This window comes from Heloderma suspectum, chromosome 4, assembly GCF_057233095.1.
Source record: "Heloderma suspectum isolate Gila_16-S chromosome 4, 16-S_ref, whole genome shotgun sequence".
Lineage (NCBI taxonomy): Eukaryota > Metazoa > Chordata > Lepidosauria > Squamata > Helodermatidae > Heloderma > Heloderma suspectum.
Window position 1 is genome coordinate 24,156,387 of NC_139461.1, and position 288,358 is coordinate 24,444,744.

The following is a 288,358-nucleotide window of genomic DNA, read 5'->3' on the forward strand; positions in this document are numbered from 1 at the left end:
TCACCAATATCATGGTAATCTGAAAAATCTTAAAGACCAGAAATCAGTCTTTTGTAAGCACCAAAGGTTTTAGTGTGCACGTGGGTGGAGTGGTTAGAATGCTGGACTGCAACTTCGGAGGTCCGTGTTCTAGTTCCCGCTCAGCCATGAAGTTCACTGGATGTCTTTGGGCCAGTCACTGACTCTCAGCCTGACCTACCTCACAGGGTTGCTGTGAGGATAAAATGGAGAGGAGCAGGACTATTTAAGCCACCTTGGTTCCTTGAAAGAAGAGAAAAGGCAGGATATAAATGTAGTAGAAATAGTACTACTACTACTACTACTACTACTACTGGACCCTTGGTCTGATCCAGCATGGCTCTTCTTATGTTATAATGATGATGATGTGTCAGGTACAAAAACAACCGACTCTTACGTAACTGAACAAAGGAGCTAGTCAGGTCAGGTGCGGCAGGGCTAATGGTGCTGCGCTTCTGAATTTCGATGACCCGCTGCTTTGAGATTTTTGCTTTCTCGCCACACTCAGGCTTGACTTATCTCAGCAATTGCTGTAATCACCATGACTGTATTCTACCCTTCACCCCTCTCTCTGTTCTATTTTTAGCATGAGCCAAATTCCATCTATTTGTAGCAGCCTGATGGGAACTTATTATCACCTTCTATATATAAATCTCAGAAGAGTTTTTGGAGCTCCTTTCCACGAAGCCGTGAAAAAATATAGCAGCAATATTCTAAGCAAATTTCTCGAGCTGTTAGTTTCCTGTTTCCTGTACTTTTAAAAAAGTGCACGGGAGGCAGCCAGCATGCCCACTTGCTGCAACGTGGATGCACCAATTCCTGGCTTAAACAACTGAGGAACTGGCATGATGTGTGAACTGGATCATATTAGGCCTGTTTGCAAGTAATGGCAGTAAATCATGGCTTAATTAACCTATGATTTGCTGTGGCACGTGTCTGGTGCAAGCTGCTCTCATTTCAATTTGCAACCTCTGATCTGGCTGATCAGAGGTTGCTCCGGGAAACTCAAACCCAGAAACTTTGGGTTGTTTGTGGGTTAAATAATGCAAAGTTACCCTAAGAACTAATTGTAGGTTAACTTTCAGTTGTTTAACCTACAAACAACCCAAAGTTTCTGGGTCCAAACATCATGGAGCAATGTACAATCAGGCTGACCAGAGGCTGCAAACTGAAATCAGAAGAGGCATTTGCCCAGCATGCGCTACGGCAAATTGTAGGTTAATTAACCCACAATTTGTCACCATTACATGTGAATGGAATCCTCAAGTCATTATCCTGCCATTTGCCTCAAAATCTACAGGACCAATGCAACACCCAACGATCACTAAAAAAAGTCAAATTGTATTCATCTTCCCTTTAGAATAGGAGTGGGGAACCTGTGGCCCTCCAGATGTTGTCAGACTGCAGTTCCCATGAGCCCCAGCCAGCATGGCCAATGGTCAGGCATTATGGGAAATGTAGTCCAACAATATCTGAAGGGCCACTGGTTCCCCACCACTGGTGTAGAACATTGGCCAAGAACACAGAATTTGTGCCTTACCATGACTCCATTAAAAAATTCTACCAAGGTAAGGAGCTGCAGCATGCTGAAAAGTTACTACAGCTGTGTGCATCAGTACATTTCTCCTGGCACAAGCAAGGAAAAAATAAATAACTACCTCATCCATATTGTTCATGTGTTACAGTACTTCATCTAACCTAGAGTCTTTGTTGTTGTTCAGTCGTTCAGTCGTGTCCAACTCTTCGTGACCCCATGGACCATAGCACGCCAGGCCTTCCTGTCCTCTGCTCTTTCCCGAAGTGTGCTCAAATTCATATTCATTGCATCGGTGATGCTATCTAGCCATCTCATCCTCTGCCGTCCCCTTCTCCTTTTGCCTTCAGTCTTTCCCAGCATCAGGGTCTTTTCCAGGGAGTTTTCTCTTCGCATTAGGTGGCCAAAATATTTGAGCTTCAGCTTCAGTATCTGTCCTTCCAATGAGCAGTCAGGGTTGATTTCCTTTAGGATGGACTGATTTGACCTCCTTGCAGTCCAGGGACTCGTAAGAGTCTTCTCCAGCACCACAGTTTGAAAGCTTCAATTCTTTGGCGCTCAGCCTTCCTTATAGTCCAGCTCTCACAGCCATACATTGCTACTGGGAAAACCATAGCTCTGATCATACGAATCTTTGTCGGCAAGGTAATGTCTCTGCTTCTTACTATGCTGTCTAGGTTTGCCATAGCTTTCCTCCCAAGGAGCAAGTGTCTTTTAATTTCATGGCTACAGTCACCATCTGCGGTGATCTTGCAGCCCAAGAAAATAAAATCTGTCACTGCTTCCATTTCTTCCCCTTCTATATGCCAGGAAGTGATGGGGCCAGATGCCATGATCTTAGTTTATTTAATGTTGAGTTTCAAACCAGCTTTTGCACTCTCCTCTTTCACCCTCAACAAGAGGCTCTTTAGATCCTCTTTGCTTTCTGCCATTAGGGTGGTATTGTCTGCGTATCTGAGGTTGTTGATAATTTTCCTGGCAATCTTAATTCCGACCTGTGATTCTCAAAGAGACAGGGGAACTAGAGATCAAATCGCCAACATTCACTGGATCATGGAGAAAGCAAGAGAATTCCAGAAAAACGTCTATTTCTGCTTCATTGACTACGCTAAAGCCTTTGATTGTGTGGATCACAACAAACTCTGGCAAATTCTGAACGAGATGGGAGTACCAGACCACCTTACCTGTCTCCTGAGAAACCTGTACGAGGGACAAGAAGCAACAGTAAGAACCGGACATGGAACAACTGATTGGTTCAAAATTGGGAAAGGAGTACGACAAGGCTGTATATTGTAACCCAGAGACTTAGACCAGTCAATAAAGCTCCTACCATGCCTCATCCTTGGGAAATGGTAGTGCCATTGTTCCTGGTTGTTAAAACAACACAATCCCACTTGCCTTTCTACTGTATTCAGTTCTGTTCCTCTTTATCATTCAAACATGAAACTTTCCTTCATTTGCCGTTAAAATAAATCTATAATCCCCCAGATTGCCTTGTGAATTGAGAACTAAATTTGCTCTTGCATTGAATTCCAGAGGTAGAACAAGTAAAATTAATTGTGTTCCTTTGGCTATAGACATTAGGCAGAGTAGTTCTTGGCAGGGGAGAGTATTATCGTAAACTCCATTAGCATGCCATTTGCTAACAAAGCTGACAGAGCACAGGGATTAGTTGGAAGGGGTTCAGGTATTGTTGCTGTTTGATCAATAGTTCCTGAAGCTATGATAGCATTTCAGTGCAATGTTTTTGATTCTGAAGAGCAGGGTTCTCAGAGTCTAATAATTTCTGGACAGAACCTGCCCCTTACTCCCATTTTTTTAAAACCACCCTTCCCCTCTCTTTCACTTTCTCAGTATCAGTCACTTGTCATATAATTAAAAATGATGGCAAATCGATGCATGTTCGAGCAAAAAATCCCAACTTCAAATCTAGCCTGATGGGATCTGAGCTAGTGGTGACCAACCAGGAAAGAGATCCTGGGGTTGTGGTGGGCAGCTCAATGAAGATGTAAACCCCGTGTGCAGCCGCTGTAAAAAGGCAAACTCCATGTTAGGCATAATTAGAAAAGGAATTGAGAATAAACTGCCAATATCATACTGCCCCTATACAAATCTATGGTGCAACCACACTTGGAATACTGTGCACACTTCTGCTCACCACATCTAAAAACATATACTGTAGAGCTGGAAAAAGTGCAGAAAAGAGTAGCTAAAATGATCAAGGGGCTGGAGCATCTCCCCTATGAGAGAAAATTACAACAGCTGGGATTGTTTAACATGGAAAAAAGGAGGGTAAGGGGAGACATGCTAGAGGTGTACAAAATTATGCTTGGTGTGGAGAATGTGGATAGGGAGACTTTTTTCTCCCTCTCTCAAAATACTAGAACCCAATGGGGTCATCCTATGAAGCTGATTGGTGGGAAATTCAAGAAAAATAAAAGGCAGTACTTCTTCACACAGCGCATAGTTAAACTATGGAATTGGCTACCACAGGATGTAGTAATGACCACCAAGTTGGACAGCTTTAAAAGGGGGTTGGACAAATTCCTGGAGGAAAAGGCTATCAATGGCTACTAGTCTTTATGGCTATGTGCTACCTCCAGTACCAGTACACCAGTTGCTGGAGAACATGGATGGGAGGGTGCTGATGCGCTCATGCCCCGCTTGTGGGTTCCCAGTTGATATCTGGTTGGCCACTGTGTGAACAGAATGCTGGACTAGATGGACCCTTGGTCTGATCCAGCATGGCTCTTCTTATGTGCTTATGTTCTTATGGTTGTGTATAACATTATTGTCTTCCTGCCTATGCTGCATGTTGCCTCTTGGCTTATACCACACTATCATGTTTTCCACTATATCTTAGGGATGTACGAAAGTCACTTACCTGTTCACGGATTAAGATGATGGTGGGGGGGGAGGCGTTCCGTCCCTCCCCCCGGAAACCTCGCTGGGGGGGGAGGTGCTCCGTTCCTCCCCCCCGGAATCCTCCGTGGCCAGCTGTGCTCTGCGGCAGCTCCGCGGAGCAGCCGGCCAGGCCCAGCCAGGCCAGAGCTGTCCGCAGCTGGATTTCTGACCGCGGAGGGCTCTGGGTAAAAAACCCCAAAAAACCCGCGTACGCAAATGCGGTTTTTTATTTTTGTCCTCTTAATCAACGTAAATATTTACGTATTTGTGTCCCTTTTTGATTCCCCGTTTTAGCCTACGTAAATATTTACGTAGGCTAAAACGGGGAATCAAAAAGGGACGTAAATAGCGCCCGCTACGCTATTTGCGTTCCCCTTTATTTTCGCCATCATCGTCTACGTAAATATTTACGTAGATTAAGAGGGCAAAAATAAGGAACGCAAATGGCGGTGGCCGTAGCTGCCGCCATTTGCGTACGCGGGGTTTTTTTTATTTTAAACCCACCTAGCCATGATAGGCTATGTAAAGATTTATGTAGCCTATCACGTCGTTGTTGTTTTTTTTAACCTAGCCGTAATAGGCTATGTAAATCTTCACGTAGCCTATCACGTCTTTTTTTTTTTTTTACAAGAGTGGAAATAGTGGCGGCAGCACCTGATCAGAAGACCATCCGCCACCACCGCCACCGCCACCGCCCGGAAGATCCGCCCCAGGTGAGTCTCGTCCCAGGGGGGATCTGTGGGGTGTCAGGGGGGTGTCAGGCCATTCCGCCACAGAGTTCGGGGGGCCAAATGCACTGGCATTCGGCCTCACCGTGATCCGTGGCGGAATTCTCTGCCATCCCTACTATATCTTTGGCTGAAGCTTAACATCAATAAATCCATTCTTTTGCACCTATTATGCCTTGGTAACCTGCCATGTTTATTTACAACTGTGATTTTTAAAAAAGAACAAGCAGCCATTTCTGAAATCACACCATGCCAAGATCAATTTATAGGCGTGTTAATGTGTCATCATTCAGCTGTGAAGAACTATAAACTTAAAGCATCGAAGTATGGTGGAAGTGTGTTATAGTATAATAACTTGATTTTTATAAAATGCCTTCTCCACTGCATAGGAGTAGATATAGACGTAAACACAGGCAAAATAACTAGAAATGCCAGAGGCATAAACATACACATATACACACACCATCTTCCCTGGTTTTTAAAATGGAAAATCTGGAAGAAATCTAAATATTTGCCTCATTTTGATGATTACCAAAACCAAGATTGAATCCTTTCCAGACAATAACAAACAAAAGCAAACCAGCAGATGCCAAGCCTTTAAGGACTTCTTCACACAGCGCATAGTTAAAGTATGGAATTCACTGCCACAAGATGCAGTGATGGCCACCACTTTGGATGGCTTTAAAAGGGGGCTAGACAAATTCATGGAGGAGAAGGCTATCAGTGGCTACTAGTCTTGATGGCTATGTGCTACCTCCAGTATCAGAGGCAGTATGCCTATGTACACCAGTTGCTGGAGAACATGGGTGTAAGGGTGCTGTTGCACTTATGTCCTGCTTGTGGGTTTCCTGTGGGAACCTGGTTGGCCACTGTGTGAACAGAATGCTGGGCTAGATGGACCCTTGGTCTGATCCAGCATGGCTCTTCTTATGTTCTTAAGTCCTCTAGTTCTGATCCAGCACCCGTGGTATAATGTTTTGATCCCATGTGATAGATGTGGGAGGGGTAATCTTGCTGCAGAAGGGAAAATAGCTTTGCTGAGAGCAGGGTTGTGTTAGTTAGCTATTTTCTTGTTTACTACATTTTCAAAAGGGATATGATCTCTTAGAACAGAGGTGGGCAACTTCCTTTGGGTTGAGGGCCACTTTTGACATTGGGGAACCAGTCGGGGGCCACATATTCAAAGAGGGTGGGGGCCAGAAGAAAAATCCTTACCGTGGTTTACCTTTCCGTTCATGGGGGGCAGAGTGAGAAGGAGAGAAGGCAAACATGGTGGCCCCAGCAATGTTTCCCAGCAGCTACTTCTGTTGTGGGGAAGAGGGCACCACAAAAAAGTGGCAGCAGCATCAGTGTAACAGTGATGATTGGATTGGCGCTGCTTCTTGTATCATGGGACACGTGATGATTGGAGAAGGCTGCTAGAGCAGCAGCTTGCAAAGATGTAGAATCAGTAGCAATGGTTGGGAACAAAGTCGTTTCAGCAGCAACCCAGGGGTACCCATGAGGGTGGGGGTGGGCAGCAGAAAAGGCCTTAAGGAGCTGCATGTGGCTCATGGGTTGTGTGTTACCCAGCTGTCTTAGAGGCTTTAGTTGTTTAATGTGGACCCTGAGATAATCTTTAGAAGCCCAGAGGTCCTGCCAAGTGAAGTCTGAGAGATGGCTACTGGAGAAAGGGTCTTTTTGGTAGCAGCACCCCAGTTTTGGAATACTCTCCCCGGAAAAGCTGCCTGGCACCTTCTTTATACTCTTTTTGGTGTGTACTTTCTGCTGTGTATTTTTAGTGGTGCCATGTATCTTATTATACTGTTTTACTTGCTGCTGCCAATATTTTTCAGTTGCTTTTCGTTGTTTCATTGTTGATTGATTGTTATTGTATTTAAATATTTTATAGCTATAAGTAGGGATGTTGGAGAAATCTGCAACGGAACCAAATGGTTTTGGAGTTTTATGAATCCAACCTGTGGATTCTGCAGCAGACTGGCTTTTCTCCTGTCAGGTGGATTCTGCGGACATGCAGACCATTTTTCTAACCTTTGGGAATTTTGTGCAAATTTCATTGTAGAAAACTATGCAGAAATGAAAAACTGGCTGAAAATGTGCATTTCCTCCATAGGCTAAAGTGTGAAAATGTGTGTTTTGGGGAGAGTTGCCCATTTTGTGGGGATTTGCACATTACTGCACATACAAATTTGCGCAAATTTGGAAACAAAAAAAATCTGATTCCGTTGTTGGGTGGACAATGGAACAAAAGGTGCCTGACAACCTGTGAAACACAGATGGAACAGATTTTATACAACCCACGCATCTCTAGCTGTAAGCCACCTAGTTATGGGGTGGCATACAAATACTGCAAATTAGTGGATAAATCTGGGCAAACCTGAAGAAGAAGAAGAAGAAGAAGAAGAAGAAGAAGAAGAAGAAGAAGACAGCGACAACAACAACAACAACAACAACAACAACTTTTTAAGAATACCCAAAATAATGCAAGCAGGATTGCTGAGAGCTGTGTTGGTCATCAGTACTGATGTCACACAGACACTACCCAACTGAGGCCTATGACATTTGTATGGATTTATTCTGTATTATTTATCCTTTATACCATGACATGCAACCAGTGGACGTGACACCTTAGAGCAGGGGCAGGCAACTTGTGGCCCTTCAGATGTTTTGGCCTACAACAATTGGCTATGTTGGCTAGGGCTGATGGGAGTTGTAGGCCAAAACATCTGGAGGGCCACAAGTAGCCCATCCCTGCCTTAGAGAATTACATAGGCAAGATAAACAGATCCCTGCTCCTACTGAGCCAGCTTACAGACAGTCTAAAACAGACAGTGGAGAAGCAACAGAGGGAGGAAGAAACAAGAGCAGGGAGGGATGAATGTGGACAAATGCCATTACATGAACTTAAAGCTTGGGATAGTTGAGAGTGAGGATTAAGAGGATACTTTAAACTGCAGGTGATTACTTGTAAAGCCCTAAATGGCTTGGGACTAGGGATGTACGAGAGTCACTTACCTTTCGCGGATTATGTTGATGGTGGGGGGAAGGCGCTCCATCCCTCCCCCTGGAATCCTGGACGGGGGGGAGGTGCTCCGTTCCTCCCCCCCCCCCGGAATCCTGGCCGGTCGGCTGTGCTCCGCAGGGATTCTGTGGAGCTGCCGGCCGGCTCCGCCAGCAGCCGGACATTCGGCCGCTGGCTAGCAGAGATGCAAATGGCGGCGGCCGTAGCTGCCACCGTTTGCGTCTCTGCAGTCAGCTGTGGTAGGCTACATAAATGTTTACGTAGCCTATCACGGCTGACTTAAAAAAAACACAACTACGCGCGTACGCAAAAGCGGCGGCCATGGCCGCCGCCATTTGCGTTCCTTATTTTGGCACGTCTTAGTCTACGTCAAGATTTACGTAGACTAAGATGGCGAAAATAAGGGGAACGCAAATAGCCTAGCATCTGCTACACTATTTGAGTTCCCCTTATTTTCGCTGTCTTAGTCTACGTAAATCTTGACGTAGACTAAGTTGTGCCAAAATAAGGAACGCATTTGCGTACGCGCGTTGTTGTTGTTGTTTTTTTAAAGTCAGCCGTGATAGGCTACGTAAACATTTACTTAGCCTATCACGGTTTTTTTTTTAAACCTAGTCGTGACAGGCTATGTAAATCTTTACATAGCCTATCACGTCTTTTTTTTTTTTTTAAACTGGAAATGGCGGTGGCGGCGGCTGGTCGGAAGACCGGCCGCCACAGCCGCTGCCGCCGAACCGCCGCCGGAGCCGCCGCCGGAGCCACTGCCGCCAGGAAGATCAGCCCCAGGTAAGTCTCGTCCCGGGGGGGTGGGGGGGGCAGACTGTGCCGCCACCGAATTCGGGGAGGCCGAATGCGCTGGCGTTCAGCCTCCCCGAGATCCGTGGCGGAATTCTCTGACATCCCTACGTGGGATGAAGTTATTTTCAGGACCAACTACATCTGTAAGAACCTTTCTGGGCTCTATGGAGGCCCTGCTCAAAAGCCCACAACTAAGGTCCATCTGGTTGTTGGGCACAAGAGGCAGGGGCTTTTCTGTGGCGGCCCCAACCTTTTGGAGTGCTCTTCCATGACAGCTTCGTTGTGCACTCTCTCTGACAAATTTTCAACTCCCTTTCAGTAAAAATGCAATAACAATGAATTAACTAACTAACAATTTGCTGCCCTTCACAACACCCAAAATCAGTTGCTTAAAGCAGCCGCCTAACTCTACCTAATGGTGGGCTATTTAAGAAATGAGCGCCAGTTGAGGACAGGTGTGTATATGAGTGATTTTTATATTTTGTTTAAGGTGGAAAATAGCCTGCAGCTAGTGCTGCCTGTGCTCTGAGATCTACATGATCACTTGTCATATTAGATTATTCTGGGGCATCATTCTTCATGATGACCCTTATTCATAAACTTCTATAGGAACTATTCTGCTTCCTCGTATAGTTTGATCTTGGTTCATGATTTCTCATCAGACACGCACAGCAATGTGGTCCTTAAGCTGTGCACACATGAGAATCGTTGAAATGAATGGATATTAAGCTGTTTGGCACTAGCTGATGCAAACGTGTGGTTTGAAACATAGTGCTTGTTTAGGTTTGATGAAGCATGAAACAACACTTCTAAGACTGTCAGAGGTCAGGGGCAAGTTAGGAAAACGTCCTGTTGCAAGCATCCTCATAAGATTGGAAAATTAACTTCTCTCAAAGCTTTTGTGTAGCTCGCTTGTTTAAGGCATGTACTTTATGGCCTATGAGAGCTGGGGGTGGGGTGGGGAATCTTCCTGACAATGGAATGAGAATTAACCAGATTTTCATGGAATCGGCTTTGGTCTGTCAGGGACACACGAAGCAAGAAAAAACGAATGTACCATACCTTTAAATTTTAGTTTTCAGGGTTCACACAGTGCTTGAAAGGACCATATTTCCGGACTGGATCCAGGAAGTAGAACTGAATGTTATCAACCAGGCAGGGGCTGCTTAACCAATGAGAAAAGCTTTTTTCCTTGGCCCATGTCCAGGCTCCCCCCTCCTACTACTTTATTATGAATGGAGAGCAACTAATTCACAATTCTGATAGCTAGAAACAACCCAATTATCCAGTACAGCATCAGAAGGCTCCCTATGAGAGCAGCCCACCACTCCAGTTTCGCCCCATTCCAGCAAACTGTCGCAGAGTTATTGCTCCCTTCTTTCCCCAATGTGCGTACTTTTCAATGAAGAAGCCAAATCTCTGACTATTCAGTGCAGCATCTAAAGGCTCCCCCTGAGAGCATCCCCCTCACCAATTTCACAAGATTTCAGCAAACTGTCATGGAGTTATAGTTTCCAACCCCCCTTTCTCCTTCCCTTGGGCACTTCTCCCTCCTTGCAATGACAGGCTTCTCAGCAACTGTTCCTGAGAACATGGTAGATCGCTACAACGATAAAGCCCTTATTCACATAAAGGCTTACATCCTTAAGCCCTTACTGCAAGCATCACAGAGAAGCGAAGTTACAAGACACCAGAGACGTGACTTCACACAACATCGGGGAAGCGATTTAACACATCACAGAAGCTAAGCAAACGCCAGAGAAGTGCATCATCATGGAGGCTAATTAGTCCCACTGGCAAAAAGGAAGTGCAGGGCAATTCTGAAGGCTCGAAAGAGTGCTCTAGGGCTTTGATATGTTGGAAAGGCAGGTGAGTTACTATAGTTACCTAGGTTACTGAGGACACAGCCAAGTGAAAGACACACCCCTAGGAATGCCCAGATCATAATGAATTTAAAGCGGAGGGATGGGCACATAGCAGCTGAACCACCGGGGAGCCTAATTAAGAAAAACAATGGACTAAAAGTATTCTGCAAAAATGCGGCTTCCTCACAGGTAAACTCCAGGGTGGCTGCAGAGTGGCCACAACGTCACACATCCTTAACAACTTTAAGCCACAGCAGCATCAGAGAAAACCTCCTGTGTAGATGGGACCCCTGGTGGCTACTAGCTGTAAGACACACTACCTGCTGCAATTTGTGAGTGGGAGGATTGAAGGGAACAGTTTGGCAGTTTGGGCTGTAACCAGCATATTCGAAGGATATGCTGATGCTTTGGGGAAAGGGATGGTACTTTATATACTAGCAGTGTGTGTCTGGGCTGTTGCTTGCTCCCCCATGCTCAGATCTGTATATTAAAACAACAACATTTATCACAACTTATTACAAATCAGGGCTGTTGTCAAGGGTAGGCATGGTTGGGCACCTGCCAAGGGCCCACACCCCTGCAGGGGCCCACTGACAAGAGTCCCCTGGACTTGTTCCTCCTCTCCACCATTGCAACCTGATTATTCACCTGCCTCTTGTTCTGGCTAAGGCAATGATGGTGGTGAGAAAGAGGAGCAGTAGATGCTACTTTCTACTTGCTCACTGGCTCTCTGCCTGCCAAGCAGGTGGTAGCAATGATGAGAAAGAGGATGAGGAGCAATAACAGCTGGTGGAAATGATGGTGAGAAGGTAGACTCATTGAGGGAAAGGTGTCTTGCCCAAGGGCTCTCAAAGCACATTTTGCACAATAAAATACAAAAACACAGTCACAAAATGAAAAGGCAGGGAAAAAGGCAATAACTACTCCTACATCCACAACAATAAACTCCATATAGCAGCAGGATAAAACAATCACCATTGCGGCCAGAAGCCAAACACAAGAATAATCAGAAAACACTAGCCAAAAGCCTGCAAAGAGAGCCAGGTCTTGGCCTGGTGCCTAAAGGAACACTGTGTAGGGGCCTAGTGTACCTCTCTGGGAAGCACATTCCACAAAGTTGGTGCTATTACTGAAGAGGCCCTGCTTCTTGCCAATGTAGCTAGTACAGCATTAAATTGTGATAGGTCCCTCTTATGCTCCAGTCCATTGTGCCTATCACAACGCCCTCCTCTTCCATCTTACTTGAAATGGTGTACATCTAAAATTTGCCATGCCTTGCCATGTCAAAATAGTAGCAGTCACCACATATAGTGACGCAGTTCGCATGATTGCAGGGTGGTTAATAAGCCACTGTGGCTTATTAACCACCCTGTGCATGCCAGGGGGGATTAGCATAATTATCCTCAGCAGCACTGCTTGTCGTTTCCATGTGAACCCAGCAACGGTGGCTTGTTGCCATGGTTAAGAAGCCACCCAGAACCCATGACAAGCTGCACTGCTGAAGGTAATTATGGCAAAGGTATTTTCCCCCACCAGCAAGCACACAGTGGGGGAAATAAGCCACAATGGCTTATTTCCCCAGCCATGATTGTGTGGACTGGGCCACTGTCTGAAGAGCTGCTTTTAGGATTTTCTTCCGCTATGGAAACTCACATGTGAGCATACTGTGAATCTCTGTGGAAACATCCAGAAGCTCATGAGTGAGTTAACCCTCCGTTTGCTGGTAAACCTGTGCCCAGTGAGACTTCTGAAACATAGCTGAACTGGGGTGTGTTGAAGGCTTAAGCTACACCTGCCAACATCACTACTTTCTAGAGAAGCCACATATTAAATGGTGCGTGTTTTAAATGCTTATTATTAATTTGAAATGTGATCACGGTTTTATGACTTCAGTTAAGAAAAACAAAAAGATCATTAAAAGCAAGTGGGAAATAAGGGCACAAAATAAACATACAAGTTTAATGCTCCCTTCCCCACTGGGGCTAGGCTAAATGAAGTATAGAGATGAGAGAGAATTGATTGCCTGTAATGGTAACATTTTCAAAACCTCTGGTTTTGTAGAAAATACTGCTTTCCAGTCTGTTGCTTGTGGTCAAAATTAATCAAAATAATTGCAATCAACAAGAGGAGATAATGCTGGCATTCATTTCTATATGGGAGAATTGTTTACAGCCTAAGGCAGTGCTAGTTGATGAAGTTTCTATTAGCCAGCAAGGTCCATTGGTGTCAAATTGCTTGCTTATTACTAAAGAACCGCAAATGGGGCACTTGTCTTGATGATAAAGCCTGCAAGAGACATATATCAACTAGCTGATGTGTCTCTAATCCCATTTCCCTCCTAGCAACTCTCTGTTGTGGAGGGAACTATGGGACGTAGGTTCAAACAGTGTGGGATTGGGTGAGGGGAGAAAAGGACCTTAAGGTGACGGGCGGGCTATAACTCTAAATAATAAACACCCAAATAAAATCCCAGGGCTCCAGCCCACCAGTCCCCCCTTTACCTGGAAAAAGGTAGGGTGGCCATGTGTCCTACTTTACAGAGGACACTCCTCTTTTATGCAAATCTGTCCCTACATTTGTCTTCTTTTTTGGTGATGCATTTCCTCTTTTTTGGTGATGTGTAAGTGGTCACCCCAGGGAAAATCCAGTGGGCTACTTAATAGAATAGAAAGAACAAGCGCTAGGATTTATTTAACCAGGGAGGGAAAAGAGGAACCACACAAATGGGTGCACAATTTAAAGTCAGTCACTAAGAAACACAGTAATAGGGGGAGCCCAATAACTGAGTTAGACATAGGAGAACATTCACAGTAGAGGTGATATAGAAATCTGCAACAGATTCAAATGAGTATGAGGCCTATGAACTCAACCTGCAGATTCCATAGCAGACCAGCTTGTTCCAAGTCACATGGGTTCTGTGGACTTGTGGAGCGTTTTTTAACATTAGGAGGGGATTTGCGGAAATTTGCACTTGCATTAATGTGCATTAACGCTAATGCACACTTGCACCAATACATTAGTGTTAATGCACAGTTGGGCAAGAGGAACAAAATTCTCATATATGCCTAAAAAATCCTGTTCCACCAATGACTGGACAATGGAACAAAAGACGCCTAACAATTCGCAAAACATAGAGCGGATTTATGAAAGAATGTACATCCCTAATTCAGAGTTTCTCACACCTGTCTCCCCCTACACAATCCTGAGATGCAAAAGCAGGCTGGTGGTGGAGCTGCATTGAATAAAGGCTGCTGTGTGAGGGAAGAAGGAGGCGGCTGTTCTCCCTTCCAGGGCTTTCTCCGAAGAGTTCCTTCTCACTCCCTTCCTCTCTGTTCTCAGCTCTCCTCAGAATCTCCTCAGATCCCTATGGCAGTTCCTAAGAACCAAAATGGGCTGTGTGTACTCCAGACATCCCATGAGCGTGTGGGTGGAGAGGAGACACTGCACAGGGTTATGTGATGAAGGCAATGTGTTTTCTGGAGAGGGTTGCATTGGAAGAGGGACGTGAGGTTCAGTCATGGAAGGAACATATAAAGATGGAAACTAGAGGTGAGTAAAAATCTCCCTCGTTCATGGCCCCATTCACAGACTGTAAAAATTTTTGTAAAAAGGCCTCAGGTGGGACATTTTGCCTATTTTGTGGGCAGGTGTGTTTTGAGGGCAGGGACTGCAAAATTCATCAGCACCACCCTTCTCTGCCCTTGCTGCTGCTGTCTGCCACTGTAGGTTCTCCAGAATGGCCTGGAACACTCTGGAGGTCATTCTGGATGGAGAATGGCAGCTCCCATTTCCAAAGGGGGCTGCTCTATCACCCCGGAAGGCCCTTTAGAACAACACTATATCGTGCTGTAATATTCTCAGGCTTTTTGGAGAAATCAGAATGGCTGCCCATAACAGCAAGGAGCCAGGGCGCCTGTCAGTGAGTTTTGCTCCCCTTTTCAAAAGGTCACCCAAGCAACTAGGAGATGGTCAGAATGGCATCAGGTCTACACATGCCCCAGAATGTATTTATTTAATTCCTTATTTATTACATTGCTGTACTGCCCAATAGACAAAGCTCTCTGGGCGGTTCACAACAATTCAAACCATAAAATACAGAATGAATCCTGGCCTACAGAAACTGCAGAATGAGGTGGTAAGAACAGATTGTATGCCTATATGAACCTGCCTGGGTCTTGAGATTGACCTCAGAGGCACTGCTCATGGGCCCATTGTTGAGATCTATGAGATTGTTGGGCATGAGAAATAGGGCCTTTTTGGCAGTGGTCCCATGCTTGGGGACTCCCCCCCCCCCCGGAAGATACTTATATGGCCCCTACTATACTTGCTTTTAAATAGACCCTGGACTTAATTTACTTCATATTGCTTTATAATATATGTTACTATGTATTGTTTTAACTACTGCTTTTTAAATAGCACAAAGTTTTCATGTTTCAGTTTTATATTGTGGTGTTATTGATCTTATGGTTTTAATCTTGGGAGAGTTTTGCCCTGAAAGGCAACATATATATATCTGAAATAAATAATATCATTTCTGACTGTAGGCAGAAGTCGTATTTATTGATTCTGATTGAATTTTCCTCCACATAAATACTCCCTCCAAATTAAAAAAAAAGCACATCAGATTCAACAGTGCTAGGCCATTTTTTACAAGGCTCTGCTAGTTTTCTACTTGTAGATTTTTGTTGTTGTTTAGACAGAAGAGGATTGAAAAATGTGAATCCCCTCAAACTTGAAGTCTGAAGTGGCACAATCTATTCTATCACCATACCCTACAGATGCTCTGTTCAGCACTAGTCACATTTTAGTAAATCTAATCTTTTTGCTGCTCCATTGAGCTGTTTTGGTGATAAAAACAAATGAACTCCTATTGTTTTGAGTAAGTTGTTTTAATCTAAACAAGCCCTGCCCCCACCTTTTTGGACCTATGGGCACATTTGGGAATTTGAGAAACTGCTGCAGGCGCCACCACAAGATGGCTTCCATAGTGGAAGTGGCTAGTCACATCATGGTTGCCATGCGGGCCTGGCTACTCAAACGTGAGCTAAAGAGGTGGTGGGGAAGGAGGGGGAGAACAAGCAAGGCTAGAGGCTAGAAAGGGAGACAAAGAATACCCTAATATTTTCCAAGTTTTTTTCATGAAACAATTTTTTTCAAAGGGGACAGGGAGGGGACAGCTTCATGGGTGCTGTTGGATGTCCCCATGGGTTCCACATTGGGTATCCCTGATCTAAACTATTCAATAAAACTGCCTGTGGGACCAAGTGCCATTGGATGCCTCCTCTCTCCATCATCTGTCATTCCAACTGGCTGCATTTGAGGGAGAGAGGAGACAAAGAGACCCCATCCATCAGCTAGGTTGGGACCAATTGCCATTTGGCTCCTCTCTCCCACAACTGCCTCCATCAGTGGCCATTCCACCTGGTCATTATGTAATTTGAGTAACAGTGTGAAAGAGTTGCTATCCAAATTGTTCTTATTTCCTTCTTCCCTCCCTACCCCCTTTCCCTTTCATATTCTATCTATTATAGGGTATGAAAGGGAATTGGATAATTATCTGTTATCTAAGGGAGGCTTGAAGGATGGCAACAAGAGAGAGGGCCTTCTCAGTGCTGCCCCCCCCCTTACTATGAGCTCCCCACTGAGGCCTGCCTGACAGTGACATTGTCATTTTTTTGATGCTAAGTAAAGACCAGCCTCCAAGCATTTAATGGTATATGATGGTGTGTCTATATCTGCTGTTTTTGAACAGGTCCATTAGGGAATATATTGTTTACTTGCTTTTAGCTGTTTATATTGTTTTAATTTTTCTGTGTTAATTTTTTATTTTTTTATTATGTTGTATTTTGTATGTTTGATATATTTTTATGAATTGCTGGAAACTACCCAGAGAGCTTTGGCTATGGGGTGGTATAGAAATGAAATCACCATCATCATCCATTTAAATTGATTTATATCCCACCCTTTGATACAAAGAGCCCAGGGTGGTTAACAACCTATATAAAACACAGTATGCCACATAAACCACACTAAAATTAAGACTCTAAAATATATGATAAAATACAATAAAACCATCAACACAATTAATTGATCAATTGAGCGATCAAAAAAGAGATAGAGCACTTACCTATACCCCCAAAGTCTGCATAAATAAATAGATGTTTAATTGGTGCTTAAATGACACCACCGTGGGGGACAGCTGAAACTCTACCAGGAGAGAGTTCCACAGCTGGGGTGCCACCACCAAAAAAGCCCTGCCATGTGTGGTGGCCCCATAGGCCACATTCTGCAAGGACACCACAAGGAAATCCTCCCCAGCTGATCTTAAGTCCCAGGATGGCTGGTACTGGGGAAGGTGGTCCTTCCCCGATACCATGTACCCGGGGTGTGAATCATTTATATTGTAAGCAATTATTTTAAACTGTGATCTCCCTCGAGTGCCTTGGCAGAAAGATAATATTTAAATGTAGTAAATAAGTAAGTAAGGAAATATTTAGTAAGTCTGTATATGTATAGGACCACTGTTACCCACAGGTACTGAAACTTGCGATCCTGTAGAAAAAAGATCTTTACAGCACAATCCCATCGTGTTTATTCAGAAATATTTCTACCTGAGTTCAATGGCTTACTCCCAAGTTAGCATCTCTAGGACTGCAGCCTTAAACTCATAGAGTTTACTCTTATAAGTGAAGGTGCTGTCAGTGGGAGGCTAGCTGAGGACATGATGAGATTGTTGTTGTTGTTGTTGTTGTTGTTCAGTCGTTAAGTCGTGTCCAACTCTTCGTGACCCCATGGACCATAGCACACCAGGCCTTCCTGTCCTCCGCTCTCTCCCGGAGCGTGCTCAAGTCCATATTCATTGCATCAGTGATGCTATCTAGCCACCTCATCCTCTGCCGTCCCCTTCTCCTTTTGCCTTCAATGTTTCCCAGCATCAGGGTCTTTTCCAGGGAGTTTTCTCTTCGCATTAGGTGGCCAAAATATTGGAGCTTCAGCTTCAGTATCTGTCCTTCCAATGAGCACTCAGGGTTGATTTCCTTTAGGATGGACTGATTGGACCTCCTTGCAGTCCAGGGACTCGTAAGAGTCTTTTCCAGCACCACAGTTCAAAGGCATAATTTCTTCGGCGCTCAGCCTTCCATATAGTCCAGCTCTCACAGCCATGCATTACTATTGGGAAAACCATAGCTTTGATTATACGGACCTTTGTTGGCAAGGTGATGTCTCTGCTTCTTACTCTGCTGTCTAGGTTTGCCATAGCTTTCCTCCCAAGGAACAAGCGTCTTTTAATTTCATGGCTACAGTCACCATCTGCGGTGATCTTGTAGCCCAAGAAAATAAAATCTGTCACTGCTTCCATTTCTTCCCCTTCTATATGCCAGGAAGTGATGGGGACAGATGCCATGATCTTAGTTTTTTTTAATGTTGAGTTTCAAAACAGCTTTTGCACTCTCCTCTTTCACCTTCAACAAGAGGCTCTTTAGATCCTCTTTGCTTTCTGCCATTAGGGTGGTATCGTCTGCGTATCTGAGGCTGTTGATAATTCTCCCGGCAATCTTAATTCCGACCTGTGATTCATCCAACCCCGCGTTTCTCATGATATAACTCTGCATATAAGTTAAATAAGCAGGCCGACAATATGCAGCCTTGTCGTACTCCTTTTCCAATTTTGAACCAATCGGTTGTTCCATGTCCGGTTCTTACTGTTGCTTCTTGACCCTCGTACAGGTTTCTCAGGAGACAGGTAAGGTGGTCTGGTACTCCCATCTCGTTCAGAATTTGACAGAGTTTGTTCACACAATCAAAGGCTTTAGCGTAGTCAATGAAGCAGAAATAGACATTTTTCTGGAATTCTCTTGCTTTCTCCATGATGCAGCGAATGTTGGCGATTTGACCTCTAGTTCCTCTGCCTCTTCGAAACCCAGCTTGTACTTCCAGTAGTTCTTGGTTCACATACTGCTGAAGCCTAGCTTGTAGGATTTTGAGCATCACCTTGCTGGCATGTGAAATGAGCGCAACTGTACGGTAGTTTGAACACTCTTTGGCATTGCCCTTCTTTGGAATTGGAATGTAAACTGACCTTTTCCAGTCTTGTGGCCACTGTTGAGTGTTCCAACTTTGTTGGCATATTGAGTGCAGCACTTTAACAGCATCATCTTTTAGGATTTTAAATAGTTCAGCTGGAATACTGTCATCTCCGCTAGCTTTGTTGTTAGTAATGCTTCCTAAGGCCCACTTGACTTCACTCTCGAGGATGTCCGGCTCAAGTTCAGTGACCGCACTATCATGGCTATCAGGGACATTCAGATCTTTCCTGCATAGTTCTTCTGTGTATTCTTTCCACCTCTTCTTAATCTCATCTGCTTCTGTTAGGTCCCTGCCTTCTTTGTCCTTTATCATGCCCATTTTTGCACAAAATGTTCCCTTGAGATCTCCAATTTTCTTGAAAAGATCTCTAGTCTTTCCCATTCTTTTGTTTTCTTCAATTTATTTGCATTGTTCATTTAAGAAGGCCTTCTTGTCTCTCCTTGCTATTCTCTGGAACTCTGCATTCAGTTGGATATATCTTCCCCTTTCTTCCTTGCTTTTCGCTTCCCTTCTTTCCTCAGCTACTTGTAAAGCCTCATCAGACAGCCACTTGGCTTTCTTGTATTTCTTTTTCTTTGGGATGGATTGAGTTGCGGCCTCCTGAACAATGTTACAGACCTCCACCCATAGTTCCTCAGGCACTCTGTCTATCAGGTCTAATCCCTTAAATCTATTTGTCACCTCCACTGTATATTCATAAGGGATATGATTGAGGTCATACCTGAATGGTTTAGTGGTTTTCCCTACGTTCTTCAATTTAAGCCAAAATTTTGCAAGAAGCAGCTCATGATCTGAGCCACAGTCAGCTCCAGGTCTTGCTTTTACTGACTGTATAGAGCTTCTCCATCTTTGGCTGCAAAGGACATAATCAATCTGATTTCGATATTGACCATCTGGTGATGTCCATGTGTAGAGTCGCCTCTTGTGCTGTTGGAAAAGAGTGTTTGCTGTGATCAGCGTGTTCTCTTGGCAAAACTCTATTAGCCTTTGTCCTGCTTCATTTTGTACACCAAGGCCATGCTTGCCTGTTATCCTGGTTATTTCTTGACTTCCTACTTTAGCATTCCAATCCCCTATGATGAAAAGGACATCTTTTTTTTGGTGTTAGTTCTAGAAGATGTTGTAGGTCTTCACAGAACCGATCAACCTCAGCTTTTTGGCCTCAGTGGTTGGGGCATAGACTTGAATTACTGTGATGTTGAATGGTTTGCCTTGGATTCGTATTGAGATCATTCTATCGTTTTTGAGATTGTACCCCAGTACTGCTTTTCCCACCCTTTTATTGACTATGAGTGCTACTCCATTTCTTCTAAGGGATTCTTGCCCACAGTAGTAGATCTAATGGACACCTGAATTAAATTCACCCATGCCTGTCCATTTTAGTTTGCTGATTCCCAAGACGTCGATGTTCAATCTTGCCATCTCATGTTTGACCACCTCCAGCTTACCTTGATTCATTGATCTGACATTCCAGGTTCCTAAACAATATTGTTCTTTACAGCATCGAACTTTCTTTTCACCACCAGACACATCCACAGCTGAGCGTCCTTTCGGTTTTGGCCCATCCGCTTCACTCTTTCTGGCGCTACTTGGAAATACCCTCTGCTCTTCCCCTGTTGTATATTGGACACCTTCTGACCTGAGGGGCTCATCTTCCGGCATCATATCTTTTAGCCTTGTGATACATTCCATGAGGTTTTCTTGGCAAGAATACTGGAGTGAGTTGCCATTTCCTTCTCCAGTGGACCACATTTTGTCAGAACTCTCTGCCATGACCTGTCCATCTTGGGTGGCCCTGCATGGCATAGCTTATGGCTTCACTGAGTTACGCAAGCCCCTTCGTCACAACAAGGCAGTGATCCATGAAGGGGCATAATGAGATTACTAGTTGATAATTACTGCTGGAATCGGCCCTCAGTGTCCGGGTCAAGAGAAAGATGGATTTCAATTTCACCTAAGCCTACGGATTGAAGAAGAAATACAGAAGGGACTGGAACTTAGGACTGTATCATAATTGCTGCTGATGGGTAACGGTTTGCCAGTGTCAGAGAATGGTTACTTGTCTTATCCTCTTTGCTAGATGGCATTTGTTATGATCTATAGCACATGGGCTTAGATCTGAGGACACATTTTCAGTAAAAGGGTCATAATTCATGTTGACTTGGTTATTTATCTTTCAAGTTTCGTCCTCCCCACCTCCCTCATCCACAAGGTCAAAAATGAGCCCTTTCACTTTTCATCCCCTCCTGTGGGCTACAGGTGGAACAGGAGCAATCCATCAGGATGCAAGAGCAAATGAAACTTTCCACCCATCTTTTATGCTCAATGATATTTCTGCCTTCTTTACTGGAGTCCGTTAGATTCTCACCTAAGACATGAAAATGAAAAAGCTGTTGACAAATCAGCCTTAATTACACCTATGGACTGATCTCATGAATTTGGGGTACTATAGCTGTCCTTGCTAAATTGCTGCATCATTTTACAACAATGCTCATATAGTTTATTCCGCTTAGATGTATATGCAGATGTACTAATCATAAGTACCACTGGTGTAGCCAGGTTACACTATTGTAGCAAAATCAACTAAGGATGATCAAGCATGTGATAAAGTTGGCTCTAGGCCATGAAAGTTTATGCTACAATTGTCTATAAAGTGCAATAGGACTCTTGGTTGTTTTCAGTCAAAACTACGGGCGTAAACCTGTGGGGATAGTCAGCTGCCTCCGAACTTGGAGGCAACCGATTATCCAATGTAGGGCAGGCAGGGCGTGGAGGGGATCTTCTCCTCCATGCTCTGGCCACCCTGCATTTGTGGCTAGATGGCCAATTTCAGCTGTCTAGCCAGAGTGGCTCAGAGCAAGGGGTGGGGAGGCGAGGCTGGATGGCACACAGGAAGCATCGCAATGGTGCTTCCCTCATCCCTGCCCCTCCCCGCCCACAGAATGCCCCCTTTCACCCACTCTGCGTTGCTCTTCCAAGCGCAGAGCTGGGGATGAACCACGCCTCCTACGAAGCATCAGGGGAGGGGGTGAGGAGGTGGTTTTCCTGAAAACCGAAAAATCCTATGGCCGTCTAGCCACTCTCTAGCGGCCAAAGGATTGCTCCCTAAGCGTACTTACCCATTTTGGAAATACTGGTTTTGCATTTATTTATTTTAATATTGTATGTCACCTTTGGCTAGTATTTTTAGAGAAGTTGTCTGTAAATTTTTGTAGCTAATTGAATATAAAACTAGCAGATTTAGAGCAAAAACTCCACAAGAAAGCTCTTCTATGCAAGCCCCATCGAAATGATGAACCTGGGAGGAGGCCACAAGTAGCACAGTTGCTTGTCACTTTTATAACAGAGGTTTATTATTTATTTACTTAGGGTGCAATCCTATGCATGTTTAGACGGAGAAAAGTCCTACAACTTTTATAAAATGCAAAAACACAGTCAGAAAATGAAAGACGGGGGTGGGGGGGAGGCAATAACCACTCCTACATCCACAACAATAAACTCATCATAGCAGCAGGATACAACAATCAGCATCGCAGCCAGAAGCCAAATGCAAAAATAATAATTAAAAAAATCCTAGCCAAAAGCCTGCATAGAGAGCTGGGTCTTGGTCTCATGCCTAAAGGAACACCGTTATAGGACCTTTTTCCTGTCTAAAGAGGCATAGGATTGCACCCAGATAATATTTTTCTCCTGCTCTTCAGCCCAAAAGTCTCCTGGATCAGCTTGCATGCAATCAGTAAAACAAGACAGTCCCAGCCCTCAGGCTTACAATCTAAAAAGATATGGCACACAAGGAAAAAGGGATGGGGAGGGAAGAGGAAAAAAGTAAGCAGCCTTTCAGCAGGGCTGGTGGAATGGCCCGGCTTCCGTTCTCATCGGCCTCTGGAGGTTGTTGTTATTATTTACATTTGTAGCCCAGCCTTCCTTCACTGACCTCAAGGTGGCAAGCATGGATATGGGTTACATCACCATCCTCACAAGAACCCTGTAAGGTAGGTCAGACTCAGAGAGTGCAACTACCCTAAGGTCACCCAGTGAGCTACATGCCAAAGTCCATTCCACTAACCACGGTATCTCCTGGTTATCAGATGACAGCTCATGTTTGTTCTGAGCCCCATAAACCTTCCTGCAGTCCTGATTGCCTCTTACATAGAGATGTGCAGCAAAACCTGAGCTCACTGAAGTCCTCTGAATTCCATCTCAAAGCTCGTTCCAACTCAAGCTGTATCAGATTGCAAGCTTTGTTTGTTTCTTTTTGCATGAAATTCCATGTATATTTCTGAGTATATTCTTCCAAATGTATGCATCAGTTGTGCACATCTTTGAAATTTATGCATTCTTTTCTCATTGATTAAAGCGTATTTATGTGAATTTTTGAAAAGTACACTTTTCATGTGCATTTTCCCAATGTACGCATGCTTTCGAATGCAGTTTTTTTCTGATGATAAATCACATTGCAACCTCAGAAATGTATGGGCTTCAACTGTAGATTGCGTCTGAGTCCATGTTTGGTCTTGGAAGGTGCAAACTGGGTAAATCCTGATAAAAAATGAACTGAAACAAATTTCTCACACATCCCTACTCATACAACCATACCCCTGGCAGTTGTTCAGGTCGATAAGCCCGACCCTTCCAGTGGGATTTTTACTAATTAGCATTAAGTCTCACCTGAATGGAAAAGCCAAACTGTCGCTCAGCTTTGTCCTTATGAGTGCCAGTTCCTCATTCATTCCTATCTGGTTTCATTGTCAAATTTGATCAATATGCTCTTCCTTTTGAATTAAGTTGGAATATTGTTATTTTTTGTTTTTCTTCCACCAAGACCAGAGTCACTTCTACTCTTTAGTTCCCAGCTCAAGACCTTCCTTTACTCTTTAGCTTATAACTGATACTCCTGAAACATTTTGTGACATTGAGCATGAATCACACACACACACATACACACACACAGTTAAAAAAGCAGTACCTCTGTAATTACATATGTGACCACAACCTACAGTTTCTATAGCTAGCATATCCATTAATGGATTTCATTTGCAAAATTTCTTGAACTGGAAAATGGTTTAGCTCTGAAGAATTTGAAAACCTTTGTGTAGGAGGGGGGCATGGCTTCCAACCACAGACTGTAACCACATGCTGGAAGTGGTTGGAATCTCTTTTCTCATTGGAGGTGTGGTAGGGAGCGAGTTTCCTAAGCCTCAAGGAAACGGCGGCCTCCTCCCACCTCCATCTATTCCGGCTGAATTTCCCCCTCGAAAGGATCGAAACTAATTTCTTAAATGACAATTCACTTCAGCACTAATGCATCTATTGGATACAGTGAATTATGGATATCTAGATAGAACAGAGATGAGGCGAAACCTTTTAGATAGAATGAATAATTTATTGCACAGGTGGGGAACCTTTTTGAACCAGAGAGCCCCATCCCCTCCTGGCTAAGCTTTCAGGGGCCACATGCCGCCAGTGGGTGGGGCCAAATTTAAAAGTGGGCAGAACCACCACCCACGAATTCTCTCATCATCATCATTAATTGTGTGAAGGACTGCATTCTCTTGTCTGGCCCATCAGAAGATGCTGAGGCCCCAGAAGTCGGTGTAAGGGGGCCGTTCACACTAAATGTGCAGGGCACAATCATGTGGAGAAAATATTCACAACGAATGGCATTAAACTGTGAAATCTGGGCCTTAGTCGCATCCATTTCGGCTCTGTGCTGGGAACTGCCAAAGAGCAACAACAGGCATGGGTGTCTGCTTATAGGGGCAAGGGGGTGCAATGGCCCCCAGATTCCAGTGACGACATTATTATGAGAGCAGCAATCCTCTGTCTCTACTTTCCGTTTCCAGCCACACGGGCAAGGCTCAGGACAGGACAGGAGGTCAGTAAACTAAGCCTGGGGGTGTGGATGCCCTCGACTTTAACCGGCACTACAGGAGTACCTGCCTTGTAAGATAAAGAGGCAGTGGCAGGCAGCAGCATGACCAGGCTCTTCCACAACCGAGTGGCTCCATTCTGAGAGCGGCAACAGCGCCTTGTGCTGCGCACACCTGCCCTATCTACCTCTCTTCTCCATTTCCCCCATGAGGCCCAGCCAGGGGAAGTCAGCAAATTAAACCTGGGGTTGGTGGGTGGGATTTCATCAAGCTCAGCTGGAGTGGCTGCAATGCAAATAGTAGAATGTGGACCTGGAAGGGGTGGTGAGGCTGGCTTTCTGGCAGGCCCAGCCAGGCAGCACTGTGGGCTGTTAGGCCCTCGGTTTGGTAGCCTGCGGGAGCTAAATCAAACAGGCAGTACAGGCTCCCCCGCTGACTGTGACTATGCATTGCTGACTTTCCGTCCTGTTCCACCTGCCATGGGCCCCTGGCTGAGTTCACTTTAATTCAAGGTGAACCAATGACTTGTTTTCCAGGGCATGTGAAGGGAAGACTTCCTAGCAGATCACTACCAGGAATGGAAGAACAAGTGATGGTCAAACTCAGGTTCTGTTTTCTACCTCGATGCTCAGTTCGCTTCATTCTCATTCCTGAACATAAGTGTCTTTTTTTCCAGGCAGGAAAACTGTGCATTTTTCAAACTGCACACTCAAATGCACACTTTCCCCTATTTATTAGTGCATGAAAATGCATCCTTTAAAAAGAAGAAAGAAAAGTGCATTTTAAAGTGCGAGTTTGAAAAAAGGACACATTTTGTGAATGGGATTGCAAGTTCGAGAAGCAGTTGGGGGTGCGAGTGGGGCATGTTTGGCTCTTTTTTGGAGGGAAATGAAATTCTCTACATCCCTATGCACTACAGTAAAAGTCACAGCTACCAACTTGCCCTTGGAATGGATAGCACCTTTATATCGATGTGAGCCAAGGGGGCACCTGAGCTCTTGTGAACCTAGTGGTAGCATTTCATACAGTATAAACCAGGGTCAAGAGCCTTCTCTTCCATTTTCTTTGAATGCTCTTATGCCATTTAGAGTGCTTGCAGCACAGATTAAGTGTGTGTGTGTGCATGTACTAAAATTAGGCAATTTAGAGATAAGACAAGATACGTGATGGTGAACAGCTTTAAATATCCACCCTGTACAACTCTTTAAATAGATTTTGTCAGGAATGAAACACTTGACTTACAAGGGCTCTGCGGTGGAGGAAGAAGATGAAGATAATAGCAGAACAACACAGCCGTTCAAAGTTTTGTACTATTTAGAAGTCATTCAAGAGCTCTGAATTTAGGAAGGCAACAATGAATGATCTCCACTCCAGGCCTCGTCAGACTTTCAAAATCAGTGGGGAACCATAGCTCAGTCGTAGAGCACCTGCTTCGGATGCAGAAAGTCCCAGGTTCATCTCCAGGAAGGGCAGGAAAAACTCCTGCCTGTCTGAAATCCTGGGGAGCTGCTGCCAGTCAGTGTCGACAATACTGGGCTAGATGGACTGACGGTCTGACTCAGTATAAGGCAGCTCCCTATATTTCTGTTCCATTTGGCCTGCTTTCTGCCTTCACTTGATCAGAGTATAGTGACTTTATTATAGTCCCTGTGCTATGATAGGCTGTGCTGTGATGGACCATGCAAAGGAATCATCATCATACATACAAAGGAATATAGCTGCAACCTGGTGCCCTCCAGCTGTGTTGGACTGCAACTCCCATCATTCCCAGCCAATGGTTGGGAACCATGGGAGTTGCAGTCTAACCCATCTGGAGGACACCAGGTTGCAGAAGGTTGGAATATAGGATCATCTACCTCTGCTAGGTTGGAACTATGGCACAGATGCCTGTGGGATTGGGTATCCATCTAGTAGAACAGCTGGACTCCATAGAGTGGTGTCGATATCATGATGCTGACAATGATGTTACAGTTTTGGGCCCAAGGGGGCATGACGGCTATAGGCTGCCTCCTCCTCGCTGTGGCAAGGAGGGAGGATTTGATGTTTTACTCTCTGCGTGGTCCAAGAACCTATGCATGCCCAAAGACTGATCATGCCCTGCATGCACGCACACTCATCGATTTGAAGAAAACTGTTCCCATTTACTGAATCCTCCCTCTCCCTGTAACTCTCCAAATGCCTGTGCATCTACTGGAAGCGCTGCAAATCCTTCCTTGGGCTGCGTTTTGTTTTGTTTTTAATATCTTTTGGTAGTCAGTCCACACACTGCCTTCTGCACAAGGCTGAACTGGATTGCATCCCAAATTCCCTGTGGCTATTAATATAGGTGCAAACAACATTAGTGTGGGTGGCATTTTATTCTTTCTCTTCCTTCTGGCCTTTTCCCTGCTCTGTATTGATCACTAGCACAGAGAGATAAACAGGTCAGCATCCATTTGGGCAGGGCAAATTCCCACTAAGACCTCCCTCCTGGAAGTGCTGAGCTCAAGGAATCCTGCTCTTCTTTACACATGATCACTGAAAGCTCCTGATTGAATATCATCCTGCCCAATCAATTCTCCTGCTATTTCAAACGGAGACAGGAATGTCAGCCAGAAAAAGCAAAAGCAAAAGCCGTAACTTGTTAAACCTCCAAAGAATACTGTGTTGTGTGTGTGTATTTTAAGTGCAATTGTACTGTGTTTGTTTTGACCTCCCCAAAATCATGTGTCTGAAAGATTTATGGGATGCTGGAACACGTAGTGAAGAAGGATGTAAGACCCGCTTTGTTGAGAGACCAGATTGTAATGACTTCCTAGGTGCTCAGGCAGAATGACATGGAAGTCAAAGTGCTGTTAATTGGATTCATGCACAGCGGGTGCCTTCACTGTGGGCTTCATCACACAGAGCTTTTATCCTGCGATTGAGATTGCTCCTTCGCAGACGTTTGCGGGCTTTTTACACGATGCCGTGACCTTGCCATGACTCTCCTGCACTAAATGCCCATTGTTCCGTTTTTAAATAGATCGTAGATGATGAGCTAATCAAATTACCCAGTTGTGTTCCGCCTCAGTTTCCTCCGTGAAAAGAGTTAAAGCGGCAAGACGAGGAGTGAGATCAATGAAAGATATGGGAGACTCAGATACAGGGAGAAGGGTGTGTGTGAAGGAAGCGCATGTAAAGGGAGTCAGTGGTGATCCTGCATTTAAAACGGAAGCAGAAAGCCCTGTTTTAAATGCAGGATTTTAGGCTGGTGTAGAAATGCCCTGTGGATCCCGCTGTGTGATCAAGACTAATGGGCTATTCCTGTGGAGTTGCACATGGTTTCTGTCTCCCTGTAATGGAAACCTTCCCACCAACTCTGGTATCAGCCAGAGAATGAAGGGCTGCTGGGAGGCTGCCCCCCTGCCTCCCAGGAAAGACATCATGGCAAGGGGGAGGCCGACCGGGCCCCATGCGTCAGCCAGAGAGGGCTCAGCTGCACAGATCGCTTCACCTCTCCCTACCAGAAGAAACACACAGCTCCAACTGACAGTTCCCTGGGTCTGCAGACTCTGGCCTCATCCATCAGCCAGCGAACCAAAGGCCACTGGGAGACTGCAGTGATCCGCCTGCTTCCCAGGATAAATATAACAGCAAGTGGGAGACCAACCTAGCCCCATACTTTGTCTAGAAGGAACAGCTGCAGGGAGCTTGTTTCTTCCTTCCCTGACAGAAAGAACTCATGGAAGAACTTTGTAACTAAGAACTGGTGTCCAAGTTTTGCATTTTTTCCTCCTCCCTCCCAATCCCTTTTCCTTTTGTGTTGTGTCCCTTAGATTGGAAACCTGAGGGCTGGGATTGGCTTAGTATTAATCTCACTCTGGGGGCCTTTTTTTGGCTGAAGAGCAGGGTTAAAAAGTTTTAAATAAATATAAATCAATAAATAACTCTGCTTCACCAGAGGCTGGGACAGGGTCCTTCTGATCAGGTCTTCTTCTTCTTCTTCTTCTTCTCCTCCTCCTCCTCCTCCACTTCCTTCTCCTTCAACTTCAAAATAACTGGGTTGCTGTGTAGGACCATGAGGTGGAGCCATGGCAGGCAGAACCAGCGTGGAACCCAGCACATCAGGGTAGAGCACTGGTCAGGAATGGAGGCAGGACAGAACCCTGGTGGATTTTAAAGGCAGAAAAGGCCATTCTGTCAGCTTCTTTGTGACCGCCTGTTATGCGTAAGAAAGTCACACTTCTTTTCTTGCATCTGATGCAGGCCTTTGGGACATAGTTGGAACCTGGGGGTAAGCTGCTAAAATGCTGTTTTAGAATGCTGTTTTAATGTTTTTAATATAATTTTAATTGTATTGTTGTTTAATTATACTTTAACTTTTGTATATTTTCATATGTTTTAATTGTATATGTTTTAATGTTTGTAAGCTGCATTGTGTCCCAGTACTGGGAAAAAAGTGGGGTATAATAATAATAGTAATAATAATAATAAAAAAATCTGGTCTGCTTTCCCACTTTATCACAGCCGGCTTTTGGCATCAGCTAGCTGTCACTGATTATCAGGCCTCCCATGTTATACCATTGTGCTAAGGGAACAAGGATGGCTCTTGTCCAGACTAGATAGCTCCTGGGTAGTTACGATAAACAGTGGGATGCAAGCTGAATTTTCCTCTCTTATATTTTCAAAACAAGATTAGCTTTTATGTTTCAGCATCATTGTTACTTTGCAGTGTGTACGTTCCTTTTTAATAGCTTCTGGTAGCTGCCCATTCCCATAAACTTCCAACCACCCTTCTTTCTTTCTGTAGTTAGGAAATATCACTTGGCACTGGAAGGTTTGGATAATCTCCTGTGTCTTATTTTTGCATTTAGCCTATGATACGATACTTTATTGCTTAAAGCCATAGGCCACCACAATGTACATTAAAAGAGAGAGAGAGAGAGAGAGAGAGAAAGAAAGAAAGAAAGAAAGAAAGAAAGAAAGAAAAGAAAGAAAGAAAGAAGCAGTACAGTACAGTCACATATTTGTATATTCATACATCCAACAGAATCATCCCTAGTAGGCTGTTTGGGCTTTAGCACGTATTTTCCTTGCTGCCAAGGCAAATTTTGCTACCTGGGCAGTGGTAAAAGCATCAGTGCCAGAAAGAAGGACACATATCTGTGCTAAAGGTGTTCTATTTAGGAGGCTCTGGAAAATAATGCCAAGAAATTTGTGCCTAGGATGGCCATAGAGAGGGCATCTTAATAAGTAATGAGAGACATCCTCAACCTCCCCAGACCCGCAGATACAGAGTCTCTGCTGGACTGGGGTATTGTCAAATCTTCCCTCCCAGAAGGCAGAGGGCATGCATTGTAGACGCAATGCTGTAAATGATTTCCGTAAGTGAGGCACAGTCAGAGTTGTAAAGTAGCTCTCCAGACCAAATTATGTCTTATATAATGGGTACCCGCAAGAGTAAGCATTTAGCCTACATTGTACCTAACAGATATTTAACATCTCCTTAGGCTCTATGATAACTTGCTGTGTTGTTTTCTTGGTGTGTGGTCCAGCTATTTGATGATGACTTGCTCTAGCTATTTTATGATGACCCTATAACACAGACAGGCATAATAATTAAGATCTGAGGGAAATGGTGAGGGTCCACAAAGAAAAAGATGGCAGGATCAATGAACTAAAACCTTGTCCATCCATTTACCTAGGGTCAGCCTGTATTTTACTGGTCCAAGTAATTAAAAAATCTCAGTGGCAGAGTGCTTGCTTTGGATACAGAAGTGTGCAGATTCACACTAGAAGCATTTCTAGTTAGAGGATCTCAGGTAGCTGTGCTAAAAAAAGAAGCTTCTCTCAGAACTTGGAGAGTAGCTGACAGGCAATATACAGGACTAGATGGTCTGACTCCATATAAGGCAGGTCCATAGCTCTTCTAGAAATCTATGAAATCTGAGGGTCAGCTCTAACTCATGGTTGCTAGTTCATGAAATTAGCAATTGTGTGAATGGCTGTTTCAGGCTAAATAGCAGCCCCCTCCCCCAGGAGGAGCCCAATCCAGATTGGGACCCTAGTGTGTGGGGGCTAGGTGGGCTTTAACCCTTTGCCTCCTGTTGTGGTTCCCTGTGCTTGCTATTTCCATTGGATAAACTCCCATTTGCACCAATGGAATATTTTCTTCCAGCATAAATAACATTAGGATTGGGACCGCAGTGGGAGGCAAAGCCCCCCTATACCCCCTGTCAGACTGCCTACCCCCTGCACCTGTTACTTAATTTTTAAAAGCTATTCACACCATTGCATGAATAGCATCGTATCTAGTATAGCCCTGAATTTCAAACGACAGAGGGATCTGCTAGCATTCTGTGCACACAGCACTGGCTGTGGTGTGAAATGCTATTAATACTGGAGATGTAGACAGCTTAGATAGCAGAACGCCACTCTCAATTGCCATTTCTTGCTTCTTTTCTTCCTTTGCCTTGTGTGCTGCATGCCATGCCACTGATTTCTTCTTCTGAGCTGCATTGATTTCCTTCTAGTTAACTCTAAGGGGTGAAAAAGGAGCATTTTCATGTAACACTTTTTTAATGGTTGAAGGGGGGGGGGGTTGTTCATACTAAAGAACAGAAGGTCAAACCTTCCCAGGAGATACAAATTTCACAGCTTTGGGGACACGAGAGGAATACTAAACACCAGCAGCCCAGGGAGTGATTTACATTTTACTTTCTAAGCTTAGGTGTAAAAAGGTAACCATGTATAGTACAGTCCTATGCATGCTAACTCAGATGGAAGACCCACTACATTTCATTGGATTTACTCCCAGGTAAGTATGCACAGGATTGCAGCCGTACTGATCTTGAATGCACAGCTTATATCATTCAGTGCCATTAAAATGATGTTGTATATAAAGTGTTGTCAGATGGCCATTTAGTCCTAGAAATGACAGAGCTTTTACATCATAGCTAGCGAAGTCGTTTGAGAAAAGCTTCAAATTCTGACAGCTCAGTTACTCTTCCAGTAAAGGAATTAATTGCTGTAGAACAGCCATCCCCAACCTGGTGCCTTCCATATGCTTTGAACTACAACTCCCACCATCCCCAACCATCAGTCATGCTGGCTGAGACTGATGGGAATTGTAGTCTAAAACATCTGGAGGGCATCACATTAGGGAAGGCTGCTGTAGAGAATTACACACTTTCCCCTCTGCCCTAAATGGAGGGTGCCCATTGGCCCATCTGTTTATCCAAGTCATTTGTGTGTGTGCATTGTTTTATTGTTTCATGACCTGACTTTTTGGGAGGGAGGAAAGAATTGGGTGAAGGGACAGAGAGCAGCTGCAAGGATGCCCATTCAAACATGACAATTATTACTGGCAAACAGGTCCAGTCCAATGTATCTTGCTGCCTCATTTCTATTGGGCCCCAGTAAGGAATGAACACAGACGAGCATTGGCCAAGAGTCTAGACAGATGGCCAAATTACTCTGGAGTGGGCAAGTTCTTTCACCCCATGGTCATCTTTATAATACTGTCTGGGGAGTGGGGTTCAGATGACCCCCACCCATACATGCATTGGAAGAAGGCCAGCTGCACCTCCTGCTGCAGACATATCTGGTGGCCTTGCCCAGGTTTTTGAGGGCCCTTGGTCAAGACACCTCAATGGGCCCTTCCCTCAATGAATCTACCTTCTCACTGCCATTGCTCCTCCTCCTCTTTCTCATCATTGTTACCACTTGCTTGCTTGACAGGCAGAGAGCCAGGGAGCAACTGGGCAGTGGCAACTGTTGCCCTTCCTTCTCACCACCACAGTTGTCTGGGCCACAGCAAGAGACAGGTGAACAAGCAGGTTGCAATGAGCCCCTGCAGGGATGTGGGCTCGCCCTTGGTAGGTGCCCCACCATGCCTATCCTTGACACTGGCCCTGGCCATGCCCCCTACCATCCACATATTTGGAGCACATCTCCAGGGGTTCTATGCATGTACCTCAGTACATGTAGAGCTCCTGTACGTGAGGGTGATTCTGACTGGGCCAGGTTTCCTCCTTGTGTGGAGGAGCTCTACATCCATACATTAGTACGTCAGTAGAGACCCTTCTAATTTGCTTCAAACTAAAGATGTGCATCTGATTTGGCTGAAACCCCAAACCCAAGCTGAATCATGCCTCTTCAGACCATTTCTGGTGCTTTCTGAGGTGAAGTGGGCTTCCCTTCAAGGTGACCAGAACTGAAAGTAACCTTGCATGAGACTTTGTTTGTGATTCAGCTTCAGAAAGGCAGATAGCACAACTCCAAAACAGCATATTTTGCTTTCTTTCTTGACACTCTGATGCTGGGAATGGGGGTGGAGTGACTGACAGGTCCAAATTCTAATCCTAGGCCAAGTTTTACCTGGGGCTGTCCAATCACTGTGCTTTTGGGGAGGGCAAAGATGGGTCTGTGAGATGTCTATTCTTCCAACACTACAGGCTTCACTTTGGAAAAAAAAACCCTTAAAACTGGTTTCATTTATTTGTTTGTTTGTTTATTTCTATAACCCCCAATAGCCAAAGCTGTCTGTCATCATAACTCCTGAGTCCCTGCTCCTATCCTTCTGAAACTTTGTAGGTTTTTTGCCTGGAGACACCTCTATGATGTGTGCCATTTTCATAAAAATTGCCCAAAAAACCAAGGAGGAGGGAGGGGGGAAGCAAAGGTAAAGCGAACACTCACCCACTCACCAAATTTGAGGGAACCCCCCCCCCCACATAAACTGCTGCAGCTATCCTTCTGAAACTTTGTAGTTTTCTTTCATAGGGCCATCTCTATGCTGTCTGTCATTCTTTCAAGCATGATCACCAGAGATCATAGGGGTATAAGTATGTCCGTTTTTGGATACCCTCTCAATGTAATATTCCCACATTGTCCAATATTCGTAATCAGCCTGTGTTTTCCCACCACTTCTTCTCTTTTTTTCCTTACTGCAGAAAATCCGTTAAGGAAGAATAGCTGCACAATGCCTTCTGACTGGTATTGCGCAGGCCCCTTTGTCTGGAAGCACCCCCCCCCCCCCCGGGGAATGTTTTGGTGGCGTGTCAAAATGACCTTATTTAAGCATGCTTTTTACAGAACTAATTGCAGGTCTTGGTTCCTCCTGGGTTTCTTTGATTTAGCTGTTGTCTGGTTTTGTTATTGTCGCTGGTAGGTTTCATTTAAAATTGTTTTAGATATTTAATTGTATATATTTTGATTGAGAATCCCATGAGGTGGATGATGTGAGACAGAGATACTTTTATAACTATATGTAAGTGAATGGATGAATATAAATAAACGTGTGATAAAACAGGACTATGTAAAATACCCTTCCCAAGTGGTTAACTTCTGGAGAGAGCAATCCTATGTCCCCTAGAAAGTGTCTGGGGGAGATGGGATTTTTCGGTTTCCTAGCTCTAAGCTCATAGAAGCGCTGTGAGCTCATAGCTGGGAAACTGTGCTCCTTGCCCCCTCCCCTCATAGCCGGGACGGAGAGAACTGTGGCGGCTGCGCCTCTGTGCATGTCTGTGCTTATAACACTCACAGCAAAGCACCTGGAATAGCTCCTTTAGAGTTCTGACTGGTTCTGATTGAAACCTGGAGCGGATTTACCACCCCACTGACATAGGAAGCACCAGCCTCCACTGCCATCCCTGGTTCTCCCATCCCTAGTGAGCGCTGCACCCACCACCATATCCCTGCACCCCTTCCCCCCACCCAATGCACATTCCACAAATTAAATTATCTGAATATAACTTTCATCTGGGCACTCCATCTGCAATAATACTCACCTGTCTTACAGGATGGTTGTAAGAGTTGTATGCAAAATGCTATATAAATGCTAACTATTCAGGTAAAACATTGAGATCATCCTGACTGTAAGGACAGTTGAGCAATGGAAGCACTTTGGAGAGCATCTTTAGAGTTCTGACTGGTTCTGACCGAAACCCAGAGTAGATTTGCTACCCACTGACATTGGAGTCACCAGCCTCCACTGGATTTAACTACACTGCTAATGAACTCGACTTGATAAGCATATCTTTAGTTTCCAAAAGCATTCAGATTATACACTCTTTGAATAACATTCATTCAAGGCCACTTTGGAAGAGTTTGATAGACAGTCTCTCAGCGCACGTCACCCCCTTTCTCAAACACTGAAAGGATACGGTCAGGTCACCATCATACAGCTGTAACGCTTATGTACGCTAAGGGTAGTTTTTTTTTATCAGCATAATTATAAAAGGTTTGACATGTCAGTGTCACTTGCCAAAAAATGAAGATCCGAACTCCGTATATGGCAGGCACCTCCTGAGATCTTCTCTGTGGAAGGTTTGCTCTTTTCAAACAAGGCGTATAATGCCTTGTTTGACAAGAGCTTTCTCGGTGTCCTTTCTGGGCACCGAGAAAGCTCAGTTCCGCATGGCTACTATGATAAGGCCTCATTTCTTGCTCCTTATTTACCCCACATCAGATAAAATCCTCAATTTGCAGCAATTCTTTTGCTCCAGTGATTGCAGAGTGAACTCATGTGTGAAGAATAAGATGAAATGGAACAATGGTGAGGCAACCTCATAGCTGGTATAATTCCGGCACCTCCAATGGAAACAAGAAAGAAAAAAATGTTGTCCATTACAGCAGGTTAGCATTACAGCAGGTTAACAATGAAATACTACCGTTAATGGTACAAGATTAGCGCACATTGTCAACATGTCTAAGAATACAGAGCACCTCAAAGAAGTGCGTTAAGAATTTCTTTCAGAGATGCAATATCCCATTTTGCAGCATGGACTCAGAACAAATGCCTCCCTACAGTTTCTTCACCCCAAAAATGGGGTGGGAGGAGAGGAAATTTTCATCAGATGTTATCAGAGAGGGCAAAATTCTCCAAATGTTTCAGGAGACTCTTACTGTTATTTTTTCCCTTCAGAATGATAGTACTGAGGCATTTTGGGGTATACAAAATGGCCGCTAGGCCATCAACACAGCAGCTCTGCTGTTGCCATTGCTGTCCCTTGTGGTGGCAACAACAACAAAATGGCGGGGGGGATAAGATGGGCTGGTGCTAATAATGTTCAACCCCCCTGCCCCCACAAATGTTGGAGAAGTTCACACACAGATTTTTCAGAGGGCTGAATTTTGCTGCCCAAATTTGAGTCAAGAATTATCTTTTGAGAAATTTTGGCTCAGTTGTCCCTAATTCCCTCTTTATCTTTGATGTAGCATCTTCTAAGGATGGGGGCTGACTCATTTAACAGTGTGCAATTATTACCACCTGCTCCAAGCTCTTTGGAACAGTGTATCCTAAAAATAAAATAAATATCTTTAGAACAGGAATCATAGATGGGGGATTTGGGGAGTGGGGGTTAAACACGGGTTAGGGAAAAGAAGGAAGAAGCCAAAGGTCACCATACAAGTAGCCATTAACAAATGCGTAAACACTTCAATATTCTCTATAAGAACTATTCCCTTAACAGAGGGGTTGTCAACTTGTGGCCCTCCAGACATTTTGGCCTACAACTCCCATCATTCCTCACCACTGGTTAAGCTGGCTAGGGCTGATGGTAGTTGTAGGCCAAAACATTTGGAGGGCACCAGGTTGGCCAGGCCTGCCTTAACATGACAAAGTAAAACAACAATAAGATCTATTGTAAGATCATAACCAGTCATGTTTTTGATTACTTCTAAAATCAGCATTGAATAACTTGTAATTTTGAGCCATGATGAAAAACATATGGGGATGGATCCAGACTCAGTCATACTTCGAGTAGACCCACTGAAATCAATGGGAATTAACTTAATCACGAGTAACTTAAATCCCATTGATTTCAATGGCACTGCATTGCCAACATGTGTCACTTAAAAAGGTAAAGGTGTCCCCAACCAGTCGTGTCCGACTCTAGGGTGCGGTGCTCATCCCCGTTTCTAAGCCGAAGAGCCAGCGCTGTCCAAAGACGCTTCCGTGGTCATGTGGCCGGCATGACTGAACACCGAAGTGCACGGAACGCTGTTACCTTTCCCGCCGAAGCGGTACCTATTTATCTACTTGCAATTTCTTGCTTTCGAACTGCTAGGTTGGCAGAAGCTGGGACTGAAGACGGGAGCTCACTCTGTCACGCAGCACTCGGGTCTCGAACCGCTGACCTGCCGACCTTCCAGTCTGCAGTACAGCATCTTAACCACTAAGCCACCGTGGCCCCATGTGTCACTTATTCCAGGGTAAATTCTGTTTAATCTGACAGGGCTAAATACCACCTACAAACCAACTGATGTTAAAAATACTTAAAATTCATGTACAATGTTGCTTATGGTGCATATTTCCAGATCCATTTCCAAACTCCCAAAGGCATTTGTTTTGAAAAATCTGTTTATTAAGGCCCTATTTACAACAGTTCGGGCAGGAACATGCCATTGTTTCTTTACCAGACATTGAAAGCCAAAGCAGGGATCCTGAGAAAAGACACTGCCGTGCTGGGGAGCAGTTACATCTCTCTGTCATCATGATCATACACTAAACAGATACTGTAGGGGTGCAGAACCTCTTTCAGCTTGAAGCTCTCAGGGGCCGCATTTCAGTGGTGGGTGGAGCTGAAGGTAAAAGGGGGTGAGGCCAAGGGCAAAAAGGGCAGTGCCAAAAATAACAGCATATTATAGCTTAAACCTCTTAGTACCAGTAACTACACCTTAGGAGAGGCACATCAACCTCTTAGAATGGGAGGAAAACTGTACAAAAGTCTGGAAGTCACCAAATGATTGGTGGACGGTGGAAATGAGGCGTGGTCAGGGGAAGGGGGTGTGACCTTCTGGGGAATCCCAAAGGGCTGGATTGGGACCCCTCAGAGAGCCAGATTTTGTCCCTGGGCCTAAAGTTCTACACCTCTGATATACTGGAAGTTCCTGGATGTGCCTTTAGTTTTGACTGACGGTTCACAGGTTTTTTAGCTATATGTTGTTCGTGTATATTGTCTGTGTGCAATGTAAATGGCTTTTAAACTTTTTATATTGTATTTATTGTTTTAACTTCTGTAAACTGCTCAGAGAGCTTCGGCTATGGGATAGTATAGAAATGCAATAAATAATAATCCCATACAAGGATGATGTCTCCAAATGGCGTTTTAATTCAGATGGATGAAGGAACAATTTCCAGTTGTTCCATTTTCTGCTGTAGTTGTATAAATCTTCAGAAATTCCCTCAAATATTTGCCTATGGATCACGGTTCTACAGCTGAAGCTGGAGTTGCTCTTTCAGCAGTTCTTGGCCTCTGCAAACTGAAATTCCTCATTAAAAAAGTTCCCCTGCAAACATTTTAAGGTAATCTTGGCATTAATGAAAGACCTGGATCTCACTACAGCAAAGCTGTGCACAGCTGTTCAATCATTCCTGCCCCCTTAATTTGCACTTTAATTTGATTAATTTCTCCCAGCCATGGAAGGCGCTTACAATCCCAGCGTATATCACTAAGAAGCTCAGAACATTTTACTGTCTTTGCTCTTACAGCCATGCTCCAATTCAGTACAGCAAAGTTAGGCATCAGTTTAAAACCAAGAATTCTGAACTTACCTGGTTTGTGAACTGCTCAGCCTGTTAATATCTTGTCAGTAAAGAATCCTAATTGGCCGTCATGAGTTTCCCTTGCATCCTAGTCCAGAGAGGGAAAGAAAAACAGGAGGCAGGAGCTACAGAGAGAGATGGTAGCTCTGTGGTAGAGGACATGCTTTGTAGGCAGAAGGTCCCAGGTCCAGTTCCTAGCATCTCCAGTTAAAAAAGATCAGGTAGCCGGTGATGGGAAGACCTATACCAGGGGTGGGGAATCTCAAGGCCAGGGACCAAATCTGGCCCTCCTGGAGTCCCAGTCTGGCCCTCCAGGGTTCCCCAGGAGGCCCCACCCCCTTCCCCCTATTGTTTGGTGGTTGCACGGCTTTTGTTGCTGTTTTTTTCCCCATTCTAAAAGGTTGAAATGCATCTCTTAGGGCTTAAAGACTGGCTGTAAGAGCTTTCAGGTACAATTTGCTGGTGTGTTTTGCATTTTGGCTTCAACCCCTCTGTCTTCAGCCCTGCCCACCACTGGAATGTTGCCCCCACCTTTCCAAAATTGAATTTGGCCCTAGGGCTGAGTTTCCCCAGTCCTGGCCTACACAGATGTAAAAGAATGGGAGGATGTACACCTATATACACTGTGAGCTTTTCTACATGAAGCATTTATTGTGCGCTTCTGATTCTTTACTCACAGTTGTTTATGGGTTCTTTAGATGACATCGTGATCCTCCAGTTTCGCTTCTGTTTTTTCAGAGCACATTCCTGGGGGGGTTTAGAATGGGGAAAATGGGGTATTATTTCTGAAAGCACTGTTTCTACTGGTGTATTTGCACTATTCCCCTATAGCACAGCTCCATCTAGAGGTTATGTAGCAGACAAGCAGGAAAGAAAAAGCTGTTTGTGTAGAGCTGGGATCTCAATTCTGCGACAAAACTGAAAATAGATACAGAGATTAACAACCTTGTGTAGAAAAGCTCTTTGTGTGTGTGTGTGTGTGTGTGTGTGTGTGCGCGCACATGTGTATGTGTGATCTCTGCTTTATCATGAACTCCTTAGATGGCCTTAGCTAAACCACCATCTCAGCCTCAGCCCCATTGGCAATATGGAGATAGTCATACAGACCTGCTTGATAGTGTTGTTGGAAGGTTTATTGAGATAATGTATGTGAAGTACTTTATGTATATGAATAGTAGTAGTAGAAATAGTAGTAGTAGTATGATGATGGTAGTAGTTTTTGTTAAGATGACATGTGCACCTGTTATGCACATGCACATGATTTTGTAATGTACACATTACAGTGTGCACATTTTTAATGAACCGGCCCTATGAGGGAAGTGCAATGGGCTAAAGGAAGAGCTGGCAGAATACAAGCCAAACCTGAGTGTGCGAAGCTGGTTACAGTCCTTATTGCATTCACCCTCCCAACAAATATGAGAAATGAGTGACTGTAATTGTCATAGTGCAAATGGGAAACTGAGACAGAGTGGTTTTGTAGGGATATCCAGCAAGTTCATGTATAGTTGGGATGTGTGTGTGAACCCAGTCCAGGATGCAATGCACTAGATCATATTGTTCTGCTGCTAGCTAGATGAGAACGGAAGGCTGGAAAAGTGTTCTTTGGCAAATGTGTTATGGCAGAATTATGCAATGAGCATATGGCAGTACAATGCTTAATTGCTCTCCTACTTCCCAAAAGGTCACATTGTCAGAAAAAAAATACACAATAGTCTTCAGAGATATCTATGCAGCTTTGCAGCTGCACCAAAGATACACTGGGATGCTTTGTAATTTAAATGCTAATGTCAGACGGTTCAAGAACGTTATCATTAACTGTAATTGTATATTTTCAAAATAATGAGGCAACAATTCTCCTCACTGGTTTGTGGAATTATCAGAATCAGAAACAAGTGGACACCATCATAAGAACATAAGAAGAGCCATGTTGGGTCAGACCAAGGTCTATCTAGTCCAGCATTCTGTTCACACAGTGGCCAACCAGCTGCCCATGGGAAGCCCACAAGCAGAATGTAAGTGCAACAGCACCCTCCCTCCCATGTTCCTCAGCAATTGGTGTACAGAGGCATACTGAACTGGAGTTTTCAGGAAGGGAGTCTGAGGAACTGAGGCAAATATTGGTGACAAAAGATGACGTTCTCAACTTTATTGATAAATAGAAAGCAAATAAGTCACTGGGCCCAGATGGTATCCATCCTACAGTTCTCAAAGAACTCAAATATGAAATTGCCGATCTTCTAACAAAAATATGCAACATGTCCCTAAGATCAGCATCTGGTCTAGAGGACTGGAAGATGGCCAATATAACACCAATTTTTATAAAGGGATCCAGGGGGGTTCTGGGAAATTACAGGCTGGTTAGTTTAGGGCACAATCCTATGCATGTTTAGACAGAGAAAAGGCCTACAGCTCCCAGCATGCCCCAGCCAACAATGGTGGCTGGGGCATGCTGGGAGTTGTAGACCTTTTCTCTTTCTAAACATGCATAGGATTGCGCCCTTAGAGAAACTAAACCAAAATATGTCGAGACATAAAGTCTGCCCAATTCTGCTTAGGCTTTGCATTCATATTTGCATTGAATTCTGCCCAAATGTTGACCCAGTGTGAGGCAGCTGTAAAAAAGGCAATCTCCATGTTAGGGATAATTAGAAAAGGAATTGAGAATAAAACTGCCAATATCATGCTGTTTTTATACAAGTCTATGGTGCAACCACGCTTAATACTGTGTATAGTTCTGGTCACCATACCTAAAAAAAAGATATTGTAGAGTTGGAAAAAGTGGAGAAAAGGGCAACTAAAATGATTAAAGGGGCTGGAGGATTTCCCCTATGAGAGAAAGTTACAACAGCTGGAATTGTTTGGCTTGGAAAAAAGGAGGGTAAGGGCAGAGATGCTAGAGGTGTACAAAATTATGCCTGGTGTGGAGAATGTAGACAGGGAGACTTTGTTCTCCCTCTCTCAAGATACTAGAACCCATGGTCATCCTATGAAGCTGACTGATGGGAGATTCAGGACGAATAAAAGGAAGTACTTCTTCACTCAGCACATAGTTAAATTGTGGAATTCGCTACCTAAAGATGTAGCGATGGCCACCAATTTGGATGGCTTTAAAAGGGGGTTAGATAAATACCTGAAGGAGAAGGCTATCAATGGCTACTAGTCCTGATGGCTATGTGCTACTTCCAGTACCAGAGGCAGTGAGCCTACGTACATCAGTTGCTGGGGAACAGGGGCAGGAGGGTGCTGTTGCAGTGATGTCCTAATTGTTGGTTTCCCATCGACACCTGGTTGGCCACAGTGTGAACAGAAGGATGGACTACATGGACTCTTGGTCTGATCCAGCAGGGCTCTTCTTATGTTCTTATACTGCCTCCACTACCAAAGGTAGCATATAGCCATCAGAAATAGTAGCCATTGATAGCCTTATCCTCCAGTCATATTTGCCCATTGTTACTCCTCAACCACATCTGCAGCTATTTTAAAACAGAGGAATCTGCTACCAGCCACCTCGATTTGCCAAGTCTGTTTTAAGTAGTTGGTTTATTTTATTTATTTATTTATTAAATTTATATGCTGACCAACTGGCAGATGCCCTTGGTTGGTTTACAATCATAAATACCTAGAACAGCAATAAAATAACAACCAAAACAATACAGCAATAAAATATCAAAATATTAGTATATTACATTAAAGAGGAAAAATTAAAGAGCTAGCAGTAAAGTTAATGACCAGAGTAACAGATTAAAGATTAAATATCTGTTGGAAGAGGAAAATCTTAACTTGGCATCTGAATGTACTGGTTGTGTGTCTGTTTACTCCCAACAGTGATTGACTGCATCTGGATGTCATGATAAACTATGGTTTATCATGGTGGGAATGAATCTAGCCTTTCCTTGGGCTTCCTTTCCCTCCTCCCCTCTCCACCTCTGGTGTGACTACGAGGAGGAGATCAAAAGCTTCCACCTTTAATTAGCCACAGTTCAGTGTTATGTCCAAGCCCTAAACTGTGGCTAATTTTAACTATAGTTTGTTTGAAAGAAGCCAGTTCATGGTTTGAAGTGGGCTTGTTTCCAACAAACCATAGTTAAGGTTAACCACAGTTTATTATATTTAGAAGACATGACAAGCTGCAGTTAATCAAAAAAGGAAGCAAAAGCTTCTGAAATCTGGGGGGCAGGTGGGAGGCTAGGCTCATTCCTGTCACGATAAACCATGGTTTATCATGACACCTAAACACAGCCAATGTTTAAATGAACATGGCCTCAGATGAATATTCAAACACTGGGAACCCTGATAGATGCCAAATGACCACTGTGGACATACTAGGATTAGTCCAAAATTATATGAAAAGCCTATTTCAGTTGCTAAAGAATTTTGACCATCTTAAACATCATGAGCACTGAAAAGCCTAAAGAATGTGTCCATCTTATTTATTATTTATTTATTTATTTCATTTCTATACCGCCCAATAGCCGAAGCTCTCTTTTAACTTGTATTTATGTTTCTTGAAATTTAGCAGCAGTTTCAGCTCTCATCTTTTCAAACAAAACGTGAGTCGGGATGTTGATTGACCTGGGGCTGTACCTAATAACTTTTCCTTTGGAATGTCACAGTAGATCAGTCTTGCCATTGCTCCAAGTCTGACTAATCCTCATTTCGGGGCATGCGAAGGGCTTTTCTCCCCTCGTCAGACAAGGGGTGGGTGGAAGTGGCTTCTTCAGTAACATGAATATCTGCTTGCTTGTGTGAACTATCTCAAGCTACCTCTATTATGTTTTTTGGGAGAAAGGGATGTAAAGTACCCATCTTCCATCAGGCATTTGGTTGACAACTCACCTGTTTACCTTGGCCTATAATTAACTTAGGACTCACCCTACCGGGGCCATTGTGCATATGTATTGATTTGATTTCTTCTCAGCCTTTCTACCCCCCAGAATGGCATTCAAGGCAGCTACTGGCACTCAAAGTTGTGCCATCTGGTTTTAACTGTTAATTTTGATCTCCTCATTGTTTTTATTATTGTTTTTATTGTTTTATTACATTTGATGGCTTTATGTTTTGTTGTACGCCACCTTGAGTTGTTTTATCCTAAAATTTGCCTTATAAATATTTTAAATAATTAAGAGCGCAATCCTATTGAAATAGACGGTTGCCTCCAACATCTTCTGAACTTCCTCCAACTTCCTCTGAACTTCCTCCAGCTTCCTCTGAACTTCCTCCAACTTCCTCTGAACTTCCTCTATCCAATGCAGGGCAGCTGAAGCATGGAGGAGAGGATCCCTTCTGTGCTCTGGCTGCCCTGCAGTTTGCCTTCCACGCCCCATTTGGCATCTAAGTGCAGCTTTGGGGAGGGGGCAGGAACGGGGCTGGAGACCGCATAGGATGGCTTCTGCAGTCTCCTCCCCTCCCCGCCCCTGGGGGTGCCCCTTTTTGCCTTGTCCATGCTCCATGTTACACAAGCACAGACAGGCACGGAGGGGCAGCCGCTGCAGTTCTCTCCGCCCCGGCTACGAGGGGGAGGGGCGGGGAGCATGGTTTCCCGGCTACGAGCTCATAGTGCTGTCTACGAGCTCAGAGCTGGGAAACCGAAACATCCTATCTCCCCTCAGACGCCGTCTAGGGGACACAGGATTGCTCTCTAAATAGAATATTGTTTTCAGTCTTGCCTTCCGTGGCTGTTTCTATGGTGTTGTTGTAGTAGAGTGATGTCAACATTATATTGCTAGTTTTAAATTGTATTTTTGTTAGTGTAAACTGCTTTGAACTTTTTGGAAAAGTGGTGCATAGATGTTTTAACTCATAAATAAATAAAGCAATTCACTCTGCACTACCTGCATTCAAGGGATGTCTGCATGAGTACTTGTGCATCTTTTTACAATGTTTCAGTGGCCACTAGTGCATGTAATCTGCAGGGAGTTGCCTTAACAAGATGCATATTTGGAATCCATGCAACTCCTCATGAAGAAGAAGCATGAGCCGCTGATTCATATACTGACTTGGTTCGCATGTACTGGCAAGCCAGATTACGGGTTGAGTATGGGTTGTTGTTGAATCATGGGTTATCATTACATGTGAACCTTGCCATATGGTTTAACTATGGTTTGTTAACAGCAAACAACCAGAGTTCACAACCCAACAACAAAGCATAGGTTCTCTTCGTGGGTTCTTTATGGTTAACAACCCATCGCTAAACCATAATCCAAAATTCACATGTAATGACAATCCATGATTCATCGATACCCCATACTGAGACCATACACAACCCATACTCTGGGTTATCATTACGTGTGAACCAGGCCATTGTATCAGAAGCATGAAAAGGCGATGCCAGAGACCACAGCTCAGTGGCAGAGCACATGCTTTGCATGCAGAAGGTCCCAGGTTCAAGCTCCAGCATCAGAAAAAAATCCTTGTATGAAAGTCTGCAGAGCTGCTACAAGAGGTAGGGAACCTGTGGCCCTCCAGATGCCATTGGACTGCATCTTCCACAATCTCTGACCATTGCACATATTGGCTGGGGCTGCTGGAAGCTGAAGTGCAATAACATCTGGAAGGCCACAGATTTACCAAAGCTAGTTTAGGCAGTAGTATGCTAGAAGGACTAATGGTATTCACTATAAGGCAGCTACCTATCTTTTCAACACATCTTCCATCCCAAGCATCTTGCAGAACACACTTGCCCTTTCCTTGGTGCACTCAAGTTTGGATTATGAAAGTTAATTGGGTCAAGGCTAGAGAACAGATAGGATGGTCTTGCTTTTTGATAGAGAGATGTTCAAATGGCCCTTTGGTCTCTTCTGAGGATATGTGTCTATGATTCTATGAAATTATGGGCAACCTGTCACTCACAGGCCATTATGAGTTCTCCATCTCTTCTTATACATGAAAATGGGAAATGTTGGTCAAACAGAACTTCTTCTAGATACTGACTTAGAATTCATGCCCCAAACCAACTCTAGTTGCACTTTCTTGTTTATGACCAATGGTTCCGGATGGAAACGCGTACCTGCCTTCCACTTAAGATGTATGCATAAAGCTCAGTGGGAACATGAGAAGCATTGTAATGTACATCCAAGTCATATATCTACCTTGCTCGATTGGAGTGAACAACTTTTGAATATTCCTTTCCATTAATTTGGTTTTAGTGTGCATATACATTTTTTTAAATGTCACCTTCATTGACTGGAGTTTTCATTTTAGTTGACTAGAAAATACCGAGGGTGGAAAATAATCATGGTTTGCTAGCTGTTTTCATCTTGCAGATAATTGGTACTAGAAACTGTTCCTGCCATGCATCCACTGCAGGTAAATTCATCACAGACTTTTTTCTGTTGGGAGCTGACCTGCACAGGTGAGAGAATTAAATTACCTGGACCGTTGCTTTTCTCATTTCAAAAAACACTGTTTGTTCACTGTCTTGTATAACTCATGTATAGTTGCTTGATGTTGCAGCTTTTTGAACTGCATCTGAATTGGGAAATTTCTCCGAAATGTTTCTTTCAACATTGATAAATACCATAGCTTCAAATATTATTTTGGGGGGCATTTTTTTTAATAGGGCATGCTATTGCCTCAGAATGCAAATGTCATTTCTCAAATCCCTTTTTCAGCTGCTCTCACTCTTGTATATCGCCAGCTGACTCCCGACCTTCCTGCCATCGAATGATTCTGCAAGGCCTAGAGAGCATTCATTACTCTGATTTATGTTCAGGCTGCCTCTTCAGTGTAGGAGTAGGGAGAACACCCCCCTCCCCATGCATTTATTATTGCTTCATCATTTGTGCTTTTTAGGAGGAGCATTTATTTATGTGTATGCACATTGATTTGTATTTTGCTCATTAATGTCTTTCACATAGGAATAATTAAGATCTCAGCTTTCACAGTTTTCTTCTTCTTCTTCTTCTTCTTCTTCTTCTTCTTCTTCTTCTTCTTCTTCTTTCTTCTTCTTCTTCTTCTTCTTCTTCTTCCTCTTCTTCTTCCCTCTCCTGTTCTCAAGAAACCCAAGAAGCACTAAGACACTCTAGCCATGTGTGTGACCAAATTAGCTTGCAAGTTGCTCATTCGTCATTCTCATAACACCGGGTGTGACATTTATGTATTTCCAATGAAAGATCACATTTCACACATGCGGTGCATTATTGTGGGGCAGGGGAGGGGGGAGAAGAATATTGTAGCTATTCCCCTCCCATTCCCATCCTGTTTCCAGCATGTTCCTCCCATTTTCCACATCGTCTCATCTCCTTGCTCCAGACTCGTCCTCTCCAGTTAATTTGTCACCCTTGTTTTTCTTTCCCACCCTTTGCGTCTTGTCTTCCCTTTTCCATTCCCCCATTTACCTTACTCTACCCCTTCCCTCTCCTTTTCCATTCATGCTGCTTGCTCTAGCACTCCCCCATTTTCTTTGACCTGTAGTGGAGCCCCTGACCCTGTGTAGGAAACCCAACACATTTTGACTAGAGCATCTCTGAAAACGGTGATGCTGTCAACATTGAACAGCACATTTGCATAGGACCTGCACTTATGCAAAAACTGCCCACCCCTAAAGAGGAAATGCATCATCCAAACAGAGGACACAGATTTGCATAAAATTTGCACATTCTGATTTATATGTATAGATGCAAATTTTGAAAGAAGTATTACAGTGTCAATGGAAATACAATGCATCTCACCATAGTGGGGAAAAGTGTGACCAGGGTCAAGTGACATTAGTGTTTCCCCCTGGTATTGTAACATCTGGCTCACACGTGGGGCACATGGCTTCCTCCCCCACCATAGCAGTTGAGGCATGCGAAAAGGAGAATGACCCTTTATGCTAAACATTTATTTATGCTAACCATTTTGGCTAGCATATTTTATGTGGCCATCATCACCATCATCATCCCTAAAACATTTAGACTCTTACAGACGTTTATTCATTCATTCATTCATTCATTTCATTTCAAGCTGGCTTTTTCCTCAAAGTAGCATTTGTAGCCCTCTCCTTTTAGCCTCACAGCTACTCTGTTAGAATGAGAGAGAAAATGACTGACTCAAGCAGTTAAGTTTATGCCTGAGAAGGGGAGTGAACCTGGGTCTCTCCCTCAGGCCTACGTAAGCCCAACACTCTCTCTCAGGCCTAGGTAAGCCCAACACGCTTACCACTACACCAAATTGGTGCTCAGAGTGTTACTAACTTCCCTTTGTTGGTTTAGCCCATCCTTCCCCAACCCGGTGCCTTCCATATGAGTTCAACTGTGACACCCATCATTCCCAGCCAGCACAGCCAATGATAGAAGTTGTAGTTCAACACATCTGTAGAGCACCAGGTCAGGGAAGGCTACTTTATTTCAACCACCTCTTCAAACATGGCTGTTTCTTCCTCTGGTGCTACAGTGACCACTTTTAAATAGTATGCAGGAACCAATGTCAGGCTCTGGAAATGTAACTGATGGCTTATTTCTTCCGTGCTCTTTCAAAAGAAAGCCACTATATTTGACAATGCTGCATTGTCTCATTTCAATCTTCTGCAGAAGACACTGTTAAATTTAAGTATCTGCTGTAAGATGCTTTGATCTTTGCCTTTAACTACGTCTTCCCCTGGTTTCCATGGACAGCTATAAATCCAGGTTAAACTAAAAACTGGAATTATGCTCTGTGCATCTACCATATTTATTACATCGTAAATTCAAAATACAACCCCTAATAAAAATCTGAAAACATATCGTCTTTTTTCTAATGAAAGATGCCACATGAACTTTAGAAACTCTAAGGATTTGCAGAAACATTTATTCACCTAAATGGTAAACAGTGATTAGGCTGCTTCTGTATGGTTTAGAGCGCACTCCTATGCATTTTTCTGTCTAAACATCCATAGGATTGCACCTTTAGCCTAGGATATGTTGGCCTCCGTTTCCTTCCTTAGGCTTGTTGATGTCGCAGAGTAAGCTTTGGGGCAAACATCTGCAAGACTAACAACAGGTCTCCTCAGACCTGTAAGCAGAAAGGACATGCACAGGGGTGAAAAAAAGCAAGGTGGGGGGAATGGGGTGTTTGGGACCATCAGGCTGTGGTTTGACAGCATCTCAACAATATTTCTGATTGTAGTTTGCATAAATATTTCCCATGGAACTTTAAAGTAACTGCTTCCTTGTATGGGAAAAGGAGAGGAAGAGAGGCAACCGTTAGGGCCCTGTGGAGGTGAAGGCACTTTGGACTGAACCCTACTCTCTCCCCCTCACCCCAGATCCTTATCATGCAAGACTCCCAGCTTCCAAGCCCTCTGTGCACCCCCCCCTGTGATCAAGAGGTAGGGATGTATGAGAAATTCATTTCAGTTCGTTTTTGATCAGAAATTTATCCAGTTTGCAGCTTCTGGACCGAACACAGACTCAGACACAATCTGCGGTCAAAGTCCATGCATTTCCAAGCTTGCAGGGTGATTCGTCTCCCCGCCCTCAATGTGTTCGACAGCATGTGTACGTTGCAAAAATGTGTACATTTCAAAATGAGTACATTTCAAAAATGTGCACAAATATGCTTTAATCATAGGAGAAGACAGCATGCGTACATTTTGTGGACCTTCTTCTCTACCCATGGACCTCACTCTCCATGAGCAGTGATGGAGATCTGCTCTTTCCTATGGGCCCTAGGATGCCTTTCCAGGCTCCATAGGATTGCAGCCTTAAAGAGAAAGGTCAGTGCGGTTGTTGTTGTTTATTCGGTCAGTCGCTTCCGACTCTTCGTGACTTCATGGACCAGCCCACGCCAGAGCTTCCTGTCGGCCGTCGCCACCCCCAGCTCCCCCAAGGTCGAGTCCGTCACCTCCAGAATATCATCCATCCACCTTGCCCTTGGTCGGCCCCTCTTCCTTTGGCCTTCCACTTTCCCTAGCATCAGCATCTTCGCCAGGGTATCCTGTCTTCTCATTATGTGGCCAAACGCCATCGTATTGCCCTGCACAATGACAGCTAAAAAGGCTAATGTAGTTCTAGGCTGCATCAACAGAAGTATTCTGCTTTGGACAGGCAGCCTCGCCTGGAGTACTGTATCCAGTTCTGGGCACTGCAGCACAAGAATGATATTGACAAACTGGAACAAACTTCCCTTCCAGAAGGAGGAAGACAGAGATGGTACGAGGCCTTAAGATCAAGTTGTATGAAAAAAATCTTGGAGGAAGCGGGTATGTTTAGCCTGGAGAAGAGATGAATACGAGGTCATATGATAAACCAATATGTAGTCGATGTGATGAGCATAACACAGCACTCTTAAACAAAATAAATGACCAACAACAGCACATCCAGTTTAGAGATTAATAGATTTTTTTTAAAGTATAAGCAGATTTTTAAAATGTGAAACGTTTTGGCATAAAACGCCAACTTCAGTCACAAATAAGAGTATGCTACCATACCCCTTATAAACTGAGCCAGAACCAGTCGGGAACAGGCCAAGCCACAGACTGCTGTGGAAGGTGACGGACTCTCTTTTGTGAGAGGCCTTTAAGCAGAGACTGGGTAGTCACTTACCAGGAGTGCTGTAGTAGTGGATTTCCTGCATCAGCAGGAAGTTGGACTAGATGACTTTTGTGGTCCCTTCCCACTCTGATTCCTTGGCATAGCTCTGAATAGTATTGCGTAATTGCCCCTGAGTTAGTTACAATGACAGTTCTGTCCAGTTCAGCCTTCTTTCCTTTATTACAGTGCAATCATAGAATTGTTTTAATTGTTTGAAAGTTAACATCTGTTCTGCAGTGTATTTTTAGGGCTTAAAAGAGTACCTTGCTATCTAGCAGTACTGATATCAATGACTTGTTCAATTAGCAAGAAAATGCATTTCTGCTGTAGCTGTGAGGGCAACATGTGTACTGAATTAATTAATTCATTAATTATTAAGCAACACTCTTGTACAAAGTGAAAACTGCTAAGTAAAATCATGCAAAAACTGGCGGTCTAGAACAGTTCAAAGGGAAAAATGAAAACAATTTGAAAACTATCAAGAATGTATATTCATGCATTGTCAAGCAAGTGCAAATATGCCTTTAATGTTTGCGCAGTTGTTACTAAATGCAGCACAAAACATTAACATCCATATAAAATCAATTTTTCTTGCACATTAGAGGCATGTGGAGCCCCATCAGGAACTTTTGGAAACCCTCTTTGCTGCCTAACCTTCCCAAAAGCTTGCACTGTCTAGTTGCTCCTAATAACGGAATTGCCCAATTGTGGATTTTGGATCCCCGCCCGCCCCCTCACATGGACCAATGTGGATATTTTTGTTTTTTAAATTCCTTGGATGTTTCCTCTGAGGAAGTACTGCCCACCTCAATAGGGATGCTTTGGGAGAAATGTGTTGGCTGTGCTACAGACGTCAAAGCAAACACAAACAAAACATCACATGCAAGAATTTGGGTTCAGTTTCAGCGTAAACACATTTTGGGGGGATTTGGCCCCTAAAAAGTAGTGATGTTAGCCAAGTGTATACTTCTGGGGGATTTGCATTCAGACGTATAACTCTGGCCTCATTTATTTATTTATTTATTTATTTACTTATTTATTTACATTTCTATACCGCCCAATAGCCTAACCGCTCCAGGCGGTTCACAAAAATATTCTATCTGTCTATCTGTCTGTCTGTCTGTCTATCTATCTATCTATCTATCTATCTATCTATCCTGTCTATCTCTATCTATCATCTATATCATAGAATCATAGAATAGTAGGGTTGGAAGGGGGCCTATAAGACCATCGAGTCCAACCCCCTGCTCAATGCAGAAATCCAAATCAGAGCATCCCTGACAGATGGCTGTCCAGCCTCATCTTGAATGCCTCCAGTGTGGGAGAGCCCACCACCTCCCAAGGTAATGGGTTCCATTGTCGTATTGCTGTAACAGTCAGGACGTTTTTCCTGATGTTCAGCCGGAATCTGGCTTCCTGTCACTTGAGCCCATTACTCCATGTCCTGCACTCTGGGATGATCAAGAAGAGATCCTGGCCTTCCTCTCTGGGACAACCTTTCAAGTCCTTGAAGAGCACTATCATATCTCTCCTCAGTCTTCTCTTCTCAAGGCTAAACATGCCCAGTTCTTTCAGTCTCTCTTCATAAGGCTTTGTTTCCAGTCCCCTGGTCATCTTTGTTGCCCTCCTCTGAACCCTCTCCAGCTTGTCTGCATCCTTCTTAAAGTGCAGTGCCCAGAACTGGACACAGTACTACAGATGAGGCCTAACCAGTGCTGAGTAGACGGGGACTGGTACTTCCTGGGATTTGGAAGCTATGCTTCTATTAATGCAGCCTAAAATAGCATTTGCCTTTTTTGCAGCTACATCACATTGTTGGCTCTTATTCAGCTTGTAATCGACAACAATTCCAAGATCCTTCTTGCTTGTAGTGTTGTTGAGCCACGTATCCCACATCTTGTAACTGTGCATTTGGTTTCTTTTTCCTAGGTGCAGAACTTGGCATTTATCCCTATTAAATGTCATTCTGTTGTTTTCTGCTCAGCACTCCAGTCTATCAAGATCACTTTGAATTTTGTTTCTGTCTTCCAAGCATTAGCTATCCCGCACAATTTTGTGTCATCTGCAAATTTGATCAGCATTCCCTGCACCTCCTCCTCCAAGTCATTAATAAAAATGTTGAAGACCACTGGGCTCAGGACTGAGCCCTGCGGTACTCTGCTCTTTTCCTCTCCCCAGTTTGAGAAGATCCCATTGATAAGCACTCTTTGAGTCCAGTTCTGTAGCCAACTGTGGATCCACCTGATCATTGTTTCATCTAGCCCACTTTGAGCTATTTTGCTCATCACGATATCATGGGGCACTTTGTTGAAAGCTTTGCTGATGTCGAGGTATATTATGTCCACAGCATTCCCACAGTCCACAAGGGAGGTTACCTGATCAAAACATGAGATCAGCTTCGTTTGGCAGGATTTGTTCTTGACAAATCCATGTTGGCTTCGAGTAATCACTGCATTGTTTTCAAGGTGCTTACAGATGGATTGCTTGATCATCTGCTCCAGAATTTTCCCAGAGATTGATGTCAGACTGACTGGTCTGTAGTTACCAGGTTCCTCCTTTTTACCCTTTTTGAAGATAGGGACAACATTAGCCCTCCTCCAGTCATCTGGCACTTCCCCCGTCCTCCATGATTTCTCAAAGAGAATAGACAGCGGTTCTGAGAGTTCTTCTGCCAGTTCCTTTATTATTCTTGGATGCAGTTCATCTGGCCCTGGAGATTTGAACTCATTCAAAGTAATTCGGTGTTCCTTGACTATATGCCTATCGATCTCAAGCTGCAATCCTGCCCCTTCAGCCTGTACTTCGCCTTTGCTGGGGGGTCATAGACCCTCTTTTGGGAGAAGACTGAGCCAAAGTAGGAATTGAGTACTTCTGCCTTTTCTTTGTCATCTGTTATCATTTTGCCATCCTTATTTAATAGCTGAACCACCATTTCTTTCCTCTGCCTTTTACTATGCACGTAGCTGAAGAAAGCCTTTTTGTTGCTTTTAGCATCCCTCGCTAACCTCAGCTCGTTCTCAGCTTTAGCCTTCCTGATGCCATCCCTGCAATTCTGTGCTACCTGCCTGTACTCTTCCTTTGTTGCTTGGCTTTCTTTCCACTTTCTATATGTGTCCTTTTTTGTTTTCAGGTCATCTCTTAGCTTTTGTGAAGCCAGATTGGCTTCTTCTGTTGTCTTCCACCTTTTTTTCTTGTGTGCACTTTTCCCATTAACATTGCATACTGTTCCCATTCACATTGCATGCTGTTCCCATTTGAACAAACGGAAAAACAGGTCACAAATGAAGTCATGAGCAAGCCAAAGTGAGCTTCGAAGTGAAGTTCAGGGCATTTTGGCAAGCTCGAAAATCCCTGGTTCTCCCCCTGCCCCCAGTGCTGACCGCCAACAAAAAGGTAGAAGCGTGTTGGCATTTAAATCCACTGCTTCTTGCTGAAAGGGATCCCACAGGTGACATTAAGCAAAGCTTCCTCTGCTGAGCGCCGTAGCCAGCTGCTTCATCTCTAGAGACAATTCATAACCTTCCATCAGGCAATAGCAGATATAACTCAGTGAATGATGAACGCGGATAGAGAAAGATGGATTTCTATGAAGCTGCAACAGTCTGGAGAATGATTTTTTTAAAAGCTCAAAGACATGCCCTTCTGCCTCTTCCTGCTGCTTCTCCCTGGTCCAAACTACAGTAGCATCCCTGTATTCCAGCAGCATGCACATCTCCTAGACCAGGGGCGGGCAACATGCGGCCCTTCAGATGTTGTTGGACTCCAGTGTCTATCAGTCCCTGCCAGCATGGCCAATGGTCACAGGTGACAAGAGCCAAAGGTCAGCTGCAGGGTGCCCACCTCTGTCCTAGAGTTAGGGGCATATGAGAAATTTATTTCAGTTTGGTTTTGACCAAAATTTACTCGTTTCACACCTCCTGGACCAGAACGCAGACCTGAATGCAATCTGCGGTCAGAGTCTGCACAGTTCTGAGCTTGTGATGCAATTCGCTTCACACACACGTGAAAAGGATTAGAAGAATGTGTACATTTGAAAAATGCATATGAAAGAATGTGTACATTTGAAAAATGCGCACAAACTGTTTAATCAATCATTGGGGGCTGAGAAATGCTTACATTTTTAAAATGCTCAAAATTGACACATGTTTTGGGGAAAATATGCATGAATTTTCACATGAATAGAAAAGAAAAAAAAAAAAAGCTTGCAATCTGATACGGAGCCAGAATGAGCTTTGAGATGGAAATCAGAGAGCCTCAACAAGCTTGACTTTTGCGGATCCCGCCACCTGCCCAGTGGAGGCTGGTGGCTCCAATTTCGGTGGGGCTGTAATGCCATTCTGGTTTTCAGCCAGAACTCTAAAGGAGAATTACAGCCCCACCAAAATTCGACCCACCAGCCTCCACGGCATCCCCCTGTTTGCTTGCCTCCGAGACACTGAGGGCCACACTAAACGTGATGTTGAATACGTGTAAGCATGTAACAAGCACTGCACACTGTGGTCCCACCAAAAAACATCCCCCACCCTGGAGCTGATATTAGTGCTGGGATGCAAATATCAATTGGCACCGATGAAATGCCGTGTGTCACCCAGCTCCTAATCCTGTTATTTAAATAAAATGGGTATGTCCAAGGCTTACATGCACCCAGTGCCCCATGTAGTTTGGCCCTGTGCTCTTTCATGAGCCAAAAATAGCATCATTCTCCCAGCCCTCTGAGCTGAAGCCTACTTTGATGGTGCCCTGCCATTAGTGTGCTTGCTGAAGGCATAGCCTTGTTGTGAGTTGTGAAGAGATTTGTCCCTAGAGGGTCCCAGGAGGAGGGGAAGGGGAAAGGGGGACATGGAGAAAGGAAGAAAAAGGAGGAAGTCAGGAAAAAAGGGGGGACCCTTAGAAAATAAGGGTTTAGAAATAAAGCAAAGTTCTGTTTACATCCAAACCTTGTTTCTAGGTCCTCCTTACTGAGAAGAAAATACAAATATGTTCTTTAATTGTCACTCTAGGAAAGAGGCATCAATAGAGCTTAAATGCAATGATCCAACTGAGGGAGCATCTCCTCCCATATTCAGCTCTCCAGACACTAAGGTTGCCATCTGAGGCCCTTCTCCAGGTGCCCCCAGCAAATGAGGGGAGGCAGGTGGCTACTAAGGAGAGGGCCTTTTCAGTGGTGGCACCCGGTTGTAGAATCCCCTCCCTAGAGGCTCACCTGGTGCCTATGCTATGTTCTTTTCAGTGCCAGGTAGGGATGTTGCGAGCACCCGATTTAGTCCAGGAGGCCGGTGAAATCCCCCGCACCCAGCACCAGCCCTCGCTCGCCGAGCTCCAGGGCACTGATGGACCCAGCCAACGAGTGCCCTGGAGCTTGGCGAGCAGCGGGGAACAGCCTGGACTTGTTACTGTGTGCACCCCAATGGCAAGAGTGGCTGGGGTGTGCGCTGAGCCTCCTCCTCCTCCTGCCCCATTGGCTGTCAAGGAAGCTTCCTTGACAGCTGACTGGGCAGGAGGAGGAAGAGGCGCTGCACATTCTCCAGCTGCTAGCTGTCTCTTGCTCGTGAGCAGCAGCCGGGGCGCCTGTTGAGGCCCCGGCCTGCCCAGTCGGCTGTCGAGGAAGCCCTTGTCAACTGGTGCAGGCAGGAGGGGCCTCGGCAGCACGCCAGCATTCTTGCCCAGGACTCCTCGGGCGGAGGCCACTGCTAGAGCGCTTGGGGGGTGCACCATGCTGAGGACTCCAGCAGTCTGCCCTTGTGCAGATAAATGTTGACTGCTGCAGTCCTTGGCATGGAGAGGAGGGGCGGCAACCATCTCAGAAAAGCCATTCGTCATCGTCCCCCCCGCCAACCGCATCCAACCATGCAGCCTTAGCTTAATTAGGGCACAATCCTATGCATGTTTAGACTGAAGAAAGCCCTACAGTTCCCAGCATGCCCCAGCCAGCCACGCAGATTCGTGCAGATTCAGGCTTCACATCAGCTGTCTGTCTGGCTTTTAAAAAATACTCCATTTATTGTTAAACAGTTAGGGAATCTGTTGACAGGAGAGTGGAGAAGACGGAGAGCGTCTGATTGAGCCCAGGAAATGTGTTCTGTGGGAAAGGAGGAGAGGAAGAGACGGATGGGTGACTGACTGACAAATGGCCTGAGCGGGCTGGCTGTCTATGGCAGAAAATAGATGATGAGAAAACCCAGAGTGTGACAAAGTTTGAACAGCAGGAGCCAAATTTTTAAAGGTGCTGGTGGTGCTAGCAAGCAGCTGCCTTGTGAAAGACATGAGACGGAAGGAAGGCCGAACAAAGTTTGTGGGATCTGCATTTTGTTTTGGTTGTGATCAGGAGAAAAGGAATGACAAGGGGAAGCAACTGGTTAACCCAGGGGTGGGGAACCTCAGGCCCAGGGGCTGAACCTGGCCCTCCAGGGCTCCCCAAATGGCCACATCCCCTTCCTTTGGTCCCACCCCCTTTCCCCCAACCACCAATCGTTTGGTGGTTTTCTGGCTTTCGTGTCACTTTTCCCCATTCAAAAAGGTTGACATGCTTCTCCTAAGAGCTTTAAGCTAAAATACGCTGGCATTTTTTTGTTGGCTCCACCCTTTTTGCTTTGGCCCCACACAACACTGGAATGCAACCCCCAAGAGCTTCTCCGAAACTGAATTCAGCCCTCTGGCAGAAAGAGGTTCCCACCCCTGGTTTAACCCATCCCCTTCCTGCTCAAACATAGCGACCCACCCCCCAATACTTTTCCCTCCATGTGGTGCAAGATATGTCCCCCCCAGCAAACAATGCAACAGCTCCTGCGAGGCGCTTGTTCTATCCCATCACTGGTTCGCAAGGATGGCCCTACCATTGGGCAGAGTAAGGCAGCTGCCTCAGGCAGCAAAGGCTGGGGGGCTGGTAGTGGAGGTGGCATTTGGAGGAGAGAGTCTGCCCTGTGCCCCTTAAGCTAGCCTTCCACCCTCAGATGCCATGGAGGATGTTGCCTTATCACCAGTACATGGAACGGGGATGGGCAGGGGGTGCCATGTTGCCCTTTGCTCAGGCAGAGAAAAGTCTTGGGCCAGCCATGCTGATTGGTGTTTCTAGATCAAAGCTTTAGAGTCAAATTCTGAGGCCCTAAAGTTTGAACTATAGCTGTGGCCAATGGAGCACCTTACGCTACTATTTACAAATTAGTAGTGTAAGGTGTTACTATTATTTCAGTTAGGCTATTCAGATGTTTCACCCAAACTCTTCTAATCTTCATATATATTTGGGACAGAGTCCCACTGAACTCAGTGTGGCTTACTTTTGAGTAGACTTTTGCATTCTTAGCTTACCTTTATCCAACCTACCAAGAACAAACTAAACTGCCCTTCTTATAAGTGATTATGTGTCATCACTCCATCATGCATCAGCTCTGCCCATTTACTGCACCACGTACCTTCTGCTAGCTTTCCTGTGCCTTTTGCACAAAGGCCCTTGGATTGTGCCGATGTTTTTGCATTTGCAGTGAATGTTTGCTCAAAGCATTTCTGAATTTCCTTCTCTCTCCTTTAATTCTCCATCTGTCTTCAACCTCCTTTTAAGAACTACTTTTTGTCTGTGCTTTCATTTCCCTCCATATGTCACTCGTGAGCGTGTATTATTTCGGGTTTCTCTAGGTGTAATAAGATTTCTCTCTCATGAAATGAAATGAGCCATCAGTTTTAAAGTTCCTCTTGCTTGTTTTCATTTTCATAAAAATCACATTGTAAATGTAACGTTACAATAATTGGTGGTAGTAAAAATTTGAACACCTCCCCCAAAAAAACATAATACAAGCATTCTAGAATTTCACATACTCTTCCACACTGAATGTTATTTCTTACTTAATATACATGATAGTTATTTATATTGAAACATGATACCCATGATGCGCCTCACCACTGGTGCAACACACATGCTGTTCTGCATGATCTGCAGAAGGGGTACCATCTTTTTCAGTCCTGCTCTGACATCACAACATGAGCAGGTTTTTGCATACATGGTACATGTGATCCAGACCTGATATTCCCCCGACCCCAGACATATAGACTGCACTCATTCTCTCTGGATTGTAGTGAGGAGGTTATAGGTGCTTAAGTTCTGCTGAAATCAGAAGGCCAAAACCAAAGGTGCAAAACAATCCCCACTTAAATCCTCAGATATGATTTAAGCAAGCTTCACTTTTTTGAACTCTGCGCAATACTGCTAGCCTGGAGTTCTTTGTGTGCTCCAACACTCAGACTGAGTTCCTACGAAAGCAGGATGTCCCATTCACTTCAGTGGAGGAGTGAGCCATACATACATCTCCTTATGTATATAAAGTTGCCCCTTTCACTTAAGTGAATGGGAAGGCCCTTGGCACTGGAGCTCCTGTATCCAAAACGTATTAGTGAACTGGCACAAATATTGATGAACACTTAATGTGAACATTTATTATATATATATATATAAATATATATATGGAGAGAGAGAGATATGCTGTTGAAATCCAGATTTTGACAGCAGATCCAGCCCCCATTGCCACTTGATGGACTGGAATTAAGTTCAGAAGTGTCATCCCTGTGGTTGCCCTTGCTAGGTTGAGGCAAGGCATCCTAGAGAACCCTGCCTGACATAGAGGCATGGACTGTTGCCATTATCCTCAGTGTGCCAGGCCTTAGCTCAGGTCTAGCATGGGAGCCCTGGTCTGGAAACAATGAGACCTGCCATATTCACAGGTCAACATCCAGGAAAATAAACCAGTCAGCATGGATTATTTCCAGAACAGAATTAGGGTATTCCTAATTGTTACACTGAACTTTTGAACCTAGAATTTCTCTTCAAAATCTATTTATGTATCACATTTATACCCCACCTTTCTTCCACTGTGGAACTCAAGGTGGCTACATGCAGTTCCCAGGCAGTCTCCCTTCCAAGCACTGATGAGACACAGACCTGCTTAGCTTCAGCAAGGTGGTCACCTCATGTGCCTTCAGACCACACCCTGGGACCAAAAATCTTATGATAGTGGCCTAGCTCTGCACCTTATGGTTGGGTTGTGACATGGCAGATGGATATGTTTAAACCTGGATCTGCCCCAATCATGAAGAAAGGAGTTGTGGGACAGGGGATCTGATAACAGCAGAAGGAGTGTGCGGGTGAGGAGTGCAGGACCCTCTCACTTACCTCTTTGCAGCTCCTCTCCCCAAGTACTTTTCTGCAAGCCAAGTTCACTTTGAGAACGTTGGCTAAGGAGAACTAAGCCACAGGCAAGGGGAAAGCTTAGCATCCCCTTCTCATTCACTCCCCCTTGGCTCTTAAAATTGGGTCTCAAACCCTTTCTACACAATTGGAGCAAACTTGGGTTTCAGTAACCCAAATTGCCCCCATCTTTGTGTTGGGTTTGGCCTTGAGATAGCAATCAGTATAGCTATGCAGTAAGGTGTTGGGAATATATTTGGAATATCCTGAAATGTAGCATGATGTGTTATTCTAAGCATGGGTAAAAGCTGTTCTATTCCTTTTTACTGACTTGCTAGCCCCACGGCTGAGCAAGAAGCCTTCTAAGAACTCCCCACAACAATCCTGCGACTGATGGCACCAGGCAGAGTGTAGATGAAAAGCACTAAGAATATAATCAGGATAATCAAAATTAGCCCAATGATGATGTATTTCTTGTAATTTCTCCAGATAAGATGATACAAACACTTGAAAGGATTCACAAACCAGGAGAAGGAAGTATCAGGCCGGCTAAAAGAAGGATAGAAGGAAAAACGCATTAATATTGCAAGATTCATATATATCCAAAAGTAATTGTATCATCATTTTAACCTTTGGAAGACAGTGGAATTGAAAAGTGGAGATGTATTTTATATTATACCTCTACAAAAATTGGATTTTTCCATTTACATGCATTTTAAAAAATACATACTGCAATATCACATTTTTTAGCTCTTCCAGTTTCTTGCCAGATGTCTGAGTAATCAATTAAGAGATGGGGGAAAAAATAAGACTTAATGGAACAGCAACTTTATCCTGTGCAGTGGAAAATGGTAACTACAAAGACTTCATAGTCGTGTGCCCCATTTGCAGCTTTTGCGGTGTGGAGCCACTTCCACATGGTTGGTTCTCATGCCACATAGGGCAACTGCATGTTCTGACACCGCAGAAGTGTTAGTATAAGAATGCAACATTCACATGGGACTGGATAGAGGGGACACAGTTAATTTGGAGAACCAACATGGGGTTTTCCATGTATCTGACCTTAGGATATCAGAGGAATCCATTTTGGGGGTGGAACTTGGTGGTTTTTTGCTGGCTCGGCCCCCAGACTCCACATCAAATCCACAAACTCAGTGTGCAATGAGTCGAGCCAACTCACTGATTTTTCAGGAGTGGGAGGGAGGGGGGAATTGCACAAATCATGATTTGCACAAAATGGCAGCTGTAAATTATGCAATTTATGGCCGCCATTTTGTGCAAATCAGCCCATGATTTTGCTCAACCCTCCTCTGGTAACGTTCCTGAGTTTTGGGAACTATTGCGTGGCTCAGCTCACAAATGCAAGCCAAGCCGGGTTTGTCACAGGCCCCCAAAGAGCCGGATTTCCCCATGACAGACAATCTGACCTATCCTCCCCTCTCTGATGCCTGACATGAAAGTCCTGGATTGAGCCAACTGTCAGCAGAAGGAACAGTACATCGTGCGAGTGGGGGACTACATTTCCCAGGGCTCCCTGTACCTCTCTCCCTTCCTCCATTAAATCTGAGCTGGAAAAGAACTTTGTAATGATCATTTTTGAAATGAGCATTACAAGCCTTGCAAATTGATATTTCTGAGCTTGGGAATAAAAATGTTGGCTGTATCACTAATAATTAGCATGTACACAGTGCATTACAGTGTTCAAAGTGCTTCACATATATTATCTAGTTGCAAATAATGACCTAACCAATCTGCTCCATTTCCCCAGCTATTCCCAGATTTCAAGCAGCCAGACCCAGATGTTGGTCATAAAATTTCAATTCCTCGACTGTCAGAGCATAATAAAAACTGACATGTAGCAACCTCACTTACTTGGGCTTTTCCAGTGGTTCTGGTTCCTTTCGAGCTTTGCCTACCGGATTTTTCTCAGCTTCCTCTGCCGTGACTAAATGAAATTCAGCTTCAACTTTGCCCTAGGTTGAGAAACATAGCTTGTTTTGGTTCAGAGTATTTAACCATCTCATAATGAGTTCTTCACCAGTAGTATTCCCCCACCCCCCGAGCAATTCATTAAAATATAGGAAATATAAAGTCATAAATTAAGATGGCTCAATCATTAAATAATTTTGCTCCTAACACCTTTACATTTATTACTAATAATTAGTGATTCGGAGAACTCCCTCCTGGCAGACTTGGAATTGGTCTGCCCCACCCACCCCCATTATATTCCAGAAACTCAGAAAACAGCTCAGTTTATTCCTGGCCTAGTTCAGACCCTATCACACACCCAGTAATGTCAGAGGAAGCATGACAGGATTCAATCCTTTTCTCCCTGCCCCACTTACCTTTGCTGCTACTCCAATGGAAGTAACAGGGTGTAGGAAGGGAGTTCTCTATTCTCCCTTCCCTCTCTGATGCCTGGCATGCTGACGAACTAGTAAATGTAGTTTAGCTATAGCTTCTGATGCCAGTAGTTCTGGGGAAACTATGGCTGCCTTTACACTAAAGAAAACCCCATTTATCGTGGGCTCCCAGACAGCGACCACATGATTGCTGAGAGGGGAAGCTTTGAATTCTCAACAGTCCATAGAACTCAATGAAACAGCGCCATTGAATGGCTGTTTTAGTCACGTAACATTCAGAGTTTAAAAGATGGTTCATTAGTTCCGGATCTTTTTGAGACAAAATAACCAGGAAATACCATTGGATGTGCCCTGGAGGTTAACGACATCATGAAAAGGACCTGCAAACTTCTGTGAGTGAGCAATCTCAATAGCAGGATAAAACCTCCTTCTGAAGGAGCCCTACATTTCCCAGTGCTCCTTGCCCCTCCTTCCTGGCCTCCATTAAAACCTGAGCTGGAAAAGGACTTCAGGAATTGTCATGTTCGCCTCCCAAATTCATAGTTCTACGCTAGGGATTGGAAATGTTGGCTGTATCGCTAATAATTAGCATGTATATCGTGCATGAGAGTATTCAAAGTTCTTCACATTCATTTGCAGCTGTAATTAAAAGCACATTGTTAATAAGTACAGCTGCAAAGAAAAAGCTTGGCTGATGAAATCTCAGAAGGCAGAAGGGAAGTAAGCATGACTACCAGTGGTTGGGGGAGAGCACTGATTCCATACCCAGCTGCTGAGCTCTCTAGGCAGGGAAATGAAATCCCTCCCCATGGCAACTTGAAGTCTTAATCAGCTTGCTACTGGCTTCTGATATTTCACCAATCAAGGTTTTCTCTATACAGGGATAATGGTTCAAAATGTGCTGTTTTGATTGAATATATAATGGCAGAGATTTTTCATAATCCCAAATTGGATGATGATTCTGCAGATGCACAGAATAGGCATGTTCCTAACCATAATATCTTACTACCTCCATTTGCAGTTAAATTAAGCAAGGATATTAAAGCAAGGATGCGCGCGTGCACGCGCGCACACACCCACACACACCCTTCTTTGAAATAATGATCAGGAAATTAAATGCAATGAGAGTGTGTATTGTCTATGGAGTGAAAACAGTGGCTGGGAATAATATTGATACGCCATAAGATGCCACAGAAGCCAAATATTAAACCAAAAAAGACAATACCCTCTAATTTATGGTAGCTAACTTCCTTACGTTACTTTTCCCCTGAACTACAAGACATAGACCTTACAGTCATATATGCATTTGTCAAGGGCAGGGGTGGCCCTACCATTAGGCAACATGTGGTGGTTCTCTCAAGTAGCAGAGAGGGATGGCAGAGAATTCCACCACGGATCACAGTGAGGCCGAATGCCAGTGCATTCGACCCCCCGAAATCTGTGGCAGAACGGCCTGCCCCCCCGCCCCCCCGCGGATCCCCCCCAGGACGAGACTTACCTAGCGCTGATCTTCCGGGTGGCGGCGGCTCTGGCGGCGGCTTCGGCAGCGGTGGCTGGTCTTCCGACCGGCTGCCACCGCTGCCATTTGCATTTTTTATTTTTTTTACAGAGACGTGATAGGCTACGTAACTTTTTACGTAGCCTAAAACGTCTGGGTTAAAAAAAAAAAAAGGCATAGGCAAATGGCCGCTGCCATTTGTGTTCCTTAGTTTGGGCCATCTTAGTCTACGTAAATATTTACGTAGACTAAGACGGTGAAAATAAGGGGAACGCAAATAGCATCAGCTACGCTATTTGCGTTCCCCTTATTTTCGCCGTCTTAGTCTACATAAATATTTACATAGACTAAGACGGCCCAAACTAAGGAACGCAAATGGCGGCGGCCATAGCCACCGACATTTGCGTACGCGGTGTTGTTGTTGTTTTCCCCAGAGCCCTCCGCGGCTGGAAATCCGGCTGCAGACGGCTCTGGCCTGGCTGGCTGCTCCGCGGAGCTGCCGCGGAGCACATCCAGCCGCGGAGGATTCCGGGGGGGAGGAACGGAGCGCCTCCCCCCCGTCGAGGATTCCGGGGGGAGGGACAGAACGCCTCCCCCCCCACCATAAACATAATCCGCGAAAGGTAAGTGACTTTCGTACATCCCTAGTAGCAGATGCTGGTAGATGGGGAGCAGTGGTGGAGTGCTGGGAGGAGAGAGCTGTGTAAACCAGATTGCCTGCCCTGTGCCTTCTAAGCTTGTCTGTGGCAACCAGGTGCAGTGGAGGACGCTGTCCTGTCCCATACTAGTGCTGAAGTAAGATTCAGCTTCATTATGGTGTAGTGGTTAGAGTGTTGGACTGGAATTGGAGAGTCCCAGGTTCAAGTCCCCACACTCTGCCATGAAGCTCACTGGTTGAGTTTGGGTCAGTCATTGACTCTCAACCTAACCTACCTCATAGGATTTATGTAAGGATAAAATGGAGAGGAGAGGAGGAGGATCAGGTATGCTGCTCTGGGCTCCTTTAAGGAAAGGCAGGATATAAATGTAACAAATAAATAAATAAACTGCCACTCCATAAAATCATAGAATCATAGAATAGTAGGGTTGGAAGGGGCCTATAAGACCATCGAGTCCAGACCCCTGCTGAATGTAGGGATCCAAGTCAGAGCATCCCTGACAGATGGCTGACCAGCTTCATCTTGCCTCCAGTGTGGGAGAGCCCACCACCTCCCAAGGTAATGGGTTCCATTGTCGTATTGCTCTGACAGTCAGGAAACTTTTCCTGATGTTCAGCCGGAATCTGGCTTCCTGTCACTTGAGCCCATTATTCCGTTTCCTGCACTCTGGGATGGTCAAGAAGAGAGCGTGGCCTTCCTCTCTGTGACAACCTTTCAAGTCCTTGAAGAGTGCTATCATATCTCTCCTCAGTCTTCTCTTCTCCAGGCTAAACATGCCCAGTTCTTTCAGTCTCTCTTTATAGGGCTTTGTTTCCAGTCCCCTGATCATCTTCGTTGCCCTCCTCTGAACCCTCTCCAGCTTGTCTGCATCCTTCTTAAAGTGCAGTGCCCAGAACTGGACACAGTACTCCGGATGAGGCCTAACCAGTGCTGAGTAGAGGGGAACTAGTACTTCCCAGGATTTGGAAGCTATGCTTCTTTTAATGCAGCCCAAAATAGCATTTGCTCCAATTGGCTTTTGTATGTAGAAGGGGGGTGGGATCATATTGTCCTTTGCTTCAGGCAGCAAAATGTATTGGGCTGACCCTGTTTAAAGGTGTATTCCTTTCCTCACTTTCCTAGGACTTCTCCCCTTTTCTTCAACTCCTAGCTTCCAACCACCCTAATTTCTAACCTCCTTCCTGCTCTCAGGATCCCACAGCCCAATCCCATCTAAGGAAAGAAACCCAGTAATATCATTCCCTCTCTTACTGATGTTCAGACTGTGTGTGCCTGATATCATTCCCTCTCTTACTGATGTTCAAGCTGTGAGTGCCATTCCTTACAAAGCCAGAACCTGTGGCGTATGTAGGTGAAATGGCACAATACATGCACAGGATGCAGGTATCAGTTGGCTTGGGGGAAACCCAATTTGCAGAAATACACAAACAATCTTTACCCCAGCCTGCAATGAAAACTGAGCATGCTAAGTGGCCCCAGAAGGCTGGCTGACTGTTGGACAAAAAATGAAAAATGGCATGGTGGGGAATAAGATGGAGTAATTGAAATCCTGAACAGCAGCACTCTACCTTGCAACATTTTGTCGTAGGTCCCACTTGCTGAAATTCAAGGATATCCATAGATTATTTACCGTGAGTTCTCCAGCTTTGACGAAAGGCCACCAGCCTCTGACCCGCTTCTGCTGAAATATGGAAATCTTGTTCTCTTCGCTTGTTGCGGTTACCATGCTTATGTCACAGCGCTTGGCAGATTTGGCTGCTCTAGCAAAGCCATTCAGGTTCATTTCAAGAGAGCCTGTAGGGCAGGGAGATAAAATTTCACATCATTCAGGGACCCTAATGGGCAATGCAACTTTCCAAGAACAGCTTCCAGCTCTGACAAACTCAGCCAAGCTCCAAACATTTAGTAAGAGGATAATCTGATAATGATTTCCTGTAATTGTTTGTGACGATGATTAGAGGAGGATGTAGGATGGCATATTAATATAGAGCTGCCTTAGTTGCCTCTGCTTAAGACGCTGCTGTAGGTAGGCCAGCATGACCTTCTGCATTCTCCATTAAAGGGAAAAGCTGTAGCCCAGTGGCAGAGCACATGCTTTCCATGCAAAGTTTCAAACCCTGGAATCTCCAGGTAGGGCTAAGAAAGATTCCTGTCTGAAATGCTGGAGACCTGTTGCCAGTCAGCATAACCTGGAGCCCTCCAGATATTTTGGATATCATAATCAATCATCATCATCATCATCGACAACAACATTTAAGTACCGCCTTATTTGCTAAAAACACAGCACACAACAATTTAAAACAATAAAACCTTAAAACAAATTTTAAAACCCCAAGAGCATTAGAAACAGTAAAACATTAAAGCACTGAAACGACTTCATCACTGAAACGACTAAATTGAAAAGATGCATCTTCATGCTCTTTCTAAATGCCAAGAGAGTGGGGACCAATCGTAGTTCTTGAGGGGGTACATTCCACACTTTGGGAGCATCACACATGCCCAACAGACAGACCTCTGTGCCCAGGAGAGCCTCTCCTGCAGATCTCCCAGCATTCCTGACCATTGGCTGGGGCTGATGGCACTGGGTTGAGGAAGGCCAGTGCAAACAATACCGAACTAGATGGACCGATGGTCTGATGGGCCGATGGACCAATAAGAAGGACCAATAAAACAGCTTCCTATTCTGTCTCACAGTTCAATATATTGACAGGTTTTGATTTCCACCCACTGAGTTTGAGCAGTGTGTGTGTGTGAGGCCAGACTTAGTAAACTGAAGGACTTTCTGAGATGATGGGGTCTTCCTTATTGCTACTACATGTGCTACCTGCATCTGGCATCAAGTCCGTTGTACCGTGCTCTCCTGCAAGGAATGCAGCTTGTGTGCACATGCATAGGGTTGCCTTGCTACAAGGGGATGGCCACTTGGGATGCAGGCGCATCTGGAGGAAGTAACCTGAGCACTCGCTATTTAACATGGCACCCAGCAGGCCTCAGCCAGGTGGATGAGTAGTCCATCCAAGCAGGAGGACCTGCAATCTGCTGTCAGAATTGGCATCATACAGAGCTGGCCAGTAACCCTGTTAGCCTTTCGTTCATATCCAGGCTGCTCCACTTAGTTCAAGGCTCACCCAGAAAGTCGTCGGAAGAAAGCCTTTCGAAGTCCCACACCTGGAGCACCAGTTCTGCGGGCATTTTGCGTTCCGTCTTTTCCAAGGAAAATATGTTCTCCCTCTTGGAGACAACCATTTGCTTCTCAGCAGGGAGATAATGGAATGGGAACACGAAACGCCAATTGAAGTTCCCTTCCCCAGTCAAAGAGTTGTAATGCACATCCGTCTCCTGCTTATCATCTTCCAGGCCTTTCAACCACCTGTTGCATGTGATGTTGAGAAGCAAGCAAGAATCAAATGGAGTCAAAAGGGAACTGCAAAGGATAAACTAGTCCAACCTTCTGTACCAAGGCAAGATATCTTATGCCTAAAGCATTCTGGACAGGCGTCTGTCCAGCCTTTTCTTCTGTAACATTTATTTGTTTGTTCGTTTATTTCTATACTGCCCAATAGCCGAAGCTCTCTGGACAGTTCACAAAAATTAAAACCATAAAGTACAACATAAAACAATATGAAAGATGGAAGCTTAAAACTACAATATAAAAGTACAACCAGAATGAAACCTAGCAGCCATGGAAGATGATTCTATGATCTGCCTAGGCAGCCTGTTCCATTGTTCAGCTGTCCTTACAGTTAGGATGATCTTCTCAACATTTCACCCAAATAGTAAGTATTTATACAGCACTTTGCATACAACCCTTACAACCACCCTGTAAGGTAGGTGAGTATTATTGCAGATGGAGTGCTCAGATGAAAGTTATATTCAGATAATTTAATTTGGGGAAGTGAACATGCCTGGGGCATTGGGGGGGTGGGTGGGAAGGAAAGTGCAAGAATATGGTGGTGGGTACAGCAGCCAACCCTGGAGACCTGAGTATGCTCAATGGACTGTGTAAAGAGAGTGTCCTCTAGGGATGGGAGAACCAGGGATGCTCAGGCTTAGAATTCTCCAAACTTCACTTTGAAGCTCGGTTCACCTCATTCCCATTTTTATTTATGACCTGTTTTCTTTTCGCTTGAATGGGGAAAGTATGCATTGCAAATGGGAAAAGTCCACATTTCTGTGCACATTTTTAAACATGCGCACTCCCCCCCTGACTAAAGCATGAAAATGTGTATCGTTTGGAAAATGCACATCTGAAAGTGTTTTTAAACTTGATCAAAAGTTCAGGAATGTGCGACCATTTTTTGAAAAAAGCACTCCCCTTTGTGTTCACATTCAGGGTTGTGAACGGGGCAAATTCTGATGATTTGCAAACTGAAACAAAATTCTTCTCCATCTCTAGCATACACATGTCCATTTGAAAATGTGTACATTCTGTGTATATGATAGAGAAACCTGTCAAAAGGAAGGTTCTTGATCATGCAGACAAGCCCAGAGCTACATGCAGTTTACACACAGCCAGTATCCATTTACACGGTCTACTGCAGCCTTCCAGATGGTTTGGACTACAATGCCTATTGATGCTGAACATTGGTCATGGAGGCTGGGTCTGATGGGAGTTGTAGTCTAAAACATATGGAGGCCACCAAGTTGGGGAAGGCTGGTCTACTGAATTCAAGTTGGTCGGGAGTGGAGCAATCCTGCTCTCCCACACTTTCCCAGAAAAGGTTCTGCTCAAATTGCAGAGACTAGGGTCAGCTTTCCAGAGGCATATAGTTTTCTAATAACAAACTTGAGGATCTCTGGTAATTTTGGGAGGTTTTGCCTTGAACCAGGAAGTGCAGAGCAGAAGCCAGAATAGTTCCCGAAACATCTTAAACCTCAAAAAGTGGTTTGTTTCAAGTCAAAATTCAGCTCAGCTCTGCCATTACCCAAAACACCTTTTTTCCATCTCTCTGCTGATTATGTTCTGCAATACTACTAAAAGGTAAGCCATGTCAGGAATGTTAATAAAGGTGTTCAGTGATAAAATCCTAACAAGAAGCTATTAAAATTCCTCCCACCACCATGTGTTTAAGGAGCAAAACACACCATAGTCATTGAACTGTGAATTGCAACACATTTCCCCAAACCTTCATCTTTGGTATTGGCTTTCCCCTCCCGCTCCTTTGGTAACTTTCCTAAAATGGTTACCAGTTTGTTTCACTTCGTTAGGAAACAATACTTTGTATCATACAATCCCTTTAAGAGCAAAGACAGACATGATTTTGGGAGAGCTGTGGAGCCAGTATAGAAGCACCTTCACTACATTCAGCACAAAGATACCTTGTTGGTGCCACTTGGCCAGTGCCCATGTCGTCACTGCAACCCCCCTCTCCCCAACACATATACATAATCCATAGGAATAGTTTTGCAAATGTTTTGAAATGGTGAAGACTGAATAGATATACATTTGGAACTTAAAAAATAAAAATAAATGAAGAGTGGGCATCCCACCTGAAGCAGGAAGGAGGAGCACAACTAATGGACCCTCCAGTGTTTGACTAGATAGAACACATATTCTGTCATATGAACTGGGATGCTTTGGGGAAGCCAGGTTCACACTCTGAGTGAAGAGCCCACTGTAGCTTCTCTTTAAATATGACATCCACCTAAGGGTTATACACACATGATCCTGGCTGACAAGGCTTTCCACACTGCATGTAGAACTTGAACTGTGTATCTGGTTATGTGAGCAGGCCCTCCCATGAGGGTGGCCACTTATGCTTTGCCAAAAAAAGAGGACAGAAGCAGACACTGATAAAAACTGCATGGGCTAATTTACATGCATAGGTGCAGATTTAGAAAAAATGATTGTAATTTCCACATCTCACCATAGTGTGGAAGAACATAGTGCGAACAGGTGACCTGTGTGCCTCGCCTGGTCTGCTGTCCAGGTGCTTACTGTGGATGGGCAACTTCAAGGCCCCTGGGGTCTCCCTTCTTAGGGTTCTTTACCTTTAAACCGGACTTGGACTGGGCAGCCCTTCAAATAGAGGTCAACTTCAAAACAGAAGACAGTCCTTTGGCAGCCCCGCAAATAGGGGACTGTCCTCTGTAAAAGAGGGCAGTTGACTACCCTACCACTCATGCAGGCCTCCATATAGGGCCAAAAAGCTTAATCCTGGTAAGACAGAGGACCTGTGGGTAAATGTTTTTTTTTTAGTTCAGGGAGATAGTGTTCAACCAGTCCTGGATGGAGTTGCGCTCTCGTTGATGCCCAGTTGACCTCTGTTGCTTGGAACACCATTCACTAGTGTCGGCTGTATCCTCTCTTGGGCAGAGATAGTCTGGCCATGGTTAACCATGCTCTAATAACTTCCTGTTTGGATTACTGCAATGCGTTCTGTGTGTGGGTCTGCCTTTGAAAGTGATCTGGAAGCTTGCATTCAATTCATGCAGAGTTTTGACTGGCATTGCTTACACAGATGACATCTCACCAGTTCTGGGACAATTTCACTTGGCTACCTATTCACTTCCGGGCACAATTCGACATACTAGTTAAAGCCCTGAACACCTTGGGACCAAGGTAGCTGAGCATCTCCTCCTACACCAGTCTGCCTGCTCATTAAGATAACTGGTAGGATGGTGCATGGACCCCCCCGATCTGCCTCAGAGGCCACTTCGGGGATTCCGACGCAGGCCCAATTCACTTCAGGCTGATTCCGGGGGCCATGGTATCCTAAATGTAGAATGCGTTCCCTAGGGAGGTTCACCAGGCACCAACTTTTATCTTTTAGGCACTTGGGGAAGACGTTTTTATTCAGCCAAATATTTTCAGCATGTTAAAGTATGCCTTTAAACTGCATTTTTAATCTGTCACTTTTATGCTTGTACTCTCTTATTTTACTAGCAATCTTTGGATATATGGAGGCATAGAAATGTATTAAAAGAGTAGTGCTAACTCCCAGATCTAGTATACTGGAGGGGGGCAGGATGGCAGAAAGGAAACCTGAGCCCAGGGAGATCCACAGGTGCAGGGCTGCCATTTGGCAGTGCCAGCTCCAGATTCTGAGGGCCCTTGGGAAAGACCCCCTCAACAGGTCCCTTCCTTAGAGAGCCCACCTTCTCACTGCCATTGTCACCAGCAGCAGGGTTTTCTCCTCATTAGGGATGGCGGAAGAATCCATCCAGAGGGGTCAAGTCCACTGAGCTTCTGGTGGCTCGGCCCCCCAGACTCTGCCTTGCTTGTCCCCAAGCTGGCCTGACTTGACCTGTGCGAGTAGGGCCAGTTCGCGGACTTCCACCGCTGGCACCGCCATGTACAAACCCCTTGTGCTCTCCTTGCCGATGCTGACACCAGCAAAAAGGTGTTTCCCCCACAGGATAAAGCACAAAAAATGTGCATTTTGGAGGGATTTGCACATTTTGGGGATGATTTTCACAAGTGTGAATTTATGGAAGTGCAAACTTGCCTTTTCACAAGTTGGGAAAACTGGAAAAATCTGATTCCGCCAATGAGCAGACAACAAAACGAAAGGCACATGACAATCCATGAAATGCAAATGGAATGGATTTTACAAAATCCATACATCCCTAGAATTCTGGGAATTCTGATAATTCTGGGCTGGGGATTATGGGAGTTCTAGTCCAACACATCTGGAGGGTGCCAGGTTATTGGGGAAGGCTGTTGTAGGCTGAGTACATGTTCAAATGAGTCCCCTGTTACTTCAGAATTTTGAATTTAAGTTGTGGAAGTGCACGGTCTCATTTTTCATGTGTGTCACTTCTTCTCTGCCTGCTTAATTCTAGACAGAGGTTGAATCCCTGATGAGCCATTGCAGCAAAATGCTGAGTCCACAGATTCGTTATCCATATACGCATGCAGAACTTGTTAATACAGCCACGACTCATTTTTGATGGATAGCTCAGGTCATGCATTAATTCACCTGTCCATAAATAAATGAGGAGATCACAGGCCATGCCTGGGTGAACTTACCCTTTCACATAGATGTCACTTGATTTTTGTCCTGTGAAAATATTCTCATCCTCTAAAATGACATCTTCTGTATTCCAGATTATTACTCTCAGTTCATAACTAGGGAAGGGAAGAGTGCAGAGGGGGCGGGGGGAGAGGATAAGAAAGAATTCAAAAAAGAAGCAAAATGGAATGCAAAGTTACATTAGCCAAATGCCGCTTGTTCATTTGTAGTCGGTCATTTTGCTTGCATCTGGGGGGACAGATTCTAACAGTGCATTATCTGAACACAAGAAAAGAAAATGGATTTAAGGAAATTGGGGGCTTGTCTCTTTCCTTTAATGTTAAAATAGAATGAACGGCTGCCTTCATGGCTGTCTGATGGAATGGTATGGCCCAGGGTGTATCTACACTGTGGGCTGGGGGCAGAAACAGTGATTTGATAAAAACAAAATCATAAAATTGCTCCAGTCGGGAAATTATTTTGTGAAATGGCCCCTCCTGTGCCTTTGTTTCTCTGAATCATTGTGCTGATTGTTCAGCATTTTGCTGATTGTACATGGCAGTAAGTTCCACTGAACTCAATGGGGCTTGCTTCTAATTAGATGTGCACAGTATATACTATTCATCTCTAATTCCCTTCCCTCCAAACCCTCCCGGCGCAGGGTGCTTTGACACCTTTCGGTCTGGTTTCAAAGAAAGTAACATTGGGGTTTTACAAGACATTCTCATAATTGAAACAAATGAACATTTAGCTCAGCACTAGGTACAGTAAAATAACAGGATTATACTACATGCCGCCCCAGAGGGATTGAATTTGCTCTAACATGGCTTCTAATGCAATGAACTAAGGTTTTGTACTGACAGATACATTATTGGTATTTATTAAATATAGATCTTTCTTGCTAGAAAAATGCTTGATTTATAGCTTAGATTAATAACTTCTTGATACAAGTTAGCTGCCATGAAGGGTACTTCTTTAGCCCTTCATTAATTCTCCATGGACAGAGACAAAAGCGTGCTCTCTCTCTCTCTCTCTCTCTCTCTCACACATACACACACAGAGTCAGCTTTAGACTGAATGTAATTGACGTACGGAATGTTTCTCTGAAAAGACTGCTGGCCAAAACCCTCATTAAATTCCTTTTAAATGAGCCTTGAATTTTCCTTCGCTTTTATGTCCATTTTGTATTCATCATACTCTCTCTTGCTGACTAGCCTACAATATTTGATGAAGTTACATGTTTTGTTATCTGAAATTATGTTGGCCAACCATTGCCAAATTTCTTCAAATCATAGGGCCCAAACATGTAGTTTATGGCAAATGAAGTCCAATATGAGAAATGTGCCAAGTTTATTCCAACAGATCCTAGTTCTAAAATTGGGTATTAGTGCAAATAATTTTGACAGTTATTGTTGTTGTTCAGTCGTTCAATCGTGTCCGACTCTTCGTGACCCCATGGACCATAGCACACCAGGCCTTCCTGTCCTCCGCTCTCTCCCGGAGCGTGCTCAAGTCCATATTCATTGCATCACTGATGCTATCTAGCCATCTCATCCTCTGCCGTCCCCTTCTCCTTTTGCCTTCAGTCTTTCCCAGCATCAGGGTCTTTTCCAGGGAGTTTTCTCTTCGCATTAGGTGGCCAAAATATTGGAGCTTCAGCTTCAGTATCTGTCCTTCCAATGAGCACTCAGGGTTGATTTCCTTTAGGATGGACTGATTGGACCTCCTTGCAGTCCAGGGGACTCGTAAGAGTCTTCTCCAGCACCACAGTTGGAAAGCATCAATTCTTCGGCGCTCAGCCTTCCTTATAGTCCAGCTCTCACAGTCATACATTACTACTGGGAAAACCATAGCTTTGATTAGACGGACCTTTGTCGGCAAGGTGATGTCTCTGCTTCTTACTATGCTGTCTAGGTTTGCCATAGCTTTCCTCCCAAGGAGCAAGCGTCTTTTAATTTCATGGCTACAGTCACCGTCTGCAGTGATCTTGGAGCCCAAGAAAATAAAATCTGTCACAGCTTCCATTTCCTCCCCTTCTATATGCCAGGAAGTGATGGGGCCAGATGCCATGATCTTAGTTTTTTTAATGTTGAGTTTCAAACCAGCTTTTGCACTCTCCTCTTTCACCCTCAACAAGAGGCTCTTGAGATCCTCTTCGCTTTCTGCCATTAGGGTGGTATCGTCTGCATATTGGAGGTTGTTGATATTTCTCGCGGCAATCTTAATTCCGACCTGTGATTCATCCATCCTGGCGTTCCTCATGATGTACTCTGCATATAAGTTAAATAAGCAGGCCGACAATATGCAGCCTTGTCGTACTCCTTTCCCAATTTTGAACCAATCGGTTGTTCCATGTCTGGTTTTTACTGTTGCTACTTGACCCTCGTACAGGTTTCTCAGGAGACAGGTAAGGTGGTCTGGTACTCCCATCACTTTCAGAATTTGCCACAGTTTGTTGTGATCCACACAATCAAAGGCTTTAGCATAGTCAATGAAGCAGAAATAGACGTTTTTCTGGAATTCTCTTGCTTTCTCCATGATGCAGCAAATGTTGGCGATTTGATCTCTAGTTCCTCTGCCTCTTCAAAACCCAGCTTGTACTTCCAGTAGTTCTTGGTTCGCATACTGCTGAAGCCTAGCTTGTAGGATTTTGAGCATCACCTTGCTGGCATGTGAAATGAGCGCAATTGTGCGGTAGTTTGAACACTCTTTGGCGTTGCCCTTCTTTGGAATTGGAATGTAAACTGAACTTTTCCAGTCTTGCGGCCATTGTTGAGTGTTCCAAATTTGTTGGCATATTGAGTGCAGCACTTTAACAGCATCATCTCTTAGGATTTTAAATAGCTCAGCTGGAAGACTGTCATCTCCGCTAGCTTTGTTGTTACTAATGCTTCCTAAGGCCCACTTGACTTCACTCTCGAGGATGTCCGGCTCAAGTTCAGTGACCGCACTATCATGGCTCTCAGGGACATTCAGATCTTTCCTGTATAGTTCTTCTGTGTATTCTTGCCACCTCTTCTTAATCTCATCTGCTTCTGTTAGGTCCCTGCCTTCTTTGTCCTTTATCATGCCCGTCTTTGCACAAAACGTTCCCTTGAGATCTCCAATTTTCTTGAAGAGATCTCTAGTCTTTCCCATTCTGTTGTTTTCCTCGATTTCTTTGCATTGTTCATTTAAGAAGGCCTTCTTGTCTCTCCTTGCTATTCTCTGGAACTCTGCATTTAGTTGGATATATCTTCCCCTTTCTCCCTTGCTTTTCACTTCCCTTCTTTCCTCAGCTACTTGTAAAGCCTCATCAGACAGCCACTTGGCTTTCTTGCATTTCTTTTTCTTTGGGATGGATTGAGTTGCTGCCTCCTGAACAATGTGACGGACCTCCGTCCATAGTTCCTCAGGCACTCTGTCTATCAGGTCTAATCCCTGAAATCTATTCCTCACCTCCACTGTATATTCATAAGGGATATGAATGGTTTAGTGGTTTTCCCTGCGTGTTTCACTTTAAGCCGAAATTTTGCAACAAGAAGCTCATGATCTGAGCCACAGTCAGCTCCAGGTCTTGTTTTGACTGACTGTATAGAGCTTCTCCATCTTTGGCTGCAAAGGACATAATCAATCTGATTTTGATATTGACCATCTGGTGATGTCCATGTGTGGAGTCGCCTCTTGTGCTGTTGGAAAAGAGTGTTTGCTATGATCAGCGTGTTCTCTTGGCAAAACTCTATTAGCCTTTGTCCTGCTTCATTTTGTACACCAAGGCCATGCTTGCCTGTTATCCCAGTTATTTCTTGACTTCCTACTTTAGCGTTCCAATCCCCTATGATGAAGAGGACATCTTTTTTTGGTGTTAGTTCTAGAAGGTGTTGTAGGTCTTCATAGAACCCATCAACCTCAGCTTCTTTGCCCTCAGTGGTTGGGGCATAGACTTGAATTACTGTGATGATGAATGGTTTGCCTTGGATTCGTACTGAGACCATTCTATCGTTTTTGAGATTGTACCGTTGTATAGTTTTTGAGACTGCTTTTCCCACCCTTTTGTTGACTATGAGTGCTACTCCATTTCTTCTAAGGGATTCTTGCCCGCAGTAGTAGATATGATGGTCACCTGAATTAAATTCGTCCATGCCTGTCCATTTGAGTTTGCTGATTCCCAAGATGTCGATGTTCAGTCTTGCCATCTCATGCTTGACCACCTCCAGCTTACCTTGATTCATTGATCTGACATTCCAGGTTCCTAAACAATATTGTTCTTTACAGCATCGGATTTTTTTTTCACCACCAGACACATCCACAGCTGAGTGTCCTTTCGGCTTTGGCCCAGCCGCTTCACTCTTTCTGGCGCTACTTGGAAATACCCTCTGCTCTTCCCCAGTAGTATATTGGACACCTTCTGACCTGAGGGGCTCATCTTCCAGCGTCATCTCTTTTAGCCTTGTGATACGTTCCATGGGGTTTTCTTGGCAAGAATACTGGAGTGGGTTGCCATTTCCTTCTCCAGTGGACCACATTTTGTCAGAACTCTCTGCCATGACCTGTCCGTCTTGGGTGGCCCTGCATGGCACAGCTTATGGCTTCACTGAGTTATGCAAGCCCCTTCGCCACAACAAGACAGTTATCCATGAAGGGGTTTGACAGTTAAAGAGGGGCAAAGATTATTTATTTATTTATTGCATTTGTATTCTTCTCCATATCTAAAAAAGATTCCGGAGTAGTGAATATAAGAAGTAAAAAAGATAAAAAGAATTAAAGTGCTATTATTAAAATTGTTCTTTTAAAAACAGAATGCCAATAAAAATGGTGGATGGTCATTTAACGAATGCTTCCTGGAAAAGAGGTGTTTTCAGGAGGCGCCGAAAGCAGCAGTGTTGGCGCCTGCCTGACCTCCAGGGACAGGTAATTCCGAAGAAAGAGGGCTGCCACACTGAAGGCTCTTCTCCTGGTGGACTCCAGCAGTCCATAAGTCCATTTGGAACCACCCGGAGCACGCCCTCTGATGACCTCAGTGACCAGGCAGGTTGGTAAGGCAGAAGGTGCTCTCTCAGGTATCCTGGTTCCAAGTTGTTTAGGGCTTTGTACACTAGTGCCAAAACCTTAAACCTGACCCAATAGCGAATAGGCAAATTAAAATATAATAATGTTGCAGATACAGAACAATGGAAAATGATATGGCTGAAGACAGACTATAGATTTTAGGGAATGGAAAACTAATAGTTTAAAGTTTGAAATGAGGATCACTGCTTGTAATGCGGACACTTGTTCCACTTCTGGTGAACAAATTTTGCAGGTTTTTATATTTAAAAAACCTGTAATACTTGTTTGACTAGAGGGAATACTAGGACAAAACAGGGCCAGCTCCAGCTTTTCAAGAGCCCTTCAAGCAACTTGGTCCAGGAGGAACCTTTAAGTATCTGGTGGTGGGAGGAAGTTGAGGCTTAGCCAATGAAGGGTGGAAAGAATTGAGGCATGTGAACTACAGAACTGCCCTAGGTTCCCTTGTGACACCACAGGGCATATTCTCTGTTGATGTAGGACTCGGACATATCAGACACAGTGCGCACTGCCCCTGACTTCAGTTGATCGACACCTTAATGCAGAGGTGGGGAATATCAGGCCCGGAGCCAAATCCAGCCCTCCTAGGGTTCCCAAGAGGGTCACACTCCCTTCCCCTGGCAATACCTCCTTTCCCCCAATCACCAATTGATTGGTAGCTTCCCAGCTTTTGTGCTGTCTTTTCTCCATTCTGTGTGATTGAAAAGCCTCGCCTAAGGTTTAGTTACGGGCAGTAAGAACTTTGAGATAAAGGCCTCACCCCTTTTGCCTTCAGCCCCACACACCACTGGAATGTGGTGAAGCCCTCAAGTGCTTCTCTGAAATGGAATTCAGCCCTCAGGCCTGCCTTAATGGGTCTGTGCTTGGGAGAGCTGCCAAACTCAGTCACGCCTGACATGTGCTATGGGACAAATGCAACCACTCTCAAAGCATTTGAACTCTTCTGTAAGCTACTGCCTTGTCTCCACTCGATATTATAAGCCTTATCGTATAAGGCACTGCAGCTACTTCATGTACAGTTACTTTTGTTAATAAATGAATACTTGGGTTGTTTCTCCCCCAACGATTCATAGTTCATGGTTCACACACTATGCCAAACCCAGGGACAGAGCATCACTGGGTTGTTCAGCCCTTCCCATTTGCAACAGGAGCCAGTGTGCTTGTTCACTCTCTCTCAGTTCACAACAACCCAGGGCTTTTAAAAAAAAATCCCCCGAGTTGTTGCAATGCGCGAACTGGGGCACTGTTTTAAATTTATAATTGCATATGTAGGAAATGCACAAATCCCTTGTAAAAAAAAGCCTAAGGAAGATGCAGTTTATTAGCAGGAAGTTAGCAAATGTATATCCACAGGTGGAGGGGAGGAGTGTGTGGAATTAATTACCCTTTGGGTTTTCTGGGTGAAATATCAACTGGTGGTCCTGGGAGAGGCATATCCTTAGGAAATATGTCCACCCACATCTGCACACGGCCCTTTAGGAAAGGAAACAAAGAACACTCAGAATGAGACTCTAGTTTGGTTAAGAAATAACAGGTTTAATTTCAGCCTCCTTGCCCTCACTCCCACAGCCTGGGAAGGAATGTGCTTCCCCGTTCCACCAGCAGGAGCCTCTGCTGGATCAAAGTCTCTTCTATGAACAATAGGATCAAAGTCTACAGGGCTGTTCAGATATAACATGGCTTTTGGTAGCAATTTGTGGGTTAATGGCACAAGCCATGGGTTAACTTGGGGTAGTTTAACTCACATCAACCCCAAGTTCCTGGTTCGGACATCACAGGAACAACCCTAAAATGCCTCATTTAAGGGTTGTTATTGGAAACAGGAAGTGGCTCATGCATGGTGCACATCCAAGCAATGTTTGGGTTAATTAACCCATGAATTGCTGCTGAAAGCCACTGTTACGTCTGAACAGGGTCTACATCTTGAGAAGGGATGGACAAATCTGTTAACTTCAATTCTGCTCAGTTTCTTATGTTTCCTACACTAGGTTCATTCTGTCCTATTCCCACATCAGTCAATTTGTTTTTTTGTTAAGTCCACATGAAAACCTGTACATATTTTCATGTGCATTTATCTAAATTATGCATTTTTTGTATGCAGTTTTCCGAATATATGCATTTTTTGTACACACTTTTCTAAATATACACTTTTGATTTCCTCAAATATAATGCTGTTTTGTGCAATTATTATAATGCGAACCAAACAAATTACTCACACATGCCTAGTCTTGAGTTCTGCAGAAGAAAGGTGGAAAATAAATAAAAAGACACGACAAATATCTGCAAGGTTTCCTTTTTTGCCATCTATCTAGGCCAAAGCATTTACCTGTTCCATGCCAGGCTTGTCTTTATGATAGAGAGGCCGTGCCTCAATGTGTTCAGGCACCAGCTTGCAGCCAACCTCTGGGATTTCATTCCAGGAACGTAAAACCTTCAGAGCAAGGTGTTCATATGATTCTACTGGCTCCTCTGCATGAGAAAGGGCAGTACAAAAGGAACAGGTGGAGTGGAGTTGACACAAACAGAATAAGATTAGTGTGGCTGCATCAGTTGATAAAGGTGCTCATTAAAATCTGCTTCAGTCAAAAGATGCTTCTACAGTATGTAGGACTAACACTGGATGCTAGAGTTGACCTATTGAAATGAATGGGTATACTCTGTGTAGGACTAACACTGGATACTACTCAATGGCACCAAAGGCAGAACTCTCATAAAACAGATTCTTCCATGCCTGTGTAAAGGGAACAATTAGAAGTTTCATGCAGGAACGGAAACTACTCTCTTGAGGACTATGAATTGTTGTAAGTAATATACAGTGATAAAAAATTAAAACCCTGAAATGTAATTTTCTATACATTTCTACTGTTTTCTGTTAACCTAACACAAGTAAAAGGCTAAATACTGAGACACCCCACCCCCCAAGATAATAATGACTGGGCAGGCTGGATGTATACTCTAAAATAAGGGTACAGAAACTCTTTCAGCCTGAGGGCCAAATTCAATTTTGGAGAAGCTCTCAGGGGCCACATTCCAGTGGTAGGCGGGGCTGAAAGCAAAAGGGAGCAGGGCCAAATATACCAGCATAATTTACCTTAAAGCTCTTACTGACAGTAGCTAAGTCTTAGGAGAGGCATTTCGATCTTTTAGAATAGGAAGAAAACTTCACAGAAGCCAGAAAACCACAAAAAGATCAGTAGTTGGTAGGGCTGTGCATAGGGATGGTGGAGAATTCCACCACGGACTCCAATGATGCCGGATTCAATAGAATCCGGCCTCCGGAGTCCATGGCGGAAAGGATCCCTTACCTCCACCTCCCGCCGGAATCCTCTCCGGCCTAGGGATGGGGGAGAAATCCTCCATGGACCCCAGTGAAGCCGGATTCAAAAGAATCCAGCCCCCCAGAGTCCGTGGAGGATCAGAAGACTTACCTCCGCCTCCTGGAGAAATCCTCGCCAGCCAGATCCTCCCTGCCGGCCGGCTCCAGAGTGCCAGCGATACAGCCGCCATTGCCGTATCGCTGGCTGGGCAGATTGACTGCAGCCGCAAATGGTGTCCAGGACACCATTTGCGGTCGTAAAGGCCTTAGTTTAAGGTAAATTCAGCCATTTATGGCTGCATTTATCTTAAACTAAGGCCTTTACGGCACAAATGGCGTCCTGGATGCCATTTGCGGCCACAGTCAATCTGCCCAGCCAGCGATATGGCAATGGCGGCTGTATCGCTGGCACTTTGGAGCTGGCTGGCAGCTCCGCAGACTTGCTGCGGAGCGGAGCCGGCCAGCGAGGATTCTGGGGGGGAGGGATGGATCGCCTCCCCTCCCCTGCGGACCCCCACGGATGCCAGATAAGGGGGTTTCGCACATCCCTACTCCGGCCAGATCTTCCCCGTGGCTGGATCCGTATCGTTGGCGATACGGCTGCCATTGGCATGCCGTATCGCAGGCTGAGGGATCTCCGGATGCAAATGGCGTAGTGGACGCCATTTGTGGCTATAAAGCCCTTAGCTTAACTTAATTGCAGCCATTTACGGCTGCATTTACGTTAATCTAAGAGCTTTACAGCCACAAATGGCGTCCACTACGCCATTTGTGTCTGGAGATCCCTCAGCCAGTGATACGCACGCCAATGGTGGCCATATTGCCAACGATATGGAGCCGGTGGCCGGGTCCACGGAATAGCTGTGGAGTGGAGTCAGCCGAAGAGGATTCCAGGGGGAAGGATGGATCGCCTCCCCCCACGGGTGGATTCCCCCCCGGAACAGCAGGTAGGGAATCCGCTCATCCCTAGCTGTGCACAGTCCCCCCGATCCACTTTGGATGCCACTTCAGATCATCCAAACCAACCCTCATCCACCTTGGACTGATTTAGACCCCTTCCAATCCGACTCAGATCTGAATCTGAAGCAAGATTCGGATATCCGGATTGTGCGTTTTGGGCGTTTCCCCATTGACTGGCATGGGAAAATACAAATGATCATTCCTTTTTTTAGTTTTTATGATACAGGCATGAAATTTCGGGACCTCTCCACATCTCTGGAGAAGAGGCCACCTGCAAATTTCAGAAAGTTTAGCCTAGCAGTTTTTGTGCTAGGCGGAATTGAACTCATGTTTTCCACAGAAACTCTCAAAGCAAGGAGCTGTAACTTGTCCTGTTTCCACACACACACGTGACACCTTGGCCTCTCCCAGCCCCCCTCTAGGGCATTGCACCCCCGAAAGCTCAGGCAGTTTTGCCCACTGGTTTGTGTACTAGGCACTGGTGAAATTTGATTTTTTCCAAGAAAACTCCCAAAGCAAAGAGCTGTAACTTCTCCCCATCTCTGCCCCACCAACGCCACAAAGATGCCTCATATTGTGCTGAATTGCTTTGCCACACAGTGGACTGCTATTGGAATAAGAAGGAAATTAATATTAATACTATGTGTCTCGTGCTTTTTCAATACTGCCTTGAAATTTGGATGTATAGTGTTGGTGGAACTACAACCTAGCATGCACACATACACGGACACAGACACACAAGTGCTAAAGAAAAGCAGAACTACCTAAGCAAATGATGGATGTCTTTAATTTATTGTTTTATATTTCATGTTCTTTTATAGAAGGCAGGACAACTTCAAGAAATACAGGGCGATAGCACAGGCGATAGATAACAGCCAAATCAAACTCTAATTAAAAAAAAAAGTCTTTAATTTCTGCCTTGGGAGGATCAACACAGAGAAGACACAGACGGTTCACTTCAGCACGGGGGTGGGGGGACAAACACTCCACACATAGGCTGCTATAATAATGTCTTTCTTTAAGGATTTAGAAAGAACGAAAAAACTGAATGCTTGCATATGACTTAAAAGGGCGGGGGGAAACATGCCCGGAAGTCAATGTTTGTTTTTAAAATTCTAAATAAGGGTGGGTTTGTAAAAATCTAACAGAGACACAGTTGACTGAGAAAAGCGACAAGAAAATAGAATGGAAAAAAACAGAAGTAAGGCTCAACGTTACACAACAAACGCAGCCTTTTGCAGAGTCCAAAATCGAGATAAACAAACAAACACAGGAATGGTGGGGGAGGGGGAGCGTGGCAGCAATTTGCAAGGAAAAGCTATGTTCGTTTGAAAAAATATGGAAAGGAGAGATAGAATCTAATCAAATACAAATAACAATCAAGTTGGAGGTTCAAAGATACAGGAGAAAGCGGCTGGAAGAGGTGCTGCAAAAGACACTGTCCCAGTGGGGACGGACGACCAAGGAGTGAGAGAAGGGAACGCTTCCAGTACAACCAAGCTGTTTCCTTTTAATTTAAATTCTGAGGAAAGCCTAATGGCGATCAAAATTGAATAAATTGAAGGAACAACTCCTAGGAATGCACGCGCACACACATGCAAAAACAATAATCTACCCACACCAACCTTCTCTCCCAAAGACCCAGCTAGTGCAATGACTGAATGCAGCCTTTCACCGAAGTATATACCCCCTTCCTCCAACGCTCTCTCTGACGGGAGACTGCTAGCGTCAGTTCTGGCTGAGGGTTCCTCTTCGCCAAGGCACACTCCCTCCTCCTCCTGCGCTCGCCTTCCTGCCTCCCCGCGTCTGCTTGCCTTCCCCCTCCCTCCCTCCTCCTCCTCGTGCCCCTCCATGGGAGTGCTGAGAAGTTGATACATTTTGGAGACAGCCTGTCTGTTCTGCTGAGGCATTCAGCAGAGCTCCGAATATACGAGGCAGAGGAGGCGCTTTGTGGAGGGGGGTGCTTCGCCCCGGGGCACCTCAGTACTGCTCTGAACCGCCTCGTATCTTGAGGCTTTTGCTCCAAAACAGCTCGCTTCGCCTCATTATTCGGACTTTGTAACGAGGCGGTGCACAGCCCTAGTAGTTGGAGAAAAGGGGGTGGGGCCAGAGGAAGGGGCATGGCCTTCTGGGGCATCCCAGTGAGCTTGACTGGGACCCCTGGAAGGACAGATTTGGCACGCAGGCCTGAAGTTCCACATTCCTGATCTAAAATAACTGAACAGGCTGGGCCTGCCCAGGGCCAGCCTAAAGTTGATCCCTGCTCTAGGTGATTGCAGATGCATGGCTTCCTTTCAGAAAATAAATAAATATTTATTTTATTTATTTATTTATTTCATTTCTATACCGCGCAATAGCCGAAGCTCTCTGGGCGGTTCCGAAGCTCTCTGGGCGGTAAATAATAAATAAATAATAAACAAATAAATAAACAAACAAACAAACCAATGGCGCTGCATACTCATTATTAATGCAATGCCATCAGTGTGCTTGACAGAATGACAAAAAGGTTGGGAGTGTAGAGACATACAGTACTCTTGGTGCCCTAAGTATCAGTGACAAATAAATAGCACACAGTTACCATTCTCATCCTCCTGGAAAACTGTCTGGCCGGTAAAGACCTTGCTCCCTATTTGTATCTTTCCAGGTTGCATGTAGGGCCCACTCAGTCGGTTATCTTTGCATAGCTTGCTCAGGATCTCAGTTGGCTTGGTGGTATCTCGCCAGGCATTATATCCTTCACTGCAAATTAGAGAAGATGGTTTTGGATGGATGGATGTTTGTGGTTGATAAAGTCCAACATTCCTTACAGACTGGAGCTACTCAAAATGTCTACTACTGTATAAAAATTCAATTTCATAGAGACCTACAAAACTACTGTAGACAGACTTATGAGGAACATCTTCCTCCTACTACAAGTCTCTGAATCTACACATGCTGTTCATTCATCAGTTACTTATAGAAGGTATGCCCAGAGAGCAACTCACATTTCATATTGACTCTGTAACCCACAGGTAGCTCGATGCCTGCTGTAGAAACGGTTTTCCAAATCAATTTTACTTTCTCCAATGAGGTCATCTGAACCAATCAAGTCATGGTCATAGATCAGGACCGAAAGCAGAGATTCCTTGGGGAAAGTTGCTTGAATTTCAAATGACCTAAGACCAGAATATGGATAAAGGGATGTCAGTTGACTCAGTATTAGGCTGCAACCCCAACCATACTTACTTGCAAATAAGTCTCATAGAAATCAGTGGGGCTTTCTGCCTAATGAAGATGCTTAGGATTGGGGTGTTAGAGAAATTAGCATGTGTCCAGCATAGATTTCAGTGTTCAACCAAAAAGGTGATCATAAAACTCCAGAGATGGTTGAGCACTCCAAAGTCCTCCTTGGAATGGGCCAGGATTTTTCTGAGTTTCCCAGAAAAAAACATGGTGAACCAATCACACCTCTCCAGGCCATTGCCTCCAAAAACAGTATTCCCTCGAACATGTTCCCCACCCCTTCCTTTAACTTAGTGGTGTGAGGTAGAGAGAGAAGGGAGGGTTTTTTCCTCCCTCCTTTTGGTTGTGCCTATTGTGCTGGCGAATAGTGTAATGGGATGTGGGGAATGATGGGAAATGTAGTTCTCCCAAGGGGTCCTGCATGGAAGGGGGCACTGTGTTTGATGGGTGGGTAGCTGTGCCTGCTGCGGGTGGGGATAGTGCTGACAAATTTGATCCAAGCTAGGGAAGAATTCCAGAATTCATTTTGAGATGGGCTTTATAAGCCCCTGAGGCTCTCCTCTGAGCCTTGCTTGGGAGAACCTTGCTAGTATTGCTACAAAACCATTATTAAAACAGCAACCAACAAGAATCAAATTCAAGAGATGTTATACAGCTCTTCCAGGGAAGGCATAAGACAGAGGCAAAATGGTTAATTCCTGCAGATCTCTTTCCAGGTGCCCACCACATGTGCTTCAACATCTCTCCTCTCAACTTCTGTGGAGGCACAGCAAATTTAGCAGCACCTTGATTAGACAAGACATAAATTATCTTTATGTCGTTAGGATGGGGCATAGCAGGTTAACAGTAAACACATCCTTAGGTTCAGCATATATAGCACAATGTAATACATAGTGGCATAGTTTTACAGAGGTTGGGGCTTGACAAAAACATGGATGTAGCTCTGCTGGAACACTATGATGATGTTCCTCTAGTCAGGAGTGTTGAACCTCAGACCTACAGGACAAATCCAGCCTGAATGAGGTCCCAGTCTGGCCCTCTGAGGTTCCCAGATGGCCACTCCCTTCCCCTTTTCCACACTGCTGATTGGTGGTTTCCCAGCTTTTCCCCATTCCAAAAGGCTGACTCACCTCTCCTAAAGGTTGAGTTTCTGGCAGTAAGAGCTTTAAGATAAAATACGCTGGTATTTTGGTCCCACCCATTTTGCCTTTGGCCCGGCCCCCTTTTGCCTTTAGCCCCACACACTACTGGAATGCAGCTCATAAGAACATAAGAAGAGCCCTGCTGGATTAGACCAAGGGTCCATTAAGTCCAGCATTCTGTTCACACAGTAGTCAACCAGCTGTCAACCAGGAACCCACAAGCAGGGCATGAGTGCAACAGCACCCTCCCACCCATGTTCCCCAGCAACTGGTGTACACAGGCTCACTGCCTCTGGTACTGGAGGTAGCACGTAGCCATCAAGACTAGTAGCCATTGATAGCCTTTTCCTCCAGGAATTTGTCCAGCCGCCTTTTAAAGCTGTCCAACTTGGTGGCCATTACTACATCCTGTGGTAGCAAATTCCATAGTTTAACTAAGCGCTGTGTGGAGCAGGACTTCCTTTTATCTGTCCTGAATCTCCCACCAATCAGCTTCATGGGATGACCCCACTGGGTTCTAGTATTATGAGAGGGAGAAGAATGTCTCCCTGTCCACATTCTCCACACCGTGCACAATTTCGTATACCTCTATCATGTCTCCCCTTGCCCTCCTTTTTCCCAAGCTAAACAACCCAGCTGTTATAACCTTCCTTCGTAGAAATGGAATTTGGCCCTCAGGCTGAAAGAAGTTCAATACCCTGCTCTAGGTACTGGGGAGTACTGTTTGGAATCTTAAGGCCAGTCAGGACCAGGGCCAGGTTTGTTCCCTTTCAGTCATATAATACTCATCTGTCAGCCTTCACGGATCTTCCAAAAAGTGTTTACTTATGTAAACAAATGTTGCCAGGAATTACCCTTGACAGTTAAGGTTGTTCAGGATGGTTTCTGGAGGAAGCATGTTCTGCTTGGGGGGTTTTTAATACTGGAGTCCCTGAACTAATCTTTCCACCTTTGAAGGGGATTGTGAAGTATGGCATGAATTAATGTTTTCCAGTTGGTAGAATTTAACTTGGCAATCTGGCTCCAACACTTGTTCCCTTTTGTAGCTGAAAACATGACAGAACTATGATTCCTGTCTGTCTGATCCGGACATCACTTCCAAATTTCACCTCTTAATTTTTCTCTAAGTAATTTTTCTCTTCATCCACTGCAGCAACTTCTAACTTACAATATATCTATTTTATGCATCAAGAAAGATATGCATGGAATACTATGGGAACATATTAACATTACACAACAGGCCAACAATTTCAGGCATTAGCCGTTACCATTTGGGCTGAATACAAGAATATATAGAAAATATATATATTCCTGCTCATCTACAAATAACCCAGCATTCCCTAATCCCTAAACTGAACTAAGAATTGTATCTCGTTTGGACTAAAACATGAGACAATTCTAATGTTTGTAAAACTGATGTATATCTGATGTTGTATACCTGTTGTATGAGTAAAACACTGGTCCAAATATTTTAGTTATAGAATAGTCACAGTAGGCTTAACTTATATCCTCACTAATGTAAACAGATACAGTCACCTGTGTTATTTCAAGAGAAGAGATGAAGCAACCAAAACTAATTTTGGGAGATGCTGGACGAGCATGAAAACTGAATAACTTACCATTAGACAATGTGACACATGGTCAAAAATTTAATCAATGTTACCAAGCATTTAAACAGACATGCATTAGTCTTTAACAAAAGCCCTTTGTCCCAAATAATTTGGAAAAATGTATGTACCCAATTCATTATGTTTGGAACATCACACTAATCTAAAGGAACTGACCTTCCAAAAATTGGGTTTAGCTGCTTGGGAATGTAATTATCTCGATCTTTAATTTCTGTTTTTCCAAGTCTGAGCACAATATAAGGGTCAGATTTGCCATCTGGGTCGGCTGGACTAAGATTAAATGCCTGCATAAAGAAGAAATTAGTTAAGAAATGCAAAATGATGCCAATAGAGATGCTTTTCCAAGGCAATAGTAATACTGAGGATGGCTTTGGATACAAGGAAGATACGAGGGAGAACAGGAAGCACGTGTATTATGTGCTTCCTCATCCCTCCTTCTGTTTGATCCAAAACAGAGTTGTACTCAAGATAGCTTGGACATCCTTCCACTAGGTAAGATCCAAAAGCTCTAGTTCAGTATATGTGGAGAATCAGTGGGAAAGGATGCGCAAGTCACTCACCTGTTCCCCTTGCATTTTCATTACATCTAAAGCCACTCTGTTCAAAGGTTACAAAGAGGAGGAGAAGGAAAGAACCATGGAAAATGTGTCCTTCTTTACTTCCTTATTTCTGCCATAGCATCAAAATGGAACTTGGGACCTCAGCTGTGCTGAGATCCATGAACTTCAGAAACCTGATTTGGGGTTCATGGATTTCACTGTAGTTAAGATCCGCAAGTCCCTCATTAAACATTACAAAAGGCAGTCGTAGTGGAAGTGCAGGTCGTCCTCTCTTCTGCTCTATTTACTTCTTTGTAAGCTCTGAGCTGATCCTTAAATAAGGAACAGAGAATCCTCATTATTTTGAAAAAGGAACCTTGACATTGGTTTAAAGCTACAATAGGGGTTATTACTTACTGCCACAACATATATTCTGATTAGAACTTTCACTGAGTGATTGGGGGGTAGGCCCTGTAGAATCCTAGGCTGGCCTCCATCTCCTGAGTAGCATTCTTCTGGACTTTTGTATATGCAGAAACAGCCCTGTCAATACACAGAACACATATAGTTAGTAGTAGCAAACCCCAAACCAGAAAATGCAGACAACATATCAGGCATGCAGTCAGCATTCTGCAAATGCATCCAACCTTTATCACAAAAAAGGGAATTATATACTATTCTACTAGTCCTCTATTTCAGGATGGTGTCATTTAGTATTTCTAGGCCATTCCTGGCAAGATATTCAGGTTTCCAAGAATGAAAGGTCTTGTGTTAAATGGATAAATGCAAAAGCTGTGGGTGGTCAGCTATATGGTACACCACTCTTCAAACCAGTTAATGCAGAGTTCTCCTACGTACTTCAGTGAGACAGGAAAAGGAAAGGAAAGGTTCCTCCTGTGCAAGCACCGGGTCATTACTGACCCCTAGAGGGATGCCTGCTTACGCTGGCATTTTCATGGCAAACTATAGCGGGGTGGTTTGCCATTGCCTTCCCCATTTGTGACTGCCTTTCCCCCAGCATGCTGGGTACTCGTTTTACTGACCTCAGAAGGATGGAGGGCTGAGCCGACCTGAGTCGGCTACCCGAGACCCGGCTTCCGCTGGGATCGAACTCAGGTCATGGGGAGAGTTTTGGTTGCAATACTGCCACCTACCACTCTGCGCCACATGAGGCTCTTTCAGTGAGACAACTCCAGATTAAATCTCTGAGCCTGTATAGATCCATCCACTAACCTATAGACCAGTTTGAGGCACAAGTTGTGGTAGTAGTTTACTATACATAGTAAATGCGGAACATACTGGTTATACTTGTATGGATTTTAACTCCTTTTTAAAGTGGTTTTGTCAATCTATTCTACATCACCAATGAGGCTGAAAGGATGCACATGCAATATATGTGTGTTGGCATAAGGCAGGGTGGTGGGGAGAGGGGAGGAAGGGTCTTGAACCAGGGCCTCCAGCAGCCAGCTTCCACCACTTCACCTTCTGTGCCACCAACTCTCTGATCCTTCAACAGACCAAGCAGATTAGACTCTGTGGACCAAGGGCACCCTCTAGGCCGCAGTTCTAGCCTTAACACAGTCAGCTGCCACCCACAGGTGAACAGAGACACAGCAGACCATATCAAACCCTCACATCCTGAGCAAGTCATCTCACAGAGGAGCCATACTGCCCTGCCTGGAATCTTTGTCCTCTGCCTCTGGCCCTTTCAGTCCTCAGCTGCCTCCTTCAGGACTTTACTACCATCCTGTCTTCAAGCATGTCAAATGCCTCTGGCCCCAGGGATCCTTGTTTGCTTGTGACAGAACTAGGGATGTCTGTCGCTGGGAAATCCTTTTTGGCTCAACAGAGTTCCACGGTGTATACGACTTGCTTTCTGTCTTTCTGAGCTGCGGGCTGTTCCCCGAACTCTGGGAACTTTTTTGCACGGGGGGTGTGTGTGGTGGTGCTGCAATTTGCACAAACTTTAGCAGAATTTGCGCAAATTATGCAAACTTGGCCAAAATGAGTGCAAATTGCTCAGAAATTTGTGCAAATTACAGAACCTCTCCCTCCACAAACGTGCAAAATTCCTGGAAAATCCACAAACTGGCCTGACTTGCTACAGATCAAGTCGGGTGCTGCAGCAGGAACTGAAACAAAGTCCAGGGGGCTGAGCCTAGGAAAACCCATTGAACTCCACCCCCGAAATGGATTTCTCTGACATCCCTAGAGAGAACTGGGGACAGGGAAAGCTGCAGGCTGCCCTGGGGCTTGGTTAAGGCCTGATGGACAAGGCATTGCATGACCTCCTCTTTCCCCACTACTGCCTGCTCCCCCAACTTATACAGCTGCCCTTAGTTTTGCCTCGGGTCACCCCTTGATTCTGCCTATGATGATCCCCCCTCTGCCCCACCAGGCTGGTGCCAGGACCCCTACCTGGAGCAGCAGCCTGGGCTTTGACTGCACCTCAGGCAAGGCAGATGGGCAGGCCAGAACAAACAGACCAGAACAGATGCTGGGGAAACGCCCTGGGCCCCAGCATCTTGACCAGATCTGAGACACAGCCGGAGCCCTTTGGATTAATAGGCCTTGACCCAGGGAGTTCTGAAGTGGGACCTCCAGAGTCCATATGCTCAGTCCTTGCACATCCTGAGGAACTGCCCCTCTCTGTGCCAGGGACCCATGCCCCCGTGTCGGCCTGTCAGCAACACCAGCAAAGTGCCTGGAAGGAATCCACAGAGAAGAGGTGGAAGAGTGGGAGGCTCCAGGCTGGAGGTCTGCTCCTTTAAGGCTTTCTGCTTCTCAAGAAAGGGGCAGAGCCTGAGAGGGGAACTAGGCCTCAAGGCGTAAAGGCTTCAGTCAAGTCCCGGACAAGTTGCTCACTCTGAGTTATCCTTGGTGCTGCTGGAGCTCCTGGCCTGCCTTGCCCCATTGTGCCCTGTGGGCTCTGTGTCAAGGACAGGACAGGGGCTGTTGCCCCAGTACCTCTTTTTGATTCATGTCTTGCTTGCTGGTACAATGCCCAAACTGATTGCAGTGCCACCACTTAGCTCTTCCACTTCTTTGTTAGGGCCATTGGATCAAGGTGTAAGGATCTAAGGTCAGTATCCAAAGTTGTCCTTGCACTAGTGGGAATGACCGCTAGTACAATGGGAAGCTAGCGCTTCCTAGAGCGACTGGAAGCTAGCTGAACTGAACGTAGCATTTCTGGAATGGAACAAGTACCTGAGCTCTCAGAATGGCGCTCCGCTGACCTGTCCCATTCCGGAAGTGGTAGTTTGGATAGTTTCCGGGGTGCTCTAGGAAGTACTGGCTTCCTGTTGTGCTACTAGTCATTCCCACAGCACAACCTCATGAGTGCTAGCAGACCACCAGCTTTGGGTACTGCCCTAGGTTGGTAACATTCAAGTTAAATGACTTGAAAACCACAGCCTCAGGGCACGATATATTTTTTTTTGTTATGAATTTGGTAATAACTCTGTCTTGAGTTAACTGAATTTGTGATAGAGGTATAAAGGCTTGTTTTCTCTTTGTGCTTAGGAGCTGAATGCCTGCAGTCCCGATCACAGTTCCCTGCAAAACTTGTGAGCAGATTTCTTAATTTACCACAACCTTCTGCAACCTGGTGCCCTCCAGATGTTTTGGACTGCGACTCCCAGGATCCCTGGCTATTAGACATGTTGGCTGGGAATGATGGGTGTTGTAGTCCAACATATCTTGAGGACACCCGGTTGGGGAAGGCTGACCTACCACATATACATATTTATTATTTTACTTACTTATTTATTACATTTCTATACTGCCCAATAGCCAAAGCTCTCTGGGTGGTTCACAAAAAATAAAACCCTAAAATACAACTTGATAAAATATAATATAATTTAAAAAGAATTAAACCAGGAAAAGACCTAAAAACACAACAAAACACATTTAAAAACAAAACTGAACATTAAAAGGCCTGGGAAAATGTAAAGGTCCTCACCTGGCATCAAAAAGAATACCATGTAGGTGGTGAGCAAGGCACATCTGTGCGCCCTCCCACGCATGCATGCAAACTTTAGAAGATTACTAACATGAATTTCTGTAAAACACAGATATCTATATATCATACAGTAGTTAATTCACTCTTAATGATACCTTAAATTTTCCTACTATCCTCTCCTCATGGTCGCTGTGATCTTCATCAGTCGATTTTCCTCGGAAGAGTTCAAATGTTTTCACCCAGTCTTCAAAGTTGTTAAATTCACTCTCCAGGTCTCCGTCATAAATCTTTGGAAAAGATTGAACAACGTTCAGCATTTCACAGTAAGAAAAGGCCTAGTTTGCTCCAGTGGAAACACTGGCAGAACAGTGCTTCAGTTCATTAAGTAAAATAATTGGGAGCAGGCAACTAAGAAAGAATTTTGTCCGAACTCCACTAACATTTGTGTCCATCGGTCGTGTATTGAAAACCCTGTAATACACAAAACAGCTGCCAAGTGGAATCTGCTTGCACGGCTATTCCCATGGTGGCTGCTATACACACCAGCTGTATCGGCTCTGCTGATTCTCCAAGTCAAATTTCCAAATTAGCAGTACAATCTGAATTACAAAATCTGAAAGGTTCATAATAAACTCTACCTCCATGGTTGCTAGATTTGGAGGTGCCTCTGTCACTTTCTTCTTAAGCAGTTTATCTTTCTTCTTTCTGTCTGGTTCATCCTCAATGTTGAATGTTACGTGGCCAGTCATCTCCTTTGCTATAAAGAGGAATGGACAGTTTTGCATACAATGGCTGCATCAAAGGATGAATCTCAAGGCTGACATCACTCTGGAATTTAAAGCGGATCTAAAGATTGCTGCCCAGACGCTTACATAGTTGGAAATGTAATAGCAGCAATATTATGATGGTAGGCTCTCCTGAGCAAAAATAAGGCAGTGGGATGGTCACGGCATCATGCAGATCCAGCATGGGGCCTTCAAGCCCATGGGCAGAATGTGGCTGTGCAAGTTCTCCATCTAGCCTGCCAAGCTTCTTCCCCATGCACCCCCTCCCCTGCCTCACACCTTTCCCCTGCCCCAATACTGAGAAAGAGGAAAGGGCCTATCTCTGATTTGCAGCATGAGATCGATGTCTCATTCCCGTCCTGTGTCAGATCAATGAGCCCCTTTCTCTCTCTCAGTGCTGGGTCTGGGAAAAGGGTGCATGTCCCATCTGCTGCAGATGGGAGATAAGCCCTTTCTCCTGTTCAGTGCTGAGAAAGGGAGCCCCTCTCAGCATTGGGTAAAGAAAATGTCCCCACAGCTAACCTGCACTGATGAACGGGGTGTGTGTGTGTGAGCATGTATGCATTGTCCAGCTATTGTGAAGTTTGCTGGAGCCAAATCAGAAGCAGTGTTAGAGCAGGACAAGTAACATTCTGAACAGGGAGTTCCTGGCCCAGGACCTTCTCTAGAACAGAGAGTGTGTGTGTGTGCAGTTGTAGTTCGAAAGGCAGAGAGAGTTGTGCTTCCCTATGTGATGTGCTCTCTCAGAAACCACCAGCCCCAGAGTTCCTTGTGAATAGGCCTAAGGAAGGGACAGCTAGACAACCCACCATAATAATCAGGTTACAGAGAGGTAGAAGTGTTGGTCTGTTGCAGCAAAAGCAATAAAGGGCCTTGCAGAACCTTAAAAACTAACACATTTATTATGGCATAAGTGTTTGTGAACAAAAGTCCAGTTTAGATCAAGTGTTATCCAAAGTTGCAGGTGCATCGTTTGACTGATGGATGGCAAAAAGCAAAGTTACAGAAGGAACAGAAAAGTGGCTTTATGCAGCTTGGCTGGCCCATAAAGCCATTTCACTCAGGTGAAGATGCAAATTGCCCACATAATTAGATTTTGGCAAGCTCTCAGCTATACCAGTGATTTAATGATTAAAATTCAATTCACCTACAGCTTTCAAGGAGGACAGTAAATTAGATCATATATATGAATTAACCTGCTCTTCCCCAGTCATCCAGCTGTCTCAGTATATGTACTCTACAACCTTATAATACCAGACACACAAGCGTAGTGCCAAAGTAGACGTGACATCAATTGCCTGAAGGGAATTAACAAGCCTGCTTTTGTTATGTGAATAGCAGCCACAGGGGGGGAGCCTGAGCAATTTCAGAACCACAGGAGGTGGGAGGAAGAATTTAAACCTAAACACACACACACACACACGCACACACTGTGGTCCTGATAAAAACACTCCTCAGCTACCATTTGCATCAGGAGGGAGCTTAGGAGGGATTTGCAGCGGAAAGGATGGGTTCAATTTTCATCAGAAGGGTGAAAACATGAGGGGGATTCAGCTGTCCAAAGAATGTGCGAGGGGCTGCAAGGCCTAGTGCCTTGTCATTGTGCCTGATGGCCATGCCCCGCCCCCAGCACCGTCTGCATGATTGGTGCATGTAAGAAAGGGTCCTACAAGAGCATGGAACTCCTCCATGCAAGAGGGGATTATGACTGTCCCAGGATCCCACCCCTATGTGGAGGAGGTCCATGCATGTATGTTGGGATGGCCAAAGAAGGCATTGGCAGCAAGGGGGAGGGAGCATGGTTACCAGGTGCTCCTCCACTCCAATGCACATCTTAATATGCGGGACTTATCCTAGAGATGGGGAGCCCAACGTGGTAAGTGTAAGTCCTACTCTCCAGACCAAGTGCTTCTGTGGCAGTGGCACTCGCTGCCAATTCTTCCCCTTAATGGTGCCTTCTGCAGACAAATGGCTCGTTGGATAATTGCAAAGAGCTTGGCTGATAACATCAGAGGCAGGGGCAGGGCCAGGGACAAACAAGGAAGAGCTTGTGCCAATGGAATGAAGGACATGTCCCATGAATGTGACATTTCTACAGTGGGCGAGGTGGTAGTTATACCACTGTGCCCATGTAAATATGACACTTGAGATGTTTGCCTGGACTGCATTTTGAATCTCCCCCCCCCCACCCCCGAGACAGATCCTATTTGTAAAGTACACATAACGGATCCTGAGTAGTGGTGAGCAGAACTCTGCTCATGGATGCTCCTGCTGGCGGAAGGTGGGTTAGGAAATTTTCTTCTATTGTCCTTCTTCCCTTGTACCCACTGAACATCTGCTCTGGAAGATTGGTGGACCCTCCAAAACAGTGTGTGTGTGTGTGTGTGTGTGGGGGGGTGATGGTGGCATAGAGGGCTCCAAGGGGAGAATCTGCTAAAATTGGGTTCCCCCATTCCGCCCATGGGAGCCTCCAGTGGATCAAAAATCCTTTGACAAACAGAAGGAGCCCTTCTGTTTACAGAAAGAACACTTAGGATGCAGGCTATCCACAATAAAGTAGGATAAAAGCAATCTTTGCCTGAACAGTTCCTTCAGTTAACAGGCTTTCATCATTAACCATGAAAAACAATGTTAATAAAAATGCAAATATTTACTCACTATTTCCTGGCTTTCCATCACTGAAATCAAACACTTTTGCCTTTCAAAATGAAATAAAAAGAACAGGTAGACACTTAAAACATCAATGGAACGTTCCACTAAAACCACTTTAGTGACAACCCAGCTTTAATACATCTGTATTTGTTTACTAAAGAAGGAGTAAGTTTGCTTCACTCCTTTGGAGAGAGTTATTTTTCCAAATGTTTGAGATCTCTGAAAGGGAGCTATTCCCAATTTATGGGAAACCATTCCCCTTCACCCCTTGGAGATCAATAATTAGTGGTATTGAAACAGGAATGTATGAGAATTTCATTCCTGTTAGCAAATCATCTGAACATGTCCCATTCGCAATCCCAAATGTGAGCAGGAATACATTTCTCAGGAAATTCTCACAATGTCATGAACTTGTGTTCGAATTCAAAGGTGTGCACATGCACAAATGCACATTTCCAAAAATTTCCCTCCCAAATCTGCATTTTCACGCTTTAGGCTATGGAAACACAAACTAGGTGAAACAAGCTTCGCAGAAGAATGCAGAGAACCCCAGCAAGCTCAAACATTGCCTGTTCGCCCACCCCTTTACGAAACACCCTCAATGCAAATACAAACAAACAAAAAGAATCCTGCAGAATGTTATGGTTACTAACAGATTTACTGTAGCATAAGTGTTCATGGAGTAAAGCCCATTTCATCAGTCGCACAAAGTGTTATCCTCAGTTGGAGATACATGTGAATGCACACATATGCACACACATGGGCCAAAGCATCATGACACGCAAGGCATACTCACTGAACAGCACCCGCACACCCACACACACACCTGCTTGCTGTGAATTTCAGTGAAAATCCATTAAATAAAAATCTTTTCTAAACTTTCTGATTCTGCAGTTTCACATTTTCCCCTGCTACTGTATAGATACAGTAACTGTGCAAAAGCTTGTTTTCCTAGCTTGCTTGAGGAAACGGGGAAATTTAGGTATATAATTCCTTCTGTTCATGATGTTCAGGCTGTGAGTGTCATTGCTTACGTACCCAAAATGTCACCATCTATGTACAAAATGGAGGAATCAACAGGCTTGATGGAACTTCAAGTTTTGAAAAAGTACAAAACAAATTTAGGGGAACAAAAATCTAAGAGGGACAGAGACCCCAAACTGCCCAATGAGGACTGAGTGTTTTCAAGGGTCATTGAATAGTGACTGTTGGGGAAAGGGGGAGGAATGGAAAACTGAGGTGGGAATGGAATGGAGTGGCTGTAATCCTGAACAAGAGCACTCCACACTGCAATATTTTGTTGCCGTTCCCACTTGTAACCATATATCATCATACATAAAGAAACAGCTACTTATACGTGATAAAGTTTCAGGGTCCTTACCTTTTGGACTTTTTGTACAGAAGCATAATACTTTGACCACCAATCAATAACATTTTCAGCAGATTCATCAGCTATTGTTCTCTTTTTTCTCTTGGTAGAGCGCCGAATTGATTTTCTCAAGCCCTAGAAAGGAAAAACCCTGGGATGAAGAAAATGGCTATACTTCTGTGCTTTCTGATCCAGAGATCCTCTTCTGTGTGCACACACACTTTCTGGAACCTGCTGTGTCTGTGGAAGAGCAAAGTGACTGCTCTGTCCTCCTCACATGGAAAATCTTATAGGATCCAGATGTAACAAAGGCATCCCATCCCGAAGGGGAGAGTGGATCTGCAGTTCTGTTTTTGCAAGCAGAAAGATGCCGACGTGGCAGGAACAACTACCTGCATCTTAACATGAACATGCCATGTGTGGGAGTAGCTGTGCACAAGGCTTCTGTTCACATGAACAAAACCCTTCAATGATGAAAACTTCATTGTGGAGGCACCCAGTTTTCAGCATTGTTCTGGCACATCCAGAAAAGACCTAGGTCTCACTTCCAATTGACAACTGGAGGGGGTGCACCATCCCATTTTTTTGTTTGCTTATAATAATGTATACATTGAATTCTCTACATACCAGGTGCCCAGGGCCATGCAGAATAAAACAAAACACAAAGAGCAAAATAACATTTCAGCATGGCATTAAAACTGAAGAATGACAAAACATTATACAGAATTAAAAGCCTGGTGGAACAGCACAGTCTTTCCTGCCCAACAGAAGCAAGGAAGGAGCCAATCTCACCTCCCAATCTCAGGATGTTGCTCTCCAAAAGACCCTGTATGGGAGGAGGTGGCCCTTCAGATATCCTGGACCCAATCCACTTAGGGCTTTGTAGGTCAAAACCAGCATCTTGAATTGTGCCTGCCTTTACTGGAGGTGTCAAGCATGTGCAGCAAGTCATTGTCTTGCAATTATCCCTAGTTGTGGCTAGAGCCTTGCAGGCAGATTTATTGTATTGGTATCTCAAGGGTGATGTGCTTGTAGTATATATACAAGCAGAGACATCACCTTGCCGACAAAGGTCCGTCTAATCAAAGCTATGGTTTTCCCAGTAGCAATGTATGGCTGTGAGAGCTGGACTATAAGGAAGGCTGAGTGGCGAAGAACTGATGCTTTCGAACTGTGGTGCTGGAGAAGACTCTTACGAGTCCGCTGGACTGCAAGGAGGTCAAATCAGTCTATCCTAAAGGAAATCAACCCTGACTGCTCATTGGAAGGACAGATGCTGAAGCTCAAATATTTTGGCCAGCTAATGCGAAGAGAAAACTCTCTGTAAAAGACCCTGATGCTGGGAAAGACTGAAGGCAAAAGGAGAAGGGGATGGCAGAGGATGAGATGGCTAGATAGCATCACTGATGTAATGAATATGGACTTGAGCAAGCTCCAGGAGAGAGCGCAGGACAGGAAGGCCTGGTGTGCTATGGTCCATGGGGTCACGAAGAGTCGGACACGACTGAACGACTGAACAACAACAAATGTATGTGTGTATGTGTGTATATATACACACACACACACACACATATACATATACATATATATATATATAACTAGAACTCGCCCAGGGTCATCCCATGAAGATGATTGGTGGAAGATTCAGGACAGATAAAAGGAAATTCTTCTTCACACAGCACATACTTAAACTACGGAATTCACTACCACAAGATGTAGTGATGGCCACCAATTTAGATTACTTTAAAAGGGGATTGGATAAATTCATGGAGGATAAGGCTATCAATGGCTACTAGTCGTGATGGCTGTGTGCTACCTCTGATACTGGAGGCAGTGAGCCTATGTACACCAGTTGCTGGGGAATATGGGTGGGAGGGTGCTGTTGCGCTCATGTCCTGTTTGTGGGTTTCCTGTTGACAGCTGGTTGGCCACTGTGTGAACAGAGTGCTGGACTAGATGGACCCCTGGTCTGGCTCAGCAGGGCTCTTCTTATGTTGTATTGTTGAACAAAATTGAGTTGCATCGTTTCCTTTTTGAAAACTGGATTCCTGTTCTGTATTACACAGTCTGATTAACGCTCAAGCTGACATGCATCAGTGCTTACATAAAACACCTCTTTATCTCCAAAACAAGTCATAAAGCAAGGAGACCTGCAGTCAGAAGAAGGGTTGTGACATATAACATGGAAGCAAATGCATTCTCTAGTAGACAGTGCAAAGAGCTCCAAGATGAGGAAGCCAGCAATTGTAATGCTACATACTTTTTCTTTCCCATCTTTTGCAGGTTCAGAGGTAGAAGTTGATGTAGGTTTCAGTGGAGGGTCTGGTGTCAGTAGAGGCGGTGAGGATGGCACAGGTGGTGTTGCTTGCTCAGGGACAGCTAGGACAGGTGCACCATGTTCCACATCAATGTAGATATGATCTGTTGGAGGCTGTTGAGGCTGTGGGGGCTGAAATTGTGCTGGAGCGGGTGAAGCTGGAAACCAAAACACATATAGAATTAGATGAGACGGTAAGAAAATGCAGTCAATATACTAAATATTGAGAGACTTAAGGCAGGGTGGGCAGAAGATAGATCAGTTGGTAGATCTCTGGGTGATTTGCAGTAGGTCAGTCAGGGTTTCTGATCCCCAATTATATAGCAATAGCAACAGCTAAAAAGCATTTTTTTCTCCTAAGTTATGTTGCTGAAAAAACACAGCTGGGGGAAACCAGCTTTGTGTGAAAGGAGTCGTGAGCTTGGCTCTGGTGCTAGTCACAAATTCTTGGGCTGAACATATGCTCAGAGGCACCCTGTTCCTTATTTCTTACCATTGTGTGAACCGCCCATAGAGCTTTGGCTACTGGGTGGTATAGAAATCAATCAATCAATCAATGTATGCCTGCCTGAGCCATGATTTTCTACCTGGCTCCGATTCATGGACCTCATGATTCTAGTAAAAAGCAAATTAAATCCTGCAAGCCTGAAATCTGCTGACCCTGGATTTAGGGCATATCAACAGCACAGGCTTGAACTGGCTTAATAATAGTCATTCCATCTTCCCATGGAACTCTGGGAATTGTACTTTGGTGAGAGGTGTTTAAGAGCCTTACCAATAATTCTCAAAACACCCTCACCAAACTACCATTCCCATAATCCATGATAGTTAATGCGGTCCAAAACAGTATACGCTTATTGTATAGATCCGCCTGTAATTAGTTGCCTTTCACTGAGAGCCATTTTGGATGTGACAAAAAAGCAGAGTGAGGAAGGAGGTGTAACAGATATGTGCATCCTGTTCCCTGTGTTTCCTCATCTGAACTGAATCACCCCAGTAAGGAGATGTGCAAGCTGCCTCTGCGGGAGCCAAAGGGGTCCTGAGTGACACTGGACCCCTAACTCAACACTTTCTGTACTGACCAGCAGCTGCTCTCCAACATCTTAGGCAGAAGTCTTGCCCAACTCTTCTTCTTCTTCCAATTCTTAACTGGACTACTAGTTAGGAAGATTCTCAGGAAACAGAGAATCTTCCTAACTAGTAGTCCAGTTAAGAATTGGAAGCCTTATACAGGATGCCAGTCATGTGCTCTGTGACTACATTGTGGCCCTTCCTATAAAAGTGGCTGCATTATATTGAGGGCAGTGATGTCGTGGAGCCAGGGCTTACAGGTGTGCAGTGCTGGCCTTTTTGATTAGCAGGGATGCTGATGTCATCTGCCAGCCCCCTCAGAATTCCTTGTTCCCTCTAGGCTTAGCTGCAGTTCTCACAGTTTTGTTGTTTATTCGTTCAGTCGCTTCCGACTCTTCGTGACTCCATGGACCAGCCCACACCAGAGCTTCCTGTCGGCTGTCACCACCCCCAGCTCCCCCAAGGTTGAGTCCGTCACCTCCAGAATATCATCCATCCATCTTGCCCTTGATCAGCCCCCCTTCCTTTTCCCTTCCTCTTTCCCTAGCATCAGCATCTTCTCCAGGGTATCCTGTCTTCTCATTATGTGGCCAAAGTACTTCAGTTTTGCCTTTAATATCATTCCCAGTTCTCAGAGTAGCTGGGCAGAAATGAATTTCCCCAACAACATTATATTGTTCCCTGTTCTAGCGCAAAGTATTTTGGGGTGGCTTGGTCTTGAATGTAAGAAGAATCTGTCTGGGGGTGGGGGTGGAGTTCACCGAGCTTTTATCAGCTTAGTCCTCCAGACTTCAGCTTGCTTTCTTGTGAGTAGGCCAGATTCGATCTGCATCATGTTGGGCCAGTTCATGGATTTTCGGGGGTTTATTTCCATAAATAGTAATTTGCACAAATAGTAACGACAATTTATGTAATCTGAAATTCGCATAATTTACACAAATTGCAGAAGCTGGGAAAATTGCACCTGCAATTTGCAACTGAAATTTGCACAAATTGCTATTTACACAATTTTTTAAAAATCCTGAAAAATTCCTGGATTTTGGGAAGAAACCCATGGCTCAGCTTGCAAATGCAATCCAATTCAGGAGTGCTGTGGAAATTTGGTGAGCCCCAAAAGCGTTGAATTTCCCAGTGACAGATATCCCTACCCATTTGCTTTACAAAAGACCTGCTCCTGGTGGAAATGAAAACTGCTGGAACTGTTTGGTTGATATGGATCAACACAGCTGCCTGAATCTTTGGGCTGTTCTTGGAGGCGTGGCTATGGGGACTGTCATGATGAGGGCTTGCACTTCTAAATTGATCACTACACCACTGATCGAGAGTCAGCCACCAGCACATCTGTTAGAACTAGACCACCAGGATCCCAGACAGAAAACTTTCATCCCTCCCTGACATCCCTTAAGTGGAGACCCCAAGGACTGAACCTGGGACCTGAGTGTTCATGCAAAGCCAGTGTTCATTTATTTGATAATGTCTTCAAAGAAAAGGATTGGAGATGTCTGGTGGGGAATTACAATAGATATCTACACAAGGAACCTCTTACATCATACACAGAGATATTGAGGGAATCCTTTTGTGGCAGGTCAGGTCACACAAAAGGGCCTATTATTGCCATGCTGTATATTGACTGTGTTTGGTCTAATGCAGCCCCCTGCATTAAAGCAGACCATAAAAATAATCCAGGTATTTCCTGTGTGAGCTTACTCATGTAATAATAGAGAAATATGAGGCTCCTGGGTGCAGTTGCTTGGCACATCTTACCTTTGTCTGGTTCCATGATGTCAGCCACTTTTGCTGATGAAGCAAGCAGTTCCTTAGGCTTATACAGAAACTGCTTAAGACAATTGATGGTGTGTGTCCCAACCAGAGTGCTACGGCCAAAGGCTCTCCAGTCGACAACACAGATGCTGAGTGGAGGGTGCAGTAGTTCGTTTTCAGGAAGTTCCTAGCAGAGGAGAAAGCACGAGTCTCAACAATCATCCGTCGTTTGTCTTCTTGTGTGATATCTGTCAGCATTCACTCAAGGGCTCACTGTGAATGTTTTTACTTGAGGTGTATTTTCTATCTAATCTAGAGATGTAGAAGAAAATCTAGGGGAAATTTAGTTTCACTAATTGAGGTTATTTTTCCCTGGTTTCTCCTAATATTTTAGGGATGATTAAACTCATTAAGAACCTCTAAATTCATGTATTTCACTTCATGCAAAATTCAGTGGCAGAAATATGCAAACCCCTTCCTTTGAGAAATTTCACTAATCCTATTGAACTGCCCTCAACATACCTGCAGGTGTCTCTTTTTTCGTTTTCTTTTTAAAATTCATTATACTTATACTTCATTATTATACATGGAGTTCCCAGTAAATTCCCATCCACACCTTGTTTGGTTTTAGCAATGCTGCAGGCTTAGATGTTCCTAGACAATTAACTCAGCCCAGATTCTTACACCTGTTACACTTCAGCAGGACCCTTAAAATTCACCTCAAATTTCACTTAAGCAAAATCTGGTTGCAACTCTAACCCATCTATTGATTCACAAATTCTATGGGACAAAAGACTTGCTAACCCAATCTTGATAACCCTGAACTTTTATAGAGTTTTATAGTGGGTGAAAAGTGAGACAAATCCAGCCATATTGGACAATTATTTTTTGGTATCTGGCAGTGGCAGGTCTAGCTATGGGATTCTCAGGAAACAGTGATCTCGGGTGGCCAGATGTCCTTTTTCACACATGACAATCCACTAACTGAAGGGCTGCCAGAGCCCTGTCCTCTATCAGAAGGTGTTCTCTGTTTGAAAAATGGTGCTGTTCAGTTCCAATTTAAAGATAAACTCCCCCCATAAGAACTGTTGCCCATCAACAGCTAGCACCTGGGCAGCAAACTGAGAGGGCAGGAACACAGGTCACAGTCTTTGGCACTATGCTGAAGTGTACTGTATTTCTGTTACACTTAAAATAATTATTCCCAAATTTGCATCTAAATATTTAAGTTAGCACACGCACATTTTATAGCACACCACTGTCCTCTTTTGTCCTCTTTTTTGGCAATTCATGAATGACCACCCTAGTGATGCCTCTCCCAGCCACACACACAACAGGAGAATTTATTAAAAATATCCCCTTATTTACATTTCTCTCCTCCTCTTCCTCCAAGTATCTCAAGGCCTAACTACATCTTATGTTAATGACATGATCAGCAATCATGTCATGGGTAGGGATGTCACGGGCACCCGACCGGGTCTGGGAGTCTGTTGGGCCCCCACACACACACCTGAAACCCCTGGACCACACCCACCAAGCCCCTGCCCTAGCTCGCACCTGCTCACGCCCTCCCAGACTCAGTGCGACCCCGACCGGCGAGCGCCCACCATTTTGCTGCCTTTGTTTTCTGCCTAAAAAGGGGGGTTTAAAAAGTGCATATTTAAATATGCACAGTTTGGGGGCCAGGAAAGCTTAATATGTGCAATATTTGAGGCATCATTTAAATATGCACATTTTTAAACTCCCTTTTTGATGCAGAAAACAAAGAGAGCAAAATGGTGGACCGTCACCGCCGGTCAGGGTCTCAGTGAGTGTGGGTGACTCACCGAGCTTGTGGGGGCTTGAGTGCGGGTCCGGGGGGGCGACCAGGGGGGGTGCTTCAGCAGGTCCCCGGAGAACCCGAGCTGGGGTGTGTTCACATATTCCTAGTCATGGGTTTTAAAAAAAATATTAAATGCCAGGTGGGCGGTGGGAGTGATTGTTAGCAGAACCACAGTGCACAAAGAGGGGAGGGTTAAGCCTTCCCTCACCAGCCATGATGTCGGTGAAACTCCCCCACCCCTAATACAATTATCATTAGGGTAAAAGTTCCCATTGCTGCCAATGGGGAGGTTTTTTTTCCTGCTGGGAAGGGAAACCTCCCTTTCTCTCATACCGCAGTTCGGGTAACCATCTCCACCCCTGCCTCCGGTACTTAATTTTTTAAATACTTACAACATGATTGGTAATCAAGTCATTAATGTTGTGTGTAGTGAGGCACTCAGGGTGACATAAATGAGTTCCCCCCTATTTTATTATCTCAACAACCCCGTGAAGGTAACTTTAAGTAAAGAAAGAGTGACTGACCCAAAGTCAGCCACTGAAGTTCAGATCTGAGCCAAGAGATCCAAAGTCTCCCCAGTTCCGGTACAACACTTTCATTTAATGCATGATGCTGGATCTTAACTACCTCCTAGGTTATTCTCTATGAAAACCAACTCCACTACATGTTTTCCAGTTTAAAAAAGGAATAAAAGTCTAATTAGAGGAGAGTTGCATAGCCTAGCTACAGTTATCCATGCTCTGATAACCTCTTGTTTGGATTATTGCAATCTGTATATGTGGGGCTACCTTTGAAAATGGTCCAGAAACCTCAGCTGGTCCAAAATAGGGCGGTGAAACTGTTTACAGGGTCTGGCCAATGTGATCTTATTATGCCAGTACTTTTCCATCTGTACTGGCTGCCAGTACATGCCCGGGCCCAGTTCAAAGTGCTGGTACTAACATTCAGAGCCCTAAACGGCTTGGGGCCAGGCTACCTGAAGGATCATCTCCTCCCATATACACGTGCCCAAACCCTAAGGTCAGCTTCAGTGGTCCTTTTCCAGGAGCCCCTGCTAAAGGAAGGGCGGTGGGTGGCTACTAGGAAGAGGGCCTTTTCTGCTGTGGCAACCGAGTTGTGGAATGAGCTTCCCAGAGAGGTTTGCCTGGCACATACATTGTGCTCGTTTTGGCACCAGGTGAAGACCTTCTTATTCTCCCAGGCATTTTAGTTTTCAATTTGTTTTATATCTGGTCTCATATTTTAAATTTTTGCACTGCTCCTAGCTTCTGTTTATTTGTTTTTTTATTTTTATACTGTAGTTTTAAACTTTTGTATGGTATTCTATCATCTGTATTTTATTGTCTTGTATTTTATGGTTTTAATTGTTGTGAACCACCCAGAAAGCGTCTGCTATTGGGCAGCATAAAAATGTAATAATAAATAAATAAATATGTACCACTTCAAACCAGTCTGCCAGGACATTAAAATTTGGATTGTTTTTGTAGCTCTGGATAACGCACGATTTCACGCCTTTGCTGGCGCATTCAATGAGAACTTGTGGCCGATCCACAGAAAGGAGTTGCACCTTCTTCAATTCACGAAGGCCCCAGAACAGAACCTGCAACAGGAATAGTAATAATATAGTAGAGTCACCACTGTGCATTCTTGACAGTAAATGTGCATTCTTGACAGCTTGGTGTTGTTGTTTTTTTTCTATAGAGTCCTGTGTTTCTGATGCTGTAGCAGTTATTTAATGTACTTCTAATCTATTCAGACTATAATCACAAATTTACTAACTGAGATTACTTTTAAACGTTTTAAAATATGATAATTTTATGAGCAAACTAAGTCATGCATAAAACAACTTGAGGAACAGAAAGGCTGCTTTACGTCCCTAAAGCAGCCCTCCCCAACCTGGTGCCCTCCGGATGTTTTGGACTACAGTGCCCAGCTTTCCTGACCATTGACCGTGCTGCCTGAGGTTGATGGGACTTGAAGTCCAAAATATCTGGAGGGCACCAGGTTGGGGAAGGCTGTCTTAAAACAACAAAGTGACTTTTGAACTGCAAAAAGTGCTAAAAAAAATAATATTGCTTATTTTTCAATTTTTTCAAAATTTCCGATTTTTCTGGGGGGGAAAAAACCAGGAAAACAATCGGGGGGTGGTTTCTGTGGCCTCAAAATTTCCAGAAATGTTACATCTCTAGTTCTGCTACAGCCACAGGACTATAGGGTTATCAAATCCCTAGTGTCTTTTTCCATTATATCTTTTGAATGTCCCAGCCATTATTAATGGTTCAAGGAGTTACGCACGTAACCAGTTAATTTCCCTGATTACATAAGGTGCCAAGGCAGGGTAAGCAGAACTCGCTGCACAGCAGAAAACTTGCTCTTGGTCCTGATTGAAGATATGCTTGTACATAGCTTATGGGTGGTCAGAGAATCGTCAGTGAATGATGCAGGAACATCATTCTTCATTAACTCACCTCTACTCTGTATTTACTTAGAACAGGTCTGATGTTGGCCGGGACTGGGTAGATCTGACTGACATCTGCAGGGTCCACAGGTGGGAGGTTTTCAGGGCCAGAATCAGAGACCTGTAAAATGAAATCATCTCAGTGTTTTACTGTTCAGCTTCTGTGCTTTAAAAAGTACCTTGAAGATTATCCAGGAATTCTCACTGCAAGCAAGACCACCACACACATACAGAGGGCACCATCTTGGTTTATAAGGATCAGAGGTTATTTTTCTGTTTATACCAGAAGGATCAGATATGGGATGTTTCTACAGTATGTGGTGGGTAAGATGTGTCTAGTGAAAGGCCATTATTCATCCTTATTAATGTGTACAGTCTGGCATTTTAATGCAGCCAGAGTCTACATAGCAGTCACAGCAATGCTTCCGAAATTACATCTACGATTTTAAGGGCAATGTGGAATCATCAGTTGTGGTTGGGCTGTTCTGCATTCACTCCCATCTGCTGAATAGTAAAGATATCGGAAATTTTTGGGCATTCACTCTGCTTGCATTTATTGTACCTAAAATTAGACAGAAACTCTGGAAGCATGACAAAATTCAAAGGCTTTGGCGAGCCTTTTGGCTGTACATAGAGCAAATCATTGAGTATAAAATCCCTGGAAAGTCCATGTCTGTGTGTGTTACTGAATTACTAAAATCAAATGGTTGAAACTAACAGCCTAGAAAAAGGAATTAATTTCCTGACTGCTCCAATGGTTTCAATGGCTTATTATTAGAAGACAGCTCTCAGTCTCATCCCCCCCCCACACACACACACCCAAACCCAAATGGTTCTACAGAATTTGGGTTTTTATTCATTTATTTTTTTATTTCAACTTTTATACCCCATCTTTTTCATAAAAAGCAAAACATACTTAAGGCAATTACAAATAAAAATATAAAACACATTCGATAAAACAATTCTAACAATAAGATGAAACAAGCAAACGGCAGTGAAAACAGCCTTATAAAAGCCATCAGCAACAGCAGACTAACAAAGCAATTCTATGCTAGACCATGTCTCCATGACAATGGAAGGAGAAGCGAATGGAGGAGTACTGGGTTGTTGTTTTTGTAAAGGAATCGGCTTTGCTGCGCTTTGGTCCATGCAGGGCTCCATGAGCAAGTGCTCCACACCAGTAAAAATCGCTTCACAGAACATACTTCCGGGTGGGGGTTGGAGTGAATGTCATCTGACTGGCAGGGGCTGCTCAACCAATAAGAGAGGCTTCCCCCCTCTCCCCCCTTCCCCTTTCCAGATGCACCTGCATTTCAGGAGTAAGCCTCATTGAGCACAATGGGAGTTACTTCTGAGGAGACACTAATGGATTCGTTCTGGGAAAGAGAGCAGCAAACACAGGGACTGGGAAACCACCCCCCATTGTAACCCGATGCTGTGCAGTAACGGAGATGTGACTTAGTTACTTCCGAAGGCAATAAACCAAGCCATGGAGAACCACAGGTTTCGTAAAGCACTTTACAGGCTCCAGAGAAGCCGTGCTTTAAAATCTGTATTTCAATTTAGGGTGATCTCTGGAAATTCTGATGTGCGCAAGTGTCATTGAGCACAATGGGAGTTACTTCTGAGTAGACACTAACTGGTTTGTGCTGGGAAACACAGGGGACAGGAAACACCTCTTGACCGGAGTCAAGACACACCCCTGGCCAGGGTTAGAATATCCAAGGGAAATGCGGGGGTTGGGGCACACAGGAGATATACTACAGAGAACCTGACTTAAAGAAAAGAATTGGACTTTAAGCAGTCTCAGGAAATCCAGTTTTTCCCTGATAAGCTCTGGGGTGGCTGCTGGATGGCTATGACGTATCCCTAATGACCTCAGTGTAACTTCGACCTCAGTGACATATTCCTAACTAATGGTCATCACAAATGGAGAGCCATTACGTAACTAATGGAGAGCCATTACGTAATGACCATTACATCATGGTCATTAGTTACTAATGACCCCACGACGTATCCCTAATGACCTCAATGATGTATAACTTCAACCTCAATTACATATCCCTAACATAACATAACATCCCTAACATAATGGCCATCACAAATGGAGAGCCATTACGTAACTAATGGTGACCCATTTCGTAATGACCATTATGTCATGGTCATTAGTTACTAATGACCCCATGCGTTTCCCTAATGACCTCAATGATGATGTATAACTTTGACTTCGATGACATATCCCTAACTAATGGCCTTCATAAATGGAGAGCCATTACGTAACTAATGGAGAGCCATTACGTAATGACTATTACGTCATGGTCATCAGTTACTAATGACCCCATGATGTATCCCTATTCCCTAATGACCTCAACATGCAGCCAGCTCGGAGTAAATTGCTGGTGGAGACCCCCACCCCCACCCCAATCGCTGCTGAAAGCTGGCTGAGAAGGCTGAGGATGGAGTGAAAGTGCCGCTCCACCAGTACTGTAGCACGTCTGCCCTGGAGGCCCCCAGTACATCGATGGGAAGCACTGTGGGTGCAGGAGGACTGGCAGCATTCCCACCAGCAGTAGGGGCCCAAACAGGGCATTCCAGGGCAGGGATGTGCATACAAGCAAACCTTGAATTCATCAAAGTTCTCCAAATCCCACCTTGAAGCTCGTTCCATCTCATGTCTATCAGACTGTGATCTTTTTATTTTCACAAGAAAATGTGTGCGGATTTTTGTGTGTGTTTTTCTAAATGTACATATCAATTGTGCTAATCTTTGAATGTACATATTCTTCCCCTGTTGATTAAAGTGTGTGTGTGTGCGCGTGTGCGCAAGCACGCACATTAAAAAAACAACAACACTTTATTATGCACATTTTTTGAAGTTATGTGTGCTGTCAAAGGTATTTTTAGGGTCTGCATTTCACACTGCAAGCTCAGAAATGTGCAGACTTCAACCGCAGATTGTATCTGAGTCCTTGTTCAGTCCAGAAGGTGTGAAATGGATAAAACCAGATCAAAAATGAACTGAAATAAATTTCACATGCATCCCTATTCTCAGGGTGGCTGGATCCACCACTCCCCCCCACCCCCCACCCACACACTCCCTGACATACACCCAGATCAAGCCCCTCAGTATATCAGCCTGAAGCTGGCACAGTCAATTTCCCTTCCATTGGTTTCGGGGGGGGGGGGGGATTAAGAAAAAGAAGGACATCTTTGGATTATATAAACACCATCCATTGGTGAAGTCATAAGCTAATCATTACTACCCAAAAATGCAGGGTTTTTTAAAAGTGTTTGTTTCAGTTACAAAGTTAAATTATTTCTCTTGGAAAGGTTAAGGAACAGAGAGGGTTCTTCAGGATATATAAATTCTGCATTTTTTTGTTCCTATCAAATGAGTGCCATCTGTTTTCTTTTATTGATTGCGATAAGGTGAATGGTAACTTTTATAGCTGTACAGAAAAAGAGAAACTGTCTTTAACACCTTGCTGGAGCACACAAAAGAACTGTCTCAATATATTAGAGTTATAGCAATAAAAGGCAATAAATCATATTATATATAGAACAGCCTTTACTGAGAAGAATCCCAAAGTGGTTGCAAATAAAATAGAAAAAAGGTCTTCCAGACCTTTGGGAACTCATAAAGCAGACTCTTGTTAATTTGTAGGGATGTGTGCATCAGTCTATTTCCAGTCCCTGTCACTTTTGCACATATATTCACTTATAAATCTGTTCCATCCCACCTGTTCTTAAAAAAAAAAAAACCTCACACAACTCGCATTTGATACACAGTTAAATATGTATTTTTAAATTCTTTTCTCTCAAAACATACATTTCTAAGGACCCAATCCTATTGTCCTTGGGAGGGCATCCTGGGGGTCATAGCATATTGTGGATCTTCCTCTCCATAGGAGAAGACAGAGGTCCACAGTCGGAGGAGGAGGCCTGCCACTGGAGGCCTGATTGCAGCAGCGGAAACATCCACCACTTCTGCCCTTTGGGATTCCAGTGGTAGGGAGAAAAGGCAGTGTGCTGGAAGCAGCTTGAGGGTGACCTTGAATCCAAAGCCCCTTCATTCCCCTGGCATGCTCTCAAGGGGGCGGGGGGAAACGACACCAGCCCTTGAGCTGGTGTAGTGAAAAGAAAAGAAAAGAAAAGAAAAGAAAAGAAAAGAAAAGTGTGTGTGTGGGGGGGGGGGGCTTCTGCCTTGGCTGGTGCAAGTCTGCCACTGCAGTGCCAGCTCCAGGTTCCTGTAGCCCCTTGGGCAAGACCCTCTCAATGGGCCCCCTCCCTCAGTGAGTCTAGCTTCTCACTGCCATTATCGCCAGTTGCGCTTGCTCTTGCTCTTCCCCCTCCCCTTTCTCATCGTTGTGACCACTGGCTTGTTTGGAAGGCAGAGAGCCGGTGAGCAGCGGCATCTCCTGCTCCTCCTTCCCACCACCACCCTTGTCTGGGTCAGAGTGAGAGGCAAGTGAAAAAGCAGGTCGTGATGGTGAAGAGGAGGACCCAGTCCAAGGGGTTCTTGTCGGTGGGCCCCTACTGCGGTAAGAGCCCTTGGCAGTTCCCTGTCCATGCCTATCCTTGACGCTGGCCCTGCCTGGCAGGGCTTGGATGTGGCAGTTCCTTCTCCAGGGACTCTCCCCCTCCCCAACCTCCGGAGGAGTACTCTGCCTTTGCATTTCCTCCCAAAATATGTGTTCTTAAGTGTATTTGATATCGTTTTTGAGTTGAGAACAGAATTGGAAGTACAAAATGCAGTGGATGACTACATTCTGATCTGCATATTAGTCCAGGAGATGCAGGTCAGGCAGCTTGTACCGGAATTGGCAAAGATCAAGTTTTCTAAGCATCCCAATTAATTTGTAAAGAGTGAACCTGCGGGACTGCCTCTTCCCATATTCCCCACAGGACACAAGCTCATCAAGGGAGGGCCTACTTTGAGCACTCATGCAGACACCCCCCCTTGTGAGGTTAGGAGTCTAGTGGCCATAGGATTGCTCCCTTATTTATTTTATTTCCCATCTTCCCACCCCAAAATGGTGCTCAAGGCAGCTAACAATACAATACCCGGGTTAAAAACAAAGTCTTAATTAAAACATAATATAAAAACAAATAAATTAAAAACACAGTTAAAAACACAGCATTAAAAGAAATAAACAGCACCCAACCAATTAAAATCCTCTTCAGCAGGCTTGCCTGAATAGAAATGGCTTTGCCTGCTGGCAGCAGGACAACAGACTAGGGGCCAACCTAACCTTTCTCGGCAGGGAATTCCAGAGGCTGGTAGTGGCCACTGAGAAGACCCCTTCTTGCGTCCCTCTGATGTTGGTTGTACTGAGAGAAGAGCCTCTCCACCCCCATCTCAATAGTGAGATTGACTAGATCACACCCTAAGCAGTTTCTGGCCTCGTCAGTTTCACAACTAAGTGCCATCCTATGCATGTTTAGACAGAGAGAAGGCCTACAACTCTCAGCATGCCCAGCCAGTATGGCTGGCTAGGGCATTCTGGGCCTTTTCTCTGTCTAAACATGCATAGGATTGTGCCCTAAGAGATGCTTTGCACTTCTTCTATTTTAAAGGACTACATATGTGGAAATGTACTCATCCTTTACAAAAACAGCAGAACTGCTGGTTTTGGGAAGGATTCAAATGCCAGGTTAGAGGCCTCCACATCAGTAGATTTCCTCATGAGTAAGCAGACCCATTTGCTGCTTCGGGTGCAGACATACACAAAGGAGCAGCAGCAGAATATTTTGGGAAGAGGAGGCACATAGAGGAATAGTGCAGTGATTACAGAAGCAACACCTCCAACCACTAGATGGTGCTGTTCCATGTCCTTAGTGCTTAGCTAAGGTCTCTGTCTTGTCTTGTTGTTCTGTCTTGTCATCTTATTATTTTGTCCCAGGAAAGTTCCTGTGAAGAGCAGATCTATGCTGGAGGCCTCTGCTGTTGGTTTAACTTGCTGTTCTCTAATAATGTCTGTTCTGTTAAGCAAGTATTACAACTGGAGGCAGCGGCTTCAAGGTGCAAGTATTACTATACTTGCATCCCCTTGAAATACTTGCATCTCCTCCATGCATGCACCAATAAAAACACAGATAAGGAAATTATTCTAAGCTCACCTGCAGAAGCTCAAATGCAGCAAGAAGATCTCCTCCAGAGAGATTTCCACAGTAGACTGGATGGTAACTAAGTTTAGGTGGCTCATATTTCTCGCCAGCCAGTGTTGTTACAGGGGCAGCCATGGTTGAGCCAATATATTCAGATTTGCCCTAGATGTTTAAAACACACACACAGCATAACATCACTTATCTGCATGTTCTACAGGCCCAGCTTGTAGTTTAGTAACATTTTTTGAAGTTAAGTAACATAATACACCAAAGAGTCCCCCCGCCATGAGACCTTTAAGTCCAGAGTCTAAAATTATTTAACCACATCCAAAATTATTGTGATTATCAAGAGTTTGGGACATATGGAAGGGTTAATTAGTGACACAGCATTATTAGGGTGGCCAGATCAGAATGGGACAGGGCTCTTGCACCTTTAAAGTGGCAACAGTTTAATAGAAGGGGGAATTTCTGCAGATGTAGCTCGTATGCCAAGCACATCCCCACCCCCTATGGGCACAGAGATAAAAATGTGTGTGTGGACAGTACTTGCTGATAAAAGCCACAGTGGGAATGAACAGGACTTCCATTAGTCAAGGTCAGAGCTGCTAACAAGCCAGTGTATTTTACTGGTCTTCCCAGTAAAGCAACGTAATCACGGGAGGGTGGTGGCTCTGATGTCATGGGATGGTGAATCCTGTCTGGGTTTCAGTCAGAATCATTCAGAACTCTAAAGAACCAATCCCCAAATTATGTTCAGCACCCTGGATAGCTCCTTTAGAGTTCTGACTGAAACCCAGAGCAGATTCACTGCCCAGAGCAGATTCACCAGCCTCCACTGAATATAACGTCTGTCAAGAGACTTACTGGAATCTAGATTTTGCCCATTCTCACCAGTGACACTTCCAATTCTGCAAGACTCTAGGCTCAACCCATAGCCCAACTGGTTTTGCCCTGGCTCCACCTCATAAACACCAAGGGTAGTAACTTAAGTCCCATTCATTTTGGTGAGGCTACTCTAAGTAGGAATAACATTGGATACTACTCTAAGTTCCAATCTGACTCTGTTTCAACCTGCCAGGCTCCCCTGGGCTCTGCCCTCTGACCAGCTTGACTGTTCTACTTCTGCCCTCATCATCCTAGTCAGGAGCCCCAAACTTATAAAATCAAAAGTTGTCACTCCTAGTGAACAGACAATGCATCGGTGCTTTGCTTAGCTGCTTCCCCATCTTGGGTAGAAGCGGAATGAATTATATGAAACACACACAATTTTACACTGGGTGCTCACTGTACTCTATTCAAAAGGATTAAAAATGTGCATGCACAGTTAAGAGTGTGCATGCACAGTGCACAGTGCACAGTGCATGCACAGTTAAGAGATTTTTTCAGCATCAGTATTTTTCAGTGTTCAATATCATTTGCTATTTGGCCAAATACAATGTAGAGTCCCAGCAGGGTTTTAGATTTTTTTTAAAAGATAGAATCACAGGGTTGGAAGGAGCCTACAAGACCACTGAGTCCAACCCCCCCGCTCAGTGCCGGAAGCCTGATTCCCAGGTGGTCTCCCATCCAAGTACTAACCAGGGCTGACCCTACTTAGCTTCCGAGATCAGACGAGATCAGGCACATCGCTTAATTAAAGAATAAATAAAAAGTGGGAAGTCAGCTTTACCACGGCATCATCATCATAGAGCTCTACAACAATCACTGGGGGGAATTCGGCAATTTCTTTCCCATCTCCGTGAAGCAGAATATTATTAAACAGCAGCATCTGATTCCAGGTAGGAGACAAAGTCTGTTGAATGATCTGAAGAGGGGAAAGTAGTGCATGAATAAAACAGCAAAAGTACCAAAAGAGGGATACAATATGTCTGCACTCTTTATGGGCAGACAGTGAAACAATGAAATGTCTATGGTTTTCAGTGGAGGTAGAATGGCCATTCTCAATCAATTAACATACTGCTTCATTGTCCAAAATTACTTTCCAGCCCTTAACCTTCTTCATTCTCAAAATGGCTTTGCAATATTGTTTCTGCTACCAGAAAAATGTCCATCATTCATTACAAAGGGTGGACTGTGCGTTAGAGACGGGCTTACATATTGGACAAATTCATGGAGGATGAGGCTGTCAATGGCTACTGGCCCTGATGGCTATATGCTACCTCCAGTATCAGAGGCAGGATTCCTATGTACACCAGTCACTGGGGAACATGGGTGGGAGGGTGCTGTTGCACTCATATCCTGCTTGGGGGTTTCCCATGGGCAGCTGGTTGGCCACTGTGTGAACAGAGTGCTGGACTAGATGTACCCCTGGCCTGATCCAGCAGAGCTCTCCTTAAGTTCTTGTATTGCAAGGGGCAGGGGCAGTGCTTCCATCCATGGTGTCCCTCTCAGAGATACTCAGCACATGCCAGTAGATTTTCTTGGTGGTGGAAAATAGTTATTTGCTGATGTGGCCCAAAGGCATTTCAGCTTCTTGTCTCCCCATGCTGTAACAATGGGAAAGAGCTGCTGGATTTGGCCTGAGTGGGCTATGCTTCCTGGGAGGAAGCAGGAGGTGATTTGAGGCAACACGCACTGCCTCTGGCCTGAGGAGAGAGAGGCCATGGCCTGAGAGAGCTCTGTGGAAAAGCCTTTGTTTAAATAAAACTTAGGGGGGGGGGTTGGAAGGCAGAGTCTGTTTGAGTCTGTGGGGTGCACTCCATCGACTTTGAAACACCCCTCAATCCCTGCACAAAAACAGCAACCCTTCCTCCTTTACCTTTGTGGTCTGGCAGTGAGAAACAAATGTCACTTTGGCAAAAGGATCCGAAAGTCCACTGCTGTCGGCTGCAATAAGCCCCCTGGCCTGATACATGTGAGCTCTCAGCTGGAAGACATTCTTGGCTGTGTAAACGCAGTGGAGAGAAGTACAGTATCACTTTGGGGGAATCAAAGTGGTCCATCCTGCCTCAATACAGGAAGTGGGATAGAGTCAGAGAGTTGGAATGACCTCAAAGGTCATCTAGTCAGCCCCCTGCTGGAGCAGGAAATCTACTGCTACAGCATCCCTGATAGGTGACCATCCAGCCTCTGCTTAAAAACTTCTAAGAAAGGAGAGACCACCATCTTCCAAGACAGTCTGTTGCAGTGTCGAACAGCCTGTGCTGTGAGCATCAGAAAGCAAATATATCTTCTAGTTCCATGGTTTTTTTGATGACCCAAATGAATGCAAAAACACAAGGGAAGAGCCAGAAATGATAACCATTTCTGATTATCATCATAGACCATGTTCACATAGTGACATTGAAGTAATACACACTTCCAAACTGATCTTATACATGTTTATTCAACAGTAAGTCCCACTGATTTCAGTGGGACATCCTCCTAAATATGTGTGTATAAAACTGCAGTGCTTTAAAACTCCTGTTTTTGTCTCACAGGAGACTTGAGTTGCAGCCACTCTTGAGCCCCAACACATGCTGAACAACCAGGTCTCCCAGTTGCCATGTGGTCATGGCAATCTTTGGACACACCACTTCAAACTATCCTAAACATGAGTGAGTTGCCAGAATCCAAATTCAACACATGGTGCATAGGACTGTTTGGTGTGCACTGAAAATAGATGGAAGCCACCACATTAGGCATCATCCCCACATCTGCCTCTCAATAAATTGGTTGCGAGATCAGGTCTTGACAGTGGGGTTAAGGCAAGGAGAGGAGAGGATGTCTAATATGTACAACAAAGAAACCCTCAATATTTCTGAAATGACAACAGCAATATAGTCTCTCTATTTATTAAGTTCCCCTTTCCTTCATTACAACAGTGGTGCAGAAGCCAGTGGCTTCTTAATCCACCCCTGTGGGTCCCCACTGGCTTCTTAATCCACCCCTGTGGGTCCCCACTGGCTTCTTAATCCACCCCTGTGGGTCCCCACTGGCTTCTTAACCCACCCCTGTGGGTCCCCACTGGCTTCTTAACCCACCCCTGTGGGACCCCACTGGCTTCTTAATCCACCCCTGTGGGGCCCCACTGGCTTCTTAATCCACCCCTGTGGGTCCCCACTGGCTTCTTAATCTACTGCTGTGGTAATGCTTGGAAACCCAGAACTACCTGGGTGGAGCCAATTGCTTGGATCCTTCCCACCCAACCACTACACTCCCTCCCTTAACTACAGACAATTAATGGAGGAGGACCTGCACAATTGGCACCAGACATGTGGTTCCAGGCTTCCAAATGTTAACACAGCGGTGTGGGAAGAAGCTATAGGGAATTAGCTCCTACGCCACTACAGTAATGCATGAAGGGCCGCTAAAAGGAATGACCTCACTGGAAGTTGAAACAGTTATATGTGAACTCAAATATACGATTAAAAAAACCCAAAACTAAACACCACTTCTTAAGAACAAAATGTAATCATGCTATATGGATCCCTTACTAGTTTGCATCCCTTCCTCTAAGTTTAAACTATGACTTACTTTTGTAGACCAGACTGACAGGGGGAGGAGCGGTGTGGTGCCCTGCACTTGCTGCCAAAGGTGTTTCTGTTTCATATCCAGTGGGTAAGTTGTCCAAAATAGTGTGGGTGTATTTGGCCGAGCCAAGCCACAGGTACGTGTCGACTTTTCCGTGGACATTCCAGCCTGGAGGCCGTTTTCCTGGCAACTGAAGAATGGAAGTAACCAATGGGTCAGCTTAAGAGAGACACTACTAGACATTTTTTAAAAGTCTGGACAAAGTGTGCAGTGACACAGAATGGGAATTTATTTCACATATTTGTATCCACTCCCAACCTCCAGGGATCTCAAAGTGACATACGTTCCCTGAATCCCCATTCAGCCATGAAGCTCACTGGGTGACCATGGGCCAGTTATTATCTCTCAGCCTAACCTGCTTCACAGGTTTGTTGCAAGGATAAAATGGGAGTGAGAGTGGGGTGGATGAAGAACTATGTATTCATTTATATCCTCAGAACATAAATGAATAGTACATATTTTTGTCCTTAAAACTCCCAAACTGCTGTTTACACCCAACACACACATCCCCAACACACACACACACGCACACGAAATACAACACACACACACAATATCTGTCTCTTTCCCTTCGCTTGGAGAGGGGCAAGTCAAGCTCAGATGGCTTTCCCATGCAAACGCACAGATTGCCCACTGTTTCCCAAACATTAGCTCCCATTAAAGAAACTTCAAGCAACCAAACTGTCCTACTAACAACAATCAATCTGCCTGTCAAAGGAATGACCAGCAGCCAGCTATAACGTTTAACATGATGAACTCCCATTCTAAGACTGGAAAGACTGTACAGGCTATGCCAGCCATGAACAGACAGGAGACCACTTTCAACTATGGATCCTTCTGTACGAGTGGGGCTTTTCTTCAGCTACTGACCTCAAATCAGAGGGGAGGGGGGATCAACCTACTCCTTTCCTCCTCTTCTTTTGTCAGTCCAAGCTAGGCTGTGTACATGTCCTTAAAGAGCAAATGGGGGATCTAATTCCTCTTGTTGTTAAAACCCTTCCCAAGTCAAATCAAGCCTTGGTCCCAATTATCCAAGAAAATCTGGGGTTATGAAAGAACTGAACAGGGCCAGCCCTACTATTAGGCAGAATAAGGCAACTGCTTTATTCAAAGCAGCCTGTCCTGCATCCCTTAAACCAGCCTACTGCCCTCAGATGTAGTGGAGGACCCAGTCCTGTTGCCAGGGTTGAAGTAAGATTCAGCTGCCAGTCCTGTTGGCTTATGTGCGTGGAGTGGGAGGGCGCCATCTTGTCCTTTGCCTCAGGCAGCAAAATGTCTTGGGCCAGCCCTGGTGCTGAAGTCCACAAATTGGAAGCAGTGATGTGGATGCAAGAAAACAAGAGCTGCACTGTACTGACTACAAAGGATTAAAACTGCTCCTAGCACACCAATGAGGTTATTGATTTGGACCAGAGCTCCCATGCCTGCTATTTACTTAAACAACAATAACAACCATACAAGCAATTGTTAATTTACTTTACAAGGACAATAGAAAATAACTGGATTAAACAATTAAAACAACGAGCAAAACTTTTTAAGAGCCTCTGACTGTTTCCTCCTCAAACTGTGTGTAAGATTAGATAACTCCCTCTCTCCCCATCATTTCAGGAAGGAAGAAATAAAACCAGAACAATAAGTGTTTGCTTAACTGGACTTGTTTTTAGTCCGCCAGTGTGACTAAACATGTCTGGTAAGTGAGATCTTTTCTACTTGTACTTTAATCAAACAGCAAACATTATGTCAAGAGAGTTATCTGACATGGGCTCTTGATAGGTTTGCCTTGGAAGTGCCTCTGAGAGTTATCCTGATTAACAGGTAGATATTTCATTGAAGAAAAAAATTATAATAGCTCTTTCATTTGGAATTTTCAACAGCTGCTCCTTCAATTGTTCGGCTTAATTAAACAGGAACATTTTATAGAACTTGGAAGAGACTTTTTATGAGCAAGTATTAAATAAGGAATCCCAGCACCTCGTCCTTAAAGTAAATATCTTATAAATGTTTACCCAGTTGCCCCATTGGGACTAGAAAGTCTGCTCCTGCCTACAGTCTTTAAAAAAAATTCCTCTGAATCCTCAACAATGAAAAGGCAGAATACAGCAGCAGAGTTGAGCTAAGAAGACTCTGCTTTCAGAAAGTTCAGTGGAACTAGTTCAAAAGATAATGCATCTTGTTCACTGCTAGGGATGCCAGAGAAATCCACAACGGAATCAAATGACTTGGATTTCTATGAATCTGACCCATGGATTCAGCAGTGGACTGGCTTCTCCCAAGTCACATGGATTCCACGGATTTGTGGACTGTTTTTTGTTTTGTTTTTAACTTTTTTTTACTTTCTATGACTTTAGTCATAGAAAAATACATAAAATTAAAAAAAAAACGTAGCTGAAGTGCATTGCCCCCCCCCCCCAGGCTAAAGCATGAAAATGCACATTTTCAGAAGTTTGTGCATTTTGTAGAGATTTGCGCATTTTCGCAAGTATGACTTAGCACAAATGCAAATTTGCACAAATGCAAATTTTCACAAATTTGGGGAAATTTGAAAAAAAAAACAGGTTCTGTTAATGAGCAGACAACAGAATGAAAGCTACCTGGCAATCCACAAAACACAGATGGAACAGATTCTACAAAATCTGTACATCCTTAGTGGCAGCATTATTCTCAACTCCCACCAAGTGGTGGCTGAGGCAGGAGGGATGCCACTGTCTTGCACCATCAGACAGTGAAGGAGGAGGTAGGGTGGGTCTGTTCTGTATAATGCAGGTGCAACTACGGTGGCCTCCTACGAGCTTCCAAAAAAGAGGAAAGGCATTGCCACAAAAGAGGGCAGCAATTTGCATATAAAATGCGCATATACTAATTTATATGCATAGATGCAAATTTGGAAATAATTATTGTAATTGAAATAGAAATACAATACATCTCACCATAGCACAGAAGACTGACCAGGTGACCTGTGTGTCTGCCGGTCCTGATGCTAACCGTTGATGGGCAACAGTTCTTATAGTCAGTGGTGTGGTGGAACCAGGGCTCACAGGGACGCAGCGCCAGCACCTGTTTTACTAGCAGGCATGCTGACATCATCTGTCACCCCCGTCAGAATTCTTGTACCCTCTGGGCTTAGCAGCAATTCTCACAGTAGTGGGGGGGGGGGTGGATTTTCCCTGCAACAATGTATTGCTGTGAGCTATCCCTGTTGTAACACAAAGTACTTTGGGGTGGCTTGCTCTTGAAATGACAATCAAGACCCATTAACTTTTCAAAAGACCTGCTCCTAGCAGGTGAAAACTCCTAGATCTGGTTTACTGATATTAGTCAGCACAGCTGCCCGCATTTTTTTTTTAACTGTCCTCGGGGGTGTGGCTATGGAGACTGTCATGGTGAGCGCCTGATACAACTCCCAGCATTCCTGACCACTGGCCATACTGTCTGGGGCTGATGTGCACCTGAGGAAGAAGGGCTACTCATGAGTAAAGCTATACTCATGAGCAAGGCTCTGCTGGTGAGTAGTGATGTATGGATTTTGTAAAACCTGTTCCATCTGCGTTTCATGGATTGTCAAGGGCCTTTTGTTCTGCTCATAGGTGGAATTGGATTTTTTCCAATTTCCCAGATTTGTGCAAATTCACATTTGCACAAAGTTGCACTTGTGAAAATGTGCAAATCCCCCCATGCACAAATTCCCCCCAAATGTGCATTTTCATGCTTTAGCCTATGGGGAAAATGCACATTTTTGGCTGGTGTTTTTTTTAATTTGATGCATTTTTGTGTAAAATTCCAGAGGTCTGCAAGTCCGCAGAATCTGTGCAACTCGGGAAAAGCAGGTCCGCTGCAGAATCCATGGGTCAGATTCATAGAAATCTGAACTTGTTTGCGTCCACTGTGGATTTCTCCAACATCCCTACTTGTGAGTAGACCATTCCTGAGGTGGCACTCATGACCTGCAGCTCTGCCCTGGATGGGGCTCTGAAGTCTCTGCCTTCCATTCTAGGCATGGAGTGTGCCTGGAACAATGTCTAATCCCCAGCTCCCTGATGATAACCGTGCTCTTCTTTGGAACTCCCTGTGTTTGAGCTGCCTACTGACCTTGCCTTTGGTGCTGACCCTGACTAATCCCTTAGAACTCTGTCCTTCCACCACTACAAGTATGATGATTTGGCTTAAATTATGCAAAATGCAGTATTTTAACCCTGTTTTTAAAAGCCAATAGAACCCCCCAAAACATCTGGATGGCATCAGATTAGAGATGCTTAGGCATTTCCATTCCTCATTTTGTCAATGACCTTGAACTTATACAGGAGGAAAGAAACCCCATGCTGATTCAGAGCTGAATTCTTTAAAACAGGCATGGGGAACCTTTTTCCTATGAAGGGCTGCTAACTCACAGATGGTGCAGCTGGTGGTGAGTGGAGCCGGATCCAATGCTGGGTGGAGGTTTGGCTCTATTTCTCTGTCTCGCCTTCCTCCTATCTTTCTGTCCCACCCCACCTCTCTCTCTCTCTGTGTGTGACCATCTCTCTCTCTCTCTCTCTCTCTCTCTCTCTCTCTCTCTGGCTCTCTTTCCCTCCCTCCCTCCCTCTGTGTGTGCATGTGTGCATCACCCCATCTCTCTTTCTCTCTCTTTGGCTCTTTTTCCTCCCTCCCTCCCTCCCTCCCTCCCTCGCGCTCTCTCTCTGCTACCCCAACTCTCTTTCTCTCTCTTTCCCAGCCTCCCTGCCTGCCTGCCTGCCTGCCTCTCTCTCTCTCTCTCTGCCACCACATCTCTCCCTCTGTCTGACAGCCCTCATGAAATTAGTTCAAAGGCTGTAGGTTCCCCACACAAACTTAAGCAAAAGAGGGGGGGGAAGGGGGGGTGTTCTAGCATACAGTCTTCTGACAGTCTAAATGGAACACCAGTAACAATGATGTGCTACTTAAAATTACTATACGTTTCTCAGACTTACTTTCAAGAAGTGGGTTTTAATTTTCCCACAGTGTTTGCCTCTCTGCTTGTTCACAGGGGAATACAGCAAGTCTTTGGCTGGGATTCTTGCATATGCAACTCTTTTGTTGTTGCTGAGCATCCAGATGAACACATCAGGCACTGTATGCTGAGGCTGGAAAAAGACAGACATGTGCTTTAAGCGAAAGGTGTGTTTCCTTAGGAAATCAGCATTTTTTGATTTTGTGAATGCATGAGTCAAGGAACAAGAGCTCAGCACTTTTGTGGGAACTGTTAGGCTTTTATGAGAGAAATAAAACACAGGCATAGTTTGAAAGTGACAGAAATTATTCAGCCCACATTTAGGGCATGTCACCATAGGTTTTCTACCAGATTCGTACATATTCAACTCAGGGTAAAACTAAAGACTATTCAGACATAAAATGAATTCATTGGGGGGTGGGGTAGAACAGGATCTTGTCTGCCCAACCTGCACGTGTTCATTAAGTGCAAGTATATGTGAGGAAAGCTTTCTCCATCCAGCTGAGAACCCTGAAAAAACAGAATTCCAAATCATGTGAAAACAGATGCGTACACAAATAGCTGTATATATAAGAGCTCTGTCAGATATTGTCATGACCATGTGGAGAATGGACACACATGATTCTGCTCCTCTTCTAATGTGAGTCCTAACCTGAACTCTGCAGTGTGGTACAGCCCAGACAGAAGTTTATCTCTTCCTTGTCAACTAGATCCTGATCATCTTTGCCATGCAACTCAATCCTATGAATGGTTACTCAGAAGTAAGTTCCACTGATTTCCTGAGTGCAAAGGACTGCAGTCTTAAAACACAACATATTTAATGAAGATGCATTTTAGTTTTTTTTACTACTATTTATGTAGTCTTTATTTTTCATATTTATGAATCACTTTTCTGCCATAGGTACTCAAAGAAATTTACTGGTTTAAAATAATAATTAAACCCATCTCAAGAAATACTAGCTACAACTAGGGATGTCCGTCACTGGGAAAGCCAGTTCTTCTTTGACTCGAGGGAGTTCCGCGGCATATATGACTTGATTAGTATTTGCAAGTTGAACTGTGGGCTTTTCGCCAAACTCTGGGAACGTTGGGTGGCATTTTTTTTTTTTGCAGGTTCTGCAATTTGCACACATCTCTGAGCAATTTGCACACATTTCTGAGCAATTTGTGCAAATTACAGCTGTGTTTGCATGACTTACAGACAAATTTGTGCAAATTGCTCAGAATTTTGTGCAAATAGTGGAACCTGCAGGGAAAAAATGCCCAGAAAATCCGTGACCTGCCCTGACCTGGTACAGATTGAGCTGAGCACAGCAACAGGAACCAAAACAAAGTCGGGGGGTGGGGGCAAACCTAGGAAAACTTGTTGAACTCCACCTCACCCCCCCAAATGGATTTCTTCATTCCCTTGCTACAACTGATCATTCCCACCATTTCTGATGCTCAAGCTGTGTCATTACTTACGCAGCCAAAAAAACACCACCCACTCACAGGGGAGAGATATCAGTAGGCTTGGGGAAACCCAGAGGTTTGCAGAAGTACCAAAATATTCAGGAACCCTCCACCCCTAAAACAGCGCAATGAGGACTGAGCATGTTCAGTGATCACAGAGCACTAACAAGCTGTTTGGGGGAAAGAACTGAAAATGGGGAAAGGGTGGGAATGGAATGTCTGGAACCCTGGAGAGGAGCAGTCCACTCCACACTGCAACATTTCCTACTTGAAAATAATGTATTTCCAGTCTATCCTCTGTTGCAGTAATGTTATCCCCCAAGTAGAAGTCCAATCTCCATCCTTAGGAATTCATGGCAAAGGATATTCCAGATGTAGCTTGTCTGGCACTCCTTTATAAACAAGAGAGGAGCATTTGGGGCACAGGGGCAGGTTTTGCCAAAGAGGCTCCAGCAGCTCCAGAAAGCAAGCTGGAGGAATTACCTCATCCACTAAGAACCGGATCTTCTCGATATAGTTCTGTGTCTCGCGCATCATTTCATCCAGTGGAATCTTCTTCTTTTGCAGTTGGATGATCCCTTTGGCATCTTTGGACATTGCTTCCTATGAGAACGAAGTGGCAATATGTTACTAAAGCCACCTGCAGCATCAATTCCATGTAATACCAATCCCACACTATCCACTGGGACATACAAGGAGCAGTGGCGTAGTGGCACATTTTAAAGTGCAGGCGCTCATTATGACAGTCCCCATAGCCATGCCCCCAAGGAGAGTCCATATCTGTACACACAGATCTGTACACACAACTGCGCACGCACACACCAAAGAGCAGCAGTATATAGCATAATGCTCTATTTATTAGGATCAGCTGAGAGTCACAGAATAGTGAGCTGGCCAAGTACAGAGCAGTGGTTAGCATGTTGGACTTCGACCAAAGAAACCTGAGATTTCATGAGAAAGGAAAACAGAGGGATGCAACATGCCCTCAAACAGCACAAGACCACCACCTTGAGGGTTTCCAGGAGTTTATTTCCAAGCACCAAGAGAAAGATTTTGTTTCAGTGTCAACAAACCAGTTCTACCAGTTTTCATCTCCTGCAGGAACAGGTCTTTTGTAAAGCTAAAAAGGTAAAAGGTAAAGGTGTCCCCAACCAGTCATGTCCAACTCTAGGGTGTGGTGCTCATCTCCATTTCTAAGCCGAAGAGCCAGTGCTGTCCGAAGACGCTTCCATGGTCATGTGGCCGGCATGACTGAACACTGAGGTGCACGGAATGCTGTTACCTTTCCCGCTGAAGCGGTACCTATTTATCTACTTGCAATTTCTTGCTTTCGAACTGCTAGGTTGGCAGAAGCTGGGACTGAAGACGGGAGCTCACTCCGTCACGCAGCACCCAGGTCTCGAACTGCTGTCCTGCCGACCTTCCGGTCTGCAGCTCAGCATCTTAACCACTAAGCCACCGCTAGTCGGACTTAATTGCCCATTCAAGACCAAGACATCCCAAAATACTTCTCATTCCAACAGGGTTAACTGACAACAATTTTTTGTTGCTGGGATAATCCATTCTCTCCCCCCCCTCCGAAGCTACTGTGACAATTGTAGCTAGGTGTAGGGATTGAGCCCAGCACCTCTACAGAAGCACCCCAAGAAGATGTGGGAACTGATTTGGAGTCAGACAGGGAGGAGCGGGAAGGGGTTGTCGAGCTACCAAGGTTGCAGGAGATTGGTGAGAGTAAGAGTAAAAAAGAAGAGTGTGTCCAGATGCAGACTAATCAGTTGGATAATAGCCAGCCAGGGTTTCTCCTCCCACGGGAATGTAGAATCTTAATGAGGAGGAGTTAGGAGTAAGGGATCCAAGAATTAGACATCAGGTCAGGAGGGAGGAGCAATGCCAGGCCGTGAGGTGTTCCCTCTGGGAAGATCCACCCTGGGGGCAGGGTTTAGAGAGCCACTCAGGTTGCAAAGAGACGGCCGGAAGAAGTTTCATTCCAACTTTCTATCATAGTGCATTAACCAAAGACAGCTACCTATAATCTAATCAGTATTGTACTAGGCAAAGCTGACTGGAGAACTTAGTTCCATGTTGCTATTTGTGGATTTGACTGTAACCTGAGGCACTGTTGATCTGGCTGTGGCTTGCATAATAAAAGTAATTGACTGTAAATCTGTCTTCACTGTTTGACTACAAAAGAGACCAGAGGCCTGGCACTTGACACTAAGCTCAGAGGGAACAGGGAAGTCTTGGGGAGGTAGATGATATCATCATCCCTGTTAATCAAAGAGTCTTGGTGCTTCAGCTCTGTGTGCCCTGGCTGCACTACACCTTTGACAAGGAGAGATGACCATATCTTCCTTTGCCTATTTTAACCAGTGTCATCCCAGGAACTAGTAGTTAAAATGAAAGAGGATTTTCCCCCACAGTCATAGTGGGATAGATTAGATGTCAGTAGAGGATCTTATCTATATATATTTCTACCAGCAGGTTTGTGCATCATCAGAAGTTGAATTATTCAGAGGAAAAGAACCTCCTTCACTTTCAAGAATGCCATCACTTTCTTTTTATTGTCTCTCCTCATCACTCCCTGAGTTTTGTGCAGACATGCAGAACTGGATCAACGTTGTATGGGCTGAGATTATTATTAATGTACTTACTGATACTATGGTTACTTGTAATTTTTCTCATTATGCTATATATATATATATATATATATATATATATATTCCTGTTCAGTTGATACGACATCAGCATATTCTTTGGACACAATCTTGTGGGAAAGCAAGTAGAGGAAGTAAATAAATGGAATAAAAATGAATACCTATGGACATCATTTGATCTATGGACACTGAATTGCTCAGCGCTCAGTGACACAAATCAGAATGTATGAGCTGCTGCCATTGAAAATATCACATTTAAATTGATATGAACTCAGCCAACTCCGGGCGTTTTTGTTTGCCACCTGAGACAGGACAGATCTTGGTGAGTCTGGATACATACTTAATTTCTCTGGGGAGCCAGCCATGCCAGGAGCATCTCCAAAAACTGCCATGCAAACTACTTTTGGCACAGCAGGCAACTTTTCAGTTATGTCAGTGTCACCCTGGGTGAAGGCTTCGTCTGACAGGATGAGCCACTGTTGATACGAAATGTCAGAGTGTGGGTTTGATCTCTGATGACTCTTTTACAAATGTAGATTATTGCTTTGCATCTCCTTACAGGGGAAATGTGCAAGTCCTGACTTTGAATGTTAATGATGTATGTGGAGTCAAGGGTGGTGACCTTAGTATCTGAATGACAAAACATCTGGGCGGCACCAGGTTGGGGAAGGCTGGTGCAGACAATCCTGAGCTAGAGGGACCATGGACCAACTTGGTCTAACGCAGCTTGTATGTTCCTATGTGCTGTGTTTAGTAGATGTTCTTTATTTCAGAGTCCACAACGTCCCTTATATTTGAAATCTTGAAGAGCCAAATGTACCTGTCCTCTGTGACAATAGTGGACATCGTCATATTTGGTCATAGGTGCATATGAGTTTTTCTTGACTTGCATGGAAACTCATCACGCCAAACTGGGAAGATCCAGTTTACGCGGTATGTGAGCTCTGCCCGTTCTGCTTAAGAGAGCAGTCCTACAGACTGCACCCTCGCTGCTCGGAAGCCCCTGAACTCAGGAGCTTCCGAGGTTCCTATGCCCCGCAGGGCTAAAGCTGGCAGAAAGGGAAGAGTGGCGGAGACTATCTTTGCCTCCCACCTTCTGATCTCCTGTATTTTCGCTAGAAGGTCTTTTCAGCCCATCTAGCAACGAGGGGAGGGAAAGATGCTGGAGGAAGTTTAGGATACCTCATATCCTGGCCTCTCTGGTCTCCTCCACTCTGTGCCCATTGGAATGCTCCCTTTCCTCCTCCTCTGAGTATGCTTTTCCGACCTCAGAGAAGCAGCTGGTATGGTTCTTTCTGTGCTGGCTGTAAGGAGGAGGGTTCTAGGTTACATCTCCAACCCCCTTCCAAGGTCAGAGCTCTGTCTCCAACCTCAGAGGGGTTTCCCAAGCCATTCTATGGTCCCAGGGATGCTCACCCAGGGACCACAGGATTGCTCTCTACGGACACAGTCTTATGCATGCTTAGACTGAAAAAAATCCTATAACTCCCATGCTGGTTGGGGAATGCTGGGAGTTGTAGGACTTTTTTCTGTCTAAACACGCATAGGATTGCACCCTAAATGTATTAAGCTTCACAGACAGCTCTTTCCTGTAATTTCCCTGTATATTATAAAGTCACCTCCATTTATGAGACCGGCGTAACTTACAGTGCACAGACACAATAAGCTGTAGCACCTTTCTAACACATTGCAGCAAGGATCCAAGTAATACATCTCACGTACCAGTTCTTGCTTACACAATGTCAGCCTCTTTTTGTCCAAAGGTGTCCGATTCATCAGTTTGGGCTTCTTTTCAGCATTTGCAATGAAAGTCCTGGGATGAAGACACAGAAGCAATTTTTGGAGTCAGTAAAAGATGTTATCTTCATAATGATGGATAATAAAGCTTCGGCAGCAAGTTCATTTATATAGCAGAGTAGATGAGCCAGAAGATTGTAAGAGCTTGGATTTATAATATAATATTATATTAAAATGGAGGCATCATTTATAGTTGTGAGAACCATAAAGAAGTGCAAACACAATTTGTATGGTAGTATCTCAATATGAAATTAATTCGTTTGGGGGATATGTAACAATTTTGCATCTCGTCCACTGCACACTGCAGAGGTTTGAGCAAGTGAAGTCCTTTGTATGCATGTTGTTCTTGCAGATTTATGCATTTATTTGCAAGGGATGTCACTGCTTATTTTCAATTAATGTTATGCTCTTCTGACATTTCCAAAAGTTGGATAGGCAATCTAGTAATGAAATGCTGGAAAATGAGCATAGGAAACAGAATTGAAAATATTTTATTGAATGAAGTTGGAGCCAAAGGCAGCAACATCTTTTGCATTCACTACAGGATACAAAGCTAAACAAGAAAGAGATGCTTGAGGATTTCAGTCAGTCCACGTTTTTTTTAGTGAACCAACCTGATTGCCACTTCTTGACTAAAACACACATCAGAATGCAATTATTCTTTCGATTTTGCACTTCTCCAAATTTTGGAATGCAGTTCTTGGTTAAAAAAAATAACAAAATGGGTGTAAGAACTTGTATTTTAGGTTCAAATGCACACAAAAATGCATATGGGGGGGAATGCATACACAAATGCATATTTTTTGGGGGAAATGCATACACAAATGCATATTTTAGGGTAGAATGTGGAGGAAAATGTGTATTTTGTGTGTAAAATGCATACAAAAATATACACAAAAATACACTGTGAATGCAAGCGTATGTATATGTATGTATGTGTGTAATTGTAAATTCATGTGAAAATAGAACAGGACAGGAAATACTTATAAACAAACACTTGCAAAACTGACATGGACTGGAAACAGAACCCTGGGTACAACCACTTCCATACATATCATCGATTACTTACTCACCTCCTCGGAACTGTTGCCAATCTATAAAGTACACTGTGAGCTTCTCCCATAGATGCTCTTACCTACTTTGGTTGAGAAAATCAGTTAGAGTGGACTTCATTTTCTCTTCTGATGCAATCTCGGAAACTTTGATCAAATCTTTCACTTGTTCTAAACCTTCTTCCTAAGGGGTGGGGTGGGGGGAGCAGTTACATAAAGAACATAAATGTCACTAGAAATAGCAAGTGGTGCTTTAAATTAATGCAATTAATAGGGAGGAAGCCATCACTGGCTAATTAGCATGAGTGATCAATGATAATTGATGCCAACTAGTTGGCATACATAAAACATGCTCAACTGAGAAATGAATTTATTTGTTCTTTAGTTCATTGTAAACTCAAAACATTTTACTTTAATTAATGCAGAGGTCTCCAGTAAGAGAGTGTTCACTGCTGAGTTCCTGTTGTAAACAGTCTGGGGAAGCAGACTGAGGAAGAAGCTGCCAATTTAATAGCAGCAGTAGTGCTATGGGGAAGGGGTGCTTAACTGTTTCCCCATGGATCACTTTTACAATCAAAATCCCCACCACCACCAACTGCTTTCCTACCCATGGGGCGAGGGAATACAGGGGCCTATGTTTCACCCCTTCCAGGCATTGAAATAGCTTTGGGGTCTATTTTGAATGCAAGCATTACCAACCCAGGGAAAGGGTTAAGCACCACCTCCCCTTCACATCCCAGCACTTTCCTGCCATGAGTAGGCCAGAACTGGTTGAGATCTCAGAAGAAGAGGATCTCTGTTGCTGGCCTTAGTATTTACGAGGCTCAAATGGAGTTTGTCAGATACTGAAAACCCTCCTTAGTCCACCATTCTGGGAAATATCCCACTCCAGTCCCACCAAGGTCACCTTCAGGATCCCAGGAGAAGAGGCGGTGGAATGTCTGAGCAGAAGCTCAGAAGTGAAAGCACACTATCCTTCTGGCAGCATGAAGATGGCCAAGCTTGAGCCATACATGAAGAGGAAGCCAGACTCCTTGCATGTTCTAGAACAGGGCCTTGAAGACAGGCCAGAAAGGTGTGGGGCAGTCGAACCAGCTGTAATGCTGCTCAGCTGGGGCCTAGCCAGCGCTGAAGCAACAACATATCGTGCTGTGCTCCCTGAGACATGCTGCTGGACAGGTCTCCTCCTGCTATCCAAAACAGTTGTGATCAATTGTGATCCCTGATCTACTGGACAGCTCTTCAACCTCTCTGGGAAGGCAGAGTTTTGAGACACATGGCAGGGCTGCTAGCAATGGGGCACTTCACGGTACAGCTGCCCCAGACTACATTTCTTAATTTAAAAAGACTTAAGGAGATTGATGACATATCTCCAGGTAGTGCTGTGCCAAAAATTTCTCCCACAGTTTTTTCCACCATTCTCATTCAACTTCATAGAGAAGACATTGCATTCAAAAAGAAATTCAAAGGAGAAGAAATTTTGGAGAAATTCTCATGGGTTGGGTTAGGGGTTCTTGTCCTTACTTTACTTATGAGGTGGCCATGGAGTGTGCATGAGCACCCTGGCTTTCATTGTACGATAATCTCTGTGGCAGCCTGTTGCCTCCCCAGCTTCCCACACTTCATTTAAAGCCATCATAAGGAAGACATCATGAGGTGATTCCTCCCATGGGGCTTTTTTACTTCAGGGATGGCAGGTAGCCTGGGAGGCTGCAGAGCTATGAAAAGATGTGTAAGAGAGAGCGAAAACACACACAGGCCCCTAGACCACCTCACAATGATTAGGTAAGCTCAAAAACCAAGAGAAATTCAAACTTCTGCCTCAGAAAAGTGGAAGCCTCAACATAGTTGATGCTGTTGCCACTTGCAGCAGAAATGCAGTAAACCAAATCCCTGAGGAAAAAAGAAAGAACTTACAACCCCTGCCAATAGTCAGCCCTATATGTGAGAAACTGCTGGAGAATTTCTCCTCCCTTGGGAGAAATTCAGTGAAATTATCCCCCCAATTTCTCTGCCCACAAATAGGCTGGAGAATTTTGAGAGGCCATTTGTGCACAGCTCTATCTCCAGGCATTACTTGTAGCTGTAGCCTGACTAAAACCACTAGCTAGGGATGTACGAAACACTTACCTGGCTCTGTTCCGGGGCATCTGCAGGGGGGGGTGCTCTGTCCCTCCCCCTGGAATCCTCCCCGGCTAGCTGAGCTCCACGGCGACTCCGCAGAGCCGCCGGCCGGGGCCAGCCACAGCCGGAATTCTGGCCGCTGCCGGGCTGCTGCGGCCGCAAATGGCAGCCACTATGCTGGCCACCATTTGCGTGGCTGCCAAGCCGTGATAGGCTATGTAAATACTTACGTAGCCTATTACGGCAAAGAGCAGGGGCGCAAATGGTGTAGTGGCTGCCATTTCTGCCCCTGCTCTTTGCCATGATAGGCTATGTAAGTATTTACGTAGCCTATCACGAAGAAAGGCAGCCACGCAAATGGCGGCTGCAGCAGCCTGGTAGCAGCCGGGAGACCAGCTGGAGCCACCGCCGCCGCATCCACCACTGCTGGAGCCGCCAGAGCTGCCGCCAGGTATGCTCCATCCTGGGGGGATTCCGCGGGGTGGCGGGGGGGGAGGCAGTTCCGCCATGGATTCCAGGGTGCCAGGTTCTTAAGAATCTGGCCTCACTGGAGTCCGTCGCAGAATTCTCTGACATCCCTACCCCTAAGGCCACTGAACATTTATTTCCATGTGAGTAGTTTGAGGACATTGCGAGAACTTTATTGATCTCAGTAGAGTTGCTCCACACACCTAGTGATAAAGAAGAAAAGATGTACACTAGGGTGGAGAACCTCAGGCCTGTGGGGCAAGCCTGACACTCCAGTATTCTTCAGATTGCCACGCCCCTTCCCTTGCCCCACCCCTTGCCCCTGATTGCAATTGTTTGGTGGCTTCCTGGCTTTTGTGCAGTTTTCCCCCATTCTAAAGGATTCAAATGCTTCACCTAAGGTTTAGTTACCAGCAGTAACAGCTTTAAGCTAAAATATGCTGGGATTTTTGGCATTTGGGGCCTGGCCCATTTTGCCTTTGGCCCCGTCCACCACTGGAATGCAGCCCCTGAGAGTTTCTCTGAAATTGAATTTGGCCCTTGGGCTGAGAGAAGTTCAACACCCCCAGTATACAGAATCCAAAGGAAGAAAACTTCAATCATTTGCAGAGAGAGAGGGGGCATTTTTTCCATTCGAGGCTTAAATTGTTGCCAGGCTTCACTCACACTAGTATTGCAGAAGAGAAAGCATGGAGGGAGGGCAACAATTTGTAATGCAAATGGACATTACAACATTACAGCATTACTAGAGAGCCTAAGCTGTACAACTGCATTGCAAAGCCAACTGAAGCAAGCAAGATCCACTTGAGGATGCTTATGTGTGGAAAAAAATGCCCACAAAGGTTTAGCAACTGGCTTGGAGAAGCAAGATGGAGAAAGACAAGATCTCTCTGTTACTCACTCATTGATATTCCAGCAGACTTACCAGGAGATCTGCCATTTGCTCGAGGATATTAGAGAGATACAACCTGAAAGTCTGGTCACCCCAAAAGCTCTTTATGTAGACGCAGGGCTTCTTCTCATCATAGGGCAAGTAATGATAGTTTCTACCGAAAGAGGTGAGATCCCATCAGGACCTTGGGATGCGCTTCTGAAGTGAGGGGATGCGCAAGCCAAGGTAAGCAAAACACTGGTAGAGCCACGAGCAGAGCGTCTGGCTCTCTAACTCGAAGCCAAGGATGTTCAGTTATGATCCCCCCCACCCCCCAACTTTGAAATGTTGAATTCAGAGCTACCTCCAAGTTTGGGGGCCCTGGATAAAGTATTTTCTGTGTCCCTCCCCCACCCCATGTCAGTGGGCCCTACAGGGCTTGTCTGGCTGCAGTTGAAGCACTCTGAGCAGCACTGGGCAGCTGTGTCTAGCCACCTTTTTAATTATCCAAAATCTCCCAGAATGACACTAGGCTTGGGGTACTGTGGAAAATTGAAAGGGTGGTCAGATCCAGCTGCCTGGTGGTGCTTGGGAGTGCAATGAGCTCAGATATAAAGACTGCCAATACAAGAAAGTAATAAAAGGATATTTGTGTTTATGTTGTGAATGAATGGAAATCTTAAAGCAGCCTTCCCCAACCTGGTGCCCTCCGGATGTGTGGGACTACAACTCCCAGCATCTCCAGACAGAATGGGAGGGGATTCTGGGAGTTGTAGTCCAACATAACTGGAGGATACTAGGTTGAGGAATGCTGTCTTAAGGGAAGAATTCTGAACAGGGAGGGACACAGCCAATTGCTTCCTATATAGTTATATGGCAATCTTATTATTGCACCAAACCGTTTTCTCCAGAACACATCCAGTCTGTACAAAGCAACAGAACAAGACAGAACTCAATAGAATCTCTTAAAAAAAACCCGAAAAAGGACAAACACAGTTTGAGAGCTAGATTACAGCAGCACCTCTGTTGTAAATGGCAGCTCTTTTTTCCCCTGACAATATTTTCTCTTGAATCCCAGCTCAGAAATTCCTTGCTTTACATTCTTCCTCTTCTTCCAAAAATAGAATTCTCTACAAAAAGGAAGCAAGCTGGGGAGGCCAACTTGGCTGGAGGCACTCTGTGAAATGTGCCATCCCTCAGACATGCAGCCTGATGTGTTTATTCAAAGGCTTGTCTTGTCAGAGTGCTGTTTTAGAAGGCCATTTTCAAGGCAGCTTCGTTTGCAGTTAAAATGTTCTCCGCCTGTTAAACTGCTTTCCTTTCAGATATTTCCCCTTTAGAGATGCATTTCCATGCTACTAATTCTTACTCTTCCCTTTGGCTAATTAAAATGCATCAGGCACATCACTGTGCAGCTTTATATAATATGTGAGAGAGAGGGACTGAGAGACAGGGTCTACAGAATGGGGATGGATGGGAGGAAGACGCTGACTTGTATTAGAAGAAAGTTGAATCTGGTTGCCACATTTGAGGAAGCCTTTAGGGCCAGTTTTTTTTTATTATTATTATTACATTTATATCCTGCCTTTTTTCCTCTTGCAAGGAATCCAAGGCGGCTTACAGGATCCTACCCCTCTCCATTTTATCCTCACACCAACCCTGTGCTGGTTAGGCTGGGAGTCAGTGACTGGTCAAAGTCACCTAGTGAGCTTCATGGCCAAGTGGGGACTAGAACCCAGATCTCCTGAGTCCCAGTCCAACACTCTAACCACTACACCACTACACCACACTGGCTACAACTGTAAGTCTGTGGTGGTGGCGTACTGAGAGCCCAGCTGTATTATGATTAAATGACAGTGCTTCCGGGCCGGGCCAGGCCCCATCCAGGCAGAAACACTGCTTAACTGCTTTGAGGCATGAGGGACGATGCTGTCCTTGGGCATCTTATGCTATTCCTCCACCAGTGAATGCACACTAACATACAAAACTGCCTTACTGTGACAAGCCATCGATCCATCTAGCTCAGTATCATCTGGTACAGAGGTGGGCAGAAGGTAGATCTCCACATGTTTTGGACTTCAACTCCCAGAAGCCCCTGCCAATGTGGCCAGTGATCAGGAATGCTGGGAGTTGAAGTCCAAAAACATCTGGAAATCTCCCTTCTGCCCACCCCTGGCCTGGTGGTGATATTGTAATTACCTGGTCCAGAATAGGATTGTGGCACATCTGTAAAGGGCCTAAATGAACGCACCCTCACTGCCATTCACGTATCTGGTGGTGGCTGTGACAATGGGAGCATTCTTTCTTTCTCTATCTCTCCTGCTTGGAATACAGGAAGGGAGAGGAAGAGAAACCAAGGGACGGAGAGACCTGGAGAAGCAGGTAGTAAGGGGAGGTGTTGGGGGCTCATGGAAGGATTGGGGGAGTGATTCAGACTGTGTTGCACTGCTGATGATGTCATCAGGAGCATGACGGAATCCAAATTGGGCTTGTAGTTTACCAAGCTATTTTCTGACTGGGGTTTGGGCAGCTCTATTTGCTGAGCCCAATTCCAAAATGAACTGGAAGGATCAATCCCATCTCAAAAGCTTAATAATTTCTGTAATGCAATCGCTGTGTAATTTTTTGGGCTGGGAGCCACATCTGATCCAATATGCTCTTGTTTTCGGGGGTTGAACAAGAGATATAAGCCAAGAATGGCCAACGTCTATATTCTCAGGGGCCACTCATCAGTGGTCTGGTGGCCAGAAGTGTATTTTACTTTACAAACTCCCCCACACCCCACACCCATTAGTGGTAAGGCTCTGTAATAAAGTTGGTGCTATCCAGCTGTGAGGAAACTGAAATATATTAGCAAGTGTGGAATCCGTCTCTTCCACGAATTTTGAAGGAAAAAAAACCATTCAAATTATATTGAGCCGAACTGTGAGTGATTTCTTTAAAACAATCCTTGGTTAGAATTTGCTAGAGGCACTGGGGGCTCAATCTAGGTCATGAGCTGCCAGTTGGCGACCTCTGAATTGCTCTGCTCTGTTTCATGCCAGAAGCTCAGTTGGCCACAAACATTCCATAAGGAAGGGGGAAATGCAAAGTCCAGAATAGTTTTGCACCTACATCAGAGAGATATCTGTCTGTAATGAGAAGAAGGAATGGGATAAATATTGTAGCCGTCCATATAAAGCAATTGCATCTTTGAAAATGGTTTCTGCTTTTTATATTATAGCTCTTAAATCTGAATTTCCATCTGGAGAAAACATAAAAACCCACCAGCTGGCTCTCCAAGACAATAGCCAACCATCTATATTCTCTATCACTGTCATGAGAGAAAATAACTACATTCTTGGCAGACTCTGCTTTTTATCTCTTTTTGGAAGACTGATGTAAAAGACTGTTTCTCTTCCATTCTAGTCTTGCTAAAAATGACTTCCTTTGATTGTGTTGTTTTCTCAAAAGAGAGACCAGAAACAAACATTCCGGTGTTTTCCGAGGTTTCAGGATATAGCATCAGGTCTAGAGATGAAAAGACAGTGCAAATGTAACATTCCCAATTTCCTAACCCTGGGGGTGATGCCCCCCAACATGATGCCCATAAGCAACAATGTGCCCACAGACACCTCTCTTGGCACTGACCAGGCTCCTTCTCCCCCCCCCCCATTTTTATTGTATTTCTTAAGAATTTTTAAATTTTAAAATATGTTTTTTTAACTGAGAGGCTGGTTTGTGCAAAGTGAAATGCTTCCCCCCAGCACCACCTTTATTTGGGTTCAAAGGAGTTGTTTTGTGTTTTGGAGCTAAGACCCCCCTGACTGTTTTGTGACTAGCCATGCCCACCATGGTAGCCATTTCATGAATGGGCAAGCTCCCACATGGCAGCCATTTTGTGAGAGTGCCCACAGCACTCCCTCAAAATTCCAAATGTGCCCACTGACCCAGAAAGGTTAGGGACCCCTGTCCTGAAGAATGGCTATGGGAGCAGAAGCATGCTGGGGCTTTGTGTCTTCCCTGCATTTCCCTTCTCTAGTGAGACTTCCCTTCCATTCCATGATGTGCTTTAACTATGGTGTACCATTACTACTATAACCATGGTTTGCACTGACCAGAATCACTCCATAACTTTGGTTTGTGCAACCTGGTTTCAAACCAGGGTTATGAGGGAATCTTGTCGCCGCTGAAATGCACTGGGTCATACTGACCCTTATAATACTAAGTATACTACTAAATCTCACTAATCTCAGGGGACTTAGTTGCTGCTAAGTTCATTGCTCAGAAATTGTTCCACTGGCCCAATCCATACAACAGTGCTGCAGCCTGTGTTGTCAAGGTCAGGACCTCCAGGTTCCATCAAAATTTAAGCAAACAATGGGCCCATTTGCACAATCAAGCAGCCCACCATGGCTTATTTAGGCCATGGTGGGCTGTGGTGTGTGCGGACAGCCATTTTGAATATACAAGCTGTGACCACTGCTTGTCGTATTGTCCAAACCTGGCAAGAGCCCAGGGGTTCATAGAATCATAGAACAGTAGGGTTGGAAGGGGCCTATAAGACCATCGAGTCCAACTCCCTGCTCAATGCAGGAATCTAAGTCAGAGCATCCCTGACAGATGGCTGTCAGCTTCATCTTGAATGCCTCCAGTGTGTGGGAGAACCCACTGCCTCTCTAGGTAATTGGTTCCATTATCGTATTGCTCTAACAGTCAGGAGGTTTTTCCTGATGTTCAGCCGGAATCCAGCTTCCTGTAACTTGAGCCCATTATTCTGTGTCCTGCACTCTGGGATGATCGAGAAGAGATCCTGGCCTTCCTCTCTGTGACAGCCTTTCAAGTACTTGAAGAGCGCTATCATATCTCCCCTCAGTCTTCTCTTCTCAAGGCTAAACATGCCCAGTTCCTCTCTTCATAGGGCTTTGCAGACGGAATGGATTTTACAAAATCCGTACATCCCTAGTTCTGGATGGTTTGTTAACCACGCCAACAACCCACTCTTGGACAACATGACAAGCCACAGCTGTGGCTTGAATATTCAAAAGATGCCCAGCAAGCGCCAGCATGCATTGCAACTCACCATGGCTTCAATGAGCCATGCTGGGCTGCGGTGATTGTGCAGATCTGGTCAATGTGCTGGATAGGTCATAGGTGGCATTGACATCTTCTGTAGCAACTAGCAACACTAACTAAGGAAGGCTTGTCTCGCTGCTCAAGAATCCTGGTTCTAGAGATATAGAACAAGGCCAGCTTGTTTAGCAGTGTACAAGCTCCAAGGCCCTACCTGTTTCCCTCTGTGATAAGTGGTTTCTCAGGGTGTGTGGTAGATACCAGCGGCACCGCAATGTCACGTGAAGCATCTCCTGTTCCTTCATGCAACAATGGGGCACTTTCTTCTTCTTCCGCTTCATGGGCCTTCTTTTTCCCCCCAGCTCCTGGCGTCACTCCATCGATGACATTACCAAAATTCCCTAGAGAAACAAAACCAGACTTACATATGGGAAAGGACAAATTGAATTAGACAATATTAAGAGGTAAAGCATTGAACACAATTAAAGCCAGGTCCTTTCCTGTTCCTTTAAACACACACACATCTATATTGAGAAGTTTTTGAATTTTGAATGTTTAAACATTCATCTTCTTTGCCCTGTTTCTGAAGACTCATCCTGTTTAATTTTGAGGATCAATGCAAATGAACTTTTAACACGTCATGAATGGTCCATTCAGTTGTTTGGCTTCAGCACTGCATTAAAATAAAACCCTGAGGTTGAAGCCATTGGGGGGTGGGGAGTGGCAGCCATTTTTCCCCATGGTGCCCCATAACAACACTAAATGCAAGGCATTCTGGGGAAAGACATGTTATCTGCCAGTTGATGGCTGCCAAGAGGTGCTCTGTTGTTGTGGGCAGCAGTGCTTACCAAAAAAAGTTTTAAAATAAGACAGAAAAGGACTGTCGCCTCCATAAACCTTTTCTAGATTTTTGCCCTTCTGAAAAAACACCAAAATGTCACCCCTCTTCCCAATTTGCCACTTGCAAATGTGATGGTGAATGCAGGGAAGGGGAGGGGGTATTTGCTCAGAGGTGTCTGTCACTGTTCAGCAAGTGTTACAAAGAGTTCGAATTCTCTGCGTTGTACCCAATGTTAATCTAACTGAAGTCCCATTCATTTCAGTGGATGAAAGAGCTCATTTCAGTGGGTGAACAAGCTTTTCTACACTAGGCATTTATTGTATACTCATCATTCCCTACTCACAGTTGTTTACGGGTTCTTTAGATGCCGACGTGACCCTCCAGTTTCACATCTGTTTTTAAGCAGCACTTTCATTGAGTGTTTTTAAGGCAGGGAAAATGTGGTACTATTTGTGAAAGCGAAAGAAAACACATTGTGTAAATGTGCTATTCTTCTACAGCGCAGTGCCACTGATCTCCTAGGTCCTGAAGAATTTAAACTCTTTGTAAAACTTGCTAATCAGTGTCAGACACCTGGAGAGACACAGGTCCCACACCCCTGGTCTAGGGTATCCAGGAAATGGAACACTACAAATCCATCCCTTCTTCTTTAGAGGAAGGAATCTGATCCAGACCAGGACCCAGGACAAGATTTTATCAGGAAAAAGAGCTTGCTGTTTATGGTGCAAATACACAAATGACGTTCAGCCTCTCCTAAGTCCCATGTTTAAGTAAATATTAGACATTGCCTTGTTTGCCTACGAGGCCTTTCCCTATACACCTAATTCCCCAAAAGAAACACACAGGTTCATGAACATGCACAATGATAATGACAGGCTGTTACCATGCATATAAACAGGGTGGGATATACCTGGCCAGGCAAGAAGACACACTAATTGGGTGAAAGAGAAGCTGCAGTTTAATGACCTGTTGGATTTTTCCTGATGTTTGCATTCTGATTGTAAATAGGAGTTAGTGTGTTAATCTGGGATACCAGAAGCCGACTTGATGCTGATATATCATGGTTTGTGAAACTGTGCTGGCATAACAAGTTGGCAAATAGTATAACTGTCTTGCAAACCATTTCTACAGATTTTTGCAGTTTGTCCATTACTCTTCACTTTAAGAACGATTGAACTAGGAGGTGAACAATAGCATCAGGGCACATTTGGCGCTGCTTTACTTAAAAGAACAGGGCCGTATCTTAGGGACGTCCATCGGTTGGAAATGTGGCCCATTGGGGGCTCAATGGACTTCTGCTGCCTGCCTGACTCGGCTTGTATTTGCAAGCCAAGCTGCAGGTTTTCCCCAAACTCCGGGGACTTTTTCCTTCTTTTTTTTTGGTTGGTGTTGGGCGCAATTTGTGCAAATAGAGATTTGTGCAAATTGCAGCCAAAATTACAGCTGTAATTTGTGCAAATAAAAAAACACGGAAAATCCACTGACTGGCCTGACTCTCTGAAGGCCAAGTTCAGCCAGGTGGTGGGAAACAGATCAAAGTGTGGGAGGCTGAGCTGACAAAAAATTGTTGAGCTCCATCCTCAAAACAGATTGCTCCAACATCCCCACCACATCTACAATGAAAATGTTAAACTGATGCTGGCTGCAAAATGCATCTAATTCTCTCCTGGGTGAGAGACTTTTTAGTGCCCGCTCATCAGATCAGATCCTACATTTTAAAATGTGCCAAACAAAATAATTCCTGGAGAAATGTCACATACGTTGTCAAAATTCTTTTAACCTTCCTCAAAATCCGTAGAGACTTTTTTCTCAGTCATCTCTATAGGGGCTGCCAGGTCCCCAAATTCCATACATGTATGTGGAAGCACACACAAAAAATAGCTCTTTGCTTTGACACATTTTCTTGAAAATAGCAAATTTTGCCTGTGACTAGAACAAAAGCCACTGGACCTAACTGCCTGAAATTTGGCATATTCAATCAGCACCATGGGGGCTACCAAGCCTCCAAATGTCATGTATTTATCATATAAAAAAGATACGGGGCCTGTGCCCAGGTGAGCCTTCTTTACAATGCCCCTGCCTGCAGGCCTGTTGTACGGCCTGCTGTTGCCCCTACTAAACTCCCATACATCCAGAATGGCAACACGGAGGCAGTGTTGCCAGTCTGGTTGCAGGGGGGATAGGCTTTAGCCACCTACTCCCCTGGTTACCTGAAGCAGCCAACATCACTGTTTCTACACTGCTAATGGTGACGCGGAAGCAGTGTTACCGGTCAAGGCATGGGATGGGGGAAGGAGGCTAAATATAGTGTGCAGGGCATAAAAGAGAGTGATGGAGAGACAGAAAATGACAGCAGAAGACACACAGGTGGCAACAATTCCCAAGGACTATTCCAGTGCTAGAAGGGGATTCCTGATCCTGAATGCATGGCTGGAAGGCTCCCCCTTCACCGTTGTTATCCAGAAGGAGACTGGATAAAATTGCTCCTCTGTTCACTTTTTAATGTGTGCATGTATGTTTGTGTGCACGTGCATGTGTGTGTGGCCTCCAAGGCCCCTGCTGACACTGGATACAGCTGTCTCGGCTGAAAAGGTTGTGCACCTCTGATTTAAACTAGGACAGCTTTGTAGTAATCCTCAGCCCATTTTGAGTAGTGTACACAAAATTAGTTAGGCAAAGATGCTGAGTATATAACTCCCTTGCACACAGCATGCCAAATCAATATCAGAATGCATTTGTATTAGATCTATGTCCAGGCTAAGATCTTTTCAAGATTCATCTATCTATAATAGGGAAGCTGCTTCTCAGAATACTTCTGTGTTGGTACACTGGTGAGCATGTATGTCTCACCAGTGCATCAGCTCTGGCCTCCAACACTGTGGAGATCCAACATACTTCTCTCTACACCCATGACAATTTTTACACTTGTCCAGGGTATCGAACGAGCAGGGAGAAAGAGGAAACAGTTTTACTCCAGATCCTCCAGATTTCATTGCGCTGCAAAGAGCAGCCAGATCAATCAACCTCATTTTCAACCTTGTGTTTGAAGAAGAATTTTATATACTTACCAACAGATACCTCAAAGCTTATTGGTTTATCTCCAACCTTCCTATCAATCATTGTAGCTTCAAAAAATGTCCCAAAGAGAAGAAATTCCTCAAATTGTTCTTCGTGGATCTGGTAAAGGGTAAAAAAAGAGAGAAGAAATTTCATTTATTGTACACACTACTACACTCAATGATGGCAGGTATTTACTCAAATTATTTTATGAAGAGGAAATTAAGGGAATCACAATAATTTTAGTCTTCTGTTCTTGAGTCATGTCAAATTTCTGACCGGCGTTAATCTGACATTTTCTTGGACTGATAACCTACTCCCATGGCCGAGTGTGATAACTACAAGAAAACTCTTGTCGATGAACTCCTGGCCACTTCAGACCGTGGCAGTCAGCTTGTATGTATTCAACGCCTTGCACAGGTTTCAGCTTCCGCATGTAAAGCATGATCTCTACCATACACCTATGATCCTTCGCCTAATTTTTAAAATAATGCATTTGGAAGGAATCAACGCATGAACAGATGGGGAACTAGGGACTGGGTTAGAAGAGAAAACTTCAGATCCACCTGGTCCATGCCTTTGTAGTGAAGGTGTGCATTTTCTATACTGAAAGAAAATTGTAACAAATGCACCCCATTTGTTCTAATTCATTTCTATGAGAAACAAAGAAATCCCTTTTTCATAGGAGGTGTTCCTGTAATTAATAAGAGACATTTCCTTGTGCTTTTTTTTTGCAAATTAAAACCTTAGTCCAATAATGTGGGGTAAATTTTAACCCAGATGCACTTTTTATGACAAGAGGAGGCTGGGGGATGTTGACCTGGTGTTGAATGGGGTACGGCTACCCTTGAAAGACCAGGTCCGCAGCCAGCTGTCCATGGACTCCCAGCTGTCCATGGAGGCTCAGGTGTCAGCTGTGAGCCAAACAGCGTTGTATCAACTCCATCTGATATGGCGGCTGCGCCCCTTCCTTCCCGACCATCTGCTGCCATCGGTAGTACATGCCCTGGTCTCCTCTCATTTAGACTACTGTAATGCGCTCTATATGGGGTTATCCTTGAAGACGGTTTGGAAGCTGCAGCTGGTACAGAATGCGGCGGCTCGCCTGATTAAAGGCAGCTGCTGGCGAGATCACATCACTCCAGTGCTGAAGGAGTTGCATTGGTTCCCAGTTGTTTTCCGGGACAAATTCAAGGTGTTGGTTTTGACCTTTAAAACCCTTTATGGTTCCAGCCCAGCCTATCTTAAGGAGTGCCTCCAGCAGCACCAGACAGGCCGCTTAACAAGATCAGCCTCGGATGGCCTTCTCTCTGTCCCATCAGCCAGGACAGCTAGACTGGTGGGGACGAGGGAGAGGGCCTTTTCTGTGGTGGCCCCCACTCTGTGGAACTCCCTCCCTAGGGAACTCCACCATGCCCCCTCTTTAATGAGCTTCCGGCATGCATTAAAAACGTGGTTGTTCAGGCAGGCATTTGGGGTGGGTTAGGGTATTTTAGAAAATGTTTTTACTGTAGAATTTTATTTTTTTGAACTATTTAGTGGTATACTTTGTGCATCGCCCAGGGTGGCTGGGTGACCAGCCAGATGAGCGATTAATACATTTAATAAATAAAGAAAGAAAGAAAGAAAGAAATTTTATTGCAGGATTTACACAGAAATAGACCTACAGTGCTGCCTTCTAGGACATTGTTTACAACTTGTTCAGATGACAATGTCTCCACATTTTAGCCGCTTACCATTTACAGTTTTCTTTCTGTAGAGAAAAAGCTCCCCCTCAAAAAATGCACCCCCTCAAAAACTGGAAACCTTGTTTTGAGATATTCTTTTGTCCCAGTCAATGTAATGTGCTGGGGTAAAAAAAAATCTCGCAAAAACTGATTCGGAAAAGCAGATTTAAGTGCCCATACAGAATTTTCTTTTTCACCAAGCAAGGACTGCAGCCTTAATTCTGCAAACCGGTGTTCACATAAATTTTTGCTTTGTTATGATTCAAGCAGAATGCATGTATGTACTTTCACTTGAAATATATATTACAGCCAGTAGTATTAGATACCTGGCCAAGTGAAAGTATTCATTTCTTATTGTATTAAAACATATATTGAACTATTATCATCCTTCTCTTTAACGTATTGAGGACTCAATGTTACATCTCACACACAGACCTCCAAGGATAAAGACCAGCCTTGTAGAAGTTGTATCATTAAGAGTATTGAACAAAAAGTGACAAGCAACATCATTATTCACATTATTTTGGCATCAAAGCATCCGCAAGGTAAAATATGTGAAGAAATCACAGAAGATAAATGACTTATACATTTGGGATAACATGACATTCTGTTCAATGATGTACTCCAATTGTAACATCTATCACAGGTGAATTGAACCTAGGAATATAGGAAGCTGCCTTAACCTGAGTCAGATCACGGGGCCATCTAGGCCAGTACTGTTGACACTGGCTGGCAGTGGCTCTCCAGGGTTTCAGGCAGAAATATTTCCAGCCCTACCTGGAGATGCCAGGGATTGAACCTGGGACCTTCTGCATGCAAAGCTGATGCTCTACAACTGCATTCTCCAGGTCCCTCAAGCCTAGAATCCAGATCTGGTGCTCCTGGGGTCTCAATCTGGCCCTCTGGTGTTCCCCCAGATGGCCATGCCCCTTTCTCAATCAATCAAAGCTTTTATTGTTTCAACCAGAGGTTACAAGAAGCAAAATAATAACAAAGATAAAACATACATAAAAGAAATCAAACAAATCATATTAATTTTTAATTTCCTGCTACGTCATAAAATTAGCTCTATGCAATTGGGCCGTGAGAGCAAAATTGGCCAATGCCAATAAGACTGTCTTACTTTTGGAAGTAAACAAAAAGTGTATTCTGTCTAAATCAGACCAGCTGGACTTTTTTTCAAGAAAACTGTACAAATATAGAACGAATTTGGGAATAAATAGGGCAATAGAATAAGTAATGAGGCAGATCTTCCACTTTGCCACTATGGCAGGGGCAGAGTCTCGAGGCATAGGGAGTCTTGTTAAAATGCCCTTCTAAAACTGCTGTTTTCATTTGCTCCATCTTCAATCGTGTGAGAGTGGATCTAAGACGAGGGTTTGTAATTAAAGTCAGCTAGTGTTCACATTCAAATTTAAGCTTGGTCTTTGCAAACCAAGGTGCTATCTTATTACTAGACAGTGAGCAGAGATCCGTTTGGATAGAAACAACCCTCTCCTTAAAAACCTCTTTGCTATGGGCAACATTCAAAGTGGTAAAATATTTAAAGGAAAAACCATAATAATGAATGTAAGAAATTAATTTCTGAAACCAGGATAATGTGTTTGATGGGTTAACTCTCATTTGTTCTAAAAGGCACAGTTTAGGAAATCTAGTTGAAGGAGAGAAAAAAATCTTGAGCCAATAATTAAAGGCCGTGATGACCACGGATTTAACTGGTATTACACCAGTTTCTGAACGTAAAAATGAAGCAGGATACACCTTGTCAAACCTAGAATTGTTCTCAGCAATTTGTTCGGAAACATTTCCATATTATAAGAAGACTTCAAAGCCCATAACTCTCCTCTATATACAAACTGAGGGATATGTTTTGATTTCAACAAAATTAGCATCGGGTGGATTTGGTAACCTCCCCTTGTATGCCAGAACTTCAGTAAACCATTTAGTTGTTGGTTTGTCTTTAATTTCAGGGATTTGAAATGAGCGTCTGAGCCTCCTGAAGCTGAGAAAACAGCACCCAGATAGCGATACGAGGATACTTGCTCAATAGGGTGGGTGTTTATTCTCCATTTGTGTAATGGGGACCTATGTCCAAAGACTATGACTTTGGTTTTCCCATAATTTATAGATAGTAGGTATTTATGGGAATAGTCAGCCAATGCTGATAGTAATCTCCGTAAACCTATCTGGGTATATGAAATGAGAATCAGATCATCAGCATAAAGAAGAAAGGACAATTTCATTTCTTCTAATTTTACTGGGAAATAGAAGTCACCAGTCAAATCAAAAGCTGTATCATTTATGAATAGATTGAAGAGAAGAGGGGCCAGGACACACCCCTGTTTAACTCCTCGGGATACTGCGATATTATCTGTCATGTGTCCAGCAGTAGAAAATCTCACCTGAATGTTTGAGTTTTCAATCCCAATCTGGCCCTCTGGTGTTCCCCCAGATGGCCATGCCCCTTTCTCCATGACGTGAGGTGGTTCCTGCTCCCCCCCGCGCCTCCCCCAATCATTTGATTTCTGACTTTTAGACATTCCCTCCTCTCCATTCTAAAAAGGGTGAGACGCCTCCCCTAAGGCTTTGACCGAATCTACAAATAGCAGTTTTACTGTTATCATACTGCAGCGATAACCAATGGGCACCAATAGTTATTGCTGCAGTATGATAACAGTAAAACTGCTATGTGTAGATTCAGCCTTAGTTACTGACAGTAAGAGCTTTAAGCTAAAATATGCTGATATTTTTTAGTATTTTGGTCCTGCCCCCTTTTGCCTTCGTCGGACCAGTTCACCACTGGGATGTGGCCCCCAAGAGCTTCTGTCAAATAGGACCAGCACTCAGGCTGAAAGGTATTGTCAGGGTTGGAATTGAGCCCATAGAGCCCCAAAGCAGCTCTGATTCTGAGGAACAGCTACAACCCGTGGGAGACGAGCCCGTTCATCTCTCAGAGGTGCAGCTGCAGGGAGAGGCCCCCTCTGCTCACATTCCTGAGAGAGATAGTGACCCTGGCAGCGAAAGAGCAGGAGATCGGTTGCTGCTGGACGCAAGGCACCGGCGCAGAGAGAGGCACGAGGTGGAGGGCGCCGAGTGGAGGCGCTCAGCCCGCTTGGCACTATGGCAACGGCTGCACACCAATGCCCCACAGGTAAGGCGGGGAGCCTCCCCTCCTAGCCCATAAGTTTCAGGGCTTCCCCACCCTTCTCCTTCAAACGGGGACCAGCTGCGTACATGGAGCTTAGGTTACTCTGCTAAGATACCCTTTGCATTTCCTGGCTTAGTTGCTGGCAATTAGCATCTGAAAGAGCCATTAAGTTGTAAAGGATTAAAGCCTTGGAAAGAATCCCTTTTGTCTGCGTCTTGTTTTGGCTACTGGAGGGGACTTTAAGAGGCAGCTAGGGTGCTCCTGACAGATATTCTGTGCCCAGCTTCTGGGAGGCCCTGAAGTGAGATACCTTCTCCCCCTGGGCCCAATACATGCCACAGGGAGAAGGCAATGCAAGTGGAGGATGCACTTCTCCTCACACGTGTCACTCTGTGCATGCTCAGATAGGGCAGGTAAACTGTCAATGACATCGAGGAGGAGGAGGAGGAGGGGCAGAGGGCGCATAGCATCAGCAGAGGGTGCCCTTCCAAGGTGTGGCCCTCAACAGAGGCCTGAGAATGCTGACCTGTGACACTGGACCTGCATATAATTCAAAATAAAACTCCAGTGGTGTACTATTAGAGGGACTTTCATTTGCATATCGACAAAGAATCACTACAAACTTTAAAATGTTTGGAGCCACATCTGACCGTCTTGGTTCCCCAACGAACTCTGGGAACTGTAGTTTGGTGTGGATGCTGAGAGGTGTGTGTTAGAGATCTCCCTTGCTAAACGACACTTCTCAGGGCCCCTTAAGGGAGAAGCTGTGGCTACAGTCTCCAACATGGTGGCCACGCATGCCTCTCTTGGCACCTGCTAGGCTCCCTGCCCCTCCCAATTTCTATTTTATTCCTTAAGATTTTTTTAATTAAAAAAAATAACTGGGAGGCTGGCACACTGCAGAGAAAAGGGCTGCCCTCCAGCACCATCTGCAGTTGGGTTCAAAGGAGTGGTTTTGTGTTTTGAAGCTCAGACCCCATCTCTGTCTTGTGCTCAGGTTCTTGGCCAAGTTACTTTCCTAAGTAGGTATAGGATTGCAACCTTAATCTCACAAGTTTGCTTTCTGGAAAATGAGTGTTTTGTGACCAGACATGCCCACTATGACAGCCATTGTATGAATGGGCAAGACCCCCATGGCAGCCATTTTGTGAGAGCACCCATAATACTCAACAGATGTGCCTACCGACCTGAAAGGTGTGGGGATCCCTGAGCTATGGCATCTAAACCAGGTGTGCCTCTAAGCCTAGAGGTTTTCCTTGTAAATTAGATCCACATTTTAGCAGTTTACCTCAGGTGGCACATCAAAAGGCTCCACTTCCACATCTGTTGAGTTTGTTTTATCTGAAGGGGAAGGGGACTTTCCATCTTCTGATCCTTTGTCTTTTCCTGTCCCTTTTGAGCTTTTGGAGTCCTTGTCCTTCGAAGGCAGCTTTATTTCTTTGATGATCTTTGAAAACTTCGACTCCTGGGCTCCTCCAGAGAGGATCTCAACCGCAAGTTCGATCAGGAGGCGTCCCCTGAAAGAGACGCCTTCCCCGTAACCTTCATTGAGCTCTTGGTGGTCATCCATCAAGGTGTGGTTCCTGGGTGAGCCATAAAGATTGATCCAAGCAGGCCCAAAGGTAGGCAAGAAGCCTGAAGAAGACACATGTTCAACAAACAATGAGGGGAGAGAGAGACGCACACAGATATGTACAGTTTCAGGCAGGCATGCCTACCTGCAAACCAGTTTACTTATGGGTAGGCACAGCAGCTTGCTGCTTGAAGAGGCAGATAGGCACAGCTACTCACTAGTAAGTTTACACAAATAGATTTAAGTCTTGAACTTTAAGGGACAATGTTTCTCACCAGCTCTGCTCACTGCATGGCACATTGTGGGAAACTTACTACTTCAACGACGTGCTGACTTTCTCGTAGCAAAACCCTCTAAAGTGGAGCAGGCTTGGTGTGAGCAGAGCAAATGCTTCATTTGTACCTTACATGCCTTGTGGTCCAAGCTAGGGTTTCTATAGGGAGTTCCAGCAGGGCTGCAGCATCCTGGGAGTGCGATTTTGCTTCCCAACAAGGCATGTGCTCCCGATGGGCCTTGTTTTGAAGGAAAATTGCTGCTTTTTTTGCCACCACCACCTCTGTGATGCTGAATTTCGGCAGCAAAATTGGTGGTGCAGCAGTGCCAATTCTGGCGGCAGCAGGGAGGGGTGCGGCTCTGGTGGGAACCAAGGGGATACTGGCTCCTGGACCCATGGAATTTGCCCACCCCTGATATATAGAAAACATCTGAAACATGTTAATATATAAGATATACATCTTTAAATAAAGAGATTCTGCCTCTAAAAGTAAGCACAGATTTAAAAGTTTTATTATGCATCCAAAGATTCTCAGGCTTGGGTTCTGCTGGTCTTGCAGGAAAGATAGTTCTGTAAGCACTACAAAACCATACCTTTACATGTGCTTTTAACAGTTCAGAGTTTTTTAACCAACACATGCACCACTCTTTACCTTTATCACCATCCTGTTCATTTGATATCTTCTTCAAGTCTATGAAGTGGGTGGCTAAGGCCACGTCATTCATGCTCCCTTCATCCCACACCTGGATTTTGACCCTTCGGCACAGTGGGGGGAACATTTCCTTAAAGACAACCTGTTCATGCCACACAGGGTCGGCACAATTCTTCTGCACCGTGGTCCGTCCCTAAAATGAAAGACCAGAGGCTATTTTGGGAATTTGCCCCTAAATCGATGCTCCTACTTCACACACAGTAGGATGGAAGGTCCCCTTGAAGATGGGAGAGGCTTGCCCAGGAAGGAGAGGCCATGTCTTTCAGGACCCTGGACAGATCTATGCTGGCTAGAACTTGCTCAGGAAGAGCTGTTGTTTCAGCAACATGTAGAGGCCTTCTGAAGCCTTCTGAAGGCTGGCAGGTCTGGAGCTGCACTTAACCCTGTTCCCTCTGAAGAGCTGTGTACTTCTTAAAAGGAGCCACTAGCTCCTACAATGTGGATGTGGTAAGTACTGAATTAGTCAGGTGCCCTGAGTAAAGTGCTCTGCATTGGACAGGTGCCCTTCTATCAGCCTGGAAGGTCCTAGAGTAGCAGATGATGAGTTGCTGGATGAAGCCTCCTCCCTCTCTTTCTCCTTTGAACCAGAGAGGTTATCGAGGCTGGAGAACATGATGCTGGGACCTCTACCATCTTCAGGGGAGCCTTCCACTGCCTGCTGCATTGACCTGCTCCCACAAAGTGAGCTTTTTCCCCATGGGTGAGAGGGATGTGATAGCAGACAGTGGAGCAAATCAGCAGTGTGATCAGAACTGAGGCAGTGGGCCTGCTCACAGGAATCTGAGCAGGGGCAGCTAACGTGGTGGCAAGCACTTTAAAGTCCTTAGCAGCACACATTCCTAATTATGTGCAATAACTCTGGATCAAGCCCATTGAGGTGAAGAATCCAGATGGATTGCCTTGTCTTCTCTTTCAGGACATTCTGTATATCAAATAGGTCTTCTGAATAAGCCTATTTGAAAACACCATTATCTAAAGTACAATAATTAGTGACATTTCAAAATGTCTGTACTTTTCTGCGAGCCCGTGTTGCAAAGAGCAGAACAGCTTCATTAAAATTAAAATTGCCCCTGATTTTTCATACAAGTGGCTGTTATCTACTCTGTCTATTTGTCTGCAAGACAAGAGATGGAAGTTTCCACACACATCTTTTCAGCAAAATGTTGTCTTTAAAAACAACAGCAACAACAACGATAACAATAACAAATGCAACACAGAAGCAAAGTTGTGTTAAATTCAGTGTTAACTGTCATGTTTTTTTAAAGGATGCAGACAAACTGAGGTGAATCTAGTGAAGTACAAACGTAGAAACAGGAAATGTTGAATACAGGATATAATGAGGGGTGGGAGAGCAATGGAGCCCTGGCCTCAAAAGGTATTTGGTAACAATCTTTGTTGTAAGAGAGAGAAAAACCAAGAGACAAATGTTGCAGCAGAATAGATTGCAACAGAGAAACCTGAATTCAAAACCCTGTTCTACCATAAAGATCACTGTGTAGTCCTGGACATGTCTCTCTCTCTCTCTCTCTCTCTCTCTCTCTCTCTCAGCCAAGCCTACCTCACAGAGTTGTTGTCAGGATAACATGCGATAACCCAATGTACAACCCCCTGAGATTTTCGGAGGAATGGTGGGATAACGTTAAGGTCCACTAATTTAACTGGTCCTCCCACATAACTGTACTTAGGATTATAATGTAGGTTGTATCACGTTGACAGGTTGCAACCTGACACAATAGCCCTGTTCAGAAGAATGCCTCATGTGTACTATCAACATGCATGTGTGTGTGTGGGGGGGATGGGGCTACCTTGAGTAGCTGTATCCCCTTCCCATCTAATGTGTATCAGCTAGCCCTGCCCCTTGATATCCATGCATACAGCACAAACATCTATAGGGAGAGAGCCCTTGTGCATACAGCTGTGACCCGAAGCCCCAGTCCCTCCCTGCTAAAGTATGCACTAGTGCCAGGGGGTGCAGCTAGTCAATGCAGCCGTGCCCCCCCCCAAGTTGATTGGACGTGTGAGCAGTTCTGTCTTCTGAATAGCGCTAAAGTGTACAGACAGAGACCAGTTTATACTGAGTTCCCATAATACACTACTCTATGTTCCTCTTGTTATCTCGTTGAGCTTCTGTGACTTTTCCGAAGCATGTTGCTGTCCCCTATTGGAAACAGGATTTTGGGTTGAATGGATCCTTGATCTGATCTAGAAAGGCTCTTATGTTCTTCACAAATATGAATAGGTCAGTCATGATCACAGAGGAAGAGAGAGAAACACTGTCTGGGAAATTTTTCCGTAGGGGTCTATTTCAGTCAGCATGTGAAACTGTCACCATCTTTGTTCAGACTGAGTTTCAAGAAGGGTTCAGCGACAGACAGCATGTTTACACTACTGGTTTTACAGTCTTATGCTCTCCCTAGAGAAACCCTGGGAACTGTAGTTCTGTGAGGCCCTCAGAGAGCTCTAACAGAGAATTCTTGACACCTCACCAAACTATAGTTCTCAAGATTCTTTGCGGGGAGAATGCCATGACAAAGTGGTATAAAACCAATATACATTTGTAACACAGATAAGGCCAAAACATAATTAGGGACTCACAATTCAGATTGGGATTCCTTTCAATATTTAATCCTTCCATTTTTATTGTGTTTGGGTAGCAGATGGCATTAATGTTATAAGCTGGCATACCATTTCACATCACCAAAATTGATTTTACTACTAATGTACATTGACGTCTACAATTCACTCAAAGTGCATGACAGTAATTTGGAGGCTTCAAGGATTTCTTGTTGACAGTAATAGCATGAGGAAAATAAAAATTACAAGCAGTCACTTGCCAGGAAAATGCGATATTTTATGGGCACTATGTTCTCTGTTTACCATTTGACCCGCAAAGGTGACCACCACAAACGGATCGACGAGGTCCTTACTGTCACCCATGAATGCTTTTGTGACGTTGGCCATGATGCTAGAATTCATTTTGGGGAGCCCCTCAGCTTTGTAGATTCTCACATAAAATCGGGCCCAAGGCCTTTCTGACGGAAATCCTTTGGGTATCAGGAGGTTCCTAGAGAAAAAAGAAAAAGGAGAAACATTCTCTGGAGAAATGTTAGTGCTTTCAAAAGAACATTTGCACAGACCAAGGGCCAAACTCAATGAAACATCGTTCATGCAATTAGCAATTGTGTGAATGGCTTTTGAAAAGTAAATGGCAGGTATGGGGGGGCAGGGGGCAGAGGGCAATACAAATTGGGACCACGGCAGTGGGTAGGGGCCTTTAATCGTATGCCCACCCTGGCATCCCGATGCAGGTCAGCCCCATGCCTGCTATTTACTTTTTTAAAGCCATTGATGCAGTTGCTTGCTCCTCTTCATCTACTGTGTCCCTATGTGTTCTGGAATGGGGAACATGAAATGTAGGGTGGTCACTTATGCATTGCCAAAAAAGAGGAAATCCATCACCAAAACAGAGAACAAAAGTACTGTACGTTCGCGTAAAATCTGCACATGCTAATTTATATAGAGATATGCAAACTTTGAAAGAAATGCTTTGATTTAAATAGAAAAACCATACATCTAACCATAGTAAGGAAGACTGGGACCATGCAAGCTTTGTGCCTTGCTCAGTCTGCTGTCCAGGTGCTGTTGATGGGCAACTTCAAGGCCCAGCTCTCCCTTCTGATGGTTCTTTAGCTTTAAATCAGATTTGGACTGGTCAGCCCTTCAAACAGAGGATGTCTTCAAATAGAGCACTGTCCTCTGACACCCCTTCAAATAGAGGACTGTCCACTCTAAAGTAGGCCGTATGACCACTCTGGGTGGTGTGCTGTTCCTCCACCCTTTTCTCTCTATACACACACACACACACACACACACACACACACACGCTGCTTCTAGTTATGAGAACTATAAAAGGAAACAGCACAAATAAGTGCTTACAGTGCCCTCATTGGTGCAATGGCCTAATCTGATGAGTTGTTCCAGGAAGAGATGCTCTGCTTGTCCCCCTCCTAGAATTGCGTCTCCTCCATTCATTTTAATGAGGGAAGCGGATCCATGGATGTGTTCATTCGTTCGCAAAACTGACAGATCCTGCTTGCGGGAGAATTGGATCGAGGAGTCCAGTGACCACAAATGGGGAACCATCGTACTAAATGTAAAAGTTGGACACGTGAGCCTGACAGCCATGCAAAAATAGGCCCCACGGGGCCAGCCCAAGACACATTGCTGTGTGAGATGAAGGACAAGATGGCATCCCCGCCCACCTTCAATCCATCTACAGAAGCTGACTGGATTGGCAAATGAATCTTCCTTCAACACTGACAGCAAGACAGTCTCCCGTACCACATCTGAGGGTAGCTGGTCAATTTAGGGGGGCGGGGGTACAGGGCAGGCCGTATGACACACACAGAGCTCTTTCCGCTAACACCTCACTGCCATTCCCGCACTACTCTGCACGGTGCCTGCTCTCTGCCCCTTCAAACCAGTGATGCGATGCAGCAGCAGCAGCAGCATGCATTCTGTGAGCAGAGCTGCACGTGCATGTATGTGATGCCTGATGTTGAAGTTGGGAATGGGGGAAAATTTCTTCAGTTCGCATTTTAATGCAAACTTGGCTAACGACACATTTTCAAACCACTATGTAAACCAAAGCACTGTTATCCTTCAAAATTCACAGTTCTCCAAATTTGCAGTGGAATTTGCCAATTAAAAATGTGTACAAAAATGCATTACATTCAGAAAATTGCTCCCAAAAAATGTGTATATTGGGCAAAAAAGGCATAGAAAATGCATGTATTAGGAGAAACATGCACAAAATTACTTATGAAAGTTCATGCAAACAGTTTTTAAAAAAATTCTCAACATTTAAGACAAAGCAACTTAAGGATAGAGAAATTATGAATGTTCGAGATGAACCAAACTTAAGACTGGAAAAATGAGAAACTGAGAGAAACCGAAATTGAGAGATTTGTCCATCCCTAGTTGAAGTCTCTCAATTGGGGTGAGATTCTCTACCTTTTCACTTGGCCGGGATCCTTCCTTAGCAGCGCTAGGCAACTAGGCAAGCCAGTTTAGGCCAGCAACAACCAAGCATCACCACCTGCTCAGAAGGATGGGAACAGGCTGGGGGGAGAATGGATGGGGGAGCGGCTCAGGGGAAATAACCAGAGGGCCTGCTGCGGCCACACACACCCCACCTCCATCATTCACCACTTGGCTGCTTCATGCTACCTAATCGTAGCGCTGGAACTGAGACTCCAAAATGTTTGTCTACTCTAATCCTTTGGAATACACTTAGGGATTTCCCCCTTATCCCTCTATCATGAAGATACTTACTTGTTAACTTACTTGTTTGGTTAAAGGTTTGAACGCCCTACCATATAAGAACTTCCCTGCATGTAGAATGCTAGCATGGCAGCGAAATGGGGAAGCTGGAACCTTTCTCCCTGACATTGTAGCCTTTTATGTATGGGGTGCTTCATACAGTACATGGGGGAAAATACAAACATTGTCTACCAGTTTGTAGCGGCACTGTCCAGCTACACAAACTTCATATGAGACTCTGATCTAATATTGGATAGGAATTTTTCATTAATGGAATTGAAATTAAGATCCTGAGGTTATATGTACCGTACAAACTTGGTTTGACCCAAGTTTAAGTGTCATTGCTTCCTCCTATAAAACCTTGGGAATTGTAGTTTGCTGGTAGTGAGGGCTACTTAGCTAGATCTCCCCAGCACCACTCACCAAACTACAATTCCCAGTGTTCCCTGCAGAAAGGGAGTGGCTGTTATCAGTTCACATTTGCCATAGAGCAGGGGCGTTGAACCTCTTTCAGCCCATTTTATTTTAGAGAAACTCTTGGGGGCCACATTCCAGCGGTGGGAGGGGCTGAAGGGAAAAGGAGCAGGGCCAAAAACACTGGGATATTTTTCCATAAAGCAATTGCTAATTAAGCCTTATGGAGAGGCTTTTCAACCTTTTAGAATGGGAGAAAAACTTCACAAAAGCTGGGAAACCAAAGGAGACGGAGGGAAAGGGTGTGGCTATCTGGAGAACCCTGGAGAGACAAATATGTGGACTCCAGATTTGGCCCCTGGGACTGAGGTTCTGCACCCCTGCCATAGAACTGGGTCACTGTAGCAGAATGGATTTCCCTGCCATGCTAGCTTTCAAAAAATGAGAAAATACCATTTTAGCTACTTTGGTGCAAGCGACTCTGTGGGCATATGCATGCAACTGCCATCTATATCTGGAATCAGAGTGCCAGCCGGATAGAAAAGAATTAGGTCACGATGACAGTACTTCTCTATCTGTTCTTCTGCATCACTTGCTTTCTGAAGGGCTTGTATTGCGTCTCCTTTGCCTGCAACGCTGATATCGCACTTCAGATATCCCTTGGCTCCTGTCCTAATGTCAGCAGGGTCTGTGAGAAGGGCCCACTTGTCACAAAACTGATGACCTGGAAAAATATACAAGCGTAAATGGTACACAGGAGAGTTCTGAGATCTCTGCCTCTCAAGGGACATGCACGTTAGTAGTCAGCAAGTTTCGGGCAACAACTATTCTACCTGCCACATGAATAAAATTGGGAATGCTCTGGAAAGTAAATGAAGAAAGCCCCCTCCCTTCCCAAGAGTTGTCAGGTATTGGTGAAGCAGATTGCATTCAGCTTCACAAACTTCTATGCCACAGTTCCTTAGATGGCAGCATTAACATTTTTGGAGATATACCTTTATCCTAGGCTGGATCTTTATGATATAAATGCAACTGTTGTTTTTGTAGCAGCCCCTTCACTTCCATACATGTCTATCCCCCCCATCTCTGTAACATCTAAGATAATTTGATGGCATCATGACATTATAATTAGAAGATACCATGACATTATCAAGACATCAGGACATTGTACATTTCCCACCCACCCTGTCCTTCACCAGCAGCACCCAATGATGTGGAGCAGGAACGGGGATGTGGACAGTGTCATGATGACATCATCATGAGTAAATTACAGTATACATTACAGGAGAGGTCAAGGGAAACTGGACACACAGCTGCCATTTTCTGCACCAGGGTGTGTATATTGCAACGAGCAGTTCTGGCATTTGTGGATGTATTGATGACTGTTTTTTTTCTGAGTGGCTGATTTTTCTGAAGGAAATTGCATTACGAACACAAGGATCTGGGGTTCAACCATGCTCTGAAGCTGTGATACCCACTGTGCTGGGGACAAACTTATATATATCAACAAGAGGAAGACACAGTTATTGCCCTGATGTGGGCAACAATTATGCACCTGCTCAGACCCTTAGGTCTTCTTCCCCTGAAGGAAGCTAGCCGGGTGGCTACAAGAGAGAGGGCCTTCTCAGTTGTGGATTTCCATTTATGGAATGCCTTCTCCAAAGAGGTTTGCCAGGTGTTTTCATTGTTATCTTTTGGGCACCGGGCAAAGACCTTTTTTTTTTCTTAGGCATTTTAGAGCTCTAGTTCTATTCCTGTGCTGTTTGTTGTTTTATATTGTATTTTTTCTTTTAAATATTAGCATTTTCTATTTTAACTGTTTGTGTTGCATGTATTCCATGTTAAACTTTTAACTCTTTGTAACCTGCCCAGAGAATGTTTATTATTGGGCAGATTAAAAATATAATTAATAAACATTTTTCCATGAATCATAAGAGAACAAAAACACAGCATTCTTTGGAGTTTCTAACATTGAAGAGATTGTGAGCCAGGCTCTCCATGAAGTGCTTACATAGTCTGTTCGCCATGGGCAATCTGTGTTCTGCTTAAATGACAACCCACGTGATCAGAGATCCTGTGATTCAGCTTTTGGGACGTAACTGTGCACAAAACCCATCGTTTAACAGAAGTGTCAGACTGAAAATGTGCATCTTACCTGGCTGGTTGTAAACTGTCCCCAAATCTACTTTAAAGGAGCCAATCAGTACGCTCCCTATCAGCTTGTTATGCATAACCTGTTAGGGGAAAATGCATGAAAGGTCACACTTTGGGTGAGTAAAGCATTTTTCCAACAGAGATCAAGCACCATTCATATGGGTGATGGAAGGAGCTTGGCATGTTCAATACCAGACAGTGAATATCATACATATTAAAACTAGTTCCTGGTTCTGCTGTTGCCGTTGCAATCCAGCATGTCCAAGAACCAGAACCCAGGGTGTGGCTTGGATGCTAGGAAAATGTGGCATGCCCAGAAATGCTGCCAGCAGGAAAGACATATGGATGCACTGGAATGACTAAGCTGATATGCCAAATATAGCATGTTTTAGGCACCAGTTATGGACTTGAGCACGCTCCGGGAGAGAGCGCAGGACAGGAAGGCCTGGCGTGCTATGGTCCATAGGGTCACGAAGAGTCAGACACGACTGAACGACTGAACAACAACAACAAGGCACCAGTTAAAGACCCATTTCTTTATCCAGGCCTTCCCTAAGTGAGTGTGCTGCTCAGTTTGTTTGTAATTATAATATTGTATTGGTTTTAATGTTTATATTATGCATTTCAATTGTATTTTAATGTCTATCACAATGCATTCTTATATATGTAATGGAAACCGGTTAGACATATTTTTAAATATGGTCAGTGTTATATAAATTTATCAAATAAAATAAATCAGGGAGCAATCCTATGGCCCCTAGACAGTGTCTCAGGGGCTGTAGGATACTTCGGATTCCCAGATCCGAGGTCAGAGGCAGTGCTTTGACCTCGGAGGGGGGAATCCACACTCCGACCACCAGCTGCCTCTCCAAGGTCGGGAACATCACCTTGGAGAGGGAGATAAGGGGGCATTTCAGTAGGTGGGGAGGGGAGGAGACTGGAGATATCAGGATACAAGCTATTCTGGGGCCACTCCAGCCTCCTTCCCTCCCCCTCCAAAATGCTTTCGCTCAATGGGCAAAAAAGCCCAAATAATGAAAATGCAGGGTGGGACGATGGGGAGGCGAAGATCACCCCCACCGCTCCTCCTGCCCTGCATAGGATGATTGTAAGCCTCCAAGTTCAGGGGCTTACGATCATTGGGGAGTGACTCATAGGATTGTGCCCTAAATAAGTAAGCAAGTAAAACTGTGCTATTTTGAGGAAAAACATTTAGATTTCCCTGCCATGAACTAAGGATTAGCTACGCACTGGTTGCACTAAAAGAAAAAATGTCTGGAAGGCCCTTAGAGTAAGAACTTGAGGTATAAAAAAAATCCACTAGAAAATGCCTTTGAGCCCCTCTTGCTCTGTTTCTGCCATGCGGGAATGAGATGAGCACAGAATACAATGCAGGAGTGATACCAGACATACATTCTTGCCCATTTAAGTTCAAAGCCAGCTCAGACACTCAGGGCTGGCGTCTGAGGTTGGCATAACCAGGCACTTGCCAAGGGGGCCCACTGCCGACGCCTGGAGCCTCTGGGCCTGGCTGCTCCTCCTTGTTCTCACTGCCTGTTCACCTGCTTCCTCTGAATGAGCAGGCATCGGAAGGAGCAAGGATCCGGAGGAGGAGCTTCTGCTTGTCTCTCCTCCTGGGGGGCCATTAAGATGGGGGCCATTAGAAAAGAGCAATGGGTGACAGCAGCAAGGAAGATTTGGGCCCCCTCGGGGAGGGGCCTCCATAAGGACATTTTTCCAAACTCTGGATCTGCACTGCAGACATTCACCCACTGTCATCAGTCATCATGTGGCAGGGGAGAGGATGGCCCATGCGGTCCATCCAGGTCAATACCGTTGACACTGACTGGCAGCAGTTCTCCTGGATTCCGGGCAGGTGTTTTCCCAGCCCTACCTGGAGATGCTGCGGATTCAACTGGGGATCTTCTGCACACAAAGCAGGTGCTCTACCACTGCACTACAGCCCCCCCCCCATGCCCATTCCCTCCATCATGCACCTACTACAGTAATGTGCGCACCAGGCATTGACATGATTCTTCCCCTTCAAAAATGGGGGGGGGGGACACATGAAAAATGGATACCCACAGGCATGAGCCTCCACATGGAGAACCTGCCTCATATTATCATTTGCAGGGGCAGGCAACTGGGTTCCCTCCAGATATTTTTGGATCCCAACTCCCATAAGCCCCAGGCAGCACAGTCAATGGTCAGGGATTGTGGAGGCTGTAGTCCAAAACATTTTGAGGGCCTCAGAGTGGAATCTGACTAAAGTCCTACTTAGAGTAGACCCACTGAAATGAGTGGGCTAGTCATGATTAAGTTGAGTCCCATTCATTTCAATGGGTCTACTCTAAGTAGGGCTGTAGTTGGGTTCTACCCCACGTTGCCTACACCTGATCCTAGGTGTGCAGCAGGGCTCCACTCCAACTTCTCCGCCACACAAAGACTGAACCCTGGCTATGGAGAAGCCAATATAAGCTGCAGGTGTGAAAATGCTTACAGGGTGAAAATGCTAAGACAGTACGAACAGAGATTGACACAGCCAAAAGTTCAAGGTCTTCTACCTACTGTAGTTTTTATGTTTGGCTTGGCCCAGTGGGGTGGTCTGTGAGATGTAGATCCCACACAGACCTGTGGTTAGCAGAATACCATCAGCTAAATACTGCATGAAATATATACCCAAATCTAAAATATGAATGAATATTAGATACCTTCCATTCAAAGGTCAAGCTAGTTATTTTAAATTAATATGTGAAATTCAGCTGCTGATCACTTTCTTGTACCTCTTTCAATAGTGATCACAAAGTTGTTCATGGCTCCAAGAGCTAATGATACCATTGGCCTTATTTGCAAATTTGATGCAGATTTCATACAGAGCAAGACAAATCAAGATTTCTGCCTGACATGATGCAATTTATTGTCATGGAGCACATATCTGTCCCATTCTTTCCATTTTATTCTGATGGCAATGTTGGATTCCCAAAGCAGTGCAAAAGGCCAACTAAAACGAATTTCATTACCACCACAGCAAATATTATAGAGGCAGTAGGTTAATGTATCTTTTAATATCTCCAGACTTTGCAGCTCGAGCACAGCAATCAAGAATCAGATCCTTAACCGAAGCAAATCCCAGAGTCTTGATGTTTTCTCAGAGATACATTTTTTTTCAGATATCAGCTGAGATTCTGCCCTGCTTCCTACAATCTAAGATCTGGTATTTACAGCCCCATCTTAAATCCTGATATAAGAGTAGGGTGGCCACTTATGCATCGCCAAAAAAGAGGACAATAGAAGGCATCAATTTGCACAACATTTGCATATGCATATATATATATATATATATATACACACACACATACACACAAATTGGGAAATAATTACTATTATTTAAATAGAAATGCAAGACAACATCTCAACAGTGGAGAAGACTGACTAGGGCTAGATCGCCACTACTGTGTTATAGCGGTATTGAAGTGCACTGATAACTGTTGGGGCATATCACACATTCAATATACCACTTTTGTAGTGTTATTTCCTGCTTTTTCTTCCACATCGTCCAAAATACGGCAACAAATGTCATTGTGTGTGCTATGAGGTATAAATGCATAAGAGAGATATAGCATTACCATTATGGGATCATGATATGAAGGTGTAGATTTGGCCTATGTGACCTGTATGCTTGCTGTTCAGTCTGCTGTCCAGGCGCTAACTGTAAACGGGCAACTTCAAAGACCATGCTGTCCATTCTTATGGGTCTTTATCTTTAAGCCAGACTTGGACAGGACAGCCCATCAAATAGAGGACACTTTCAAATAGAGGCCTGTCCTCTGCTAGCCCTAGAAAATAGAGGGCTGTCCTTTGTAAAGTAGGGCACCTGACCACCTTAGGGTGCAATATAAAACACAGGAACCAAATAATAGAAAAGAGATGAAGTAATGCAATGGATTATTGTAATTATAGTCTCCTTCTAAAGTGAAAATCCAACATTTAAAAATACAGGAGCAAATTATTAGCAAATCTAATGAGTTCTCTATTTGTACAACTATAAGTCTCCTTTCTTTTACGTGATAGAGAAATCCCTTGTCTTGTTTCTCCTTCAGTCATTATTCTCAACAGCTCCTGTTTCAGAATGACAATTTAGGTGCTTGCCCACTAGGATGCGTATATATACTCACAGAGATTTTGATGATTTTGTCAAAGAGATGTACTTGGGGCCCAATGAAGTCAAACAGAAAATACTGAGACAGGGAAAAACACAGTACACTAAGTTAGTGTATTAATAATAACAACAATACAAATAATATCAGAAAGCCATGGCAGTTAACCTGGAGGAAATCTGTAAGTTTTCCACCATAGGTGAAATAGCAATGTGTGTGAGGGTAAATGAGAAAAGGTTACTCCCCTTTCATCCAGCACCTTTGTTCTGATTTGATCGGGGGGCAGTGTGTGTGTAGTCTAGCTGCTATTAATTAAAAACAATTATGGGCAATCACTAGCAATGTATTTCCTGCTTCTCTTCTAGTTGGATATCAAGTTATATAGTCATTCCGTCTCCCCACAGAATCCTGGGAATTGTAGTTCTGGGAGAGTACATTAGGGATCTCTAAAAAATTCCCAGCACAAACTACAAACCCCAGGATTCTTTACAGAACACTGTAAGTTAACTACAATATAACTGTGTAGGGTAGGTATGCCTTGAGGTGGGAAACAGATGCACTGAGCCCTACACAGGGGGCAGAGTTGGCATGTCAACCATTTTTATCTATTTTTCAAAACAAAACTAGTTTTCAGACTCAGCTGACATATCAACATTTCGCAACAACAGAATAAAGTATAATAATTTACATACTTCATTGTAAAATGGTGAATTGGTTCCTTCTTTGACCGTTGTCTGCTTCTTTTCATCCCCAATCTCTATAATCACCACAGGATCTATATTCTCACCAACAAGCTGTCGAGCTTCAATGATTGTTATAGCAATCTGTAAGGATGAAATGGAACATATACATTCCTATCGGCACAGAGAGTGCTGATGGAGGAATGGGGTCATTCATTAGAGACACTGGCAAGTTATTTTGTACTTTACCTGGTAATTCTGGGACTTCACCTCCCCTTCATGAATCTTCGACTCCACCTTTGCTCTGTTTCCATTTCAGGACACAAGGACATCCATCAGCCTTTAAGAAGTTCTACTTTTTCATCTTGAAAAACTATAATGTCATTTAGCTTAGCACATTTCCCCACTAGTGACACTGAGATCAGTTACAGTTGAAGGTGATCCAGGGAGTTAATATACCCCAGGGAATGACCCAAAGTTCAGTGGTAGGTAATTCATAAAGTCCTAGGTTTAGTCCCCAGAAGACCTCAGGTAACTTGGCTGGAAAGCAGCTCTTCCCCCTGCCGATCCTCTTGTGTCCTGCCAGTTCCTGTCTGAAAGCAGCGCCCACCACTTGCGGATCAGAGATTTAGTGCTTCTGGGTGCAACCAGAAATTAGCAAAATGTTTCTGGAACAGGGCAGGCCGATCGAGCTTGCATAAGGGAGCTCCGCTGACCTGTCCTGATCCAGAAATGAGCATTTCCGCTCATTTCAGAGCTTCCTCTGGGAAGCACGAAATCACTGTTGTGCAAGTGGTGGGTCCTGCTTGCACAATGGAATCAGCAGGACTCACCACTTGCGCAACAGAATCTGCAGGGCGCAAGGGGATTGGTGGGGGTGTTAGGACCCCATTGGATTCTGTCCAATGATAGCAATGCCTTACACATATTGTATAAATAGTAAATCACAATAGTTCTGGGGTCAAGTATATATGGAATGGCCTCCCTAAATGAAAAAGGACTTCTCATCACACCTAACATGACCACTTATATTGCACCCCAAAGAGGAAATGTTTCACTAAAAAGGGGACAAAAGAGAACACAGATTTGCATAAAATGTGCATGTTCTTATTTATGTTCCTAGAATTTATATACTTAAATGTAGAAATAATTCCTATAATTTAAACAGAAAAACCATTTACTATAATGGGGAAGACTGTGAAAAGGTGACCACCTGTGTGTCTGTTCAGTCTGCTGCTGTCCAGGTGCTAGCTGTGGATGGGCAACTTCAAGTCCCCTGCTCTCCCGGCTTCTCGTGGTTCTTTATTTTTAAACTGGACTTGGACTGGACAGCCCTTCAAATAGAGGATGCCTTCATATAGAGGACTGTCCTCTGACAGCCCATCAAATAGAGGGCTGTCCTCTGTAAAACAGGACAAATGGCCACCCTAGTTCCACCACAAAGCACAGGTGTTTCAACAAAACACCTCCAATTTGAACCTTCGCTTCTGTTGTTGAGAAAACTCTGGCTCCAGGTGGTCTACTTAGTCAGGATTGAATGTGAAGGCCTACATCAGGGGTGGGCAACTTATGGCTCTCCAGATGCTTTGACCTACAACTCCCATCATCCCTCACCTTTGGCTATGTTGACTAGAGCTGATGGGAACTGTAGGTCAAAACATCTGGAGGGTCCTAGGTTGCCCACTCCTGACCTAGTTAGATCATTGGCAGCTCCTTCAAACATTTAATATGAAAACTGAGGTCGTATATTGGTGGGAAAATATGCATGCCACATTTTATAAGTGATTCTCAGGCCCAGTTACTATGTGAAGGAATGGCAGGCTAAGAATGTTCTTAGTTACTCAGAACAGCGAGCCAGCCTGACTGACAGATCCAGAAGCTTTCAAAGAAATCAAGAAGCATCACCTGACCTGGTCTGGCCTATCATTCCTAAGAGGTTTCTTTGCCCATCTGGCTGATCTCCCTACAATTCCTTCTGCTGGCCAGAGCTTGGTGGCTGGTGGTATACAGGCTCATTCCTGGTCACACCCCCAGGATATCACTTCAAGACTTATTTTGGGCTAGAATCCTGACAGCATAGATGTCCCCCCCGCCCCGCCGCCCTGTTTCTACATACAAGATGTCATCTATAAGGTGACCCTTGAAGTTACATCAGCCCAAAGAGAAAAAGGAATGATAGGCATTTTAGATGGCTGTTTGCTTGCTATCAAGATACATTTCTAACTTCACTTCATACTGCTGTCTACCTCTGGCGTATGAGAAATGTTACTGCACATTTACTTTGCAGCCTCAGCTATAAAGCAGACCGAGAAGGTTGATCCAATTTCCACTGAAGTCAGCAGCTGCCTTCCTACTGACAACAGTGAAGGCTAAATCAAGACCGTTGGCCTCTTTTCCCCTAGAAGTGCCTGCGACAATCTGGCAATTACTGTCCATCCTCCATGCCGTGCTTAGTGGCAGGGCCTGTTCCTGGTTCTCCTCCCATCACTCTCTCCAACCCTGGTCTTCCACCTGGTGGCAGTTTGTCTTCTGGTGGCAATATTTTGCTGACAAGTACATCCTGCTGGATTACAGATAAGCACAATGTGCAAGAGATAAGCTCTCTCAGGCACATTGGTTTTCTGTCATTGCCTCTGTCAACAACAGCGGTGCCTCTTCAGCAAGGGGAGAGACTAGGCAGCCATTCTGTGATCCACTAGCACAATACCTCTTCCTCCAAGGCCCTGAGGCACCAAAGCTACTTGTGGAGGCACCATCGTCAAACACCATTTCTCCTTCTTCCCCATCTTGACCAGGGAGGATTTCTTGGTGCAGGCTTTCAGTATCCTCATGTTCACCTGATGATGAAGAAAGAAAGAAAACAGAAAGAAAAGAAAGAAAGAAAGAAAGAAAGAAAGAAAGAAAGTCACCTATAAACATAGATTCTAGAGCTGGGGGGGGGACCTTTTTCAGACCAAGGGCCACATCCCATTGTGGTTTACCTTCCAGGGTCGGGCCCCTCATAAAACGTGAGTGACGCCAAAGTGGAAACTATGTGAGTCAATGGTAGGTGTGGGGGGGGGGCACCCACACAAACCTACCCCCCCACACACAGAAACACTCATTTGCATACACACCTATTCATACACAACATACACACAAAGATGCCACCCCACTACAACCGTTAGACTTGGAAAAGCCTTCCACAGGAGCCAGTGGAAGGCTTTCCTCTCCCCACCCCACCCCTGCCCAATTACAGCACAGGGGGCATCATAGTAGGCAGGGAGAGGAAGGTTCTTTTGAAGCTTAATTGCTGCCAGGAGGGAGTGGGGCAAAGAAGTGAGGCTCCATGGGCCTGCTGGGCATGGTGTGCAGACCAGAGGTTTCCTACTCTTGCCCGAGAAGTTTACTTACTTGCTTGCTAGCAGGGATGTGCAAAAGCCCATTAAGAAATGTTGCTGGTGGAAATAACTTGATATCCCATCTTCATCACCAGTGTTGGGTTTCGATGCACTGGGACCCTCATAAATTATCGCCACTAAGGCCCAAACTACATGTTACGCTAATCGCATAGCGTGTAGCTGGGCTTGATAGTTTTATTTACTGTCATGTAAGCAGAGCCCCAATTTGAATTGGAACTATCATGCGCTGGGAGGAGAGGATTAAACCTTCCCAACTGTTCCTCCCTGAAATTCCACCCCCTGCCCACATCAGTGGTTTGCAAAAAGAAGAAGTCTCCAACGAAGACTTTCGTTTTTTAAATCCGCACCACCACAGGTGGGGGAAGAATTTGGGGGGGAAATGGGTGGGGGAAGGTTTAATCCTCCCTTCCTGGAGCACAGTGGTTCCAATCCAAATCAAGGCCACACACGCCTACACAAGACTGAAAAAAGATATAAGCCTCAGCTACACGCTACAGGATTAGCGGAACTTTGCCTCTAAGGCTTGAAGGTTTAAACAGCTTCAAACTGTTTTATTAACTTTGGATTCATACAGAAATGTCAGCAAACCATTCCTGACTTTTTTGCAGAGTGCCCAATATAAGACCTGAAATGGATTTGCCTGCATTCAAGGAGAGCACACACCCCTCCCTAGAAGGAGACGTAGCATTTGTGGAGTGCATTTCTGTCTGTCCTGAATAACCATAGCAAATTCCCAGAAATTTGGGTCCAGAGAATGGGTGCACAACTTTTTCCACATGATTGGCCACATCCACACAGTCACCGGTGAGGTGATTGCATCACTCAGTAGCCACACCTGCACCGCTGTGTCTACATGTGACTCGCCATAAACTAGCGCCAATAATTTAAAAAATATATAGTACTTACAGCACTTTCACATGCTCAAAGCTCTTCATGTGAATTATCTAGTTACAATAACCCTGTAAGGTAGGTCAGTAGCATTATCCCCCATACTGCAGATTGGGAACTGAAGCTGAGAGAGAGCAGCTTGCCTAAGGCCACTTAGTGAGTTCATGGCAGAGACGAGAGTCAAACTTGATTTGTAGCTCAGTCTCTTGGCCACTGTGTTAGACCAACTCTCATGATGTATCAACACAGAAAATCAGCATGGGAAATGGAACAGCCCCCAGATGGTTTACAGATATCAGGCACTCTGACTCTCTGATCCCGATATTTGTAGAAAAAACCACCCCACTGGAAGCACCCTAGTCAGGGTTCATGTTTCATTAGGGCAAACACGCTATCACTCACTTTATCACTTATTTCGGAGGTGCAGCTAAAGCAATCGCCCTGTGACTTTGGGATGACATCATTTCATGCTTACTCTCCATTCTAACCAGCTGTAATATTGATCTAGTAGGTCTTACCCAGTGCTCCTTTGTTTGCAATCGTTAACCCCTTGTCTCCTTTTTTCTTCTTCTTCAGCTTTATTCCAGCAAACAACCCTTTTCTGCAAAATATAAAAATAAATTAATAGTAGAACCTGCAACAAAATGTGTGGAATCTTCCTGTTCAGTGTTGCAGTCAGTCATAAGAAACATAAGAGCCATGCTGGATTAGACCAAGAGTCCATTGCGTCCAGCATTCTGTTCACACAGTGGCCAACCAGCTGCCCACGGAAACCCACAAGCAGGACATAAGTGCAATAATACCATCCCAGGGCCAGCCATACCCTCTTCCAGGAAGGTCCATTCCATTCCTGCTCTGACCCCATTTCCTGATTTTCTACCCCCATCCGTAATTCTGCAAATGTTAGAGTTCTCCTGTTTTGTAAGGAGGATGTGTTTTGGCTACATGAGAATCCACACTTGAAGAATATGTTTGCGATTGCATAGATGTTACTAACAAACTCTGCTTACTCTACATTCAGAATTGAATTTATTTTAAAGATATTGCATTTGAGCAGGGCAATGGGAATGTTATGATTCTGCACATGTGCAGAAAAAGCACTAAATGCTATATTGGGCACAGGATTCTGCTTCCCAAGACTCTCATCTTTCTTGCTTTTTAAAAGTGTGTGGCCCTCATGATTGAGAAGTTATGCTTAACAGTGAACAGGCAAAGTCTGGTGAAACCTGAAACCAGAGGACTGGGTCCATGAGATGGCTGGCCATCAGTGCCTTGCATAGCTCCTTGTCTCTCGTCAAGAGCAGCAGAAGTGGAATATATTATGCAAACCAAGAGGAATTCATAATGTACTTAATTTGTATAATCTATACAGGTTGAAGAAACCAGCTTTTTTTGCAACAGAATTTTGAAATAGACTGTTGGCACCAATTTGGGACATGCTGAGACATGGAGATTCTATCCCATATTGGTCCTAAATAGAGCAGACTCATCAAAATGAATGGGACTTAAATCAGACTAACATTGGGTACAACTCCAGGCGTCCTAACTCAGTAATGTCAAGCTAGTAATTCTTGCAGTTTGTATGTGACTATTTGCAGCTAAACCCAGGTACATTCAGATTACAGGGACTTTGAGAAGCAGAAGGTTTGTTACCTGAGGAGTTCTACCTTATTTCCTGAACTACCCAGCTGCATGAATTATTTACAGAAAAGGCCTGGCGGAATGTAATCTGTATTTGAAAGAGTGAGAATGACCTGATTCACATCACACGACAATCCATAGTGGGTTGTCACCCTCATTCGTTTCAGGGTGGCTTGTCACGATGTTCAAACCTGGCATGGTTTCCTCAGCATGGTTTGTTAACCATGCACAAGCCACCCTGAGAACCCATGGCTTGTTGCTGGGTTGTTCAGGGTGGCTTGTTTTCAGAGTGGCTTGTCGTGACATGCAAACCTGGCAGAGTGTCTTATGTATGGTTTGTCAGAAAGGGTTATAGAGCTGCCTGGCAAGAGCAGCAAAAAACTCAGTCGCTCCTCACAACCTTGCTAGTGCTGCCTACATCACCATCTGCCCCTCCTCCAATACATCAATACAAAATGACACTTGTCAGTTTACTCTACCACTTTGTTGCCTCCCTAGACAGTGACACTTTTTTTTCACTTTTGGGGAGATTTGTGCAAATTTAATGTTAGTTTTTTCCACCTTTGGGGAGATATGCACAAATTTAACTTTTTTTCTTTTAAACTTTCAAGGAAATTTGTACAAATTAATGGTAACTATTGTGCTTATTCACAGCAACTACTACGCATTAGCACATTTGTGCAAATTTCTCTGGAAGTTCTTTTTTTAAGAGTTACATTTGCACAAATCTCACCAAAGGTGAAAAAACAAACAACGTTAAATTATTTGTCTGAGAAAATAGTTCCCATAATTTCGCCATCCAAGACTAGGGTAGAGAAGGGGGGGGGCATTTTCACTCAGCTCTTTGATGCAGCATCCATCCGAGAAAATCTACCATGCTGGAAGCCTGCTTGGAATGATGCTATATCATCAGCATCATTTCTTGGGACATTGCTGGGGGGTGGGGATGGGAAGTAGCCACTGGGAGGCAACTGCTGAGAACAACTTCACAACTGTTTGTGGCGGCAGCGAAAGCCAATTTTCAAAAAGGAAGCAAGGGGGAACTATGGCTGCCGACAAACAGTAAGTCCCCCTGAAACTTTTGCAACCCCCTATCCACAGTTTCAGGGGGCCCTTCTTTCCCTGACATCCAAATTTTGAGTTGAAAGTCCCTAGCTCAAAAAGGAATTGCACATACAAGCAACTTTTGAGCATGAGACTGTTCTGTCCCGCGCAAACAATCAGGGCTGCACACAAGTAGCGCCAGATAGACATGCTAAATCAGCATTTCTGAACCTGGTGCCCTCCCCGTGTGTTGGACTACAACTCCCAAGTGCCATTCTGGATAGGGATAATGGGAGCTGTACTCCAACTCACCAGGACAGCACCAGGTTGGGGAAGGCAGTGCTAAATATGGCCTATCAGCTGTTCAGAACATGGAGAAAGGGGTACATTTAGTCTCCCCATTTTCACTTCTTTGTCAGACAGCTTACCAGCAGTACCAATACCTTGGTTCGCACATCAAGCTAAGCCATGGTGGGTTGTTATTGTGAGTGGCTGCAGGGTGGCTTAGCGTGATGTCTGAACCCAGAGCAATTTCTCCAGCATGGGTTGTTTTTTGAAAACAAGCCACCCTGAGAATCCCTATAGTAGGGCTTGGTGATGTGTTGTGATGTCCAAACCCAGCAGGGCAATTTTATTGTGCATTGTCGGGAACAGCTAGAGGGCCGCCCAGCAAGAGTGGTGAAAACTCCTGCCATTCTTTGAGATCTCGCTAGCACTGCCACCATTCTTCCTCATCTCATCTCAGCACCCTCCGCTTCAGGATGGATTTTCCTCCCATAAAAATCCTGAAGAAAGGACACTAGAGAGTCTCCCAAATGTGTTCACAATTTTTTAAAAAATGGTCCTGCACAAGTGCCAGGAATGAATGTCTGCTGCTGGGAATTTTGCTTAATCCCCCCCCCCCCCGTTTTACTGCTCTGTCTTGACATTTGTGCAATTTTCTCCTCTGTTTTACTGCTCTGTCTTGACATTTGCACAATTTCCCCCTGTGTTTTATTGCTCTGCCAAGAAACCTTCATATTTTTAGTGATCTGCCTCACTTGCCTGCCTTGAAATATGTATAAATTTACTGATCCATCTCACTTCTTTGTTTTGAAACGTGCATATTTCACCCACTCAGTCCCCACTCTGCACTGAAATTTGCATACATAACTGCTCTGTAACCGTAATGTACAACTGACAGCTACCAATGGAGACCAGTGGAGGGAAGTGACATGCACAAATGGCGGCGGGGGAGGGAGCCAAAAGCGGCTGGAGGCTGCAGGAGAGAAGGAGCTTTAGGGATGGGTGTTACTACTTCAAGGGAATGTGAAGCATCCAAAGGGTGTTAGCAAGGGAAGCACCAAAGTAGAGGATGAAATTGACAAGGACACTGACAAGAAGGGGCTATCAGTGTGCTTGGCTAAATGGTGGACAGGTGGTCTTGCACACTTGTGTAAGACCCCAGAAATAAACATTGTGAATGCATTCCTGTGTTCACAAGGGCTGAGAAAATTATTTCCTATTTGCAATCTGATGGGGGGGGGGATTGCTCAGGAAGCATTGGAGGATGAAATTGTCAAGGACAACAGGGGGATATGGATATGCTGGGTTCATTAATGGACAGGTGGTCTTGCAGTCCTGCACACTTGTGCAGGATTCATAAAATAAAAATAAAACATTTGCGAACACGTTCCTGCATTCATAAAGGCTCAGAAACATAAATCCCTTTAGCATTCTAATGTGGGGGGGGGCAGAGATTTTCCCTCATGAGCTGGCAAATCCCAGAAGACCAATTGCAGAAAGGGGGCTGACATAGGGCTGACACAGGTTTCTGCTGCAAAGGCCTCTGGGATACATGCCAGCAGCAGCTGGGAGGACTGGGAGGGACTGAGGCATAAACAAGTCATGGCAAGCTGCTGAACAGGTGATTGCCTGTCAGGAGTAAGGGACAAGTGGCCACCACCACCCCGCCCCCTGGTGGCTTATTCTCAGGATGGCTTAGCTTGACATGCAAACACACCCAATATCTAACTGGGGCTGTGTATGCACAGTTTCTCTTGCTGAATGTGAATATGCTTGGACTGGAGCTTATGTGTTTAAGTAGAGAAGTGGTATCGTGGTGCAAATTATTCTCGTAGGTGTACCAAGTTTTATATCTGTCCTGTTTTAACCTCTGTGGTTAAAGTAGTAAAGGAATGTGGTTATATAAAGGAATAAACCATTTCAAACACCTCTTGCCTCATGCTCTGCAAAGCATTGCAATTCTGCCTTTAGCTTTCTTTGGTGCAGCTTAACCATTTTATCTACCTCAGGCCCAAATTTTTATTAGCCCTTCACTGTGAGTTTGCAGTTAAGTCATATCTCCACAGATGCTTCCTCATACTATCTGATGATTCTCCCAGCAATTGGATGACTACTATTGGAAGTTCAATTTGAAAGCAACCCTGCAAAAATCCTCTTCAGCCTGGCTCAAAGGCAGGGAAATGCATCAATCTTACTAAAAATTGAATTGAACTGAAATTTTCCCCCTTTCAAAGGTTCACTTTCATAGTTAAAAATCTTATCGCGGTATGCCTCATTCCAAATTAACATATGAGGTCAGTTTCACTTTACTATTACAATAATCACACAATTCATGCCACTCACAATGCATGTATCTTTAGGAATGAGCCATTCAGAGCTGATGTAAAAAAAAAAAAAAGTGCCCTCTTTTAGCAAATTTTAATGGGGGATGTCCCAAAGTGGGCAAAACTGGTCACCCATTGTGTAGAGGCAGAAACCAACAAAAATGAAGTGGATGGAGGATATCAAGTGAGAAGGTCTGGCCCTTACCCCCCCCCCCAGCCATCCATTCAGATGGCAGCTACATGCCTTTGCTCACCCCCCACCGCCCATTCAGAGTGATGGTAGTGCAATACATGAAGTATTGCCCCCATTCTGAATTGGCTTGGCTTGCCCTCAGTGACATCATCACCATGGCATCATCACAAATGACTATATGATGCCTGATTGGCTGGGACCACTCCAGGAAAGAGAAGACCCAGGCATCATTTGGTGTGTGTGCACGCTCACACACACACTGTACCCACACATCTATCATTCTAATAGCCCTAACTAGAAAAAACAGGAAAAGATGGAGATTGTGGGAGAGTACTGTTTGCCAAATACAGACGGAAAGTGGTGCTATTTAAAAGACAGAGCAGAGGACTGGAAGACATTGGGTTGGTTCCAGGATCTGCCTTCCACATGAGGAAGGGCTCCACTTGCAGAAGGTTCCCCTGCCCAATTTTGGGGGGTACCCCCTACCCCACACACTCCACAGCTCACTCCATTCAGCAAGGTCTCCTGACTCTGTCATTTCCAGGGGGCTGGAGGGACTGCCATGGGAAGGAGTGGGTGGGGAAGCCCACTTCCACCAGTGCACTTCCTCCAGAGTAAATCTGGATCCAGCCCTATGTGACCACGGAGGCTCAGGTGCTGGTGAAAATGTTGGACCATGGGAGTGGAAATGGATAGAAACTGAAATTGATTGGAGAGAAGGAAAAGAAATTGATAGAAATTAATAGATATTGAAATTGATAGAAATTGATAGGAGGGAAGGAAAAGAAATTGATAGAAATAGAAATTGATAGAAATTGAAACTGATAGAAATTGAAACTGATCAAAATTGATAGGAGGGAAGGAAAAGAAATTGATAGAAATAGAAATTGATTGAAATTGAAACTGATCGAAATTGAAATTGATAGAAATTGAAAGGAGGGAAGGAAAAGAAATAGACCAGAAGTGGATATAGTTACCCAACTTCTGAAGAAGGGGAACAACCCCTGTGGTAGAGCAAACAACTTTGCTGGTAGAGCAAAATATTTTGGTGTTGCCCATCCCTGTGTTGGAGCAAAACCAAAGCAGGTTGCCAATCCTGATAGATAGATAGATAGATAGATAGATAGATAGATAGATAGACAGACAGACAGACAGACAGACACACACACACACACACACACACACACTGAGCATGTGCAGCTTTGCATTTTAAACTCACTTCAATCATAGCACTATCATGACTACAGGTAGCCATTTGGGGGTTCCCTGGGGTGCAGAGCCCTGGACTTTGGCCCAAGGCTCCAGCCCTAATTGCACCACTGTCCTCTGGTGAGGTTTCTCGCACTCCTGCTATGGGCTGCATTGTTCACAGAATGAGCTCAAGGAATCTGTCTTCGGGTTGATGCCTCGACACTTCAAAAAACTTATGACAGCTTAATAGGTTGGCAGTACTGAGTTGTTTTCCATGATATACCATTAGTATCTCATCCACCCACAGCCAAAACTGCAGGGTGCAAATAGTCAAATTACTGATCAAAGGTGACAGTTCCCAGGATGGCAGGTGTTATATATCTGAAAGTTTTCATTTGAAACCACATTTGCAGAACAAAATGACATGCTAATGTCAAGCGACCTGGATAAATGTATCACGACCCTCTTCTCTTTTGACAGACTTGACAACAATCTTTGGCTAATCTGGTTTTTTCCAGCTTTGTATGAAGAGACACACACTAATGACTGAAAATATGAAAGGAACTTTAAGTAGAGATATTCGTGCAGCAAGGATAAGTAATCCCTGTTGTGTGTCTGAACCAAGAAAGAGAACATAACATAGGAAGATCCCTGCTGGATCAGACCAAGGGACCATCTAGTCCCGCATTCTGTTCACACAGTGGCCAACCAGCTGCCCACAGGAAACCCACGAGCAGGACAGGAGGGCAACAGCGCCCTCTGATTCAAAGGACCATTCTTCATGTGGCTTGCAGGAATGTAGCCACTGATCACAAGATGCCTCTAGTGTATTCCAGGCCACCATATTTTCCCTGCCAGCTTCCCAGAAAGTAATCATCTAGCCTTTTCACGTGGGGAAACGTGTAGGCACAATTTTACCCACATGCTCAGTAAGAACTGAGCCTGCTCCAAACTGGTAGATACTTGGCACTGATTAGTCTGTATTTATATTGACTCATGAAGCCCCAGGGCTGGCCCTACCATTAGGCAGAGTTAGCCAGTCACCTCAGGTGACAGGTGTTGGAGGTGTTGGAGGAGAGAGCTGTGGGCCATTTGGCCTGCCCTGTGTCCCCTCAGCTAGCCTGTTGGTTTATGTGTGGTGGAAGATCCTATCACCAGTGCTGGAGAAAGCTCCCCATCGGCCCATTCAGTCAGCTCCCCATCGGCCCATTCAGTCAGCTCCCCATCGGCCCATTCAGTCAGCTCCCCATCGGCCCATTCAGTCAGCTTTTGTGCAGAGAAAGGGAGGAGGTACCATCTTGTTCTTTTGCCTCAAGTGGCAAAATGTTTTGCACCAGCCCTATGAAGCCCCCACCCCAATAGGACCCACCCGCCACAAAATGACCAGCTACAGTTTTGTTGGCCTGCTGCTTCATAACCCAGGGGAGAAATATTGTGCTTCAGGCCAACCAGCCATCTGAGGGCTGGTTTGCTCATGCTTGCCTGTCACTTGATGACTGCAATATCCAGTGGGGATTTATTATCACTCGACAACTGCAGTATCTGGTGAGGATTTGCACATGCAAATGGGCCATCCCAGATCACGGTTGGAACATTCAGATCGCTTCACACCCACATCCATGCAAGCACAATGCTTTTCAATAGAAACGGTTCACACAGCCAGCTGCCAGTGGTCAAGTATAGGGAAATCAAGCAATATCAATGCATGTGTGAACCAGCTTTAGGTCCTTGGTTGCAAGTACAAACTAGGCACATCAAAGAACTCAATCAATGTAACAGGTTTTACAATGCCATGATGTTTTGCAACTTATGCTCATGATAAACACTCCAAACAAGCTGCTTGCTATGTGCACAAGACTAGACAATCTGGGCAGTGGGAGAAAAAAGAATGTGACTTGGCCTTCGTCAATGTGGTTGTGTGAATCTTGGGGTACTAGCCAATGTTAGTCCTACAAAGAGTAGACCCATTGAAATGAATGGGACTTAAATTAGTTGTAACTAACGTATATCTCATTCATTTCAATGGGTCGACTCTACATAGGACTAACATAGGATACAACCCATGAAATCATAGTTAGAAGGGGCCATTAGGCCATCAAGTCCAACCCCCTGCTCAATGCAGGGATCCAGTTTAAAGCATCCCTGACAGATGGCCTTCCAGTCTTTGGTGGAATACCGCCAGCAACAGAGAGCCCACCACCTCCCTAGGCAGTTGGTTCCATTGTCTGGCCGCTAGGAGGTTTTCCTGATGTCCCACCAAATCTGCCTTCCCATAACTTAAGCTTATTATTTCATGTCCTACAGTCTTGGATGACAGAGAACAGGTAGAGAATCAGATCACAGTGGGCTGGATACAGACTTAGCCATTCTTAGAGAAGACCCATTGAAATCTAGGAGATATAAGTTAGCCATGACTAGGTTTGGATCAAAACTACTGTCCAGATTTAACCAAAAGATAAGTCCAAATGGGCTATTTATTTGTTCGTGTCAGAAGCATCACAATTAAAAAACATACTATAACACATAACATTTAAAATATAAAATGTAGAAGTTAAAATATATAAAAATTAGACAAATCTTGCCCAGAAACTAGCAACATTACTTGTGTTTTGTTGCGCTGTCATAAGGTCCTCTCCAAATGGGCTGGAAACAGAGTAACCCAAAAGCACATGAAATACAGCTGGGTTACCCTACAGGGGTACTCAATAAGAGGGATCTGCTTATTCCTTATTAATTCGCTTATCCCTCATTCCCTTAGTAACTTTCTACTGCTATGTGCAGAGATCCCAGCCATTCTCCATAAGGCTGGCTTAAAACATTGAATGAAATCAAATCTCACTCCCAATGTAGAATCAAACTATAGCCAACCACTTGTATTCTTAGCAAACAAAAATCCAGTTTGCCACCAGGTGGACTCTCAACAGGAAGCTGCAGCCGATCATGGTTCTCCGTTGATAGTACCAGCATGATGCACGTGTCTGTTACATTCACGCTTTACATTTTCAGGTGTACGCTAACAATTGTAATGCATAAAGTGGCTCCACAGAATACGGAGCCACTTCATATTCACCCACAATTCAGAAAAATGGAGCCCTAAGACTAGTATTGTGTATATTCTGCCATTCTGATTTTAAAACTAAGCTTCCGGGCCTTATGATTTCAAAGACAGGCTCGAGAGTATGCAGGAAATATTTAGCCTAGTGAACTCAGGAGTCCAAGGAGGACTAAATTAGACCCATCCCACGGGTCAGCGTTATGTATGAACCAAGGCTTCAGATGATTATGGGGAGATGGCCCAAAGCCTGTCCTCCTTCCTTGGCCCTCCTTCCTCCCTAGGAAAAATAGAATTAATGATGCAAAGTAAGCAATAATTATGCAAATATGCTTAAAAATAAAACAAACAAACTTGCTTGTTACTTATTTAGTTCACACAATTCAGCTTTTCCCCGCAGAGAACATGGCTTACCAGTTGTGCCTAAATCCCATTGAAAAGAATGGGGAGAAAGGCAGAGAACAATGTTTCTCTGTTAGATGAGCAAGAGGTTTGTAGTACAACAGGAAATGAGCCAAATGACGGGCACTACAACATCATGCCCTGCCAAGTCAGGGCTGCTATATTCAGGCACAGAAAATTAACCGTGCACTACCCAGACTTCCCTCTCCCTCTCTTCACTTGAATTAGTACAGTCTGCCCCACCCTGGTGCCCTGCCAGTGTGTTGGACTACAACCCCTATCATCCCCAGCCAGCTGGAAGGCTGGATTAAAAGAAAACCTGCCTCAGGCTTGCTTTTTTTCTGTGCCATGTGGTGAGCTATATATAACTGGGTTTAATTAACTTGTTACATTATCAACACTTCTGTGGAGCCTGGATGCAGTTAAGGTTCAATAGCAACGTAGTTTATAAAACATTCACTGAAAAAAAAAGGATCCCTCCAACTAAGAACATGCATGTCCATGTTCTTAGTGGTAGTCATAGTTTATACTTTTTGAATCAACACATCACTTATCAAATATCAACATATGAGGAATCTCAACATTTGATACAAGCTAGCAACATTCTGAGATCCATTTCTCAGTGTTAAATACCGGTTCAGGGCATATTCCCCATCTAAATACTAGACGTGCTTCAATATCTAACAGGGGCAACACAAGACTGCAGATCAGATTTTAAAGCAGAGCTGATGGCACTGATCGTCTGTTTGGATCTCTGGACTGAAATTGCAGTGAGAAAACAGGTACTGAACTGATGAAACAATAAATGTGGTTAGGATGCAACCAAATCCTATGCATGTTTACTTGGAAGTAAGTCCTACTGAGTTTGATGGAGCCTACTCCCAAATATCCCAACATAACACAAATTGTTGTCAACTGTCCAGAGAGCAGTTAATTAAATAAAAATAAGTATCCAGAGTACTGTAATCCTAGTAAGGAACACAATTTTCACAAAATAACCAAATAATCCTTAAGTATCCTTTAACTTTACCTGTGGGTTTGCGGACTGCTCCCTGAGGGTTCCATGTCCCTTGTGAATATTTTCCTCCCAGTACTTGTCTTTTACGTACCTCATATCTGTGTATTGAGATTTATTTTCCTCTAAGTGAAGGGTTAGTCAGATCTGCAAACACTATCCTAGAATGAAGAAACATGCTGCTTGGGCAAACATTAGATTTCCCTGGCTTAACTTTTCAAATATTAGGTGCAAATTATGGAGGTGAAAACAACTGTGATGCCTTACAGCATAATACAAGGATTGCTTCAGCCCAACATAATACAAGGGCTGTTTCTGCACAATGCCCCTTTAGGACCACTGGGACTAGGGATATCGAAGAAATCCACAAGGGAACCAAATGAGTTCGGATTTTCATGACTCCAACCCACGGATTCCACAGTGGAATGGCTTTTCGTCTGTCAGGCAGATTCCTGAGACTTGTGGACCATTCTTCTAACTTTCCCAAATTTTGTGCTGTAGAAAAATACACAACATTTTAAAAACCAGGCAAAAATGCACATTTCCCCCACAGGCTAAAGCATGAAAATGCACATTTGGGGGAAATTTTCACATTTTTGCACATGCAAATTTGTGCAAACACACATCTTTGCAAATTTGGAAACAAAAAATCCAATTCCATGGATGGGCAGACAGCAGAACAAAAGGCTCCTGACAATCTGTGAAACATAGAGGGATCCGTAGATCCCTAGCTGAGACACACTGCTTTTCTACAGTAGAATGGTGGTTCCCTGCAGCACTTACTGTAGTACTATTATCCTCACAACAAGCCTGTGAGGTAGGTTAGGCTAAAAGTTAGTAAGCTGGTAACAAGCCATGATGGCTTGTTAACCACCCCGCACATGCCGGTTACGTCCAGTTGATTTACCTAATTACCCTCACTAGGTGTGGGTTGTTGTGATGTCTGAACCCAGTGAGGGTGGGTGGCTGGGGTGGTTATCACACCACCCAGCAACCCTACAAGAGACCATGGGTTCTGGGTAGTTTGTGAGCCACCCTAGCCACCCACCTTTGCCGGGTTCTGACATCATGACAACCCACACCCAGCAAGGGTAATTAGGGAAATCAGCCAGCATATGCAAGGATGATTAACAAGCCACCATGGATTAGTAACCACCCTCAAGTCGTGCAAACCCAGTCAGTGACTGGCCCAAGGTAATTTCATGAGCTCCATGACCAAGTGAGGACTAGAACCCAGGTCTCCCAAGTCCCAGTCCAACTCTCTCACTGCTAATATCTACTCACATCACATGTCCCATTCAACAGACAACTCCTGCAACATTAGTTAGTAGCTTCCTCCTTACTTCAACTACAGATTTTCATTCATTTCTTGCTTTTAGAGTGAAATATATCTTTTCACTATAAAAGCAAGAAAAGGAAAAAATAATGAAAGAAAACTAGTAATTAAAAACCACCACCACCACACACAAAGGAAAGAAAAGCTGACTGAAACCCCCTTCTTGTGCAACCCCGCACTGCTGGCCCTGCCCCTGGCATAGTACAGTCAAGATAGCCCTGCCCCTTGATGTCCGTGCATTGAGCACAGACATCTGAAGAGGAGCAGTTGCTCATATACAGGGCTTCCACATGATCAGGACACCCATGCAAATGTTGAAGCAGCTGAGTTGGGGAACACGGGAGATGGGGCCAGCAACCCAGTCCAGCACATCAAACACACCTTCTTCATGTGTTAAACACATAAAGGGGGCTTAATTAAGGAGTAATTTACCACTAATCCCACAGGCATATTGAACAGGAAGCAATAATGGGTAGAAACTGAAAGTGGAAGCTTTTAATTAAAGGCACAGCAGCCCTTCAAACTTCAATAGCACTTTGCCTGTCTACACTGGAAAAATTGATGCCGCAATTGAGTTTTCTTCCCCCCTGCAGTAACCACAACTTAGGTCTGAAAACACAGGAGGACAAAACAGAAAACACTGGGATACAATTTTTTTCAATGACGTTCTCTGGGTTTTCTGTAAAAAGTGAGTGAACAAAGGGAGGCAGTTCCAGAGATCCAAATAGTTCAGCGTGCAGTAATTGTATTTATCAAATGTGTTCGACTCAGAGGGCAATTTGTAAGTCTTTATTCCTCTCTCCTTTCCAAGTATAATTAATATGGACACACCAGACTGAAACTGAGCTTTTCCCTTTGAAGGGAAAACAATCAACAGGCATTATTTACTGATTGATGATAAGTTGAAATCTAACATCAGTCACTGAGCAGGAGGACTTAAGCAAGCCATTATCTCTCATCCTCAGTCTCCCACCCACATCTGTAATATGGGAGTAATAATACTAGTCTACCTTACAGGCATGTTGTACGAATGACTGAGATCAGACACATGAAACTACTTTTGAACACTTGCAACCATATAAATGCTCCATATCATAATTCAGCCTAGTTATATTCCCATGGGCAGATAAGGTGGCCATGTGTCCTACTTCATACAGGACTGTCCTATTGTTGAAGGGCTGTCAGAGGACAGTTCTCCATTTGAAGGCATCCTCTATTTGAAGAGCTGTCCAGTCCAAGTCTGGTTTAAAGATCAAGAACCATAAAAGGGGAGGCCAAGGGCCTTGAAGTTTCTCCTGTATTCCTTTGCCCCTGTTCCCAAACTCTTGAATTTGGGAAGGTTCCCAAGGGCCTTAAATACCTTGGATCATAGAGGCATGTTCATGGTACTTCCCGGGTAGCTTGTGCTCCTTTAAAAATAATGGAATGAGTCATCCTTAACCCATCGCATTAACTAGCAAAGAAGGGCAAGTATCTCATTCCTTTCTTTTATTCTTCCACCCTCATTTTTAAATGTCTGTATACAAAGGTTGAATAGAAACCAAGCTCTATTTACAAAGGAGGTGTTTCTTTGGACATCATCATGATAAATTTAGGTGGGAACTGCATCTAGCCACAAGTCATAAGACATTTATCAGGGCTGTGAAATTAGAAGGCTTACGCACAAAGAGGCGTTCCCACTGAATTGAAAAATGACTCCAGCCCAACTCCCTAATGATGGGACAAGGGCATTCGGCCCGCAAGCAATTCCTACATCCTTGTTCCCTTTTGTTGGCACAGAAGGCTGTTCTCAGGACCACTGTTCCTCTACGTCAGGGAACTCCAGCTCCAGCTCTACGTTGGACTCCAGCTCCCATTAGCCCCAGGCAGCATGGCCAAGGATGATGGAAGTTGTGGTCCAACAACATCTGAAGGGCCATATGTTTCCCATTCCTGGTTAGGAAATAGTTTCTGGTTCAGGTGTTTTTGTTCCCCAGAGAATTATGTGTGTATGTGGCCAGAGGGTGGGAGGATGAGAACTATGTTGATGATAAAGATTCTCTGCAGTATAGACCAGAATCAAGTAGGATAAAGACCAGAGCAGCCTTCTCCAACATGGGTTCCTCCAGATGTTTTGGACTACAGCTCCCAACTAGGGTGATCACTTACGAATCGCCAAAAAGGGAACAAAAAGGGACAGCTGTTTGCATAAAATTTCTATATGCTAATTTACATGTTTAGATATACATTTAGAAATAATTGCTTTAATTTTAATAGACATACAGTACATCTCAGCATAGTGCAGAAGTCCATGACCTGGCGACCTGGGTTCCTGCCCGTTTAGTTGCTAAGGGTTGATGGGCAACAGTTCTTAGGGTTCTTTAAATTGGAATTGAAGAGGACAGCCTTTCAAATAGAGGGCACCTTCAAATAGAGGGCTTCCCTCTTTAAAAGAGGACCCCTGGCCTCTACAGAGAAAAATTACTAACATAATTAAACCAAGACAGGAATGAATCCACTCTTACAATTTTATGATGGAATTGTAGCATTTTATTAGTAGTGGATGAATATGTACAAGGATATGGAATTACGGATGTGCCTGCAGCTTGGGATAAAATCGACCACAACTTTTATTGGTTTCAACTTACAGAGTTTGGCCTGGTATAAGGTGAAGATCCAGACATTGGACAGACCAGCCACTGATCGAAACTATGCTGGGAAACTGTTAAGCGTGGAAGGCAAGCTCAGCCGCCCCCCCCCCCCCCCCGGCATGGACAAGTACTTGGGGCCGGTAAAGGCTGGTGATTCCAATTTCAGTGGGGCTATAAATCCATTCTCAGTTTTTGTCAGAACCAGCCAGCGCTCTAAAGGAGCTAACTAAGAACCTAATCAGCCCCCATATGTATAGCCCAGGAGTGAGTGGACCACAAAAGCGAGGTTCCCCCTGTTCTGCTTTGAGGTCTCCAGGATGCCAAGTGGCACAGCTGACTGGCTCCATCGGCACAGCCTGGGATGCAGTGTGGCCAGGTGGCCGCCCAGCCTAGACCCCTGCAGGAACCCTTGGTATGTTATCACAGAGGTCAAAAGACTGCTTAGAATAAACTGATATACAACTTTAAATGGGACATGTTTCTCTCTTGGTTTCCCTTTTGCTTTTGCCTTTTTTCTCCATGAATGTATTATTTTGCTATATTCTTGGAAACTGTACAAAAAGACTTTCTAAAAAATAATTGGAAAGCATGCAGAGAATTTTGAGGAGAGCTTTAATTTGCTTCCCAATTTTAGCTCTGCAAAAAGATCACTCTGTCCAGGAGAAGAGTGAGGTTTGTCTCTTTGAAACACGTTGGGCATCTTTTGATTTTCCCACAGAAGGATTTTTTTCCTATCTAGTAGCAGCTTGAGGCCCACTTCCCTTCTTGTGATCTCCATTCTCAGGCACTGAGTCTTTGTGGGTCGAAGACACAGCAACCTCCCCTTGCCTAAAAAAAAAAACCTGCTGGAGGCTTCTCAAGTAAGTTATTTTTTTTTTTTTTTAATGAAGCAGAATATATATGAGAGGAACAGACCTATGAACCTGATCATTAACAATGATGCCTGGATTTTATTAACTCATCCAGTGCCCAGGAAGTGCACCAGCAGGGAACCAGAGATATTATAGTGGAACACTTATAGAACAAAAATCAACAGTTTGCTGGAGGGGAGAACCGGGCATCTACCTTGCCTGTTGTGTCTCACTGTGTTTAATATACCATTTAATATACCTTGAGATTTTTCTCTGAAGTTGGTGTATTGTTTAAACATCATTCAGGAAGTTTAGTTGGGTGTTTTCCAGTGTCAACAGCATGTTCCAGCCTTACCCTGGTAAATATTCAGATCAGTCACAGAGATGCTCTTGATTGATTCAACCAACAACTTGCAGGCACATTTTTTCCATTCCATTGCACATGGGAATCTTTTTGCCATTGCTTAGAGGAGACGGGCAATAGCCTCCGAACTGATTCACGTGTCTCTCTTGCTACAGCCTGTTGTTTTATTGTTCTGTCTAGATTGCAGCGTGTTCACAGCGAATGGGTCCGCTGGACATGTGGGGAAATAGAAATTTCAAATGAGGCAGGGAAAGAGAGGGGCTTCGGAGACATCTTTGGCTGACTTGTCTTCTCTATACACGTCTCACCTGGCTTGAAAGACCAGTTTACACTGCAAACGTGTCCAAAGCTTTTCTGTGGAGGACACAGTAGAGCCATGCTTCTCAAACGTATGACCCTAAGAAGAGCCCTGCTGGATCAGAAAAAAAGGCCTACCCAGCATCCTGTTTCCCACACCAGGTGCCTCTGATTAGCTCACAAGCAGGACAGGTGCGCCATTGCCCTCTCCTGCTGCTGATCCTCAGTGACTGACCCTTCCTGAACCTTGGTCCCCTTTTGAACTTGCTATACCATCTGAGCCCCCTCGCCCCAATGTATCTGCTCTCATCTCATGCACCCAAGGCCATCGCTTCCAGCAGAATGTATGGCGCCAACTGTGATGAGGGTCTGGGAATCGGGGCAGTGCCTGCTCCAGGTTTCTGAGGGGCAAGACACCCTCCATGGGCCCCTTCCCTTAGTGAGTCTGCCTCCTCACCGCCATTGTCCCCAGCTGCTCTTGCGCCTCATCCTCTTCCTCAGCATTGCTACCACTTGCTTCCTAGGCAGGCAGAGAGCCAGCGAGCAAGCAGGCCAGGGCATCTACTGCTCCTCCTTCCCACCACCACCGTCGTATGGGCCAGATGTAGGTGAACAAGCGATTGCAGTGGTGAGGAGCAGGAGGAGGAGGACCACATCCAGGGTGGGCCTTATCAGTGGTCCCCTACTGAGCAGTGAGCCCTTGGCAGGTGCCCAACCATGCCTGCCCTTGACACCAGTCCTGCATTAGGGCACTGATGCAACTGTGGTGTTAGAAAACAAGTAGAACAGGGCTTCTCACACTCCGTCAACAAGCTAGCCAGGGAAGGACAGCGGGAAGGGCAAGAGCTGTTGAGGCCAGAAGCTCCCAAATGCTACCAAACTCTCTGCAGCTGTCATGTTTAGCAGAACACGCCTGGTGGCTGCACTAAATCTCTGCTTTTAGGAGGAAAGGGTCTCTGACTCCTCTCCTTCCTAGAATACTCCCCAGGGGGTAGGTACTCAACAACTTGAGAAACACAGTAGGAGAGCAGGTGCTACGTATTGGGGGCACGTGCAACTCCCCTCACACAGTCACCCAATGAACGAAAGAGTCACAGGGTGCGACAACTAGCGCTAGGGTGGCCAGGTGAATTGCCAGAAAAGAGGACATGCACCACCCCAAAAAGAGGACAAAGGATGCCACCAATTTGCAAAAGAAATTGCATATGCTAATTTATATATACAGGTGCTAATTGAGAGATGATTATTATAATTGAAATAGAAATATGTACATCACACCATAGTGTGGAAGAGTGTGAACAGCGGATCTGTGAGCCTTGCTCCATCTGCTCTCTATGTGCATCATGGGCAACTTCAAGGCCCAGCTCTCCCTTCTGAGGGTTCTTTACCTTTAAACCAGAGTCGGATTGGACAGCCCTTCAAATAAAGCTCTTCAAAATAGAGGACCATTCTCTGACAGCCCTTCAAATAGGGGACTATCCTCTGTAAAAAGAGGGCACATGGTCACCAGACTAGATACGCCTTTGGTCTGATCCAGCATAGTTCTTCTTATGTGCTAGAGCTTCAGAGTGTATATTTACAAATTTATCATCTAGTCCAGCATTCTGTTCCTACAGTGGCCAACCAGATGCCTATGGGAAGCCCACAAGCAGCAGAAAAGGGCAATAACACCCTCCTAGTCTACACCATCTTCTGGTTTTCAACAATAAACAAACCTGGACTGAAGTCCTGCTGCAATACCAGACTGCGATGCACGTGTGTGAAGTTATACACCACTGACATGTTTGATTTTCTCCACATGTGTGAAAATGAAGACACTGTGCATTGCAAAGTAGTGGGACCCTCTTCCTTGGTCTTCCCCCCAAAAGTATTCCAAGTGTGAGCTGAGACCAGTAAGATTTTTGAGGTGGGTACTGACAGATGGAAATTACTCACCAGTCTCAGCCCATCCCTAGAGCAAATAAAGGCTGAACCAAACAAACAGCTCTGCCTCTCTGGCATTTGTCATCACTTTTGAGTCTGGGATAGAGTGACATTTGTCAACAGCAGCAAAGCACTGGTATAAAAAGACAAGAACCCAAAGTAGAGGGAATCCCCTACAAAAACAGGTTGTCTTTGCAGTTGCTTTAGCATGTGTTACTTTGCCAGGTGGGAAAATGTTCACAGCTCTTGGTTTCTAAAGAGACAGCCCTATAATTAAACTTATGGGAGTAGCACTGAGCAAAAACAGAGGACTTTTTTCATGGATACTCTCATTAACTGCAAAAAAATCCCTCCCCTTCATATTTTTTTCAAGGGGGCTTGAAAGGGGAGAACATAAGAACAGCCCTGCTGGATCAGACCAAAGGTCCATCTAGTCCAGCATTCTGTTCACACAGTGGCCAACCAGCTGCACATGGGAAACCCACAAGCAGGACATGAGTGCAACAGCACCCTCCCACCCATATTCCCCTGCAACTGAGGTACATAGGCATACTGCCTCTGATATTGGAGGTAGCATATAGCCATCAGGACTAGAAGCCATTGAGAAAGTGTTCAAAGCACAGAAGATGAGTAAATACTAGCATTGTCTGGTGACAAAAACAATGGCTACACTTCTGTCTGTAATGAGCAGGTGCGCACATATGCGCACATGCACACACACACACACATCCATTCAGAAGGATGGCAATGGAAAGGCAGGAAGCCTTTCCCCCACTCCACATTAGCTTCATGATGTCAGATAGCCAAATTTGATTGGTTATATGAAGTTGTGACATCATTGTGCTCACTGTATAATCTTCAAATGGTTGAGATTACTATTTCCAAGAGGAAGATACAGTTAGAAAGAAAAATCAGGGCAGAGAACAGGACTGAACGATCAACATGAGTGTCTTCCTCTCAGCAGCACCGTGGACTGACACTTTTTCTTTCTTTTTTAACAATGCCGAATGAATATATCTATATATACACCGAGCTATTCTTATGGAGTATGCAAAGGGGAGAAAGAGAACACAAAGAAACCTCTACAAGATTGGGGATTAGCCTGGTGTAACTCAGCACCAGAAAGAATTCCAGCATCAAGACCATCCCAATCCTCAAAAAGAAACGACTGGTGAAGCGGCAGCTGTGTGCAAATTTAGCTTAAAGCAGCCTTCCCTAACCTGGTATCCTCCTGATCTGTTGGACTGCAAGTCACACCATTCCCAGGCAGCATGGTGGTATGATAATTATATTTGATTCGTAAAAGCCTGCTAGGCACATTCACACTTTCCATGTTAGGAGTACACTTTAAGTATCTTTGGTGAATATCCCCTCAAACCCTAATGTGTGATGGGCCCCTAATCCTGTGCGAAATAAGAATACTAACTCAGGCAGGCCCAACATACACAATCAAATACTACTGCAGGTGCCCCACCTGTTTGTATCTACATCAGGCTCTTGGCCATCCCAAGCCCAGTGGAGACCTCTTTGCATGAGGAAAAGTGGCATTCCTCAACAAAACCCACTCCCACAGAAGACATGGGGCAACCTGAGGAGTCCTGTTGCAGGGATGTCCCACCTGAGGTCCCAAAGAACACCTTCGACCCCATCCCAGTCCCTGTCAGGGTTCTTGACTGTCCTCCCTCGCCCTGCAGCTCTCAGGAACATCAGAGGTGATAGACCAGGTGGGATGTCCAGAGTCCGGAGCATGGGTGGTAACAGACCTGGTGGGATGCCCAGGGTTTATTCAGGAACAAGCATCTGTTTGGGAGCAAGGGTCTACTTGTGAGGAAGAAGACCCAGCTATAGCCAGTGAAGAAGAAGAGCCAGCTGCAACTGGTGACTCAGGCACGGCAAGCATCTAAACCCTTTACCCTCTCCCAGGGCCAATCTACACAGCTAATTTAATGCAGTGGTAGAATGCAATGGGGTTGTTTGCAACAGATGATGCTGTCACCAGTCCGCTGTCATCCTGCAGCACCCGTCCCAAAATTGCACATTTAAAAACGGACTTTCTTAAAAGTCCGTTTACTCCATTGTTTTTCTTACATTCGGCTCCAGAGCGGTTCCATGGCAGTGTGCTCCGTCCCCCCCGTATTAAATCCTGGGCATACCTCTGTGACCTGCAAGTGATGTGGTCAAGGGGTGAGGCTGCCCCTTCCCCCCCCCATTCCCTCTTTTTCCCTATTTGCAGTAGAGCTGCTTTCACAATAAGTAGCCTCCTTTTCCCATTCATAATAGCAGTCGCGCTGTTTCATTCACAATAATGGAGTAGCCTGTTTATATGTAGTGCACAATAAAGAATACACGGAGCTGAAGAAGAAAGGGCAGCCAGTAGCAGGAGCCTGCAGCTGCGGTATTTCGCAGTCATATTACTGCAATACACCTACAACTCTGCAGTGGCATGATACACCTACAACTAAGGAATACCCAGAAGGGAAGGAGAGAGGGTGGCCAGCCTCGGTATTTCACAGTTGCAATGCACCTGCAATTTCGCAGTTGTGCAATACACCTACAACTAAGGAATACCCAGAAGGGGAGAGGGTGGCCAGTACAACAAGGGAGCATAGACAGGGCTGGGAGCAAACCTCCCCAATTATGGAATCACACTGGGTTGCCCCTTCAGAGTAACGCAGCAGTTTGCTTTTTCCATTCACAGACAGCAGCCGCTGATTCACTCATGTCTCCCCTTCAGAACAGTCCCCTGTGGGTATGATTCTCCTGTGTGTTTGTGGTGGGGGGGGGAGGCTTAGTTCAGGTCGGGGAAGTGGAGGCAGCAGCAGCAGCTACCACCACTGCTGGGTCCAGAGCACTAGCAGAAGGAGGCAATTCCAGCCCTTTCCCTCCATGCAGGACCTAGGTGCTTCCTGTCTGCCCACCCGTCAGCCTGTCCCCAGGCTTCAATATTGCTGGTTCACAGTCAGTGGACGTGAGGGGCGGAGAGGTGTCGGGGAAACTATCTGATATCACTCATCTCTTCCATTAAAGTTCTCTGAGCAGGGGAGCACGGAGAGGGGTGGGAGCAAGCCTCTCGCACTGGCTGAGCAGCATCTACGGGGTTGATGACCTTCAATTCTACTAGCGGGATTCCACCCATCCAACCACAGAGTGAGGCAGATTAAAGTGTAGTCTGACCTGTGAAAAGTGGGTTTTAAGGTAGTGCTTACTCCACGTTTTTTGCTTCGTGTGCCTCAGATGGACCAAAAGTAATTTCATGAAAATCTGGATAATACCGGAAGCGCTTCTCATTCTGTTTCCATGTAGATTCCCCCACAGACTTTTGCTGTGTTCACAGCTTTCATTAAGCTCCTTTTTGCTGGACAATCTATTTCCAGAGCAAAAGTCAGAAGACACAGTGCAAATGACAAAACAAGACTACCACTGCTGGTATTTCTCTTTCTCCAGTGTAGGGCACTGCTGTTGAATTGCTTTTTGTAACATCTTGCCTGATAAAGAGTCCTGGAGATCTTGAAACCTTGTACATCTTTGGGGTGATCTTTTGGTTGGCCTAATAAAGGTATTGTGCTCATATGGTTTGGAGAATTTTTCTTCTTCCCAACATGGCTACCTCTGTTTTTGTGTGACTTGGAGAACACCAGATTTAATTCTACACTGGGTCCCTTCATGGGAGGAAGAGGATTTTATATGCCCTAAAGCTGGGGCTATATTTTCATTTTTCATCCTCTCCAAATACTAGGTAAAGCTACTCAATTTGGCTTCCACTGACTTTTTTTTAACCTAGTACAGCAGCTAAAATGCAGCTTTCTTATCATAAAGACTGCCTGATTTATCTTTTTCCCCACTGATAAAGGAACTTGTGTGTTTTGCCCAAGATAGAGACATTTCTGAGTAACAGCTAGATTGTATATTTTCAAAAACAGGAATCCAACATCTCTCCCTTGCTTGCTTCCAGCAGTCCTAAGAGCAGCTCCAGATGAAACCCGAAACCATCACGTCACCTGCTGGAGCTTTATTTGAATGTCTGCAGACCCTTCCTTCCCCATTCCACCTCAAGACTGTGATCATGCAGGCACCACGAATTCACCAACAAGTCAGCCTTTTCCCCATTCCCCTTCTGCTTCTAGTAACTTGATGAAAGGAATCTGGAGATCTCAAAAGCTTGTACATTCTTGGTGACCTTTTGGTTGGCCTAATAAAGGTATTACACTAAGATGGATTTTGCCATTTTTCTTATAGCGACCTGTGCTTTTTGTGTAACTGTAACCATTGGCTCCAAGTCATAGAAAATGCAAGGTTCTTATTACAACAGATTGGATTTTCATGTCCCCTTGCAAAATTACTCTGCAGCACCACCTACTGGCTTTGGAAGCATACAAAAACAGCTAGAGATTTTCCCACCCCTTTTGCTTTGGCTTACCAGGGAAAGTATAGCAATATTCTGCTTTAATAGTAGGGGTGCATCTTAGTCTCACAACCCTTATGGGAATGCAACTGGCCATTCCCATCATCACTGATGTCTTAGGTGGGAGCCATGCTTTTGACCTACTAGTTCACCAGCATGGCAGGGGGGAGAACAGTCTGACTTCTGCAATCAGCCCTGGGACCTTGGGCCATGGTGAGGATGCACCTCCTGCTTCCCAGCAATACCATCAAGCCAAGGGCAGTGGATGCTGGTGGCTCCAGTTTCAGTGGGGCTTGCCAGAAATGGATCGGCCTTCCCCTTCGCGATCAGCACCACAATAACAAAGCTTCCGGCTAATACAACTTTATTTTGCTAGAGACTAGCCTCTCTACAAACGCACATTCAAGGAAACTCTCAGTCTGCCCCAGGCCCTAAACTAATCAACATTCTCTAAGCAGAGGAGATGAGCCAGAAGGTAGAGAAGTTGCCAGCAGTTTGGATATGGCCAAGCTTCCTTTGCAGTGATGCCCCTACCTTAGGGTGGCTCTCTCCTACATTGGCTTCCAAGAGCAGCTATCTTGGCGGAGCGTCTGAGCCTGCCCCTGACTTTTCCCACTTAGCTTTGCAACGTGCCCTAGCATCTCTCAAGTCACGCCCCTCTTCCTCCTCCTCCTCTGAAACTTGAGTTCCCACAGTGGAGGGAGGGGGAAGGGACTCAGCCCGAGCCTTCTGTTTGTCAAGGCCTTCGGAGGAATCTGTCCCAGCATCTAGGCACTCTAGGGAGGGTCCCTCCCCTAGGCTTTGATCCAGCAGTCTAACTCTGACTCAGAATTGGAGCCGTCAGACAACTGAAAGGGCTGGGACAAATCCCTGACAGGGCTGTGAATCTGCTCTGGCTTTCAGTCAGAACTCTAAAGGAGCTATCTAAGGTGCTGAGCCCAATCCCCCAAACTGGTTCAGCACCTTGGATAGCTCCTTTAGAGTTCTGACTGGTTCTGACTGAATCCTAGAATGGATTCACAGCCCCACTGAAATCGGAGTCAGCAGCTTCCACTAGCCAAGGGGGAGACCAGCCTGACCCATCCATCAACCAAAGAAGAAGCAGTAGCAGGGAGCTCACTTCCCCCTCCATACCAGAACGAACTCTCAGCTCCAGCTGGCCTTTGCCCCGGGCCTGCAGAAATAAGGGGAAAGAACGCTCTGGTCCCATCCATTGGCTTAAAGAACAAGAGCCTCATTCAAGCAAGGGCACCAGCAAGGGAAGATGAGGCTGGTCCGAGGTGCATTTAAAAGCCTGCTTCTTACATACCACCTTATTCTGGCTTTGAAAAAACAATCGCTTCCTCCCCACCCCCCACTTCCCTTTTGTGTCTGGTCATTTTAGTTTGTAAGCCTGATGGCAGGGCCTCTCTCTCTCTCTCTCTCTCTCTCTTTCTCTTATTAGTGATGTGAGCCACTTTGGGAGACAACAATTGTCTGAAAAGTGGGATAAAAATGCAGTAAATAAACAGTAATGGATTGCATGGCTGGCTTCCTAAGGATGCAATCCTATGCATATTTAGACAGAAAAAAGGCCTTCAACTCCCAGCATTCCCCAGCTAGCATGGGGAGTTGAGGGCCTTTTTTCTGTCTAAACATGCCTAGGATTGCACCCTAAGCAGATCATGTAGATGTCCCGGGACAGTGGGAGGTCATATTTATTTTGGGGGGAAGCAGTATTGGAGGATTTGCGTCACTACGTTTTGGAATGTCAGCTATATTCTGATATTAGAGAATACTATCCAGAGCCTTTATTAAAGAAAAAGAAGTATTGGAATGTGGAAGGAAAAAAAGCCTTCTACTACAAGGAACTAAAAAGTCCAAGGCAGCTTCCAACATTAATCATAATAATACAACTGAATGAAAACAAATGAAAAAGCCAACAGAGCAACACCACCAGCTGATAAAAGATCGTCAAAAACAGCAGCAATAGCTAAATGAAATAAACCCATAACAGCAGCTCATTCTACCAGCAAGGCAAATATAATGAGGCCCAATAATGCAGTCATGCCTTCCAAGGTCAAAAGTCCTCCTAAACATGCAATTATTTCCCCCCAGAACTTCCTGGGCTCTTGTTTGCCATCATACATGCAGAAATTTGCTATCTGATAGCTCCTAAGCCAGGGATGGAGAAGCTGTCACCGTCCAGAAGTTGTTAAGCGTACAACTCCCATCACCCCTGATTATTAGCCCTGCTGGCTGGGACTAATGGGAGCTGAAGTTCAACAACATTTGGACAGCCACCGGTTCCCCATCCCTGCCCTAAGCAATGCATTCCATCAGCACACAAGAGAGAAATAAGGTTACTGGGAGTGCATATGGACCCTGGGCTCTTTCGAATCAATTTATCTAGTCAAATCTAGCTGTAGCCTCAGAGATAGGGAAGAAAAATCTTTAGTCTTCAGAATCATTTCTTCCTTGCTCAGCTAGGAGCTTAACTACATATCTAGGCCATCAGCTCAAAGTGTGCTTTTTTAGCTTTTGTGGAATACTTCTCAAGGCCTCAATTCAAAGGCAATAGCATGACTCAGCCTTCCCCAACTTGGCGCCCTCCAGAGGTGTTGGACTACAACTCCCATCATCTCCAGCCAGCATGGCCAACAGGCATGCTGGCTGGAGGTGATGGGAGTTGTAATCCAACACCTCTGGAGGGCACGAGGTTGGGAAAGGATGGTACCATTTGTATATAACAAATAGTGGGTAGCTGTATTGCTGTTTCCTGAGTCCCAATGATGTGCAATTGGATGCACAAGGGAGAGAGTGTTTAGCCTGCAAAGAGAGGGCTCATGTGCAAGGTGAAACTGACTAGTCTTAATCTAGCCTAGGGAATGTCGATGGATTTACACATTCCTAACTCTGCACAGAACCAGGCTGTAAACTGGTCCTGGACTGGAGCCTAACAATGCAGTCTTACTCTTCTGCCCTCTGCACCACGTTCCTTCAAGCAGCGAGGACTCCAGGGCTGCAGGCATTTTCCCCAAGGTTCCTTAGAATGAGGTGCCTGGAGACTAACTGTAATATTTGCATTTCTGTACGAATATCCAAGTCGAGCATAAGGTGGAGGTTTGCAGCATTAACACCCCAACAGATGTCCCAAAGTTCTCTGCTCCCCCCGTCAGGATTCTAGGAGGACGCTCAGTCCCATGAGGTGCTTCCCAAGCTCAGTTCTGACTAGCGATGGTGTCAAATTTTGTAATTCGTCCACTCGCTGGTTGAACCTCACCCATTCGTAATGCTCACCTTTTTAATGAGCCTGGACTGGCAGTTTAGGAATTCACTATTAAGTTCAGAATTGATTGTGAGCTTCTGAGCATGCACAGTCTGTATCTAAACAATGCCATTTCTGCGCATGTGCTGTGTTGGTTGGATTAACTCTTTCCTTGCCTAATCCAGTGCTGCTTCCTCCTCACCACCACCACTGCTCTGGCTCTGTGAGGAGGAGGAGGACTTGGAAGCAACCCCCCACCGCACACACATACACATTTTTAGTTGTTTTGCAGTCTCCTTAGCGTGTTTCCTCATTGTCGCTGCTACCACCAGAACTCAGACGCCGAGAAGGCATTACATGATTTCAAACTACACCTCCCAAGATGCACTTTGATGTCGCACACGTGCAAAAGGTCGCTCACATGGAACAAGAGTTCGCTTTAAGCTTTGGAGCGATCCAAGCCTACATGGGTGAGTTCATTATTTCCTGAGTCAAGAACGAACCCATTCTGGGTAATTTCACCCGTCACATCAGCAGCAGTAGCTGCTTCAAAACTCAACTTGAAGCTTTTTCACAAAAGACTTCATGACATCACCTCCCACAGGAAGGGGGAAAGCAAAGCCCACCTTCCAAAACTTCTCTCTCCTTTCAGAAAACTTTCTCCCTATCAGGGGTGGGCAGGTTCTGGGGGCCAATTTCAACCCCCAGGGGCCACACTCCATGCTGCTGTGCACCACCTAACTTGGCAGTAGCAGCGGGATAATAGTCTGTGGTTTGCCCCTGAATTTCAGCAGTAAACAGCCTCTAGTTTGCTGTAAAAATGCCAATTTTAGCTTTAAACCAAGGCTGTAAAGCTAAATTTAGCCTTTTTAGGCCACTGTCATGGCCAGTTGTTTTGCTTCTGCCACCACAGAAGCAGATGTGGCGGTGGGGGACAGCAGAGGCCATAAAGGCTAGGGTGGGATGTGTGGCCCACTCTCTCTTTATAGAAATCCCATGTTACAAAGTAACTCTCTTTTGAGTGAACAAGACTGACTCTGTTTTAGGGCACAGCCAAAAAGCCAAGCATCTTCCTCCCCAGCTTCAGCAAAGGTGGGAGAAAGGCATAGGAATGGGGCTGAGAGCAATCAAGTAAGACTAAATCAAGCAATTCAGTCTCTAATAGACTTCCTAAAATGCACTCCCCAAAGGCAAAGGTGGGGGTAAAAATTGAGCAAAACATGAGTGTTCTGGATAGCAAGAGTGATATCCGGTAAGGCACCCGGTCAACTACCTGCAGTGTGCTCCTGCTGTTGCACTCCAACCTTGACACCTGTTGTTAAGACAGCCATTATCGTGTAAGGTGAGAGGTGTGGAGAATGTGGATAGGGAGACATTTTTCTCCCTCTCTCAAAATACTGGAACCTGGGGTCATCCTATGAAGCTGATTGGTGGGAGGTTCAGGACAGATAAAAGGAAATACTTCTTCACACAGCACATAGTTAAACTATGGAACTCGCTACCACAGGGTATAGTGATGACCACCAATTTGGATGGCTTTAAAAGGGGTTGGACAAATTCCTGGAGGAAAAGGCTACGAATCGCTACTAGTCCTGATGGCTACGTGCTACCTCCAGTACCAGAGGCAGTGAGCCTATGTACACTAGTTGCTGGGGAACATGGGTGGGAGGGTGCTGTTGCACTCATGCCCTGCTTGTGGCTTCCTGGTCGACAGCTGATTGGCCACTGTGTGAAGAGAATGCTGGACTAGATGGACCCTTGGTCTGATCCAGCATGGCTCTTCTTATGTTCTTATGTTCTAAAGTCATCTTTTGTGAAAAGAACAGAATAAGAAGGACCCAGAAGGACTTTTGTTTCTGGCAAGTACAGCCATCATCCTGCAAGCACCCTCTTTTGTTATACGGGATGGGAGGCCAACTCAGTCTTTCTCCCATAGCACCATTTCCAGTGCCTATGAGCAGTGTCTGGCTCACCAGAGTTGTGATGTCACTGTCTTTCTCTGAACTGTATAAGAACCCTCAGGTCTGGGCAGCCAGGTCCCCAGTCCCCCCTTTCCCAGAGGCATGGGGCCATGCTGCTGAAATCACTAGGTGCCTCACTCCTCCAGGGTTAAGGTGCCACACTGCTGCTGAAATCACTCAGAGTCTCTCCTCCCAGAGGAAAGGGCCCCATGCTGAAATCGCTGAAGGATCATCCTCCTTCCTCCTGAAATCACTAGGGTCCTTGCTTGCCAGAGCAAGGTGCCAGCAGTGGGTGCCTTGTCTCCTCTAGTCAAGGCTTCCTTCCTGCTCGCCTCCCTCTTCACCTGAGACCAGGAGTTGCAACGCTCCCTAGTTCTTGTCTGCAGGAAAGGGCTTCAGCCCAAGGAAAGGTATATTGCTCTTGGAGGTTCTTCGTACAAATTGGAGCCTCCACCCCCTCTTTCCCGTCTGTGTGTGTGCGTCTCTGTGTGTGTGTGCACGCTACAGGCCTCAGGAAGACTCCTTCCCACAGCCTTGAAAACCGCTCTTCGGCCTGGAGCTCAGCTTCACCAAAAATGCAGCTAATTCGTCCACCAAAGCATACCTTGGTGAAGAAGGCTGGAGCATCACCAATTAGTCTAAGTGTTAACAAATCCATTTGCTCATATAATTTCCACAAAACCAGTTTGTGCATTTGAATCTTTGTAACCCTCAATAAATGTGCCATTGTGGCATTATCCTCTCCAACGGTGTGGATCTGTTTGGCTGAGAATCGCCTTCTTAACCATAAACGCTCTATTGGCAATATCTAAAGGTTCCTTATAAGCGGGTGTGTGGGTCTCATTAGTACATGTGTAAGTTTGTGCATGGATCTCGCTAGCAGACATCATTAACACCCTGCTCTTGCACTCTCTCTATAAATCCTCTTAACAAACAGAGAGGCATTTGGCCACTATTTTACATAACAAACCCAGTTAAGTGATCCTTCTATTGTCCAGACCCTGACTTTACAGCCACAGAATCACAGGGCTGTGAGGGATCCCTCAGAGGACATCCAGACTAACTCACCCCCAAACTTACAGCATTATGCATACATGTCTTACTCAGAAGTAAGCCCCACTGAGTTCAGTAGGACTTATTCCCAGGTTAGTGTGCACAGGATTGCATTCCTAGAGATTCTTACATGTTTTCAGTCAGATCAAGCTAACACACACTCTTCCCTTGAAGGAAGAGAACAAAAACAACGTAGAATGTGACTAGACGGCTTCATTTTGCCATTGGCATCTTTCAGGAGGCTATTCTTGGATCTAGTTTCCCTTCCTCTCTCTCCAGCCCGGCCACCAGAGGCACGGGCTTGCTGCTCTCACAGCCTCCCAACATGACCCAGAAGAAGTGAACTTACTTTGGTGGCTTCTCCATCGTCCTGCTGTCCTCAGTGTTTACTCATCAATAGTCCACTAAAGACTGTGTCTTCCATAACTAATCCAGAGGCATGCCATTCTTCTGCTGCTACCAGCAGTAGGATTTGCCTGCATTTAACTTGCCAGGTTATCAGCCACCACAACAGGGTGGGGCTGTTTAAACATGCAGTTGTATTCATGACTTTTGTCATTCGGCCCAAGAATGGCCAAGACCGTGCAGTTAAATGAGGCAGAGTTTAACTAGGCAGCTTTGACATTTTCTTCCAGTCTGGGATCATATGACAATAAGCATAAATTACACATCCCTTCAAACTGCTTAGACTGACTCCTCTAACAGAACCGACTAGGGAGACCCAGGTTCTAGTCTGCTTTCTGCCATGAAGTTTACTGGCTGACTTTGGGCCTGTCACTGACTCTCTCAGCCTAACCTACCTCACAGGGTTGTTGTGACGATAAAATGTAGAGGAGGAGGGTCATGTACGCCACCTTGGACTCCTTGGCGGAAAGGCAGGATATAAATCAATCAAACGAGCAAATAGCCTCAGTTTGGTATGGACTGAATAGAATTCTTGTCACGCTTCATATCTATTTTGTTCCAATACATCCTTTGCAGGCATATCTTATCTACACGACTGAAATATTGGTTTTATAACAAAAAGCAAAGGTATCCATGTTGGCCATAAGAAAAAAAATCCAAAATCCATCTTGAGTGTAATACCTTTATTAGACCAACCAAAAGATCACAAACTTTTGAGATCTCCAGATCTCTGACAGGCAAGATGTTACAGTTTTCCCCCCACCCCCCACCCACACAAGGTCGGTTCCTGGAGAACCAACCACCCCCCACTTCCGCGCTGCCTCCGAGGCAGTGCGGAACAGCCCCATCCTCCGCGCTCACAAGAGGAGCACGGAGCAGCTGGAAAGGGGCATGGCTGGGGGCGTTCCGGAGCAGGGAGAGCGCAACTGCCTATATGACACATCCTATGCGTTGTACAGCAACCTCCATCCCCGCTCCGTCCTCCTGCAGCTAGACAGCTGCAGTCGACTGTCTAGCCGAAAAAATGGCAGGAGACGCGCGGAAGAAACGATCCCCTCCGTGCTTCTCCTGCCCTGCTTTGGATAGGCGGTTGCCTCCGAGTTCACAGGCAGCCGCCTATCTAGATAGGATTGCTCCCTAAGATGGATTTTGCTTTTATACCATTATGGCTGCCATGCCTTTTTCAAAAGATCTTAGAGATTGTAATTTGAGGGTTCTGAGAATTCTGATAGAGAATTCTGATAGAGAATCTCCAACCCAACACTTTTCATGGAACTACATTTCCCAGAGTTTGGGGGGCAGCAGGGGGAGGGGGGAGAGCATAACTATTTAACAGAGAATCATTTCTGAGTGGCAAATTGTATGTTATTTCTGTGTATAAGTCACCCATCTGCAATATATAGATAGGTATAGATCAACCTTCCCTAACCAGGTGTGTTGGACTCCAACTCCCATCATTCCCAGCAAGCTGGGGATGCTGAGAGTTGTAATCCAACACAACTAGAGAACAGCAGATTGGGGAAGGCTGGTATAGGTGCTTAGGGCTGCAATTCTATACTCATGTGCCTAAATCCCATTAACTCAATGGGGCTTCTCAGTTGACATTATAAGGCTGCAGTGTTAAAGTCCCACTGAAATCAATAGGACTTCTGGGGGGAAAAACATGTAGAGGATTGTGCTGTTAAGATAACCCTGTGAGGCAGGATTTGGGGGAAATTTCTGATAATCCCTCGTGGGCACCAATCCAGGCTCCTTGGGGGAGGGCCGGATATTACTAGTACTACTACTAATATTAATAATAAGCAGCAAAAGCCACCTTAGGTGACTGATGCTGCAAGCAATACATGCTAACTCAGCCTTCCCCAACCTGGTGCCTTCCAGATATGTTGGACTACAACTCCCATCATTCCCAGGACATTTTAGAGAGCGCCTTCTCCCTTATCAACCCACCTGGTCACTGAGGTCATCAGATGACGCGCTCCTGGTGGTTCTACATGGACCTGAGATCCTTTAGAATCCACTCAGAGTAGAGCTTTTTGTGTCCTGGCTCCCTCTCTGTGGAATTCCCTCCCAGCTGATGTCAAGAAGGCGCCAATGCTGCTTTGTTTTCATAATCTGTTAAACATGTTTTTATTTAAACAAGCTTTTTCCTGAATGACCAGCCACGGTTTCATTGGTATAATTTGATTTAAAAAAAAATTCTTTTGTATCTTGATTCTTTTTTCCTTACTGTTCATCACTGAAGATTTTTTTTAAAGATAGAGAGTGGTTTATACATTTTGTAAATTAGAGAAAGAAATAAAATGTCTCCCAGTTTAAAGCACACATCTATTTTGAGAAAAGGAAGCTTGCCATGTTTACTCAAACTGTACCAGCTGACGTCATCTATCAATTCAACACAGCAAGAGATGTTAAGATGACAGCTGTCATGCATGTCCATCAGCCGCTGTTCTGCCTGAGAAAACATACACACTCATCTTTTATTGCACGATAAAGTTATTTGGAAGAAAGCCCAGCAACATGCAGGGCAAAGAATGGGTGAAAGCACACAGGGCACTTTCTAACAGAAAGAGAAGACAGTGATCAGTGGCATCCCCTGATAATCCTTACTTAGAGCCCAGTGCCAGAAGCAGTCTGGAGAATATAGTTTCAAAGTAGGGCTGTGCAAAATTATAATTCTACACTGATCAAAAAGGTCAGGAACTCTTGGCAGAACAAGCCAACTCAAGGAGCTCTAGGCAACGAATCTGATGGGAACAGACTCGGCATATCAGCTGAGTCAGATCAAGCAGAACATGCAGCCATGGACAGACAGGCACACAAACTACAGGGCCATCCCATGCTACACATAGCCCAAACTGTGTGCTTTAAAGCCAAGCACACATAGGCTTTACAACAGAGGTGGACAACTTGCGACCCTTCAGATGTTTGGCCTACAGCTCTCATCCGCGCTAGCCACCATAGCCAATGATGGAGGAGGATGGGAATTGCAGGCCAACACACCTGGAGGGCCACAAGTTACCTGCCTCTCACTCTGGCCCAGACAATGGTGGTGGTGAGAAGGGGGAGCAGCAGATGCCACGGCCTCCTTGCTCGCTGGCTCTCTCCCTGTCAAGCAAGCCAGTGGCAGCAGCGATGAGGAGGAGGAGCAGCTGGTGACGATGGTGGTGAGAAGGCAGGCTCACTGAAGGAGGGGCCCACTGAGAGACTCGCTCTAGTAGCACCAGCACTTGCTTCTCCATACCGCTGCCACCACTGCCGCCACCCCACCCCACCCTTCCTTCTTGTCTGGCTTTGGCAGCAACAGCTACTGCTCCAATGGCTCCTCCTTGCTATCGTCACCAGAGCCCACATCAAAGGTAGGCATGGTTGGGCACCTGCCAAGGTGCCCAACCCAGCAGGGGCCCACTGACAAGAGCCCCCTGGACTTGCTCCTCCTCTTCACCATGGCAACCTGCTTGTTCACCCTCCTCTCTCTCTGGCCCAGATGAAGGTGGTGGTGGGAAGGGGGAGCACCAGATGCCCCGCCTCCTTGCTCCCTGGCTCTCTGCCTGTCAAGCAAGCAAGTGGTAGCAATGATGAGAAAGAGGAGGAGGAGCGATAGCAGCTGGTGGCAATGGTGGCGAGGAGGCAGACTCCCTGAGGGAGGGGGCCCATGGAGGGTGCCTTGCCCAAGGGCCTTCCAAAGCCTGGAGCCGGCACTGCTAGTGCCCTCAAGATGCTTTGGATTTCAACTCCCATCAGCCCCTGCCAGCATGGCCAATGGTCAGGAATGCTGGGAGTTGTAGTCGAAAACATCTGGAGGGTACCAGGTTGAGGGAGGCTGAGCTAAAGAAATATCTGGAAGGGTTGTGCCTCTTCTCCCCCACTCTCGGTTCAGGATGATGTAAGCAAGGAATTTGCATGGAGAATTCTCAGCATCCCTCACCAAACTATAATTCCCAGGATTCTTTGGGAGAGAAGACATGTTACCACATAGCCATCAAGTTCTAAAGGGCAAGTTTTCTTTACAAAGTTTTGATGGTTGACAAATCCACGTTTAAAAAAACTCCAGTTCAGCTTCCCAAAGTAATAGTGCTGCTCTACAAACATTGACTCCCAGCTCTACTCAGTAAGATTATGTTTTCTCTTGATCACAAGAGATGTGGAGCTTATAATTATTGTATTCATTCTTGAAGGGGCTTTGCCGTCACAGGTAAAGTCAATGTTTACTGAAGGTAAAACGATCTCAGATATCACAAAGGAATATTAGAAAATCAACCCATTCCACTGGATGCATTTCAAAATCCACAGTCAGCAATACCTTCCTTAGGACCAACTAAAATGTCACAAAATAGGAAGAGACCTTTTGTGTTGCTGGAAGTATAAAGATGTTTGGATATGGAGGAGGAGAGCAGGGCTAGGGAAACTGTGGCCCTTCATATAAGAAGCCAGTGTGTGGTGTAATGGTTAGAGTGTTGGACTGGGAGTCAGGAGGTCCGGGTTCTAGTCCCTATTCAGCCATGGAAGCTCACTGGGTGACTTTGGGCCAGTCACAGACTCTCAGCCCAACCTACCTCACAAGGTTGTTGTTGTGAGGACAAAATGGAGAGGAGGAGGATTGGGTACGCTGCCTTGGGTTCCTTAAGGAGGAAAAAAGGAGGGATATAAATATAAGTAAATATAAATGTTGTTGGACTGCAACTCCCATAAGCCTCAGCCAGAGTGGCCAGTGGTCAGGGATATATCCCACACAAACCTTTAGCAGTCCTTATCTTGACTTGCATGTCTACTTTCTGAAGACAACCTGACCTTTGTGAACCTCCCTTCAGAGGTAAAGGTGGGCATCTACCCAAAGCAGAGCTGTCTCTGTTGTAGTGCCTCACCTACGGGATTCCCTCTCCATACCCATTACACTGGCTCCAGCTTTGTCTGCCTTTAAACGCCAACTAAAATCTGTCCTGTTTGTGTTTATCCAGGCACAATGGTGCCATAAGGGTAGGACTTTAGGGCAGGTGCCCAGCGCCCCACTCAACAGAACAAGCAGGACGGCCCCCAAACACAGTAGTCATCAGGCTTTCCACTTTTTGAAATAAGTGAAATCATGCACGTTACCATTTAAACAGGGGGAAGGGCTTGATCATTAAGTCTAGAGTCTAAAATGACCTACCTGCACCACTCCCTGGACATTTTGTGGCACATTGTGAGGTCAGGTTATTTTGATTTGTGTTACTGCTGTTTCAGCTTATTTGATGGTATGGATTACTAATATATTCTTGTTTATTTTATGAGGCTGAATCATAGAATAGAAGGGTTGGAAGGGGCCTATAAGACCATCAAGTCCAACCCTCTGCTCAATGCAGGAATCCAGGTCAAAGCATCCCTGACAGATGGCTGTCCAGCCTCATCTTGGATGCCTCCAGGGTGGGAGAGCCCACCACCTCCCTAGGGAATTGGTTCCATTGTCGTATTGCTCTGACAGTCAGGAAGTTGTTCCTGATGTTCAGCCAGAATCTGGCTTCCTGTAATTTGAGCCCATGATTCCGTGTCTTGCACTCTGGGATGATCGAGAACAGATCCTGGCCTTCCTTTCTGTGACAACCTTTCAAGTAGTTGAAGGACGCTATCGTATCTCCCCTCAGTCTTGTCTTCTCAAGGCTAAACTTGCCCAGTTCTTTCCATCTCTCCTCATAGGGCTTTGTTTCCAGTCTCCTGGTCATCTTTGTTGCCCTCCTCTGAACCCTCTCCAGCTTGTCTGCATCTTTCTTAAAGTACAGTGCCCAGACACAGTACTCAAGATGAGGCCTAACCAGTGTTGAGTAGAGGGGAACTAGTACTTCACATGATTTGGAAGCTATGCTTCTATTAATGCAGCTCAAAAGAGCATTTGCCTTTTTTGCAGCCACATCACATTGTTGGCTATATTCAGCTTGTGATCTACAACAATTCCGAGATCCTTCTCGCTTATAGTATTGTTGAGCCATGTATCCCCCATCTTGTAACTGTGCATTTGGTTTCTTTTTCCTAGGTGCAGAACTTGGGGTTTGTTTGTTTTAATAAATTGTTATGTGCTGCCTAGAAAGTGATAACTGGAAGTATTTTAAGTACCTGATCCAGATTTAGTCATACCTAGAGTAAACCCATTGCAATCCATGTGACTTAAGACCCATGGATTTAAATGGATCTCCTCCAAATATGACTAAGGGTTCAATCCTATGCATGTTTAGACAGAAAAAACTCCTACAACTCCCAGCATCCCACAGCCAGCAACATGCATAGGATTGCTCCCTTGATCTGAATTCAACCCTAAATAAATAAGAAAACACTGCCATTCTGACATTCACATATTCATACAAAAAGGAGATCATCCATGAGATTCATTATCAGATTTATCCCATGAGTATGCATGCATAGCACATGGAAAGATCCCCACATAAAACCTTGTCCATAGAATCTTTCCTATGGAAAACTGTACAGGTGCATTGAAAGACTGGAAACAGCCAAGCAATGGAACTTGAGCTGTTTCCCTTCTTTAGCTGTTTGTTTTGTCCAAGGCTCTCCTCAGACTTGTTATCGTGAAATTGTCATGCTCCATTTGATGAAGAAGGACTGTTCATTCCAGAGGGTGGGAACACAGGCGCACCGATTAAAATGGCAGGTGGCCATTTTACAAAAGCCTGCTTTAAATGCAAAAATTCACAGCCCATGAAAGTTTCAAGGATATGATTGTCCTCATTTACTGAAAGCAAAAATAGCGCCTGACACTGATGAAGGTGTGACACAGTTCAGTTGCCTGCAATACAGCAAGACAGATGGAGAGGTGTGAGGAGGAAAATCAAAATGTTGGTCCCGTTTCACACATTCCATTCTTTAAGCAGTGATAAGCTGGCTTCTCTAGGAAGGTTCTGTGCTCCAGTCCATAGAGACGCACAACTTTTATTTATTACATTTATATCCTGCTTTTCTTCCTCTTGAAAGGAACCCAAGGTGGCTTTCATGGTTCTCCTCCTCCCCATTTTATTCTCACAACCCTGTGAGGTGGATTAGGCTGAGATGTCAGTGACCGGGCCAAAGTCATCCAGTGAGCTTCATGGCCAAGTGAGGACTAGAATCCAGATCTCCCGAGTCCCAGTCTAACGCTCTAACCACTGACTCTTTATACACCATACTAGCTCTCTAGCTTTGAGGAAGCCACTCTCATGGTGGATGCCAGCAATGGGCAACCAGGTTATTTTAGACCCTGGACGTAGGGTGCAATCCTATCCATGTTTAGACAGAAATAAGTCCTACGACTCCCAGTATTCCCCAGCTAGCATGGGAGGAGTTGTAGGAGTTGAATGCTATGAGTTGTAGGATGCATAATGGTCTTACCAGGGTGGGGGCACTTTAGACAGACATATATATTACTTCAGTTGTGAAGTACACAATTAATCTTTCTCTTGTACTGGCTCCACCACCAGCAGCTCCATTGCATGCTTTACAAGTGCTTCTATATTCCTGAAATGTTAGAGCAAAAAATAAAAGACAGTTTGCCGACCTTGGTAGTAGTAGTAGTAATAATAATAATAATAATAATAATACTCTGAGCATGTGCAGTTTTGGATTAATATTTGCTTAAAGCATGGCACTATCATGACTGCAGGAAAAAAGACAGAGTTTGCTCCTGCTGTCTTGATGCTAAACACATTCATTTCAAAATTGGCACCATTTTATTATTGAAAGGAATATTATACTTTTAAGTAGAAATAATAAAATGAGCAGCTGTAACCATGTACATGCCCAGCTGGCAATGGCCTGACTATAAAATGTTTTTTAAAATGAGAAAGGATGTTGGGGTGATCAGCATCAACCCTGGCGGGCCGGCCCAAGTGCCGACATCAGGACTTCTTGCTGCTGTCCGCTTCATCTGCCGCTGTCTGGGCTGTGGGGCCCTGAACTTTGGCCCAAGCTGCACCACTAAGCGCCAGTTATGTGAAGGCATCATGTGAGATTTCCAGTCCTGTGAGCCGGGTTCGAGTCCTGCCTGGGACATGTTTCTCCTCCAGGAAAGGACCATAGCTCAATGACAGAGAACCAGAGGGACTGCAACAAAATGCTGCAATGTTGAGTGCTCCTGTTCAAGACTCCATCAAGCTAGTCAGCCATGCCTTTTTCCCCGGATAGCCCATTCCATTGCCCCTCCCCCCATCCCTATCTATCTATCTATCTATCTATCTATCTATCTATTGCATTTATATCCCACCTTTTTTCCTCTTGCAAAGAACCCAAGGCTGCTTACATTATCTTCCTCCTCCTCTCCATTTTATCCTCACAACAACAACCCTGTGAGGTAGGTTGAGCTGAGAGTCAGTGACTGGCCCAAAGTCACCCAGAGAGCTTTCCCCCGAACAGTCAGCATTCCGTGCCCTCTCAGCATGCTCAGTGCTTACTGAGCATTCTGTGCCCATTGAGCATGCTCAGTCTGTGCCTACTGAGTATTCCATGCCCACTGAGCATGCTCAGCCCATGCTCTCTGAGCATTCTGTGCCCACTGAGCATGCTCAGTCTGTACTCACTAAGCATTCCATGCCCACTGCATGCCCACTGAGCATGCTTAGTCTGTGTTCACTGAGCATTCCATGCCCTAAGCATGCACAGTCCTCATTGAGCAGTTTGGGGGTTATTTCCCCCTCACTTATGGTCCCCCCACCCAATGATTTAATGTACTTGAGCTCCCCCAAGCCTCCTGATACCTCCGTCTTGTGCATGGATGATGCTGTTTTGGCTACATAAGATCGACACTCGGAGAATGAGTTTGCTATTCATATATGTATGGGATGTTTTCCATGCAAAAGGTCCTGGGTTCACTCCTCTATTTTTAAAAGGGCTAGGTAGCAGGTGATTGGGAAAACGTCTGTCTGTCAGAGTAGCTAGTACTGGGCTAAATGCACTAAAGATCTGATTAGGTAGCTTCATATGTTTCATAAAAATTGTTTCATTCCCAATTAAGGCTTTATTCCTATGAACACGTACCTGAGAGTCAACACACACAGGATGAGGCCAATAATGGCTTTTTAGCTGTTCAGATCTCTACTTGTTGATGTGAAAGGGTGACGTGATCAGGATCATGCTCCCATTAACTAGAGATAGTATGGAGAGGATTCTGCTATACTGCTGCTCCCCCTCTACCAACATGCATTCATTTTGCCCTAGATCGGCCTTCCCCAACCTAGTGCCCTCCAAATGTGTTGGACTGCAACTCCCATCATTTGGCCATACTGGCTGGGAATGATGAGACTTGCAGTCCAAGACATCTGGAGGACACCAAGTTGGGGAAGGCTACCCTAGATTAACATCTGAAAGAAGCTATAGCGGGACTGGGCCCGCCAGCTGTGGTTATTACATGGTTTAAAACTAAATAGAGTAGATATTAATGTACTTATATGTATTATTGGCTTGTGGAGTGTGGCCCATGGGGCCACCACACATGGCAAGATCTCCTCAGTAGTGGCACCCCTCCCCTGCTATGGAACTCCCTTCTGGTAGAGCTTCGGCTGTCCCACACACAGCTGTTATTTAGGTGCCAGTTAAAAACATATTTGTGTGTGCAAGCTTTTGGGGTATAGGCAACTGCTGTGTTTGTTTTTCTGTTGATCGTACTGCTGGTTTTATTGTATTTTATTATATATTTGTAATTTTAGAGTTATGCTTTTAATGATGTTTGTGTGTTGTATTGTGCCTTGAGTTCTTTGTGAAGAAGGGCGGGATGTAAATCAAATAAATTGATAGAAAAATGTCATATTTTATTTTATCATCTAATCTGTCTAGGTAGATACAGGGCTCCTTCACACGGAACTTTTATCCTGTGATTGAGATTGCTCCTTCACGGAAGTTTGCGGGCACTTTACATGATGCCATGACCCTGCTCTGACCCTCCAAGGAGTCTCCTGCACGAAATGCCCTTTGTTCTGTTTTTAAATAGATCGTAGATAATGAGTTAACCAAATTACTCAGTTGTGTTCTGCTTCAGTTTCCTCCATGAAAAGAGTTAAAGTGGCAAGACAAAGAGCGAGATCAATGAAAGATAATGGGAGACTCAGATAGGGAGAGAAGCGGGGGAAGAGGAGGGGGGAAAGGAAGCACATGTAAAGGGAGTCAGTTGTGATCATGCATTTAAAACGGAAGCAGAAAGCCCCGTATTAAATGCAGGATTTTAGGCTGGTGTAGAGATGCCCAGTCTATGCTGGATTAAACTAGTGCAGCTGTCCCCAACCTGGTGCCGTCCAGATGTTTTGGACTACAACTCCCAAGATTCCTGACCATTGGCCATGCTGGCAAGGGCTGATGGGAGTCAAAGTCCAATGTTTCTGGAAAGATCCAGTTGGGGGAAGGCTGGAATAATACAGTGGGGTTTGTGACTATCTTATAATATAACGTTACATTATGTACATAAGCATTACAACCTCTGCTTATATTTCAACGTTCCCCCCCCCCCCAAATAAAACCTTTAATTCAGTATCTCTGGCACATAATCTATTTCTGGTGTAAAATTCATCACACAAGTCTCTATTTCAATCCAAAGAGAAAACGTAATCATGTTGACTTCAGTTATGTCTGTTACCTATATGGTTATTTCTTGAAGACCTAGCATTTCCTCCCACCCAAGACCAACCCACTTAATAACTGCCTTTAAAACAGAAGAACGTGCAATTCTACTCAAGTCATAAGTACAATACTGTTTTACCAGACAATTACATATTACCACTTGTTTTTCACTTGCCTTTAGAACAGCCCATTCCTCTCTCACTCTCTCTCTCTCTCTCTCTATATATATATATATATACACACACACACACACACACACACACACATATATACATACATACATACATATATATATATATATATATATATATATGTCCCCTTCATGGATCACTGCCTTGTTGTGGCGAAGGGGCTTGCATAACTGAGTGAAGCCATCAGCTATGCCGTGCAGGGCAGGGCTACCCAAGACGGACAGGTCACGGCAGACAGTTCTGACAAAATGTGGTCCACTGGAGAAGGAAATGGCAACCCACTCCAGTATTCTTGCCAAGAACACCCCATGGAACGTATCACAAGGCTAAAAGATATGACGCTGGAAGATGAGCCCTCAGGTCAGAAGGTGTCCAATATACTACTGGGGAAGAGCAGAGGGAATTTCCAAGTAGTGCCAGAAAGAGTGAAGCAGCTGGGCCAAACCCGAAAGGACACTCAGCTGTGGATGTGTCTGGTGGTGAAAAGAAAGTTCAATGCTGTAAAGAACAATATTGTTTAGGAACCTGGAATGTCAGATCAATGAATCAAGGTAAGCTGGAGGTGGTCAAGCATGAGATGGCAAGATTGAACATCGACATCTTGGGAATCAGCGAACTAAAATGGACAAGCATGGGTGAATTTAATTCAGGTGACCATTATATCTACTACTGTGGGCAAGAATCCCTTAGAAGAAATGGAGTAGCACTCATAGTCAACAAAAGGGTGGGAAAAGCAGTTGTTGTTGTTGTTCAGTCGTTCAGTCGTGTCCGACTCTTCGTGACCCCATGGACCATAGCACGCCAGGCCTTCCTGTCCTGCGCTCTCTCCCGGAGCGTGCTCAAGTTCATATTCATTGCATCCGTGATGCTATCTAGCCATCTCATCCTCTGCCGTCCCCTTCTCCTTTTGCCTTCAGTCTTTCCCAGCATCAGGGTCTTTTCCAGGGAGTTTTCTCTTCACATTAGGTGGCCAAAATATTGGAGCTTCAGCTTCATTATCTGTCCTTCCAATGAGCACTCAGGGTTGATTTCCTTGAGGATGGACTGATTTGACCTCCTTGCAGTCCAGGGGACTCGTAAGAGTCTTCTCCAGCACCACAGTTCGAAAGCATCAATTCTTCGGCGCTCAGCCTTCCTTATAGTCCAGCTCTCACAGCCATACATTACTACTGGGAAAACCATAGCTTTGATTAGACAGACCTTTGTTGGCAAGGTGATGTCTCTGCTTCTTACTATGCTGTCTAGGTTTGCCATAGCTTTCCTCCCAAGGAGCAAGCGTCTTTGAATTTCATGGCTACAGTCACCGTCTGCGGTGATCTTGGAGCCCAAGAAAGTAAAATCTGTCACTGCTTCCATTTCTTCCCCTTCTATATGCCAGGAAGTGATAGGGCCAGATGCCATGATCTTAGTTTTTTTAATGTTGAGTTTCAAACCAGCTTTTGCACTCTCCTCTTTCACCCTCAGCAAGAGGCTCTTGAGATCCTCTTCGCTTTCTGCCATTAGGGTGGTATCGTCTGCATATCGGAGGTTGTTGATAATTCTCCCGGCAATCTTAATTCCGACCTCTGATTCATCCAACCCGGCATTTCTCATGATGTACTCTGCATATAAGTTAAATAAGCAGGGTGACAATATGCAGCCTTGTCGTACTCCTTTCCCAATTTTGAACCAATCGGTTGTTCCATGTCTGGTTCTTACTGTTGCTTCTTGACCCTCGTACAGGTTTCTCAGGAGACAGGTAAGGTGGTCTGGTACTCCCATCACTTTAAGAATTTGCCACAGTTTGTTGTGATCCACACAATCAAAGGCTTTAGCGTAGTCAATGAAGCAGAAAAATGAAGCAGGGAAAAGCAGTACTGGGGTACAATCTCAAAAACGATAGAATGATCTCAGTACGAATCCAAGGCAAACCATTCAACATCACAGTAATTCAAGTTTATGCCCCAACCACTGCGGCAGAAGAAGCTGAGGTTGATGGGTTCTATGAAGACCTACAACACCTTCTAGAATTAACACCAAAAGAAGATGTCCTTTTCATCATAGGGGATTGGAATGCTAAAGTAGGAAGTCAAGAAATCACTGGGATAACAAGCAAGGATGGCTTTGGTGTACAAACTGAAGCAGGACAAAGGCTAATAAGAGTTTTGCCAAGAGAACACACTGATTATAGCAAACACTGCACAAGAGGTGACTCTACACATGGACTTCACCAGATGGTCAATATCGAAATCAGATTGATTATGTACTTTGCAGCCATAGATGGAGAAGCTCTATACAGTCAGTAAAATCAAGACCTAGAGCTAACTGTGGCTCAGATCACGAGCTTCTTATTGCAAAATTTCAGCTTAAATTGAAGAATGTAGGGAAAACCACTAAACCAGGTATGACCTAAAACATATCATCAGTGGAGGTGAGGAATAGATTTCAGGGATTAGACCTGATAGACAGAGTGCCTGAGGAACTATGGACGGAGGTCCGTCACATTGTTCAGGAGGCAGCAACTCAATCCATCCCAAAGAAAAAGAAATGCAAGAAAGCCAAGTGGCTGTCTGATGAGGCTTTACAAGTAGCTGAGGAAAGAAGGGAAGCGAAAAGCAAGGAAGAAAGGGGAAGATATATCCAACTGAATGCAGAGTTCCAGAGAATAGCAAGGAGAGACAAGAAGGCCTTCTTAAATGAACAATGCAAAGAAATCGAGGAAAACAACAGAATGGGAAAGACTAGAGATCTTTTCAAGAAAATCGAAGATATCAAGGGAACGTTTTGTGCAAAGACAGGCATGAAAGGACAAAGAAGGCAGGGACCTAACAGAAGCAGATGAGATTAAGAAGAGGTGGAAAGAATACACAGAAGAACTATACAGGAAAGATCTTAATGTCCCTGATAGCCATTATAGTGCAGTCACTGAACTTGAGCCGGACATCCTAGAGAGTGAAGTCAAGTGGGCCTTAGGAAGCATTACTAACAACAAAGCCAGCGGAGATGACAGTATTCCAGCTGAGCTATTTAAAATCCTAAAAGATGATGCTGTTAAAGTGCTGCACTCAATATGCCAACAAATCTGGAACACTCAACAGTGGCCACAAGACTGGAAAAGGTCAGTTTACATTCCAATTCCAAACAAGAGCAATGCCAAAGAGTGTTCAAACTACCGCACAATTGCGCTCATTTCACATGCCAGCAAGGCATCCTACAAGTTAGGCTTCAGCAGTATGTGAACCGAGAACTACCGGAAGTACAAGCTGGGTTTCAAAGAGGCAAAGGAACTAGAGATCAAATCGCCAACATTCGCTGGATCATGGAGAAAGAAAGAGAATTCCAGAAAAATGTCTATTTCTGCTTCATTGACTACACTAAAGTCAATGACTTTTGTCATTGACTTTGATTGTGTGGATCACAACAAACTATGGCAAATTCTTAAAGAGATGGGAGTACCAGACCACCTTACCTGTCTCCTGAGAAACCTGTATGAGGGTCAAGAAGCAACAGTAAGAACTGGACATGGAACAACTGATTGGTTCAAAATTGGGAAAGGAGTACGACAAGGCTGCATATTGTCGCCCTGCTTATTTAACTTATATGCAGAGTACATCATGAGAAATGCCGGGCTGGATGAATCAAAGGTTGGAATTAAGATTGCCGGGAGAATTATCAACAACCTCAGATACGCAGACAATACCACCCTAATGGCAGAAAGCGAAGAGGATCTAAAGAGCCTCTTGTTGAGGGTGAAAGTGGAGAGTGCAAAAGCTGGTTTGAAATTCAACATTAAAAAAACTAAGATCATGGCATCTGGCCCCATCATTTCCTGGCATATAGAGGGAGAAGAAATGGAAGCTGTGACAGATTTTATTTTCTTGGGCTCCAAGATCACGGCAGACGATGACTGTAGCCATGAAATTAAAAGATGCTTGCTCCTTGGGAGGAAAGCTATGGCAAACCTAGACAGCATAGTAAGAAGCAGAGACATCACCTTGTCGACAAAGGTCCGTCTAATCAAAGCTATGGTTTTCCCAGTAGTAACGTATGGCTGTGAGAACTGGACTATAAGGAAGGCTGAGCGCCGAAGAACTGATGCCTTTGAACTGTGGTGCTGGAGAAGACTCTTATGGGTCCCCTGGACTGCAAGGAGGTCAAATCAGTCAATCCTAAAGGAAATCAACCCTGACTGCTCATTGGAAGGACAGATACTGAAGCTGAAGCTCAAATATTTTGGCCACCTAATGCGAAAAGTCACTGGAAAAGACCCTGATGCTGGGAAAGATTGAAGGCAAAAGGAGAAGGGGACAGCAGAGGATGAGATGGCTGGATAGCATCACCGATGCGATATGAACTTGAGCACACTCCGGGAGAGAGCGGAGGACAGGAAGGCCTGGCGTGCTATGGTCCATGGAGTCACGAAGAGTCAGACACGACTTAATGACTGAACAAGAACAATGTATGTATGTATGTATGTATGTATGTATTCAAAGTCAGGAGTTAGCTGGTCATCCCTTTTTGACAGTCATCCCGTTGACCGGTTCCCATGAAACACACTTCATTAGAAAGCTCTTGACACACAGATTCCACAAATAATGACAGCTTTCACTACAATTCAAAATCGGGAGTTTATTTATGTCCATAAAGCTTTCTTTCTTTTCTTTTTTAAAAATTAGGCTATCTTCTACAAACAATGTACAATAAAATGTTATTTTTAATATCAAAAAAGTCAAGTATAATTAAACAAACATAATTAATTGCAAATTGGAGCAAAATGAAATATGAACACAAACAAAGTCTGGGTACACCCTTATAAGCACAGGTGCAGGCCCAGGTACAATGATATGTCAGTAAAATACAGCCTGTAAACAAATCATGAAAGGATTAAGAGGCACCTATGACATGGCCCTCGAGCCAGCTGAAGGTGAGCGCCTCTTTACTATAGCAAACAGCAGAAGGCTATCATTGAGAAGGGCCTTGATGCTGTGCATGACCCTGGTGTACAGAACAAGAGCTTTTTCACTGATGGACGCAGTGGTTGTGGCGAGACCTTTGTTGCTTTCTTTCCATCTTGTGCGGCCAAGGCAAAAGTGTGTGCCTGTTGCCTGGACTGGCTTGGTATGCATGCTTATGAAGGGTAGCCATACAGTTCACAATCAATGAAAATGTTGACCCAGTGTGCGGCTGCTGTAAAAAAAGCGAACTCCATGTTAGGCATAATTAGAAAAGGAACTGAGAATAAAACTGCCAATATCATACTACCTTTATACAAATCCATGGTGCGACCACACTTAGAAAACTGTGTACAGTTCTGGTCACCACACCTAAAAGAAGATACTGTAGAACTGGAAAAAGTGGAGAAAAGGGCAACTAAAATGATCAAGGGGCTGGAACATCCCCCCTATGAGGGAAGGTTACAACAGCTGGGATTGTGGGAAATCCAGGTGGGAGATTTAGGACAGATAAAATAAAGTACATAGCGCATAGTTAAGCTGTAGTGATGGCCACCAATTTGGATGGCTTTAAAAAGGGGTTAGATAAATACCTGGAGGAGATGGCCATCAATGGCTACTAGTCCTGATGGCTATGTGCTACCTCCGCTAAGCTTATGTACACCAGAGGCAATAAGCTCAGGTACACCAGTTTCTGGGGAACATGGGGAGGAGGGTGCTCTTGCACTCATGTCCTGCTTATGGGTTCCTGGTCGACAGCTGGTTGGCCACTGTGTGAACAGAATGCTGGACTAGGTGGACCCTTTGCCTGATCCAGCAGGGCTCTTTTTATGTTCTTATGTTCTTATCCCTGACTCATGCATTGTTAACGAGGACATTGACACTGCTGTCTACGGGGCTGACTTTAGCAAGGCAGCTATACGTGCTAATGCAGGCAAGGCCATTCTGTGTCCCAATAATGAACACTGTGACATCAACCAGATGGCACTGGACAGAATGGAAGGTGAAGGAAAGACCTACTTGAGCGCAGATGAAGTCACTGGCAATGATGCCAGGATCAATGCGCAATATCCTTTGGAGTTCCTAAATGCTCAACCCGAGCAGTTTGCCACCAAATAAATTGACTCTGAAGAAGGATGCTGTGATCATCCTGCTAAGGAACCTGGACAAGACTCAGGGTCCTGACACAGCCATGAAGCAACTGGGTGATCCTAGCCCATCTGATAAAATAGAGGGAGAAACTGTGTCCATCACCTTGAGCTTTTTGGAGAGAAGGTGGGTAATAAAGCAGTAATAATAGTTTCCCTTAAAAAAATTTTTAGAACATGTGATAATTTAAACTCAAAATGGATCCAGTTATAGAATGACTGCATCTCAAACTCATTCAACAACATTTACTATCTGGAGATGTGGTCATGGATGGATGGATGGATGCAAGAAAGAAGCAGGGAATTGGTATTTGGTGCTCATGTAGTGGCACTTACATGCATGTTGACAAATATAACTGCCTTATACTGAATCAGAGTTGGTCCATCTAGCCCAGAATTGACTTCTCTGAGTGGCAGCATTTCTCCAAGGTCTCAAACAGATGTCTCTCCCAACACCTGACTATAGGAACTTCAAAGCTTCTGGATGCTGCTGCACCTACCTTAGAACATCTTGTAAAAATCATATAACACCAATTTTAAAGGAATTACACTGGCGGCCAATACGCTTCTGGTCGGAATTCAAGGTTTTGGTGATGACATTTAAAGCCCTAAGCGGCTTGGGACCTCGAGGGAGCATCTCTCCCTATATATGCCTGACTGAGATCTACTGGAGGGACCTTCCTCTGTGTCCCACCAGTGCGAGACATACACTATAGTGGGATGTGGGACAGGGCCTTCTCTGTTGTGGCACCCCAGTTGTGGAATGCCCTCCCCTTGGAGGCCTGATTGGCGCAGACATTGGTTTCATTTTGGCGCCAAATAAAAACATGGCTTTTTACCAAAGCCTTTGTGGACTAAATGCATTCCCTAAAGTAGCACACTGTTTTAACTGTTTTATTGTTTTAGATTTTAATTGGCATTAGCTTGTTTAATGTTTAATACATTTTTAGATGTTTAAATTATTTACTGTTTTATATTGTTTAAATTGATTTTATCTGTATGCCACCCTCCAATCTTAATGATATAGGGTGGGATATAAATGTTTTAAATAAATAAATAAAATAAAATCCCAAAAGCTAGGGATAGGTGAGAATTTCGTTTCAGTTTGTTTTTGAAAAGAATTTACCAAAATTTGCAAATTTCTCCATAATCAGGACCAAAAGAACTGAAGGTTAAGAATATTCAAATCTTGGAGAAACCAAAACTGACAGATTTGTCCACCCAGGGCATTGAGTACTTTGGTCTTAAAAGTCTGGGCTTGAACTGTGGCACATTCAACCATGTTAATTAGGGTTGCCACCTCTTTTTTCTGACCGGCTCCTCATCTTTAATAGCTATTTGGCAGACAGATACATCATGGTACTGTCTATGCTGGTGTAACCCTTCTGAAGCTGCTTCCATGTCATCACCTATGGTGGGGCAAAATACCTCAGTCAGCCCAGCCAGCAGCAGGAGAAACTCCACCCAGAGGAGAAGGCCTGTGACCTGGGTTGTGTTGTTGTTTACTGAGAATTGTCTCTAATTTCACAGATTATAGGCCCAAAATGCAGTACCAGCAAGAGGATCTCTCTTCAGCACCTTTTTGGGAGAAGTGTCTTGTGGAGATTTCCCCCCGCTTGCTTTGTTGCTCTGGTGGATTACAAACACCCCTTTTGTTTGTATGCAGTGTACCCTCTTGGGGCTCCTTCACACTGAGCTTTTATCCTGTGATTGAGATTGCTCCTTCACTCAAGGCGTCTCCTGCACTAAATGCCCTTTGTTCCATTTTTAAATAGATCGCAGATAGAGCTATTAAATTACCCCCTTGAGTTCCGCTTCAGTTTCCTCTGTGAAAAAAGTAAAAGCGGCAAGAAGGGGAGTGAGATCAATGAAAGCTAATGGAAGACTCAGATACGGGGAGAAGGAGGGGGAAAGGGGAAGGGGAAAGGAGGCACGTGAAAAAGGGAGTCATTCTGATCCTGCATTTAAAACGGAAGCAGAAAACCCCATTTTAAATGCAGGATTTTAGGCTGGTGTAGAGATGCCCTTGGAGAGGTACTGAAGAAACTGGAATTGTACTGTTGTTTAATACATGTTGCAAGTTATTTTGTTTTACAAATTTGTGATAAAATATCTCTTTGAATATTTGGACTGTCTGATTTTTTTTCCGTGAAGCAACTTTATGATTTTAGAGCCGCACAGGGTAAAATATTTGAACTAATCTGTGACCTGTGTTAGCCAGTTGGCAGGGTTACATTGGGAATAGCTGTACATATTGAATTGGGCTGGGGCAGATGCCTGAGAACCTTGTTTCAGTAGTCTCTAGAAATTTAGTAATTTACTAGTAAGTCTAGTAATTTACTAAAATTCGCAAAGTTCTTCATATTCAAGCAAGAAAAAACTTGGCATTTTAAAAATGTGAATGCAGGAGAAAACAAAACTGAGAGATTCACCCCTCCCTACCAGCTTCCATCTGGTATCTATAAGATATGAACGAGCTCTAAGGCACTACAGATGAGATTCTAGGGCTGCAGTCCTAAACATACTTACTAGGAAGTAAGCCCTATTGAAGACTGGTTTCTTCCTCCTGAGTAAACATGAATAGGATTATGCTTTAGATTACTGAAGCTACATTATGAATATATGTATGTAACTGAATCTGCTCTCTTCACCTTTATTATATTTTAATAATTTCATAATTTTGCCGTCATAACATTAGCTCATGTTGTCAATCGTACATATCTGTGTGTCATATTCCTTCAGAAGCGACATAGGTAAATGATAATTACATAGAGAAGCCAGAAATAAAATCTGTGATGCCAACTGTCCATCAGGCATTCCAGAGATGGTGTGACACATTTAGAACTGCACATCCGTTGCCTGATGCAAGCATTAAATCATTGCTTTCAGCAGCCCATTTCAGGAATCGTTGCTCTCAGCAGCCCATTTCATTAACACGCAGCTGACTTTTGTAAAGATCACTCCTGTTGCTCACCAAGCTCTCCACACAAACAGTTCATACTTAAACAATGGCATTCACTACCACAGCATGGGGTGACAGCCACCAGCATGGATTAGGGCAGGAGTGGGGAACACACACAACCCCCGGAAAGGGCCAAATTCCCTCCATGGAAATTTGTCAGGAGTCGCACAATTCATGTCCATTCATGTTCTTTCCCCCTTCTCTCTCTCTCGTTTTTCTCCATGTCCCTCCCCAGCTGCCTCCCCTCCTTGGTCCTGCCCTCCCCCCATGGAAGCTTTATTTTGAAGCGGTAAGGCTTTAAAATAAAGCAGGAGTGTTGAACCTCAGACCTGCGGGCCAATTCTGGCCTGCTTGGGATCCCAATTCAGCCTTCTGGGATACCCTAGATGGCACCTTCCTCAAGCGCCACCCCCTCTCTCCTGACTGCCGATCATTTGGTGGTTTCCTGGCTTTTGCACATCTCTCCCCCTGCCCTAATTCTAAAGGGTTGAAATGCCTCTCCTCAGGCTTAGCTACTGGTAATAAGGGTTTTCAGCTAAAATGTGCCATTATTTTGGCCCCACCCACTTTTGCCTTCATCTGGTGCCCACTACAGGAATGCGGCCTTGAAGAACTTTTCCAAAACTGAATTTGGTCCTCAGACTGAAAGAAGTTCAACACTCCTGAAATAAAGCTTCCATTGGCACCAATGGATGCTTTTAAAAAGCCTAGTTACTATGCGGGGGCAGGAGCGAGGAGAGGGTACTGCAGGTCAGATGGGGATGTTAGAAAAAAAAGGAGACTCCATAACCGTTGGCGTCTCAAGTTACGTAAGAGCCCGAGTGGCGGGAAAATATAGGCGGAGCAAAAAGGGAATCATACTGACGCGCTCATGACTAACGGCTTGGTAAGCTGATAGTGACTGTTTATTGGATATTGACTTAGTGAGCCGATGTACTAACTGTTTCATTGGTTACTGGTAAGAACAATAGAAGCGATATGATATAAAGGGCTTTTGCACACGTGTCTCGGGGTCCAGACTGCTCTGCACCCGTTTTGCAAAACGTTCAATAGAATAGTGTTGGATCCACTGCTGCCTGCCTGGCATCCTTTCCTTCTAAACCGAAAGCAAGGACTTTTTATCTAACAGGGAGGTCCTGCAAGACAATCTGGAGGATCCCCACCCCTGGATTAGACAAATTCATAGAGGATAAAGCTATCAGTGGCTACTGTAGTGAGTTGGTTAACGAGCAAAAAAGTGGGGATTTGAGAATCCACCCCAGCTTCGGTTCTCCAGGCGCCCGCAGAAGCGCAGGCCCCGCTGCCTCCCCCCCGGACCTGCACTCAGGCCGCCCACAAGCTTGGCGAGTGGCCCAGACTCACCGCGATCCTGTCCGGTGAGCACCCACCATTTTCCTGCCTTTGTTGTGTGCGCACAAAGAAAGTAAAAAATGTGCATATTTAAATATGTGCAGTTTGGGGGCCAGGAAAGCTTAATACGCACAATATTAGAGGCATTATGCCTCCAAGGGGGAAAGTGCGCTACCAGCTTGGAGAACTTTTGCCAGTCCTAGGAATGACTTCAAGTCTATCTTGGGGACTCAGATAGATATATCAGCTGTGACTAGGGATACTGGAGAAATTAGGAATGGATTAAAATGAGCTCGGATTTGTAAGAATCCAGCCTGCAGAATCCGCTGCGGAGCGACCCCCTCAGGCCCTGCGGAGTCCGTGCACTTTCGGATGATTTTTTTACTTTCCCAAAATTTACGCATATAAATCCGTAGAAAAATATGTAAGTTTCTGCTAAGGAAACGTAGGGGACAATACACTAAATGTTATGTACTGGGGTAAATTATGTAAATACTTTGTTGTTGTTCAGTCGTTCAGTCGTGTCCGACTCTTCGTGTCCCCATGGACCATAGCACACCAGGCCTTCCTGACCTACGCTCTCTCCCGGAGTGTGCTGAAGACCATATTCATTGCATCGGTGATGCTATCATGTAAATACTTAAGTAACTTTTTCCATATTTTTCCACATGACAAAAAAAAATATTCGCATCCGTCTGTGGGCAGATGACGGAACGAAAGGCACCTGACAATTTGCAAAACACAGATGGAGCGGATTTTACACAGTCCATACATCCCTAGCTGTGACAGCTTCATTGGCTGATTAGAGGTATAAGCTTACTTTGCATATTTATTCTGATTCTATTTTCTATCAATAAACTGTCATCCTTTTGCAAAGGTGGCTTTGCTTCATCTTGGTAATCGAAAAGAATCTAATATGACTGACAATCTGTTGTCAGGTCTTTGAGTGGTGTTGCCTGCAGGCATCTACACTGATAGTTCTACTTACTGAAATCTTAGAATCATGAGTTACAGATTTGGAAGAGATCCGGAATCTCTTTGTAATTAGAGAAACTGGTTGTAAAGAACTTCTGAAAGGTCATTCAGACCAACTTCAAATCCATCAGTTATATCACTACATCCGTTGCCCACCCGCCAGTAATGATGGCCTAGTTAAATTTGATTTTATTATCTGCACTACTTGCAGTGCTGTTGTGCTAAATTTTGAAGGGTGGGGCCTCATCATGACAGCCCCCATAGCCGTGCCCCCAAGGAGAATCCCAAAATTCAGGCAAATCCATATCAACAAATTAGTTCTAGCAGCTTTCATCTCCATCAGGAATTGGTCTTTTATCAAACAATTGAGTTTTAATTGCCCATTCCAGACGAAGCCACCCCAAAATACTTTACATTCCAGCAGGGAACAATAGATTCCTACTGGGAAAATTAATTTCCTCCCAGCTATTGGAGCTAAACTCAGAGGGAGTTTGTTTCATAAAATTAATAAAAATGGTTGACATGCCAACTCTGCCCCCTGTGTAGGGCTCAGTGTATCAGTTTTCCCCACCCCAAGGCATACCTACACTACACAGTTATACTGTAGTTAACTTATGGTGTTCTGTAAAGAATTCTGGGGATTGTAGTTTGAGTGTGCTGGAAATTTTGTTAAAGATCCCTAATATACTCTCCCAGAACTACAATTCCCAGGACTCTGTGGGGAGAAGGAATGACTATTTAACTTAGCTTCCAACTAGAAGAGAAGCAGGAGATACATTATTAATAATGGTGCAGTAGTAAATTTTGAAGTGCAGGCACTCATCATGACAGTCTCTATAGCGACACCCCCAAGGAAAGTCTAAAAATCCATATCAACAAAACAGTTCTAGCAGTTTTCATCTCCCCAAGGTGCAGATATTTTTAAAGTGAATGTGTCTTTATTGCCCATTCCACCCCAAACACTTTCCATTACAACAGGGAACAATATGTTGCTGCTGGGAACATTCATTTCCCCCCAGTTACTGTGAGGATTCCAGCTAAACTCAGAGGGAGCAGGGAATTCTGAGAGGGGTGGGAGATGACGTCAGTATCCCTGCTAATAAAAAATGTCCCGGCACTGCATCCCTACAATCCCTGGCTCCACTACACCACTGATTATTTGGATTGTTTTTATAAATAGCTGAAAAATATTGCTATGTTTTCCCCGCAGGCCCCTTATTTTCCTCATGCCATTACTTGGGAAGAGCTAAGCTTTGGAAGAAAAAACAACATTTAAACAATTATTACACAGCAAACATAGACCTACAAGTAGAAATGTATCTGTAGTTACTAGCAATATAAGCAATTCACAACGGATTAGCCAAATGGTTAAACCTTATCGATAGATTACAAAGCTGCTTGTGGCAATAAACTGCCAATGGAACACCTCCCAAGGTGCTGTAGTCCATACCATGTGACCTGAAGAAGATTTTGGAGCACATTTTTTAAACGTTCCCCAGCTCAGGCGAGAAACCTGCAGGTGAGAAAATAAGATGAAATAAGATTAACATAATGCTCTTCTTGAGAATGGGAGCTTTATGCCATCCTCAGGAAAAACTGCACTTTTTTTGACACAGTTGTAGCTTTCATAAAGAGAACATGGGAAAATGTTCTCACTTGTGCTTGATTGCAGATGGCCCAAATAACCTCAGATGCCATCTGCTCAAAGGCACCAGGCACTGTGAAAAACAATACAAATTTGGGAGGGAGGGAGATTAATTGTAATCTTTCCCTCCATGTATTGCTTCTAGAGTACACCATTCCATCCAGCTTTATAATGTTCAGTTATGTGGGGAAGCTGGTAATATCAGCTAATACAGACTTCCTGCTACCTGCAGCCCTCCAGATGTTTTGGACCACAGCTCCCAACATCCCCAACCTGCATGGCTTTAGATCACCCAGGTGGATGCCTGGCTTTCAGACTAAATTTTCCCACTTTTGATTGCAAAGCTGTAAATTACAACTATGGTCATCTACATCTGCCTTTTTAGTAGCCGCATGCATGCCTTCTTTCAGATAACGTCAAATAGAAACCCATAAGGGAATGTGCGGAGGGAAGAAGAGGGGGGAACAGCCTCTTTTCATTCCTTTAATCTCACCTCTGTTTTTATGTTGATTATATATGTATATATGTAACTTATATATATGTAAGTCCATATATGTAACTTAACCATATAAGTCCATATATGTAACTTAACAGGTTTGTTAATACAAGCCTGCAGCCGGGCTTTTGCTTAGCAAGGGATTGGTGCGATTGGGTTGTGCTTAAGTGAACAGCACACAGCTAATTTACTATGCCTGAATACAACAAGTCTCCTCAATAACAAACATGAAGCAAGCAGAGAGGATGCTGCTCTGTTGATTAGGCAGGAGCAGAAGCCCAAGTCCCTTGACTTTATACTAGGACCGACCAATCTAGAGGCTTCATACTGCTCGCCAATCCTAGTGTCCAATATTGCATCCTACAATCCCCTTCTCTGCCTGAAGAGGGCTCTGCAAGATCACAAACAGTCCTATATAAGTTCACTACGTTAAGCGCTAACCTCCATCCATGAGTTTGTGGTTCAAGCCCTTGAGTATCTGACACTAAGGGAGGCAAATGATAATATATTCCTCTGGAACAAACTTGTGGTTTGTTTGGTTTTCTGCACCATTTAGCAAGCATCTAAGTGCATCTCCTAGTTTAACATTTGCCTTTTCACTCCAAGCAGACCTGGGGGAAGGAAAACAATTAAAACTTCAGAAAATATGCACACGACACCATTCTGTTTTCTTCTGTCTACAGATTGCATAGTATTGGCTTGTCTCTAGTGCATGTAGGATTGTACTAACTGTGTTTGGCTGAGGGCATTCCCAGAACCCTTGTGATTAAGACACTTTTAGGCTGATCCATGGTTCAATTAAACTGTGCTCTCTACGTGTGTGTCAGGGGGGATTCTTTTTATACACTGATCAATTACTTAGGGATATTTGAGAATGTACTAGGAACCAGCCTCTGCGCAGTAGGATGGATTAGATTAATATAAGTCCCAAGCTGCCCATTCAGTTCTTTTTAATTAAATCGTACACACAAACAACACATCTCAAAGAGTGCCCAGAGAGAACGTGGCTCTTATTTTGAAAGGTGGGTTCATCCTTTATCTAGAGTTCAGTTTAGACCCAGGGTGGGCAGTCTTCATACTTGCAGGTCTACTTTGTTTTCTACTGGAACCTCACCATCAACCAGAGCTTGGTGCAAAAGACGTATTAATCTGTTGCAGCAAAAACAAAGAATCTTGAGTCACCTTAGAGAGTAACATCGATATTATGGCATAAGCTTTCATAGACCAGACACTACTTCATACATCAGTTGAAGTGGGCTCTTGTTGTTGTTGTTCAGTCGTTCAGTCGTGTCCGACTCTTCGTGACCCCATGGACCATAGCACGCCAGGCTTTCCTGTCCTGCGCTCTCTCCCGGAGCGTGCTCAAGTTCATATTCATTGCATCGGTGATGCTATCTAGCCATCTCATCCCTTCTCCTTTTGCCTTCAGTCTTTCCCAGCATCAGGGTCTTTTCCAGGAAGTTTTCTCTTCGCATTAGGTGGCCAAAATATTGGAGCTTCACCTTCATTATCTGTCCTTCCAATGAGCACTCAGGGTTGATTTCCTTTAGGATGGACTGAATTGACCTCCTTGCAGTCCAGGGGACTCGTAGGAGTCTTCTCCAGCACCACAGTTCGAAAGCATCAATTCTTCGGCGCTCAGCCTTCCTTATAGTCCAGCTCTCACATCCATACATTACTACTGGGAAAACCATAGCTTTGATTAGACGGACCTTTGTCGGCAAGGTGATGTCTCTGCTTCTTACTATGCTGTCTAGGTTGGCCATAGCTTTCCTCCCAAGGAGCAAGCGTCTTTTAATTTCATGGCTACAGTCACCGTCTGCGGTGATCTTGGAGCCCAAGAAAGTAAAATCTGTCACTGCTTCCATTTCTTCCCCTTCTATATGCCAGGAAGTGATGGGGCCAGATGCCATGATCTTAGTTTTTTTAATGTTGAGTTTCAAACCAGCTTTTGCACTCTCCTCTTTCACCCTCAACAAGAGGCTCTTTAGATCCTCTTCGCTTTCTGCCATTAGGGTGGTATCGTCTGCATATCGGAGGTTGTTGATAATTCTCCCAGCAATCTTAATTCCGACCTCTGATTCATCCAACCCGGCATTTCTCATGATGTACTCTGCATATAAGTTAAATAAGCAGGGTGACAATATGCAGCCTTGTCGTACTCCTTTCCCAATTTTGAACCACTCGGTTGTTCCATGTCTGGTTCTTACTGTTGCTTCTTGACCCTCGTACAGGTTTCTCAGGAGACAGGTAAGGTGGTCTGGTACTCCCATCACTTTACGAATTTGCCACAGTTTGTTGTGATCCACACAATCAAAGGCTTTAGCGTAGTCAATGAAGCAGAAATAGACGTTTTTCTGGAATTCTCTTGCTTTCTCCATGATGCAGCGAATGTTGGCGATTTGATCTCTAGTTCCTCTGCCTCTTCGAAACCCAGCTTGTACTTCTGGTAGTTCTCGGTTCGCATACTGCTGAAGCCTAGCTTGTAGGATTTTGAGCATCACCTTGCTGGCATGTGAAATGAGCGCAATGGTGCGGTAGTTTGAACACTCTTTGGCGTTGCCCTTCTTTGGAATTGGAATGTAAACTGACCTTTTCCAGTCTTGTGGCCACTGTTGAGTGTTCCAGATTTGTTGGCATATTGAATGCAGCACTTTAACAGCATCATCTTTTAGGATTTTAAATAGCTCGGCTGGAATACTGTCATCTCCGCTAGCTTTATTGTTACTAATGCTTCCTAAGGCCCACTTGACTTCACTCTCTAGGATGTCCGGCTCAAGTTCAGTGACCGCACTATCGTGGCTATCAGGGACATTCAGATCTTTCCTGTATAGTTCTTCTGTGTATTCTTGCCACCTCTTCTTAATCTCATCTGCTTCTGTTAGGTCCCTGCCTTCTTTGTACTTTATCATGCCCATCTTTGCACAAAACGTTCCCTTGAGATCTCCGATTTTCTTGAAGAGATCTCTAGTCTTTCCCATTCTGTTGTTTTCCTCGATTTCTTTGCATTGTTCACTTAAGAAGGCCTTCTTGTCTCTCCTTGCTATTCTCTGGAACTCTGCATTCAGTTGGGTATATCTTCCCCTTTCTCCCTTGCTTTTCGCTTCCCTTCTTTCGTGAGCTACTTGTAAAGCCTCATCAGACAGCCACTTTGCTTTCTTGCATTTCTTTTTCTTTGGGATGGATTTCGTTGCTGCCTCCTGAACAATGTTACGGACCTCCGTCCATAGTTCCTCAGGCACTCCACTGTATATTCATCAGGGATATGATTTAGGTCATACCTGAACGGTTTAGTGGTTTACCCGACGTTCTTCAATTTAAGCCGAAATTTTGCAAGAAGCAGCTCATGATCTGAGCCACAGTCAGCTCCAGGTCTTGTTTTTACTGACTGTATGGAGCTTCTCCATCTTTGGCTGCAAAGGACATAATCAATCTGATTTCGATATTGACCATCTGGTGATGTCCATGTGTAGAGTCGCCTCTTGTGCTGTTGGAAAAGAGTGTTTGCTATGATCAGCATGTTCTCTTGGCAAAACTCTATTAGCTTTTGTCCTGCTTCATTTTGTACACCAAGGCCATGCCTGCCTGTTATCCCGGTGATTTCTTGACTTCCTACTTTAGCATTCCAATCCCCTATGATGAAGAGGATGTCTTGTTGTAGGTCTTCATAGAACTGATCAACCTCAGCTTCTTCGGCCTCAGTGGTTGGGGCATAGACTTGAATTACTGTGATGTTGAATGGTTTGCCTTGGATTCGTACTGAGATCATTCTATCATTTTTAAGATTGTACCCCAGTACTGCTTTTCCCACCCTTTTGTTGACTATGAGTGCTACTCCATTTCTTCTAAGGGATTCTTGCCCACAATAGTAGATATGATGGTCACCTGAATTAAATTCGCCCATGCCTGTCCATTTTAGTTCGCTGATTCCCAAGATGTCGATGTTCAATCTTGCCATCTCATGTTTGACCACCTCCAGCTTACCTTGATTCATTGATCTGACATTCCAGGTTCCTAAACAATATTGTTCTTTACAGCATTGGATTTTCTTTTCACCACCAGACACATCCACAGCTGAGTGTCCTTTCGGGTTTGGCCCAGCCGCTTCACTCTTTCTGGCACTACTTGGAAATACCCTCTGCTCTTCCCCAGTAGCATATTGGACACCTTCCGACCTGAGGGGCTCATCTTCCGGCGTCATATCTTTTAGCCTTGTGATACGTTCCATGGGGTTTTCTTGGCAAGAATACTGGAGTGGGTTGCCATTTCCTTCTCCAGTGGACCACATTTTGTCAGAACTCTCTGCCATGACCTGTCCGTCTTGGGTGGCCCTGCACGGCATAGCTTATGGCTTCACTGAGTTACGCAAGCCCCTTCGCCACAACAAGGCAGTGATCCATGAAGGGGGAAGTGGGCTCTAGTCCACATAAACTCACTTTTAATGCCACTTTTAATTAGTTGGATTACTGCTGTTGTTTGGGATTGGACTATGGAAAGTGAAGAAAATCAAGGTATCTCAAATAAGAAGAAAGTATAATTTGTCTTGGAAGGAAGAGTACTGAAAGAATTTGGCAGAGGCAAACCTCTTCTATGTCACACTTCCTAGATTGTCTCAAGGACTGTGGCTACTGTTGCTGGGAAATGTGACATCCAGAAGCACCCTTAGACAGGCATTTAGGAGGTAGGGTTGCATGCCATCATATTTTAATTAAGGAAATCAAAGAACAGCCAGTGTGGTGTAGTGGTTAGAGAGTTGGACTAGGACTTGGGAGACCCAGGTTCAGGTCTCTGCTTGGCCATGAAGCTCGCTGGGTGACTTTGGGCCAGTCACTGACTCTCAGCCGAACCTACCTCACAGGGTTGTTGTGAGGATAAAATGGAGAGGAGGGGGAATCATGTAAGCCACCTTGGGTTCCTTTGAGGGGAAAAAGGAGGGAAATAATGGTAATAATAGCAATAATATAAGGAGTATGTTTTCTAAGCAGATTTAGGCATCATTTTGATATCATTTTTTGATACAGAATTATTACAGGCTGTTTCTGTATGGTAATTTTAGAATGCAGCTTATTGTTCTTTGCTTAGAACTCTTCTGGGACCAGAAAAGGCTATAAATCTTAATAAGCAAATACTCCCCCATTCTTGACACCATCATGCTTACAGCCCACTCAAAACCTATTTTCAGCGTACAATTTTCAAGGGGGATTGGAGCTGAGGAGGGGAGGGTTAACGCTCCCCTCCTCATAGGCTGCCACCCCACCCCCAGTAGTTTCCCCAGCATGGCAATTATGCTGAGAAAAGCAAAACAAAAGCCTTTTTCTATTGGTTTGGGATGATTTGAAGCAGGGTGTAACTTAACTGAAGAATTAATTTTATTTCTGATGATTTAGATGAGAAATTAATCAGCTGGCTTTGCCTTCTGGGGAACTGAAATAAATCCTCATCATTATTTCTAAATTTAAATACATAGATATAAATTAGCATATGACAATTTCTATTTTATTTAAGGGTTTTTTTACATTATTATTTTTAACTGGGAGGCTGGCATGCTGCAAAGCAAAAGGCTGCCTTCCAGCATCATCTTTATTTAAGTTAAAAACAGAGGGTTTGTGTTCTAGAGCTCAGCACACACACACCCCCAACTCTGCCTTGTACTTAGGTTCTTGAGCAATTCTCAGTAGTATGCCTTCTAGGAAATGTGCCCATTAACCCAAAAAGTTGGGGACCCCTGTCTGAACGCATCCCACAACAATAGTCCTATTCACAGAAACCTGAAAGTAACCCATAACAATGTCACATTGTCCCAAGACTCCCAACCAAAGCACTCTCATGACTATGCCATCCATGCACCGGCTGGTCAGCAAAGGGATATAATTGAAAAAGATGTCTGCAGAAGATGCTCCAGACGCAGGAAACTCTTGCTACTCAGAGGGTTGCCGGAGCATTTTTTTGAAAGTTTGGCAAGCCCTTATCCATGCTGGCTTTTATCCATGACACATAAAATACCTGCCCAACTTTAGGCAGGTATTGTGTCTCTGTGGTGGTGAGGGGGATGGGAAGGGATATTGTTTGTTTTTAAAAATGTAGATTTTAATATTGTTTTGGCATGTTTTAAAGGATGTTATGCTTTGGCCTTTATTTTGTTGTGGTTTCATTGTTTGGTTTCGAATTGTACATTGCTTTGAGGGCCTGGTGGCCAGAACAGTTATTCATAAATACTTTTAAATAATAATAATAATAATAATAATAATAATAATATATAATAACACACCACGGCTTTCTTCACACAGAACTTTTATCCTGTGATTGAGATTACTCCTTCACGGAAGTTTGTGGGCTCTCTACATGACACTATGACCCTCCAGGGCGTCTCCTGCACTAAATGCCCTTCGTTTCATTTTTAAATAGATTGCAGATAATGAGCTCTCAAATTACTCCATTGTGTTCCGCTTGAGTTCCCTCTGTGAAAAGAGGAAAAGCGACAAGAAAAGGAGTGAAATCAATGAAAGTTAATGGAAGACTCAGATATGGGAAGGAGGGGGAAAGGGGAAGGGGGAAAGGAAGCACGTGTAAAGGGAGTCTGTTGTGATCCTGCATTTAAAACGGAAGCAGAAAGCCCTGTTTTAAATGCAGGATTTTAGGCTGGTGTAGAGATGCCCCGTAACAGGAGGCACCATTTATTTATTTACAACATTTATATTCCGCTTCACATCTAAACAGATTTTGGAGTGGTGAACAATAAGAGATAAAATAATAAAAAGATAAAAAGACTAAAACACCATATCAACATTCTTTTTAAAAACAGAGAACCAATTAAAAATGGGGCTGGTTATTCAAGGAAGGCTTCCTGAAATAGAGCTGTTTTCAGGAGGCACCAGAAACAACCCAGTGTTGGCACTTGCCTGACCTCCAGAGGCAGGGAGTTCTATAGAAATGGGGCCACACACTGAAGCTCTTCTCCGGGTGGACTCCAGTTGGGTCATAGGTTCATGTGGAACCATCATGAGCATGATGGCCTCAGTGACTGGGCAGGCTGGTAAGGGAGAAGGTGCTCTCTCAGGTATCCTAGTCCCAAGTTGTTTAGGGCTTTGTACACTAGTAACAAAACCTTAAACCTGGCCCAGTAGCGAATACCATACAGAATCATCACCACTATTAAAACATCAGCAGAAAATAATACCTGAAAATAACACCTGATAGACCACCTCTCCCAGCATTAACCTACCCATACACTATGCTCATTGTCTAAGGCCCTCCTCCAGGTGCCTCTTCTGAGGGAGTCTTGGAGGGTGGCAAAAAGGGAGAGTTCCTTCTCCGTGGTGGCCCCCCAATTTGGAATGAACTTCCCAGTGAAGCCTGGCTGGTGTCAACATTGTTATCTTTTTGGTGCCAGGTTAAGACTTTCCCCTACTCCGGGGCATTTGGCAGCATATGATAGGTTTTTAATCAGGTCATAGGATATTGTTTGCATATGTGTGTGTATGTCTGTCTGCTCTGTTTATATGTTTGTAGCTAAACTGTTTTTATATTATGCATAGTACTGTATTTAAGGTTTTTAATCTTTGTAAACCATCCAGGCAAAACTGAAGTACTTTGGCCACATAATGAGAAGACAAGATACCCTGCAGAAGATGCTGATGCTAGGGAAAGTGGAAGGCAAAAGGAAGAGGGGCTGACCAAGGGCAAGGTGGATGGATGATATTCTGGAGGTGATGGACTCGACCTTGGGAGAGCTAGGGGTGGCGACGGCCGACAGGAAGCTCTGGCGTGGGCTGGTCCATGAAGTCACGAAGAGTCGGAAGCGACTGACCGAATAAACAACAACACAAACCATCCAGAGAGCTTTGGCTATTGGGTGGTACAGAAATATAATAAATGAAATGAATAACGACAAACCACTGGCAAAAGAGATTAAAACAATACTGGCAGATCTCATCCAAAAGCCCTCCTAAACAAAAAGGAAGGCCATACAAGAACAGGCAAGACAAACCTCCCTCTATAGCTACTGAGAAAGCGCTCTCCACTGGTCCCAACTAAAAAGACCATCTAGGATGATATGCCTCTATAAGAGTGCATATTTAGTCTGGGGTTTTGTCTGGTTGGGATTCCCTAGATTTTCACCCTGGGAGATATGTGTAATTTAAAACCCAGTTGCAATCTAGGCATGCAGGATAAGGCTGAGTTGGAAATCTGAACGTAAATGGGCAAGATGGGAATATAGGAAGCTGCCTTATACTGAATCAGACCATAGGTCCATCTAGGCCAGTATTGTCAGCACTGACTGGCAGCAATGGCTCTCCAGGGTTTCAGACAGGAGTTTTTCCAGCCCTACCTGAAGATGCTGGAGACCAAACTTGGGACCTTCTGTATGCAAAACAGATGCTCTACCATAGAGCTACAAGTCCCTCCCTTTGTCAGCAACAGTGTCTGTGACCACTGCACACACTGCTTACGGTACACCACCACTTTCTTCAGGAATGAAGTGTGATGTCTCTGGACAGGCCATCTCAATTATATAGCAGTTGCAGAGTATTAGAAGAGCAAATGGCTGACACCTGCAGGTGGAAAAGAAAATTCCAGATACAGACTATTTAAAAATATATAGAAAAGCAAGCATGACTGATGTTATTGTGGGTTGACCAAGACACAATGTTTTAATGATTTGTGAATAGCGTGTCAACAGTGGGCGTTTGAGGGCCAAATTAGACAATATGCTATTCACACAATTTGAAAGTATGTGAATGGCTTTAAAAAACTAAATTGTTGTTGTTTATTCGGTCAGTCGCTTCCGACTCTTCATGACTTCATGGACCAGCCCACACCAGAGCTTCCTGTCCGCCATCGCCACCCCCAGCTCCCCCCCAAAAAACTAAATACAAGGTGGAAAAGAGCCCCTGGCATGGGAGGGATGTAAGGAGGGCTTTAAGCCTTTATCCCCTGCTGTAGTCATTTTCTGGATCACTGTCCTGCTATTTGCATTGAAAGTAAAGCTTCCATTGGCGCCAATATTACAGACAGTTTGTACTATCTTCATTGAAGCTCCCTGTTCCTTTGAAAAATACATTTTAAATTCAATATAGTTTTTATTCCATCTGGTCATCAGTATTTATGCCTTGTCAATGTTGTATTTCTAAAGTGGTAGCAATTATACGTGCAGTAAACAATTATTATTAAATGAAAACATTCAAAGAAGTTAGCGAGCAACCTCAGCCAATTTCCTTAAAGGTAGTTCTACAAAGAAATAAGACTGTTCCAGAGTAAATGAGTGGTAAATAGCTATGAAAACAAAAGGATACAAAGACACAAGAAGCAACACATTAATAATCAAATATATGAAGCCATGGGAAAGATTAAACCCACTATTTATTTTAAAGAAATCCAACTAACCCCCAAATCCATCTTTTATTTTGAAATTTACCATTGCTATAACCTAGAAGGAAGAATAACAATGCTTTAAAAACTTTCAGAGAGCTTGCCCTGTTGTAGCAACAAAGAGCCTTGTGGCACCTTAAAGACTTACAGTATGATCCTATGCATATCTGCTCAGAAGTCTGAGTTCAGGATTTAAACCAGGGGGGCGCAAAATGTGGCCCTCCAGACCTTTTTGGGCCTACAATTCCCATCAGCCCTCACCATTGGCTATGCTGGCTATGGCTGATGAGAGTTGTGGACCAAACCATCAGACTATGGAATTTGTTTCCACAAATGCCCACCAATTTAGACAACTTTAAAGCGGATTAGACAAATTTATGGAGGATAAGGCGATCCATGGCTACTACAGCCTTCCCCAACTTGGTGACCTGTAGATGTATTGGACTACAACTCCCATCATTCTCAGCCAGCATGGCCATTTGGTGAGGCCTGCCTGACACCAGCATTGTTTTATTTTCAGTGCCAGGTCAAGACTTCTACTTCCAGGCATTTGAAGGCATGTGATGGGTTTTTAACGTATCCATTGTTTTGGTTATGGTCTGTACTGATGTTTTAGTTGTTTTATTATGTTTTGGTATTTTTCAGCTATTTTATAATTTGTACGTTTTAATAATTTTGTTGTAAGTCACCTTGGGTCTTTTTTAAGCAAAAGGCATCTAAAAAATTCAATAAATAAAAATAGTAATTATGATGGTTATATTTCCAGGATCAGAGGCAGTATGTTTCTCAGTACCAGTTGCTGGTGAACACAAGCAGGAGTGCTTGTGTCATTTCCACTGTGGAAACAGGATGCTGGACAAAAGGGCCTTGGCTCTTATGTTGGGCTAACTCCCAGGTAAATAGGTATAGATTGTAGCCTTACAGATTTATTATGGGCTGCATAAGCTTTCTTGGACACAAGCCCTTTTCATCAGACACAGGGAGAGGGGAAGCAGGGTCATTCCACCTGCCCTGTTGAAAGACATTGAGGGCTCCACCAGCCATCATTCCAGCAGGCTGAACAGTGCAGGGATGGGTAACTTCTTTGGTCCTCCAGGATGATTTCTAATTTTGGGGAATCTCTCTATTTTTGCCCAATCTGCTGTCTTCTTGCTTCCTTCTTAGGGCTTTGGCAGTGCAGAGATGAGGTAGGCAGTGTGTGTCTGGGGGTGGCGGGGGATCATGGTTAGGGGCTGGGGAAGGCACATAAGGGGTCTAAGTGGGGAGTGCAAGTGGGTCTTGGTGGGCATCCTCAGGGCGACCCTTGGTACAGAGGGAGATCAGAGGCGCGAAGGAACGCCATTTTAACAGCCCTGCTAAAAGATCACTTGCTTTTTCCATTTTCCTTCCCCATCCTTTTTTTTCCTTTTGCGTTGCTCCTTTTTTGAGATTGTAAGCCTGTAGGCAAGAACTATCTTGCTTTACTGATTGAAGGTAAGCTACTGCGACTTTTTGGCTCAGGAAATGGATAAAAAGGGCACAATCCTATGCATGTTTATACAGGAAAAAAAAAAGTCTTACAACTCCCAGCATCCAGGACTTTTCCTGGACTTTTTTCTGTCTAAACATGCATCGGAGTGCACCCTCTATAATAAAGAAACGTCCCCCTCAACAGGCGGTTATATATATATATCTTTATTATATGAAATAACATTTAAGTGGCACACAGCATGTATTCTGAACACGGAAGACCAAGCAAGCTACCGGGCCAAACTAGCCGCGCTGTAATTCCACAAGCAGACAAGCCAGCGCATCCGCCCCAAGGGAGCACTTAGGCCCCGCCCCGGTTGCTCTTACGTCACAAGCGAAAGGGCCCGCTCCTTACAAAGCATCACGGGATTTGTAGTTTCACGCAGCCGATGACGCGCCTACACTTCGAGGCTTTAAAAGAGGCAGAGGGTCTTTTCGGAAAACCGTTTGTTTGCCCGAAAAAAGGTGTTCCACAGGACCCGAAGAACTCGCCGCCTATAAAGAGCAGACGCCGCCGCGGCTCAACGGCGCCCTCCCAGAGGGGCCGCCCCCCCCCCCGCGGCAGAGGCGGCGTTTCCCCACGCACGCCCCCTGCTCCACGCGCCAGAATCGGAAGTGACGTTACGGGGGCGGGTCCCCGGCCTCCGTAACGCGGAAGCGCGCTGTGAGGGAGGGAGCGAAGTCCCGGTTTGGCTGCTGCGTCGGGTCGTGGCTGGTCCGCGCCTCGCTTCGGGTCCGGGGCTGAGGCGGCTGTGACGAGGGCCGGGGCCGCCCGCCCGCCCCTCACGCCCGCCCTCTCCGCCCCACCGCGGGGTGCCTGCCATGAATGTGGACGTGGAGTTCCACATTCGCCACAACTACCCCTGGGCCCGCCTCCCCGCCAGCGTCAAGCAGGTACTGACCGACCGACCGACCGACCCCTCCCGGCACCTGCGAACAGCAGCGCCCCCGTGAACTGGCCCCTCCGGCCACTCGCACCCCAGGGACGGATGGAGCGCTCCCTCGCGCGCAGCCTGTCGCCGGTGTCAGGCAGTTCCTGAAGTGCCTGTTGCGCCGCCTTTCCGGGCGTGGCGGAGAGCAGCCTCCCCCAACCCGGCGCTCTCCAGATGGGTTAGACTACAACTCCCATGCTGGCTGGGGTGGGTGTGCTGGGAGTTGTAGTCCAACACCTGGAGGGCGCCGGGTTGGGGGAGGCTGATGCAGAGCCCTGCCCCTCCCAGGCACCTTCCTCCTCTTGCCTCTCGAATATCAGGACCGGCCTTCTACCCACTTACCTGGGAGTAATCTACTCAAGTGTAACTTACTTCTGAGTAGGCAGTCTCAGGATTGCCCTGAACGTCAGCGTTTCTTCTCAAACTTGTTGAACTCTACTGCCGCCTCTCTGTATAAATTACCTTCTGGGGCCAGCCAACCATGTGTTTCCTGTCGGTAGTTCATAGATCATAGGATCATAGTGGGCTTACAGCCTGTTATGACTGGTGTAGTCCAGTCTTCCTCACCCTGCTGCCCTCTGGATGTTTGGGATTACAACTCCCATGAGTCCCAGCAAGCACTGCCAATGGTAAATCCAACTCTCCGGATGAGAATCGTAGTCCAACTCTTGAGGGCTCCAGGTTGGAGAAGGCTGGTGTAGCCTGATGCCATTGTGCCAATTTATATACTCCTTTGCTTTGTAAAGTCCCATTTCCATCCTTAGTCCAAAGATTTCAGGGTAGCGTATATGCTGCCCCTCTGCCACCAATTTTATCTTCACAGCAGCCCTGTGGAGTAGGCTAGGCTGTGAGGGATGGTGAGTGGCCCAAGGCCATCCCATGAGCTTCATGGTGAGTGGGGAACTGAAGATGGGTCTCCCCAGCATGAGGACAATGCTAACCACTACACCACACTGGCTCTCATTGCAAGAGAGTCTTATGAATGTATGAGGCTGTCATATAGTACAGAGTATTGGCCCATCTATCCTTGTATCTTCCACTCTTATTGGCAGTGGCTCCCCATATAATTCCCAGCCTTGCTGCTGGAGATCATTTAAACTTGACATGCCAATGACTGTACATGTAACCTGTGTGCAAAGCCCTCGCCCCGCCATTGAGATACAGGGTACCTGAATTCACAACTTTTGGCTGGAATTGTCAGCATTCACAGGTTACTGTCAGTCCAGTGCTGATTGCTCTTGGCACCCGTGCTCTCTTACCATCCTCTGTCCAACAGAAATGAATTCCAACCCATGAGCTTAGAATTGTATTACTGCTTGCCGCTAGATAGGTATGCCTGTAATGTTTTTGGTAGCAGTTCCTTTTTGGCCAAATTGTACATAATTGCCTTTAGCAGCTGATAACTTTAAATGATTTCACACAGTATCACATGCCTACTGTGTATGTGCCACTATTTTAATCACATGTTTCTTCCCTGCCAGCATCAGTTGCATACTGACATTAAGCAAAGTACAGATAGGCAGTGTGGTGTATGAAAATCCTGTGACACCTGGTGAATGCCTGATGTTCTGTAAGAAATGCTGTCTACTCACAAAACAGCACCTTTGCTGATCACAAGTTCTGTGCAAGTTCTGTTAAGAAAAAAAAAAGATACTAAGAACACTAAGGGCGCAATCCTATGCATGTTTAGACAGAGAAAAGGCCTACAACTCCCAGCATGCCCCAGCCAGTATGGGGCATGCTGGGAGCTGTAGGCCTTTTCTCTGCCTAAACATGCATAGGATTGCGCCCTAATTGTATGTAAGTAATAGGTAGTAGGAGTGCTGTGTTGATGGGTTTTGGTTAACTGAGAAAGCACCACTGATATGTATGTAAATCAGACTGAATTAATCTAACAGTCAGTTGTTGGTCTAGGCCATGCTGCTAGATGAAACTCATGTTTAGGGTAATTCAACTTTTTTTGTTCCTAACATTTTAACTTTCAGTGTTCAACTTTCAGCGAGACTGAATTATAAATTTACTTATTAGACTGAGGGTCAGCAACTTGTTCAACACTCCTTACTGGAAATTCCTATCACTGCATGTTTCAGGTGTATCACTGTAACTACAGCTGCTAGGATTTCTTTCTTTCATGTGACACCTGGAATTTTGAGCATTTAAGTCCCTGAGCTGCACAACAGAGACCAGGAGCAGTTAATGACCCACAGCCGGCAAGTACCAGCCTTCCCCCAATGTCAGGCAAAAAACCTGTTATCCATCCAAGCTGCATCAAAACACTGCACATTCTTAGTCCTTGCCTGGAGCTTGCCAGTTGCATGAACCAACTGCTATAGGCAGAATTCAACTGTTAACAGCCATTAGCAAATGCTGGAAAAAACCATTTGCAGTGGCTTGCTAGTAGCAGGATCCAGCACCCTGGCAGTGGGCTGCTAAAGGCTTAACCATAGTTCAGTGTTACAAAATGAGCCTAAGCAAGCCTTGACCTCACATGTTTCATCCTCGGAGGAGTTCAGTAGCTTTTGCTTCCATCTTAGATTGATCACAGTTTGCTGTGTTGTCCAAACTTACAGACTCATTAATCTTAACTATGGCTTGTTTAAACAAGCCAACTTCAAACCATAGTTTAAGAAGCTGTTTGTTTCCACAAGCCATAGTTAAAATTAACCACAGTTTACAGTTTGGACATAATGCTAAACTGTGGTTAATGTAAAATGGAAGTGGAAGCTCCCAGTTTCCATGCAGCCATGCAGGAGGGAATGTGCAAGCCAAGGCTTGCTGCAGCTTGTCCTCGTAACACTAAACCAGGACAGTGGCTGGATGCTACCAGCAGGCCACAAATAAGGAGCTAGCACACACAGTATTTTCAGGCCCTTTTCCTGCAGCTGCCATCTGATCAAAGGATGTATGAATCAGTTCTAACAATTGTTTTTTTCTGGACAAAAACCTCAGACTGTTTTTTAACCTCTCTATGATTTTATAACAACTTTTTAGGCCAATCTGTGTATTAAAATTGCAGCCCTAACAAATGTATTGCCCCAGCCATGGGTGTTGAACTATTAGGTTAGAAGTGCCAAGATAGTGATAAATCAGACTCAAAGGTTTGCTTACAAGGAGACTATTGAGTAACTTAGAGCACACAGGTGTACCCAATGGTTGGATCAGACAGCTTCTCTGAACCCCGAGCCACTGGGTACCATGGGTCTTATACTCTACAGGTTAGCAATAAGCAGCGTTTCAGCAGCATGCGCCCCTAGCATTCATTCTCAGCATAAACTAACACCACTTGGTTCTCAAGCATAGCCACCTGCAGCTTTAGGGTAAACAAGCTCGGCTTCTCAGTGATAAGACATTCTCCGCATTAGCGAAGAATGTTCTTGGAGCTGCTTCTCACCCTTTTGACTCATCTGGCTACATCAGGAGGCCAGTTAAAGGAAAACAGCAGCCCCCTGACCAAAGGCAGAGAGCATTGTGGATCTAAGCCACTCTAAAACTGCTAATAGCTTGGTTCAGGCCTGGGGCCGTACAACAAGCTTATTTACTCAAAAGGAAGTCCCATTGAGACAAATGGTACTTTCAAGCATTGTGTGCCCAAGAATGGGGTTAATTTGTAGACACTCAAGTTTAACACATTATGTGAAGCTTTTAACTAAATGAGTATGTTTTGTTTCATAGGGTCTTGGAAACTCACAGCGAGAATATGAGAAGCAAGTTGTGCTATATAGTATCCGCAATCAGCTACGGTACCGAAATAACTTAGGTGAGTAGAGAAATACCAAAATGGAAGATGGAAAATGTTTTTGAAAACTTAATATTGCTATCTCTTAATATACAGATTCTTCCTTCTGATGAAGTGGACAAGGTGCTTTCATCTGTAAAGCCGACCACCTGCTTACTTGATCCTTGCCCATCTTGGCTCATTATGAACTGTAGAGAGAGGCTGGGTGAGGGGATCAGGGCAGTGGTGAATGCCTCCCTTGAGGAGGGAGTGATGCCATCAGCCCTCAAGGAGGCAGTGAAAAGACTGCTCTTAAAGGAGTCCTCCTTGGATCCCTAAGTCTTGAACAACTTTCGCCCAGTCTTGAATCTGCCATTTTGGGGCAAGGTGATTGAGCGGATGGTGGCAATGCAGTTGAAGGCACACTTGGAAGAAGCCGACTATCTAGATCCATTTCAATCGGGCTTCAGGCCTGGGCATGGGACAGAAATGGCTTGGTCTCCTTGGTGGATGATATGAGGAGGGCTTTGGATAGGGGTGAATGCTCCTTCCTTGTTCTCCTCAACCTCTCAGCAGCTTTTGATACCGTTGACCATGGTATCCTCCTGGACCGCCTGGAGGGGTTGGGCACTGGAGACATCGTATTATGGTGGTTCCGGTCCTTCCTCTCCGGCAGGTACCAGAGGGTAACACTAGGAGAGGAGTTTTCGGACCCATGGCCGCTCACTTGTGGGGTGCCACAAGGTTCCATCCTCTCCCCGATGCTATTTGACATCTATGTGAAGCCACTGGGGGCTATCATCAGGAGGTTTGGGGTGCAGTGTCATCAATATGCAGATGACACGCAGCTCTACCTCTCGTTCAGATCTTCACCAAGGTTGGCCGTAGAATCCCTGTCCAAATGTCTGGAGACGGTGAGTGGCTGGATGGGGAGGAATAAGCTGAAGCTGAACCCTGACAAAACCAAGGTACTTTTGGTGGGAGACAAGAGGAGGTTGGGGGATGTTGACCTGGTGTTGAATGGGGTACAGCTACCCTTGAAAGATCAGGTCCACAGCCTGGGGGTCATTTTGGACTCGCAGCTGTCCATGGAGGCTCAGGTGTCAGCTGTGAGCCGGACAGCGCTGTACCAACTCCATCTGATACGGTGGCTATGCCCCTACCTTCCTTGACCATCTGCTCCCATCGGTAGTACATGCCTTGGTCTCCTCTCATCTAGACTACTGTAATGCACTCTACATGGGGTTACCTTTGAACACGGTTCGGAAGCTGCAGCTGGTACAGAACGCGGCGGCTTGCCTGATTAAAGGCAGCCGCCGGCGTGATCACATTATTCCAGTGCTGAAGGAGTTGCACTGGTTACCAGTTGTTTTCTGGGCCAAATTCAAGGTGTTGGTTTTGACCTTTAAAACCCTATACAGTTCTGGCCCAGCCCTACCTCAAGGAGCACCTCCAGCAACACCAGATAGGCCTCTCAGCAAGATCAGCCTCGGATGGTCCTCTCTGTCCCATCAGCCAGGACAGCTAGGCTGGTGAGGACGAGAGAGAGGGCCTTCTCTGTGGTGGCCCCCACTCTGTGGAACTCCCTCCCTAGGGAACTCTGCCATGCCCCCTCTTTAATGAGCTTCTGCCATGCGTTAAAAATGTGGTTATTCAGGCAAACATTTGGGGTGGGTTAAGGTATTTTTAGGGGTGGGTTAGGGTCCATGAAGTCACGAAGAGTCGGAAGCGACTGACCGAATAAACAACAAAGGGTATTTTTAGAAATACAATATTTTAATGTGGAATTTTATTGTTTTAAACTGGTGTACTAATTGCCCAGAGTGGCCAGGTGACAGGCCAGATGGGCGATTGAGAAATTTAATAAATAAATACAGCTGTAATACTACATTGAAGAAACATGTCAATGCTAGCTGTGTGCTCAGTGCTGAAGTTAATAAGCAGACAACTTCGACTAATGTATAGGAAGCCCAGATGAAAGAACAAAAAGGTACATAACCTGCTAAAAACTTAAGTTTGTTTTTTTTTACACAATGGCATAGGAGCAACTGAGGGAAGGCTGGTAGGGAATTTTTGCTCTCTATCAGAATGTACTTTACAGCTGTTCCCAGAAGGTGCTGACATCATTTATGTTTGTAAGCTGCCTTGAGCTTGAGCAGATCAGGAGAGGTGTATGCATTTTAAATAAATACATTGAAAAAACGTACATGCATTAACATGGAAATAAGTTCCATTAGCTTTATGAACTTGATTTTCTTGAATATTAATTCCACGAAATACGTTTTAAGATCTTGGTGTGCACATAAGTCGAGATTTACCTCTCTTACTGCTTTGCAGTCCATTTTATGCTATTATCCTATCTCTTATTCCTCCCCCACCCATGTGCATGCCTTGTAGTGTTTCCCTCCCTTGCTCTTAAATACTTCTTACTGGAGTGTCCGTGATTCTCAAGTATGCAGCAGAAGTATACCTTTCTGCATACCCAGTTCCCTGCACTGAACTTAGCCTCAGTTCTGCATGATGATATTGTTGATCTACAAGCTTATTCAGGTTCCTGAGCTCTGTTGGCTGGCTGCTCTCTTTTTAAGACTGTTGGATTATTGGGAACAATTCACTGACTAAATAATTACCCTGTATGTGCAACAAATTGTGTATGGTGCAATATGGCCTTTCTACCACTCTGCCATAAACTTCTATATACCTACCAACCCTCTTCCTCTTACTTTGTCTTTTTTCTTGTATGGATACACAGAGCATCCAAATCTCTATGCAAGTGGACCTCCAAGTTTGCTGTGGAACCTCTCCAAGTTTTCATTTGCACCCCATAAAAATCTAACAGTCTAACTAATTTACGGAGGCTGTTGCTAAATGTAATAATGCTTCTTTTTTCTCCCAGTTAAGCATGTCAAGAAAGATGAACGCAAATACTATGAGGAACTGCTAAAGTACAGCAGAGATCATCTCATGTTATACCCATACCACTTGTCTGACATCATGGTGAAAGGCCTGAGAATAACACCCTTTTCATATTACACAGGAATAATGGAGGTGAGCTTGGAGAAGTGCTTCAGGGAGGCGTATGGTGCCTTCTAGCAATTCATGCCACTGCAGCGTAACATAATGCCTGCCAACTGGAGTCATATGTCCGTTATTGTTAGCTTTTTGCCAGACTACTGTTCGTAATAAGTATCAGGAAACACATTCTCCATCACACCACTTTGACAATCACCCTTTGGGCTTGCAGCCAAATTACTGCAATGAAGGAACGTGCAAACTTGTTTTCAGAGGAAATGGCAAAAAGCCCTTGAATGTCTCCTCATGTGGCAGGAACAAACATGCGTATTGTAGTGCAATATAAATTGTTAATTGCTGATAACTGTGGTTAGTGGCCAGCTCTTTTCTAATTAGAGTATTGCCACTGAATTCCATGAAGCGGATCATTTATGTCCCCATTCTGTGGATACGCAGAACTGCAGTGGAGCACACCATGATTTGTGTGCCACTGTTGCTACAGCACCATTCTACATAGGAAAAGTGGAATTGTTATTATCTTGATTACCTCTTTTTTATCCAGTCCTTCCTCTAAGAAGCTGGGGGTGGGGGGATTTCATCTTGGTCTACCATCCCCCTGATGCATTTCCATTATAACTTTTTTTACTACTCTGCAAGGTGACTAGATCCAGAATTATATCTATGTGTTGAATTGAAAACCCTTTTAAGATTTATTTATTCAAAGCATGTTTATCCTGCTCTTTAGTCAAAGACTCTCAGGGCGGCTTATAAGAATCAATATTTCGAGAGTCTCTGCCTTCAGGCTTACATCTCTGCCCTTATAGTCTAAAAAGACACAAGACACAATGAAAGGGATTGGGAGGGAAGGAGGAAAAAGCCTGATAGTGATGCTTGATTCCGGTGCCCAGATGGTTGGGAGTATACCTATTCTGGAACCAATTTAACTCATGTTTGCACTGTATCTCTTGCCCTTCTGGGATGGCCTGTTCCTCTTTTCTCTTCTTCAGTTCCTCTTCTTTTGAGTTCAAGATTAATCTCTTTCTTCTCCCATCCCCTCAGGGCCAGATGTTTCCCCAGACTCCCTTCTAGTGCCAGTTGTGTGTGTGGGGGGGAGTTAGATGGTAGCCACTCAGCAAGTTGTATCTGCTTTATTCCCATCCCCTCAGGGCAAGATGTGGAGCCAGTGTGGTATAGTGGCAAGAGTGTTGGACTAGGAGCTGGGAGATCCGGGTTCTAGTCCCCACTCGGCCATGGAAGCTCACTGGGTGACTTTGGGCCAGTCACACACTCTCAGCCCAACCCACCTCACAGGGTTGTTGTTGTGAGGATAAAATGGAGAGGAGGAGGATAATGTAAGCCGCCTTGGGTTCCTAGCAAGAGGAAAAAAGGCAGGGTATAAATGCAATAAATAAATAAATAAATAAAAGAAAAATGTGTCCAATGAAGCCCTTCTGATGGCAGTTGAAGCCTCTAGACCTGCCCTCTCAGCATTCTTTTTTTCCTTTTTCTTTTTGCTGCATCATAGCTGATGACAGCTTTTCCTGGTGCTGTAGCGTCTAATGTTTGGGCTACAGGATATTTACTATAATCCTTAAACTGGTTAATCTAGAATAGTCTCAGAGCTGATACGGTGAGACCTCCCTATTCGCCCATGAAGCTTACTGGGTGGCCTTGGGCAAGCTACCTCCCTCAAGATAGTTGAGAGGTTAAAATGGGGAGAATAAATCTATGTATGCTTCCTTGGAGCAATGACTGGGTACAAACGTAATCAATAAGACATTATACCGGACAGTTTCACAACTGATGGCATGAGAATTGTGAAGTTCACATCTGTCTCTGTCCCAGTCCAACAATCTGTTCTTGGTGTGGGAGTGCCATTTTGTGCATAGAGCACATCAGTCACTCTTCCCCCACCTCCCTGCCATGCGTTTCAGTAGTGGGAGCACTGGAATGCATTATTTTAATGTGCAGATCAATTCTCTCAAGTGAAATGGATGGGACAGTCTGTGTGCATGTCTTAATCTGGTGGTCTTGCTTAAAATCAGTGTTTCCTTAATTTTGTGCATCTAATTTTAGACTACTGTCGGGATGGGGTTGGAATTTATTTATAATGCAGAACATTTCCAAACCAAGAGATAGGCCAAGTTCACATGTAATGACAATTCACAGGTTGTTTAAACCATGGCTTTAATTTTTAAAAATCTTATAGCTTTTCTGTGTGTGTAAGTTGAAGGATAAAGCAGAACAGTAGCATCTATTGTCTCTACAAACTATCAAATTTGCTCAGTTTAAACCTATACATTTTTAAAACACACTGAAGTAGTCTGTAGAAAATTTATTTCACAAAAAATGTCTGGGGAGTAATGATAAAATGTGACACCCTTTCTTAAGGTAAATGTGCTATCAACAACAACCCATGGGTTGTTTAAACCGTGGGCTATCAGGGCTGCTAGTGATGGAATGAGCGCACTGATTCTGTCATGTTCACCACTTCTGTTTTGAATCAGCTTTAATCAACAACCCAGCAATGGGCTGTTTGATGTGACATCCAAACCAGAAACTCTGGGTTGTTTAGTGTTAAACAACTCATAGTTTAACCCAACAATCACCCATGGCTTGTTGTTGGGTTAAAAGTTTGAGTTGTTTCTCCTTCAACAACCCAGAGTTCCAGGTTCGGACATCCCGAATGGGGCATTCCTGGGTTGTTGATTAAACCTGATAGAAAGCAGAAGCGACAAGTGTGCGGGAGGCAACATGCTTGCTTGCAGCCCTGCCAATTCATGGGTTAAACAACCTATGAATTGGCGTTGCATGAGATCCAGGTCATAAAAACAAAGCCCCAATAAGGTTGAGTTTGGAAGCAAAGTTGGTTTCACATATGTACTGATATAGCATCAATGCACAGTTATGAAATAAGAGGCTACAAAGTGACACTGTAACTTTTCCTTTTCCTTTATAAAGGATATAATGAACAGTGAAAAAAGCTATGATTCATTGCCCAATTTTACTGCTGCAGATTGTAAGTATACAATTACATTTTGTTTCCATGGGCTAAATAAATGTCTATTCTAAAGACATTTATTTATTTATTCATTCATTTATTTCATTTCTATACCGCCCAATAGCCGAAGCTCTCTAGGCGGTTCACAAAAATTAAAACCAAACAGCATACAATAAAACAATTTAAAATATGTAGAACATTAAAACCACAATATAATAATACAACCACAATAAAACCTAGCAGCAGTGCAGGAGTTTAAAATACAGATTTAAAACAACAAAGCTAAAAGTTTAGAAAGCTAAAATGCTAAAATGGCTGGGAAAATAAAAAGGTCTTCACCTGGCGCCGGAAGGAATACAGTGTAGGTGCCAGGCGAACCTCACTAGGGAGCTCATTCCAGAGCCCAGGTGCCACAGCAGAAAAAGCCCTCCTCCTAGTAGCCACCCGCCTCACTTCCTTTGGCAGGGGCTCACGGAGAAGGGCCACTGAGGATGATCTTAAAGTCTGGGCAGGCACATATGGGAGGAGGCGATCCTTGAGATAACCTGGCCCCAAGCCGTTAAGGGCTTTAAATGTTAATACCAGCACTTTGAATCGGGCCTGGAAATGGACTGGCAGCCAGTGCAGCTGGAAAAGTACTGGCGTAATATGAGCTTGCTGGCCAGTCCCTGTTAACAATCTTGCTGCCCTATTTTGGACCAGCTGAAGTTTCCGGACCGTTTTCAAAGGCAGCCCCACGTATAACGCATTGCAATAATCCAAACGAGAAGTTATCAGAGCATGGATAACTGTAGCTAGGCTCTCTGTCCAGATAAGGGCGTAGTTGGTATACCAACCTAAGCTGATAAAAAGTGCTCTGTGCCACTGAGTTCACCTGTGCCTCAAGTGACAGTTCTGGATCCAAGAGCACCCCCAAGCTACGAACCTGATCCTTTAGGGGGAGTGCAACCACCTCCAGAACAGGTTGAATATCACCTAGCCAGGCAGACGAACCACCCACTAACATTACCTCCGTCTTATCTGGATTGAGTTTCAGTTTATTGGCCCTCATCCAGTTCATTACCATGCCCAGGCCCTGATTCAGAACAGCCACTGCCTCACCTGGTTTTCATGAGAAAGAGAGGTAGAGCTGAGTGTCATCCACATATTGATGGCACCTCAGCCCACACCTCCGGATAACCTCCCCCAGCAGTTTCATGTAGATGTTAAACAGCATGGGGGATAAAATAGAGCCCTGTGGAACCCCATGACACAATTGCCATGGCACAGAGCAATAATCCCCCAGCACTACCTTCTGGAATCGGCCATCCAAGTAGGAGCGGAACCAGTGCAGTGCAGTGCCTCCAACTCCCAGCCCAGACAACCTATCGAGAAGGATACCATGGTCGATGGTATCGAAAGCCACTGAGAGGTCCAGGAGAATCAACAGGGTCACACTACCCCTGTCCCTCTCCTGGCAGAGGTCATCCCACAGGGCGACCAAGGCAGTTTCCGTTCCACAACCAGGCCTGAAGCCCGATCGAAATGGATCTAGATAATCTGTTTCATTCAACAGTGCCTGGAGCTGTCCTACAACCACCCACTCAAGCACCTTGCCCAGGAAGGGGATGTTGGCCACTGGCCTATAATTGTTAAAATCCTCTGGGTCCAGGTTAGGCTTTTTCAGGAGTGGTCTAATTACCGCCTCTTTTAAAATGGCAGGCACCACTCCCTCTCTCAAGGAGGAATTTACAACCTCCTGGACCCAGCTGAACATCCCCTCCTTGTTTGATTTAATAAGCCATGAAGGGCAAGGGTCAAGCACACAAGTGGTCGATCGGACTTGGCCAAGCACCTTGTCCGCATCCTCAGGCCTCAGTAACTGAAACTCATCCAATAAAACTGGACCAGACGGTGCTCTGAAAGCCTCTACCAATGGAACTGCATTAATCGTGGTGTCCAATTCATGATGAATCTGAGCAACTTTATCTTCAAAGTCCCTTGCAAACTTATCACAGCGTGCCACCGAGGGTTCCACTATCTCTCTCCCTGGCCCAGAATGTAACAGGCTGCGAACCACTCGGAAAATCCCCTCTGGACGACACTGAGAAGATGCAATGCTGGTGGAAAAGAACTGTCTCTTTTCCACCCTTACTGCCACAGAGTAGGCTTGATAGTGGGCTCTTACCTGTGTTCGGTCAGACTCAGCACAAGTTTTCCTCCACCTGCGTTCTAGCCATCTCCCCTCTTGCTTCATTGCCCTCAGCTCAGGTGTATACCAAGGAGCTGGCTGGGCTCTGCTCAGAGGGAGAGGGCACTTGGGCGCGATCGTGTCAACCGCCCAAGGCATCTCTGCATTCCACAGAGCGACCTGGGCTTTGACAGGAGCACCAGCCATACCAGCAGGAAAATCTCCCAGGGCCCTCTGGAATCCATCGGAATCCATTAATATCCGGGGGCGGACCATTTTAATAGGTCCCCCACCCTTGCAGAGGGGGAAGGCTGCCAGGACTCTAAACCTCAGCAGGAAGTGATCTGACCATGACAAAGGGACAGATGTTAACTCCTCCACTTTCAGATCACCATCCTCCTGCCCAGTCGAGAAAACCAGATCAAGCGTGTGTCCTTTTATATGCGTTGGGCCGATGACATGTTGGGACAGCCCCATCCATGGTTTTCATGGCGGCCATGAAGTCCTGAGCCGCCCCGGATACAGCGGCCTCAGCATGGAAGTTGAGATCTCCCAGGACCATCATCCTAGGGGTACTCAACACCAAGTCCGAGACCACCCCCGTCAGCTCAGGCAGGGAGTCTGATGGGCAGCGGGGTGGGCGATACACCAACAGAATCCCTAATCTGTCCTGGATACCCAACACAAGGTACAAACACTCAAGATCTGCACTTGAATGGGCAGGAAGCCTAGAGAGGGAGATTGAATTCCTATAGACCACGGCAACCCCCCCCCCCCCCCCGGACCTTCGAGTCGGTGTTGGTCCTGCACTGAGTACCCAGGAGGGCACAACTGGGAGAGAGTGACCCCTCCCAGTTCCCCCACCCAGGTCTCAGTAATACATACCAGGTGAGCCCCCTCATCCACAATCAAATCATGGATGAGGGAGATTTTATTTTGGGCCGACCTGGCATTCAGCAGCAGCACCACCAGGTCCGAGGGCAGTCTGGTAAGGCTGCCAGGAACCGTCAGGTTGGGGGAAGAACCAGAAGAGGGGACAGCTGTAAGGTGTCTAGCCCCTCTTCTCCTCATCTGGCCTGTTAATCCCCCAACACCATACCTCCCCCTGCCCGTGACCACAGTTATGGTGGCACCTCCCCGACCCCCTGAGTTGCTCAATAGTCCTCCCAGGCACATATTAAAATGTTAGGATATAAAATGTACAACAGTGTAAAAGAATATAAAAGAGATAAAAGAGAACAGCAGCTAAGAAGGAGCAGATAAAGTCCACGTTTGCCCCTTTCTCCCTAGTCTTTAAAGCTGCTGCCCTCTGCTGCTGCTATTTGCTGCTGGTATCTGTGGCTGCTGGTGTCTCTGGAGAGGCAGGTGGGTGGGTCTTCAGGTGCTGTTCCATGCGACTGCAAGTGCGATGCTAAGTGCGCACTTAGTGTCGTACTTGGTGTGATGCCGAGGCGCATGCCGAGGCGCTGCCTCTGGCAGCCCCGCCTTAAGTACCTGTTTGGTGGGGGCAGAAGCAGGCTCAGGATCCACCTGGTACAGCTGGCTGGTCCTCCTTCCCACAGGCTCCTTCCCAAGCAGCCTCCGGCAGTAAATATATCTCCTATTTGCAAAAGCACCACTACATTATAGTTCCTTTTTGAAGTTATAACACTTGTTTAAAAGTGCTTTTGAAATTAGGATTAAGTGCCTGACATTCATAAAGAGAACCAAAGAGGCACCAATAACAAAATAACAGGAAAATAGTTAAGAAAATAAAACACCAGCCCATCAAGTGCCTGTCTTGTGGATAATTGTTTATTGTCTCAGCTATAAACCATAATAACATTTAGATTAAATTTTACATCATTCCATTGTACCCGCTTCACAGCCTTCCACACTGGCTTTCACATAGTTAGCTGTCAGCATACCACCCTTTGAAGCAAATGTAGCCACTTACGAGTAATTTATACTTCTCAATAAGAGGAATGAAAGGAAAGGTTCCTCCTGTGCAAGCACCGGGTCATTACTGACCCCTAGAGGGACGCCGCTTGCACTGGCGTTTTCGTGGCAGACATAGCGGGGTGGTTTGCCATTGCCTTCCCCAGTCGTGACGACCTTTCCCCCAGCAAGCTGGGTCCTCATTTTACTGACCGCGGAAGGATGGGTGGCTGAGTTGACCTGAGCCGGCTACCCGAGACTCGGCTTCCGCTGGGATTGAACTCAGGTCCTGGGGAGAGTTTCGGTTGCAATACTGCCGCCTACCACTCTGCGCCACACGAGGCTCTCTCAGTAAGAAGGAATTGATTTTCTGAATTGCTGACTATGACCATTGCTGACCTAGAAGAGGGACAGTAATAACTCACTTCAGTATTTGTCTCTGTAAGAAAACCATTAGGTTTTCCCCTTCTCCATTGTCCCAACTGCAAGTCCTGGATTTAAAGCCCACACTTCCAGAGCAGACTTCTAAGACAATAGATTGTCTTTGGTAAAAATGATAATAATTGCATGCATAGCCTGAAACCTCCAGGCTGTAAAAGACATAAGGAAATCTTTTATATTTCCAAGCCAGTCAAATACTATTGTCATTTATGAGTGTGCTTCAGATTGAATTGCCAGGCATCTTTTGAATCAAGGGTGAAGTTATTTGGTGCTATATATGCATATTGTAAACAAAACAGGAACATTATGAATATTTCCTACTGAATGTATTGTAATGTCAAATGGTAATGTTCAAATTCATCTTCTCATAGATGGATGCACCCACTGGCCTTGCTAAAAAGAACAACTCTCCTTGCCTACAAAGCAAAAGATGGAAGCAGTTTTAGAGGATAGTATCCCTGTGTCTCAGAATACTTTCATGAATGTAATTCTGTTTTAAGGAACTTACGAAAGATATTTATTTTTACAGGCCTAAGGCTGCTTGGCATAGGACGAAACCAGTACATTGATCTAATGAACCATTGTAGATCATCAAAAGTATGTGGTCAGTTTTCTTTGCTTTTCCCCTCACCCTGTTCTCCATCTGACATAATACTCATAGTCTATCCTAGAGATGTATAATATGCCTTTAAAACAAGAACGTACATTAAAAAGACCAAATAATTTCAATCTCAAGTACAAAATGTTTTGAAACCCCACCTGCCATTCTTGAACTGAGCCTTGGGCTACAGAGAACTATCAAAATAAAAAAGGCTTGCAGCACTTTGGAAAGAATCATAGACGTGAGTCACTCTAGTCCAGCTCTCTAAAACAGGTTGCAGCAATAATCTATACTTCGAACATCCCCGATAGATGCCTAACCAGCCTTTTTTGAAAACCTAGAAGGAGAGACTGCTCTATTTATTTGGCTTTGGAAAGCAAGGGGCATTTCACACTTCTGAGCCTGTCATCAAAGATAGCTTGATTTAGCTGAATACAAATGGCAGTTTACCAATTGTTAACTTGCCATGGTGTGAGTCCAGTCACCTACAGTCTTCTGCCAAGTTCTGCCTTTCTATTCCCCAGATTGCTGATCACATGCAGTAAAATTCCCACTAACACCATTTGGCGGAACATTATTTCTTTATTAAAATTAAATCCTGCCCTTCAGAATGTTCTCAGGACAAATGACACTTGATAAAACAACAAGAATAAAACAATTGAATAAAAAGTGATTTAATTACAACAGCAGAGGTAAAAGCAGTCAAACAGGAGGAGGTTAAAACCAAGCTCAGCTGAATTTTTTTATAAAGTTCTGGGGAAATAAAATTGTCTTCATCTGCCACCCAAAAGGCAACAAGGTAGGAACCATGCAGACACTCCCTAGGGAGAGCTTTCCAAAGACAGGGTGCCACAGTAGAAAACTCTCCTCAGTTGCCACCCACCTCACCTTAGAAGGCAAAGGCACCTGGGGAAGGGCCTCCAATGAAGATCTCAGTTAAATGGACAGGTAAATGTGACAGAAGGTAGGCCTTCAGTACCCAGACCCCAAGACAGTCAGAACTTTGAAGGTAAACATCCGCACTTTGAATTGTGCTCTGAAATGTAAACCAGTGAAGTTGTGTCAACACTGACATAAGCTGTTCCCCAGTTAGCAGCTTAGTTGCTATATTCTGAACTAACTGTAATTTCCAAGTGATCTTCAAAGGCAGCCCCACGCAGTGAGGGTTACCAGAGCTGTTAGATGACCATCTAAGGGTTATTATGCTAGCTGTGGTAAATTATCACTTGGTAAGATCCTCTCATCTCATTCAATGTGTCATTCTATGTGCCTGGTGCATGGAAAGTGTAAGCAAATGGCAGTTCTCAGCCAAGTTTGCAGATTATGATGGGGCATAATGGAGGAAGCAGATCTCTAGGAATATTAACCACAGGGCATTGAAGACTTTATAGATCAAAACTAATTCCTTGAATGGTGTTCAGAGATTTGTAGGGTGTCTGTGCAGTTGTTGAGAGTTGCTGTTACATACAGCCGTGCTAGATTGCCCAGCATCCAACCCAGTTTGGAGCCGTGCAATCAGTCACCCCAGAATACATTTACGTGAGCCTAGTTTTGAGATTACAGAAATACAAATGACTATGCTTCAATTTTTAAAAATCTTATAGCTTTTCTGTGTGTGTAAATTGAAGGATAAAGCAGAACAGTAACATCTATCGACCCTAGAAACTATCCAATTTGCTCAGTTCAAACCTACACATTTTTAAAACGCACTGAAGTAGTCTGTAGAAGATTTATTTCACAAAAAATGTCTGGGGAGTAATGATGAAAAGTGACACCCTTTCTTAAGGTAAATGTGCTTTGGGGGCTCAAAGGCTTAAGTATGCTTTATTCAGAAAACATGAGTATTAGTTGCTTCTGTGTTATAAGGTAGTAAATTTGTCACCCTTGTCTTTGACACGTGCAATCTCAAATGGACTGTGCCACTTCAGAAATTTTTCAGAAGGAAAACAGCTCGTGATCTGCTACCCCTGAAGCCAGTAGAGATTGCCATAGAGGCTTGGTGGGTGGTACAAGCTGGTTACATCACAGAGGATGACATAAAGGTATCTTCACACTACTTTTCTGATTTAAGTAAACTTAAGCTTTCACTTAAGTTTAAGTTAAGTGAAACTTGTCACTTAGATAGTTTCATCCCATTCTTCAGATCAGGAATGTTTTCAGATCACATTTGTTATGATCTGAAAATGTTCTTTTGTAAAGATGTGAAGGCCTGGGGAAAAATTGGAGGAAAATGTTTTTATTTTTACTGGTTCCCCCTTTATTTCCCCCCTTTTTTCTTTGTTGTATTTTTTAAGGCCTTCACATTTCTATTCTTGTGGCGAATACATTTGACACAGTTGCTTTACAGTTCTAGCAATAATGGCATTTCACTGAAAATGGGTCACATTGCTTTACGGATAATGCCTATGATGTTAGCTGTTACAGTTTAAACAGTGTCCTATGCAAGGCTAGCAGGATACCTTAACATACCCCTGAAATTCCCTTGTAACAGCTTTTTGCTGGTGCAAACATATAATCACTAAGGGGCTTATATACAGGGCCTGTTCACACAATCACTGTAGCCCACTATGGTTTATTTAAGCTATGGTGGATTGCGATGTGTGCCATCCTCCTTTCTGAATATGCAAGCCACAGCAGGTGGGCACCATGGCTTGTTGTGTCATTTGAGAACCTAGGCATTGTGGGTTATGCAAAGGTTAAACAACTCTCACATAACCTTAGAACAACCCATGATTGTGTGAACCTGGTCAATATCTCCAGCATCCCATATTCAGAGATAAACTGTTTCTGAACATGGGAGTTCCATTTGCCCATCATGGCTAATAACCATTGATAGAACTGTACTCTCTGAACTTGTCTGATCTTTTTTTTTAAAGTAATCTAAGATAGTTGTAGCCTCATCATATGAGATTGAATTCCCTAAGCTAATTATACATTAAATAAAGACGTGCTTTCTTCTTGTCTGTCCTTATCCTGCTGCCATAATACTTGGATTCTAGTATTATGAAAGGGGGGGGGGGCTTTTCCTAGTGAAAGTTTATTCTAGTATTTAATTCCTGCCTGATTAGCCCACCAACAGGCTCTCAAAATGGTTTTGAGTTGCATGTCTTCATTTGTCAAACTTCAGTCTAAATAGTACTTGGGATAAATTAAAAAGATGTGTATGTTAATGCAAATATGTGCTTTAATATAAACATTTCTCACTAGATTTGCTCTACTTCTGAAAAATCTGCTATTGATAAGATCATTGATTCAGGTCCTCAGCTTGCTGGATCGCTGGATTATAATGTAGTTCACAGTGAGTGGGGCGGGGGGGGCATTTAACTGAATAATAATTTCTGCATGTTGTATTTGTTGTAGTAGGTTTAAGATAAGAAGTCTCCAAGCTTTCACTCCAGACAATGGCTATGATCCAAAGAATTACCTAGGCTTTGCTAGGGGCTTGCAATAGAGCAGTGGAATTTTTCATTTTGTTGTTGGAATAAGTGATCCCCATGCCATACCACAAGCTGTTTTTAAAGCTCCCTTCAGTTTCAGAAGCAGTTTTGCCTTGTGACATGGGGGAGGGGGTGGTAATAAAAGCCTGCTTCGGCTTATGGAACTAATTTCACAGTTGTTTGGATCCTGGCCAATGTAATTTTGCCTGCAAAATGTCAGTGTTTCTGTAAAATCTGTGTATCACATAGAATGAAAAGGCTATGTGAGTATAATTCCAAGGGTTTCACCACCCTTGTCACACACATAGGTTGCATATATTTTCTTTCGATGCTCTTTCTGTTTCAGATATAACACTATCCCTTTATAACCTTTATCCTGAAGAGAACAGTTCAGACACTTACAGCTCACTCTTTGTTGAGAACTACTCATACTTGGATTTTAGTGGGGCATATTTCTGAGCACATGCGATTAGGAATACAGCCATAATTATACATATTTCCAACCATGAACTTCTTTAGGGTTTTATACGAATAAACTTGGACAAAATCTATGATACCCAAAAAGTTATGCTGCTTGCTTGCTAACATAGTATTCTTTTGGATAAAGCATGGATTTTAGTCTTCACCCCCAAGTTAAATCATCCTTCAGTGTTACAGGTTGTATTTACCTACATTGTGATTGCTCTGCTTAAGGAAATACTATATATATATATATATATATATATATATGTGTGTGTGTGTGTGTGTGTGTCTGTATCTGTCTCAATGAAGTTAACAACCAAGTATATTGTTCTGATTCAAAGATCTCCTTAGCTGAATGCAAATGCTTCAGGGGAGGGTGTCACTTCCCTTTTCTCTTTCTCTCTCTTTCTCTCCCTGCCGCCCCCCACAGACACATTCAGCATCTCTCATAGTTTATTGGCAGTTGCTTGTTGTAAAAGTAGAGAGACTATGCAGTTCCTTAATTCATGAGTTTTGTGTCTAAATCTGGCATGTCATGTGTCCTAGGTTATTAACACCTGCATGTGGCATGTCTTTGTAAAATGGCATTGTTTTCCTTTCTCTAGGCTTATATAATAAAGGATTTATTTACCTTGATGTACCAATATCAGATGACAGTTGTATAGCAGGTAAGTACAAGTCTTTCTTAAAGGGACTTCTCCAGTCTAATGACAATGCAGGGCACACCTCAATGTGAAATAATAAAATTAGCATACCTCCCTTTGTCTTCTGTTCCATTTTGCCATAGATAACTGTCTAAATCTTAGAATAGTAGGGTTGGAAGGGGCCTATAAGATCATCGAGTCCAACCAATCCATGCATAGGATTGTACTTAAGGTGCAATCGTATGCATGTTTAAATGGAAAAAAGTTCTACAGCTCCCAGCATTCCCCAGCCAGGCGTGCTTGCTGAGGAATGCTGTGAGTTGTAGGACTTTTTTCCATTTAAACATGCATAGGATTGCACCTTAAGTACATTTATTTGGTCAAAACCCCTATCACTATTGAAATATTAATAGCGCCGGCTATTGGGCGGTATAAAAATGAAATAAATAAATAAATAGCAATACAAAATAAAATCTAAGAACATCACTTGCATTGGAACCTCATATACAGAACTTAATGTTAAATGGTATTAAAGTGTGACATACATTTTGATCCTGCAGATGTAATATTCTTGAATTCCTATTTTGTAAAACGGAATTTGAAAAATTAGAGCCTTATTAGCTTGACATGAGAGGCCCTATGCCAAGATCAGGTTCTTCTAGACATAGATGCAAAAATAAGTATTTTAATGTGTATAATTTATTTACAAAGATGGGGGGGGCATCTTATGCATCAACAATATCCTTAGATTGCATCTTAAACATAGCTTCTCTTTTCAGTGCCCCCACTTGAAGGTTTTGTTATGAACAGAGTGCAGGGTGATTATTTTGAAACCCTGCTGTATAAGATATTTGTTTCAATAGACGAACACACAAATGTGGCAGAGGTAAGTTATTCTTTTAACTCTTCCCTGTATCATACAGGCAAGCATCTGTTAGGAAACTACATGATAATCCTATGCAAACATTCACACTCTCCATATAATGTCCTTTGACATGTTACCTGTAGCTCTTGCCTTGGAGTTAAAGCCCAATGCACGTGTGCTGATTTTTCACAATCTGTACAAGCTTGTGCAAATCAGGCATACATACATACATTGGGCTCTATGCCCATAGTCCCCTAAGGAAGCATTTGTTCCAAAGTGTGAACTGCAAGGAAAGCTGCAGTTAGGACAGAGAGTGCCAACACAATCCTAATCCCCCGCTACGCAGCGGCCTGGTTCACATGTAATGAGAAGCCACCATAGGTGAATTTCACTTCGGGGCTTCTCGTTGCAGCGGCGGCCACCTTTTTAAATATTCAGAGTGTGGTGGGGGCACGCTGTAGCTTCTTGTTATGTGCAAATCTGGCAAGGGTGGGTTGTTGGGGTAGTTGACAAGCCCCACAGGGAAATTCACCCACAGTGGTTTCTTGTTATGTGCAAAGCAGGTCAGTGAGGGTGACATTGGCATAGGCTGATGCATTTTGTCCTGCATAATGTTTCCATATGTAACTTTGCTGCTGATAACGCTAAGGTGATTGTGCCTCTTTATTCAAGTATGGAATTCACTGGTAACTGACTTCTACATTAGGGGAAAGAAAGAAAGCTATGTTGTATGTTTCATGGAGCTTCTTCTTGTGTCAGCCCATTTTTCTGTCTTGCTGTCTGTGCTGAATGGCAGCCACTCTCTACAGCCTTCGGCAGAGCCATCTTTCCAAGAAATTGTCTGGGATAATTTTAACTGGAAGTGCCAGGGATTGAGCCTTGGACCTTGTAAATGCAAATTGTGCATGCTACACCATTGAGCTATGGCCCCATCCCAAGAGAACTAAGGTCTTAGAACTCATTCAGGAAAACTAATTGGTTCTGAAAATATGCAAGGGTGAATACTCTCCATTAGTAATGTCCTACTGTTACCACCTCAGAGTAACTATAAATGTTAAGCCTTTGTTAAACATTTGAGGTTCCAGTGGTTTAGGAAATTGACTTCGAATAGGATTGGAAAGCTGGCCAGTTGACTAGATAGATGTTATCCATTCATTGCCTATTACTTAACCATGGTCAAATATTGTTGCATAGTCAAAGAAGCTGTTCAGGTAACCAGGTATATTTTGACTTGTTGAATGTCCAGCTCTGGGTGAAAGTGTGGCAATTAATGGATTATATTTATCAGTAGAGTTGTCAGTAATCCTTATTTATTTTTGTATACTTTCAGCTTGCTAATGTCCTGGAGATAGACCTGTCACTGGTGAAGGTAGGCCTCCACTCAGTCTAATTGTTTAAAGGAAAAACAATAATCCTTCATTGCTTGCTCTCTTTTGAAATTGGTAAACGAAAATGCAAAGTGCTGATTTATGAATGTCGTCTTCTCTTCAGAATGCTGTCTCCATGTACTGTCGGTTAGGATTTGCTCATAAAAAGGGGCAAGTAATTAATCTGGATAATATTCATTCGTCGTGGCGGAATGTTCCATCTATAAACAGGCTGAAGTAAGTACATGGCTGCATTCTCCTACTGAAAGCAAAGGTGGGCAGCTTTCTCTGTAATCCTCAATGAGCCAGTTTATTTATTTACAGCATTTATATAGAGTTCCACACCTAAACAGATTCTGGAGTGGTGAACAGTAAAAGATGAAAAGATAAAACAAATAAAATACTATATTAAAATTGTTATTTTTAAAAACAGACTACCAATAAAACTGTGGCTGGTCAGTCAAGGAAGGCTTCCTGGAATAAAGCTGTTTTCAGGAGGTGCCAGAAATAACACCATGTTGGTGCCTGCCTGACTTCTAGAGGCAGGGAGTTCCATAGAAAGCAGGCCGCCACACTGAAGGCTTTTCTCTGGGTGGACTCCAATCGGGCCATAGGTCCATGCAGAACCACCAGGAGTTTTCCTGGGCCATCCTGGTTTAGCAGGATTCTTCCCACTTAGGTTGATATGCTGGCATCACTGGCTATTTGTATTTGGGCATCTATCCCACCCTAATCTAGAGGCTCATGATAAGTAACAGTAAGGGCACAATCCTATCAAGATAGGCGGCTGCCTCTGAACTCAGAGGCAACAACCTATCCAAAGCAAGACAGGAGAGGCATGGGGGGGATGTTTTCCTCCGCGCCTCTCCTGCCCTGCTATTTTTCACTAGAGAGCCTTTTTCAGCTGTCTTTTTTTTCGACCGGGAGAGGAAGCTGCCGTACAACACATTGGATGTGTCGTACACGCAGCAATGCTCTCCCCGCCCTGGAATGCCCCCAGCCATGCCCCTTTTCAGTCACTCCACGCTCCTCTTCCTAGCGCGGAGGATGGGGCTTCACGCCCCCTCCAAGGACGTGAAGCCCCATCCAAGGAGGGGGAAGGTCAGTTTTCCGGGAACCGACCTCACAGCACAGGCTCCGAGATTGGTTCCTAGCAGTGAGCATATCCTATGGCCCTCTAGAGAGTGTCTAGTGGCCATAGGATTGCTCCCTAAGTGATAAACATAAGGGATACAATTGCACATCTTCATCTGCCTGGCTAGCAAAATCCTTCCCAGTTCAAAAGGTCTAATGCTGGTTGTGAAATATGTTAATGATTGTGAAGTGCAAGGTTTAGGGAAATGTTGAACTGCTACGAAGGACACTTCTTTAAGTTCCAGTTCAAATACTACAGCATTTTGCTGAAAGTCAGATCTTAACTGTGGCAGTAAGAGTTAAACAGGCATCTTATGGATTGTCTTCCAACACAACAGAGATTTCCATCTTGGGTACATATATATGTTAGGACTGTGGAACAATTAAAAGAATTAGTCTACATTTGCCAAACTATTAATTGAGTAAATGTAAATATTTTTGCCCATTACCAGGCTCTCAATATAGGTGCCTTCTTGAGTTTGCAGTTTAATAAATTGAGGACACAATCCTATGCATGTTTAGAAAGAAAAAAGTCCTACAACTCCCAGCATTCCCCAGCCATCATGGGTGGCTGGGGAATGGTAGGATTTTTTCTGTCTAAACATGTATAGGATTGTGCCCTAAGTGTGTAATCCTGTGCATACTTACCTGGGAATAAATACCATTGAATTCAGTGGCATGTATTTCTCAGTAAACGTACTTAGGGCTAGGCTAAAAAGCTATTGCTCATTGCTAGAAGGAAAAGGTATCTGGAATATTTTAATTTCTGTTCACTGTTATAATAACATAGCAGAAACAAAACAGTCTCACAAAATGTGTGCCATTAATTTTCAGCCTCATGGATTAAAACTGGCCCCCCTGATTAATCAATTAAAGCTTTAGCCAAATAATATACTCATTCAGTCGATTAAATCTTGAGAGTAATAGGAAAAATGTAAGGGGTAGGAGGTGTTCGAATATAAAGCCTAATATCCATTACTTAATCCAGTCTGCTTTTGCCAAGATTATGGTCCGTGATTATAAGCTGTTGTGAAACACTTGTGCCCAGTGTTACAGCATCAGTTATGCAGACCAGTCCTGCTTGTGGGCTTCCCAAGAGGCATCTGGTTGGGCCACTGTAGGAAACAGGATTCTGGTTGAATAGGCCTTTGATCTGATCCAGCAGGGCTCTTCTTATGTTGTTATGACCCTTATTCCCATTGTTAGAACTACTTTGGATCCACAGAGGATGCTGTTATCCTGGGATGGTGCAGAAAGTAGAAGTCCTGTACAGGAGACCGGCTCATCTGCTACAGATACAGACACAAATAGTCAAGATGACCAAGGTGAGCAGTAGAGCACCAATTGCTAGTTTAAGGAATGGATATAAATTACAATGCATTCCCTTTTATACTTCATTTAGATCAGTGTCCGTCATTCACTGGCATGGCATTATTTGGTCTGGATTCTGTGGGTATAAGAGCCAGGCTACAAGATACAGTGATTGCTTGAAAAGCAGCTTGCACTGGCTGGTTAGAATCCTTAAGGTCCCTCTCCCTAATGGCTTGTCCCTGCAGGCAAGTAAGTATAGGGGGAGAATTCCAGCTGTCCCCTTCATTGAGATGGTGGAATCACTGGTTGGGCTGGAAAAAGAATCATTGAAGCAGTCAGTGATTTTTGTAGCAACACATTCCAGCATTTATTTTATTTTATTTTATTTATTTATTTCTATACCACTCAATAGCTGAAGCTCTCTGGGCAATTCACAAAATTAAAAGTACGAAGTACAGAATAAAAACAGTATAAAATATAAAAGCTTAGAACTACAGTATAAAAATACAACCTGAATAAAACCTAGCAGCAATGCAGAGATTTAAAATACAGTTACAGATTTAAAACAGCAGAGTTAAAAGACTATAATGCTGAAATTGTGGGAAAATAAAAACCTGGCACCTGAAAGAGTACAGCATAGGTGCCAGGCAAACCTCTCTAGGCAGCTCAGCCAGGGTGCCACAGCAGAAAAGGCCCTCTTTCTGGTAGTCACCTGCTGCACTTCCTTTGGCGGGGGCTCCTGGAGAAGGAACTCTGAAGATGATCTTAGGGTCTGCGAAGGTACATATGGGAGGAGTGATCCTTCAGAGGACTTGGCCCCAAGCTGTTTAGGGCTTTGAATGTTAATATCAGCTCTTTGAATTGGGCCTGGACATGGACTGGCAGCCAGTGCAGATGGAAAAGTACTGGCATGATAGGATCATGTTGGCCAGTTTCTCTTTGAAGCTTACACCTTTACGTCTGTGTTAAAGAAGTGCATTTGTAGATTAAATGTGAATCCTTTGCAGAAAGGAAATGTCTTAACTATGCTGTAAACAGCCCTGAAGTACTCTGGCCACATAATGAGAAGACAGGATACCCTGGAGAAGATGCTGATGCTAGGGAAAGTGGAAGGCAAAAGAAAGAGGGGCCACCCAAGGGCAAGGTGGATGGATGATATTCTGGAGGTGACGGACTCGATCTTGGGGGAGCTGATGGTGGTGATGGCCAACAGGAAGCTCTGGCGTGGGCTGGTCCATGAAGTCATGAAGAGTCGGAAGCGACTGACCGAATAAACAACAAAACAAACAGCCCAGAGAGCTTTTGCTATTGGGCAGTACAGAAATTGAATGAATGAATGAATGAATGAACGAACGAACTACATATACAAGCAGCAATAATGTTTCAGATGTCTTTGGTGAAAGTTTTGAGGTAACTCCAGTGATCTGCACCTGCAAGATATCAGTCAAAAGCCCCTAGCACAAATAAAACCCTGTGGTGTCTGTAATGTAGCCAGAGTTACTCATGCACCTCAACACTGAGATGCTGAGGTTTTCCCATTCTCTGTCAGTAATCAAGTGTCTGGCCCTGCAAGCCTGTCTGTGGCATCAGAGTCACTGAGCCAATACCGTCCAGAGGTACTGTGGCAGCTCAGGCCTTCCTCAGCCCCTCCAGTGTCCTGGAGGCAGGAGGCTTGCCTGCCTGCCTGTGCCCAGGTGGCTGACTACTTCAGGACTCATTTGCAAGAATAACACTGTGACATCCAAGCAGGTCAGCCACTGGCATCAGTTGAGTCAGGGCAGGACCAAACGTCGAGTGGCAGAGGCTCAGTGATGCACACAGCCTGTCAGAGTGTTAGACGCTTCGCTAGCTGTCAGAATGATTTAAGATGGCAATTCTGTTTTTGTTTGGTCTTTTGCTTTCTTAGCTGATACTGCCAGCGTGAGCAGCTTGAGTCTGTCTAGTGGGCACACAAAGCGCATAGCCTTCCTGTTTGATTCAACACTTACTGCTTTTTTAATGATGGGGAATCTCTCACCGGTACGTGAAGTCTCTTAACTTATCAATATCAAAGTATTAAAACTCTTTATTAAAGTGTTCCTCAGCTTTGGATAAAAATGAAGTTTTTAAGAAAGTTATCAAATACATTCTTTGCCAAAATGAAACTTTTGACCATTATTAAAGTCATTAAGGGCACAATCCTATTCAGATAGGCGGCCGCCTCTGAACTTGGAGGCGACCGCCTATCCAGTGCAGGGCAGGAGAAGCACAGAGGGGATCGTTCCCCCACACTCCTCTTGCCCTGCATTTTCAGCTAGACAGCCGATTACACCTGTCTAGCCGTGGGTGAGCAGAGCTGGGGAGGAGGCTGAAGTATGACACATTGGATGTGTCATGCAGGCATTTCCGCCCGCCCCAGAACACCCCCTGGAACGCCCCTTTTTAGCCGCTCCGTGCGCCTCTTGCAAGCATGGAGCTCGGGGCTGTTTTGTGCTGCCTCCAAGGCACCGTGGAAGTGGGGGGAGGTCAGATCTCCAGGAACCGACCTCGGCGCATGGGCTCCGAGGTCAGTTCTCAGAAAACCAGATACCCTATGGCCGAATAGCCGCTGTCTAGCATAGCTGGCTGGAGAATGCTGGGAGTAGTAGGACTTCTTTTCTGTCTAAACATGCATAGGGTTGCACCCTAAAGAACAGCAGCACTGATTTGTAAGAAGGGAATACAAGAGGGGAACCTGTCTGTATTCCTATAAGTTTACCATGAACTCTGTTGAATATTAGATAAATGCACAAAAACTGGATATTGATTAAGAACTTAAGGGTATACATTTTGTCTGTCTTGCAGAATTTGAAAAGTCATGCAGTCACCATGTTCGAAGTTGGGAAATTATCAGATGAGTCCCTGGACAGTTTCCTTGTAGAACTTGAAAAGGTAAATGGTTGGTGGTTCACTATTGGTCAAAGAGTGGGGGGCGGTCAGTATCTGCATCCTCAACAGCGTGTTTTTCCACACAGTTCTCGCAGGAATGGTCAGACTCTATAAGGAACCTGGTGTATTAAAGGCTTCAAGGTTACCGCACACATGTGCTCGCAACATTCAAAAAGCAATGTAACATTAACCTTCAGGGTATCTTCTTACAAGTTGGAAAGACTTTTTTATCCGGGTAAGCAAAAGCCCCAAGGGGCCACATCAAATTGCTTCAGGTGCCGGACGTGGCCCACTAGTGGACATCTTGTTTCCAGATAATACTCCCCCCTGCACCTTTTTTTTTTAAGAAATTATGGCTCATGATGCAACTTCTTTGCATTGATCAAAAGCTTAAAGAACTCTTTTGTTCCATTTAATCATTCAAACTACAGAAAAAATTATTGCATAAATAGGAAGCAGCAGTCATCGCCATTGAATGATCAGATTGTCAAATCGCATTTGTGCTTTTATGCTCCCAAGGGCTGTACAAAATACTGGTTTAGGCTCTTCATAGGGTATCTGCATCTAGGTATATAGCTAACCTAGCTATATACAGAAAGCTAACCTGTAGAAATGGATCTAGCTCAGCCTTCCCCAACCTGGTGCCCTCCAGATGTGTTGAACTACAATGCCTATCATCCTCAGCCAGCATGGCCATTGGACATGCTGGCTGGGGATGATTACAGTTGTAGTCCAACACATCTGGAGGGCATCAGGTTGGGGAAGGCAGATCAAGTGATTTTAACTTATGAAAGCTATTTGAAGTGTGTCTTCAGGTGTTTTTTAAAAAAATGGTAAACATGTGATACCACAGTACTAGAAACATAATAGCACATACTAATATGACACTTAATTTTTTTTTCTTTAGAGTATCAAAGCAGCTGCACATTCATAATTACTGAGTTGGGAATGTTTTTGTAATATCTTAATTCAATTTGTGTCAGTTGTATTCAAATAAACAGCTCATGAAAAGTACATGTTAATGTTCTCCTACTTAGGTTCAAAGCACAGGAGAGGGTGAAGCTCAAAGATACTTTGATCATGCACTTACCTTGCGAAACACTATACTGTTTCTGAGACACAATAAGGACCTCGTGGCTCAAGTTACCCAGCCTGAGCAGCCCAATAATGGTACAGTGAAAACCTCTCTGTTTTAGAAGAAACTCTACTCATTTTATGTGTTTGGTACTTTCTACTTTTAATGGAACGCTTTCTTCAGCTTTGAAAAAGTGTTCCAAATGGGTACTTACAAGTATAATGTTTGGGGACAGAGATCCCATTCTTAGCTATTTTAGGCCTCTAATGATTGACCTTAGTGTAGCATTAACAGTGCAACAGACTGTAGAGTCAGAATTGTGCTCTGTACAAGGCCAAGAAAGAATCCAGGCCATAATGAGGTCATCTCATTAAACAGAATCAACCTGATTCATGGATAAACTTCTCAAGTCCTAGTGTTTGTAATTAAATTTATTGGAAAGTATTGTCCAAAGTACAAAGGAGCACATTAATTTTATATAGTAATATTCCCTGGAGAAGCACATACTGTGTTTGCATTAAAATTTTAACACTCTGTCCCAGATGCTAGTTAAGCCATTCACATTAGAAAAAGGTTCCTTTGGTACCTTTGTGTGAGACCGACCCATTCTCGTCTACCACCATCAACAGGGGATTGGCTACCTACGCTACCTTTGACTCCCATTACATTAAGCTCGCACAACTGGGATCAGTCCAGGTACCTCACATTCCATCTTGCAAATACATCCCCCCTCCCCCGGGCCTGGTTCGCATGGTGTGTTTGAACCCAAGGCTAGCTGGGACCACACAAGAGTGAATATACTGCCTCCCAACTGCTTGCCGTTTCTGCTTCATTTCCCCTTTGGTAAACCCATTTCTGGGTTGTGCTCTGTGACATCCGAACCCGGCACTCTGGGCTGTTGAGAGAGAACCCTGAGTTTTAACCCAACAACAAACAGTGGATTTTGGGGGGCCTTGCATTGCTTTTGGCCAGAGGCATGTTGTTTTGGGAGGATGTGGTAGCTGTAACTTCCTTAAGCTATCATCATCATCTTCTCCTCCCCACATGCACTTTCATAAATTCTGGTGTCCAAAATTTCCTTGCAAAGTCTGGGAGATATTGTTCATGTCTGTACATAAGTCAGGTTAATTTTGTTTTAATGGGGAGGGACTTTGTTATACTCCATGACTTTTTCCTCTTTTCAATTGTAGCAGCACCTACAATGACTAGATCCAGTTGATCCCTATCAAAAACACTCAGAATCCTGGGGGAAGCAAAAGTTAGCATATAATACAATAAAATGCAGGACATGGAGCCCCTAATACCTAGAAGCTTTCTTCATTTCCAGTTAACTTTTTTGATGGATAAAGTTTGTTACAAAGTTTTATCATTTAAGAAAGGGGGGGGAAACAAAACTTGAACTTATTCCAGGGTCAAAGATTGCTTAAACAAGCCTTCAGTTGTCACTTATGTCCATGGCAATAGGTAAAAAAAGTGCTCATGTAGCTTCTAGCTGCTTATGCAATTGGTTTCCTTTTGAAATTGGTCTTACACTGTTGGTTTATGCCTCTGGAGCTTAATTTCTAACATAGAAATTACCTTGAGTACCATAAGTTTCCTAAAGTATAGTGCATGACTGATTTGAATCAGCTATTTGAAGAGGGGCTGTGGCTCAGTGGTAGAGTGCATGGTTTGCATGTAGAAGGTTGCAGGTTCAGTCCCTGGCATCTCCAGGTATGGTGGAAATATTCCTGCCTGAAACCTGGAGGGCTGCCGCCAGTCGGTATCTACAACACTGGGCTAGATGGACCCATGGACTTGGTCAAAGGCAGCTTCCTATGTTCTTATGAATTGCTATTCGGGTTTAAATGGTCAGAAGCCAGGGAGCTTGGTGCTGTTGATCCAAATGTCCTATTCAAAAAGGAATTTATGGTTACCTAGCATGTACCTTGAGCCCAAGGTACATGCATTACACCAAGGCAGCATTATAAATATATTAAAATCACATAATTTCTTCAGTGAAAAAAACAGTGTTGCTGGGATCCAAAGAACTATGTAGAGAGGGAGCTGCTGTTCAAGAAATTCAAATCCAAACAGTGTATGCCCAAGTGGACATCGGTTTTATGTTTCTGAAACGACAGTCTCCCCTACACCTCTTGGCAAAAAACCTTTGAAGCAGAGAGGCCGTTCAAAAGCAGTTTGCAATATGGAAGGGGAGCCTGCTGTTCAAAGAAGAAAAGTTTTTAAAAATCTTACAGGATTTATTTAAGATTGTCCTTTTAGTCCTTGTCTGTGAGTTGACAGACAGACAGAAAGAAAGAAAGAAAGATCTCCAGGGTCCAATTCATATTTGAAACTGAGGGGGCTTTCAAAAGCAGTTGGTGATATGTCAGGGTAGTCTGCTGTTCGAAAGGGGGGTGGGGAATAAAGAAAATCCCACCCGATACACCCACAGTGGCTCTTTAGTTCCCAGCTGTTGCTTTCTTTTGACAGGTAAAATTTCTTCTGGCTCAAATGGGTGTCCCTGGCATAGCCTTCCCTGACCTTGAGCCTTCCCAATGTGTTGGGCTTCAACTATCATCAGCCCTAGACAACATGGCCAATAGCTAGGAATGCTAGGAGTTGTAGTCCCAAATACCTGGAGGGCACCAGATTGGGACAGGCTGCCCTAGCTAATAGCCTCTTTAAGGGTGCAATCCTATGGTCCATGGGAAGGCATCCCAGGTCCATAGGATATTGTGGACCTCCGTCTCTGCAGTCAAAGAGTGAGCCCTGCCGTTAGAGGAGGAGGTCCATACTCCTCGTTTCAGTGGCAGAAACCTCTACTGCTGTCACTCCTCTGCCATCGGTGCTCCAGCCTATGTTCTGAAAAGGGCTGTGCTGGGGTGGAACATGGGAGGGCTCAGATTCACAGGTTCCAAAGCCCTTCCATAACTACACCAGCCCTGGGGCTGTCATGGTTAATCCCCTCAACGTTGCCATCAGTGGGAGGAAAATTAGAAAATACCCACCTGAAAATACCTGCAGCAGGGGAAAAAGGGGACAAGAGTCTATCGCACCACTACTCTCTGACCTAGTTGGCACGAGCCAACAAGGCTTAAAAATTGACAGTTTCTCTGCCAAGGAATCCCCCCCCCCCCGACCTCCATAGGATTGCTCTGTAAATCAGTAAGTTGAAATTTTATTTAAATATCAAAGAAGAGAGACCATCTAAATTTGTATTTTTCCCTCCCCCTTCCTTGTACCCTTTCAGTTGTATATGTTTGTTCTTTATCTGTATTCCAAGTGTCTTTGGCATTATTAATGTAGGTTTCCCTCTGGATTTACTGCGCTGTGAAAGCTTGCTTGGCTTGGACCCTGCTACGTGCAGTAGAGTTTTGAACAAAAACTACACCCTGCTTGTCTCCATGGCACCTCTCACTAATGAAATTCGGCCCATCAGCAGCTGTACACCCCAGGTAAGAAAATCCTCAAATGAAACCTTGAACGGAATGGGAGAACACACCATGCTGTTATGATCTTGTTTGGCAGTAACAGAGCTGCTTCTGTCAGCATTTGCAGTTGCCTTCCTGGCTAGCACCAGGAAGCAGAGGAGCAGTTTCAAAGATGTGCAGCATGTTCACCACTGACAGCAACACTGGGATGTACGCCATGCTAGTGGGCTTTAGCGCTAATGCTCACTTCCCATTGAGTTGCTTGGAAAATGTGGCAACAAAATCCTGGGAATTGTTGCAAGATTGGTCTTCTAACCCGCTAGGCTTAACCAAGAAACTAGTAATGCCGCACTAAAGTGTTCCAAAAGCCATTTATATACCTGCTGCATATTCATTACGACTGTGTGGTTCTGATATGTTTTAACAGTGGCGTATTTGAATATCTTTCTGTTGACTGCTTTTTGCTTGGAACTAACGCTTTTAGGAAAGTGGTGAAAATACAAGTACAAAAATATTTGAGGGGGTTTAAGGTACTGTGAGCAACTTTGGAGGCCTTGCTGTCATAAGGTGGGATAAAACCATTTAAAATAAATAAATAAATAAATAAATAAATAAATAAATAATTGTTGTAAGGCAAGTGGCAAACAAATAAAGAGCATAAGCACATTTTCCGATTGAAAGTGCTATATAAATGATGAAAGCAAACAGTTACATGGAAAGCCATTTTCATTCTTGCTTCTGTGGCAGTTATTACTTTAATGCCTTTTTAATGTTTTCATAGCATATTGGGCCAGCTATTCCAGAAGTTAGCTCAGTATGGTTCAAGCTCTATATTTATCATATTACTGGACAAGGGCCACCATCTCTGTTGTTATCTAAAGGAACAAGACTTCGAAAACTTCCAGATATCTTTCAGGTTGGTTCCATGTATATAGAGGGAATGAGAGTATTGTGTAACGGGATTGGTTCTGAAGTAGTTGCTCCTTCTGCATTTTCGCACACGGGATGAAGCTGCTGGTTTTACTGAAACAAACTGTAGGACTGGAAATGTAGGAAACCTTATATGCGAGATGGAGGCCTCTCACTGTTTTCCTCTTTTCTCTAGAACAGATACTTTTAATGAATCTTAACAAACTTTACCAAGCAACACAACACAGGGATTGTTCTTTATTTATATTCCTACTATTCCTTCCGAGTGTACTGAATTCGTATTTGTTTTAAAAGTATTAATAGGTAATACAGGGATATAGGTATGTTGATAACAAACTTGGTGTGTAAAAGAACTGAAAAATGTAAGATAAATCAGTGCAAATAGGATTTTGGAATTCTCCAGCAAACAGAAAAACTAAGCCCTTTTAATTCAGCTGATCAGGCTGAAAAAAAACCTTGTAAAAATTTCCTGCACAATTTGCAGAAGGATATAGATGCTGACAAATGTTGCTCTTGATGGAAGTCTATAACCATCTCAATCTGAGTGTTCTCACTTCTGCTTTCTAGGGTTATGACCGTTTATTAATAACATCTTGGGGGCATGACCCAGGAGTAGTCCCAACTTCAAATGTGCTCACTATGTTGAATGATGCTTTAACCCATTCTGCTGTTCTGATTCAGGTATGGACTACTTCTGTAAAAATGGGCTAAGTCACAGAATTGTGGGATGGGGCGAGGAGGAAAGATGAGTAGGCAATCAAGTTAACTTGCTTAATATACAGATGCCAAATAATGAGTTGTTGATCACATCCCCCGCAGAAGAGCATCTCAGCTTGAAACATGTTGGGATTTGGTACTTACTGTTAAAAGAATCTTACTGAACTTTTTCTGTCATCCTTCTAAATGGTGAAAATATATTTCAGCCAGCAGCTGGGATTTCCATTCTGTTCCTTCCACAAATTTTAACTTTTCAAAGGTGGGGAGGAGGAGAATCATGGCACCTTAACAATCCTCCAGGGGTCTTAGTGTTCCTGGTAATAACTTCCCATCTAACCTTAAAATACTCAAATTGCAGTCTAAGGTAAGCTGTTTGAGGTCTCGAAATTCACTTAGGTTTGTTCCTAACATGATTTCTATCTTGGTGGTCCTGCACCATCCAACATTTCTGTGTCACAATGAGGGCTAGGCATCTTTGAAAATGAAAAGCTATAAATTGTCATAATGATGTGGATTTCATGCCCTTTCTTGGTGTTTAGGGACATGGTAGGCATGGTATGGGGGAGACGATCCATATGCCCTTTCCGTTCGATGAAATGGAACAACAAGGAGGTAACTGTGTCGTGTTAACTATAATGCTTTATTCAGGCTCAATTTCTGCACGGTTAGCTCCTCAAAATGGCATCTCACTGCTCACAGTAGGATGTTGATATTAAAGTAGGGGTCCAGAACCTCTTTCAGCAGAGGGTTGAATTTCATTTTGGAGAAGCTTTCAGGGGCCACATTCTAGTGGTGGGTGGGGCCAAAGGGAACAGGTTGCAGGTCTCACAGCAAAAGGGGTGTGGTCAAGACATAAAAAATGGCAGCATATGTTAGCTTAAAGCTCTTACTGCCAGCGACCAAACCTTGGAGAGGCACTTCAATCTTTTAGAACGGTGGAAAAACCTGCACAAATGCTGAGAAACTGCCAGACCATCAGTGGTTGGGAGAAAGGAGCATGGCCATCTTGGGACCTCAGGAGGGCTGGATTTGGCCCCCAGGAGCTGAGGTTCTGCACCCCCCATTTTAGCAAGGGAATGAGAAGGTTTCTGTCCAGGATCTCAGATAGAAGTCTTTTCCATCACCTGCTACCTGATCCTTTTTAACTGGAGATACCAAGGATTGAACCTGGGACCTCGTGCATGCAAAGTATGTGCTCTGCCACATAGCTATGATCCTTCCCTTTGCTTCTGGCTCAGTTTTCCTGGCAGACTTGTATCTCATTATGAGAATTTGATCATTACCTAGAAGCATTATTTTTTAAACTCCTTGTACTTTTTTCAAAGAAAAAACCTAAACAATTTAATCTAAACAAAATGGAAGCATAAATCCAAAAGACCAGAAAGCACAGTGCACACATTGAAGCCAAAACTGAATGTTGTGGTTGAACAGATGAAAAGTGGTAATCTTCAGTGTTTAGCTTTTCCTTTTTCTTCTCTTTTTTTTTGGGGGGGGGGGTTAAGTGGTTTATTATAGTAAAGTGATTTAATTCTTTTAAATTCTTCCATAATTTAATTATTTTGCCTTGTGTCTAGATTTTTCTCGTCTCAACATGGGAGTTCATAAAGCACTGAAGGTATTAAGGGAAAAGATGGATTTGCAGCATTTCTGTGGCTATGTAACCATGTTGAACCCTTTCAGTCACCATGCAAACAGAAAGCTGAGTGATGCTTCTGATGGAAAAGGTTGGTTAACAATTAATCTTGGTTGCCAGGTTTGGCGGTTTGTATCATTTGAATGTGGGTGCATCCTTGAGTGCAGTGAAACGTAGCAGGATGGAAGCATGTACTGAGCATCCCCTAGACAGTATGCAGCTAAGAGGCCAAATTCCAGGGTCTTCCCCTTCTTTCCTATGGGAGAGAAACATCCTGTGCATAGTCATCTCCCACCATACACATCAAGAATGTTCCTATTAGAGAAGCCGTTGAGGATGGGGTTGCACAGAGGATAAGTCAGAGCTGCTGAATTATAGCAAATGTGGCTCATGAGTATAACCTCAATATCTGATTCTTTTCCTTTAAGGTGAGCCAGAGCTGGTACTGGGCTCAGATGTAAATGGAAGCACAGAATCATTTGAAATGGTCATTGAAGAGCCATCCATAGATTCTGCAACTAAGCAAAGTCCTGAAGGTAATCTTTCTAAAAATAGATGTGTTTTTTTTTTAAATCAGGAAGGAAGGAGTCATTTGAAAGAGGGCTTATTTTGTTGTTTTAAATATTAAATACTGGATTTCTCTCCAAACCTTTGCTGCCGTTTGGCATTTATGTGGTGTCAGAAATATGCTGTGTGCTGTGCAGAATAATACAGTCACTGGCTGTGGGTCTTACAAGCTACATGTGATAGACAGAAGCTCTGAACATAAATAGCTTGGGTGGTACATGGCTTTGTGCTGGAATAGGCTGCAGAAGGAGGGAGGGCCACACCACACAGCAAACAGATGCATCAGGTAGAAACCAATGAGTGCGGGGAATAAATTTATTGCCAAGCTAATTCCCCGCATGTTTTGTACATGTCAGCTCTTCCTTGGGGGAAATGGCAAGCCATGGAAGCATCCTGCTACTCCGATTTTCTCCTCTTCCAAAATACTGCAATGTAAATGTGAGTGAGTGTGTATGTGTGAAGTCCTACAAGTCCACAAAGTTACTTGCCCACAAAGTAATGCACTAGCCAATCTGTCCGTGTGTGCCTGTGTTAGTCATTTTATGTACAGCACAAGTGAAAAGAGAAACAACAGCTCTCTCTTCTAGTTTACAAATGCTTCCCTGTTTTCTCACCTGGAGGCAATCCATAACTTGCCATCAGCAAATAGGCAAGTGATTTCTTACCAGCCTGCTGTAGCATGTATTTGAAATTCAGCCTGTTGAAGACACTTGGAGTTGTGGGAAGGAGAAAGAATGAAATAATTGCTTGCACAGTTATCGTGGATGGCTGTCATTTCTGGGTGCCATGACTACCCTTCTCGGTTGCAGAGAAGCTGCTGCCCACAAATTTGACTGAGGTGGACAGCAAACAAGAACAGTGTATACTTGCATTGTGATCCCCTCTGAAGAGCTAGCATTTTGAAACGCATCCAGAACTAGTTTGGCAATACATTCATTTCCTGCACCTGCTGGTTATTCCATTCCACATCTTTTCATGGTGGGACAGATCTCATGAACTGCTACGTACAGAGTCAGGCCAGTGGTCCGTGCAGGTCCGTTGTATCTGCCCTCACTGGCGTCAGCTAAGAGATCTTTCCCAGCCTTCCTGCCAGAGATGCTTCAGTTGATAAACCATGAATTTTACCTAGGCCTGTTTAACGGTAAAGCGTTCGTTTTACTGCTTAAACTATTTTCCCTGTTGGTAATGTATGTATCTGCAGCTAACTGACGCATTGCTGTTCTTGTAGTAATAGCTCCAAGTCTCAAAAGCCAAAATCTATTCCGATTCTCAGATGCAGGATTAGAAGTGACCAGAAGGCCAGCAGGTCCAGCCACCTGCATCAACATGGGGATCATCCCTATCTTGGTGCATGAGCTACCATGAGAGCTCGTAGGAGCAGTAAAATATGTGCTTAGTGGACGGTTCCCAGTGTCCCAGGCCAGCATGCCAAGCTTCTTAAATATTATCTGACTTTCAGACAAAAAGGGGGAAATAAAAGATTTGAGTGCCCTAGCTGTTTGAGAGCAACAGCATACCTCTAGATCAGCCTTCCCCAATCTGAGCCCCTCCAGATGTTTTTGGCCACTGCTCCCATTATCCCTGGCCACTGGCCATGCTGGTTGGGATGGTGGGAGATGTAGTCTAAAATATTCGGAGGGACCTGGATTGAGGAAGGCTGCCCTAGATTAACAAATGTTGGAAGATCCTTTAAGTCAGTTCCACTGTGCCTCTGTCTTTACAGTTCCCACAACTGAAGTGGAATGGGTTCCCCTGGAATTGTGCTTTGGAATTCCACTCTTTAGCTCTGAATTAAACCGGAAAGTCTGCCGAAAAATTGCGAGCCATGGGCTGTGTAGCAGAGAGAGGTGAGTTGTTAGTTTTTATTTATTTATTTATTTCTATACCGCCCAATAGCCGAAGCTCTCTTGTTTTTTTTGTTTCTATAATGTATGTCTGGGGATCATTGGCAGAGGTAAAAATGGAGAAACTTCATTTATATGACACTTTATTTTCCCCCCTCTTTTGACAGCCTTCAGAAACTGTTACATTCCAGTAGAAAACTTTCTCTTCAAGTCCTTAGCTTTGTTCATTCATTCCAGGTAAATATATGTAAACATCAGTATTTCTGTAGGAGTTCCCTTTTGGTACAAATGCATTAGGACATTGTCTCAATGTTCTTTTAAACTCAGGTGTAATGCTAAAGGGTGCTTTCTGATTGAGACTGGGATGAATGAGACTTTCTGGTTCTGTGGTCTTAGTCTCTGTGCTGCATTCAACAGTGCACTGGGTTGACTTTGTGACTTCATCGTTACTTGCGCAGTTTCTCTAATATGAGTCCCTAGCTAAGGGCCCATCAGAGCTATTAGTGTTGTCTGACTGACTTCCACCCACTCGCTGCTCCCTTCTGTTGTGTTCCTCCCTTTGCCTCCGTCCTGTCTGCCTGCCTGGTCTCTCTCCATCTGCATGGATGTCACAGGGGCATCTAGTTGAGCCAGTTCCTAATTCCCAGGCCTTAAAGGGCCCTCTGTGACGTCAGAGGGCCCAGCACAAGTGCTCAGTGTTGCAGGGCCCACTGCGCGCTATGGACTTGGCAGGAGGGTAGAGAGTGGGAAGAACGAAGGAAGAGCCCGTGCTCTGCGGGATCCTTTGGCCATCAAAGCCGAGGGACTGGGTTGATTACCGGCTTTGTGGATGGTAGCACGTCCCCGCCTCTCCTCTCCATAACTTTTTGAGTACCAAAAACAAAGGATTGCTAGAGGATCCGGGGTGGTTTCAACTCCCTTCAGTTGCCTGTACAAGATTATCACTGAGACCTGCCTGAGCCTGTCTAGATGGTGGGAGTGGGAGTTAGTTGTTAGTCAAAAATGAAACAAACATAAGAAATTGTGGGTTTTCTAGATATGTATCCCACCCACAAAACAAGATTCCCAATTACATACAAAATGCTTTTATCTCAAACATGTACACAAAGATACACATAATATAAAACACCATATATATAGAAAACACACAACAGTATATTGAACACAAAATCAGTGCGGAATACCAGCACACATCGGTTTCAACAAATAGGCTTTATCAAGTACATGTGGTTAATTCTAATTCCTTGGCAAAAAACATTTCTGTTGGAACCCAGTTTCGTTATCATCAGGCTGAAATCCTCCAGCTCATCTGGCTTCTAGCTATAAAGCCTCCTACCAAAACCCTGCAACAACTTAACATACAATTATATAACGTGCGATAAGAATGAATCAAATAACACTACCCAAGTGTCAAACCTATATCACGCAAAGCTTCTTAAGATGATTTTTTCCTATTCTTGGGTCTTCCTGAGAGATCTTCCACCCAAGAAAAGAATAGACACTCAGCTGGATTTATTACAGCAGCTGCACTGTAATAAATCCAACTTAGTGTCAGCCACGTTGTCAGCTCTGAGGGAACCTTCCACTGGGCCCTCCATAGGCAAGGTGACTGATATCGCCACACCTCCAGCCCGTTCGCCATTTTCCATGCTGGGGAGTTTGCATGAGACACCACACAAAAGGACTCTTGATGGTGCTGGGAAGAGCAGTCACTCATTCCAGCACCAGTCGAGTCCCTGGCGTGCCACTGCATGCACCGGCCCATAGGAGGAAGAACAACATGCAGTGGAATCCACATGCTCTTAGGTAATAGCGTGGATTCCTCCAGGGGTGGGGCTTGGAAACCATTCCCCACCCCTTGGAGGAACCCAAGGGTGCTCCATGGGCCTGATATGGAACCTCTGCAGACTGGAGGTTCCGCATCCCAGTTGTATGTAATTGGGGTCTTGTGGTTGTGGTGGACCAAATATGAAAGCCAGCCTTTAGTCCTATTGAAGCACATGCCCCCTTTTCTTCCTTAGGAAAGCATTTCGACAGTGGAATTACTTTCAGAGGCCAGTTTCTCTTCTTCAACTGCAAGTTTGCTTTCACACCCAGCTTCTGCTGACACAGGCGTCCCACTTCCCGCCAAGAATCTAATGTTCAAGGATGGTGTATTATCAGAATGGAACGGACACTCTCCTTCCTCTGTCCTTATTGCAACCATGCCACCAGAACACCTGAAATAGCTGAAAGGTTCACCGTGTGGTGTTCACATCTTGCCTTTTTTTCTCTTGGTAATCAACTGCATTCAACTTACAGTGCCAATCTTCTCAGAAGTGTAATGCTACTGCAGCATGACCTCTGCAATGATAGTGTTATTAAAGTGTCTGGTGTTGCACTTAACTTGGGGGAAATGCCCGCCTTTCTCACCTGTCTGTTACTGCATGTCCTGCTGCAACAGAAAGCTTCTTAGCTGCTGGCCTGTCTCTCTTTTTATCTCAAGACAATCGATCTTTCTTTTATACCTGAAAGCACCCTTCTTAGGCTTTCTGATTGTTGAATTTATACGCCTTCACAACAGATAACAGTAATTTTATACGTTAGTGATGCAGACCTTAAAATTGCTTATAATTTTTGTATTGTATTAACACTCAACAGTTAAACAGCTTTTGGCATTAGAATGGCACAAATGGTATTCCAAGTAGTGTAACAAGAACATTAGTGACTCTGGTGATACTATTGAAGAGGTTGGGTACTAAGGAACTATTGCTGACATACTTAATTATTAGCTATTAACTACCTGATAAACAGATGGCTGGGAGATATTAGCATAAATTAGCTGTTTTGTAAATGGTTATAATCTTAAACTTAAAAAGCACCTCCATATATCTCATGGGAAAATTTTTAGAGATTGAAGTAATTTTTCATCCATGGTGGAACCTCACTGTTTGATGGAATTACACCAGAGTTAAATGTGGTGCTGTCTGTACATAGAAATCCTTCTTTATAGGCTGAGTTTCTCCAACTTTGTTTTCTTAGCACATTTACAATACACCTAAAAACCTGGGGGGCTTTTTGCTCCTGCCGCCTTTTTTGTCCAAAGTTAATTAAGAGCCTGTTCACATGACCACTTCATTGTGGGGTAGCTCTACAGAAATCTTGCATGTGATGGCTTCCCACCCATAGCCTGCCAGTTGTGTGAATCCACCACCATGTCTGGATTCCAGCTTTTGATTTGCCACTGCAAAAAGCCACAGTGATACCTCAAAAGCTGAATCTGCATATGTTGGTAGATTCACATGGATTTTCAAGCACACTTCATCAGGCTACTGGGAAAAGTGGTTGTGTGAGTAGGCACTAAACAGTTTAAAAAAAAAAAACATAGGATAGTTGATTAGCGGTGGAAAACACTGGATGCAGCCTGCAAAATGTGTGTTCCATGCTGTAGGAGCGTTTCTCAGTGGATTTTTCCCACTGATGACTTGACATGGCTATTGGAGAAGGCCTGTAAGCAGGAGCAGGTTTAGCTCATCTTGAACCTTTACCTTCCAGGTAGCAGCAGATGGAGTCAGCTGTTGTGAGTTTAAGCAAGCCTGGTATTTCTTTGGAAAGTTTAGGATACAATCCGCTGAGGACCTTCTTGCTCCCCACTGGAATGATAAGAGCTGCAGAAGAGCACCAGTACCATCCTTGTGTGGCTCCCGTTTCTTTCAGTGGGATGGCTCAAGGGGACGTTCCCGTGGATGGAGGGCAGGGTGTTTTTGCTGACGAGAAAGTGTTAATTGAAGATTGTTGAATTCTGATCCTTTGTAGATTTTAATCAATGTTCCCTTCCTAGAAGGGCAGGAGAAGCATATGCAGTGTTGTATAACAGTTAGCTTTGTATAGTTCTTACAAACTCTGTATTTGTGGTTCTGCTAGTTTCAGGATCTTTGTGACAGCTGTGAAATCTAAAATTCAGCTGTAAAAAGTTAAAGGTTAGAACCTTTGGTGTCAAATCAATGTCTAAAATGTTTGATATCAAGACACTGGGGAAGGGTGGGTAGCTTCATTTCACTGGAATAGGGTTTTTTTTTCTAGTGCACATTGGCAGGCTTTAATGGTAGGGATGTTTGGGGGACCAAGAACCTAGAGAGCATCTAAGGGTGCAATCCTATGGCTGCTAGGCAGCATCTAGATGGCCATAGGATTTCTTGGTTCCCAGAAATCTGGCTCACCACCTCTGCTGCCTCGTAAGCATGATTCATCCCCAGCTTCGTGCTTGGAAGAGCAGTGCAGAGCAGCCCGGGGGCATTCCTGGGGCAGGGGAGGGGACCACAGAAGCGCTGTTATGACACTTCCTATGCCCCGCTGGTCTCCCCCATGCTCTGAAGCTCCCTGGTTAGACAGCTGAAATCAGCTGTCCAGCTGCGAATGCAGGGTGGCCAGAGCGCAGAGGAGAAGATCCCCTCCACACTCTGTCCACCCTGCATTGGATAGTTGGCCACCTCCGAGTTCAGAGGCGGCCAACAGTCCCCATAGGATTGTGCCCTAAGTGACATTCAAATAGGCTGCAGTAATGTTCCTTCTCTATGTATATAGACAGATAGATGTATAAAAGAATTTGTTGTGCATATTTTGAAAACAGGGAAAACGTATTACAGTTATTTCGCATTCTAATAGTTGGAAATTATTTCTCCCTTATACACATGCACGCACACACATTTTCTTTCTTTCTTTCTTTCTTTCTTTCTTTCTTTCTTTCTTTCTTTCTCTTTGTCTCCTCTATTTATACATATTGATTCTAGAAATAAATGGTTCTCTTGCATCTGAAAGGCAGGAATGAAACTTAACTTGCATAAACAGAGATGGTTATAGCCATCTCTCCTTTTCCCCTTCTGTTTTTTTGTATTTTTTTCTCTACAATATGAGTGGGACTCTTTTGTGCTGCACACTGCACAGAGCTTCACCTGATGAAATGACTTAGCATGCACATCTATGCTTCCAGTCTGCTGTCACATTGGAGATACAGCTGTGGCTGCTTCATTGCCTTCTGACACAAGGAAGGTAGAGGTCAGATGGAGATTGACTGGTTGCAGTTCACAGCCAGTTACTCCAAAGTAGTCTAGGGCACAACACAAGCCTGCCCTGCTCTGCTCCTGTGCACCTAACAGCAGCCTGATATGCAGAAAACAGCAGATTGAAGACTTTCACAGCATGCATTTCTCACTTGCTGATGTCTGCATATCAAACCATTCTTCCAGGCCACAAGAGCAGGAGTCAGTAAAAAAGTTGGCAGTGCTAACACAGTTTCTCCAAAGTCATCTGATCTACTTTTAGAAAGTGATTTGTGTATTACAATTAAAATGTTTCTCCCCTTAGCTGAAATACAAGGAATACAGAAATAAATGGCTTTTTTTCTTTTCTTTTTTTTGCATCAGATCTGTCTTAAGAGGAACTGATTTACACACCACTTATCCTTCCACTGCTGTTCAGTAGTCCGGGACATGTTACACATGACAGGAGATCTATAGTTGGATATTCCAAAACTTTTTTGGTGTTACTTTACTTTAAAGCAGCCATGGGGGGCTCCAGATATGATCAGAACAACCGGGGCAGGGTGAGGGATTAATTCCCCATACCATTTTCCTGCTCTAATTTGCCCCACCAAGCTACTATTAGCCCTGATTCTCTCTTCACCCTCCCCTGGCTAAGAGCAGCTTCAGGGGCCAGCTTAGATCAAGAGTATGGGGGAGGGGTAGGTTAAACATCCCAACTGCCACCACTCTGATAAAATTCAGCGCCTCCCCGTTTTGCAGCTAGTTTAAGGTACAGGCAAAACATTGGGAGATCTGTGGAACTCCCACATGTTTGGCCCCCTACCCTCTGATAAAAGTTTTCAGTGGATGGAGCAGGAAGGCCTTACTGAAAATGATGCAGCGGCATAGCCTTGTCATGATAGTGTTCTGGTTTGTGTAAACTAAAATGTGGAATGGCATCCTGTGCCAAGAGTTTCATCTGGAAATCCCCAGAATTTCAGGGCTTTTCTGCTACTGTTACCAAAGATGGGCTTAATTCCGTAGAAGTTTCAACTTGAGTCAAATTTGATACTCTTTTACTCCCCAGCCCCATGATACCATCCTACGCCCTCCCCTCTTATTCTTGTAACTAGTCTTGAAGTTTCAATAAAGTGAGTGGCATATGTGCTGCCATTTTGGATGCTCTTAATCGTGTATGTAGATGGTTTAATCCCAAAGTGGCAAAACTGATTGGCAGTGCCTTTATTGCTAGTGCCATTACAGTCCTAAAAGATAATGCTTAAATTGGGTGTAAGGGAGGGTGCTTAAGGGTCAATAAATGGCTGTATTCCATAGATGGTTTGTGGAGGGAGAGTAAGAACCATTCCAAGCCACATCTTTGCCCCACTCTTGGAAAAATCCCTTCCATTATGGAAAGTGAAAGTGCAAAACAGTTGCTTAACCTTTTCATCATTGATCCTTTCTACTTCTTCTGCTATATGTTAGGTATAACATGAAATCTGAATTATTTAAATATACTGTGAACAAAGACAAACTTGGATTCATCCAAAAAATATTTTTTTACTCTGTTGGGCTTAATCCTTTATTTTTATTTTTCTCAGCAGCTTTTTAATTGTCTAGAATCAGGTTTGTGATGTTTTAGGCCTTAAACATTTCATAGTTTGTCTTTGTGCTTCATAACTAAGATGTATTTTGCTTCTGAAGTTTGGGACTAAATAAGACATCCAGAAATAGTATTTTTAACCAGACTCGCCTTGGAAGACTTGCGAGCTTTTCAAGACCAGTTTCACTGGGATATCCCTCCTTTATATGTGTGTTTATATATGTGTGTGTGTGTGTTCTTCTCACTTTCCCCTCCCCTAACTTTCTAGCAGTTTGAATTCTTTCTTTCAATGGTGTTCTTATTTTTCTTTGTATTTCTTTCTCCAGTGTTTCTAACACCAGTTGTATCTTTTGAAGGTTTTAAAGCGTGGGAATCTGACAACCATAAAGCAACTCAGTTGCTTTGTTCCTAGTCTGACATGAATAGTATACAGTGAAATGTACAAAACCTGGTATTCAGTTAAATTATTGGAACATGTAACATAAATGTTTACAAATAAAACTGTGTTGCTGGTCAAAGGCTTCTGCAGAACAACTTACTTTATTCTACAAACGGAGTATTCTGGCAATGGGTGAGTTCGCACATGTATGTATGTTGCTTGATTCTGGAAACTATAAAGTGACTCTATTGAAAAGTACGGTATTTGAGGTAACATGGTGTGATTTGCAAGTTTTGCATGTGGTTGATTTTTATTTTTATCACGCTCTTCAACCGGTTCCCAGGGCAGCACACAAAAAGTTAGAACAATAACACAAATTAAAACAAAAACATTAAAACAATATAATAGGGCTGTATAAAAAGCATTCACCTGCATGAAAGCAAACGCCACATAAAAGCAATTTTCAGAGCATTAAAAAGCCTGGGAAAATAAATGGTCTCACAAAATGATATAAAAATACCCCCCAGCCCTGGGGAAAGCATTGCACAGTCGAGGTGCTGCCACTGAGTAGGCCCTCACCTCTGAAGCCACCCGCCGTATTTCAGATGTTGGGGGCACCAGAAGGACTTCCACTGAAAATTGTAATGTACAGGCACAAACATATGGAAACAGGCAGCCCTTCAGGTATTCTGACCCCAAGCTGTGAAGGGCTTGCAAGGCTGAAGCCAGCATTTTGAAGTTGAGTCTGGAATCTAAGTGAGAGCCAGTGCAGTTGGCAAACCACAGGCATAATGTGGTAGCACCCAGACCCAGCGAGCAGCCTTGAAGATGTACTTTGGTTTGGGTCTAATTGCAGTTTCTGAACCATCTTCAAAGGTGTGTTATTAGAGCTACCAAGGTCACATACTGCCTTAAGAGTCAGACCGTTGGCCTTTCTAGTTCAACAAGAGGGCTGTGCGACAAACGGTGTGGAGTGTTTCTGATCGGGGTCCTGGCCACTCCGTTTCATTGCTGCTCCTGCCAGTCTTCCCATTTTTCTTCTTCAGCAGTCAACATTCTGTGCCTACTGAGCATACTCAGTCCTCATTGGCCTGTTCTTGGAGACTGGGGGGAGGTCTGCGTGTGTCCAATACCAGCTACATTCAAGTATTTGATCATTGATATATATAGCCTGCTCCCACTTCTGTCCCTGGGGGCATTTAAAAATAGCTTTTTAACGTGAAGCAGGAAGTGACCTATGCAGACTATTCTTTCTATCGTTTTTGTTGACTTGGTTTGCTCATGATGCCAACTCATGGGGGGGGAGAGGTTAGCCCATAGTTTGTTGCCCTACCCAGGGTTGGTCTGGCAGACAATCGAACAAACCATGGTTTGTTTTCTCAGTCCCTGGGTTGTTTGTTTTCCTCCTCCTCTACCTACTCACTCCCTGTGTCCCAAATGCCCTTGTGGCCCTGTAGTACATGTAGAGTGGCTAGTATGGTTTTTTTGTACCACTCTTGCCCTATACCTTTGTAGCCTGGTGAAACAACCCATGAACAACCTACAATTCCGGGTTCACATGTAACAACAACTCATGGTTTAAACAAACCAGAATGCACAAGCCAACGACAAAACATGGGTTCTTTTTCTGCATTATCCATGGTTAACAAACTATGGTTTGTTAGCATGGCTGTGTTCACACATCACGACAACCCAGAATTCAACAACCCATACCATGGGTTAACTTTCTCTGCAAACCTGAATATATTTGGGGTTGTTCACACGTCACAGTGGCATTCAGCAGCAAATTGCAAGCTTATTAATCTGTTTGTAGGTTGTTAACATGACGTCCGCTCCTGGACACTTTGGGTAGTTTGTGGGTTAAACAACCCAAAGTTAACCGAAGAACAAATTGTAGGTTAAATGCGGGTTGTTTAATCCACAAGCAACCCAAACTCGGCATGTTTTGGCATCATACTAACAACGTACAAACAGGGCGTTCATAACTGGTTCTTTAAAAGCAGAAGTGGTGGGCACACTCTCTCCTGCTCATGCACAACAACCCATGGGTTGTTACATGCGAGCCGGATCAGTGAAAATCCTTTCCAGCCACAACATTCCCCCTCCTGCCTGATTGTCAGTTTTTTTCCTCAACGTTCTGTGCCATTGTGTTCTTATGGGGCTTGTTTTGGCATGTGTCTCACACACACACACATACACTTAAGTGTGCTTTTTTCTAAATATTTTTTGCGTGTCTGCAAACCTCAGGATTTCTCTGCATCTGCTCATCTATCTCTTGCACGTGGGTGATCCAGTTTTGGCTCCAGCTTCACTAGTGTAGGAAAACTGATCAGAAAGAGAGGGATCAATCATATTGCTTAATAACTTACCACAGTTCTCCAGGTAATGCCCAATAGTAACGCCAGGCTGCCTTATTGGGCCATTTTTTGAGGAATGTAGTTTGTTTTTGTTTACTTTTGAGATTTTGATGCACGTCGGGCCCAAATGTACATTAACACAGCAGATTCATGACTACATTTGATGTTTTTGTGTGTTCACCAGTGGGCGGGTGGACTGAACTGGATCAGAGCAGTGTTGTTGGGGAATGACGGTTAACTCTTCCCTGGGCCTCTTCCCTGATGAAAGGCGCAAAAGGCCTCTTCCCTGATGAAAGGCCCCGCAGTCTAAAAGGTTGAAATGCTTCATATAAGAGTTTTACACTAAAATATGCTGATTTTTAAAGCAACAATTTAGCCTTGCCCTTCTGCCTTCAGCCCTGCCCACCACTGGAATGCAGCCCCCGAGAGCTTGAATTCAGCCCTCAGACTGAAAGAAGTTCAACAGTCCTGTCATACTGCTTCCATCTTTGCATTATACTTCTTCAAGGTGCAAGAAGTATGCTTACTTTAAGCTGGGGGTAACTAGCTGGCAGACCATGGACCAAATCTGGCCACCACCTTGGCCCCTGTTCCCACAGCGCCAAAGAAAGCAAATAAATTTGCTTGTTTGTTTATTAGCCACTTTTCAAGACGGCAATTTTCCCAAGGCATCTTACAATTTAAAACACAAAACCTTGTATCAGTATAACAAGTTCCTAAAATCATAAACTACTTTAAAATGGATTTTAAATGAACTAGTAACCAAAGCAGTATATATAATTTTTTTAAAAAACCTTTCAACTGGAAGCCAAAGAAGGCAAGTCAGTTTTTTAGACCCTCTTACAAATAGCAATAGCTCTTCAGTGTGTTGGGAGGGCAGGCATGTGTGTACACACCTTCATGACAAGCAAAGGGCTGGATGCACCTGATCTCGGAAGCTAAGCAGGGTCAGCCCTGGATGGGAGACCGCCTGGGAATCAGGCTTCCTGCATTGAGCAGGGGTTGGACTCGATGGTCTTCTAGGCCCCTTCCAACCCTGTGATTCTATGAGCTTCTGCTCTTAAGACAGGTGGTCAGGCTCTGAGAGTGAGGCGAGGCTTAGCAACAGCAGCCAAGAGGAGAACCTCTTCCTGAGCCTGAGCCTGCTTCTGCCCCCGCCCACAGGTACTTCAGGCGGGGCTGCCAGAGGCGGTGCCTTGGCGTCGCGCCAAGTGCGACGCTAAGTGCGCACTTAGCGTCGCACTTGGAGTCGCGTAGGACCTGAAGACCCGCCCACCTGCTTCTCCAGAGACACCAGCAGCCACAATACCAGCAGCAAATAGCGGCAGCAGAGGGCAGCAGCTTTAAAGACAAGGGGAAAGGGGCAAACGTGGACTTTATCTGCTCCTTCTTAGCTGCTGTTCTCTTTTATCTCTTTTATCTTTTATATTCTTTTAAACTGTTGTGCTATTTATATCTTAACATTTTAATATGTGCCTGGGAGGATTATTGAGCAACTCAGGGGGTCGGGGAGGTGCCACCATAACTGTGGTCACGGGCAGGGGGAGGTATGGCGTTGGGGGATTAACAGGCCAGCTGAGGAGAAGAGGGGCTAGACACCTTACAGCTGTCCCCCCTTCTGGTTCTTCCCCCAACCTGATGGTTCCTGGCAGCCTTACCAGTCTGCCCTCGGGTCTGGTGCTGCTGCTGCTGAATGCCAGGTCGGCCCAAAATAAAATCTCCCTCATCCATGATTTGATTGTGGATGAGGGGGCTGACCTGGCATGTATTACTGAGACCTGGGTGGGGGAACAGGGAGGGGTCACTCTCTCCCAGCTGTGCCCCCCTGGGTACTTGGTGCAGCACCAACACCGACTTGAGGGTTGGGGAGGGGGGGTTGCCGTGGTCTATAGGAATTCAGTCTCCCTCTCCAGGCTTCCTGCTCATTCGAGCACAGATCTTGAGTGTTTGTACCTTGTGTTGGGTACCCGGGACAGATTGGGGATTCTGTTGGTGTACCGCCCACCCTGCTGCCCATCAGACTCCCTGCCTGAGCTGACGGAGGTGGTCTCGGACTTGGTGTTGAGGACCCCTAGGATGATGGTCCTGGGGGATCTCAACTTCCATGCCGAGGCCGCTGTATCCGGGGCAGCTCAGGACTTCATGGCCGCCATGACAACCATGGGGCTGTCCCAACATGTCATCGGCCCAACGCATACAAAAGGACACACGCTTGATCTGGTTTTCTTGACTGGGCAGGAGGATGGTGATCTGAAAGTGGAGGAATTAACATCTGTCCCTTTGTCATGGTCAGATCACTTCCTGCTGAGGTTTAGAGTCCTGGCGGCCTTTCCCCTCTGCAAGGGTGGGGGACCTATTAAAATGGTCCGCCCCCGGATATTAATGGATTCTGATGGATTCCAGAGGGCTCTGGGGGATTTTCCTGCTGGTATGGCTGGTGCTCCTGTCGAAGCCCAGGTCGCTCTGTGGAATGCAGGGATGACTCGGGCGGTTGACACGATCGTGCCCAAGCGCCCTCTCCCTCTGAGCAGAGCCCGGCCAGCTCCTTGGTATACACCTGAGCTGAGGGCAATGAAGCAAGAGGGGAGACGGCTAGAACGCAGGTGGAGGAAAACTCGTGCTGAGTCTGACCAAACACAGGTAAGAGCCCACTATCGAGCCTACTCTGTGGCGGTAAGGGTGGCAAAGAGACAGTTCTTTTCCACCAGCATTGCATCTTCTCAGTGTCGTCCAGCGGAGCTTTTCTGAGTGGTTCACGGCCTGTTACATTCTGGGCCAGGGAGAGAGACGGTGGAACCTTCGGTAGCACGCTGTGACGAGTTTGCACGGCACTTTGAGGATAAAGTCGCTCAGATTCGTCATGAGTTGGACACCACCATTAATGAAGTTCCATTGGTAGAGGCGTTCAGAGCACCGTCTGGTCCAGTTTTATTGGATGAGTTTCAGTTACTGAGGCCTGAGGATGCGGACAAGGTGCTTGGCCAAGTCCGATTGACCACTTGTGTGCTTGACCCTTGCCCTTCGTGGCTTATTAAATCAAACAAAGAGGGGTTGTCCGGCTGGGTCCAGGAGGTTGTAAATTCCTCCTTGAGAGAGGGAGTGGTGCCTGCCACTTTAAAAAGAGGCAGTAATTAGACCACTCCTGAAAAAGCCTAACCTGGACCCAGAGGATGTTAACAATTATAGGCCAGTGGCCAACATCCCCTTCCTGGGCAAGGTGCTTGAGCGGGTGGTTGTAGGACAGCTCCAGGCACTGTTGAATCAAACGGATTATCTAGATCCATTTCAATCGGGCTTCAGGCCTGGTTTTGGAATGGAAACTGCCTTGGTCACCCTGTGGGATGACCTCTGCCGGGAGAGGGACAGGGGGAGTGTGACCCTGTTGATTCTCCTGGACCTCTCAGCGGCTTTCAATACCATCAACCATGGTATCCTTCTGGATAGGCTGTCTGGGTTGGGAGTAGGAGGCACTGCATTACAGTGGTTCCGCTCCTACTTGGATGGCCGATTCCAGAAGGTGGTGTTGGGGGATTACTGCTCTGTGCCATGGCAATTGTGCCATGGGGTTCCACAGGGCTCTATTTTATCCCCTATGCTGTTTAACATCTACATGAAACCGCTGGGGGAGGTTATCCGGAGGTGTGGGCTGAGGTGCCATCAATATGCAAATGACACCCAGCTCTACCTCTCTTTTACATCAAAACCAGGTGAGGCAGTGACTGTTCTGAATCAGTGCCTGAGCACGGTAATGGACTGGATGAGGGCTAATAAACTGAAACTCAATCCACACGAGACAGAGGTACTGTTAGTGGGTGGTTCGTCTGCCCGGCTAGGTGATATTCAACCTGTTCTGGAGGGGGTTGCACTCCCCATAAAGGATCAGGTTCATAGTTTGGGGGTGCTCTTGGATCCAGAACTGTCACTTGAGGCACAGGTGAACTCAGTGGCACGGAGCACTTTTTATCAGCTTAGGCTGGTATACCAACTACGCCCTTATCTGGACAGAGATAGCCTTGCTACAGTTATCCATGCTCTGATAACTTCTTGTCTGGATTACTGCAATGTGTTATACGTGGGGCTGCCTTTGAAAACGGTCCGGAAACTTCAGCTGGTCCAAAATAGGGCAGCAAGATTGTTAACAGGGACTGGCCTGCGAGCTCATATTACGCCAGTACTTTTCCAGCTGCACTGGCTGCCAGTCCATTTCCGGGCCCGATTCAAAGTGCTGGTGTTAACATTCAAAGCCCTTAATGGCTTGGGGCCAGGTTACCTGAAGGATCGCCTCCTCCCATATGTGCCTGCCCGGACCTTAAGATCATCCTCAGTGGCCCTTCTCCGTGAGCCCCTGCCAAAGGAAGTGAGGCGGGTGGCTACTAGGAGGAGGGCTTTTTCTGCTGTGGCACCTGGGCTCTGGAATGAGCTCCCTAGTGAGGTGCGCCTGGCGCCTACATTGTATTCCTTTCGGCGCCAGGTGAAGACCTTTTTGTTTTCCCAGGCATTTTAGCATTTTAGCATTTTAGCTTTTTAAATTTTTATCTTTGCTGTTTTAAATCTGTATTTTAAACTCCTGCACTGCTGCTAGGTTTTATTGTGGTTGTATTGTTATATTGTGGTTTTAATGTTCTGTATATTTTAAATTGTTTTATTGTGTGTTGTTTGGATTTAATTTTTGTGAACCGCCCAGAGAGCTTCGGCTATTGGGCAGTATAGAAATGAAATAAATAAACAAACAAACAAACCTTTCAAGCAGTGGATGCTGGTGGCTCTGATGTCAGTGAGGCGGTGGAACTGTGGGTTTCAGTCAGAACCTGTCGGAACTCTAAAGGAGCTATCCAAAGTGCAGCACCTTAGACAGCTCCTTTAGAGTTCTGATGGAAACCCGGAGCAGATCCACCACCCCACTGACATCAGAGCCACCAGCTTCCACTGCCTTCAAGACCATTAAGCAACTGTCAGGTTAATGGACAATATCATGACTAGAGGCAGAGAAGAGTTGGTTTTTCAGACTATTGAAGGTGGCATGATAATTGTTCATGTTGTGTACACCAGTCCCACTGTCACCTCTGGTAAATAGGCTTTGCGAGGTGGAAAGGAATTGCCTTCTCCCAAACCTGCAAAACCCGTTTGGCCGCTAGCTCCTCTTCTACCCTGTTCCACCACTTTTGAAAATTATTGTCTGCCTTCAGCCGTTGTGTGAGGCCCTTTGTGAGATGAAGGGCTCCTTCAAATGGAGCTTTTATCCTGCGATTGAGATTGCTCCTGCACTCAAGGCGTCTCCTGCAGTAAATGCCTTTGTTCCATTTTTAAATAGATCGCAGATAATGAGCTATTAAATTACCCCCTTGTGTTCCGCTTCAGTTTCCTCTGTGAAAAGAGTAAAAGAGGCACGAAGAGGAGCGAGATCAATGAAAAATAAAGGAAGACTCAGATATAGGGGGAAGGGGGTGGCGGAAAAGGAAGCATGTGAAAAAAGGAGTCGTGATCCTGCATTTAAAACAGAAGCAGAAAGCCCCGTTTTAAATGCAGGATGTGACGCTGTTGTAGAGATGCCCCATGTTTCGTCCCAGAGCACATCGTAGGAAGCTGCCTTACGCTGAGTCAGACCGTTGGACCTTCTAGCCCAATACTGAAGGCACTGCCTGGTAGCGGCTCACCAGGGTTTCATGCAGGGGTTTTCCCAGCCCTAACTGGAGATGCCAGGGATCGAACCTGGAACCTTCTGCATGCAAAGCATCTGCTCTTCCAGGTGTGTGGGAGCTTGCACCATTTCCTATTGCAGAGGCCCTTCCCAAGTACTGGCTACTTCTTCACAAAAGCCACAAAGGTAAGTGTAGTACAGACTGTGCCCGCTCACCTTGTCAGTCAATACCTACTGCTATGCTAACTGAACGCAAGTTATCCGCTCCCACAGATGCCATCTGTTTGTGTTTCTGACAGTAGCAATTAGACTTGCCTATGAATTCATCCTGGAAATCATTTGCTAGGGGGGTTGTGTGTCAAATTCCAATGTTGATAGCAACAGAGATGCAAAGCCAAGAAATGTGCTATTATCTGGGGCTGTGCAGGGCCCCCCGATCCGACTCGGAAGCCACTTCGCAGCTTCTGAGGCCAGCCCGATTCGGCTCAGGAAGATTTGGGGCCCCCCCAACCCGCCTCATCCCCAAACCCAAAGCGGGATTCGGATGTTGAACCCCGCTTCGGGTCCCCCCCTGATGCCCTCGTGAAAACCCCCTTACCTTGCCACTGTCTCCTCTGCCATTATCCTCACCGCCTCCTCTGCCGCTGTCCTCGCCTTCACCGCCATCCTCATCGCCTTCGCCGCCGCCACCAACTCCTGAGGCCTTGACGCGTGTGGCAACTCTTCCTGCAGAGAGTCGCCATTTTTTAAATGGCAACCTCCTGGAACTTCCTAGGGGGTGCCATTTTAAAAATGGCGACTCCCTGCAGTAAGAGTTTCTGCGTGCGTCCAGGCCTCAGCAGAAGGTGGCGATGGTGAGGATGGCAGTGGCAGCAGCGGCTCAGGTAAAGACCTGGAGGCACCAGGGGGGCTGGGCTGGTGGGGCCAAAGCTCCGAAGCGCACCGAGCACTTCAGAGAGCCCCCGACCTGCTCCAGGTCGCTTCGTGCCCCCTCCACTTCACCTCGGAAGGGGCACAAAGTGACCCGAAGCAGCCTGTTTCGACTCTGGGGTCAGGCCTCGGGCCAAGTGGTGCGCAGCCCTACTATTATCCCTAAGAACAACTGCAGGCCTGGCATCGTTACCTGGCAGACAGGGCCATTTGACCAGGCCTGCATGCCCCATAGGGGCCCAGTGGAGCTGACGTCTTACCTGGGCTCCCATTAGCACCCAACAGCACTTGGACCTCCACCGGTAGTGCTGCTGCGGTCACCACCTTCTCCCTCACATTCGCGGCTACAGTAATGGTGCTGTTAGTCTGCGTGAGGGGAGGGAGGGAGGGAGGCTGCTGGCTTCCACACCCCCTCCCTCTCACACGCTCACTCGCAGGCTTATGCGGTGGCCCTTTCATGGGCCAGAGGGCTAAAGTGGCGGCAGGAACTGGGATGTAAATACCAGTCAACAACTCACTGCTTTGTCATTTCATTTCATTTATTATATTTCTATACCACCCCACAGCCGAAGCTCTCTGGGCAGTTCACAAAAACTAAGAACCATTAAAATGAATTATTCCAAGTACAAAAACCATTTACATAAACGCATATAAACAGATAGCACAGACATAGACACATCTATCTAAAAATAATGTTTAAACGATCAGCCAAAGACAATCCAAGACCCGATTAAAAATTCATTATAGGCTGCCAATTGCCTAAGAGGGCAGTTTTAATCTGGAGCCAAAAAGTTAACAATGTTGGTATCAGGTAGGGAGATGGGGGGGGAGGGGGACACCAGAAGGCCTTCTCTCTTGTTGACACCTTCTGAGCCTTCCTCAGAGGAGGCACCTGGAGGAGGGCCTTAGATGCTAAGCGTAACGTATGGGCCGGTTCATGTTGGGAGAGGCGCTCCATCACGTATTGTGGCCCCATGACATGTAAGGCTTTATAGGTCAAAACCAGCCCCTTGCATTGGGCTTGTCAAACTCATCTGGCTGTACCTTTTCCCTCTACTCCCCTGCCTATGTGCACCTTCCTTTTTAGGGCCAGACTAGAAGTTACATTAATTGCACCAACGGAGGCTTCCCTTGGAATGAATTAACTGCATCACAGAGAGGGAGCCTGGCAGCCAGACAAAAACTCATTGCCCCTCTTCCCCGCCCCTTCTCAGTCTCAAAGGTACTCAGGCTTCCCACAGCTGCTATAAAATGACCAAAGCCAAACACATGCATATTAATGGCATTCACACAGTTAACATCAAATAGTCTCTAATCCCAAGGGCAGGGTTTACCTACAGCTGGATTGTTGAACCTCAGACCCCTGGGCCATATGCGGCCTGCTTGGGGTCCCACTCTGACCCCCCTGGGTTCCCAAATGGCCACACCTGCTTTCCTCGGCCCCATGGCCTTTTCCCCAACCACCAACTGTGTGGTAGTTTCCCAGCTTTTGCAGGGTTTTTCCCCCCATCCTAAAAGGTTGAAATGCTTCTCCTACAGCTTAATTCCTGGCAGTAAGAGGTTTAAGCTAAAATATGCCAGTATATTTTGTGTTTTCGGTCCTGCCAGCTTTTGACTTCAGCCCTGAGAGCTTCTCCGAAACTGAATTAGGTTCTTGGGCTGAAAGAGTTTTTGCCCCTCTGATCTACAGCATCTACCAGCAGCACTGTATACTGGATTTTAATTGGGGCTGTGCAGGGACCCCCCGATCCGACTCGGAAGCTGCTTCGTGGCTTCAGAGGCGGGCTGGATTTGGCTTGGGCTGATTCGGGGGGTGACCCGACTCAGCCCCGAAGTGTGATTCGGATGCTGAACCCCGCTTCCGGTCCCCCTGACACCCATGTGCAACCCCCCAGCTTCTTACCTTGCTGCTGCCGCCTCCACTGCTGCCACTGCCGCCTTCGCTGCTGCCTTCTCCTTGCCGCCGCCTTCACCACCACCACTGCCGCCTTCACCGCCGCCTTTGCCTTCGCCACCTTCACCTCACCACTGCCTTCGCCACCACCGCCATCATCGCCACTGCCAGCTCCTGAGGCCTGGATGCAAGCCAACCACTATTGCGAGGAGTCACCGTTTTTAAAATGGCAACCTCCTGGAAGTTCCTGGAAGTTGCCATTTTAAAAATGGCGACTCCCTGCAATAACAGTTGGCGTGCATCCAGGCCTCAGGACCTGGCAGTGGTGATGGCAGCGGTGGAGAAGGCAGTGGCGATGACGGTGGTGGAGGTGGAGGATGAGGAGAAGGTGATGGAGGTGGTGGTGGAGGCGGAGGAGGAGGTAGGCGGCTCAGGTAAGGACCTAGAGGCTCCAACACGACTGGCCAGGGGTGCCGAAGCTCTGAAGCACACCAAGGACTTTGGAGAGCCCCCGACCCACTCCAGGTCACTTTGTGCCCCCTCCACTTCACCGCGGAAAGGGCTCAAAGTGACCTGAAGCAGCCCACTTTGACTCAGGGTTCAGGCCTTGGGCCAAAGTGGTACACAGCCCTAATTTTATTTGCTGGGAGCCATTTTGGGAGACACAAGCAGGATACAAATAATGCAACAACTACAAAATTGCGAAAAGGTCTTCCGTCACCTCGAATGGGTTCCCTTGTGGTTGACCTGCCTCCAACCAACATAATTGTCTGGTTCAGCTACACTCATGTTCAGCAGCCAAGGCTGGTCAGATGATCAGCTGTAGCACCAATCAGATATTCCAGGGGAGGGGCACTTGGGGGGGGGCTAAGATCAACTCTCCCTGCTTCCCCTCCCAAACTGCTGATTGGCACTATTGCCAGTTTTCCAGCATGGATCTGTGCATGCAGCATCCGTTTATGCCACGGATGTAGAACCTTTTCCAACCTTTACCAAATTCAGTTTTGGAGTTCTCAGGGGCCGCATTCTAGTAGTGGATGTGGCCGAAAACAAAGTGGGTGGAGAACAGGGGAAAGCAGGGAGAGCCAAGATACCAAAAATGCCAGCATATTTTAACTTGAAACTCTCAGTGTCGGTAGCTAAGGCTTAAGAGAGCCATTGCAGCTTTTTTACGATGGGGAAGGAACTGCACAAACGCCAGAAAAACACCAAACAATAGACAGTTGGGGGAGAACAGTGGGAACCACCTGGGGATGTGGGGAAGGGGTTTAGTCCTCTGGGGAACCCCTGAGGGCCGGATTGGGACCACAAGCAGGCTGGATTTGGGTCCCAGGCCTGAGGTTCAACACCCTTGATTTATGTGCCTAGTTGCATAACTGTGCAGCAAGGGACATTCACATACCAGCCTTTAGGAAAGTTCTGAAGTTCCATTTGTTTTCCTTGGCTTTTCCTTGTGTTGTGTTTTATCAGACTGTTGATTGTTCTCAGCTGCAATTATGTGTTAAAATCTCAATATTTTCTGGGCTGGATGTTTGAGTTGTTATTGTTGCTAGCGGTTCTTTAATTTCATTTTAAAGAAATGTTTCTCGTAGTGGATTTTATTGTGTGAACTGCCTTCAGAGGGTTTTTTTAATCCATAAAGGAAGCCTAGAAAATATATTTAAATAAATAAATAAAACAAAATTAATTAATTAAAATGGAAGCCTATTTCTGTGAGCGCATGCCCCCTACCTAGATCAAGGTATCAGTGCTAATTTCAGTATGTGCATACCATATGGAACTCTTTGGAAATGTATAAGGGGATGTCTCCCACCACCACCCCAGCCTTTATGTTGGAATAAACGTTGCAGCCATTAGATAACTACTCACCAGTGTTTACAAATCCCCAAATTTTAATGGAGGGATAGTGTCTTTAATGAGCCATCACTTATAGATGAAGGGTGCAATCCCATGCATGTTTAGACAGAAAAAAGTCCTACACCTCCCAGCATGCCCCAGCCAGACTTGCTGGCTGAGGCATGCTAGGAGCTGTAGGCCTTTTCTCTGTCTAAACATGCATAGGATTGTGCCCTAAGGGTGGGACTGAAGGGCGCTTTTGGTTGCTTTTGGGCATCATTTTGGCTTCTTTGTGTTACTGCAATAGGAGATAAAAATGAAAACAGAAATGTTAACATTAACAATGCAGAATGGTCTTTTAATATCCCATTGTAGACAATTAACACTGTGTTCAGTATCCTTTTGAAAAATAGGTAAAATGCACATGTATTTAAATTTGGTTAAGGGATTGATTCAAAGCCAGTTGACTCATAATTTTTTTTTAATGAATTAGTGGACAGTCTTAGTAAACAGGACTTCAGACAGAACAGAGCTTCCACTGAATTCTGAGAAAGTACTATGGCATGTACAGAGGAGGGTGACTGACCAGGATGGTGAAGGATCTAGAAACCTATTAGAACGGTTGAAAGGGCTGGCTATGTTTAGCCTGGTGAAGAGACGATTAAGGAGTGACATGGTAGCGGTCTTCACATATCTCAAGGGCTGTCAGGCAGAAGGTGGAGCACACTTGGTCTCAGTTGCTTCAGAGGGGTAGGGGAACCGTGTCTCCTCTTTTACAGAGGACAGTCCTCTATTTGAAGGGCTGTCCTATCCCATTCCAATTTAAAGATAAGCATAAGAACTGTTGTCCATCACCAGTTAGCAACAGGACAGCAGACTGAACAGACAGGCACACAGGTCATCTGGTCACAGTCTTCCACACTATGGTGAGATGTACTGCATTTCTAT

General features: G+C 44.6%; 2 protein-coding genes and 1 long non-coding RNA gene across 8 annotated transcripts; 1 reads left to right on the top strand and 2 right to left on the bottom strand.

Annotated features, from left to right (window-relative positions):
- Positions 1-57,198: 57,198 nt before the first annotated feature.
- Positions 57,199-194,611, bottom strand: FER1L6 (fer-1 like family member 6). Its single transcript, XM_084848826.1, has 41 exons — positions 194,484-194,611; positions 165,442-165,524; positions 163,342-163,471; positions 160,884-160,938; positions 160,647-160,778; positions 159,973-160,035; positions 155,799-155,877; positions 154,211-154,367; positions 150,785-150,971; positions 147,848-148,040; positions 146,637-146,983; positions 140,485-140,593; positions 136,790-136,976; positions 131,578-131,698; positions 128,144-128,244; positions 126,934-127,024; positions 123,041-123,160; positions 121,086-121,238; positions 116,086-116,272; positions 114,389-114,513; positions 113,300-113,434; positions 111,643-111,792; positions 105,533-105,643; positions 104,503-104,664; positions 101,246-101,429; positions 98,354-98,568; positions 96,106-96,228; positions 94,731-94,770; positions 91,926-92,044; positions 91,443-91,574; positions 87,744-87,869; positions 86,944-87,071; positions 83,780-83,950; positions 83,374-83,534; positions 78,846-78,988; positions 77,904-77,992; positions 71,491-71,589; positions 66,647-66,888; positions 65,149-65,312; positions 60,871-60,971; positions 57,199-59,547 (listed from the first exon to the last, which is right to left on the bottom strand). Exons 1-41 carry the CDS (start codon positions 194,498-194,500, stop codon positions 59,361-59,363), a joined length of 5,619 nt encoding a protein of 1,872 aa, XP_084704952.1. The 5' UTR covers positions 194,501-194,611; the 3' UTR covers positions 57,199-59,360.
- Positions 194,612-209,888: 15,277 nt separating this feature from the next.
- On the bottom strand, positions 209,889-232,240 carry LOC146346627 (uncharacterized). Of its 4 annotated transcripts, none has more exons than XR_014789991.1 (5): positions 230,581-232,240; positions 225,069-225,258; positions 219,242-219,411; positions 218,110-218,172; positions 209,889-210,459 (listed from the first exon to the last, which is right to left on the bottom strand). It is a non-coding gene; the product is annotated as an uncharacterized LOC146346627 (long non-coding RNA). The 4 variants fall into 4 exon arrangements; XR_014789990.1 differs by lacking the exon at positions 230,581-232,240 and adding an exon at positions 230,034-230,358; XR_014789992.1 differs by lacking the exon at positions 230,581-232,240 and adding an exon at positions 230,006-230,358.
- On the top strand, positions 230,298-274,894 carry FAM91A1 (family with sequence similarity 91 member A1). Of its 3 annotated transcripts, XM_084848829.1 has the most exons (25): positions 230,298-230,572; positions 234,283-234,367; positions 237,222-237,373; positions 240,299-240,356; positions 245,396-245,463; positions 247,396-247,509; positions 248,675-248,765; positions 249,972-250,034; positions 250,790-250,896; positions 252,206-252,244; positions 252,367-252,479; positions 254,583-254,701; positions 256,594-256,706; positions 257,511-257,597; positions 258,632-258,764; positions 261,958-262,106; positions 262,864-262,998; positions 263,580-263,693; positions 264,269-264,341; positions 265,304-265,453; positions 265,791-265,898; positions 267,653-267,776; positions 267,941-268,010; positions 269,795-270,049; positions 271,308-274,894. In XM_084848829.1, exons 1-24 carry the CDS (start codon positions 230,501-230,503, stop codon positions 269,999-270,001), a joined length of 2,544 nt encoding a protein of 847 aa, XP_084704955.1. In that variant the 5' UTR covers positions 230,298-230,500; the 3' UTR covers positions 270,002-270,049; positions 271,308-274,894. The 3 variants fall into 3 exon arrangements, with proteins under 3 accessions (XP_084704955.1, XP_084704953.1, XP_084704954.1); XM_084848827.1 differs by lacking the exon at positions 269,795-270,049; XM_084848828.1 differs by lacking the exon at positions 271,308-274,894 and having other exon boundaries at positions 269,795-271,163.
- The last annotated feature ends 13,464 nt before the right edge of the window (positions 274,895-288,358 follow it).

Excerpts from the sequence above, each read along its gene's own strand:
- FER1L6 (XM_084848826.1), bottom strand. Across the intron at positions 160,779-160,883 it reads TGAAGTCCCAGAATTACCAG|ATTGCTATAACAATCATTGA; the intron begins GTAAAGTACAAA and ends TCATCCTTACAG. Across the intron at positions 104,665-105,532 it reads TAAGTAAATACAGAGTAGAG|GTTCTGTTCTGGGGCCTTCG; the intron begins GTGAGTTAATGA and ends TTCCTGTTGCAG.
- FAM91A1 (XM_084848827.1), top strand. The coding sequence starts at position 230,501 with ATGAATGTGGACGTGGAGTTCCACATTCGCCACAACTACCCCTGGGCC. Across the intron at positions 250,035-250,789 it reads AGATGACAGTTGTATAGCAG|TGCCCCCACTTGAAGGTTTT; the intron begins GTAAGTACAAGT and ends TTCTCTTTTCAG. Across the intron at positions 263,694-264,268 it reads ATTCTGCTGTTCTGATTCAG|GGACATGGTAGGCATGGTAT; the intron begins GTATGGACTACT and ends CTTGGTGTTTAG.